The 288,358-nt window shown below is 40.1% G+C and overlaps 3 protein-coding genes and 1 pseudogene across 7 annotated transcripts; 1 reads left to right on the plus strand and 3 right to left on the minus strand.

Moving 5' to 3' along the window:
• Positions 1 to 60,921: 60,921 nt before the first annotated feature.
• Positions 60,922 to 61,890, plus strand: LOC150005060 (glyceraldehyde-3-phosphate dehydrogenase pseudogene; annotated as a pseudogene).
• Positions 61,891 to 75,301: 13,411 nt separating this feature from the next.
• IL20RB (interleukin 20 receptor subunit beta) lies at positions 75,302 to 106,960 on the minus strand. Of its 3 annotated transcripts, XM_090284287.1 has the most exons (8): positions 106,710 to 106,960; positions 94,618 to 94,744; positions 92,362 to 92,552; positions 88,314 to 88,438; positions 86,202 to 86,352; positions 84,810 to 84,891; positions 83,305 to 83,447; positions 77,363 to 77,504 (listed from the first exon to the last, which is right to left on the minus strand). In XM_090284287.1, exons 1-8 carry the CDS (start codon positions 106,783 to 106,785, stop codon positions 77,422 to 77,424), a joined length of 978 nt encoding a protein of 325 aa, XP_090140413.1. In that variant the 5' UTR covers positions 106,786 to 106,960; the 3' UTR covers positions 77,363 to 77,421. The 3 variants fall into 3 exon arrangements, with proteins under 3 accessions (XP_090140414.1, XP_090140413.1, XP_090140416.1); XM_090284288.1 differs by lacking the exon at positions 84,810 to 84,891 and having other exon boundaries at positions 75,302 to 77,504; positions 106,710 to 106,958; XM_090284290.1 differs by lacking the exons at positions 77,363 to 77,504; positions 84,810 to 84,891 and adding an exon at positions 81,554 to 83,087.
• A 12,818-nt stretch (positions 106,961 to 119,778) lies between these two features.
• On the minus strand, positions 119,779 to 198,125 carry NCK1 (NCK adaptor protein 1). Of its 3 annotated transcripts, XM_090282994.1 has the most exons (5): positions 198,019 to 198,125; positions 197,117 to 197,301; positions 140,234 to 140,477; positions 122,283 to 122,995; positions 119,779 to 120,247 (listed from the first exon to the last, which is right to left on the minus strand). In XM_090282994.1, exons 3-5 carry the CDS (start codon positions 140,457 to 140,459, stop codon positions 120,053 to 120,055), a joined length of 1,134 nt encoding a protein of 377 aa, XP_090139120.1. In that variant the 5' UTR covers positions 140,460 to 140,477; positions 197,117 to 197,301; positions 198,019 to 198,125; the 3' UTR covers positions 119,779 to 120,052. The 3 variants fall into 3 exon arrangements, with proteins under 3 accessions (XP_090139120.1, XP_090139119.1, XP_090139121.1); XM_090282993.1 differs by lacking the exon at positions 197,117 to 197,301 and having other exon boundaries at positions 198,019 to 198,124; XM_090282995.1 differs by lacking the exons at positions 140,234 to 140,477; positions 197,117 to 197,301; positions 198,019 to 198,125 and adding an exon at positions 138,088 to 138,290.
• A 6,858-nt stretch (positions 198,126 to 204,983) lies between these two features.
• SLC35G2 (solute carrier family 35 member G2) lies at positions 204,984 to 241,310 on the minus strand. The gene is made up of 2 exons (XM_090282996.1): positions 241,149 to 241,310; positions 204,984 to 206,428 (listed from the first exon to the last, which is right to left on the minus strand). The coding sequence occupies exon 2, from the start codon at positions 206,412 to 206,414 to the stop codon at positions 205,176 to 205,178; it is 1,239 nt and encodes a 412-aa protein (XP_090139122.1). The 5' UTR covers positions 206,415 to 206,428; positions 241,149 to 241,310; the 3' UTR covers positions 204,984 to 205,175.
• Between the last annotated feature and the right edge of the window lie 47,048 nt (positions 241,311 to 288,358).

The following is a 288,358-nucleotide window of genomic DNA, read 5'->3' on the forward strand; positions in this document are numbered from 1 at the left end:
AGAGTAAGAAGGTAAAAGCCTCAGCCACCATAAAGGAAAGATAATAGATAATATTCAAAACATGTTATTCAAGAAAGAGTAGAACAAGATTGTTTACAGATATGAAGGTAAACACTCGAACAGCTGAAGTGGCTGAAAGCATTATAGTTGAATTGGGTGCGTAGGAAGCAGGGTGGGGAGTGCTGGAGAAAGGAACTACTAAATTTTATGAGCTTTTTATACTATTTAATATTTTAACTGTGAAGATATTGTTTTGGTTAAAAATAATTTTTTAAAGCTTATTATTTAAATGACTCAAATTTTAAGCTATTTGGTAGGTTACTGACACACACTCATACTATGTTATTTTGTGTGAAAAATTCAAAATAATGTTCTCTCACCTCCATTTAATTGAAACACATTCTACGTTGCAAAAATAACTATTTAAAATCTTTTGCCATCTGCAACTACTTATTTGTATGGATTGGAATTTTCTCAATATTTGCAGACAAAACAAAATTTAGAAATGAACTGGATTTAGAGGTTATAAAGACATGATGAGCATGCAGAACCTGATTTCAAATGTACATGTTTGTGAAAACTGACTCATTGTTTTCATTAACTTTATAAGTAATGTTTTGTGGTCTTCCTAATACAAATGTATTCTAATAAAATGCTGCTGCTTCTCTTCCATTAATTTTTTTTTTCCAAATAAGGGGGAGGGAAGACATTTAGGAAGGCTGATTTTACTTGGGGGCCCCATTTCCCTTTGTCCACTTCAGATTCTCAACATGAACTGAAACTTCCAACCCTTTCATCCCTGCAACAGAGATGCTAACAAGTGGGAACAGCCCCTGGAGCCCACTGTCTAAGCCAAGGGCATCCTGTGATTGGTCATCTTTCTTCCTAGTTTTGGTAAGTCATATAGGTTTGAAATTCCAAGGCTTTGGTAATCATTTTTACATAAGTGATAAATGAGTGATCTTTTCAGCTCCTTTATAACAGTCTCATGCATATGTAAAGGCAAGATAATGACTCAGGGTCAGCTGGATAAAAAAAATGTTGTTCTTTATAGAATTATGCTCAGACAGTTCTTAAAATCTTAGTAGCAAAACCAGGTGATAACTTCATGCTGATGTGGAGAAAAAGCATCTTTGAAGTGTTTCTAATCAGAACGCCTGTCCAACTGCAGTTGATTTTTGAAGTTCCTCAGAGTTCACAATAGTCACCAAGCTATTCACTACGTATTTCTACAGTTAGTTGTTTACTAGGAAATAGGATAGAGGATTACACATACCTGTGATCCTGCTCTTCCCTGTAAGGATGTACAGGGACTCACGCATTAAGTATTCAGAAAGAGTTGAGCTCTAGACCCACAATTTTTAGAAAGAAACAAAAGCTCCACTGGTGTGACATTTTGTTTACATAAAAGAGCTAAGTTTTCAGGGCTACAGAGGAATTTTAATAACTTCCCAGAGGATCAGTATTCACCACTGGATGTTTCTACCTGGTGATTAGTAGTTTCTTCATCATTGTCACAATTATCATTGTCAATATTCCTTCTCACTGTGGCACACCAACAGTAGTAAATTGCCTCAGGCTCAGATAAACCTCTCTTCTCACACTTTTTATGAACTCAAAGCCCAAAGAGACCATGCGTGCACATAGCATATGTGAGAAAGACACACATGAACAACACAAGCTGTAAGTCGGGTTGCCACTTCACTTCTTCCAGCTGACTGGTGCCATGTTGGAATAAGATTCCAATTCTGCCAAATATTCTGACTCTTCAAAAGAAGCTAGAATTCTTGATTCTTATGTAAAACATCACAATTTTTACATTCAGCAATCAATTCAAACTTTTTTAAAATGTGTACATTTTGCAGAATAAGTCTGTGGTCTTGACTCATCTTAGTGGTTGCTAGTTTCAACTTCTGACTTAGATAATAATAGATCATCCTTCCATTCATTAAGTCATAAGCTGTGTCATACAGGGTGTTAACTACCACTTCAAAGGAAAATGGACACAACTGTTATCAACCTAACCTCTTACCAATCCCTACTTTGAAGACTTTTTTTAATCTCTTCCCTACAGACTGCCTCAGGTCACAACCTTATTGTGCCTGGACCCTCCTGCTGCTTATTTGTCTGTTGGCTCTCAACTCCATTCCTGCCATCTATATTCTGCTCCTTTTCACAGTGGACTGGGACACCTGCCAACTACAATTCTCATACTTACTTCCAGCTGAATTCCAGTCAGGTTCAGCCACTGCAAGGCACTGGAAAGACTGAAAAGCAAGAAGAGGGCAAAATCTATTGTTCATTCTCTTTCTCAGTCTGTCTCAGCTTGCTCTCCCTCTCTCCCTCTCTCATCTTCTCTCTCTCCCAGCCCAGCAGTGGCTAAGCCTCAGAGGAGCTAAACCAGAAATCTGCTCCAAAACAGGAGCCTCAGTTGCCTCCTTGTTCCAGATCACCTTATGTCCCCTTTTGTTCCTTCAGCCCTAGAGTGCTACTGGTTTTCTGCAGTTACAGTTCTTTTGGTAACCTCACCTTCCCTGGTTTTGACTTTCCAGCCTTTCCAACACCTTTATTACCAATTCCTGGATAAATTTTCACTCTCAAAATGCCTAGATGTTCATTCACCTTCTTCTTCTGTCAAACCTGAAGTAGAAAGGAAGCCTGAGTTTCCCAATTTTGTCTTATGATACAAACTGCTGAGGGTACTTGTTTAAAAATGGTTCCCCTCCCTAACCCTGGCTGGTGCGGCTCAGTTGGCTGGAATATCGACCCATAAACCAAAAGGTAGTGAGTTCGATTCCCGTTCAGGACACATATCTGCATTGCAGGTTCGACTTCCATTTGGGGCACATGCAAGAGGCAACTGATTAATGTTTCTCTCTCACATTGATGTTTCTCTCTCTCCCTTTCCCTCTCTCTAATATCAGTAAACACCTTCTCAGATGAGGAAAAAAAGACAGTTCCCCTCCCTAAACTTGACACTCAAAACTCTTAAGGAGTATCTGTACTTTTGACAAACACCCTAGGTGATGCTAACCTTCAAGCAAGCTTGAGAAACATTTGTGAGGACTGCCAATTCTATGAGCGATTCTTGTGCACATTAATAGTCGAGGCCTGATGTTAATTAAATTTATTGTGGTAATCATTCAACAAAGTATTTTTAAAAGTCTTATGTTGAATACCTTAAATTTATTGTGTCATATGTCAGTAAAACCAGTGGGGAGAAAAAGAAACAACAATTGCACTGAATGTTAAAGAGTAAATAATAGATTAATAGAATAATTATCAGAAAGAAAAATGTTAATTAATTAATTAACTTTAAAAACTGAGACCCCCTGCACCTTACTGCCATTTTGGCTTAGGTGGACAATCTAAGCAATCAGCTCCTCGCTGGACACTTTTACAGATAAAAGGTTAATTAATGATCACTGACAGCTTTAATGTTTTTAGACAGAATTAATCTACCAAAATACTACAAGTAGCAATAAACTTATCTAATAACTTAAACACTGGGACTATGTCATTGAAATGAATGGGTTTGAGAATTGGAAAGACTTGGATTTAAATACCAATGATATCACTTAGTAATTATATGATCCTCAGCAAACTGCTTAATTTCTCAGAGCTTCAGTCTTCTATAAAATGAGAATAACACCACTACTTCACAGAGGTGTTTTAAGGATTAAGTGAGAATAAGTGCAAATCACCTAGCATAGTCCCTGGCCCAAAAAAGGTACCCAATTAATAATCTATTTCTTTCCCAACCATAAGAAGAAAGCTGGATATGTAGTAGATTTGTATTGTGTCAATCTAGCTGAGTTTGGGCTCCATTTTGAAAAATTCCCTTACCTACATAATCCTAAATTAACATGGAACTCAAGAGATATTTTGCTGGAGATGTGGAAAATGGAAGGGAAGCAGCAGCTCTATTGCCTGTACACAATAAACAAGTGAATATAAATAATAGATTGTGGTAAGTGAAAGGGTGTGATGTGATTATGAATAAATGGAGGTGGGGGAGCATGAAATTGTTACCTTTACAACATGGCTTAGGAAGGATTCTCTGAGGAATTAACATTCTTCCCTCATCCTGATGCCTCAAGAATAAGCTGACAGTTCAGCTAAGAACTGGGAACAAAATAAGCCAGGCAGATAAACAGTAACTATAAAGTCTGCAAGGTAGGTCAGAGCTTGGCAGGTCAGAAAAGGGCCCAGTATGGCCCCAGTATCTGAACTAAAACAGAGAACAGCACCAGGGGATGGTGCAGATCTGGGCAGAGGCCAGACCATATAGGGCTTTAATAGGCCATGTATTTTTTTTTAAGTTTGGATTTTACTCCCAATGTAAGAATGCCAATGAAGGGTTGAGGATGGTTGTGGTGTGATGTCAAATAAACATTTTAATGTTTTTTTAAAGACCACTGGTTTTATATCTTTTAGATTGGCAAATATTCCTTAAGTCAGATGACATCAAATGTTGGAGAATATAGAGAAACAAGTGCTAATGGGAATGTACTACCATTTAGGAGAGCAGTGTAACAGTTTCAGATAAAATGAGAAATACATTACAATATGATCCAGCACTTTCATTTATCCCTGGTATCTGCCAATGAATTTCTTGAATATTGCACACGAAGACATGTCCACAGCTGCACATAGCAGAACTCTTGGTGATAATAAAAGATTAAAGGCAGGGAACTATTGATTGATGAATAAATAAAATAAGGTACATCTATCTAATGCAATTATATTCAGTAACTAAAATAAATAAATTTTATTTCTATCATTATATTAGAACATGCAAAACAATGCTAGACATAACAATGATGAACATTGGATACAAATATGGGAAACAAAAGTATACAAATGTGGGCAAGAAAAACATACATGTGTTTAAAATTAATATATCCATACTACTCAAAACCATCTATAGATTCAATGCAATGTCTATCAAAATTCCAGTGACATTTTTTACAGAAGTAGAATAAACAATCCTAAAGTTCAAAAAGAACTACAAAAGACACCAAATAGCCAAAGCAATCTTAAGAACAAAACTAGAAACATCACACTTCCTGATTTTAAACTATGCTAAAAAGCTATAGTAATCAATCAGTATCATACTGGCATAAAAACCAAGAGAATAGAACCAAGAGCACAGAAATAAACTCATGTACATATAACCAACTAATATTTAACAAGGGAGCCAAAAAATGGGGGGAAGATACTAATTTTAATAAGTGATGCTGGGAAAACTGGAAAATCACATGCAGAAGAATGAAATTGGACCCTTATCTTACATCCCCCACAAAAATTAACTTGAAATGGATTTAAGACTTAAGTGTATGACCTGAAACCATAAAACACCTAGAAGAAAACATAGGGAAAAATCTTCTTGACATTGGTTTTAGCAACTACTTTTTGGATGTGACATCAAAAGCAAAAGCAACAATAGCAAAAATAACTATAAGGAACTATATCAAAATAAAAAACTTCTGCAAAGAAAAAAGAATCAACAAAATGAAAATGCAGTCTACAGAATGGGAGAAAATATTTGCAAACAGTATATTAGATAATTGTGTCAATATCCAAAAGATATAAGAAATTCATACAACTCGATAGCAAAACAAAAATATCATTCAATTAAAAAATAGCCCTGACTGGTGTGGCTCAGTGGATTGAGCACCAGCCTGCAAACCAAAGGGTCACCGGTTCGATTCCCGGTCAGGGCACATGCCTGGGTTGTGGGCCAGGTCCCCAGGTCGGGGCGTGTGAGGGGCAATCGATGAACACTCCCCTTGCACATTGGTGATTCTTTCCCTCTCTTTCTCCCTCCCTTCCTCTCTCTCTCTATAAATAAATTTTTAAAAAATTTTTAAATGAACAGAGGACCTGAATAGACATGTTTTCAAAGAAGATACTTGAATAACCAACAGGTATATGAAAAGATGCTCAACATCACTTGTCAGGAGGGAAATGGAAATCAAAACCATATGAGAGGACTTCTGACCAAGATGGAGGCGTAAATACACACGCTGCATCTCCTCACAACTAAGAAGAAATTTACAACCACTTCAAAACTAAAACAAAAAATGAAAAACAGAAAATCTATAAAATTGAAATTACAGGGAAGTTCAGCAAAGAAATAATCAGCCAGAAAGGTAGAGGCAGATTTAATAGTGCACCGGGCACGAGCCCTGGGCACCAACTTCTGAAGGGCCCCATAAAACCCCAACTTTACACTTTTTTCTAATGACACCAAGTTTAGTTTCATTACTACACTGCATAAAATATGGTTAACATGTATTTTTATTTTCCTTGTCTCTCTCTTTTTTGTAAGGAGACCAATATTTTCTTCTGTGCCTGGGATTTCAACTGACCTTAATCTGCGTCTGCAGAAAGGTAGGAGGGGCAGAGCCAGGACAGAGAGAAAGAGGAGTGGAGCAGCAGTTTGGGGGGCGATACTTGGCAGCAGCGCCGTTAGAGGGAGAGCAACTGGTGGGAGCATGGTGGGCAAGTGTGGCTAGCAGTAGCCACAGTGAAAAACACAGTCATACAGTTTGAATCTGAGAAGCAATCCCAGACCCAAACCAGACCACGTAGCCCATGGTTCCAGCGCCAGGGAAAATAGAGCTTCATTGCTTCTGATTATGAAAGCAAGTGGGGGCTGGGGCGGAGGAAGAAGCTACTAGTCTCGAAAAGGAAGCAGCTTGCTTAATACGGGAAGGAGGAGAAGCGCCTGGAAAAGTGGCAGCAACTGGCACTTTTTCTTCTCAGACCCCTCCCCTACATGCAGCGCCAAAGTGTGGTAAAACAGTCATCAGCACTAATGAATATCTAAGGTTCCACCCCCCATAACATAAGAGGTGTGATAGCCTCACCCAAATCACAGAGGCAATCACAGAAAACTGTAATGATGAGGACACGGAGAAGTATGGCTCAGAAGGGGGGACAGATCAAGGTCCCAGTGACACAACTTAGCAATGAGCAGATAGCATGCTTAATGGATGAGGAGATAGAGAGTTTAACAAATGCACAGTTAAAGGCATTGGTGATAAAGATGCTCACAGACTTGACAGCAAAGATTAAATAGGATGGGGAAAGAATGAAGGCTATCCTGGCTGAAATGAAGGAAAATCCATACAAAACAAGTGGTGAAGAAAAGGAAACCACGGTTCAAATCAACAAATTGGAACATAAGGAAGAAACAAACAGACAACCAATACAGAAGGAGGAAACAATAATTTTTTAAAATGAGGAGAGACTTGGAAACCTCTGGGACAGTTATAAACATACCAACATCCAAATCATAGGGTTGCCAGAAGGTGAAGAGGAAAAGCAAGAAATTGAAAACTTATGTGAAAAAATAACTAAGGAAAACTTCCCTAATTTGGGGAAGGAAATAGTCATACAGGTCCAGGAATCACAGGGAGTCCCAAACAAACTAGACCCAGGGAGGACCACACCAAGACACATCATAATCAAAATGCCAAAGGTTAAGGATAAAAAGAGAATCCTAAAAGCAGCAAGAGAGAAGCAGAGAGTTACCTACAAAGGGGTACCTATAAGACTGTCAGCTGATTTCTCGAAAGAACCTTTGCAGGCAAGAAGGGACTGGTAGGAAATATTGAAAGTAATGAAAAGCAAGGATCTAGAACCAAGATGACTCTATTCAGCAACTATTATTTAGAATGGAAGGCAAATAGAGTGCTTCCCAGACAAGGTAAAGCTGAAGGAGTTCATCATCACCAAGCCATTATTATATAAAATGGTAAAGGGACTTATTTTTAAAAAAGATCAAAACTCTGAACATTAAAATGAAAACAGTATCACAACTATCAACAACAGAATCAAGGGAATGGAAACAAAGGCAAACTAAGTAGACAACTAGAGTGGGAACAGAATCATAGGTATGGGGAACATGTTGGGTGAGGTCAGCTGGGAGAGGGAAGGAGGGAGAAGGAGGGAAATGGTGCAGGAATTAAGAAGCATAGTAGGAGGGTGCAGAATGGACAGGGGGATGTTGAGAAGAGCTTTATGCACAATCCATGGACTTAGACTAAGGAGGGGGGGACTGCTGGAGGGAGGGGCATTGTTTGGTGGAGGGGAACAAAGGGAAAAGAAGTTGTAACAGCATAATCAATAAAATATGCCAAAAAAACCACATGAGATGTTACCTCATACATGTTAGAATGGCTGTTATCAAAAAGACCAGGATAGCAAGTGTTCGTGAGAATGTGGAGAAAAAGGAACCCTTGTACACTGTTGGTAAGAATATAAATTGGTGAGGACACTATAGAAAACTGCATGGAAGCTCCTCAAAAAAATTAAAAATAGACCTACCATATGATCCTGAAACCCCACTTCTAGGTATTTATATAAAAGAAGTGAAATAACTATCTTGAAGAGATATCTGTACTCTCATGCTTATTATAGCATTATTGATAATTGCCAACATGTGGAAACAGCCTAAATGTCTGTCAATAGATAAATGGATAAAGATAATATTCTGTGTGTGTGTGTGTGTGTGTGTATACACACACATATATATTATATTATTCAGCCATAAAAGTGAAAAGAAATCATGCCATTTGTGACAACATGGATGGACCTTGAGGGCATTATGCTAAATTAAATAAGTCAGACAGAGGATGGCAAATCGTATATGATCTCACTTGTATGTGTAATCTAACAGAGCCAAACTGATAGAAACAAAGAGTAGAATGGGGATTGCCAGGGGCTGGAGTATGGAGGCAATAAGGATGTATTTGGCAAATGGTACAAACTTTCAGTTGTAAGTTATAAGGATTTAATATTCAGCATGGTAGCTTTAATTAACAATACTGTATTATATACTTAAAAGTTGCTAAGAGAGTAGATCTTAAATGCTGTTTCCACCAAAAAAAATGTGTAATTATGTGAGTTGGTAGGTGTTTTAACTAACTTTATTGTGCTAATCATTTGCAACATATGTGTGTAGTAAATCATCACATGGCACACATTAAACAGTAAGATTGCAATGATATCTCAATAGAGCTAGAAAAAAATAAACACATACTTTTTAAAAAAGGAAAAAGGGGATAGCATTAAGGAGAAGAGTGCATGGAGGAGCTTAACTTAATCAATATTATTTTATTTCTTTAAAAAATAAAGTCTGAAGTTAAAAATGCCCATATGTTAACATTTGTGCATTTAAGGTGGTAAATATGAGGTTGTTGTTATTGTATTTTTCTGTGGCTTCAATCTTTCTTATATTAAACCTAACATTCTGGTTTCATGGAGGAGCAAAAGGAGAAGCAGAGGCCACAGAGAAGACAGTTAACAGTTGTCTAGAAGAGAGCAATAGTGCCTTGGATTAGAGTGGAGGATTGAAGATGGAGAAAAGTCAACACACTCCGGATGTATTTTAGAAAATTTGCTAATGGTTTAGATGGGGTTGAGGAAAAGATAAGAATTAAAGTAACTCCTTGGTTTGGCACTCAAGCAACTGAGACAATGACGTTTATGAATATTCAGAGGATCTAAAAGGGAAGGATTATGGAGGAAGGGGTGCTGAGGAGGGAAATTAAATTAAGTGCCTATTAAGCCTGAGATGTCAATTAGACATGGAGGTGAGGATGTTCAAGCATACAACTGGACATCTGAGCCTGATGCTCAAGGGAGGGGTCAGGGCTAGAGATTTTACTAGGAAGTATAAGTTAGATATAGTGGTATCTAAGCCATAAGACTGGATGAAGTCATTAAGAAAGTGTAGGAAGAGAAGAAGGCAGGACAGAGCCCAGGGGCACTCCTCCATTGCCCTAGTAAACCTGGAGTAGAGCTAGTGTAGGAAAAGCAGAAAATATAAGTAAAAGGAGGAGAGGGTCATATCACAGAAACCAACAGATGAACAGGTGAAATGAAGATGACAGTAAATTAGATTAGGAAACAAGTCATTGCTGACCTTGACAAGAACAGTATATGTGGCAGAGTTTAGGCAAGTTAGTAGACTTTATGACTGAATAAACTTCTCAGTTTAACCGAAATGTTTCATAATATAATTTTATTTTATTTTATTCTACTATTAACTCTTAGGTGGGAAAAAAGGAAATAAAGACAACCAGAGTAGACAACTCAAGACATTTTGCTCAGAAAAAGCAGCACAAATAGGATTGATGACCACAGAGGGAACTGGTATCAAGGAAGGCATGTTTTTTTATTTCCTTTGTTTAATTTTGAGACAGGAGATATTTGAGCATGTGCTTATAGGCTTTCAGGAATGATCTAGTAGTAAAGGAGTGACTGAAGATATAGGGAGGAGAAAAGGGGTGGTTGCAGGGACAAAATCCTTAGAAAAATGGGAGAAGGAAAGGCTTGTGGAACATGTTTAAGGATTTTTTTTTTTTTTTACTCTGTAACAGAAGACTGAGAATGTGAGTACATGTGCAGAGAGTCTTAAATATTTGGTTCTGGAGAAATAGGTATGTTCCTGAAGGAGGCAATGAGGTCATTACAGAAGGGGGAGGGAGATGTTACAGAAGACTTGAGAAAGAAATAAAAGTCATATTGGAAAGTAAAAGTAAACCCACTGTTAAGGAGAGCAGGGCAAAGTCTAGTGCCTATTTGAGATCTGTGGTCACAAATTTAAGTGCAAGCAGTCAGCTTGGATATGCTTTTTTTCTCTCTCCAGTAATGTTCTGCTGCTCTTGTGTAAGCAGGCCATTGAGTTTAGCCAGGCTTGACGTAGCCAAACAAGGGGAAAGAAGGGCTGTAAGGCCAAGAACTAGTAAGTGAATTCAGCGAGGTACCAGGATATAAGATAAACATAAACATTTCAATTGTAGTTCTATATGCTAGCAATGAATACATGGACACCAAACTTAAAAATACAATACCATTTACAATCTTTCAAAAAAAATATGTGTAAATCTAATGATACATGTGGAGGACTAATATACTGAAAACTACATAATGATAATAAAAGAAATCGAAGAAGCTCTATGTAAATGGAGATACATACAACATTGATGGATTGAAAGACTCAGCATGGTAAAGATGTTGGCTCTCCCCAAATTCGTATGAAACCTAATGCAATTCTTATCAAAATCTAGCAAGAGATTTTGCAGACATAGACAAGATTATTTTAAAATTTGTGTTGAAAGGCAAAGAAACTAAAATAATTTAAACTATTTTGAAAAAAGAAAAAAAAAAAGAATTGGGAAGAATCAGTATACTCGGTGTCAAGGCTGTGTGCTATTATACAGAGAGAGAATAAGTGGTATTGTCCTAGATAGGGTGGACATAAGAAGAAGGATCCCACACATGATATTCTACTTGGCCTTGGCCAATAGTTTGAAGTGCTCGAATTGCAGAATCTCTGGAGATGTTTCAACCAAGTGATATATATTGCGAGTCTATATGACTTGATAGACCTGAATAAAAATTAAAACATTAAGTCTCTTATTTGTCTTTGAAAATGAAGAACAACTATGTGAATTTTCCATTTGCTTTTAGTAAAATTATTCATTAAGTTTGCTTAAAGAAAAAATATATATATAAGCATGAGATTCCATGGAAACGGAAATGCTAGTTGCTTTGCAAATATCCAGATAGGTAAGTGTGCTGATTTCAAGAGAGAAAATAAATATAAATGTATGTCATGAAGAATTAGAAATTTATATTTACTGGATGCAAATTAAATTTTACCTCTAATAAGATAGTAAATAATATATTAAGAGGAGAAACTGAGAAGAAATTATACTCTTCATGACTCCCACTCTTCTTCACACTGCCTTTAAGTTTCAACCCTTGCTCCTCAAAGCCTCTTTCTCTAGATATTTCCTAGTCCACAGTCCTGAAAGAGAGAAAATCCAATTGGCCCAGTTCCTCCTTATATGCAGCAACCTCATAGGTTGCTGACCAGTCTACAAAGTGGCTTTCCCTTTGTGTAAGCACTTCAGATCCAATCAGCTGCAGACAAGAGTGGAATCTCTTGCTCTTACTCAAAAGGAACTGTGAGCAAGGCAAGCACCATGATTGACTCCTCTAGTGCAGGCCCACTATCTGCCTCCTTGGCCAATGCATGCTTTTCTTTCTGCCTAGAATACCCTTTCTTTACTCACTTTTTTTTAGTGAAAAAGCCATCTTAAAGGTCACCTCTTCCAGGAGGAGGCTGTGTTAGGTTCCCCCTTCATGGTGCTACCTATATCAGAGCACCAACCATCTGGTAAATCATTGAGCAGATAACAGAATAATGTTTTGATATTTTAATTGAAACATTAAAAAATGACATTTTCCCAGGCATTCCTGATATCCAGAGGCTCTCCTTTCTTTGAAGAGTTGGACTTCAGGAACAAAGAAAAACATAAGTGATATATTCTTGGCTCTTGTGCTTCAAAAACCCATTTAGAGGACATAAGCCTGGATTTCATTTACTCAGTAGAAAAAAAAAAAAAAAGCAGCTCCTGACACTTGGGACCTGGCTTAATACTGTCAGGCTGGTTTTGGTTTTGCTAGGAGCTAGCCTGGTACCCACAGATAGGCCTGGGTATTCTGCTGTTAAACATAAATAATTTCATAGAACATCAATATCAAACGACGCTACTGTGAAACCACAATGAAAATCAAGACAAAAGCAAGAACACTCCATATTTATGTTTGAACACAGACAAAACATGAACATTTTCCAAGCCACAAAAATATCCAAAATCTCCCTCCCCCAGATAATATGAGTGACTGCTGCTTCTTTACCAATTATAGCTTTAGCTTGTCTAGTCTTCTCTCCTTTTAGATAAAATGTATTAAGACACCCCATCATTAATTTACCCTACTTCTTGACAGTATCCAAATCCAGGGTGAAACTCATTTCCTTAAACCCCTTCAAAACCTAACACCAGCCCAAAGTTTATAATAAGTTCTTTCTAACATCCTCTTACTGACAACACTGTAATTATTTATGGCATGTACTATCCCTTACTGTATCAAGTAATAAACCAAATTTGTTCAACAACAGGTGTGTAGTTTATGGTCTTGGCTGGAGGGCATTGACTTTCTGAACTCTTAAGATCTCAAGGCATAGTTTATACCATATGAGGTCTGTCCAGAAAAAGTCCAGCCAGTGTTAATATAATGAGAACAGTTTGCGGGACATTGATGAAACCTGGCAACCAAGGAGAGTGGACTGGATTGTGCATGTGCAAATAATGATGACTTCAGTCTACTAATCAGTGGGGACAGTCGACGCCATTGAGTGAGCATGTGTACTGTGTGGCCATCACGTTCAAAATGACTGAGCAAGTAGAGCAACGAATCTGCAACAAATTTTGCATTAAGCTTGAACATTCCTCCGTGGAAACTATTCATGCCATCAAGTCATCTCTAACTCCTGGAAATCCTGTGAAAGTGATGTCCACAATGTCCTGTCCTCAGCAGCCCTGCTCAGCTCCTGCAGACTCATGCCTATGGCTCTTTCATGGACTCAATCCATCTCATATTTGACTTTTCTATTTTTCTGCTGCCTTCTGTTCTTCCCAGCATTATTGTCTTTTCCAAAGAACACTGCCTTCTCATGATGTGCCCCAAGTAAGACAACTTCAGTTTTGTCGTTTTTACCTCCAGCAATATTTCAGGCTTAATTTGCTCTCGGACCCACTTGTTCATCTTCCTGGGTCTCCAGTTCACCCACTGCAGATCTTGAGACTTCTTAGTCTCTAAAGTCATGTGAAGCAATCCTTATCATTCTCTCCCTTGACCTCCTCACCCACCATATATATGTCTGGTTGTGTTTCTCAGGAGAACCCAGACTACCACGCAGCTGCAGCTTTCTTTCTTAGTCTCTTGTTTTCCCAGACACTGCTGTCTACTCTGCATTCATAGTCCCTTTGACCTCCTCCAAGTGAGCCTGGTACCCAATAGCAGGGAATACACATCAGACTCTGTATAGAATCCTAGGGTTGAGTTTTACAGATAAACAGCCCCTTCTTCCCATTTCACTGAGGGCAATGAAACTCAGAGCCCTCAAACATCTCTCTCCAATGATATCCTCCTCACAAATCCTTTAAAATGTCCTACAACTTAATCCTTTATATATCCTTTCAATGAGTGACAAGTACAATATTTGGATATTATTTTTAGGTTCAACATCATGTTACATATTAATGAAGTAAGGAGGAAATAGCATTTTTGCAATAAAACCAGGAAATTATTAAGCATAAACAGGTAGTTGTGAAAATATTGCTGCTGGAAATGAAAAGGCTCTAAGTAGAATAAAAATCAGGCTAGAATAGCTGATGAGATATGAATAAATTAAAAAAGAAAAAGAAATTAAGTATAGGACTTCTGGCTAAATGGAGGCATAGACAGACACGCTTGTCTCCCTCCACAACTAAGAAGGAATACAACTACTTCAAAACTAGAAACAACCAGAAGTTCCATAAAATCAAACTGCATGGAAGTCTAGCAAACAAAGATATAAAGAAGAAATACTCATCCAGACAGGTAGAAGGGGTGGAGCCAAGTTGGAGAGGATGTGGTGTGGTGGCAGCAGCAGTGGCAGGCAGGCAGAAAGCATAGTCACATATTTCAAAAAGTCGGGAGGGACACCTCAGGAGCGCTCCCAGAACCAGACCAGACTGTGGAGCTCACGGTCCCAGTCTCAGGGAAACTAAGGTCTCACTGCTTCTGACTGTGAAAACTAGTGGGATTGGGACAGAGGAATAAACTGCCATCTCCCAGCAGAGTCCACTTGTTTGAAGGGCCCCCATGGTCCTAGAATGTCTGAAGACCCATCCACTCTGGGAACGAAGGCCAGGGCAACAGCTAGAGAGGTGCCAGTCCCATATTGGAAGTGGGAGAAGTGCCTGGGAAAGGGGCTAGTGCTGAGCAAGTGGCATTGTTCCCTCTCAGACCCCTCTCTCACATACAGTACCACAACATGGTGAAACAGGTCGCCCTATACTGACAAATACTTAAGGCTCTGACCCTTACAACATAACAGGTGGGACAGCTCTACCTAAGACACAGAGGCAAACAAACCCAGAAGCCTTCCAAGATGAGGGAACAGAAAAGTATGGCCCAAATGAGGGAACAGATCAAGGTTCCAGTGAGCGAACTAAGCGATGAGGAGATAGCCAACCTAACAGATGTAGTGTTCAAAACACTGGAGATAAAGATACTCACAGTCTTGACAAATATGCTTAAGTATGGCAAATGCATAAGGGAAGGAGTGAAGGCTATGCTAAATAAAACAAAAGAAAATCCACACAAAACCAATGGTGAAGGGAAGGAAACCAGGGTTCAAATCAATGATTTGGAACATAAGGAAGAAAACAACAGTGAACCAGTACAGAATGAGGAAATGAGAATTGAAAAAAATGAGAAACTTAGGAACCTCTGGGACAACTTTAAACGTACTAATATATGATTCATAGGGGTGCCAGAGTAGAAGAGGAAGAGGAAGAAATTGAAAACTTATGTGAAAACATAATGAAAAAAATTTTGCCTAGTTTGGTGAAGAAAATAGACATATAGGTACAGGAAGCACAGAGAGTCCCAAACAAGCTAGTCCCAAACAAGCTAGACCCAAAGAGGACCACACCAAGACACATCATCATTAAAATGCCGGAGGTTCAAGATAAAGAGAGAATCTTAAAAGCAGCAAGAGAAAAGCAAAGAGTTACCTACAAAGGGGTGCCTAGAAGACTATCAGCTGATTCCTCAAAAGAAACTTTGTAGGCAAGAAGGGACTGGCAAGAAGTATTCAATGTGATGAAAAGCAAGGACCTACAACCAAGATTATTCTATCCAGAAAAGCTATCATTTAGAATGAAAGGGCAGATAAAGGGCTTCCCAGACAAGGTAAAGCTAAAGGAGTTCATCATCACCAAGCCATTATTATATAAAATGTTAAAGAGACTTATTTAAGAAAAAGAAGATCAAAACTATAAACATTAAAATGACAACAAACTCACAACTATCAACAACTGAATCTAAAAAATAAAAACAAAATCCAACTAAGCAAACCAGAATAGGAACAGAATCATAGGTATGGGGATCATTTGGAGGATTATCAGCTGGTAGAGGGAAGGGGAAGAAATGAGAAAATGGTGCAGAGATTAAGAAGCATGATTGGTTGGTACAAAATAGACAGGGGGAAGTTAAGAATAATATGGTTAAGGGTTAAGCCAAAGAACTTCTCTGCACAACCCATGGACATGAACTAAGGGAGGTGGAATTGTTGGAAGAAAAGAGGGTACTGGGTAGAGGAGAGCAAAGGGTAAACAATTGGGACAACTGTAACAACATAATTAATAAAATAAACTTTTTTAAAAAGTAGGTATAATACAGACCCAAAAGATGAAGAAATGAAAAATATGAATAAGAAGTTGAGATTCACAGTAGATTGAGAAATTTCCAAACACATTCAAGAGGAATTCTGGAATGAGAAAACTAGTGAGAGCTTAGGAGAAGAATGGCTAAAAAATGTCCATAATTGAATAAAATTCCAGTTCAGAAAAAGGGCACTAGTTGTGATGAGGGCAAAATATGAAATAACAAGCAATCTCTCCCGAACACCACCACACCTCACTAGGAACAGAAAAAGGAGATCCAGCATCAGTGAAGTTGTGAGGCAATGTCACACCGATCACATTCCTATGACAAGAAACACGTGGATCATGAGTGTCTCCTGCCTTCCCCCAGCCCAGGGTAGGAGACTAGGAGACATGTGATTGGAGTCTTCATAACCTTCTACTTCTTCTTTTTTTTCTCTATAAACTGATTAAAGAAACCCTTTATTTTTCATTTTTTAAAAAATGACTATTTGCTTCTTCTGGTCCACATGCGGCTTGTGATGAGCTTGAGGCACCATGCTCAGACACATGATAGGTACAGCACACGGTAGGGACTAATTCCAGGAGTTTTCCTAACCATTGAAACTTGGGTCTGTGATTAGGTCCCTGCTGAATCAGGTTTTCAAGAAGTGACAACAATGGGAACAAGACTGACAAACGTAAAAACAGCAGTGCCTCATCTCCTGTGACACATTCTAATTGCTCTTCTATTGTATAGTTTTCACAGGCAATATTTTCAAAGGTTGTAAAGAAGAGAAAGGGAAATAAATGAAGATCTGTCTAGATTTTCAGTCCTTAATCTTTAGACTAATTAAATAGATCTCCAAAAGGAATATGACAAGGTCTGTCTGGAAAAAGGCCAGGCATTGTTGATATAACAAGAACAGTTTGCGCTATGTCGATGTAACCTGGTAGCCAAGAAGAGTGGACTGGAATGTGCATGTGTGAACAATGACCACTTCACTGTACTAATCATTGGGGAAGGTAGACACCATTAAATGAGCATATGTACTGTGTGGTCTCTGTATTCAAACTGACTGAGCGAGTAGAGCAATGAATTGGCATCAAATTTTATATTAGGCTTGAGCTTTCCTCCACTGAAACTATTTGGAAGGCCGCAGCTATAGGCAACTGATGGTTGGCAACTTCCTCACAACAATGTGCCCACTCATGCATCACATCTCATGCAGAGTTTTTTGGCCAAACATCAAATCACCCAGGGGTCTCAGCCCACCTGCAGCCCAGATTAGGTGTCCTACAACTTCTGGCTTTTCCCAAAACTAAAATCACCTTTGAGAAACAGAGATTTCAGACCATTGATGAGATTCAGAAAAACATGAGAGGGCAGCTGATGGCAATTGGGAGAACTGTGTGAAGTCCCAAGGTACCTACTTTGAAGGGGACTGGGGTGTCATTGTTCTTTGTACAAAGTTCCTTGTATCTTGTATCTTCTTCAATAAGTGGCTGGATACCTTCTGGACAGACCTCGTAAGTAAAAAGATTTGAAAGAATGTGTATCATCACTCAAAAACAGTTTTTCCCAATCCTTACCCATAGTGGACTGCATAATATTCCATTATGTGAGGAGCTAAGACAAAGGGGAGAGAAGATCAAAGAGAAACACATAGGCATTATTCTACTGAAAAATAGGCACACTCTATGGAAATATTGGAACATTGAAAACCAGTACTGCAGTCACTAAATGGGAAAGAAGAAAGTTGCCATTTACTCTCCCACCTCTCCACCATCTACATTTATCAACCCACACATACACCAAGCCAAGTCTTTTGAAACAGTGTGCATAGTAAAACTCCCAGATAGATTTGTGGATCCAAGAGGAAGGAAGATCTATTCTCAGCTTCCAGGTGGAACTCAGTACTTGACAAAACTCATAGAATTTTCCAAAGCCCATATTCAGGGCTCTCTGTCTGGGGACAACCAAAAGGGTTGTGGTAACAGCTATTGTTATAAGATCCTGACTCAAAGAAACCTTGCAGTTGCGATAAAAAGAAACATGTAATCTACATGGCCCAGCTATTATGGATCCAATGGAATGAGATGCTCGGCAGATGCAGAAGTGGAAGGTGACCCTAGGATCTCTCCATCCTCAATGTCCTGGCACTCTGCCTCCTTCCAGTCACCCCCATAAAAATAGAGGGGGCAAAAAATCCTGAACTGACCAAGATTATTTACATTGATAGAAATTAAGTGTTCATTTGATGTTATAATAAAGGGTCAAAACAGAAAATTAAGGCACCTTTCACTTCTAGTCACCTTAGTTTGTTTAATGAGATCAACCCATTACTTTTAGTGTCACCTGCTCTGAGCTGCAGGTGTTTCTGGAACATTGGAATCCCGTATCATTTGTCATTGACCCACCAGTGCAGGTTTTGCATTTGTCCTGAATCAGCCATTAAGCAAATTGCTTAATTGCTCAGATTCCATTTTCTCATAAAAATTAGGAAATCTACAGGCAAAAATAAAATATGTTCTTTCATCAATTGTAGCAAAGACTAGTATTACATCAGTAATAAGTATGAATTACAGAATATTTTGAGAAAATGTGTTTTTCTATTTCATAGCTATATACTTATCAGAACTGGGTTAACTAGATTCAACTACTCCTTTAATCCAAGGAATTCAGAAATGTCCTTAGGGAATCTAATTTAATGACTAGATAAGGCAAATTTGTAATTAGTGTATCAACTGCTTATATGGAATTAAGTCTTTCCAAAGTGCTTGAAGGTGCTTGAAACAGTTTATCTTAAGTAGAACACTGTTCCCTAACCTGGCTTATCATCACTCATGTGTGGAACTTTTAACCACAGAGATTCCTGAGCCATGGAGATCCTGATTGTGTGGGACCTGGTGGGTTCTGGAGACTATATGTTCAAAAAACTTCCCAGGAAATTCCAGTGATCAGCCAGGTATGAGAATCACTGCTTTATAAAAATAATAAGCTAGATCATGGAAACTCCAACCCTATTTGAATTATCATAGATTCCAAGTTAATTTCTTTTTTTATTTTATATTAGAACATGATTTTTTCTTTTTAAATCTGTACATCACTAGTGAATGTTAAGCTGTCTGAGAGTTGCGTCAAAATAAGCTGAAGAGTTGAGGAATGGACTGGTGAATAGTGTAAAATAAAATAAGATTGGTTAATCACTGATAATTGTTAAACCTGAGACCAAGCACAAGTATTATGTGTTTTATTATTATTTTATTTTTCTCTACTTCTGTATATGTTTGAAAATTTCTGACCAAAAGTTTTAAAAATAAAACTGAGGCATGTGAATAATAAGTAAAGTCTCCTGCTTCTCCCTTCTCATAGTCTCATTCTCAGTAATAACTATTATTAGAAGTTGGTTTTATATTCTTCCAGATTTTTCTGTGTGTTCTATATGAATCTCCATTTTTTATCCCATTTTATATGTTTCAGCCCTGTGCCAGATCCTGTCATGAAATTTGTTTAGGAGATGTGTCTGGAAAATATTTATAAAGAAATCACTGCAATGCTCTCACCAACCTTCCTCCTGTTTCCCTTACTCCCACCACCTCCTGGATCACTCCCACCGCAAGCAGGAGAGACACCTTAAACCCAATCCACTTGCCTGGAAACCATTACTGCATTTTCTTCACAGCTCACAAAATTGTGTTTCCTCTAATTCTTCCCTAGTTGAGAGCTGCAAAACCTTTCAAGGCAGCCTTATTCTGAGTTCAAGGCCCAGCATCACCACTTTCTAATTAGGTACTTAATCATCCTGAGCCTCAATTTTCCCATCGGGCATGATGCTAACAGTAATGCCAACTCCTTAGGGTTATTGTAATGAGTACCACCTGTAAAAGTTTAATTTCTGCTCCCCCTCCTAGAATTTCTCATTAACATATGTTTTTGCTTCACTGTGAGTCATGTCAAACTCATGCCCAAACACCAGCTCTAACCTTACACACACACATGCACATACACATAAATATGTTATATCTTCAAGTTTTGTTTTACTAAAATATAAGATAATCAAAGCATTTATGATTTTATTCAGCTTCCTTTCAACGAAATAGATGTCTTCCCACTAGGGGAATAAAATGAGTTGACATGTGTTCAACAGATATACATACGTCCCAAACATTTTCTCTAAAAGCCCAACTACCTAACTGATTACCGCTTGAGTTTTTGTTTTGTTTTTAAAATCTCATTTTATTCCTTTCTTTTCCAACTCTTTCTTTAGGTATTATCATGTGTTATCTCCAACAAAAGGTTTCCAAGATTATCTTAACCTATCAAAACTCTGCTGGCAACACATTTCCCAAAATCCGTTTGAGTTGGTTTTCCCTGACACTAAATTCCTTTTATCCGTGGCTGTATCTGCACAGTGTTTATACATTTAGAAACATATGTATTTATTTATATATACATTTATATATTTATATGTGTATGTGCATATATATGAGAGAAAGAGAGAGGATGATTCCAAATACCTGGGTCATCACCTAATTTCTTATTTGTAATCCAAATATATTGACTCCGTGAATTCACAGACAGATAAATATGCACTTTCATTTGCACATGTTAGCATGAGTGCACATACATACACAGAAACACATATATAAATCTCTTTTGACCCTATCATGTATATACTTTGAAAAGTTTGTTAGAAGAACCAGCCTGGTAATAATTCACTGAACCTCATGTATAATAAGCAGAAATGCACGGGCCTTTATGATGAATTGCCAGGGTAACACAGGGACATCTTGTTTGCATTTCAATGCACCAAGTGTCAGATTCTTATTTCATTACTTGCCGGCACATTAGTGGATGGTTTTTAATTTCTTTTTCCCCCCTTTAGCAAAGCTCCGTGGAGACCTCTCGCTTTTGCCACTTACATTGGGAGCAAGGTTGCATTATTTTTAAATGCTATAGTGTCTGGGTCTCACTCGAAATGTTGCTGAATTAACAAAATAAATGATAGCATACTACCAGCAGTTCTAGCTGGCTTAGGAAAGAGAAAAACACCTCAAAAATTCTCTTGCTTTTATTGAACTCATTCTATAAAAGGAGGATTGGAAAATTTGTTGTATCTTCTTCATATTTTAAATTGGAAGCTATTCCTTGTTTTCAGTTGTGTTTCAGGGGTTTTCTCCTTTCTTTTCTTTTACCCAGATTCATATTCAGATTCCTTACTTAAAACAATATGAGAAGCTACAGGAAGCTTTTCCTGGGAAAAGTGCAGTTCTGAATTACCATGTAATCTACTGGAAGATGCTGGATTCTCAGACCTGCAATGAAGTCTCTTGGTCTGCCCCACACTCAAAGGCAGCAGACTAAATGTGAATGCTTTATGGACTGAGAGCAGGTTTATTTTTCAATATTCTCTAAAAAGTTGATGTGAACTTTCTTCCTAATATTTCTCCAAATACATAATCAGATATTATGAAACATTCTTTGGAGCCATGGAGTCACTTGAGTTTGCATCAGAATCACCTGGAGAACTTGTTGAAACATGTGGCTGGACCCCAGTTTCTTGTTCAGTAGGTTCTGAATAAGGTCTGATAATTTTAATTTCTAACAATAGCCCAGGTAATGCCGATGCTATTGATCAGGGAATGCGCTTTGAGAACCATCCAAGGTGGATTATAAACCTGGCTCTATCATTTACCTTCTAAGTAAGTTGGGAAAGTTACTTCACCTCTCTGAGGTTGAGAGTTCTCATCAATAAAATAAAGACAATAATAGCACTCTCCCTTGGAGTAATCGTTAAGAAAAGTGAACCAATAAATATAAAGCACCAGGCACAATGGCTGGCACATAGTAGGTGCTCAACAAATATTATAGTAATTTTCCCTTCCTCATCTCTTTCTCACAGAGGGGAGATGTGAGATTCTAGAAATACTCCACACAATGCAGGAGTCCCTCCTCCAACCTGCCTGCTATTCATTCACTCAGCTTCTATTTGGTCACCTCCAGATATGATTGCTTAACACTTCAGGTAAATCCATCCCTTTGTGACCAGCTCTCATTGATAGAAAATCCTATCTCCCTAGAATTACATAACATACTACTGCCTTCCCTGTGATTTTTCAAACTTTCAAATCAGGACATTCTATAGGTATATCAGCACAATAAGTGGGCTTTCATAGGGGAAGATCTTGAAGTGTTCCATACACCTTGAGGTCTTCAGGAAAACACTAAAAGAAGCCCATTGGATGCGGCAATTCAAAGGGGATTTGGGTGAGAAAGTGTCTGTGATGTGAATGTGGTGAAAACTAGGTAGCTGAGCTCATGTAAGAAAAAGAGGGAAATGAAAAAATAGAGACAAAGTATACTACCTTCAAAGAGCTCAGAAGAAATGAAGAGACATGTAGAAAGTATGAGTGAAGAAAAAGTATTTTTTAAATATTTTATTTATTTATTTTTAAAGAGAGAGGAAGGGAGAGAGAAAGACAGGGAGAGCAACATCAAAGTGTGGTTGCCTCTTGCATGCCCCCAACTGGAAACCTGGCTCACAGCCCAGGCATGTGCCCTGACTGGGATTCAAACCGGTGACCCCTTCATGCGCAGGCCGGCACTCAATCCAGTAAGCCGCACCAGCCAGGGCAGAAAGAGTATTTTTACTATCACAGAAAGGTTAGTACAATTTACTGTGGGGCTCATATAAGTTCATGTACATGTTTACTTATAACCAATAGACATCAGTCATGGCAAAGTCGCAAAGTCAAGAATAATAAGATGATTTTGAGCAATGAAGGACAGAGTTTTGATTAATGCCCAGACTATGCTGACTTGTAGAAAAATGAAGACATCATTAATTTTTAGGCTACTACCTCCAAACTCAAGGTTTCTATGTCTCCAAAAAATGTAGCATGTTTCCTCAAGAACACTCAAGCCAAGGGAAAGAGGCATCTGATCCCATTGCTTTGCCACAGCCATGCCACAAAGGTAAAAGCCAGCTCTGGAGAGCAGCTTCTCTCCCAAATGTTTAACCATGACCCTCTTCACGGTTTTCTCTTGATCCATCTTCCACTCTCATCTACCAGCAATCGGTCTCCTTGGCTCCTGCATTTGCCTCTCACTGTTCTCATTTTTGTTGAGCCATTCAGTCTCCATTCTTCAGTTCCCCTCCCCTACACCTACGTCCACTATACCTCCAGTTCTGAAAACATTTGCAAGTTCAGCAAACAAACCATCTCCAGAGAAGGGACAAACTCCCTGGTATGCCACCTCCACAGAACACACCAGCAGCCAGACCAGACACAGCTCCCATCCAGAGAGCTTAAGGGTACATATTACCTTAACTACATCTTCATCCTATGTTCTCTACAGCTCAACACAATGTCTTATGCACATAGGTCCTTGATAATTATTTATTGAATTGAAATACACTTAGTAGTCCTCTTCTTCACTGTATTTTCCTTGAGTTCCCCAGGACAGAAGTGATTCTCACTGTCCCAAGGCGCCCATCTCATGAGTAGGGCTTTAATTAGACTTCCAGTGGAACAGACTCTCCTCTCAACCAAGTGGCATGCTTTGCCCACCACTCTCCGACACATGAATTCTCATGTAGGAACTCATGGCCACCTAGCTAGTACATAGCAGAATCAGAATTTGAGCCCAGTCCACCTAGTCCCAAAGCCTGTGTTCTTCAAGACTTTGGAAGCATGCTATCTTCACTCATTCACATAATGTGGGTACAAGGAGGGAATGTCCTGCTCCCAAAGTTGCCTTTTCAGCAGGCATCGTGCCCTGTCCCTGACCAAGATTTTGGGGCTACAGTCATCAGGAAACCCCACTGATTCTCCTAAGCCTGGGTTTAGGGTAAGATAAGTGAGGCACACCCTGCCTGTGCATGACACTGAGAGTTAGTGCCTCTTTAACACTTGTACCATAGTTGTCTTAGTCACCCCACCCTAGTCCTGGCCCTGGGTCCTCTTAAGGATCTCCTTTTGATACGCTAAAAAATGCTATTTGAATATGTATAAAATTATCTCATTTCCGGAGTGGCATTACCAACATGACTAAGATGCTCCTTGTTTTCGGACAACATGCTTTTGTGAAAACTGTGAGAGCCAGTGCCACTGGCCAAGGGACCCAGAACGAGTCATGCCTACCCGGGCATCAGATAATAGACATAGAGACCTCTGCCCTGGCTGTGTAACCTGCAGTTGTCCATGAACTGGCTCCAGCCCCTCTCAGCTGTGACCAGGAGCCCCATCGACAAAAGAGCCTTTCTGGAAGTCCAGGTTTCCAGTGGAGGAGTTCAGCACACCATTGGAGGAAAAAAAATTGAACACACTGGAGAGAGTAAGAGGAGGGAGGGAACAGTGAGAGCATTTGAGTGAGCACCTGACTTCCCTAACTGTGCAGGATGCTGCCAAAGAGGCCCATTTCTCTCTCACTCCATTCAGAGCTTGGTGACCATGGGGCAGGAAAAGGGTGGGAGAGCAGCAGGTAGGAATCTAGAAGAGCATTTAAGAGATGTAATCCTACTACCCATCAAGCCCACTCATGATCGCTGAGGATGCCTGACCTGCAGACACCCCCAACTGGCTCACAGGCACATGAAGTGTTCTGAGCACCTCACCCACACGCTCAACCCCACCCCACCCCCAGTGGCCAGCTCTCAAGGTGTGGTGCTGATGACAGCAAGAGTAAGCTTTGGCAAATGGCTAGTAAGCAGCCCAAGTCTGCGACCAGGAAGAGCTCACAAATCTGAGTTTTAGCGCTGCCTTTGGAAAACAAAGGGAAGTTGTCAGCACTTGATCTGATTGATGTGTTGCATGACCGAGAAGATATATAAGCTTAAGAATTCTGCCACAAGAGGGAGCAAGAAGAGTGGAGCAGGTGTTTCCACAGAAGGTCTGAGAAAACCTCAGAATCCCTAGCGGGGCTAACAGTAACATTGTTCTCCTGAAATCACTAGTAAAGACAGGAAGAGGTGAGTGCCATTTCAGACATGAAGACAGGAACTCAAGACTTCAAGAAATATTAAATAATCAAGGAAACGCGACAGTACCAAAGAGTCATGATAATCTTCCCGTAATAGACCCCCAAAGATGGAGATCTGCAATTTGCACAATAAAAATTTCAAAGAACTATTTTAAGGAAGCTAAATAAGCTACAAGAAAACATAGAAAGGCATTTCAATGAAATAGAAAAAATTCTCAGAGGAAAGAACAGTCTATTCCATAAATGGACTTAGGAAAACTGAACAATCACATGCATAAGAATGAAGTTCCACCCCTAACTTACACCTCTCACAAAAATTAACTCAAAATGGTTTAAATATATAAACATAATACCTGAAACCATAAAACTCCTAGGGGAAACACAAGAAAAAAATTCCTTCGCATTGGTCTTGGCAACAATTTTTTATATAACACCAAAAGCACTAGCAACAAAAACAAAGTAAACAAGTGGAACTACATCAAACAAAAAAGCTTCTGCAGAGCAAAAGAAACAATCAACAAAATGAAAAGACAGCCTGCAGAGTGGGAGAATGTATTTTGCAAATCATATATCTGATAAGGGATTAATATCAAAAATACATAAGGAACTAATATAACTCAGTAGCAAAAAGAAATCCAATTTTAAAATCGGCAGAGTATCTGAAAAGACATTTTCCAAGAAAGACATGCAATGGTCAAAAGGTACATGAAAGATGCTCAATATCACTAATCATCAGGGAAATGGAAACCATAACCACAATAAAATATCAACTCACACCTGTTAGAATGACTGTCATCAAAAAGACAAGAGCTACATGAGAAATAACAAGTGTTGGTGAGGATGTGGAGAAAAGGAAACCTTTTTGCACTGGCAATGGCAATGTAAACTGGTATCACCACTATGGAAACAGTATAGATGTTCCTTTAAAAATTAAAAGTAAAACTATTTTATGATCCAGAAATTCCACTTCTGGGTATATAGCCAAAGGAAATGAAATCAGGATCACAAAGAGATATCTGCATTCCCATGTTCATTGCAGTATTATTCACAATAGCCAAGATATAGAAACAACCTAAGTGTTCATCTACAAATGATTGATTATTTATATTTATATAAAAACCATCCATGAGAAATAAACCCTGCCATTTGTTACAACATGGATGGACCTTTAGGACATTGTGCTAAGTAAAATAAGTCAAATAGAGAAAGAATGATAGACACTGTATGACATCACTTACATGTGGAATCTAAAAAAGCCAATCTCACAGAAACAGAGAGTAGAATGTAATGGTTGCCAGGGGCTGGGAGGTAGGGGAAGTGGGGAGATATGGGTCAAAGGGTACAAACTTCCAGTTATGGAATAAATAAGTTAACCATATTATCTGTTAGAAAATTTCTAAGAGTGTAAATCACAAATATTCTCACCACAAAAAAAGAAATTATGTGAGATGATAAAGGTATTAACTAACCCTACTATGGTAATCATTTTGCAATAAATAAATTAATTGAATTGTTGTACACCTTAAATTTACCCAATATTACATGTCAAATCTACCTCAAAAATTCTGTAAAAAAATATCTTATTTCTATAAAATTATGTCTGCCTTCTTCCAGTCTTGTGTACGTGCATAGAGTGATTCTGGAATTGATTTATATTGAAGATGTTTATGTTGAGGTTGGGTGTTTGAGTTGTATCTTAGCCTAGGTTCCCTGAAACAAGGGTGATGAGTAGATAATTTGGGAAGTGATTTCTAAGAACCAAGAATAGTGAAACAGGCAAGGAAGGAATGCCAACATTAAGATGTTATCCAGCTGGGCATTGCCATGGGCAACTGGTGATCTACCTGACCAGGTTCTCCTGAGGAAATAAATAAAAAGTATCTCAGAATTGTGCTCTCTAAGGATCAACTTGGAGAAGTATTTATCCACTGGTTTCTGTTCCCATTGATTGAGGGTTGCCACACTTCAAGATTGTGCATTGATGAGTACCAATCAGGCTCCCAATGACATTTCCAACCATGATGTCACAGAAGAGTCAGTGAGTAGCAAGAAATGCTCAGCACATAATTGGGCAAGGTATTGTCACTGGAAGGGTGTCAAACCCTGAACAAACCCATTTGTCATAGCAAACCCTACCATAAGTCCTGAGACTAAGAGAATATGAAACGTCCAATACGGAGTGTTTTGGTTTTTTTTTTTTCACTTTTCTTTATCACACCTTTTAATTTGCTGGATTTTTTAAATCATAAGCATGTGATAGTTTATAATGATGAGATATCAGGATCTTTTTTATATATAAATCTCTATTTGCAATGGAGGAGTTCCTTGACAGGTACTCTACAATTCTTTTTGAGCTAATTTCTGCACTGTAAATTATGTTGAGGACCAAGTGTGTAGCAGGCCTAAAGATATGGCCACAGCCTCATAGAAAGGAAGAGCTTCTATGGGATTTTACTTTAATTCTTTGTTCTTTAAGTGACCTTCCCCACTCACATACATGGCCAATTCCCATGGCTTTAAATGAAATTTAAATTTGCCAACAATTCCTAAATCTGTATCTCCAACCTAGAACTCCAGATTCTATATATATATAACTGCTTCATGTGTATATATCAAAGGCATCTCAAAATTAATATAGTCAATGCCAAACTTTTGAGTTTCTTCACAAAACTGTTCCTCTCATGATTATATCCATTGTTATGGACTAAACTGTGTCCCCTCCAAAATTCTACACCTAACCTCCAATACCTCTGAATGTGAGCATAGTTGAAGAGGTAATTAAAGTAAAATGAGGTCATTTGGGTGGGCCCCAATCCAATATACTTTGTGTCCCTATAAGAAGAAATTTGGACACAATTACAAAGTAAAGATGATATGAAGACATAGAGAGGATATGGCCATCCACCAAAACCTAAGGAGAGGCCTGGAACAGATTCTTTCCTCAGAAAGAACAAACCCTCCTAACACCTCAATCTTAGACTTCTAGACTCTACAACTGTAGAAGATAAATTTCTGTTGTTTAAGCCACTCAATCTGTGGTAATTTATTACAGCAGCCCTAGCAAACTAATATACCATAAAAACAGTCAGTACCACCAACCTCTAGTAGCTAAAAGCCAGCAATCTGAGAGTCAGTCCTTCATATATTGTACCTACTTACTCAACCCCACATCCAAACTATAGCCAAATCCTGTTGTGTCACCTACAAAATTCATCTCAATCTGTCTACTTCTCTCTAGCTCCATTGTCATCACCTGACCTGAGCCACAAAAAGATTTCTTTTTTACTTTTTTATTGAATTGACAGGAATTCTATCAGCAGCCTGATGACTAAGCATGGTTCTTATCAGTCACCTCCAACATGGTGGGTATGGACTTTTGAGTGGAAATTTGTAATTTGCCTAAAACTGGCTAAACAGGATAGGAGTGGTTAGGGGCAGGTGGTGAAGAGGCAAGTTCTGACAAAGCCTGATAGGTCCTGTGCCAGCTGCTGAGTGGCATCTGGCTTCTGACTGATCCTGACCTTTTCAAATCTATTCTGACTCTCAACATCTGCCTCATTCTTTGAGCTTGGCCTTACAGTACAGACTTCAGATCCAGGACTCTCAAGGCCTGTGCACCCATCAGTTCTTCTCTGTCCCCCTACCCTCATGCTGTCCCCTACTTCCCTAGTCCTGCTCAGATCCTCAGCCCTTGGAGGTATACAGTGCCCTGACTCCCAGCTCTTCAGTTCTGCCTCTAACTACTAAATTTTTCCCAGGACTTCTGGGCTTGATCTTTCCCCATCATGCTCAACCCCTCTGTCGATGCAAGGATTGGCTCTATTTTATTGGTTCCCCAAAACTTATATGAGGAAGGCCAATCCCTTCCCCTGCCACATTGTACACAATTGCAAGGCCCCATTTACCTCAGCAGCCATGTCTTTTATATTCCCCTTCCTCTCTTGAACACTTCAGCAATCTACTTGTCTCACAAATAAGCCACTCAGTTTCACACATCCATGTTTTGTCCATGCTGTTTCCTCTGCCTCGAGTGCTTTTCCTCCACTTTAACTCCTAGCTTCTCCAACTCGTTCTTTGAGACTCAAATCAAATGACCACCTCCCTCCATATTTAACCCCTTACGGACCTACCGGCTTTAAATGCCCCTCCTCTCTCTGCACTTTACCCACTATGTATGCATTATTTGTTCCTTTTTCCATCTTCATCACTAAACTGTGAGCTCTTTAAGGATATAGACCACCTCTTCTTGACCTTTGATCCCCAGGCCTAGTATAATTGCTCATATATAGGAGGCATCAAATATGTGTTTGTTGAGTCAAACTGGTCTGATTCCATGACCCACTGCACACTGTGTTCCAGGTACCAGCCCCCAGCATGGTGACATGTTATACCCTCTCCACAGCAGGGAATCTGGCTCCTGCCTTTCCTGAACTGAGTCACATAATCAAAGCTCTAAATGAAGTATACAGGTAGTGAAGCCTAGATGGCTTTTTCAAGTTTCTCAAGGAAAAGAAAATTATGAAATGACCCCACTGGGGCTACGAAGCAATCTCTCCTAGTCCAGACATGTGCCCAAAGCCAGCTGCTTGGGCCGGGAGATAACGGGGCCCCATGCTGAGCTGCCACCAGCAGACTTAGAAAAGTAACAAATTGACAACATTCAGAAAGATTCCTCATTTCCAATAGTATCATCTATACCCTGTGGCATAAAGCACCTCCTGCCTTATTAACGTCTTTTACATTTTTTTAGTGCTGAATCCAAGGTGAAAGGGAGGAGGAAGAGAGGGTATGTCTGTACGAGAGTCCTTTAGGAAAAATGGAAATGCCATGGCAGAGATGAATTGGAGACCCAGAAATAGCTTTTTGGGGATGAAATGTATAACGTTCACTCTTTTTTCAAAAAAAACGTTTAATACAGCCCAAATGACATCATATCAGGTCAGACATAGCATAAGGAAGGAAGAAAAATACTGAGCATGAGAAGAAATTAATACAGACAGGACCTTCCTAAAATGGATTTCACACTGTACACACTGAAAACTTGAGAGAAAAATCTTCATCAAAAAAGGTGTCTCCCCTTACAACAGTTAAATACCAACTGGAGACTTATTTAGGTTTTAAACTATCAGCTATACTTCACATACTACTATCAAAACTTGAGGGAAAATAGTATTTAGCTAGTCTAGTCAGGATCCCAGGTATGCTTGTAAAGCTGGGGAGTTTCTCATCATATTTACTAAACTCTCACACAGAACCTCTCCACATCCCCATTCTAGCTGCCCTGTTGCCCAGGACTTCTGGTTCTCACATCCCCCACCCCCTGGAAACATAAGCAGTCCTATGTATCACTGAATTAGCATATTGACATTAGTATTCCTGGTGTTGCAAGTAACTGAAGCCTACACGATCCACTTAAAGCAAAGAAAGGTGAGAGAAGTTTATGTATTTTAAGGCCACTACGCTTTCTTACAGGACCCAAGAGTAAGAATGAAGCCTTTCTCAGGAAAGTACCAGAAGATACTTTTGATTCCACCTCTCATCTCTCACTCTCTCTGCATATCTGTTTCACTGTCCTGTCTCTGAAGACTGGTATTTCCTGATGCTCAAGAATCCTCTGCTCCTGAAGCACCTTGTTGCACCTCCACAAAGAAACTAAGTTACTGGCTGTACCATGAGTTCAATTCCAAGTGCCTGGAAAACCAATTCCGATTGTCCCCACTTGGGTAAGGTATCCTTTCTGCCCCAATCAGTGGTGGCTGGGGGATACATGATGTAGTGAATACAGTTGCCTTGGGCTCACCCAGAGCATCTGGCCACAGTTCCTAGGGTAGAGGTGTTTGTGGCTGTCCAAGGTTCTGAACCAACACTGTACAATGGATCACAGTGTCTCCCCTAACCCAATCACAGTGCAAGTCCTGTCTAGTCTCTTCCAGGAAATCTGAGCCAGGTGAGGGAGAAAGGAAATCAAGACATGGAGATAGAAATAGATATCTAGATAGCTAAGAAGCACAGACATCAACAGGTTGCCAAGGAAAGAAAGAAGAATACAAGTGTTTTGGCATGGTTTTCAAATAATAATTTATCAAGAAAGAAACTACAACTACGGCTGAAATTTTAGACAGCTAAAAAAAAAAAAGTGAGATGCAACATTGTCATGAAAAGCAATTTGCACACAGCCTTGCAGAACACTAGAAGGGCAGAGATGATACAACTGAAATGTTCTCATCCACTGAGTTACACCCAAGTGCATATAATATACTTTTTCTTTCTTTTTCTATCTTGATGAAAAATACTTGATTTTATAATGCTACAGAATAATAAATCCTAGCGTGTATAGCATTACTTTTAATGATCCTTTCACACTTCTATTTTAATTTTGTTAAGTTGAAGCACATGAAATTTTCATTTTTATAGGTCAAAACTGGCAAAATTAGCAATCTCAAAATATTTTTCAAAATGATCCACATACATTCTTTTAAATAGAACTATAGGCCTAAAATAAAAATTTCATTCTCAGGACTACTCTCACTGTTCCCTTGATTCCCACTCCCCAAGGGCAACCATTTTCAACTTTTTAAAACAGTTTCTTCTGATTGTTTATGTCTAAATAATATTAATATATTCTTATTTGTTGATCTTTTTGTTTTATAATTTATATGTCAGCTTTCTCCTATGAAAGATATCAACTATCTCAATTTCATCATGTCATTCCAAACATGTCAAATAACCTACCAGTTCCAGTAGTTTTCTTGAAGACGTTCCTACAGGAGCCTTTCATCCTCCTGCTCAAATCTCAGATCTACAAACTAGTTGCAATTTTGGAATTTTCTTCCCCATCACCCTGGAAATTTCCCTTCCCCTCTCCTGTGTTGCCTCTCCCCACACTGACTTGATGTTCTCCTGTTCCTTGGTTTGCAATCTCATTTTATGAAGCACACATTCAGTTGCTTTCTGAACATTATGAAAATGAGGTACATTTGCAAGAACTTATATGTCTGCAAATGTCGTTCTACCTTCAGTCTTGATTAATGGTTTGGTAAAATATGTAATTCTAGATTGAAATGTATCTTTCCTAAAATTTTGAAAGCATTGCTCATTCATTGTCCTCCATGTTCCAGGGTTTCTAGTGATAAATTTCATGTGATTTTGATTCCTGATACACTGTATGTAACCTGTTATTCCCCTTAGAAGATTTTGTACCTTTCTCTATATTCCTGGTGTTCTGAACTTACATAAAGATAGACTTTGTAGTCAAATTCCTTTCATTCATTGTGCAGAGCCTTTAAATTCACAAGTTCATGTCCTGGAAATTATATTGCATTAGTTCTGGATATTTCCCTTGTGTTATTTCTTTGATAGTTTCCTCTCTTTTGTCTTCTCTGTTCTCTCTTTGAGGCTTTCATTAATCAAATGTTGGCATGTTGAATCCATTCTCCAATTTTATTTTCTTTCTTATTTCCATCTCTTTAATATTTAAATTACATTTTTGAGGCATTATCTTCTATGTTATCTTCCTCAATGTTACCTTCCAACTCATTTATTGAATATATATTTTACCATATTTTAAATTCCTAGGAGTGGAGAGATCCAAGATGGCAGAGGAGTAAGTGGAAGCTACACTAACCTCCTCCCAGGACAAATTTGGAATTACAACTAAAGTGTAGAGAAACCATACAGAATAACCAACTGAACAATACCTGGAGAGAAGCCTTATAACCACAGATAGACAGAAGAAACCACTTCACCACAATATGACTGACATAGGCTGTAAAGAAGATGCGAGAGAGCTGCCAGGGCAGAGGGTGGAGATTTCAGCAGCCAGGGGTGGGGGAGCAGTGTACCCCCTGAGAAGTGTGGGGTCTAAACCCTAAGCTGGGTTCCCAGCCTACAGCACCAGAGCCAGAAAGGAACACAGATATCCAGCTGTGAAAAGCAGCATGGTTTCTGTCTGCCTGAGAGAGAGGGCTGGAGGAACATAGAGCCTTTTAAAGAACCAATGCATAAAAGTTCATTTGTAGCCACTTACCCTGGGCTCTGGCAAAGGTCTGTGGGGTGCAAAGTGGACTAGAGACACTTGAGGAGAGTCTGGGGTTGGTGGCTTTGGGGCGAGATCTGAGGGAGCAACTGTCAATATCCCTATGCTGAGTCATTCCCCATACTGCCGAAATCATCTTGCTCAGGCAGAGCAGTCCCCTCCAACTGGCATCAGCTTGAGGGAAGCAATAGCCCCATGCATGTGAATTACTCTGCCCTACCCCATGGTTCTTAAGCCTGATTTCAGAGTGATTAAATTAACAACTGAAGGAGACAACCACAAACTGTGGATCACTGGTACTCTCAAACAGGCTGCCTAGGGCCAGACTGGGACACCATATGATGTCACCAAGGATGGGTCCAGAAAGATAAAACAGTGGTAAACACTAGATGCCACTGAGATTAATTCCACAACAGTCCTCTTCATAATTTGCATTCTCTCCTGCATAGCTTTTTAACATTCATTCCTTGTCCTTCAAGTTTATGCTTATTAGGTCACTAGTTTTTACATTATGGATTATTTCAAATTTCATGTTTGGCTCCTCCCTTCTCTTACTCCATTTTACTTTCTTCATTCTTCTTATTTTCATTTTAAGTTTTGTTTTCTCTCTTGCTATGACTTGTTTTCATTGCACACTCTTACTATTTTTCCCCCTCCTCCAGCCTCCGAAAACCATTTTTCCTGTCCTTAGCCATCTCACATTCTTTTGTCCATTTTTAACATACACATATTCTCTCTCCACCTTTATCAATCTTTGATTATGGGTTGTGGATATGGTGGCTGTTGTTGCATTTCTTCAATTTTATTTATAGATCTTCACTATTTTTATATTTCAAATCTCAGTTTCATCTTCCCCTTCTCCTACTTCATTTTGCCTTCCTCCTTCCTTTTCTTTTTTGTTTTAAGTTTTAATTTTTTTCTGTTTTAGTCTTTCATTCATCACTCTTAGTATTCCTTCTCCCTCTATCCTCTCAAATCCCTTTTCTTTCCTCAGGATATCTCCTTAGCTTTTCTTTCTTTTTTCCCTCTTATTCTCATTTCACCTATATTAATCTTTTCTCATTTGTTGTTGATAGTGCTGTGGTGGATATTTTTCTCCAGTTTGGTTCCTATTTTTTCTCTCTCACTATATTTTTTTAAATTTCTGTTTAAAGCTCATACTATAAGCTTCCTTTCTCTTACTCCATTCTGTCTTCTTCTCTCCCTTTCTTATTTACAATGTAAATTTTACTTTCTTTCTCTTTTTGCCTTGTCTCAATTCCTTACTCTTATTATGGCTCCTCCCTCTACCTTTTCAAAATCATTTTAAAAATTAAATTAAAAATCAGTTAAAAAAACTTCTGCAGAGCTAAAGAAAACATCATCAGAATGAAAAGGGAACCAACTGTATGGGAAAATATATGTGCCAATGATACCTCAGACAAGAATTTGATCTTTAAAATATATAGAGAACTCATATAACTCAATACCAGGGAGACAAACAATCTAATTTAAAAAAGGGCAAATGATCTGAACAGACACTTCTCCAAGGAGGACATACAGAGGGGTCATAGACAAATGAAAGAATGCCCAACATCACTAGCCATCAGAGAGATACAAATTAAAGTCACAATGAGATACTACCTCACACCAGTCAGAATGGCCATCATCAACAAATCAACAAACAACAAGTGCTGGTGAGGATGTGGAGAAAAGGGAACCCTACTGCACTGCTGGTGGGAATGCAGACTGGTGCAGTCACTGTGGAAAACAGTATGGAATTTCGTCAAAAAACTAAAAATGGAACTGCCTTTTGATCCAGCAATTCCACTGCTAGGATTATAGCCCAAGAATCCTGAAACACCAATTCAAAAGAACCTATGATCCTTCTGTTCATAGTGGCATTATTTACAATAGCCAAGTGCTAGAAATAGCCTAAGTACCCATCTATACATGAGTGGATTAAAAAACGTGGTACATTTATACAATGGAATACTATGCAGCAGAAAGAAAGAAGGAACTCCTATCATTTGTGACAACATGGATGGAACTTGAGAGTATTATGCTTAGTGAAATAAGCCAGGCATGAAAGACAAATACCATATGATCTCACCTATAAGCGAAACCTAATGAACAAAATAAATGAGCAAAATAGAACCAGAGGCATGGAAACAAGAAACTGATGGACAGAGGCCAGAGGGGAGTGGGGAGGGGGATAAGGGGGGGAAGAAGGGGAAGGGTCTGGTCAAGGAACAGGTTTAAATGACCCATGGACATGGACAACGGGGTAATGGGGTGGGGATTGATTGTGGGAGTGTGAGGTGGATGGGACAGGAGAGAGCAATGAGGGGAAATTGGGACAACCATAATAAAACAACAATAAAAAATAAATTCCGGGAGTATTTCCATGCTACATCACTTCTTATCTCTCTGGAGATATATCACATATTATTACCTCTTATCTCTCTGAGAATATTTAGTTATGGAGAATTTTTTAAAAGCTTTCTTCCCCCTTTCTCATTTATGATACTTCAGAGTTATTTTTTCCTGTTTGATTGTTTTGGTCACTATTTTTCCTGTAAGAGATTTTTTACAAATGTCTGATAATCTTTGGTTTTCCATCAAAAAGTGAAGTGTTAAAAATCTGATTGGAAGCTCTGTATGCTTGGATGGAGCTTGTTGGCTTGTAGGCTTTACAGCAGAGATCACATGGTAACCCAGCCATTTTTTGTGGGGGTTTCCAAATATCAATTTCTTGAAGTCTGTTCTCCCTTGTATTCTTTGTCCTTGTGGGTTTATACCTTGCTATTCCTCTGTCATTTTAATGAGATATGAGTAGAGAAAGAAATAAGTATTTGTGTTGAAACCACCACCTTGAGCTAGAAGTGCTCTATTACCTTTCTGACAATTAATGCTTCTTCCTATAAAATTGGGGGAGAGGGGGTTACATGTCTCCAATACTCTGTTTATGTTTGCTGATGAATCAGCTCTCAGAAGTCAAGAATGTCCCTTTATCTTTTTCTCCTTTGTCCAGCCATCTCAATGGATAAACCCACTTAGGGGTTCTCACTGGTTTCTCTGATTCATTTAATGCAGAGGTCAGCATACTTGGGAATTTGTTCACCAAATCTTTTTTTCTTTCTGCTTTAGCTGAAGCAGCAGGGACCTGCTTGCCCGAATCTGCTTATTATCTGTATACTTAACATGGTTCTCACTGCTCCACCTAGCAAACCAGTCTTCCAATGATGATTCTTGTTTCTATTGTGTCCCAAGACCAACAATTCCAGTGTGACTGGGTTTGTCATATCCTGTAGGGCTTTTCCTTGCACCCACCCAGAACCTGACAAGGAATATGGGCCTCCCCTGGAAAGTAGCCTGATTTGGGGAGGGGAGAAAGCATCTGCCTTAAGACAACTCTGGGTTTTGCCCCAGCTTGCACACTAGCTTGGTCAAATACTCAACCTCTCTAAGACTTAATATCTTCATGTGTGAAATGGAGATAACATTAGTATTGTGAAAGAATATTTCAAAGCATTAGTTGTTGTGATGCTGTATAACTGCTTCCCACCCATGCTATGCAACTATAAAAGAAAGGACAACCATTGATGTTACAGGGTACCTTTTGAAATAAATGTGTTACCTTCTTTATACCTTAAGGTCCAAGGACACATTCTGGGTGTGAGACAGGAATTTTCTGAAATGGAGATGCCAATAGAGAGAGCAAGTGGAAGAACTCCAAGACAGGAAAAGAGAGTTTTGAGAGAAGGAGAAACCCTGTAGGAATAGAGCTCTCTGCATCTCTCCCCTGGGCCAGAGCCGGACCCAGGTGAGGCAGGAAGGATCTGAGAGTGAGGGTAGTGTGTGGAAGGCTGTACCCTTCCCCTCCTAGATCTCTGCAAGTCAGTCAGCAGCCTTGCAGAGATGACAGCAAGAGGTTACGGGTTCAGCTGCAAAAACCCCAGGAGTTTCCATGGACATGAATGGAAAGCAGAAGTTTGCTGAGAATGAGCACGTGTGAGCCAGTCTGGAGGTAACCACAGCCCAAGGCAAGTGGACCCCATAACCAAAGCTGGGGAGGATGGCCCAGCCAGATCAGAGGAAGCTTTCTGCAACTGAGCTCAGAGTGTCAGCAGCAACACAAGAGCAGAAATGGAGCCCTTCTCTCAACAGAGAAGAACTAAACACAAACTAATATGGGGAAAGTGACAAAGAGGACCATCTACAGCAGTACCTCATCAGTGAGGTAACCACATGCCAGACACCCATCAACCCATTGTTACTGGATCCTGAAGGCTCCCATGAACAGAATGCATGAGACTTTGAAAGGGCTGTCTTAAACCAGAAGTGGTCAAAAAATTAATATATTGGGTTGAAAAAACTTGAAACATTGCTGATTACATCTACTTCTAGCAGCAGGAATTGCAAACTGAGTTCAATGTTAGAAAAATCTGAAAAGTTTAATTTCTCCTCATCTGAGTCTCAGAGGCTATTGTGAATGTAAAAGTCACAGCTACTGTACTTGCTCCCTTGAGTTCTAGTTGTGATTAAATGAGGCTCTATCTATAAAGTCTCTAACACTGGGCACAGCACATAGCAAGAACTCAAAAATGTTAGTAACAGCCATCTGTCTTTGCCTACCCCTTCTATAGCTAACATCTGTGGGTCTAGAGCAAGGAAATGTGAAATAATGCTGGGAGGAAATGCCCTCAGCTTGGGAGCAGTTCTTAACTCTGCTCACTTGTTTCTACCAGTCAGGAAAAGCCTCCAGCCATTGGCGCCCCAGTCCCTGTCCCCACATCTCTTTAGTGCAGAACAGGCCAGGATGGACTTCTGGCCCTGGCACCCAATGACTGACACTTTTCCTTTGCCAACCACACTCTCAGTTCCTACTTTGCTCAAAATGCCATCATTTAGGATCACTGACTTACCCTCTCTTTTTCCCATGTCAAAATGAAGCTTGAGATAGACCCGCAGTCACTCTGCTAAGAATGCTAGGTAAATAACACAGTTTTCTCAGACACTGCATGTTCAATTCAGCTTGCTTTAAAGAGAGATGGTCTGGAAAGACCCCAACAAGGAGATAAAAGTCTTTAAATCAAGAAAAGGACAAATTCAAAACATCTGTAACCAGAATGAGAAAGTCCTGTCGAGAAGTTTCTTCTACCATCAGGAGGGCTCTAATTTCATACCCATGTTAACAGGTTGCTTCCCTCATTTTATAGGCCTTCAGGTGGGCCTGAAATTTGACATATCAATTTCTTCCTTCTAGAGAAAGATGATCTACTAGGCAGCAGAAAATGAGATTTTTCAGGAGAAAGTTAAAGGAATTTTATAGCTTCTTTGTGTCATCCATACCACTCGATGACAGCTAGCCTCCATAAATACTTATTAAAATTAATATAGTTTGAGGAAGTCAAAAGAGTCAAAAGAGAAGAAAACACTTCTCTAAGGCTATGCATAACATAACTCTCCCCTGCACACAGCCAGAGACCATACACGATGGCATTACATGACGACTTGTAATGTCATTTTGATGGAAAGAACATTGAGCAGGGAATGAATAAACTTTCCAAATGCCATTTTTGGAATAAAACTCCCAGTGGTAGATAGGCCTGGGTTGAGGAATCTGATTGTTTATTCATTCTACCTCTATAATTTACCAGAAGCATCTACACACATAATGTTACAATCTGGTTATTGTGACTCTGATTTGGTAAAATCTCAAGTCAAAGCAGGCCTTGCCCATGATGCACTGACAAGCCTGCATTCAGCATCTGCTATTACACATTTAACCTACATCAATGGCTTTGGCCCTATCTCCAGAACTGCAAAGAAGCCATGTCAAAATTGAGAGTTGTCTACAATCAGTTAGAGGTGCCTCTCTGAAAATATTAATGGTAGTTCCTTTTCATACCTTTTCCTACTGCAGACTATTTATTCAAAAATATTTTTGTCTGTCTGAGTCTCTCTCTCTCTCTCTCTCTCTCTCTCTCTCTCTCTCTCTCTCAAGACTTCTTCATAATATAGTTATCCCAACTATATGCTCCTAAGAGTATGACTTTAAAAATGTAACTGGAAGTCCCAAATGTGTGGTGGGATTCATAAGCCATCATCTTCACAATTGGGTGATTTGGCTGGGCTGTTTGTCAGGGGGGTCCCTGGTGTTAGGTGCCCTTAAGTCTTTCCTCTTAGCCTGCCAAGCTTACATCCTGAGGTTTTGTGTATTCCTAACACACACTGTTTTATACTTTATTTGAGATTGCCCTAACTGGATGCATAGGGGTGAGATTAATACCCTGTGATGCTCTCCCTCCTATGTATCTGTAAAAATGTGTTATTCAATCAATGGCAAATCCCAAGGAAGTGATGAGGAACATAAGAGGTGCATCTCATTTTTAGAGTCATACCACGTGGCAACATGAGCCCAGAAAAGGAAAGATAGAGCCTCCAAGGCAACTGTGGCAAGGAGCCAAGCCTGATTTAAATTCTATTTCACTCATGCACCTCCTCCAGAGGCAGCATGGTATAGTGGGAGAAAATATGGGCTTTGGCGCCACACACCAAAGATAATTCCTGTTTCTGCCACTCCCCAGACATGTGAGCCAGGACAAATTACTTAGCCTGTCCAAGCATTAATTTTTCCTTTGGAAATCTAGATTAGGAGTCAATCCAATGGTCCCCTAGGATTCTGGATTTCCTTTGCCATTAGCCTAAGCTGTACCACGACTGTCTACTTACTTGCCCCTGACCCTTTCCTGGCCATCAGCTCCTGATGACAGGGGCTGGGTCATTTATCACTGAGCTACATAAGCATTCCAGGACCTGGGACTCAGTGAATATTGTATCAATATTCTTTTTCTTCCTTCTGTCATCTCTGAACATGGGGTCAGAATCTCTTTGGAAGACTTGATATTTTCAGTTTGTTCATAGATAAAGAATGTCTACAAGGTATAGGGAGAGAAACAAGAATGGGGGGAGGTGGCAGATTGAGAGGAAGAGACAAACAACTTGAGAAGAAACTTGAGAAAATAAAGGTAAAAATTAAAGCACATATCTAAAACATAATTTTTTAAATGATGGAGGATTAGGAAAAAGAAGGCCAGAGGGTACAGGTAAGTTTCTATTCTAGAGAAGAAAAATAGAACTCAATAATAGAACTCGTATGATTAAAAGGTTATAACAGCTCAGGTTGGGTAAGAGTAAGGTTCCCCTTTATGCTAAATGTTTAGCTGGTTTTGGCCAAAACCCTCCCTTTCAGGTAATTGCTACTACCCCAACTCCATTCATGTGGTTTTCTCATTGGCTGCCATTTTCTTCCATGATTCTATTGGCCTATCCTTGCCGTAGCTGACTGAGCTCATGGTGGGCATCCAACATGATCCGGGCCAATTAGAGCCCTGCCTTGGAACTTTTTCCATTAGTTTAGACTTAAAGAAACAAGATGAAGATGCTCTCAGAAGCTGTTTCTCACCATGTGGTGAAAGCCTATTTGCAGAGAAAAGAAGCACTGGCCACGTCCAAGATCATTAATCATATTGTTGCTGAAGCCCCACTGTTCCCCTTCCCATTTCACAGTATGATAGTTTAATCTTAATTGATGTCCATGAGCCAATTAATTCCTCCCTTTGCCAAATTCTGCTCAAGATAAGTTCCTGTCACTTGCAACCAAAATGGTCCTTGTTAATATGACATATGTGGAGAAGTGCTATAATAAAAGAATGCATTGTTTACATACTAAAAATATTTATATGTGGGAAAAATATTTACTATTTACTTTACTATTGCCATATCATTAAAGCAAATGTAGGAGGATATTACTTGCCCGTGTTTGTTACCAGTGACTCTTGGAAATTTAACGTGGCAGAATTCTTTCTCTAAAAGCCCATAGTTCCAATTTCAAACCATGCTTCCTTCCCATTAATTCCCACTTTTGGTCTCTTCACCTCCAGTTCAAACCTTAAAGAGGTAGTGCTCCTTCCTTCTTCTTTGACATCACGTCCAAAATATCATCACTTCCACACTCTACAAGTTTTAAAAGAATGTTCCTTGTCATAGAATGGTACCCACCTTCTGTCTTCCAAATACTGGAAGTTAAAAAAGAGTAAGCTTCCAGTTGCACACTCCATCCACTCTCCCCAACTTTGATCCAGAAGTTGTCAGGGAAGGGATTTCCAATTCCCAACTCCAGAGACAAGTTTTACTAGGCCCGACCTTAGCAAATTCTAGCTAGTAGGATAGGTCCTACTAGCCTCACTGCCCTTGACAGTGATTGGTTTAGGTATGACATGTAATGCAATTCCAGCCACTGAGAATTGAAAGGAAGGCTGCTGGGAACAGAGACAAAAGGCAGACTTCGATAAAGATTTCTTTGTTCTTCAAAGGAGAGAAAAAAAAAGACAATTCTGTTATTAGGCATCATATCTGTGGACTAGACCCATAGCAGCTGTGCTGGAAACAAGATCCGAGCTGGCAGAGGACAAAGCTGACATTCTGAGATTGGCAGAATGGAAAAAAGGAAATAACCTAGAGCCCTTGATTAACTAGTCTGGAGCTGCCCTACCCATGGGCTTCTGTTATAAAGAATAATAATTTTTTTGAGTGAATTGAGGCAGGACTTTTTGGAACTTGCTATCAAGTTACCAAAGAGTAATAGCTTGTAAGGTATATTCAAGGCAAAAGGACTGATAGATCACAGGCATAAGGTCAGATCCTCATCCTCCTAACCGTGCCCTCATTCTATATCATTTTAGGTCCATTCTCTGAACATTTTGGAGTGAGGGGAGGAGCATTACTTAAATATTTCTCAAGGTCCAGAGGATATATAAACTTCAGGGGAGAGTAAAAAGATTGTATCTGGAAAGGGGTAGAAAGAGGGACTCACACTCTTTTAGGCCATCTGCAGACACTCGCAGTAACCTTATAACAGCTTCCTGGGAGGCAGCAGGCCCTGCCACAGGTAATAACCTGACTGCAGTAATAGCAATAGCACAGAAATAGGGAGGCCAGCTCTCCGTGTGAAACTACACCCTACATGTCAAAAAAGAATTCACTGCATGGATTACACATATCATAAGTTTTAACCACCATTTCATTATTTTGTCAAATAGTAGATGTTTGACAAATGTTTAAATAAATAATTTTATAGGAAACATATCCCATGAATTTAAAACTTCCAGCTATTTACATCTATGTGCAATTTTTCCAGACTCATCAGCGCACAGACACTATTTATATGAAATTGTAAGGGTGACTATTCTATTCTGCATTCTGCTTTGCTTGCATTTAGCATTGTAATGTAAACACACATTCACATATGAACATAGTTCACATCCTTTTCTGTCCTAGTGGGCACAGAGAATTCTGATACCCATGGTTCCCTCAATCATTTCCACCCTCTGGGAATTTTGGTCACTACCATCTTTCCCTATTATGAACACACTGCCATAAATATTTTTGTATAATTCTTTTTCATTTGAATTATTAACTTAGGGTATATTCCCCAAAGTAGTATCATCAAGTTTAAAAGTATGAGTGCTTTCACAGTTTCTATTACAAATTGCCAACTTACACTTCAGAAAAACAGTAACAAATTACAGAGTGACCAGCAGTGTGTGTGGGTTTTCTACGCAGAACCTAATTTAAGAGGTTTTATTGATCTTATTTATTTTTAGTAATTTAATGTTGGCACTCCATAGCTGTTCTAATCTGTATTTCTTTGTTAATCAGGCTGAACAAATTTTCAGATTAGTTTACTATTTGTAAAAAAAAAAAAAAGGACATTTTGATAGAGCAGATCTATCCACTATGGTGATATGGCAACATTATCAATTGTAAAAATGATACTAATGAAAGATATTACCTATCATTCTTTATATGTAACAATATCTTCATATCTTTAGATAAATTGTCAAATAGAGTCCAAGTCTTAACTATAATTTTGCAGAAGTCTATATCTGTTTTGGACCATAAGCCTTATTCATAATAATTAAAATTATTTTCTATTTTTTCATTTAGTTTTGTATTTCTTTTGTTACCAAAACTCTTTTATAGTTGATTTGATTCACCTTGTTTCTGATAATATCTTCTATTGCTCTAAATATTGCAAATATATTTCTCCTCCATTGTGGAAATAAATATGCTCTTTCATCCTTTTCTGATTTTTTTATGGCTGTTTCATGGTCATTTGCAAGGTGCAAACCTGAGATAAATGTCACTACTGCCTGGACTTCTGACACAGTTGGCTAAATTCTTCCCTTGTAACATTAACTGAGGAGAACACGCAGCCACTGAGTCCTATGTGTGGCGGGTTGGTACAGAACAGCTCAAGGGTCCGGGTGGCTATGGTACCACATGCTGCGTCCTGGAGGACTCCCTACTAACCAGAAAGACTAAGTAGAAGGTGTTCATAAGCATCAAGAGATGAAGAAAATACACACATACAAACACAGAAATTTTCATGTATGTTTTTCTTACAACTGTATGTTAATCTACAAATACCACAAAACAAAATGTTTAATTGGAAAAACTTTTTAAATGCCTGGAAGAAGGTTGGAATGTGGCTATGTTTTATCATCCATCCCAATAATCAGGGCAAGGGCCACCAGGTGGTGGTGTCTTTATCCTCAATCTCCTGTTAGTTGAGGAATCAGCTTGCAAAAACTGCAATGTTAAGGCCAAAGGCAGACTTAAAAGTGCTGGTTTTTAACCAAATTGCCAAATATTTATTAAGGGCTACAGGCAATTTCGCTTGAAAGTGGGGTACCAGCTGTCAAGTAAGCAACCTGTAGCAGAGAAGATTAATATTTTAACGCTGCCAATAGCTTCTTCCCATGCTACAGTTTCATTTCTGAAGCTGGGAAACTGTCATTTTAGTAACCAAGTAGATTTTGCATCCTAGAGTTTAAGCTGGAATTTGTCCTTGGACAGGTCTTTCCTTTCTTCTGGAAGGGCCTCTATGGAGATGACCTTTTTAGTCATGCAGACACAGATAAAACAATTTCTTACCCCTTTTTCTGCAGACAGTACTGAACCAGTCAGGGTTTTGGATGTTAAGTATTCTGTTCATTAATGAAAGTTTGGTTTATATTTTAGCAGGACTGTGCCCTTGCAAATAAATTATTTTAAAATATGAATTTAAACTGTCCAGTCTCCAAAAATTACTACTTGTTCTTGAGAGATATTTCCTTTTTATCTAACCCCAGTGGTTATTTCCAGTAGATGGCCAGCCCAGCAGGCCTGATGGTCTTCTCACAGTGAGGAAAGAGGACCTGGACTGGGTTTGGTAGGTGCTCCCTGGCCTGGCCAGTTGGGACCCCACCACACTTGGGGTTCTGTCCTAGCTGTCATTGCTGCTTCCATCCCAGGAGGCCACAGGCCCTGAAACAACCCACCTGTTAGGAGCACAGGTGTGAGTTTGAACCCCAATTCCACCACTGTATCCCTGTGTAACCTTGTGCAACTTGCTTTACCTCTCCTGACACAGTTTCCTCATTTGCAAAATAGAGAGGTGCTAAGAAAACATTAGTTTCCTCCCCATGCCCTCCACCCTGGGTTGGGGTGCTTTGTCATCCTGTACACACAAACTGACCTTCAGTCAGCCAAAAGGAATGATGAACACTAGAGCCAATCCCACCTACACACACACACACACACACACACACACACACACACGCACGCACGCACGCACAAACCCAGTGGGTACACCAGCAGAACTAGTCCTTTGCAGCAGCCATCTAGAAGCTACTGAGTGTGGGTAGGGCCTGGGACTATGCTGTGGGATACTGCTGTGTGCCTGGAAACTCAGCTTGTCTGTCTTCCTGCAGATGATGTGGGAGATCTTCCCTGAGAACTGCCTCTCCCAACGGGTGCATGGAGGTGTAGCTGTCTCCAAGGCTGACCTTGGTCTTCCTTACATCCAAGGAAGCATGAAAACTCCCGGAGGGCAAACAAGCTCTGCCCAATGGACCACCCTCACTGAGCTACCTGTTTCACCCCTACTTCATTGGCCTTCTTGAGCCAGGACCAATACCCCATGTTCTGCCCCTCCCCACACCCAGAGCCCCCTCACTTCCCTCAATACACACTGTACCCTCCCCAGAGCCCCTCAGGCCCCCTTTACTAGTCCCATGTGCCATTCCCCAGATACCTTCCTGTGTGCTCTGCTTCTCTGCACTCTCACCCTGTAGTTTTCAGAGGACACCCCCTGGACTTCTGCAATTTTACCCAGACACAATGATAGACAGAAGTGCCTGGGAGTTCAAGTGCCTGGGAGTTCACACCCCTGGGATGCCCGCAGCCAATGCATCACTGGTGCAGGAGTATAAAAGCCAGCTCCCTTGCCATGATGAGAGACAAAAAGAGGGGATTTACTTTGTGCTCCAGTGAACCCCGAAGGATCAGGCTGAAGCTGCTGCTTCACCTAAAATCACATTCTTGTCTGGCTTCTTCTTTGTCCCCACCCTACTTGTCTTACTCCTTACTGCTCTCCTCTGGGAGCATCTCCTTAAGAAATCAGTTGTACACTCCCTCTCATCTCAGAATCTGCTTCTGGGGAACCTGACCTAGGACACTGTCACACACTCTGATGGTCTGAGCCTACTTAACCATGTGTGTTTCTAGGTATGTGTGTACATATTTATATACACATTCAACAGGCATGTGGGCGTCTAAGTATGCAAATATCAGATGTGTTGTTTGAGAACGTGTTCTGGAGGACAAGTGTGTTCGCCTATATTTGCATATGTCCAGATATGTGTGTTTCTCTTTGTAAATATACGTATAGGTGAGGAATATGTATACTAATATGTAGTCATGCAAGAAGCAGTGGATGTGTCTACATGCACCCACATAGCTGTGTCTAGACCTTTACTGGGGTTTAAGGAGAGAAGTAGCTTGAAGCATCTGAGCATCTGTCTCCACAGCCCGCAGACCCTGCATCCCTCTGACATGTCAGCAAACACCTGTGTCCTGGGCCACTGTGAAATGTCCATAAACACAGCCTTATTTCTCAGTTAAGCAAACATGAGATTCACCTCCACACAAAGCCCACTAACACATCAATGAAAGCTTGGGTAGGAGGAAAAATCTGTGGTAAACAAAAGCTGGCCCACTGAGACTGAAGACACCACTCCGTTTGACTACCTTCAGCACTTCTGGATGCCTGTTAAGCTGTAACCACTATCACTCCCACCTAAAGGGCTTGGCATGCAACTTTTCACTTAGTTTTATAAACTTAGGCAAGTTGCTCATCCTTTCTGTGCCTCAGTTCCCTCATCTGAAAATAGCATCCCGAGGTAATAATAATATACTTACTATATTAGTTTGCTAGGACTACCAGAATAATGTAAAGCCAACTGGGTGGTTTAAACTACAGAAACTTATTGTCTCACAGTTTTTGGAAACTGGAAGTCTGAAGTCAGGTGTTGGCAGTATTGGTTTCTGCCAAGGCCTTTCCTCTTGGCATGTAGATGGTTGCCTTCTCCTTACATCTCTTTGCATCATTTTCCCTGTAAGCATATCAGTGTGTCCAAATTTTCCCTTTTTATAAGGACACCAGTCATATTGGATTAAGCCCACCTAATGACCTCACTTTAACTTAATTGTCTCTATAAAGACCCTCTCTCCAAATAAGGTCACGTTCTGAGGTGTTATCTGTTAAAATTAGGGATATAATCCAACCCTAACACTTACCTATAGGGTTGTTATGAGGATTAAAATGAGTTAGTTTTTGTAAAGTGCTTAGATCAGTGCCTGGCTTATAGCAAGCCCTACATATCTTTTGCTATGATGATGATGAATTATATCAACTTCAGAACTCTGTGCCCTGTAATAATATGTAAAAGTGGTTGCAAAATGGTTGCAAGGCAAAACAGAAAAAGCTTTATAATATACAAAAGGTGAAAGAAAAGATGAAATACATCCAAAAGTGATTACTCTCTAGTTATTACGAAACCAGTTTCCACCAGTTCATGGAGTATTTGAGCCTAGTTTGTATGATGCAAACCTGAGCACACCAGGTTTCCAAATGAACCTACTGTTAACTCTCAAATGCTTGTGCTATCACATCTACACAGTACATTTTCTTAGTGCTGCTCATGACAAAAAGGCAAAATCCACCCAACTGATAATCATCAAGGAGACAGAAAATGGGGCCTTGCATCTAGGTACCTCTTTTTTCATTAACTTACAGCTCTGAGATCACAGAACCAAACAGCAAGGGATCTTTGAGTACATTGTTGAGCTTCAGGCTAAGGGGAGCTTCCAGGTTAAACACTGTCATTGTGTGTTTATATTGTGTGGGCCAATCATTAAGACCTGCATCCACTGCTGGCCAGAAGGAAATGGAAATTATTTCCTCCAGGACCCCAGCAGAAATGCAGAGGCTGGACTTGCTGAATGAACCACAAAATGTGGCATCTAGTGGGAGACCCGGCACTGAAATCCCCAGCTTCATTTCTGATCACTGACCAGCACCTCCAATCTGCCCCTGCAGGCCTGGGGTGGCATCTGTACCCAAAGACCAGGACTGATAGCCGTTGTGGCCTTGGGCAGCCAGCTATTTCTTCAAAGGGTTGGGTGAATGTAAATGTACTTATTTAATCTAATGTAGTTATTAATATAACTGGCTTATTAAGTCTTGGTTAAATATTACAGCAGATATATTTAGCTATAATTAACAGAAAATATAACAGATTCAAACAAATAGGGGCATTTATTATTTGCTATAAAAAAGTGGTAAAAAGGTGATCCTAGTGCTGGTTTGGTAGCCTAATGATACCATCAAGGAATCCAGAATATCTGTCTCTTCGTGCTTCTGTCTTTGGCTTGTTGGCTTTTGGTCCTCAAGCTTGCAGCCTCACAGTTGCAACACAGCTGACCCTGGTAACACCACCTCCTCCCTAAGGGCAGAAACAGTTCCCTGCTGTGGCTAATTGCTGGGTTCTTTTATTCATCCATTGCTTGTCTTCCCAACAACCTGACCAGGAGCTTAAACAATGCCCTGCATTAAAAAATATCTTCTGCTGCAATAACAAACTGATTTTGTTTTCTCAGTTAAAATTTGACTGCCCACATGGCTGACACAGTAATAAACTTGTATCCTTAGGGAGCAATGCTTTAAAAATACATTCTTAAGGAGAACATGAAGATAATTTTCAGTAGAGGCTAACAAAACTCCAAGTAATGAGAAAATTATATTGAAAATGAAGCATGTACTCACATGATATTGGTAGTACCCTTGATGAGTAAGAATGTGGAAGAGCTCAGCACCCCTTCTAGTCTGTTTTGTACAGGACATCCAAACATGGGGTGAGTGGGGGCTCAGTTTCTGTCTGTGCTTCACTCACCACACTACGCACCCCGCGTGGGGCTATTCTCCCAAGGAAAGGGCACTTTTTAATAACTTGCACAAACGTTACACAAAGGTTTCTCTAATTCCCATTGACTATCCTCAGCTGTGTCTAGAGTTGCCAAAATTCATGCCAGGCAGGAAATAAAGAGGAACACAAAGAAATACCAACAGAGTACAAAATGAGGTCCACCTGAAAACTGGAGAGCTTTGTTTAATGTTTTTAATGTTCCAAGAACATAAGGGAAAGGGACTTTTAAAGAGGCTCCATGTCCAGGGGCAAGGCTGGGGTATAAAGTGTGGAGAGCTCATCCTCTGGAGAGCAGAGAGAGGCAATGCCCACAGCAGTCTCGCTGGAAGATGTCTCATTAGAAGGGGACCATACACTATGACAGGTGACCTGCTCCTCATAGCTGCAGCCTTCTTTTCTTTTTTCTTTTCTCTTTTCTGTCATGTAAGGGTGTGGCCTAGAAACTTAAAAAGTCTACTTTGACTTCCGATAGGTTTAATAATTCCTCTACAAAAAAAGCACAACTTTAGACCCAGACAAACTAAAGTACACCCAGTTATTTCAGGGGATCCTCAAAGGGGAGTCTGCCATTACTCTTAAGCTGGTCTATGCAGTTGCCACCCACCATCAGCCCTTCCTTCCTATCAAACCCATGTCTCATTTGTCTATATCCTCTGTCCATAAAGGCATTCACAGGATCCTCACATCCAGCCCAATGGGGAATGCCTCCATCCATGCCATGGATGCTCTGATTAGTGCTCCCAAGATCACTATCCTTGGGTGCCCTCATAGTATGGGGCCCCATGCAGAAGTGAGGAAGTGGTCTCCTCCCCATCTCTGTGCCTCACCTCATCACCTAGGTCCCAAAATAGCTCTGCCAACATTGGATTCTTGCCAAGTGGCCCCATCATGTCCTAGAACACCCCACCCCCACCCCAGGCCTGGGCAACCTGAAGAAACCTGGGTGTCAGAGGGAATCTCTGTGTCCTCCAAGCTCTCTCATACCCAGTCCACTGAGCTGAACCACCCATCTGAGCTCCTTCTTTTTTTTTTTACCCTCTTCTGCTACCAAAAGTACTCAATGCTCTTTCAATAACAAAGCAAAAACTCCCAGATACTGATGTGTTTGAGAGAGAGAAATAGAGAGCTTTCTACATCAGCAGCCAACAGAAGACCCTCTGTTATGCTTTGCAGAATGGAGGAAGGTCTCTCCACAGCAGGGGAAGGCAGTATGAAAGGACTAGACAGAGTTAAAGGAAGTATTGGTGGAGTTGGCAGACATTTACTGCCTCCTGTTTGACCTCCAGGCCTGTAGGTGGCGCAGCAGTAATGCTTTGGGACTGTGGGAACCTTGACTGGTCCTGGAGATGAAGCCAACCTCTATTCTGAGACTAGGGTTTAGGCCATCGGCCCCCTCCCCTCTCTGTGCTCATCTCTCCTCTCCTTCTCCCTTCTCCATACCTTTCTCTTCATTTTCACTTGCCTCTCCCTCCTGCTCCTTAGCTTCCATTTCCTTGTTTCTCCTCTGCCACCTCCTTCATTCCTCTTTCTCTCTAATACCACGTGAGGACAAAGCACTCTTCTATATGCTATTAGAGGTGGAAAACAATAGGAGACACTGACCCTACCCTTAGAAGTTAGTGAGATAAAAAATATTTGTTTGCAGAGACAAGCAAGAGGGTAGGGCTAAGTCAAAGATGGCCCTCTGAAATGTTTCTTCTGCATTCGTCTGTTAAGGTAGCCTTGGAGGGAAACATGGTCCAAAGGGATGGCCTCATTGGACCCTCCTGGATCTGTTCAGGAGGCAAAGGAAAGGTTTTGGAACCCTTGCTGATGTCTGCTCAATAACATGACTAAATATATCTAATGAAAAATAAGAAAACATTTTCTATGAGGAACTCATCTACTTCTTTTTTAAAATATTATAATGTTCTGTTTGACTATGTTTTTAAAGAAAAATATTTTTCAAAATTATAGTAACAGAGAACACGTCGGGGACTGGAAGGGCTCAGGGTGAGGTAAGGGAGTGGCTGTACAGGGACAGTAGAGAAAACTCAGGGAGTTCTTTGGGGTGACATAAAATTCCTGCACATTGATTGCAACACTGGTTATATGAATATATATGCGTATTAAAATTTATAGAATTGTACTTCTCAAAATGTCACTTTTATGATGTAACTTAAAGAAATTTAATTGCCCATTGAGCAGGTAAGATATACTTGCTTTCTGTAAAACTGTTTTAACCCTACATACTAGTTTTGTTTACTTTGAGCTATATATGAAGGGAATCTTAGAACAAAAAAAACCCAACAAATCTTTTTAGAACCTCACACATCTTATTGTGAAAAGTTCTCTCAGCTATAAGGCCAGAAAACTATAAGGAGGACCAGAAATATTATAGATAGGAGTTTAAAATTTCACCCAACAAGTCTGATAAACTCAAGTTTTATATTAAGAAAGAAAGGAGTTAGATAGGAGAAAATTACTTCTTTCTAATTGGGAAAGGTCCATCCTAAAAATTTCCGGGGTCGACATACAGGAATGTTTCCCTTTTGTGGCAGGCAAGACAGATTCAGGCCCACAGAGCACAGACATTTTTGCCCTTATACAAAGAATTGGAGAACTGGGACCTGGGGGAAAGCTAACTTCTAGCTAAGGACGTGAAGCTTCCCAAGCTGCCTAAATGCTATTGAGACCAGTGTTCTGGCACATCCCAGAAAAGGCAAACAAGATTCAATATCATCTATTCCAATCTATGAGGAGGACTGGGATGGGTAAGCAGAAACTAGTTGGTCTTCCTATGTTTTTATGTTTCTTTAAATCTTACCCTAAACATAGTAGTTTATCTAACATAACTATATTATATTAGCAAAAGTCAACTCTGTAGTGCTTTGGGGTTTCAATCGAGCTTCAAAAAAGGAAGCTAAATTCTCTTTCAGTTTTCCAAGGTTATGGGAAGCCTAGCTGTGGACCCCTGCAACCCGTAGCAAGTACATGAACTGGAAACACCCTGCTTAGGTAGATGCCTCAAATCACCCAGCAAACCCAAGAGGTAACAGCAGACAGCAGAACTATCTAATCAAGGCATGGGGATGGGATCAAGGAAACAGCTACCTAAACAGACCAATGACTTAGACAAAAGGGAAATGGAAAACAGCACACATTTTCTTGTTGGTATCCCATAGCTGCTTCCACCACGCCTTTGGATTAAGAATGATAGACAGGAGAACAACCTTCTGCCAATTAATTCCAGAGTATAATTTGTAGCCTGAGCCCATACTGGAAGATCCTGGGCTGCTAACAAACCATGACACTGCTTTAATTTCTCCTTTGCCCCCACACTTTATTAAAACCTGGAGTGGGTTCCATCAAATATCCCTTCAAGGGAAAAACAGAGAGAGGCAGAGAAATGAAGCAACATTTGTCTCAATGCAATATGAAAGATTAGAGTTTGCTGGATAAAGAGGGAGGAAGGAGGGGGTAGAGATTCTTGTGAAACACACTTGCGCACAGGGACACACACCCACACAATTTCTCTTTTGCAATGACCTCCTTATGCCCCATCCATCAGCCTGGGGTTGGCTTATTCTAACTAGCAGATTCCTTTATTCTGTATAACAGGCCCATCAGACACAATCTGCATGCCAATTACTAGCACAGACCCCTTGATACCAAAAAATGGAAATTAGCTGTCAAGGAAAGTCTTCAGCCAGCCAGGTCTCTTTCTTGCTCTCTATTTCCAGCTCATATCCACTCTCACTCTGCTCAGTGCCTTGCTCTCACTAGGGAGTCCCCAGTGGAAAAAGTCATCTAAAAAATACAAACATATTTTATTGTTATTAGTATTAGTTGCTGACTTTCTCAGTACAATGTGAAATTCACCAGTGGGCAAAAGCTGCTTAGGGCAGAAATGGGTAAGAGAGGTTGGTTTCTGATAATTGCATTTCTTTGGGAGCAGATCAAGGCGTCCCATGAAAGGACATTCAAAGAAATGTGAGGATAAGGGCAAAAGAAAACAGACAAGGAATGGGATTCTGCAACCAAGATAACAATCAGAACTTTCACACTTAGGAATGGGCCTAGGCAGAGTTGAGGGGACAGAGGTGAGACAAGCTCCATGAACAAGCCTGCATTACTACTTTGCATCCTAATCAGCTCTCACAAAGCCAGGCTGCGGCCAACCTGAAGAGCTTCCTATGGACACAGAAACACTCCAGTGTGTTTTCAACCCAACTTAAGTATGCTACCCACAAGATTTCTATACTGCTGCTCGCGGAACCTCCAAAAGAGTACAGTTTATTATATAATCCATTTTTTCTTTGTTTCCATAGTGAATCACAGAGAGAGGGAGTTTATTTTCCACCATCAAAGGTCCAGGGTCCATGTTGAATCTTAATTCCGTGGGACAAATGAATCTATATGAATCACTGTGACTTCAGAGTTGTGTCCCGAAAAATTCAGGACATCCTCTTCTCTCAGAAACACACTCAACACAATGTCAGGGAAGCCCTTATTTGTAAAAATTTTAGTGAGGGATATCTTTGTATTAACAATTTAGTTGTATGGATGCACCCAACAACAATATTTTTTTCATTAAATAGTTTCATTATCACACAATGCAATACTTGCTCAAAATCTGGAGTCCTTCATTGGCAAAAGGAAAATATCTTTAATCCTGAACAAACTGTCTCTTCTTCTCATGCATTCTGGGAGCTAAAATTGTCAGTGAAACAAATCTTTATTTTTTTAGGTGCATGATTGTCAAAACAATGTAGAAATAGCTTAATCATCCAACTGAATGCCTACTATGTTCCTGGCACTTAAATGTGCAACAAGAATTCGTAGAAAGAATAAATGAATTCCAGGAGCTAAGCTAAGTACTGCAAATAGGTTAGTGAATAAGACACACACCTAGACCCTGAGGAGCGCAAGGTCAGATCTAGTTGAAATCACTCATCATTCATTTCTGGTCCCTGTATGTATTTTGTAGTTGGTGTTAATAGACAAGTCTCCTTGGTTTCCACTAAAGGATGGCTCATGTGTTCCCTCATCCAAATGTTCTTTCAAAGCTTTCAGTTTTGAGTTACTAGGTTTCCAAAAACTTTTTACTTTCTCGTTACCCAGAACTGCTCCTAATGTCAAAACAAAAACAACTCAGTTTAGGATCTGATGACATTTTACGCTTATAACCATTCCCTCCCTTTGGGGATGCTTCAGGATGCATTCCTAGTTCACTTTCTATTTCTTCAACTTCTCACTCTCATGTATTCAAGTTCCAGGACAACAGAGAAGGCAAGGGGAGTCAAAGTTGACCCCCAGGTTTCTGGCTTGAGCAACTGGAAATACAGATTATTCTAGTTAGTCATCTTTTGTTGCAAGGAACAGAAACACGCTCAAACTAGTTCAAGTGAAAAAGGAGTTTTGTGAGGACACAGTGTCTCAGAGAAATGCAGAAAACTCAGGGAAAAGCAAAACCAAGGCCACTCAAAGACACAGGCACTCTCACCACCACCACCCCGCCCCCATTGAGCTGTTCTTCAGCTTTTCTGACTACTTCTCCCCCCTTCCCACCCTCCAGTCAATCACATCTCAGTTTCTCCTCTTCTTGAACTTCATCTGGCCCTTAATTGCCACAGTCTTACCCTCAAGTGCCTACCATGAACTGAAACCTTCCTTGGTAACACTGACAGATTCTCCAGAGTGGGCCTCTGATCGAACCACGTTTCCTGCACCAGGGCAGCTTATCAGTGAGTTCCTCTTTGATGAGGTACACACCCTTGGGCCAATCAGCTATGACAGGGGCGGGGACATGTGTCCTGCTGTCTATACAGCAGGGTTTGTGGGTAGAGGAAGATTCTCTAAGGAGGGAGTGTGGGTAAGGTAGGTATCCAAATGTGCCAAACACAGTGGTATTACTAAACAGAGACCATTTCTACAAATATTCACTAACAAAATGCTAAATACTGGCCAGAGAGAAGGGTAAAACTGAAAAATCCCCCGAAGGGTAAAACTGAAAGATCCCCCGTTGTAAAGGAAACGGAATAAAAAGAACGAGCAGAAGAAACAGGAGTTTCCATAACTTTGGATGTGACAATCTAGGGAAAAGAGAGTTTTAAGAAGTGTATTCATTTCCTATTGCTGCTGTCACAAGTTACCGTACACTTAGTGACTTAAAGCAAGAATGTGAATTTATTCTCTCTGTCCTAGAGGTCAGAGGTCTGAGATGGTTCTTATAGGGCTAAAATCAAGGTGTTGGCAGGGCTGTATTCCTTTTGAAGGCTCCACAAAAAAAAATCATTCCTTGCCTTTTCCAGCTTCTAGAGGCTGCCAACATTCTTTGGTTCATGGCCCCATGTCACTCTGACCTCTGCTTCCATCATCACAGCTCCCTCCCTGAGCCAGATTCTCCTATCTCCCTCTTTACACTGAAAGGATCCATGTGATTACATTGGGCCCACGCAGATAATCCAGGATAATCTTCCCATCTCAAGATTCTTAACTTAATCACATCTGCAAAGTTCTTTTCACCAGGTAAAGTAACATATTCACAGGTTCCAGAGATTAGGACACAGATGTCTTTGGAGGGTCATTATTCTGTCTACAACAAGAAGGATATGATAGCCACACAGGACAAACCCTGCACTAGTCTGAGGAAAAGCCACTGAAGTCTAGGCCGAGCCTCATCTGTGTCCTTCAAAAAAATTATTTTCACAAAGTGGAAGGAGTGGAAAGTACATGTCAAGAGATTAGAAGTGTGCAGGTGGTAAAGAAAAGGAGGCAGAAATATGGCCTCTACCTTGGAAAAGTCCAGCAATGGAAGATGAGAAGAAGCCTATAGTCTGAGGGGTAATCAGGCAAATGGAGGACAAGGAATAGCAGAGTCATGGAAATATGAAAGTTAGAGCAGGAGAACCCCTCTGGGACATGAGGAAATAGAAATAGAACAAGTCTTGAGATGTCCAGGCTTGAGGGCACCTCTGTGGAAATGCCATGCAAGGACCCCCAAGAGGAAGAGAAGTTCATCATGGCTCTTAGTGCTGACTCTTAACTGAGGTTAGGTGTTAACTCAACTTCCATGACTTTCTTGAGCAGGACTCAAGGCCGGGATAAGGAGCAAGAAGACAAACAACAAAGACAGTTAGGCTGGAAAATCAGCAGGTGGTATTATGGAGGCTCTAGGCAGTGAGTGATGTTGGTCCGCTAGAGAGAGTAAAGGCAAAACGGCTGAGCAGGCAGAGAAGGCTGGGGAGCAGAGAATCGAAGTAGGGTGAGGCAGGGGGACAGAGAGCAGCACAGAAGAATGAACAGCCAATCGAGGGTCACTATGCTACTGGCCTGCTGGGTGTGATGTAGGGTGTGGGGCTGAAGGGCAGGCACTTCAGAACAGATGGTGGAGGCTAGAGATGACTAGTGTCATATTACTAACCATGAAACACCCCTATGGTTCATAGAGGTGCACAGATGAAAGGTAGCAGCTTTCTTGGGTGATCCATTTGGTTCCCACAATCTAGTGGGCCCCTGGTGACCAGGAAGGAACAGACTCAGGTTTATTCTATCAGCTTCAGCAAAGGTTTCTATCATTATTTAGCACTAGATCTTTTTTTTTTTGTTGTTGGAGACAGGGGATTATAAAAGACATCTGAAATGGATATACTCAGTAAACCTTAAATATGCTGTCCCCACTTGCCACGCATATGTTTATCCAAGCTTGTCAGATGGACACTGACCGAAAGCACACTTCTCCCCCAGAGAAAAGAAAGATGTCACGGAAATTATCTTGGGTTCTATAGGTGACATTAGTACAGCCAGACTGCAGAGCATCAAGTATCAATTTACATGTTAGCATCTGTTGGGCTAAATGGAAATCCTACCTTTATTGTGTCAGTTATGTAGGTGAGAAAACTCCCCCTGATGGGGTGCTGGGTTGCATGTGGGCCCAGGGGCCACTTATCTGCTTATGTAGGTAGATTCTTTTCTGCTTGGCTCTAGAGGAAAATGCATCTTACATAAGGTGCTGCTTCATAGATAAGTCAGTTGTTAATATGCCTCAGACTGCCTTTGCCATGGCTATTATCACAGATACATGCGACGTACATCTTTTTTATCGGCATGTATTGTACTTGTGGTAAAAAAATAAAATTAAAAAGGGAAAGAGACCACAGGATGTCATTTGTTATTTTTTTTTAAAGAAAAAAAAATTGCTGCAGATTCAACCCATACCACATATTATTCCCAATGAATAAAACTGAAATATCAAACATGCATTAGTTAAATTTGTGGGTTTTCTCCTAACAGACTTCCATAGTTTGATGTAATTCAAAAGTACTTCCTTGGTGTTAGGCCTAAGCTAAATGAACTTAATAAATACTGCCTGCTATAATTCTGCCTCATCATTACTGTTTTAAAATGGATGAAGTATTCCCCTTTCCTCCCTCAAAGAGAAGATTTGGTAATCAAGTCTTCTAGCTGAGGAAATGGGGAAGGAGTCAGAGCCCCATGTGAACCTGGGCCATTTCTTCTTTACTATCCAGAAAGTGATCAGCCTAAGGAAACAGAGGCAGCTCAACTTGATTAGAAGTCAACTGTGCACTAGAGTGAGCCTCAGTTGCATTATTGGCTAACTCCTGCCCTGCCTTTGAAGACACTCACCTGCCTGGGTGTTTCAGAGTTGTGGGAAACTCTTTGGGGTGTTCAGGAAGCTATGAGACAAGAATATACTCCCCCATTTGTCTGAACCTGGGAAGACACAAACTTGAATAACCAGTAATGAAACCACCCAGGGAAGCCAGGGCCAGAACTAGGATCCCATAGAGCTAAAGGAGCCCAGGTGTTTCTGGGCCTCTGTGTCCTCATCTGTGAGAGGCCAAGAGTAGACTAAATAACCAGTGCTGTCCTCTGTGCTGACTGTACGTGTACCCACCTAAGAATGCTAGTCTGTCCTCTCCACACATTCCCAGGCTTCCTTCCTCATCAGGGACCAGTGAGGCATTGGCTGGGGATCCACTTGAGCCCTGGCTGAGCACCTCTCCTGGATAAAAGCCCAGATGCCAGATTAGAGTGGATACTAGGAGGAAGAGATCCTCCATGAGGTATAGGAAGGTAGGTCTGAGCACATGGATGGAGACTCCAAATGGAAAGTGAATCCTCAGCCAAGGCTGCAGCGAGTTTTGTTGTCACCAGCCCCAAGAGGGTGTGTGCTGACAGCTCCAGTTTCAAACAACTTGCACCAGGGGCTGAGGGAAGACTCATGAAGGGCAATGCTCCACCCAGATTCCCTTGGATCTCTTTCAGTATTTCTGTGTGCTCCTCTCCTGGCTTCTCCATGCTTTTGCCCACTTCTGCAATTCAGACCCTTCAAACAGAGATTAGTACAGCCAGACTGCAGAGCATCGAGTATCAATTTACATGTTAGCATCTGTTGGGCTAAATGGAAATCCTACTTTTATTGTGTCAGTTATGTAGGTGAGAAAAATCTCCGGCCCTGGGGTGCTGGGTTGCTTGTGGGCCCAGGAGCCACTTATGTTCATGAGTCAAGACCGGATGCTAGGGAAGAGTCTTAAATACTTTCCAGAGCTCCCTTATCCCTCTCACTTCTTTGCTGATCCCATGTCCCAATAGCAAACCATAATCATGTTGCCTTCTCCATCACCCTGAGCATAAAATGCTTAAATCAAGAACCCCAATGTTCACCTCCACCAAACCCCCACACACACATACCCTCTTTCTTACCCTCAGCTGCTGGAGCCTGGAGGCAGGTGTCACACAGAAGTGCCAGGGTACCTATGTTTTGTCCCAGACCAAAGAGGAAGACTCTTCTACCCAACCTAGTTCAAAATGCCCTCCCATTGTAGAGTGTAGTAGCTGAGAACACTGAGCAGGACAGGAAAACCAACATCTGGACCCCATAAACAGGCTGAGTGCTCAGGTTTAGAAAGAAGAAACCAGGGAATGAGAGAGAGCAAGAGAGTGAAAGGAGAATAAAAGCAAGTAAAGCACATACAGCCCCACCACCCACTTGTCCCATCAAGTGGGCAATCAGTTGTTCCATGGAGTCCTGACACAAGAACCCTGCATTCACTCATTCAAAAAAAGAGCTTAATCACCTATGTGCCTATCCATAGAAATCAAAGAATAAAGAGTCAGTATACAGATTTCTTTTATCTGCAGATACAAAGATAAAGACAATCAAAGTAACTAAGTCCAGAGTGAGTCCAAAATTGAGCAAATTACACTGGCTGCCTATCTTAGTTCATTGGGTGAGGAGAGCAAGTCATCTTGGAACCCTTGGGGGACCCTTCTTAGCTATACACATTAAGGACTTATATAATATTACATACATTTCAGGAGAGGATGTCAAGGCTCCATGGGGATATAAGGTATATACCTTATTGTTGATGTCCTGGAGGAATGTAACATGGTTGTTCTTGCCTGATACCCCTCAATCTGCAGACCTCAGAAGAAAGATGGATAGTCTGCAGTGGGAGCCAGGATTTTCTGGGAATAAAAAGACTAAGATCCAGACCTGAGGCTAAAACAGCTGACAGGGTCTATGAAAAGAAAAGCAGCATAATCTGGGGTAGGGACTCAGGCTCCAGCCAAAGGTCAGAAGTCTGAGGTCTGAGAATTTGTGAGGGAAGAATTAGATCTGGCAGAGTACTTGGCTGGGGCCTGTGCTGGGGTCCAAGGATAACAGCTGAGCACATGAGCAAAACATGAGTAAATAACATTGATGCCAGGGAGCGAACTCACTCTGCAGAAGACAGGCATCCATCCATCCAGGACCAAACTTGGGCAGGGATGCCCTGTAGCAATGACCATAGTTTGGTGCCCACCCATGGTCCTGGAACAGCATGGAGGTAGGATATGGAGGTCTTAAAGAGGGGATTCTCATCACCCTTAGAAAGAGACTATGGGGACTCACCAGGGTAGGCAGAAACATTAAAGCAAGAGCACAGAATTTTTATTTCAAGCTACTGATGTAGCTCACACACAAAAGAACCTTTTAAAAATGATATTGCAATAGAAATAGAGTGGGCACTGGAAGAGACTTGGCACAAGCTGGAAGAAGATAAGAAAGATCATTTAATTGGCAACCTGCCTAGGGAATCACCAGCCCTAGGGAATCTCCTACCAGCCTCACCACCGATGTCTTTAGAGGGCAACTGAAGAGGAACCTCTACTGATACCTCTCTTCAGAGTGCCACCACACTCATCTATTTAGCCTTCTGTCACCTTCATAAAGTCCTGGACTGAAGAGCTCCTCTAGGAAAGTTTAACACTAATTCAGTCAAGAGTCTGGCGTCCAGAGTAACAGCCAGCAGCCCCTCTGGCCATCTACCCAAGGCCCTGACTGCCTACAGGTGCGTTCTGCCTTCTGCCTCAGTACTGAGGGGACATGTGCATCCTCTCTGGCCTCCCTTTGCGTCCAGGGGAAGAGGCTCAACCCGCTGCTGCTGAGAACAAACTAAGAGAGTGCCTGGCCCTCTGTGGCTGTCCTCCGGCCCTGACAGTCCCCATCTCACCTCTCCTCTCCCCTCTTTGTCGCTGTGAAGTGACCATCTCTACTCCACATAGCCTCACAATTCACACAGGAATCCACATGCACAGCCTAACGCACAGCATCTTGGTCTGCATTACCTTTCCATAATAATCTCATATATCAAAGTTGGGAGGGACACCCCCCCCACGCGCACACACACACACTCTGCCTGTGAGCGACTCCGTTAGACATTGAATATCATTATCAGAATCCCCTCGTTCCCTCGGCTTCATATGCAAACTCCCGAGCTCCCTGGAGTACTTCCCGAAGAAAGTGCCCTGCGCAACGGACATTTGTTATTTTGCGGGAGAGGAGATTGAAACAAATTAAATGGAGCTCCGAGTTGGCGCCAGCCAAGACCTACATTGACACCTAGTGGCACCTCTGGGAACTACAGCCAGCTAGGTGGCTTTCTTGGGAAACCACACTTGGAAAAGGGAAACAAATGCCTATAAAATAACATTTACAAATATTCAGAAGAGGAGAGTGTAGGAAATAAATATTCACTTTTCAACACCTCTTTCATGATAGGCAAACCCGCACTTCATATTTAAATATCTTAACTTGGCAGGCAGAGGGAGAAATTGAAGCCATAACTCTTTCATCCCATCTCAGGATTGTGCCAAGTAGTGGAGAAAGGGAAATGGTTGAATAGAATCAAAAGCCTACCTGGACACTCTCTGCTTCTCCTGTTCGACAGACAGCCGTGTCTTCCTGTGCTGTGCCAGCCTCAACCCTGAGACATGATGGTGAATGTGAGAGTGAATGGATTTGGCCATATTGGGCGCCTGGTCTCCAGGGCTGCCTTTTACTCTGGCAACGTGGATGTTGTCACCATCGATGATCCTTTCACTGACTTCAACTACGTGGTCTACATGTTCCAGTATGGTTCTACTCATGGCAAGTTCAAAGGCATAATCAAGGCTAAGAACAGAAAGCTTGTCAGCAATGGAAAGTCCATCTCCATCTTCCAGGAGCAAGATCCCTGGAAGATGGCACTGAATATGTTGTGGAGCCCAAGGGTGTCTTCACTACCATGGAGAAGGCTGGGGTTCACTTGAAGGGTGGAGCCAAGAGGGTCATCATCTTTGCCCCTTCTGCAGATGCCCCTGTGTTTGTGATGGGTATGAGACATGATAAGTATGACAACTCCATGAAGATGATCAGCAATGCCTCTTGCACCACCAACTGCTTGGTCCCCTGGCCAAGTCATCTATGACAACGTTGGCATCTTGGAGGGACTCATGGCCACAATCCATGCCTTCACTGCCACCCAGAAGACTGTGGATGGCCCCTCTGGGAAGCTGTGGTGTAAGGGTTGAGCAGCTGCCCAGAACATTATCTCTGCTTCTACTGGCACTGCCAAGACTGTGGGCAAGGTCATCCCTGAGCTGAATGGGAAGCTCTCTGGCATGGTCTTCCATGTCCCCACCCCCAGTGTGTCAGTTGTGGATCTGACCTGCCACCTGGAGAAAGCTGCCAAATATGATGACATCAAGAAGGTAGTGAAGCAGGCATCAGAGAGCCTCCTCAAGGGCATCCTGGACTATACTGAAGACCAAGTTGTCTCCTGCAACTTTAACAGTGACACCCACTCCTCTACCTCCAATGCTGGGGCTGGCATTGTCCTCAATGACCACTTTGCCAGGCTCATTTCCTGGTTTGGTAATGAATTTGGCAACAGCGACAGGGTGGTGGACTTATGGTCCAGATAGCCTCCAAGGAGTAAGACCCCTCTGGACCACCAGCCCCAATGACAGGAGGAGAGGCCCTCAAGCTGCTGGAGAGTGCTTAACCCACATTGATCCTCCAACACACTGAGGATCTCCTGACCTCCACTTTCCATCTTAGACCTCCTAGGGCTTAGCGAGCCCTACCTTGTCGTGCACCATCAATAAAATTCACTGTAACCCCCCACACACACACACACAAGTATGCAAAGATTGTTATTGCAGTATTTGGAATAACAAAAAAAAATGGAAACAACCTAAAAATACAGGTGTTTGTGACAAGATTTTTGTTATTGTTGCATAATTTAATTTTACCTTTATTTGGAGTCTCCATTCCTCCTGGTGTTAGGAAATGTAATTGTAGTCAATCCTGGATAAAGTCAGGCATTTTATATCTAAACTTAGTCAATGCAGAAGTTTCTCTCCTTACCTTGGCCCCTAGGTTTAGAGGCCTACCTCAGATTATATTTTAAGTGGGTAAGTTTCTGCTCTCCAAATCTCCAAATGGAAGCTTATCATTAGCCCCTCTGTTCCTGAGTCCCTAAGCTTTATCTGGAGAGTTTTATAGCACCCCCATATGTTATGTATAACCTCCAGAGGAGGCCAAGGGTCCTCCCTTTTGGAAACCCTGTTTCTCCATTACTTCCTTCCCATCTGCCCTCTTCCTCCTCCTCAGCTTAATCTAGTCTGGGGTTGGAGAGAGGGGGAAGAACTGCCAATATATAATATGCTCAATCTTATCTATCTTGTATCCGGAATGAGAACAATTTGCCATATTTTGCTGCTGATTCCACTGTGACAGCTTTCTACAGCAATGAGTATCTTCACATCTACTTTCCCAAATCAGGAGCAGAGGAGAAATCCAAGGTAAAGGGATTGTGGGATGAGTGAACTATAACTGGTGATAATTCACATATTATCCCATCTCAGAGAAAGATCTGGAAGGAGACACCCCTAATACTAACAAGCTCATGCCTAGGGTGAAAGAGGAAGGGAATGAAGGAAGAAGCTTTTTGTTTTATAGCCTTCCGTATCACTTGAACATTTAACTGTAAGAATGTACAAGGTCTGTCAAAAGGTATCCAGACATGTAATATGAAAAATGGAGACATTTATTGAAGAAGATACAAGATAACAAGAAACATTGTACACAGTACAAAGATGCCTCAGTCCCCTTCAAAGTAGGCACTTTGGGACCTCACACAGTTCTCCCAATCGCCATCAGGTGCCCCATCCTATTTTCTTGAATCTCATCACTGGTCTGACACCTCTTCCATTTAAAAGGTGATTTTAGTTTTGGGAAAAGCCAGAAGTCGCAGGGCACCAAATCTGGGCTGCAGCAGAGCTGAATCACCTGGGTGATTTGATGTTTCACAAAAAAAAAACTACGTGAGGTGTGACGCATGAGTGGGCACGTTGTTGCGGTGAAGCTTCCAATCACCAGCTGCCCAAAGCTGCGGCCTTCTGAACCATCCAAATAGTTTCCATGGAGGAATGCTCAAGCCTAATATAAAATTTGATGCTGATTCATTGCTCTACCTTCTCAGTCATTTTGAATGCAGAGGCCATACAGTATATATGCTCATTCAATAGCGTCTACCACCCCCACTGACTAGTACAGTGAAGTTGTCATTGTTCACACATGCACATTCCAGTCCACTCTTCTTGGCTGCCAGGTCACATAGACGTAGCACAGCTGTTCTTGTTATATCAACAATGCCTGGCCTTTTTCCAGACAGACCTTGTCATATTCCTTTTGGAGATCTATTTAACTAGTCTAAAGATTAAGGTCTGAAAATCTAGACAGATATTCATTTATTTCCCTTTCTCTTCTTTACAACCTTTGAAAATGTTGCCTGTGAAAACTATGCAATAGAATAGCAATTTGAATGTGTCACAGGAGATGAGGCACTGCTGTTTTTATGCTTGTCAACCCTGTTCCCATCCTTGTCTCTTCTAGAAGACCTGCATCAGTGGGGACCTAATTACAGAGCCAAGTTTCAATGCTTAGGAAAACTCCTGGAGTAAGTCCCTACTGTATGCTGTACCTACCATGTGTCTGAGTCCTAATAACGGATGCCTCAGCTCATCACAAGCTGCATGTGGACCAGAAGAAGCAAAATGTTTTTGTTTTTGTTTTTAATGAAAAATAAAGGGTTTGTTTAATCAGCTTATGGAGAAAAAAAGAAGTAGAAGGTTGTGGAGACTCCAGTCACATGTCCTCTAGTCTCCTACCCTGGGCTGAGGGTAGGCAGGAGACACTCATGGCCCACGTGTTTCTTGTCATAAGAATGTGATCGGTGTGACATTGGCTCACAACTTCATTGATGCTGAATCTCCTTTTTCTGTTCCTAGTGAGGTGTGGTGGTGTTCGGGAGGGATTGCTTGGTTTTTCTTATTTCTCCCTCATCACAAACAGTGCCCTTTTTTGAACTGGAATTTTATTCAGTTGTGGACATTTTTTAGCCACTCCTCTCCTAAGCTCTCACTAATTTCCTCATTCTGGAATTCCTCTTGAATGTGTTAAAAATTTCTCAATCTATCTTCCATGAATCTCAACTTCTTATTCATATTTTTCATTTCTTCATCTTTTGGGCCTGTATTATATTTAATTTATTTTTCTCTTTTAATTCATTCACCTCTCATCAGCTATTCTAACCTGATATTTATCCTACTTATAATCTTTCTAATTTCCAGTAACAATATTTTCACAACTACCTGTTTATGCTTAATAATTTCCTGGTTTTATTGCAAAAATGCTATTCCCTCCTTACTTCATTAATATGTAACATGATGTTGAACCTAAAAATAATATCCAAGTATTGTACCTGTCACTCATTGAGAGGATATAAAAAGGATTAAGTTGTAGGACATTTTAAAGGGTTTATGAAGAGGATATCATTGGAGAGAGCTGTTTGAGTGCTCTGAGTTTCATTGCCCTCAGGGAAATGGGAAGAAGGGGCAGCTTATCTCTAAAACCCAACCTTAGGATTCTATGCAGAGAGTCTGATGTGTATTCCCTGCTATTGGGTACCAGGCTCACTTGGAGGAGGTCAAAGGGACTATGAATGCAGAGTAGACAGCAGTGTCTGGGAAAGCAAGAGACTAAGAAGGAAAGCTGCAGCTGCATGGTAGTCTGGATTCTCCTGAGAAACACAACCAGACATATATATGGTGGGTGAGGAGGGCAAGGGAAAGAATGATAATGAATTGGTTCACATGACTTTAGAGACTAAGAAGTCTCAAGATCTGCAGTGGGTGAACTGGAGACCCAGGAAGATGAACAAGTGGGTCCGAGAGCAAATTAAGCCTGAAATATTGCTGGAGGTAAAAACGACAAAACTGAAGTTGTCTTACCTGGGGCACATCACGAGAAGGCAGTGTTCTTTGGAAAAGACAATAATGCTGGGAAGAATAGAAGGCAGCAGAAAAATAGAAAAGTCAAGAGCCATAGGCATGAGTCTGCAGGAGCTGAGCAGGGCTGCTGAGGACAGGACAGTGTGGACATCACTTTCATAGGGTCTGAGTAGGAAATAACTTAATGGCATGTAACACACACATCAGGGTCTATCCTAAAGGGACCATAGCCTTCCTTTGTTCGAGGAGTTCTAAGTCTGTAAACTGGCTTAAGCCTGATAATTGATCGAAGGACCATGATTGTCTGTTTTTATGATTCAGGTTAGACTTTCACTCACTTGATCTAAAACTATTCTGCTGACACAGATCAAGTAAAAATGTAGTAGGCTTTTAGGAACATTGTGACCAACTCACCAATGCCATATGTCTGTGTGAATCAGACTATTTTGACCACTGCTCTGACTTGGCTATCCATTACACTAACCATGTCCACTTTACCTTTGGGGGTTGAATGTCACTACTTGTCCCCTGGCACCCCAGATTCAATTGCTCTCACTGTGTTTAGGTTTCTCAATTCAATGACTGCAGGTCCCACTGTAAGGTCTGGCCCACAGAGAAGAGTGGTCATAGAGCCTCACAAATATATTCTATATGATATTGGTGAAAGGTATGTCTTCTGGGCCCTCCTGTGTGTGAGTGACCGGTCTTAAATGACAAATCCACTCTAACATTCTAATCTCCCTATGTCTTTGAATTCCTTCCTCATATTAAATCAAGGCAGGTCAGCCATTTTTAATATGATCACTATGGGCTGCTTTTTGGCCCACTCAAACTTACAGGATCCCGTTCTTTCCCAATCAATGCCCTCACATTAACAATAGATACCAAACTGCTAGAACCCTTTCTAACTCTTGAGCTGCAACATAAATTCAGAATCTCTACGTAGTATCATTATCAATAAATTTGACCTGATTCAACTTTATGTTCTTTCTACCATTATCTCACACTCTTAATTTCCATTCCCACACATGTTTCTCTGATTCATCTGTATAAATTAGAAAACTCAAGCAGTTCTTTCGGAGTGTAGCATACCTCCTCAAGAATAACACTTTGTACCTCACCTTCAGGGACCTGCTGGGACTTGAGACTAATTATAGGTCTAAAAGCAAAGGGGTGGTGGGAGTGAGTCCTCGGGAGAATCAGGATTTTGTTGCATGACAGCTGCCTCAGAGGAAGCCATTACAGTTTCCTCAGTCAACGTATGATTACTTCCCCCCTCAGTGGGGAATCATATCACTGCTTCCACTAAAAGTGGAGAGGCCTCTTCCACTAACAAAGACAACTCATCAGAATTTAGGGACTGAATGTCCCCAGTTTCATCAGGGTCATCCCATGCAACCCCACTCCAACTTACAGGATCCTGTTCTTCCCCAATCAGTGCCCTCACATTAATAGTAGATCCCTTGCAAGGCTGGGACTTCAAATTGTATTGTATTTCAGCTGATCACAGGATGAGATTCTGCATTATGGCTACAGAAGATAAGAATTTTTTTCAGGACACACAAAAGTCATTTATGTGGCATTTGAGCTGGGGATTCAAATTCTAAGTTGATCCTTTTCTTTTGCCACTTTATCCACTAACATTAGGAGCAACCAGCCAACCTTACATACTTTTGTTAGTTTTCAGATCTGTTTGAAAGTATTACATGTACAGTCACCTAGCTCCTTGCTTCTTATTAGTAGCCAATTATTGATTAGGACTATCCAATGGAAATATTTTGTGTATCTTCTATTGCCAAATCATGCCATGGACTATCAGTGCCCTCTTTACTATAGGAAATAGAGTCACTTAGCATCTTTAAATCTTATCAGATTAGAGAACCAATTTCAGAAACCCCAGAATCAATTCAGAAAACTCATCCTTAAAATTCTTTAAAAAAAAATTCTGTTCCTCTGGAACCACTCTCAATACCAAAATCCATAACAGTCTGCTTTACATAGAAGATATAAATATTCTGAACAGAATAGAGAAAGAAAGATGTATTATAAGGAACTGGCTTATGTGATTATGGAGACATTTCTGGTGTGTTTTTAGTTCTAATATCTTCACTTGGCAAACTGGAGATCTAAAAGAGTCAATGACAGAGTTCCAGTCTGAGCCTAAAGGCCTGAGAACCAGGAGAGTGGATAGTGTAAGTTAAGTTCTAGTCCAAGTCCAAGTCCGAATTGATGTGCCTGCTCAAAGACAGGCAGAGAGAAAGAATTCTTTCCTACTCAGCCACCTCATTCTTTTCAGGCCTTTATGGGGTTGGATGAGGCCCACTTACAATGGGAAAGGCAATCTGCTTTACTGAGCCTACCAACTCAAGCGTTAATCTCATTCAGAAACACCCTCTCATACATATCCAGAATAATGTTTATTGAAATATCTGGGCACTCATGGTCCAGTCAAACTGACACATAAAATTAACCATCACAAGTTGGAAAAATAAAATTTGTTGTCTACATGGGAGTTACAGTCTGAGAGTTTCAGCGGGAAAGCTTAAAAAAAACTCATCAAATGCCCATAGGAAAAAGAATCAGCTTTAAACCACAGCCCATCCCAGGGAGCCTGAAACCAGTTCCAATCAAGTAAGACCTTTCCTGACCCCTCTTTCCCTCTTCCTGTCTTAAACTCCAATCTCAGATACGTCCACAATGCAGCAGGTGAAGAAGGAGGAAGTAAAGCACAGATGGAAACTGACTACACCCTTCCCTGCAATAAAAAAGACCACCTGCTAAAGAACCAAAAAAGCTTTATCTCTCATTAGAGAATATGAAATTTTAATTATGAATTTAAACTCTGAGTTAAAGTGACTATAGAGTGTTCTATTACCCAAAAGTGACCAAAAAAGTCATCAACAGGCAAGAAAAAAGTATCCCTCCTAGTTAAATTTTAAGGGAGGGTAAGAGATATTTCATGAGTCAGTAGATTTTCAAATTATTCATTACTTCTCTCTTGTTATGAATTATTTTGTTTCTTGAGTCTGAGATATCTGCCTAATGATGAATTTTGTCATCTCCTTTGTCATTTTTGTTTCAAAGGCTCATTCGCTCATTCTTCATGAGACTGTTTTCCATGAACACATCCTTCTGTGGTAGGAACTTTTGCAGCTGCCTTAGCACATTCTTTCCAGTTTGCACATTCTGGACCAGGTCTTCCATTATGGAGTTTGACATGTTTGCTTTCAGAAAACAAAGTTCCTGATGCTACAGTTCTATGCAGGACCAGCCCTGTTCCCATTTTTTATGAAGATGTCCTTTTTTCTATCTGCACAATGGGAAGCAACACATTTCTGGAGTGTTGTCAGCCTCCATTCACTGGATAGACAAGACAACCAGTCTCAACCCCAGCTTCATGTAGTGAGCATGGGATGGGTCCACTCTCCTGCCAAGCATGGACTATACTCATTTCCATGCCCACATGAGCTTTGAAGCCCAGCCTATGTATACCCAGTTCCTCTATCCCTGGGATACACATCATCAGGTTACTCTATTTATTCTTCATTATTGGTCCATAAAGATTCTATGTGTGTGTTTTTTTGGCTATCATACTGTTACAGAGTGGGGTCCCCCAAATTCCCCAGAGCAATGGTTGAGCAATGGGGGAAAGGGAGAACTTTGGGGATGTCTTTGCATATCTATGGCTGGTAGCTAGGGTCTTAGTTATGCAAATGGCTTTGGTTCTTCCAAGGCCCTAAGGAGATGGGAGGGGCTTTGACTGTAGAATGGTGAGGAAAGAGCATATGGGGCCTGCGCAAGGTTCTGTGAGTGGTCAGAACCAGTTACCACATCCACTGCATCACAGGCCATGGTCAGGGATTTAAAAATAAGGTGGCAGCCATTTGCAAAGAGAGTATCTTGTGGTTTTAGAAGAAAAGAGAGCACCAAGCAGTTTTAGAAGGAAAGAGAGATCCATGAGGCTTTGAAAGGGCAGAGGGAGATTCATGTGGTTTTGAAAGGCAGGAGAGAACCATGTGTGATTCAGTATAACACAGCACATGTTTTCCTGGACTGTTATACAGAGGCTGATGACATCATACCCTAGATCCTAAAGGAGACAGCTGGCAGATAAGGGATGGGGAACTTCTGGGCATCTTTTTGGCTTCTAGCCTTTTGGGGAGCAAAGAAAGTGCTGGGTCCCGTGGGAGAACAGGGCTCTAAGCAGGAGTGCTCACTGCCCTTCCCAGGTTGGAATATTGTAACTAAAGACCTGTTTTCCTCAACACTAGTTGTTGCATTTTACACCAATGCACCACGTGAAAGAACTCCCTTTCACTCAGTAACAATACCTCTGTGGTTGGAGGAATTTACAAAAAAGATTTGATGTGTGTTCATTTTATCATTTTGATCAGATGTCTTAGACACCATTGATCTAGACAAGCAAGATAAATGGACTAGCCCCAAGTCATCTCACTCAGCCAGTGAAGTGGACAAGGTCATTTCCAAAGTAGTAACATTTAGAAGTCTAAGAGGGCAGCAGCATAGGAGGACTCTGAGCTTTCTCCCTTCCATGAGCAAACTAAAATATACACATATGGACAACAATTACTCATGGGAGGTAACTGAGGGCTGAATGAACAGCTTCTGAACAAACAAGAGAAAGAGAACAAATAGAGAAGACTGGGAAGCTGCGAGAGCCATGGGAATTCTCCACGCCCAGGAGCCAGTGAGAGGTGAGCATTGCTGCTTCCATCCCCACCCCTTCCATAGAATGTACTGAGCTCTATTCAGGTGCTTTGGCCTACCTGCAAGACCACCACTGCCCATTCACAGCTATACTGCCCAGAACCTTTTGCCTTTAAACAAAGAGAACAAGCAGAACAACAGAGCATCACCACACCTGGTCTCTCTCCCAGAAGATGCTCCAGCCCAGCAAGCCAGTGCCCCAGGTGCAGTAGGCTCCAACCAGCTTCCCAAAAATACCTGGCACGTGAAGCCTGTACACAGAAGTCGCTTCTACACAAGACCATTTTCTGTACAACAAACAAGAGAGAGATTGTATAGAGAAGGCTGGGGAGCCACAGGAGCTTTTTGGGGATGGCAGGAATTCTCCAGGGTTGGAGACGGCAGTGAGTGCCATTATTTACAAACCCTTCCACCTCCACAGGGAGGGTGGGAGCTCTATCCAAGTGTTCTGGCCCACCTGCAGGGTCTCTGCAGCACTCATTCCTAGACACATCACCCAAGTCCATTTTAGCCCAAAGAAAGCAAGCAGGATCAACAGAACATTACTACATTCACTGGCCCCCTCACCCCTCCCCCAGCAACCTGAAGCTGCTCCAGCTTGGTAGGCCAGTGCCCCAAATGCCTTAGGCTTGTCTTTGCCTACCCAAAGTTAAATTTCTCCTTCAGAGTTTAAAACTTTATTAGAAAGGGACAGGAGCAAGGAAGGATAAAAAGAAAGAAGGAAGGAAGGAAGGAAGGAAGGAAGGAAGGAAGGAAGGAAGGAAGGAAGGAAGGAAGGAGAAGGGCGGGGAAGGGAAGGAGAGGAAAGGAAAGGAAAGGAGAGGAAAGGAAAGGGAAGGAAGAGGGGGAGGAAAAGGAGGGTAAAATGGGGATAAATGATGATGGAAGGAGACTTGACTTGGGGTGGTAAATACACAATACAATACACAGATGATGTACAGTTGTGCAATTGAAACCTATATTATTTTATTAACCAATGTCACCCCAATAAATTCAATAAAAATAAATAAAAATTAAATTTTCTACAATGTACAAGAAAAAAGAAAGAAATTGTAGAAGAAAAAGAAGTAAAAGCCCTGGCTGGTTGGCTCACTGGATTGAGTGCCACCCTGCAAACCAAAAGATCACAAGTCTGAGTCCCGGTCAGGGCACATGCTTGTGTTGTAGGCCAGGTTCTCAGTTGGGGGCGTGTGAGAAACAACCAATAGATGTTTCTCTCCCTCTCTTCCCTCCCTGCCCTCCTCTCTGAAAATAAGTAAAATCTTATTTAAAAAAAAAAAAGAAGGGAGGACAGACAAATCCTTTTAGACAACAAAGAAACTATCTCACAAATTGAGCTGCCTACAGTTACACAAATTTAAACTTAAGCACCTACTTGCTGCCATCTGCTAAATCTAGTATTCTTCCACCCCATTGGCCATCCATGATCTGGGCTTAATCTGAAGAGAGGGGACTATTCCATCTTGAACTAGTTCCAATTTCAAGACTCAAAAGTGAATGTGAGACAGTGGTAAGTTAACTTTAATGAAACAGGCCTTATCTGAGAAAGCCCTTTGATATGGTTAATGTAGGCGGGATGACATCAGAGGCCTCTAGTTCTAGTTTCTAGACTAGAAACCCAAGTTGATGTTTGTAGGCTTCAGTTTGGTAGAAGACTTACTGACTCCTCCCAGAAATTTGGAGGTGTGTTGTTGGCCACACTGTAGATAAGTGATTTAAGTACAGGAGGAAAATGTAGGCATTCCTGTGGTTTGTACAGGCACTCATGTTTCTAACAACCAGGCTTTAAAAAGTGGGTTTTTAAAAATTCCCCTGATGGTATCCACAGGAGGGACAAGGGACATACACCTCCGCCACAGTAGGAGAGTTTGTGCATCTGCCCTTAGGGTTTTTTTGCAGGTACCTGAGCTTGGCCTACCAAGCTGTTTTTCCTCCAAGGTCCTTGGTGGGGTTTTACAGCCTCTGCCGGGCTTGCAGCCCTTCACTGAGGAAGGCAGGGAGGGCTGTGTCTCCCTTTTGTGAACCTCCTGCTCCCACATGTGCGTGCTTCCACCTCTGGCCAGAACGGGTTTTTCTACGCTTTGTTGTTAGGTTGTTGTGTTACAGAACCCCTGGGCTGCTCCAATTGAAAACAAATCCACGGGCTCTTTAGTTAGGGGCCCGATTGCCCGCCGCCAAAATTATAACTCTCAATACCAGAGTTTGGTGAAAAGAAAAAGAATTGTTTATTTAACAGTTATATAGATTTTGTTATTTGCGGATTTCTGTTGTTAAGTCTTATGCTCTTTAAAACACCCACAAACACATATCCTTGCTTCCCCCCCTTCCAAACCAGGCTAGTTTTAGGAAAGTCAGAGAAACCGTTTCCCTACTTTCCAAACACAGTTCAGCTTTACCAGCAGCTGCCAATCATTCAATCTGATTGGGGAGGTCCTTTCTGTGCTGTGGTGCCCTCCAGCTCTCAATGCAGGACCACCTGGATTCTCAGCCTCCTTGCAAACTGCCTTCTTCCTGCAAACCGCGCAGATCTCCTCTCCTCCTCAAAACCGCATGGCGAGAGCCTCTTAAAGCAGCCTGGAGACCCCTTCTCCAAGCCACATGGAGAAGGCCCCTTCACCAAGCCACGTGGAGGGAGCACACGAGAGAGCGAGAGCCCGAGAGCGCGAGAGCCCAAGTCAGAGAGCGAGAGTCAGAGTGCCAGAGCCAGAGCACGAGTGAGAGCCCGAGTCCGAGAGCGAGAGAGTCAGAGCGCCAGCGCGAGAGCACGAGCCAGAGAGCGAGAGTCCCAGTGAGAGCACGAGCAAGAGCCAGAGAGAGTCTGAGCTAAAATGTCTGCAGCTGCCTATATAGCCCTGATTGCGTCATCTGACGCAGTGGGCGTTGCAAACAGTTCTGACCATTCACAGACCCTTACGTAGGCTCTGTGTGCTTTCCATACCATCCCCTGGTTCAAGACTCCTCCCATCTGCCTGAGGCTTTGGATGCATTAAAGCCATTTTGCATAAGAAAGACACTAGCCACCAGCCTCAGGCATGTGGAGGCATTCCAAAAGCTGCTTCCTTCTCCCCATCCCCCAGCTGCAAGCTCTGGGGATTTTTGGACTCCCTTGTTTCTGTAACAGTTGGGGACCTGAAGCCGTGAGCCAGCAGGAGACAACTGTAATTTTAAGTCAGCTCTTGTATGGCATTTCCAAATTTCGCAGATTGGGTGCCACAGTGGTTTAAAATGACTTCCTTGGAACGCCTCCAGAAAGTCAGTCTAGCTCAGGGGTAGGCTAGATATAGGGCAAAAGGGGGAGGTAGGTAAGGGCAGTGCAGAGGAAAGAAAAATAGACTGGAGAGTGAGGTAGAGGTCAAGGGCCCCCGCCTGGAGAAAGAGCCACGTGAGCAGAGGGAAGCCCCTAACATTCAGATGAGCACGAGTGAGGAGATTGTGGCCACTAAACTCTAAATCCACTTATGATAGTGCAAGTTTGTGAGGAGACACTCCCGTGGAAGTTTTGTAATTGAGTTCTCATTCTAGGAAATTTGTCTGGGTTTTCCCTCTCTCTATCCAGGAGGCCCCAGGCGTTTCTCAGAAGTGGGGACAGAATGAATATTCCAGCATTTAACACAAGGTGGCGCCAAACACCCGTGGACGTAATGAGATCCTCCCCTCCAGGTAGGCTCCAGGAGCTGGCAAACGTCCCCTGAAGGAAGCGAGTGGGGCAGGATTGAAAGGAAACAGATCTGCACCCACAGAGTTAGCCGTAATGAAAAATAAGGCACACAAAAAATAAGGGGGGAAATGTTTTAAGAGATGGGGTGGAGTAACACAGATGTTCGGAAAATAGTCTACAGTCCCTTTGTAGAAAGATCTTAGAACTTGGCCATGAAACCCCTGGCAGGACAGGAGCTAGGCAGGTGCACAAAGAGTGCAAGTGGAGCAGCCCGTGAGGAGGCTGATGCTGGTGGTCAGGTGGCCTCGGGGTCGTGGCTTAGGCCAGGAAATGGTGGTGATGGAGGGAAATGCCTTCTGATTGCTGTATTTACATTTACTAGTATTCTTCATTGATACAATGAGCCAATAAGCCCAACATGATTGAACAACAAAACTAAGTAGAAATGCATTCTATTCGTCTTTTTTGAAAATTCTTTGGATTAGAATTTGCTCTTTTTGTGCATCCTTGTGGACTCATGACTTTTCAAATTTATTGTCAAATGAAGTCAGCCAAGATTCTCCTTTTGGATACTCCTTTTGGATTCTCCTTTTGGGGTTTTTGTACACTGGATCCTGGATGTTGACCCTGGCTGGTTTGGCTCAGTGGATTGAGCGTCGCCCTGCGAGCTAAGTGTCGCTGGTTCGATCTTCCAGTCAGGGCACATCAGAGAAGGAAGACTCTGATTCCAAAAAACCTCCGCTGCCTTGCGGCATACCTCTTCAGGGGAAAGGCTAAGGGAGTAAACCCTGACAGAAAATCCGGAGCCGGAGTCCTTAAGGCGGTTTGACGTTGTAGTCAACACCGGCAACTCCTGCGGCACACCTGAAGCCAAGCTGTAGTGACTCCGTCTTTCCCTTGGACCCTTCAGCTGCGAAGAGAGGGGGGGTCTGCTGCATGGGCAACAGCAGACCCTTCATATCACCCTGCCCAGGCTCTGTAGCTTCAGCTTCACTGGAGAGGACACTCCAGCGTCATCGCAAGATGTCGATTCAACACGGGAGGAGACAGATACCGTGTCACTCCCGAGTCGGACTGCACAACCATTCTCGGTGGTGCAGATAGACTCTTAAGAAGCTACACCATCGTCTCTCGAGACGGACGGCTGCCGACAATCCTGGATGTTGTTCCCTGAAAGCAGGACTAAGAAAGCATGGCTTGATCCTGGGGTTGAGCAATAGCAGGGAGTGCAAGACATAGTCAGTCTTCATTGTCATCCAGTTGTATTTACTAATTGTGCCCCTTTTTACTGTTAAAGTGTCCCAGAGGGGAGGAAAGACCTGGAGTGTCAGAACATAGTACTCCAGGAGAGAGGAGGCTGTAACTAGCTACAGAGGAGGCACCCCTCTCCTGTGGGAACTCGTTTAATGTCTGGTATATGTTTGGGCCTCAGTGAATGCATATTGGAGACATGTGAAAACAATAGAATAACCAAGAGAACTTTCTATATACCTATATATGTCAGCAAGAATGGATGGGCACTGGGACTGTGAGAGAGACTCAAGCAGAGGGAAGTCAGGGGTCATTTCTGGGTTCTGAGTTTGGACAGGTGACAGAAGGACAGTGGTCAGGGTGGAGGGGCTGGGAAGAGGGTAGAAGGAGAGGGATAATCAGTGTAGTAGTACAGTCTTTATTTTTGCAAATTGAAAATATGTTTACAGTTGAAGCCAAATATAAAATTAACAAATACTCTTAATGAAAGAGTCAAACAACACAGAAGCATACAAAATGGTACAAAGGAAAGGATCTTCAGCGATCTCATCTTCCTAGAGAGAGCCCATCCTTTGAGTACTTGAAACCCCACCAGGTGCACAGAGGGTTGTAGGTCTCTGTCTTGTAGGGGGAAACACCTGGCTAAGACAGTTAGATCATCTCCACCACTGGGCTAACTAGAAGGGGACCGGGAAGTGGGCATGGAGGCAAACTAGCTCAGAGGCTCCAGAGCTGGGAGGGGTGGGGCCTAAGGGAGACACAGGCTTTGCCCATCAATCCCTTTGTAAGAAACAAGGAAATAGTGACTCCCAAACCTGTAGAAAATCATTAGTAACAAAGGGCAAATGTAATTAGAGGATCTCTGAGAAGGAAGTTGACAGCATTAGCATATTTACAAATCACAAAAGGGGCATCCTGAACGGGGAAAGATAGTCATCACCAGACAAAGGGAAAATAGGAGAAGGTAGTTGACAGTAGTAGCATATTTACAAATCACAAAAGGGGCATTTAGATAATTGCATTAGATTATAACTCTGGAGTAACCAGTAATGGAGAAACAGGAGAGAAGGGGAGGGGAGGGGGAGCTAATCGCATTACTATAAGACCAGTTTTCTTTGTCTACTTGGGGTGCACATTCTCCTGGCTGAGGGTGCACCCGACTCTGCAGACTCGTGAATAAATGCCTCGCTTTGCTGCTCAGGTCCTGTGTCCCGGTTTTTATTGTGAGCATTTCTCACTCATTCACCCCTCAAAAAACTTCCCTCTTCTATTCCGCCTCTGACCCTCTCCTCCACTAGGAGAGGAAGAGAAAGAGGCTTCCAGAGGTAGGCTGTGGGGCTAGGGACACTCTGAGTGACCTGTCTTGAGGAAAAGAGGTCCCCAAAGAGATTTCTTGTGAAGTGAGGCCTCCAGGAAGACCCAAGAGCACTCTGACCCAGTGAGGCTTTAGCCAGCTGCCTCAAGTTAGGGTTCTCACGTGGCCAGAGGCTGCCCCTTTATTCTTCCCATGCCCATCCCTCACCTAAGGTAGCCCACACCTCCTGACCAAAGTCTGTCTTCAGGGACCTCTCAGAACTCAAGGTTTTTAATGTAACTAGTTTGTCTTCCAAACTCCTCTGACTTTAACAGTTGCTCCTAGAACCCTAAAGACCACTATTTTGGAAGAAAGAAACCCAAAAGACTACCCAAGGTGACCCCATATTTATTTTTAATTCTATACTTTAACAACTCTACAGGAAAAAGAAACACAGCAAATATCACACTTATTGACATGCTTCTACATTGTCATCTCATCATGCATGTACATTTCAGCTGCTGTCTTCAATGTGCACACACTATTTACCCTTTATAGTATTTCATGTACCTAGAGCTTTCTTGCATACCCCAGATTCAGTGGGGCTGTGGCCTCCCTCTCAGTCGTTGTAGAGCAGGCTGAGCCATCCACCTCTGCGCAGGCATTTGGCTTAAAGTGAAAACAACACCATTGTACCCATCCATCCTTCCTTTCCTTTTCAAGGCTTCCTCTAGGAAAGCAGGATCTCCAAGCCAGCTGGTGTATAGCGTTTCTGATCACTCCTGTTATACTTTCATATACTGCTCTTCAGAAAAGCTGAACCAGTCACAAGTACAATGCCACCGATTTCCCTACAGCTCTTCCAGTGCTGGAAATACTCATATATATGGTGTAACAGTTGTATAGTTAATCCATGCATTTTAGAGATGAGAAAACTGAGGATCAGAGGGACAAAGTCACTTTCCCTAGGGTCACTCTGCTAGTGGATGGCAAACAGATCCAGTTCTGCAAGCACATATCCTGCCCCCACTCAGCTGTCTGCCAGACTCCTCTGCCTCTGACAGTTGCTCCTAGAAATGGACACAGAAGGCTCTTCTGACTTTTGTCCTTGGAGGAAAACAGAAACACAGCCTTTCCCCCTCACGGCAGCTTTGTCACACAGACCAGGTTGCTCAGCTTCATCTGGGCCCTTCCCCAAGCCTACTTGACCCAGGACCCGAAGAGTTCCTCAGGTGACAGCACGGTCGTGGCACACGCTTCCACCTCTTCCTTCCTGCAGCTGATTAACTTCTGGGGCGAAGTGGTGATTTTCTGAAAAATAATTTCCATGAATATTTATTAGGTGAGTAGAAGTACTAAAGTAGTAGCTGTTGCAAAGACTATCACTGAAATCCCAATTATGTGATTAATTAACTTTCAAGCAACAAAAAAGCCCCAGAACAATTCTAACTCCTAGATCAGGGGCTTCCAACACTGAGATGTCTCCCAGTTCACTGACCAGCAGATCTGTTGGAACCCTGCTTCATCAGTAGTTCTCTCATTGGGACGCTGCCCCACAAAAGCCCAGAATGTAATTCTGGTAAAAAAAAAAAAAAAAAAAAATCTAACATTTTTCTAGCAGAGAACTCTGAAAATAGCGACCTGGTCTGAGATGCTCTATATACAGCACCTAGCAAGGTACCCAGTCCAGAGATGGTGCTTCTGCAACACAAGTCCCTTCCCTACTCATATTTCATGTTCCTGCCATCTTCTCCCAGTGGCCCCATTACGTAGTCCTAACTGGTTGTAGAAATGCAGGTACCAACTTTTCAGAGCATCCCTGCCCCAGCCATTGCTTGCCTGCTCACCTCCACCAGATTCACTAGTTTCTTCTGCAGTAATCTCCCCTGGCCCTCCCCTTCATCACTCCAAAGAGTGGCTCATGAGCACAGATAAACAGGCACAGTGGTTTCCTCCACCTCAGTGCCCAGGAGACATCAGCTTCATAGAGTCGGTTGCCCTTGATCCCTGTTTGTAAAGAGGCAGCTTCAGGGGATCTCACTCTTAAGTGTCCTCGGGCAAATCATAGGAAAGGACAATGTACAAGCAGGGCTCATTGAGTGCAGGTGTGTTTGTGGAACCCACCACCAGTTCACTGCTGCTGGTCCAGTTAGATTCTCAGGACATTGGTTACCTAAATCTGTAGTGGTTATACTTGATGATTTTTTTTAAATTCTGGAGCAGCACTGCCCAATAGAAATATAACGCAATTTAAAATTCTCTAGTAGTACATTTTAAAAAGTAAAAACAGGTAAAATTAAACTTAATAATATATTTTATTTAAAATAAATATTATTTCAACATGTAACTAATACAAAAACATTAATAAAATATTATATATTTTTTAACTGAATCTCCAAAATCCATTGCGTATTTTATATTTACAGCACATCTCAATGAGGTCTAGCCACATTGCAAGTACTTAACAGTCACATAGGGCAAGTGGCTACTGTATTGGAGAGAATAGTTCTAGAAGATTAAAGTAAAATAGTATTACCTCAGAATTTCAGAAGGTGCAAAACTATTGTCCCACAGGTTAGAACAAACTTTCAAGTAAGGTTCTGCTGATATATATATTATTTTGTTTGAATTAACTTTTAATGTTTAAAAATAAGGAGATTTCTCATGAAAGTCTAGATGTTTCACTTGTTTATTATTTAAAACTTGAAGATCTTGCAGCACTGGTTCACATACATCCCCTCTTGGGAGCAACCTGCTGCAACAGAGAAGCAGCTGCCTTCTTGAGCTGGAACATGTTTGCCATGGTCCCCACCATCTAGCCCTACTGAATTACATTCATTGCACTGCACAGTCACTCCTTCCTTCCTTCCTTCCTTCCTACCTTCTTTCCTTCCTTCCTTTCTTTCTTTTTCTTTCTTTTAGCCTAAGTGGGCCCCTGAGGCTCCATTTTCTACAAAGCACACAAAGTCATACTTGGGATGGTCCATTAAAGAATGACTAACTTGGGGCCATCGTTATGCTGGCTACCCATATTACAGGGGAATGTGACAGCAAGAAAAGACAGAATAAAGTGAGCCATGGAAAGGAAAGGGAAACCCGTCAGCACCAAGGCCTCCATACCCATGAAGCAATTATGGATGAAAGACAAGCAAAAGAAATTATAGTTTAAAACAGGGAATATACACTGAGAAGTGTTACTATAATTTTCCTTGCATATATATTTCTGCTTTAGAATGTTACTTTGTGATATCAGCTTGAATGTAAAGACATTCTTTTTAAAAATGTATTTATTGTTTTTTCTATTACAGTTATCCCCTTTTTCCCCTATTGCTCTCCCCACCAGCCCACCCCTTCTCCCCAGTCAATCCCCACCCCATCGTCCATGGCTATGGGTCATTCATACTAGTTCCACAAAGATATTCTTAATGGTATATTTCAGAGGACAACTATCACCAACTGTAACAAAACTATAGACGTAGACATGAAATATTTAATCCAAACAAATAAATTAAATATTTACAAACTCAATAGGGCTTTTAAAAGAGTTGTCAAGGACTTCCACTTGGTAATTTTCTGTGGTTTAATTGGAAAGATGTGTGGATTTTGCAAAGATGGCTGGAAGATTATAACTAAGGCAAATGTTGAAGTGCAGCTAAACTATACTAAAGTCAAGGCTGAGAGAGGGAGAGAAAGCAGTGGTGATAGCTCCAGAATCCACTCAGGATTTAATGAGCACTAGTGATCTACTTCTCACACAGCACTATGGGAAATGTGTATCATCTGAAAATTTTTCCATTTAAAAAACCTAGGGAGAAACAGCCCTGGCCGGTATGACTCAGTTGGTTGGAGCATTGTCCCATAGACTGAAAGGTCATGGGCTCAATTCCCAATCAGGACACGTACCTAGGTTGTGGGTTCTATCCCAGTCAGGACATGTACAAGAAGGCAAGCAATCGATGTCTCTCTCTCTTTCTTTCTCTCTCTCTCATTCTCTCTCTCTCTCTCTCTCTCTCTCTCTCTCTCTCTCTCTCTTCCCGCCCCCACTCTCTCCCTCTCTCTCAAAGCAATGGGGGAAAAAATGTCCTTGAGTGAGGATGATTTGTTAAAAAAGGAAAACCTAGGGAGAAACAGAATAAAAATTAAAAGCCTTATGGAAAGGAATGCATGATGCATGTAGTAACAGACCCTGAAACAATGTAGGAAGGATAAGAATAAAAAAGAAAAAGTTAGTCAAACGTAGTGATATCTATCTTCCATGAGTGAAAGTAGTCCTATCATGGACTTTCCCTGTCTCTGGTCTCATCTAAGTTGCTCAGTTTTGTCCAAAAGCTTTTGTAGGGTGTGGCTCACAATGCATTAGGATGCCTAGTTCTTGTCATTTGAGGACTCTTCTTGTGCATCTGAAATTTAAGGAACTGACGTTTTATGTGGTTCTTTCCCTGGCCCTTTACTCTGTTGCTCACTAACAAGGCACTAGGTCCCTTGACCCTGAGGTAGGGAGGAATCTCTGTTGGGCCAATGAGTGTAGAACCAGAAGAGGGATAATGACAAAGGGTGTCAGAAATGGAATGGCCTGTGGGTAGAGGGTAAGCATGGGCAACAGAGTTGAAAGAAAAACAGTAAAAAGTAACTGCTTGATGGAATCCAGATAAGAAAACCTGGACTTTTCACCATGTCTGGGAAAGAAGAGTTAGTGGACCCACCTGAGCCATAAATGCTCCCCTTCCACTATCATTTTGGATTGATTTAGCCATGCCTCTTTCATTGCAGGGGCCCATTTCTACCTATGGCAGAGGAGCCCCAATCAAACCAATTCTCCTACAGATAGCACCTTCAAAAACTGATCAAATATAAAACTAACTTCCTTGCCATGGTGTAGTAGCTCAATTGGTTAGAGCATTGTCCTGATATGCCAATGTTGTGGGTTCAATCCCCAGTCTGGGAACATACAAGATTCAACCAATGAATGCATAGATAAGTTGAACAAGTAGTCAATGTTTCTATCTGCTATTTATCTATCTATCCCTTCCCGCTCTCTATATAAAATCAATTTTAAATTTGTTTTAAAAAAATAAACTAACTAACTTCCTAAGTCACTGGAAAGCAACCAAAAGTTGACACTTGGAAGAAGGGAATGTCACCAGGTGAGTTTCTCATTTTTTACAGTTCCTAGTCTGAGGGCAGGTCTCTCCTGGTGCCATGAATAATGACAGTTTTACTAGCTTGACGAACCAGAAAATAGATATTAGGTAAAGGAGAAAAGTTAGAAAGTGAGAGGACCAGAGTTAAGAGTTAATGTACTAAACATTCCAATTAAATGACAGATCATTGAAATGAATTCATTTATTTAAAAGGTTAACTATATGCTGCTATAAGAGACACATTTTTAAAATGAGGACACAGATAAATTTAAAGTAAGAATATGGAAAGAAAATAAACCATACAAACAGTAAACAAACCAAAAAAAGGCTATATTAATGTCAGGATAAGGACAACTGCCAGAGATAAAAAGGGACATTTCATGATGATAAAAAGGCCCAATTACTCAGGAAGATGTATCAACTATTAATACGTATACTCCTAAAACAGAGCTTCAAAATACATGAAGAAAAGATTTACATAAAAAAAGAAACAGACACACCCACACTCATACTTAGAAATTTTGTTGTCTCTCTCTCTCAATAACTAATAGAACTATACAAAAAAATACAAACAGTATTGCCCAACATTTTGACCCAATTGATATTTATAAAACACTACCCCACCCACTGCAGAATATACATCCTTTTACGCTTCAGGGATCTTTGAGCCACTCAAGTCATTGCTAGAGGGAATGAGGTTTGCCCTGTCTCCTGTGTTTGATACACCACATTGCCTTCATGTTTAGCAGTAAACCATTTAGTAAATCATTCAGAGTGGGCTGAAGGGGGGACTGATGAAGAGCACACTAGTAAGCATTAAGAAAAGGGGAAAATGAAAGGAGTCGATATTGTGTATATAAAGCCTTAGAATAGTGCCTGGTGCTTAATCCTGCACTAGTCTCGGCTAAAGTTATGACTATCTGGAAGTACTGGAGAGAAAAGAGAGCAGGCTTAGGGTAGCAAGGTAGGGGGTGTCCTGGAGACTGGATCAGGGAGAATCATTCCTCCTGTGTAGGGAGAGCATGGCCCTCACTATCAGGGCCACTCAGCTGTCACAAGAGTGATGCCTTCCAGAGTGATTCCAGGCTGATGCAGAACAGTGGGAACATAGAGCGTGCAGGCAGTTCCAGCTCTCCTTGCTTCTGAGAAGCTGACAGCTAACTCCCTCCAGCTAACTCCCTCCTCCCAGGAGACAGCTGCAAAAAATGTCTCAGGTTTGTTTTTGTTTGTTGTTTTGTTTTGATTTTGTGCTGCTTTGTGTGTTGAGGTCTGGGGAGAGGGGCACAGGAGGCAGCCGGATGGAACAAGGGGGGAACCTGCTTGAGGCCTGCTTGTGCTTCTCCCCAACACTGGCATGGGCACACAGGACCTGCCTCCACCGGAGAGCTTCAGACCTGTGGACCAGCGTCCTTAGGAATACTGTCAGAATCCCGGGCTGGCACGGAGCTGAGAAAACAGATGGGGACCTTAACCTTTGGTGGTTACTAGGCAGGTCCAGATTGTTCCCAGTGCCCAGCCAAAGGCTCCCACATTCACACCCATGCTCTTCACTCTGAGAGCCAATGAGGTTCTTGGCAGTTGAACTGAAAGTGTTGTGTCAGTACAAGTTTCTGGATGCAGCTGCTGTTATAATCCCGGGAAGGGGCCAAGAAGGCTCGGCAGGCCAGTCTGGAAGGGTGAGACTGGGTGTGACTCTGAACTGCCAAGCATCCATGGCTGTGCAACACACCTGCTCTCTTGGCTGTGCCAGATCCTGGAGGCAAGCAGCAGTGGCCTGACTGAGGAAGGCCCCCACTCCCTGGAGAAGGGAGGTCTCTCCCAGCCCCTCTGATTCAAAGTGAAGTCCTGTCATGCTCTTCTGTCCTCCTTGCGCAAATGTTTATCAACCAAGAAACGTGTGCCTGTGCCCAGCTAGAGTCCAGACTACATCTGGTCAGTGTCATGCTGAAAGGAAAAAAGAACACTCTTACCAAGGTGTCGGGCAGCACCACCGCAGGGCAGCAGGAGTACCGGAGCAGCCGGCCCATCTTCCAGATGGCGAGCGGCACAACCACAAGGATCAGCATGAAGCCAACAAAGGCAAACAGGGCCAGCGCCAGGGGGAGGGTCTCTTCTGCAAATGGAAAGATAAGAACAGTCTTAGAAGACACAGGGAACATGAAAGCTCCAATCTCCAATCCGGGGCCTCCCTCATTTTCCTGGTTAAAACCATTTTTCTAGAATCCAGATTAAGGCTTGGTTTCCAGAAAGCCCCAGGGAAGATTAAAATCTTCTTCTTGGGAAAGGGGAGGAGCATCAACTGTTAAGCCCCCAGCTGTGTTGCACCTGGGCCACTGCCAGGAGGAGGACAGAGTGCCAAGCCCCGGGCAAGATGGGGGGGAGGTGCCGAAAAAGAACAGCACAGAATGGAACTGGGCAGTAACTGAAACAAAGTGTGTTTCACAATTTGCTTTTGGCATTCATTAATTTTATGGAGGAAAATACTAAGTTCAGAAAACAGTCACATAATAACTATGATATATCAAGCCCCTCCTGTGGATAAGTGACTTACCCCAGGTCACACAGGTGGGACTGGCTCCAAAGCCTGTGGTCATTCTACTAAGTAAATTAATCAGAAAGTACCAAGTGAGAGCATCTAAAGATGCAGAAGGGGGATGGATTATTTTTCCATCATGCAACTCAAGCAACTCCTGTGGGCCCTCTAGGCTAAACTGTTCACCTGCAGTGTGGGAGGTGGCCCAGCCAGTGAGGCCACAAAGAAGCTGGTGCTCTCACACATGGGGCTGCGGGCACTGTATTTTGTTTCAATGCTTTTGGAAAGTATTTTGGTAGTACACATCAAGAGATACACAAATAAATGTTCACACCCTTTCATCCACTTTTGTGAATAGATTCCAAAATAATAATTCCAAGGAAGGAAACAGTGATATGCATAAAGCAGTTCACAGCAACATCTGGGCTAGAGCATCAGCCTCATAACCAGTCTCCCTCTCTGCCCCAAGTCACATACCTACACCTCCCCCACTGCCAACCATGCTCTATGTATTTTCTTCATTGCACTTACCACCAAAGGAAACTATCTCATTTGTTTACTTGCCTGTAGCCAGTCTCTCCAACTAGAAAGTAAGCTTCCTGAGAGCAGAGAGTTCCCTGCTGTATCCCAGGATACAGCACGTGGCACATAGTCAATGCTCAGTAAATATTCATTTAGTGAATGAATAAATCAATCAACAACCATCATCTTCAAGAGCAAATGGAAATGATCTAAGGCATAGAAATGACCTAAATACCTCCAAATAAGAGATGATTTAATTTATTATGGGACATAAGCATAGTAGGTTAAAAATTCAGCTATTAAAACAGGCATTAGGATACATAAAGCTTATTCACTACAGCATGGTTTGTAGTAGCAAAAGACTGGAAAGCATAAAATATGCCCATTAACAGAGGGACAATTACATGTTTTGACACGTACATACATTGGCTTATTGTGCATCTTCTTTTCCAATGAGGTACATCCATGTGTACTGACATGGACAGATGTTCACAATACACCACTAAGTGAAGATAAGGAAGAAACAGAATGGTAAGCAAAGTACAGACCCATTTGTGCCTCTGAGTATTGGTATCACATAGTAACTAACAGGTTAAATGCCAAACTTGCCAAAGTAAACCTCCTCAGTGGAAAACATGTACCTCTTACTTTATATACTTCTGTTATTTGAATCTTTTAACATGCTTGACTTATATGGTTTCAAAAAGTAGTACAAAATGGCAATCAGAAAATCGGCTTGGGAAATGTGATGGATATTTGAGGAATAGCAGATACAAAGCATATGTGCAATCCAACTGCCACATGTATCTACATGTGGGCAATGATGGAAGGATGACACCCCTTTGGAGAGCAGTTTGGAAACAGCAGTCAAAATTCAAAGGTGTGTGTCTCTGACCAAGCAACTCTACCTCCAGGAATTTATCTTTCAAGTATACCAGCAAAATCATCTGTGTACAAGGTAACTAATTAAAGCATTGCCTGCAAAATATTGGGGCAAAAAACCTAAATGCCCATCAATAGGAAGCTAGTTAAATTAGTTATATATACACAAAGTGGGATACTATGTAGCCATAAAGAAAGATGAGGAAGTTCTATATTGACATGGAAAAATCTATGAGGTAGATAAAGTGAAAAAGACAAGATCCAGACTAGTGCATAGAGTGTGCTACTATTCGTGCTAAAAAAAAAAAATAGAGCTTCCCTGTGTAGCTTATGTTTTTAATAACGTCTGAATGCACTAAATACTCAAAATAATAATTATTATTTTTTTAAAGACTAAAAAGTTATATACAAAAATGTCCCTAGTTGTGTTTGAGTGGCAGAATCGCGAGATGTGGGGTTTTGTTTTGTTTTGTTTCTTTTCCAAGAGTTTTAGACATTGTGGGGATTAAGACCATAAAAATTTTCAAGGGAAAAAAATTAAGTCAAAGAAGAGGAGTCTAGAGAATTTCCAATGGGCTGCCTCCTCATATGGACTGACTGTCAAGCTCCTGGCTGCCTCTCCTGCAACTCCCCCCGATTCACTTGGTAAGCCAGCCTTTCAATATCTGGCCTCAGGTGTAGGGCCCTTTCACTGGAAAGTATTCCAGACAGCTGCTCAAGTGACCCCCACAAAGCCCCAGGGTGGACTCTTGCCTATAGGGGAACTGGAGTGAAGCACACTTTAAGTACAGGAACCCATCCAGACTCAGGAAGCAGGTCAGTGAGAGCAGGGAAAACTGAGAACCAAAGAAACCCAGCAGGCACCCAAGCACCCTTCAGGAGGTACTGTCACCTATGCAGGACTGCAGGGAAAAGACAGGTCATCCTTACCTTGCACCTTAACACATTCTGCCTGGCTGAAGGTGCTGTGCCTCCCGATGACCTTCACGAATGTCTGGGCCTTCACACAGTACACAGCCCCAGGCTCCATGGTTTCCACGTGCACTGGAATGCCGCTGCTCCTCACTATTTTTACATGTTCCTTTAGGAGAGCAGAAAAAGGTTACACACTGAGAGAAGCCAGACAGGACAGGGAAAGAAGAAGCAGGGAAGGAAAGCTGCAGATATTTCCTTTCCAGGCTGCATATAGAATATTCACTCTCATTCATTTTTGTTTATTATGCACCTACTATGTGCCAAGCACCATTGTAGGCACTGCTCTCATGGAGCTTATGTGGGAAAACACAGACAATATGTAAAATTTATCAGGTGGTGGTAAGAAGGTAGTGATAACTATGCACTAAACAGAATGGTTGGAGAAGACCTCTCTGATAGGATAACACGTGGGCAGAGAACTGAAGGTCAGAAATGTGACTGAGCCAGGTTGGGGATAAGTGCATAGGAGCAATGGAACCAGTGGGCAGTGCCTCCTCACATACCCATCCATTCACCTGTCTGTTTATCCATATGTGTATCCTTCCATCTCTACCCACCCCCTGAGGCCCGTGCTTCATGTCTGAACCTGTGGAGTCTTGTTTGGGCCACGCCCAGATGACTCAGGATACATGCTTCTCTCCCAGCTACCAAGGTGGAGAGAGGGCTCCATCCCAAAGAATCTGAGGGAGCCACATGCTCCTTCCTGCCCAGGTCCTGATCTGTCCCCCACACCACTCCATCTGCCTGGGTGGCAATGCCGTGTCCAACCACTGGACCCTGACCCAACAGGAGTAAACACTGGAAACCATTGTTAATGCCCATTCCACATACACATACCACCTTCCAGGGGAAGTTATTCAACCTACCACCCCTGCAGAGTGGGTACTGGGGCATGTGCCCTGCTCCCCAAGACACTGCTGTGAGGTCAGGGGTGTATCCCTGGTCTCAGACGGGTCCATCAGAAGCCAGCTAGCAACCTGCAACCCCTAAGCTTAGCCTGATAAGATAAGCAAGACCAATCAGATTTCCTCTCTTGGGATTTGGGTTTTGCAATACCTGAAGCTAGAAACAGGGATAAAGTGAGGCACAACCACAGGAATGAGTAGGAAAGAGTGCTGAGGAATCAGGGCCTGGGAGTAAGCTGGGGAGAAGGCCCAGAAAGAGTGCAATGGAGAGGACCCATCAGAGGGAAACAAGGACTGCACAGGCCAGGGTCCTTGGGTAAGGAGGCCGCGCTGCAGCCTGGCTCTGGGCCAGCACACTCACAGATTCTGCGAGAGCTCCTACTGCCCCATATTAATCCTTGTGATAAAGTCTACTTTTGTTTGCGCTGACTGTAGTGGACCTTGTCACCATATCAGCTTGCACAGAGCTTCCACAGCTCTGACTGTTCCCTAGTCCCTGCTCAAGCTCCACCTTTTCTGCTGCTGTGGCTGCTCCTGTTTGACCATTCTCTCTGGGAGAGCTGACCTCCCGCCCATCCCAGCATGTAGCAGCCATCCCACAGGGAGGGGCAGCGCCCTGTCTAGGTATTCTGTGTGACCCACTGGCTCCTAATTAGAGAGGGTAATACAGAAGCCAGTTCTTGGCCCTCTGCCCTGACTTCTGCACCCTGCCCAGAGACACACCCTAAAGAGGCTTGTGCCAGCCTCATATGCTTTCAAAATTATCCAGCTGATCCAGAACAACCGGGTCTGCTGCACTAGAACATACCAGGGAGAATCCTAAGACAAGCTGAGGAGGGGAAAGAATGCACTGTAAAGGTATTATGAATCCAACCATGTTAGAGTTTACAGCAAGAAGGCAGCTCCATACTTCCGTAAATCTGGCCTGAGAAGGCTCCCAGCCAAGGCCTGGGTTGGAACCAAGGCACTTTTTTGAAGAGGAGGCTGCTGGGATTGTCAGTCTACACCCATCTCTTCTTGCCCACACTTTGCTCAGGCATGGTCATCCTCGGTTCACCCCAGGCAGTGAGCACTGCAGGGGCAGGATTCTTTCAACCACCTGTCACAGGTCTGTGATTCCTTCCCCAAAGACTGACTCAAAGGCCCAGGCCAGAAGTCTTACCTTAGCACCAGTCTCCCTCCTCCAGTAGACCACGAGGAACTCAAAATAGGGCCCTAGGTCTTCCAGCTTAATAACCAGGTGGAAGCCATCCTTGGTGACCTCCATTCTAGGTGGAGTTAGAATAGCTGTTGGCAAGACAAGAGGAGAATCAAAGCCAGCCCCACGCAGGACTGATTTCTGTTCCAGGAAACCATGACCAAGTCATTGTGGAAACACGCCAGGCTCCTGGGAAGGGAGGCTGCTCGACGCAGCTCCACAGCACGTAGAAGCATGTCCACCACTACTCTCCTGTACTCAGCAGGTTCTCAGTGAATGCTTTCTTAATAATGACAAAGTTTTTTTAAACAGACAAAGATTCCTACAATTCACATTTACTGGCTGCTGATGACTTTCAAACATCAGCAAATCAGCAGCCTATGACTGGCCCATTCTATTCTTAGTCCAAGGATTCTTCATCTCATATCCTTAGTGGGGATGTTGGAAAATCAGAGGGTTTTACAAATTCCAATAACCAACTCTAGAAATTACAGCACAAGCACAAACACTATCTTTCACGTTCTGGATCCCAAACAGATTGTCCAGCAGTCCCTATGGATACTTTCCCATCTGCAGACCGAGAACAGACGGGCCCATGCAGGCAGTCTCTAGTCCCCGGCTAGTGATGATGGATCCATACTTGCGTCTCAGATCCAGACACTGCAGGGCCAGAAGGGCCCCCTGATTGTTGGCACTGGCTTGGGAAGTAGAGTGGAGTGTGTTCTGGGCCAAATCCCCCTGCATTGGGGTCAGTGGACACTCAAAAGAAAGTCATTTCCTGCAGGGAGTTTTCAGAGAGCAAAGCATTTCCTGGCATTTGAAAAGCTGCCTGGATAAGGTACAGGGGGGCTTGGGAAGTCAGGGACCAACTGTGCAAAACATACCCAGTTCAGAGGCTTAAAATGAGCACACAGCACCAATAGTACTACCTCTGAAACACCTCCAGAAAGAAGAGAGATGTCTGACTCCTCCAGTTTTAGGTCAAACATGATTAGAATTGCAGCCTCAAACCTCCATCTCTATTGAGAATAGAATTAGAAAAAATGATCTTAAATCATTTCAATTCAGAGAATATGTTGACAGTGTTTGAGCAGGAACCTCTGTCCTATGCACTCTGCATATTCACTTAATCCATCCAGCAAGCTTAAGAAAGTAAATAATACATCTATTGTACAGATGATATAACTGAGCCCCAGAGAGGTTAAGTGACTTGCCCAAAGTCACACAGTTAGTGGCCAGATTTTGAGCCTGTGTCTTTCCCATGTTTCTAGACTCTGCTGCATGGGGTGTTTAGCCTCCGTACTCATGGATCTCAGTTCTGGCTATTTATGAGAAAAACCTGGGGGAAATTTTAAACTCCCAGGGAACAAGATGCACATACATTGTTTAACTCAGACTCTGGGGATGGGCCCCAGACTTAAGTGGTTCTAAAACTCCCCTGTGACTTGAATGTGCAATTGAGGTTAAGAACCTCTGAACTCAAAAAAGGCTTCCCAGTAAGAATATGAGATATTTTACAGGGCAGCTTTAAAATAAGATTTTTCATATGTTTGGGGAGAAGGCACAGTGGCCTTTTTTAGAGGCAAAGGAACAGACTTAATGCCCTTAAGCGTCACAATTCCATCCCAGCTCTGTAGCTAACTCCACCTGCCCAGGGCTCACACAAGACGGTGTCTTCCTGTTCCTCAGCTCCTCCTACAGCAAAACTTTTTCCTGTTTATAATGGCCTTCTCAAGCCCAAGTTGTTACTGCACAACCCCCCACCCACACAGTCTTATAGGCACTTCCTTATCTTCCTCTGACCCATGCCTTCCTTTCCAACTACAGCTGCCAGCCCCCAGCAATGCTCTTGGCTGCAGCCCCATGCTCCCAGCAGCAAGAGGGAGGTTTTGCTGGGTGGTACCTGAGCACTGTGGGCAGAGGCAGAGCTGTACCACCCTCTAATGCCCCTCAGCATCCCCCAGTGCCTGGAGCTGGAATCCCACTGCTTCTACTACAGCCTCCCAGTGCCTAGGCAGAAAAGCTCACATTCTGCATTAAAATTCCTATTGGTATCATATTCCAATAATCCCATTCTTGCCCCACTTCTTCCTTCTTCTGCTCTCTAGCTCTCAATTTAGGCATGCTTAGAGCAGTAATAATAATACTTAACAATAGCTGAGTGCTGTAACAGGACAGAACGGCACTGAGCATTTACACATTTCATCTTGTGTAGCTTCCACAGTATTCTTTGAGGCAAACTGGAGCCCTTCTTACAGATGAGGAGGCAGGGAGGGACCCAGTTACCAATGGCAGAGCTGGATTTGAAACATCCATCTGACTCTAGAGGGCCAACTTCCCCTTCAAATCTATCTTCACCTTCCTCAGCCCCTTCCAGCTTGGGCTCTCCACTCCCCATCACCACCTCTAAACCCTCTTGATTTCTACCCTATTTCATACACTCCGCAGTAACGTTTGACTCATTCCATTACCGTCCATGCTGCTCCTAACCTTCCTTTATCCTCACAGCAGACAATCTTCTGCCACACCAAGAAAACAAGAGGTCGCCAAGGCCTTTCCCTTGCTTCTCTTGCAGCTGCAGACTGGCCACATTGTCGCCATACCTGTCTCAGAGGAGGATCTGCCTTGCTCCTTCCACCTCCACTCAATCCTCCACCCAGCAGCCCAACCACATCCCCACTGTTCCTTGAGCCCATCTCTCAAGGACCCATTTAGGGGCCTCCTTCAGGCCTATCAGCAGCTCTTCTATTCTCCCATCCAGCCACCTCCTGGTGTTCTTCCCTCCACCTGCTGTTTAAACCCTGAGGTTTCCCAGGATCTTGTCCTGAGTGACCTTTGTTCTTATATCTTGTCCCTGGACAATTGCATCTGCCCCAAAGCCTTTAGCTATTAACTTTGTGCTGTGTGTCTGGCCTTGACCTGTCTGAGCCCCAGGGCCTGATTTCCAGCTGCCAATCAGACATCTTGTCATGATATCTTGTAAGAATCTCTATGTCAAAGAGCCCAAAGTCAGAAGTGTCTCCTATTTCTCAAGACTAGTTGAAGTCTCTTGGGTTCTCTCTCTGCCTTGGATGACATTCTCGCCAACCCCAATTTGAAGGTGGACTCCATCGTTGTCTCTCCCAATGAATGGTCCTCAAGCTCTCTGTCTTAACTCAGCCATGTCTCAAATTTGTCCTCTCTTCCCCATACCTTCCCCCAGACTGGGCTCGGGACCCCCTCCTCACTCTTCTGCTGCCTTGCAGGCTTGACATACTCCAGTTCCCTTTTGCACAGCAGCCAGATTGTTCTGTAAAACAAACCTGGCCTGGTCACCCTCTTTTTCCATGACTTTCCTCTACTGATTTGATCAACTGCATGTCAAAGTCCTTCACCATGTGATCAGCCACTTTCTCACCCACTGGCCATTCAGTCCTTGCTCCTGCTCCTCCCAAGCACACATACCCTTGTCTGTGCTCTGCCATAGCTGGCCACCTATCTGTACTCTTCCCTTACTTCTTTCTCAATCATTTTCCAGGTACCATTGCTATAGAAAGTCATTTATTTCCCAATGACCATAGAAGAGCAACTATTTCTGGTGGCTCTGTTAAAGGTATGAATCATATTGCACGAAGAAAAATTGCTCACACAGGCAACAAGCATGGGGTTAATGAGACACCAGATGGGAGTCACTAGCAGATTTACTGGGGCACTGTCAGGGTAGAAAGAAGCACACCTAGCCCCACTTCCCCACTTCCAGAGCGGCTTCGCAATGTCAGCATTCCCACCACCTGCAGACACTGACAGAGATAGAGAATGACTTTAAAAGCATCTTTCAAAATGAGAAAGAAGACATGTGGGAATCAGTTGGCAGTTTTGTTTTAAATGAACCAGTTAAGGTTGCTTGTGTTCACAATACTCTGGCTTTGCAAGACTAATTTGATGCTAAAAAGAATCCTGAAAAACTCAGAGAACATAGTTCCCGAAGAGGAAGGCTAGTGGCAGTGGGGGAGTACAGAGAGAATTAACTTACTTGAGTTTCGATTAAAGGGGTGCTCCAGGGTGCTCCAGGTTGAGTTCTGTGAGCCTAGGGTGGCCCTGACACGGAGGTTGTACGGCACGGTGGCAGTGACGTCATCAGTAACATCACACTCAGGAACTTCGGTAGGTGAGCACCTACTGCTGGGGATCCAGATATGGCTCGTGTACAGGCTCTCATACTCTCTGGCCAAAGAGAGGAGAGAGGAAGTCACAGTGTTACACCAGCCCCTTGTACCCAGACTCAGTGATGGCTGCAAATAACTCTACCTCATTCACCAGCTTTTCATGGGTCGGCAAAATAAGCATTTGCTTCACACTCCAGTTCCTCCACCCTCCTCCCTGATTAACCATCCATTCTTCCTTACTCCTTTCATGACCAAACAAGGGAAATGTAGACAAAACCGCAATGTGTCCAGGTCTCTCCATCTCCACAGTCACCTCCCCAATCTCAGCTACTGTCATCCATTGCCTTGCTATAGTCTTCCAACTGATATTGCAGTTTCCACTCCTGCCATTGCCCCTGGCTGGTTTAGCTCAGTGGATTGAGCGTCGGCCTGCGAGCTAAGTGTCGCTGGTTCGATCTTCCAGTCAGGGTACATCAGAGAAGGAAAACTCTGACTCCAAAAAACCTCCGCTGCCTTGCGGCATACCTCTTCAGGGGAAAGGCTAAGGGAGTAAACCCCGACAGAAAATCCGGAGCCGGAGTCCCTAAGGCGGTTTGACGTTGTAGTCAACACCGGCAACTCCTGCGGCGCACCTGAACCCAAGCTGTATCGACTCCGTCTTTCCCTTGGACCCTTCAGCTGCGAAGAGAGGGGGGGTCTGCTGCATGGGCAACAGCAGACCCTCCATATCACCCTGCCCAGGCTCTGTAGCTTCAGCGTCATCGCAAGATGTCGATTCAACACGGGAGGAGACAGATACCATGTCACTCCCGAGTCGGACTGCACAGCCATCCTCAGCGGTGCAGATAGACTCTTGAGAAGCTACACCATCGTCTCTCGAGACGGACGGCTGCCGACGACGACTCCTGCCATTCCTCAAACCACTCATCACTCAGTAAATCATGACATTCCTATCCTGAATGGCTTTCAAAACACTGAGAATGGAATCTAAACTCTTCCCCCTGGCCGACACAACTCCCTGGCCTGTCTCTCACTCCATGCGCTATAGTACAGGACATGCCGTTTCCTCCACATTGACCTCCTCACTGAGCTCTTTCTCTTAGATCTCTAACTAGCTGTTCAGTGTGTCTCAAATGCTCTGGCTCTGCTGTTCACATTGGCTGGCTACTCCTGTCCTTCAGATATAGGTTTAAATATCACTCCTCAGACAGGCCTTCCCTGACCACTTAATGAAAAAGAGCCACACAGTCAACTGTCTTTTGTATCAGCCTTTGAGCTTCCCCCCAGCACTGATCACTCTCTGAAGTTTCCTAGAGCAGTGCTTCCCAGTAGAACTTTCTGTGATGATGGAAATGTTCTATATTGGTGTTGTTCAATATGGTAGCCACTACCACGTGTGGCCATTGGGAATGTGAAATGTGACTAGTGTGGATGGGAAGCAGGCATTTTCATTTAATTTAAATAGCTCTCCACACTGGACAGTGCAAATCTAGGTATTTATTTTCTTTACCTTTTTATTGGCTGTCTCCTCCCCTAAATGTTAACTCCCTATATCCAGAAACTTTGTTGACTATATTCTGAGCTTAGAAGAATGTCTACACATGTAGGTACACAGTTTATATTTATTGTTAATGAAATATATTGAGCTCCTTTGTGTTCCTGTTGCTCCTCAATGGCTTCGAGGGCCTGAGTACCTGCAGGGGAGCAGAGCCTGCAGGGCCTCAGGGCCAGCAGAACTTTAGGGTCACAATTTGTTTTGGCTCATAGACAGGAAAACTGAGGTCTCCTTCAACCCCCAAGGATCTGAGTCTCCAGTGACATATCTACCTGAAGTCAGAGTCAAACTCATTTCTTTAGATTTTCTTCAGTATTAGACAATTGATTCACCATTGAAAAAAGCTCCACCATATTTTGGTTCCCAGAGAGGTCACTGTCAAATACATAGGACAATTTCCCTTGCTTCTTCAACTCTCCCAGTGCCAGTGCAGACAGAGGTGGCAGGTCACTGGAGATGATCTATCCCTGAGCTTACAAAGCCTCCTTCGGCTCTGTACCTCCAGCAATAAACTACTGTCTAAGTGAGAAAAACTAAGGGAAAAAAAAACACAAAACAAAAAACTCACCCCTGGTACGCAACAGAATAGTGTATTAGTTCTCCAGGCATGATCACTGGGCTCCACATCAAGAGATGCTTCATGTTGTTTGATTGTACAGAGAGGTTCTGAGGAGCAGGCAGAACAGCAGCTCCATCTAGGATCAAGGCAGATAGACAAGCTGATAGATGGGCTCATTTTGGAGGAATACCACAGCTTTAAATTAGTTTCTAGTGAGACTTCATATGTCTATGAATCAGAAATATCTCTAAAATCATCATACTCCTGTTAATGCTAAATTTTTCTATCACTGTAATTCTGCCTTTGGTGATAAAATGGCATATTAATATTATAATCATAATGGCTAATACTATTGAACATGTACCATGTTCTTACCATATGCTAGATTGTTACATGATTATCTCATTTAATCTTCATGACCATATCAGGAGGTAAGGACTATTATTTTCTCCATTGTACAAATGACAAAACTGAAGCACATTGTTTATAACTCTTAGGTCAGATCAACCTAGATGCTGGCCTTGACTCTGCCACTTACTATGTGATCTTAAGCAAGCTGAATAAACCTGAGCCCTCCATCCTTTCCTGGAACACCCATGCAGACTCCTGCCAGCTCCCCAGCACCTCCCTCTCCTGCTACTGCCATCCAAAGCACATGCCTTCACATCCCCCAACAAGGCTGAATGGGCATCAGCTCCCAGCTGGGAAGTGCAGGCTGGTCTGCTGTGAAGGGAGTCCAGTCCAGATAGGCACCACGCTAGCTCAGAGACTCAGCCCCAGGCACACTGCAGACACCTGAGCCACCCTAGGACACAAGCATCTGCTCGTGCAGGTGTGTGTGGTGTGCGCAAGTACACACACAGCAGGTCTACTGTTTGCACACAGAATGAAAGAGGTCTGTGATGCTCAACATGCATAAGAACTGTGGGTAGCCCTGAGGCTCACCCTGTGCGTTAACCCAAGGTGCAGTCTGGCTTCTCTGTTATGGTCCTTCTCTTTCCAGTTTCAAACGTTTTTCTTTTAATGCTAACACCTGCCTCCCTTTGCTGTTACACTCGCAGTGATAACATCAAGAGCACAGCAGGAGCCCTTGCCTGGGACTTTTCATCTCCAGTGTCTGTCTCCAGATTGGCATCTGTTGTTATCAATCTCTGTGACCACAAGAGGATGGGGGTTGCCAGGGACACCCCACCTAGTTTCCCTGCTTCTCCTCTAATGTAGCACTCTGGTGATGCACCTCCATCCCACCCTCAGCATCCATGCCCTGCCCTGTGAGGAAACACCTGGGGTACCCACAAGGCGGGCTTCCTGTCCTCTCCACCCCTAACCTTAAAATCACCCAAGGGATAAAAAGAAAAGGGCCACCTGCAGTGAGGTGGCACAGAAGGGTGGGGCATGGTCCTTTCTTACATTGTTCCTCTGGTAAAGTAATAAAACATTTTTCTAGTCAATTATGTGGGGAATGTAAAGCTATAATTCATAATTCTCTGAAACGGAAATCTCCAGGGTTGGATGGTTTCACTGGAGAATGCTACCAAAGTTTTTTTTAATTAACACTAATTTTACACAATCTCTTCCATGAAATAGAGATGAAAGAATACTTTACTATTTATTTTATGAAGCCAGTATTACGCTGATGCCAAAAGCAGACAAAGGTAGTAGTATATATTTTAAAAATCAAAACAAAAGAACTATAGACCTATATATCTCATGCACTTAGATGCAAAAATTGTCAACAATATATTAGCAATCTAAATCCAATAATACATAAAAAAGGTTATGCACCATGACCAACTGAGATAATTCCAGGTATGCAAGACTGGTTCAACATTTGAAAATCAATTAATGCAATCCACCATATCAACAAGCTAAAGAAGAAAAATCATACAGTTGTATCAATTGACACATGAAAAGCATTTACAAAACTCAACACCCATTCATGAATTTTAAAAAATCTCTTCAAGCTAAGAACAGCAGAGAGTTATCTGAACTTGATAAAGACATCTACAAAAAAAATCTACAACTAACATCCATCTTACTTAATGGTGAAAGATTAAATAATTTCCATCTTAAAATCAGGAATAAGGCAAGGATTTCCACTCTCATCACTTTTTATCTCCACAGTGCTGTTAAGTTCTAGCAACTGCAATAAAGCAAACAAGGTAAGTAAAAGCATACAGACTGGAACGGAGGTAATAAAACTCTCCTTATTTGCAGATGACATGATATGACTATCTAGAAAATCCTACAGAATCTATTAAGAAAACTTCTAAAACTAGTACGTGAGTTCAGCAAATTCAGCAAATTCACAGAATACAAGAAAAAACATAAACAATTAATTGTATTTCTATATATTAGCAATGAACACTACAGACTAAAAAATAAAAATACAGTCGTCCCTTGATATCAGCAGCAGATTGGTTCCAGGACACCTCCACCCCCTCCTATCCCACGAGTGGATACAAAACTCCTCAGATGTTCAAGTCCTTTAAATTAAATGATGTAGTATTTGCATATAACCTACGCATATCCCCCACTAAATTTTAAATCGTTTCTAGATTACTTATAATACTCATTACATTTACAATGTAAATGGTATATAAATAACTGTTAAACTATATTGTTTAAGGAATATAATAAGAAAAAAAGGCTATACATGTTCAGTACAGAAGCAACCAAATCTTTTTTTCCATTCATTGACTTGAGAGAGAAAGAGAGCAAGAGAGAGAGAGACATATGGACTTGTTGCTTCCCCACATCAATGCACTCATTGGCTGATTCTCGTATGTGCCCAGACTGGGAATCAAACCCAAAACTTTGGTGTATCAGGATGATGCTCTAACCAACTGAGCTACATGGCCAAGACCATTTTCAAATATTTTGATCCATGGTTCACTGAATCTGTGGATGTGAAACCCATAGGTACAGAGAGTCAACTGTACTACTTACAACTACTCAAAAAAAAAAAAAAAAAAGAAAGAAATAGGTGAAAATCTAAGAAAACCTATTTAGGATTTGTCAAGGGGAAACTCCACAATGCTGGTGGAAGATATGAAGAAGATCTAAATAAATGGAGAGAGCTACTGTGTTGTTCATGGATTAGCAAATTCAACATAGTCAGAATGGTAACTCTCCCCAAATTAATACACACGCTTAATACAATTCCTATCAAAAGTTCAGCAAGGTTTTTTGGTTTCTTTTTTTTCTGTAGACATAGACAAACTTTTTCTAAAATTTATAAGAATAGGCAAAGGAATTAGAATAACTGAACCAATTTTGGAAAAGAATAAAGTAGGAGAAATTAATCTACCCAATTTTAACACTTACAGTAGTTAAAATTGTGTGGTATTGGCAAAGCTGTAGATAGATTGATGGAACAGAATAGAGATCTCAGAAATGGAACCACACAAATATGCTCAACTGATTTCTGGCAAAGGTACAAAAGCAGTTCCATGGAGGAAGGACAGATAGCCTTTTCAACTAAATAATGCTAGAGCAAGTGGACATATGGTGGTATTTTCAATAGAGACTTTAACTGAGTGACTGTGACCAGACTATTAAGACTCTGATACTCAGAATCTTAGTTTTGCACATGCAAAACTAGCTAAAAAACATCTTTTGAATAATGCTGCATCCACAACACTAATTTCTCTCTCTCTCAAGACCTCTTAGTTTTCTATTGCTGTTTTAACAAATTATTACAAATTTAACATCTTAAAACAACATAGATTTATTACGTTACAATTCTTTTAAGTCAGCAGCCTGACACTTGTCTTACTAGGCTAAGATCAAGGTATTGATAGTACTGTGTTCCTTCTGGAGGCTCTAAGACAGAATCTGTTTCCTTCCCCTTTTCACTTTCTAGTGGCCGCCTGCCTTCCTTGTTCACGACCCCTTCCTCCAGCTTTAAAGCCAACAATGGCTGGTTGATTTCATTTCATACTTCAAATTTCTCCTGCCTCTTCTTCTATCCTTCCAATCTCTCACTGCACCCAGGAGAAGTTCTCAGCTTTTAAGGACTCATGTGATTATTTTGGGCCCACCCTGATAATCCAAAATAATCTCCCAATCTCAAGGTCCCATAACATTAATCACAGCCTTAAAATCCTTTTTATTTTCCATATGCACATCTTTGAGGGATCATTATTCTGCCCACCATATGGGCCTTGCACTGCAGGGTATATTGGTTCTATAAAATGACACTATGCCCTAAAATAATGTAACTTATTTCAAGAGAATTACCTTGTATATCACCAGAAGAAAAAAAGAGCAAGGCTAACCTAGAACTTGGTCTTAGTGACCAAGCAGGCTGCTGGCATCACTCACTGCCTGAGTACCTAGTGCCCACACCCCAGCTTCAAAAGGTATACAAACAAATTCACACCTCAGAAAATTGATAGATTACTTCGTGATTTTAAAGTATGGTCTCAGGATCAGCAGCATCACATGCCCTAGGAATTTATTAGAAATGCAGGTTCTGAAACTGTACCCTACACCTTATTGAACCAAAATCTGCATTTTAACAAGAGTCTCCAGGTAATTCATATGCGTGTTAAAATTTGAGAAGCACTGATCAAGAGACTATATAGTGGGGTTCTCATCATCCTTGCCTGCTCATTCTTTTTGCTCTCTCTGCATACCTCACAGACCCAGGCTTTCCCCTGATAATCATTAACCACTGAGGCTGCAGCAGACAACAGCCTGGACCTCTTCAGGCTAAAGATAACATCTTGACCTAAATTATGTTACAGCTCCTGAGCCCTAAAGTAGAATGGACCCCTTGGCTACTCTTCAATGAAACCAGACAGATGGACACTGGAGCAGGCCTTAGAGCTCTTTTCCAGACATAAAGAAATGATTTATTACCCTTACCTCACTTCCAACCTATCAGTTCTTACCAGGACTGGAACCCCTAATCTATAGTGTCTTGTGATTTTGCCATATGTAATCTGTAATTTACATGTCACTGGGGAGTTAGGTCTTTAAGAGCACGAGCTCAGCTATAGTCCAGATTGGACAATCATATAATATTAAATTACTTCCTTTCTCCACTGCAAACCCCTGCTTGTTAATTTCTTTTAGCCAGTGTGTGTAGGAAGATGGGTTTCAATAACACATACACCCTTCACTCGGCCTCCCATATGTATATAACCATAATATAATTATGAACATTAAAATAGTTACATTGGTACAATACTATTAATTAAGCTTCAGTATTTATTTGAATTTCACCAGTTTTTCCCCTAATGTTGCCCTCTTTTTGTTTCAGGAATCAATCCAGGATCCTGCAATTAGTTGTCATATCTAGTTTGTCTCTTGCAAACTGATCTCAGTCTTCCCTAGTCTTTCATGACCTTGACATTTTTGAGGAGTACTGGTCAATTGTTTTGTAGAATATTCTTCAGTTTGGGTTTGATGTTTTTGCATGTTGTGATTTGATTGTATATTTCTGGAATGCACTCACAAGAAGTGTATGATGTTAATATGTCTTATTACTAACGATATTAACCTTGATCACTTCATTAAGGCAGTTTCTCCACTGTAAAGCTACCATTTCCCCCTTTATACTTAGTAACTCAAATAGGGGAGATACTTTGACACTATGCAACTATTCTGTTTCTCCTAAACTTCCATCCATTACTTTTTGCATCTGTTGGTGAATATTACCTGCAACAATTATTTGGCTGTTGTTCCAATACTGATTATCCATGTATTAATTGAAACTCTGTAAGGAAGAGCTCTTTATTTCCACCATTTATTTATTGAATTATTCATCTGGATCAGTTTGGACTCATGAAAATTTATTTTAGTCTATTTTTATTTATTTTGTTACTCAAATTGTTCCAGCTTTGGCCATTGGGATGTCTTTCAGATTGACTCCTGTGTCCTTTTGACATACTCCCATAAGTCTTTAAAGACTTAATAGATTTTTAGAATAATTTTATATATACAGAAAAAATTACGCACAGTACACAGAGTTCCTATATACCCTTCACCCAGCTTCTCCTAAATCTAATATCTGATATAGCCATGGTGTATTTGTCAAAACTAAGAAAGCAATGTTGGTATATTACTCCAAACCTTATTTGAATTTTGCCAATTTTTCCACTAATACTCTTTTTCTACTCTAGGATCCAATCCAGGATACTTATTGCATTTAGGCCTCTATCCTTTTTTGAGCACTTCCTTACTTACCAGCAGATGCTCTAGACTTGTGTTTTCTCTGCCCAGTCCTCAAATAGAACACTTCTCTAAGGAATCCTGCCCAAGGAGTTTTGAAAAATTCCAACACCAGGGCAGCACCGGAGATTAATTAAGTCAGAATCTCTGGTTGGCATTTGTAATAGCTTTAAAAGCTTCTCAGATGGCTCCTCAGATATAGCTTCTCAGATATACATTTGAGCCTGAGAAACCACTAATCTAGATCTAACTTCTGGTGGGCAAAGAATAGTTAAAACTGAACAGTGAATCCCCTAATGCCAAATACTTAAATGTATTTCCCAGCAGGCTCTAATGTTCCCTGAAGACAAGGACTCTGTTCTAGCCATCTCTAAACAGCACGTGGCCCAGAACCCGGCACATAGGAGGTGCTCAAAAATGCAAAATGAATGAAAATTAAACAAGTAAACCAAGTCTTGGCTCCGTTAGTGAAAATAGCCTTGGCCTGACTTGTTTTTCTAATCCTTATCCACCTTAATTTAGATTTTTTTGCTGCCCTGAGGTTTATGCTGAACATTTATTTCCTAAAACCTTGAGTTGGTGACAAAGGTTGGCCACTACAAAGCCCTTGGGCAAACTCTCCAGGCAGAAATTTCCCTGAATGATAGGCCATGCTGGCTTCCCACATCGGGGTCTTCTGTCAACGACCCTCATTTGGGACCTCTTCTGCCACCTTTAGTTCTAACAGCTCTTATGGCAAATGCATCAGAAAAGTTAGCACCATCTTCTTTATTCCCTTTACTTCATCCCTCTTCTCCTTTTCTGGCCTACCTCAATGTCTCAGCTTCTTCTGCACAAAATTACAAGGGCACAGGCTCTGGAGACAACCAAACCTAAGTCAAATACCAATTCTCCCACTTACTAGATGTATATACCTAGGCAAATAACTGAACCTCTCAGAGTCTTCGTTTCATAGGGTGTAAAATGGGGATAATATCACCTACCTTGCAGAACTGACGTGAGAAGTTGAGAGAACATTTTTGCTAATCTAAGAGCACAGTGTGTGCTCAGAAATGGCAGCTGTAATTGTCATCATCATTCTTATTATTATTGGTAGAGGGGATCAGTTCCCTAAATCACACAATATTATTCAAAAGGGACAGGTAAGGCAAATCAATTCTACAAAGGAGAGCAAGAACTCTACTCATTGGTCCAGGAATCTAGCGTAACTAACAGAAGTTCATTCAGAATTTGCAGAATTCATCTACACAGTCCAAAGTAAATGGTCAAAACTGCATAAAGGCAAACCAAGGACTGGGACTCCTGGGCAAGATGGCAGCATAGGTACACACAGCTCACCTCCTCTCACAAGCACATCAAAGGTATATATAAACTATAGAACAACCACCACTCAGAACTGTCAGAAATAGAGTTGAATGAATGTCTGATAACTACGGAATTAAAGAAACCACATCCATACAGACTGGTAGGAGGGGCGGAGACGAAGAACAGGCTGGTCCCACACCTACGTGTGGTAGATAAAAACTTGGGAGGGATATCCTGGGAGCAAAGAGTCCCAGCCCCATACCAGGACCCCCAGCCCAGGGTTCCAGTGCCAGGAACATAAGTCCCCATAACTTCTGGCTTCAAAAACCAACAGGGATTGAGTTAGTGGAAGAAACTGCTGAAGCTGGAGTCCCAAGAGTTCCTCTTAAAGAACCAAGACATGGACTTATTCAGACTCACTCTCTCTGAGTTCCAGCACCAGCATAGCAGCTTGAAAGGCACCAGTGGCATACAGAGAGGAACAGAAGTGTCTGACACCAAGGCGGGAGCTGGGGGACAGCTTACTCCCAGACAGAAAGGCAGGCAGAGGCCACTGTCTCTTTTCTGAGACCTTCCCCCACAGAGTCACAGAGCCAGCAGGCTAGTGCCACATCTGAGACTCCATCAAACTAACACTATTGGCCCCACTTTGAAGATCCCCTGAGGCTCTGTCCCACAAAACATACAGCTATTAACAGCGGTTTTTTACCATAAAAATGGCTGGTCCTGGCTCATGCTTCACAAATTCCTAAATCCTTTCAAACAAGCAACAACCAGCCTCAGTGAGCCCCCAGCCCTCATACCTCTTGGTAAGTGGCCCCAGGTCCAGCACTAGCAGCAGCCACCCTAGATTCACAGCTTGGTTTCACCATGGCATCTCCAAGCCCAGTACAAGTAGCAGCCATCTCTGATTGCTTTATAGCTCAGGCAAGGTGGCCTTGAGCAAAACACAGATGAACGCTGACTTTGGCCTACACCACCGGGGAAACCTTAGAGCCTGTGCAGCCAGTGGACAGCTACAGACCACGTCAGAGCACCACCACCCTTCCCCTGTGCAGCTGGTCCTCCATGGAAGGCAGAGGTTGGTGGTCAGTGATCACAGCCAGTTCTTGTAGCTGACTGTCCTGAATAAATCCCTACCATTTAGCTGCCAACAGCAAATAAGGCTCAACTACAAGAGGAGGGTATACTCAGCACCCATGAAGGGCACACCTCAAGTACCCTGCTTGGGTGATAGGGGAGGCTGTGCTACTGGACCCTACAGGACACCTATTACATCAGGCCATACTACCAAGACAGGAAGTCATAGCAGCTCTACCTAATAGGTAGAAACAAACACAGGGAGGCTGCCAAAATGGGCAGACAAAGAAACATGGCCCAAATGAAAGAACAGATCAAAATTGCAGAAAAAGAACTAAACAAAATGGAGATAAGCAATCTTTCAAATACAGAGTTCAAAACACTGGTTATAAGAAGTCCCAAGGAACTTAGCAAAGACCTCAACAGCATAAAAATTCTCTAAGCAGAAACAAAGGAGACACTAATTAAGGTAAAGAACAATTTACAAGGAAACAACAGTGGAGTGGATGAAGCAAATAATCAAGTCAATGATTTGGAACATAGGGAAGCAAAAAACAAGCAATTAGAACGAAAATAAGAAAATTAAATTAAATTAAAAAATGAGGATAGTCTAGCAGCCTTGGGGACAGCTTCAAGCATTCCAACATTCGCATCACAGGAGTGCCAGAAGGAGAAGAGAAAGAGCAAGAAATTGAAAATCTACTTGAAAAAATAATGAAAGAAAACTTCCCTAATCTGGTGAATGAAATAGACATGCAAGTCCAGGAAGCACAGAGAGTCCCAAACAAGATGGATACAAAGAGGTCCACTCCAAGACACATCATAATTAAAATGCCAAAAGTTAAAGAATCTTAAAAGCAACAAGAGAAAAGCAGTTTGTTACCTACAGGGGACTTTCAGTTGACTGTCAGATGATTTCTCAAAATAAACTTTGCAGGCTAGAAGAGACTGGCAAGAAATATTCAAAGTCATGAAAGGGAGGGACCTATAGCCAAGATTGCTCTACCCAGTGAAGATATCATTTAGACTCAAAGGGCAGATGAAGAGCTTCCCAGACAAGAAAAAACTAAAAGAATTCATCATCACCAAATCATTATTATTTGAAATGTTTAAAGGACTTATTTAAGAAAAAGATCAAAACTATGAAAAATAAAATGGCAATAAATACATATCTATCAACAATTGAATCTAAAAAACAAACTAAGCAATCAAGAAGAACAGAGACAGAATCATGGATACGGAGAGCATTTTGATGGTTGCCAGATGGGAGGGGTATGTGGGGGGATGGGTGAAGAGGTGGGGGGGTTAAGAAGTACAAATAGGTAGTTACAAAAGAGCCATGAGGATATAAAGTATAGTATAAGAAATGAAGTTGCCAAAGAACTTATATTTATGACATGACATGAACAATGGTGTGGGGCTTTCCTGAGGGAATGGGGGGGTGCTGGGTGGAGGAGGCAAAGGGCAAAAATTGGGAAAACTGTAATAACATAAGCAATAAAATATTACTTTAAAAAGCTGCATAAAGGCAACCTCTGCTGAAGCAGTTATGTGCTGACACCACTATTTGTTTACCTAACCAACATCTAATAGCTATCATTATAAAAGGACATATTGACACCTTCAAAGTGCTATTGTTTGCATCCTCTCATTTAACCCTTCCCAACCTCAAGGTATGTATTTTGACCCTTTCACAGATGCAGAAACTGAAGTTATATGATATGGTCACTGAGCTAGCAAGGCAAAACACATTTACAGGTCTTCCTGCCTCTGACATCCTTGTGGTCTCTACCATTGTTTTTTTAGTTTGTTTGTTTGTTTTTTGTTTTTTGTTCTGTGTAAGTTCACAGGGTCAGAAGAATACACTCAACTCCAGGTCTGTTTAAAACTTAAGTTATCAGGAAAAAGTTTAAAAGACCAGATTGCCTCACTGAAGAAAATGTCAAATTAAAAAATGCTGATCTTTCTCCCTGGCCAGGTAGCTCAGTTGATTAGAGTGTTGTCCTGATACATAAGGCTGCATGTTCAATCTCTTATTAGAGCACATGTATGAATCAACCAAGGAATCCATAAATAGTTGGAACAGCAGACAGATGTTTCTCTCTCAAATCAATAAATTTAAAAAATTATTTTTAATTTTAAAATGCTGGCCTTTCCCTTCTCATTTGGTCTCATCATCATCTCCTTTTGTCTTCATAGAGGAATGTTTCCCTGGCAACTGGTTTGTCCCACCAATTAATCAATCAATCTACTAACTAACTAATCAGCCAACATTCTTAGCCTATGCTATGGACTATGGGGACAACCAGGAAAGGAGCCCAGGTCCTGCCGTTGGATCAATGCAGGAAACAGAATACACCCAAGCAGAGTAAATAAGGTCAGAGTCAAAAGAGAGGAGTCTGGGAAGGGTCTGTGGGAGGAGGGAGCCATCTGGAATGATGATGGGCTTGGGATGGGGAAAGGAAATGTCTGCTTCTGGTCAGAAATTATGAGGGTGTAATATGTGAACTGTGAAAAAGACAGCCACCTGTGGTCCATATTTGTTTTTAAGTAGTGACAAATAGGATCAGGGCCTGAATATGTTGGATCATGAAACAAACAGCAGATTTGAATACCATGTGCTGAGCAACTGGGAGCTTTGAAGATTTCTGAACTAGGAAGGGGTCATAAATTTAATGTCTAAGCCAGTTGTAAACATTTGCAAATCTCCTTAGCACTGATTTGTTGCCTGGTTTAAACTAACTAGAATAATTACTTCTCAGTGTTAAAAAAGTAAAAATAAAGAAGAGAGAAATTTCTCAAGTCTTCCACTGATAGTACAAAGTACCCAGTACCTTGGAGTATTAAAATTAGAAATTTCTCTTAAATGTGATTTGACATGATGAAACATCAAAGACTACAGAGCTGTGATTTTTGAAACAATAAAGCATGTAGGTACAAGCCTCCAGGAATGAAGCAGAGAAAACTAGGTAATCTTACTGGCAGGGAAAGTGTCCCAAACCAAATATTTTTTTTGAAATAACTATGGAGTTACCTACCTGACTACTACCTTTCTGCAGTGACCAGGAGACATAGCCAATTTTATGTCTTGTCCCTGATATTAAGACTGAAAATTATGTCTTTTTTATTCCTTTCTATTTGGTAGAATCTTTACTCTATTTCTTTTCCCTACAGTTAATATCTCTGATGCACACACAGAGACTGAGATAACTATGCTGCAACTTTTAAAACCAGATAATGAGATAAAGAACGACATGCATGGAGTTCTGCTAACCTTTAGACTATTTGTTTTGATGCTTTCTCTTTTTAGATTGTTCTTGTAGACATTAGGCGAGAGATTTCAAGACAGAACACAGGCTTTCTCTTTTCTTTAGGATGAGGGGATGGATGTATAAGAGGTGGGAAACCTTTTTAAAAACAGGCGTAAGATATTCTATGCCTATATAATGCAACCCCAAACCCTGGGAAAGTATTTTTCACCTTCTTAACCTATATTCGACTCCTAGTCTATTGGCTAGATTCTAATTCATACTTACCTATGAGCAAACATGGAATCAAGGGGTAGAAAAACCACATGATAAGACTTGTTGAGATTTCTTCTAGAATCATCATGAGGGTCTGTGTTTGGCCGACTCAGCTGGACCTGGAACATTGTTTCCTTTCACAATGAAACATCCTGTCCGTCCCAGACATCGTTGCTTTAGAACCCAGATGCTGGAGCTGAGGTCTGAGTTGTTGTGCAGCCTGAATTGTTCCGGAAACAGGAGCGGGCTCAGACAGCTCAGAAGGGGCGGGCTGTGTAGCACCCTCCTTTCTCCCCAAATCCAGATATTGCATCAGGGGGGAGTGGCCTAGGAGAGTTCCAGAGAAAAGGTAACTCTGGGGAGCTTGAAAACCTGCCTGGGGGAAATACCCTGGACAATAAGCTCTGTCCTTGAGGACCCTATTATGTCCCTGGAAACCCCACTGGAATGAGCTGGCAGTACTTGATTATCTTGCTCTCTCATCAAATAGCTGTCCTCTTCCACGTCCTCATCTTGTGAGTTCATTTAAGCTGGGTACTAATTAGCTCTTTTTGTTAATGCATATCCACTTAAAAAAGAAAAAAAAGAAAACCTAACAAAAAGGTTTTAATACCTTTTAAAAAGTCAGGAGGTGAAGAATACTATATAGCTTCATATTCACTGGCATTTGCAAAAAGACAGCTTAGAAGGAGATACAAAAACTAATAAGATTGCTTGCCTTGGGCAGAGGGAGTAGGCCCTGGGAAGATGAAGAAAAATGGGAATTAGACTCTCCTCGATATCTTTGTTCGTTTGTTTTGGGGTTTAAATTTTTTATTTTGGTAGAATACACATAACATAAACTTTACTATCTTAACCACTTTGAAGTATACAGTTCAATGGTATTAAATACATTCACATTGTTGTGTAACCATCACCACCATTCATCCCCATAGCTCTCTTTATCGTGTAAAACTGAAACTCTATGCCCATTAAGCAATAACTCCCCATCCTCCCCTTCCCCTGCAACCACTATTCTACTTTGTCACTATGAACTTTACTTTAAGCACCTCATATAAATAGAATTATAGTGTCTTCCTGTGACTGGCTTACTTCATTTAGCATAATGTCTTCAAGTTTTAACCATGTTGTAGCACATTACAGAATTTCCTTCCTTTTTAAGGCTAAATAATATCCCATTGATGTACGTACCACATTTTGCTCATCCATTCATCCATCATTAAACAGTTGGGTTGCTTCCATGTTTTAGCCATTGTGACTAAGGCTGCTATGAACATGCATGTACAAATATCTCTTCAAGGCCCTACTTTCATTTGTTTTCAGTGCTGTATATTTTTATAGTTTGATTACTGACCCATGTGAATGTATTATTGAAAAATTAACCCTGGCTGGTGTGGCTCAGTGAATTGAGTGCCAGCTTGGGTTGCGGGCCAGGTCCTGAGTTGGGGGGTGTGCAAGAGGCAACCACACATTGATGTTTCTTTCCTGCTCTTTCTCCCTCCCTTCCCTGCTCTCTAAAAATAAATATTTTTAAAAAATTAAAAACAATTTTAAAAATTGGAAGGAAACCTTATGATAGGGTTTGGCCCCCTAAAATGTCAACTTTTTAAGGACTCTAAACACTTTGTAAGTGCAAATGCATTAATGAAAAGAACATGGGTACAACAGATTTTGGTTGCAGTTTAGGAATTTATTTGCAATGTTCCTTTGGGAAAATGAATCATTTATTCATTCAGTATTCACTAAGGACCTACTATGTGCTAGATCCTGGGAATTCAATAGTTCCTGCCCTCAACCAAGAACTTCCCAACTAGTGGAGAAGATGAGAATAATCATAAATCAATATTGAAAAAGGTGACACAAATATTCAAAAGGGAATACGGGAGCATTAAGAAGAAACACCTAACCCAGCATGGGGGATCAGAGAAGGTTTCCTAGAGGAGGGGACTTTTGGGCTGAGTATTAAATGCTAAAAAAATTAGCCAGGTCTGATGTGTTTAGGAAACCACAATAAGTTTGGTGCAACTGAAGAGCAAAGTTTGTGTGGCAAGAAATGGGGTCCAAAGGTGGGTAGAAACAGGATTCCAGAGAGCTTTCAATGCCTTATTGAGGAGTTTAGAGTTTATCCTTATAGAGCAGTGAAGCTTAGAGAGCAATGTAGGTCAAAGAAGGGGTTAAAATCTCAAATCTAATCATGTCATTCCCTGCATTTGAGCTTTAAAAAGTTTATGACTACGACAGAGAGAACAGTAAAAGGGAGCATGCCAGCGGAAGAAGGGCCAGGAGGGAGCTATGTCAGTCAGCTAGGTAAGAGATGTTGTTGACTTCCATGAAGTTTTCCCATGTCTGTAGAGAGAAGTGACTAAATCTAAAAGATGGAGGTAGAACTACTAGCTCCTAAATATTGAGTGAATTGGGAGGGTGGAGGAGGTGGAGGCAAACATGACTTTCAGGTTCTAGGTTTGAGTAACTGGGTGGATGGAAGCACCTCAGGAGAAATGAAAAGAATGGGGTGGGGCCAGGACAGGCAAGGCTGGGGGTGGTACAGAAAATGGTTGCATGTATTCAGCTTGATACATTTGAAACTTAGATACAGGCAGGGGGTCCCCAGTATGTAAAGGATCCTTATCTCAAGTTCATAGGAACCCCTCCCCGCACCTTTAGCATCTCAGTGGTAGCTGAGATCAGGAAGTGTGTGAAATATTCAAGAAGAGTATGTAGATTAAAGAGGGGTGTGAATGTGATTCTGGAGAAGACCCACATTTAAGGACCAGCGTAAGAAAAAATAGGGTGATATGGGGGTTAAAAACAGGTCAGAGAGGGGGTCCTGGAAATGATGAAATGTGGAGTGGTCATCAAGCAGGAGTACAGAAGGGTGAGTCTTTGAGTTAATCATCGAAAAATGTCCCCAATTTGAATCAGAAGCTAGATAGTTGTAGGATGAGGAGTAGATGGGAAAAACAGTACACTTTCAATGTGAAGGGAGAGGAAAGCAATTCCAAGAACCTCATTTTTTCACTTATAAAATAGATACAATGATGTCTTACATAATAATTAAGGGAATTAAAGAATGCCAGCACAGCACATTAGCACAGTGCCAGCAACACAGATCTTCACAAATGCTGTATTAACCATTTGTTATATTAATAACATTAGCATAAGTACATTAGGGATCATTTGCTCTGACTGGCTGGCCCTTTGCGGATTGCCCCTGGATCCACAAAGAAAGGATTCTAGTTGGAGATAACTACTGGAGGGTAGTAGTTAAAGGCATGGGCTCTAGAACCACTGTGTAAGTTGGCATCTAGTTGTGTTTTTTAAGGCAAGTCATTTAAATAGTCTGTTTTAGTGTCCTCATCTATAAATTGGGAGACAGTTATAGTAGTACTTAATTCACAGGGCTGTTGTGAGAATTAAATAAATGGTACACTTAGAACAGGGTCTGGCAAAAGAAATGTACAGTAAATGTTAGCTGTATATCTCTATTACACCATGACCCATGGACATGGACAACGGTGTGGTAATGGCCTGAGGTGGGGGTTTGGGGCTGGGTCGAGGTGGGCAAAGGGGGAAAATGTGGAGACAACTGTAAGCGTGTAAACAATAAAAAAGAAAAGAAAAAAAGAAAGAATACTTGTTGCATGCTCTTCTTGATTACAGCACTGAGAGTCAGTAGCCACATTTGTGCCATGACCTCTGGTCACCAGCTGCTTGTATATTTTGCTCACTGTTCCCCTGGTGTCTGATCCTGTCTCCCCTTGCCTTCCAGTCTGGACACGCCCCAACCTGGAGTGCTTCGTACATGCTGGCCTCAACATCTGCCTCCATCTTACTTCTGTTCTCCTAGTCCTGGCTTCCTGATTCCTCTCTCCTACATGCACTTCTGCCCAGTTTCCACGTTAAAAGCTAACAATAAAAGCCAATGTGTACTGGATATCTACTATGTGCCAGGAATTGTCCTAAAGGCTTTCCATGATTATATGCATTTCCACATTTTATACAACTGACTTGCAAGGTAAGATTTGATTCCCAACTTTTCAGGTGAGGACACAGGGCTCAGAGAAATTGATTTACTATATATGAGAGCTAATCAGGGATGGTAATAGGAATTCCAGCCAAGTTCTGCCTAGTTCCAAGTTCTTTGCATTCACCTTACTGCCTCCCAATTAGCACCAAAGGAGGGTTTACAATGTGTTTGAGGGGACAGGGGAGTAATCCAAGATATTAGCAAAGGCTTTAGAGAATAGACAGACCTAAATATGGAGTTCCAAGGATGCACCCATTTAGATTTGGGTAGGAGAGATGTATTCACAGTTCAGCGCCCAGAACTAGGAGAACAACATGCGCAAGGCCCAAGGATGGAAAAGTTGAAGGGAATACCAACTGAGGAAGAAAAAGAAAAGGAAACAGAAAAATGGGAGAACCTAAGACTCATTTAGCTATGCTATGGGGGAGTGCTGTCCACGAAACCTGGAGGTCTTAAGATAGTTACCTTTCTACCTGAGCATATGTCCCTGTCAAGATGTCCCTGCTCAGCACTGCCATGCTGACTAGGCAGTATAGCCTGGCAATACTTCACAAATCACTACAAGGAAAGTCTCTGTCCTGGGCTCTGCACACCTCAAGGAGCACTGAGGGGTTATGCTATCTGCTTACCACAGCTTTTGAATGACAGTCCCTCTCAGGACAGGCTCATGACAAGGCACTCAGACCATCCACCTCTGAATGGGCCATGCCATTCAGAGGATGAGGACTTCTGGAGGGCTGTGCCTCACCTGCTGGCCTGTGTCCTTGCCTGCAATCCCCAACTATGATCTCATGTGTCTCTTCTGTCTTTGAGGTACTTCTCTTTCTATATCTTCTCATCAGCTAGTTGTGATCTCCAGTTGTTTATGCAACATGCCAGAACCAAACTATCCATTGCCCACACTCAGGTTAATTTCCACTGCCTTCCAGAGTTGAAAGATCACTTTTCTGAAGATGAACTCCTGGAAAAATGAAACTATTTCCTATCATAAGCAGGTAGTCTAGAAATAGATTTTTTTTTCCTATTATAATACTATTTGCCACTTAAATATGTTATATTTAATTGTGGAAGGAAAAGCAAGAAGATACAAGGTTGTTATGAAGGGATAGAGGCGGTGGGGAGGGATAAATAGATTGATGCAAGAAAAATCCCTCTGAGACCCATAGGGCCATAACTAGAAGAGATCAAGGAAAAACACTAGGGCACAAACTTGAAGCAATCACTCCTTGAGTTGTGCAAGTGCAGGCTAAGCCCTGGTGCCCTGGCACAGACTATGTACGCTGTCGTTCACTCCATTCCAATAATGCTTCCTTGCCCTACTTAGCACAGAAGAGTTCCAGGCCCTTTACCAAGATTCCTAAGTATGTCCAGTGTTTTAGAACATCTCATATTTAGTTGTAACCCACTGTTACACAATTACACAGGGTATTTAAGCAGTGGAATTCCATGTCTTAAGATTCTTCTAACTCCTGCTTCCACTGAGTCTACTCAGAATTTCCACACACTGTCAAGCTTCAGTTTTCAGGGTTTTTGTAGCCCTTTTATGCCTCCTCTGAATATACTTGTTTTTCAATTTCCTCCCTAATTTATTGTCTGGCCACCAGTGCAGAGCATTAGGCATTTAACCTCCTTAAATTTAATTCTTTTCCGTAGGGTGTGATCAAATAAATCCCGTAAGTCTGTCAAACTGTCCTTTCCCGTAGTCATAACTGATTTTTTTTTTGTGTGTGAGATATTCCCCAACTCCTCTTCTTAAGATGAAGACTCAGGCTTTATTCAGAATAGCCCTCTGTAGTTAAAATTTCCACATTTAAATAAAACAAATACCATTTTATTCAATTTTAAAATTTGATAATCCAAAATAATGCTCTGTAATAGTGAAGATCTTATAATGAGTTTTCAAATGACTTTGGTTGATTTCTTTTTCACTCAACCAGTGGTTTAATCCTAGTCACCAGTGCTTCTATCATGTGGCGCACACGAAATGCTCAAAGGTCAATTTTACCCAAAGCCTCCTTTGATCATTTTATATAAATTAACACACCAACTCTCACTCTCCAACCCCCTCAGCTTGTTTTATTTTTTTCTTCAGAGCACTTCTCCATTAGGCATTACATCACTAGAAATATAAGTTTTATGACAGATTTTGGACACTGTCTATTTTCATTATCATATTGCTAGGTTAGAAGAGTCTGGCACCTAAGCAATCAAATATTTCAGGTGAGTTGGCTGGATAGTTAAATGCTAGACAAATATCTTGAAAAGCTATTTAAATACATACACTCACACACATATATAACAATTCAAAATATATTTTTTCATCTTGATGCCAAGCAATTAGCATATGCCCTGATGAAATTAACATGTTTTCTGTAACATCCCCCTTTACCTATAATCTAGAAAAATCAAAACGAGTAGTTTGTTTGGCATTACTTGCCCCCCAAAAACATGCTTATTCAAGGATTATTAATTTCTTTCATAAGGGCTCAAAAAATCAACTGAATAACCATTCCTGTGTTTAGCATAATAGACAACACTTCAGTCTCATTCTGGATTCCACTTGTCTCCATAATTTCCCAAAAGCTTTCTGCAAATTTTCTTCATAGTCTAAGATATAAATTATTTGAGCCCAGAGTTATTTAAAGCAACTAAGTATCTTAACAACCTTAGATATTTTCAATGGTCTATTTGTATTTGTTTTCCTGTTTGGAAGTCATTATCATTACATGAAAACATGAAGAAAAATTGAGTACTTTTTGTTTTCTATAGTAATAAATAGAAATAAAATTTGCAACATTACTTCAAAATACTGAGAGCAGCTTTCCTATGAGTTGTAAAAACAGTTTAAGCCCTGGCCAGTGTGGCTCAGTTGGTTAGAGTGTCATCCCATCAGGGCACACACCTAGGTTGCAGGTTCGATCCCTGGTCAGGGCGTGCGCAGGAGGCAACCAATTGATGTTTCTCTCTCTAACTAAAAGGAATGAAAAAATGTCCTTGGGTAAGGATTTAAAAAAAAAAGCTTAAAAAGTAATTTGAGTGGGAACATTTAAAAATTAGCCAGTCTAGTAGGTAAATTAAATGTTTGTGTTAAGCCATTGCAGGCATCAGGCCAATTCTGAAATATTTGATACAACGAAAGTGCTCAGGATGGCAAACATATTCCCCAAACCACATTATGGTTTAAAACATTTACATCTGTGAATGTGGCCAAAAGATAATTGAAAAACTCCTGCTCTTCAAAGCCAATTTAGGTGCTACTCATTAAACAAACAAGTCTCAGCAAACTGTGTATACTTTCAGACCAAAAGAACACATTGTTAGTAAACTAGAAATATATATTTTGCTTCCTTGGTCACTTGGTTTAGGTCATGTCACAGCAAGAAACTAGGATGTGTAGTATGCATAGTATGCTGGCCTGTAAGTATTTAGAAGATGACCGAGTTGCTAAACCAGGAGAACCAGCATATCAAGAGAGTTGTTTTCTATTTTGCCTTGCAATATATACCAAATAATGGTTTCCCCCAGAAGCAGTATTGTGGCATTTTTTAGAGTGCACTGGATGCTGTTAAGAACATAAAATTAGGATGTCATCTATCAAATATATCACATGTCCTTTTAAGGAAGAAGTGACTATAGCCATTTGGAAACAGAAGATCTATGTAAATACAAGGTTACAAAGAACCTCCTTATCTTCTAGCAAAACACTGAAGGGAAAAGTCAAAGCATGCCATAATGCTACATTCTAAACTGATTGATTTGGACCATGCATGGCATTTGAAGTGTTTCTGATAAATGATAGTTTCCAGATTCCAAACCCAACTCTCCATGTTACTGGTAAGACAGAGCAACAGTAACTGCATTTGGAGATGTGAAGTAGGAGTATAAGGGTTGGGGAGAGTTTTTTCACATTGATTTTTTTCTGTGTATATTGGTAAAAATAAGGGGACCATTCATAGGTTCTATAAGATAGTTGCCTTGTGGGAATTCATATCCAGTGTTGTCAGATACTCATTCTTCAGGGAAAATCAGATGTATTTTATGTGATATGCCCAAATTCTCAAATGTTAACAATTACTTTTTTAAAGCACTGCGTGGTAGAACTACTTGGTTGCACCCTGAAGAGGGTACCCTAGCCAAGATGGAGTGGGAGAGGACTGCGAATGTACAGTGTAAATTCAGACTTCTCAATAAGAAAAGGGGCTGGGCTTGCCTAGGAGGAAAAGGTGCCTTTTCTTATTCTCACAAAGGTACCTAGTAGTAGCCTGCTTCTTTGCAATCTCTGGATTAGGTGACAGACTTAGAGCAGGACTTCCAGTCAAGATGGTGGTATAGGTAGACACAGAGCACTTCTTTGCACAACCAGAGAGAATTACAACTAAACCTCAAAACAAATTACACCCAAGCTGTCAGAAAATCAAACTGTATGGAAATTCAACCAAGGACTTAACCCTTTGAGTGCCAATGTCGCTGTGAGCAACACTGACAAATTTTCCCAAGTGTCAGCGTCGCCCCCAGCAACTCTTTTTTCGATGGCTATAAATGTAAATAACAATGGAATAATTCGTATTTTTTGTTCTCTTTTTTTGTACCTCAGGCTATATATTGATATAACATTTTCTCATGTTGATCTAAATTTTGAATTACGCATGGCACTCAAAGGGTTAAAGAAGTCACATTCATCTAGATAGGTAGGAGGGGTGGAGATACAGACACAGGCAGAGAGGCAGGGAGACTCAGTGTGGCTGGAGAGGTGGTAGCAGAATGGGCATGGGTGGTCCCACATTCCTGTGTGGTGGATAAAAATCGGGAGGGATACCTTGGGAATGAGCAATCCCAGCTCCAAGCCAGACGGCACAACCCAGGGTTCCAGCACCAGAAAGATAAATCCCCCTAACTCGAGGCTGAGAAAACCAGTGGGGTTTGGGGCAGTGGAAGAAACTGCAGTATTTTCAGGAGACTGTGCTTAAAAGATCCACATGGTCTTAGACATACGCAAACGTACCCACTCTGGGATTCACCACCAGGGTAACAGCTGGAAGGGCACCAGTCACATATGGGAGGTGGGTGAAGTGACTGGAAACAGAGTGAGTGCACCCAAACTTTCAGAAGCCAGGCAATAGCACCATCCCCATCTCTGACCCGCCCCCCCCTAAAGTGGTGAAGCAGGTTGCCCCACCCTAATGATTACCTATGGCTCCGCCCACACAATTTACAGGTGTCTTTTCTACAATAGGCCTTTTCTACTAGGACAGGGAGTCAAAGCAGCTCTACCTAATACATAGAAACAAACAGGGAGGCTGCCAAATTGAAGAGACAAAGAAATATGGCCCAAATGAAAGAACAGAACAAAACCCCAGAAGAACTAAACAAAATGGAGATAACCAACTTATCAGATGCAGAGTTTAAAACACTGGTGATTAGGATGCTCAAAGAACTTGTTGAGTAACTAACAACGTAAAGGAAGAAATGAAGGTTACACTAAGTAAAATAAAGAAAAATCTACAGAGAACCAACAGTGAAGGGGAGGAAGCTTGGATTCAAACATAAGGAAGAAATAAGCATTCAACGAAAACAGCAAGAAGAAACAAGAATTAAAAAACAAAAAGCAAAAACAAAATGAGGATAGTATAAGAAGCCTCTGGGACATCTCCAAACGTACCAACATTAGAATCATAAGGATGCCAGAAGGAGAAGAGGAAGAGCAAGAAATTGAAAACTTATTTGAAAAAATAATGAAGAAAATTTCCATAATTTGGTGAAGGAAATACATACAAGTCCAGGAAGCACAGAGTCCCAAACAAGCTGGACCCAAAGAGAACCACACAAAGATACATCATAATTAAAATGTCAAAGGTTAAAAATAAAGAGAGAATCATAAAAGCAGAGTTACCTACAGGGGAGTTCCCATAAGACTGTCAGCTGATTTCTCAAAAGAAACTTTGCAGGCTAGAAGGGACTGGCAAGAAGTATTCAAAGTGATGAATGCAAGGCCCTACAAACTAGATTACTCTATCCAGCAAAGCCATCTTTTAGAATGGAAGGGCAAATAGTGTTTCCCAGACAAGATAAAGCTAAAGGAATTCATCATCATGAAGCTATTATTACATGAAATGTTAAAGGGACTTATTTAAGAAAAAGAAGTTCAAAACTATGAACATTAAAATGACAACAAATTCATAAGTATCAACAACTGCTAAAAATACAATTTAGGCAAACAACCGGAATAGGAACAGAAACTTAGGTATGGAGGTCATTCGGAGGGTTATCAGCTAGGAAGAGGAAGGGGGAGAATTGGGGATTAAGAAGCACAATCGGTAGGTACAAAACAGGGGAAATGTTAAGAATAGTACAGGAAATGGAGAAGCCAAAGAACTTACATGCATGACCCATGGACATGAACTAAGAGGAGGTATAATGAGGGGAAGGGGCGTACCAGGTGGAGTAGGGCAAAGGGGTAAAAATTGGGACAACTGTAATTGCATAATCAAAATATATATTTTTAAAAAGAATGACAGCATTAAAGTTGGAGATAACTTATGTGCCATATAAAGGTGACCTTTTAATTCTTTTTGTTACTTATTTTTCAGGTGTTATTCTAACAACCCAAGTTGCTCATCTTGTAAGCCTTTATTCTTCCAGCAGTGTAATGGATTGTACCCTAGCCTTCCTATTCCATTTAGTGCTATATCTGCGACACCGTCATTAATAACGCTAGGTGCCTGTGTGAACTGTGTAGAGTGGAAGATGTGTAGTATGTGAAAGATGTTTTATGAACAACAGATACAGCAACAATAGTGTTTACTGAGTTTATATAAAGCTTTGAAAATCCTTCCTTCTTCCAAGTTTTCACAAGTTATTTGTGGAAGTGGGCTGGGAAGGATTATGTGTGCTATGGGTATTTAAATCGATAGCTAAGCATCTCCTCACAGGTGCACAAAAATTTCTGTTAAAATTGCCCTTCCTAGAACTCTAGTCTAAAAACAAACTGCACAGAGATGGCAGTGTGTCATGATATTGACTGTACCACATTGGGAATAAGGAAATCTGGTTTCTAATATAAGCCCTGTTATGTAGATATTTTCTAAGGTTGTTCTAGTTCTTATAAAAATTGCTTCAACCAAAATTCATGCTTATACGTTTAAAAATTTGATAAAATGTCAAAGTACAAAATTAAGTAGTTACTTGTGAGGTTCCCATCCCATAATAAGAACACAGAGTAGATATTACTGGCACACATGCGCTATCTGGTTACTCTCTAGTTATTATAAATCTAATTATGGCACAGAAACATGCATTCTGCTTCCAGTGCTACTCTATTTATAGCTACTTTCTCAAAATCCTTATTATCAGCTCAATGGGGTTTGCTATAAACAGTTCATGTCTGTGATGCAAAGTATTAATTGGTCCTTTTTTAAAGATAAGATTGGATAACAAAGCAATGAAGAAAAGAAGTCTTCATCAAATGTTCGTTCAAAATAAAAAGATGTTTACTATCTAATCATTTCAAAACCACTTTAACACTTTTTAAAAATTTATAGTCAAGTGGTTTTATAGCAAAAAAAGATAAGCATACATGACTTTTTATTTCCATTAAAGTTATCTACTAATAATCACCTTTAAGGGGAACTGATGTCTAATCACTATAGTGCACACCTGAAACTCATACAAAATACTAAATGTAAACTGTAATTTAAAAAATTAAAAACAAAACAAACAAGGACTGAAAAAGATAAATAAATATAAACTAAAAGGCTTTAAAAGCAGATGTAATGAAGAGAAAAAATTTGTACATTAATGTCTTATATTTGCTGACTACTATTCTTAGTGGGAGAAGCCAGGCCTGCCACCCAGTGGCAACTTTAAATCTTTTAAAATGATTTTAAGATTTAAAGAATTTTAAAAAACACACACACATTTAAAATAAAACAGTAAAAACAAAAACTTCATGAATTGGATGACTTCAATTTTAACATCAGTAGTTCTGGTATATTTAATGTCTGCTTATAACATATGAAGAATAGAAACATTTCATTTGCCTAGGCTGCATTGGGAAAATTTTCAAAATATATGACTTTCAACTATTTACAAGTTTTGTGGCTTTAATATTTTAAATTAAAATACCGAAGGTTGCTTTGCTTAAATTTAAATCTACAGAACAATAGAGGAAAAAGCTGTGACCATAAAATACAATGGTTTTCTTCTGTGACCTGTAGAAGTAGATTCAAGACTCTATAGTAGCCTCTCATCCATACACCCAAACTTCTGCTTGGTAAACAAAAACATAATAGAAGCACTTGCAAAAGTAAGATTTAAAAAATACTTTTCTCTAACCATGAGCACATTCCATCCCTTCCTCAGGCATACATCAATTTTAGTGTCCCAGTCAACAAAACTCAAAGCTGAAGGAAGGAAATTTAAATAGTAGAAATACTATACCTGTTAATTATTGATGTTTTGGGATAGGGGTAGAGAGAGACCAAGTATCTCATTGCCTCCTACTTCCCCAAATCTTGGCCAGTATCCTTTTACACCAGCACAGACATATCTTAATATAAGATGACACTAGGGGAAAAAAATAACACTAGAGCCTCCATTTACATTTTGAAAAACTGCTTTGTTCTCTTGAATAACTAGATGAGAAAGGACCAAAAATAATAATTCTTAGAAATTTAGAGAATTGTGTTTTTAACAGTTGTAAATTAAAATTGTACAAGATATGTTTTCTAAGCTATGTCCTATTTGTTTTGCATTATACAGTGAAGACAATGAATTTTTAAACATGACAGACACAACATACCCAACTGATATTTACAATGGCTTGTGAAAAATACCTAAAAATAATTTCTAATTTTCCATTTATTATTGCTATTTAGTCACAAAAAAAGATTAACACTCTCCAAGAAATTTATTTTAGCATATGCCATATACTGATATAATTTTACATGAAGAGAAACCATTGAGGAAGTGACTAATATGGTGCCCTTACAAAGAAATAAAGGAAAGGCAATAAAAGATTCTTTCATATAAAGACTTTTGATTTGCATCATATTTTCAAAATATAAAACCTTAATATGAGAAGCAAAGAGGAAAAACAGCACAGGGAACAAAACAGAAGACCAAGGAAAAGAAATTGCTTATGCAAATGCTTTGCATATGTAGTATATATGTATGAGCTGAGTTATAATAAAAATACTTATGTATTATAGTCAATTCTCATGTAGAGTTAGAAACAGCAATATCCAATCAAACATGATTGTACTGACATTTTCTCAGTCTTCAATTACATGATGAATTAGAGCTGTGCAGCAGTCACTTCTGGTCACCAATATCATGATAAATGCTTGATAAGATATAATTTTTCTCCTTGTTCACTTGTAAAAATTGGTGCCTTTTTGTAATGTTCTACAAGTTCTTCCATGGTGCTGAATTTACGCTGCCCAATGCAGTAGACAGTCTCTTTTAGTTGGACTTTAAAATGCTTGTTTTTCCCTTGCGCTTTTAGTGACACTGAGAAATCATTTGGCTAAAAAAGAAAAAAATCATGTAGGATAAATACTTGGAAAGATATCTATTAGCATTTATATATTAAACTAATAACAGCTAAAATGTGAACACTTACTAAATAACTAGGCAATATGTTAAATTATTTATGCCTCAAAACAAACCCATTTGAAAGATGAGAAAGGCCGAGAGAAGCTAAATTGTCCAAGATTATTCATTTAGTTAACAGTCAGGATTCAAACCCAGTCAGACTCCAAAGTCTCTTAACTAATATGTTCTACCTAATACCACAGCAAATCCTTTAACATCTGAAGCACATTTAGAAGTGTATCTTCTCTCCAGTCAGACTACTAGAGAAACACAGGAGAAGAGCGAAGACATCCACCCCTTTTCAATTAGTAACTAACAGTTAGCTGTCTTACAGTGTAGCTGAGATAACTCTGAATTCTCAAAGACGAAAGACACAAAAATGAGAAATAATGTAAACTTATGCGAGATCATAAACTTAAAATGCCTACAAGGGACCAAAAAAAAAAAAAAAAAAAAAGTAAGCAAGCGGCAGGGCCGACAGACAGGGAACTACAGTGCTACTCTTCCCTATCATCAGCCACTTGCTCTTCCAGAAGGGTTATTGTTACAGGCCCCCATCTAAAGGAGGCGGCCACTGAACTATGATTGTTGCCTTGTAGGAATAGGTACTCAATATTGACAAGCCTTCCAATTTTAAAAGGGAAGTCTGCTATATAAATTTTAAAAATAAATCCCCCAATATTTAAATACTAACAATATATTCAAATGTTTTAAAAAATGTTGTGCAGCTCCAACAAGACATGCCTAAGACCTCTACTTCAAAAATTCTGCTGCTAAAAACAATGGTATATTTTGGCTAGTATCTAGGCTCAATTAACCACAAGAAAATATACAATATTCTGCAATAAAGCTACTCCCTGAGCTTCCTTAGACTTTTTTTTTAACCTAACACTCTTTTGAATAGTTCCTTTTTATACAGTTACTGCCAAAGTTTCAAACAGTGGGCTTCTTGAAAATATCTCATACTGATGGTGACTTTACCATTCACTCTAAGGTCACTCCCTTCCTCTTTGCCCACTACTTGTCTTGAAAAGCAGGGTCAGGTAAGGCATCTAACAGAAAACAAATCCACTCTTCCCTATCATCAATCACCTGCTCTTCCTGGGGGGTTATGCATGTATAGGCGCTATTTTCTAAACTTCACATCAACAGATTAATTCATCTCTGTATCTCCTCTCTCCTCCCTCCCTCACTCACACACACACGCACTCAACACCACTTAACAGAATTTTCTTTCTTTCAACCTGTTGTATAATCACACACTTTTGTACAACCACATACAAACAAAGCCAATACATACTAATCATGATTTGAAAAGTGGAATCATAGTATCCTTTATCCAGGAAAAATAAAGGTCATTTTTAAGGGAAATTAATATCATCAAATGCTAATATACTATACTATACCTAAGAGTCCATGTAACCTTTCCTTATTAAATTTTTATTGTTTCATAGTTTTACTAGTATTAGAATAAAATTTAACTTTTATCGCAAATGCATTTTAAATACCAAGAATGTTAAAAAAGTTTCTGAGGTACATAAAAGTATATCCCAACTTCCAAACAATTTATGAAGACACTTAAATATCATTTTTTTAATTTAAAAATTTCCTTCATTATATGGATGACAGTGCATCTGATATGCAATTTAAGAAATTTTTCCCAGTTTAGTCTATTGCATTGTTCTACTCTCAGTGAAGAAGCCAATGTTAAATTTTTTCCATTTTTTAGTTTAATGCCAACAGAAAATATTTCAGGAATAAAAAACCAACAGAATTCGTCAAGGCCAAATAATCCAGTGTAGTATCACTGCTTGAGTTATATTTTATTCAAAATAAATAAAGTTCGAAAGAACATTGACTTTAGCTTCAGAACATGTGGGGAAGCCACTTAAACTAATCTCCAATTTTCTATTTATTTTTTTAATACCCAGACCTTTATTTCCATTTACGTTTGAAAACCAACTTACCGAAGACTCACTATCACGAATGAGGAAATCACCTTCGTGCCCTCTTTCATTTAATGCCATTTCTGCTTGATGCCTGGTGACCTTCCCATAATACCAAGGATTGCCAGCAAACTTTCCAGTGAGTGAAGGCCTAATGTAATCACACTGTGGAGGTGATGGTTCCAAACCTGAGGTTAATGGATTATTCTGCATAATGGTAACATAGTTTTTTGGCACCAGACCAACCATTCCATTGATCTTCCTGCATTTCCACCACTCAGGGTCATTTTCAGGCTTTTCAATAACATCCATTACATCTCCTTTCTCAAAATTAAGTTCTTCATCATTGGATGAGCTGAATGGGTAAAGAGCTTGTACCACATGCAACACTTGCCCAGTATTTAGGTTATTGACGACTGCTGCTAATTTCTCTGACAGAGAACCCACATGGTCACCCAAAGGACTGTCACCTTCCTCAGTTACATAGTTTGAAGGGAACCAACCAACTTGTCCATTGTAGCTACCCCGCCACCACCCATCACTGCATTTCTCCATGACGATCACCTTTGTCCCTTTTATCAATGATAACTCATCCTCTCTCTCTGCCATGTAGTTAAATTTCACATATGCAGGCATGTTGAGGTCATAGAGACGTTCCCCTAGGTCCACAGAACTATCATCAGCAGGAGATGCAGAATCTGGCACACTGGGTTTTCTTTTCACTTTTCCAATGCCTGTTCAGATTTTGTAAAAAAGAGAATAGTAAGAGAATGTAAAACAATGATAACCTAAAAAAAACCCCAATTTATTCATTGTTCAAAAAAAATCTTCAACTCTAGTTCTTTAAAAGCCTTAAACAGACTCCTTTCTCTTTCTTTTTCTTCCCTCCCTCCCTCCACTCCCTTCCTTCCATCCTCATGACTTATTTCTTATAACTGGAAATGTATACCTTTTGCCCACCCCCCTTTACCAATTCTTTTTTCATAACTAAACACTTAACTGCAGTTTTTATATGATAGTTCACCTTTTCATCTTTATTCTTGTCAAAAGCCCTAAAATAAATGCATAATTATAAGTGTCTTAAATTAACAAATTTTCTCTTAAATGTAAATAAATTATTTCTCTCATATCTACAATCTAAGTAAAAGGTCTACCAAACCCATCTTATTTTTTAATCTAGATTTTATAATTAGCTGAATAGAAATAAACAGTAACAACTTATAACTTGATGTATGCATTATAAAATTGTAGTTATATCTAGATAATACTCTCATTTGCTCTCTTAGTTAAGACCCAGGTTGCTCTATTTATTTCATATGTTTATAAAAATAATATATTATTTTTCACATGTAAGCTCCACAAGGGCAGAGATTTTTATTTAGTTTGTTCATAGATATAACCCCAATTATCTCACAATAAATGCTTAATAATAGATATGAAAAAAATCACCAAATGGTAATATCATCACACATGTATGTTACATCAACTGTAGTCAGATATTTTCACCGCTGCTCATTTGTTTCTATTATTTATTTATTTATTTTTAATCCTCACTTGAAGATATGGTTATTGCTTTTAGAGAGGAAGGGGGAGAGAGACAGAAGAGAAAGAGAAAGAGAGAAAAGAGAAAAGAGAAAAAAAGAGAAACATTGATGTAAGAGAAAAACATCGACTGGTTGCCTCCTGTACATGCCCTGACTGGGGATGGAACTTGAAACTTTTTGGTGCACAGGATGATGCTCTGACCAACAGAGCCACCAAACCAGGGCACCACTACTCATTTCTTAGCACATGATTTTGTGTTCTATTTTTACCAAGAAAACTAAGGCATTCCTAGATAAAATTTCTCAAATACTTTCTGTCTTTCTCAAAACTTTCTCATTACTCTCCTTTTTTTTCACCCAAGTTTCTATCTTTTTAGGTTCTTGATACCATCTTTACTGCCTCCTTTATGACTCTTGGTCATTCTTGTTTCTTTTTTACTTGGTCTCTTCTATTGTCTAAAATCACACTCAGATCACTTCTATAAAATAAAGTTACTTCACCTCTGCTACCCCCTTTAAATTACACCATTATTTAAAAAGCTGGCTTCTGTCCTGGCTGGTGTGGCTCAGTGGATTGAGCAACAGCCTGCAGATGGAAAGGCTGCCAGTTCAATTCCCAGTCAGGGCACATGCCTGCGTTGCGGGCCAGGTCGCCAGCTGAGGGCGTGAAAGAGGCAACTGATTGTTGTTTCTCTTGCACATCGTGTTTCTCTCCCTATCTTTTTCCCTCCTTTCCCCTCTCTAAAAATAAATAAATAAAATATTTTAAAAATAAAGTTATCTTCCCTTTTCCTTCAACTTTTTCACCACTTGCTCTTAACTCACACCAAAACCATGCAATTTAAACCATTCTTATGAAAGTGTGTCATCTCATTGCCAATCAGTACCCTTTAAAGTCCTCAAGTCTTTTCAAACTATGCCGCAACCAAGATCAGATTACTTTCTCCATCATTTTCTCCTTCTTTAATTTCCCGTTTTCCCTATTGACCTGTTTAAATATTCTTGTGTATCTTTGTCTAAGTTCCTCTCAAGTTTGTTATAAAATTGCATTCTATTTGTTTATTTGTCTGTCTCCATAATAAGAGAACGCACTTTCTGAGGGCAGAAAACTAGATTTTATTACCTTTTATCTCCAGTGCTTAGCAGTACCTACACTAATAGTAAGAACAAAGTGAATGTTTGTGGAATGAATAACTGAAATGATTTCTTAGCTGAACATGTTTCCTAAGATGCTGTGGTTTGGACTTCCCCTCTACTTCAAGGAAATCATACACTTTCCATTCTCTGTAACTTCTGCATAGAAGGTTCCAAAGTCTCTTTGTAGCTCTAAGCTCTTTCTGAAATCCAAACACTATAATTCCAACTGTCACTAGACACCTACAAATTGTATCATCAGCATTTCAAATACAAATACCAATGTCCAAATAAAATATCCATAAATCAACTCCCTCCTCCCAATTTCCTTACTTCTGGTTAATGGTGTATCCCCACATAAAGGATTTCTATGGAGTAGAAAACTCTAGTTCTTCACCCTTCTAAAAAAAGTAATTAATGAGCTGGCAAATACTGTCAGAATCAACTTTTTCAGAACTCTAAAATCTAGTAAAAATCTTACTAAAACTAGGGCAAGGCTTAATGTAAAAGGAAAGCTGTGGCATTTTAAGTTGCCTGCCAACCGTCACTTATATTCCAAATCAGCAGTGGCCATGGGAACGACAATCTGCATTCCTAATTGCAGAAGGAGCACCACAGATCAAAGAACTATAAACTGTGGGTTTCAACCTATCTCAGCTACCTGAAGGACGAGCACAATGAATTGCCTTTTTTTCACCTGACCTGGAGCATTCCAGGGCTAGTGTGTCTTTGCTGAAATCACTTAACCGATATAGCAACTTGGGGCAAGGAACAACAATTGGGACAAGGAATAGACACTGAAAACCCTGGGAAGGAAGAGTTTGGGCAAGGATATATGTGAAGTAATAAGGGCTTTTTAAAAGATCCTGTATATGTCAGAGAATCAAGATTGCCACAGATATAGCTGGGGTTGGGCACAGGTTCAGGGAAGGCCCGGGAAGAACCTAAACTTTTACCTTTGGTTGACCTTCACGGTCTAAAGAAGCAGTAAGTGAAGACTAAGAAAGAGTTACAAATGGCCTAAATGATAAAAGAATATTTTTTCTTTTTCTTTTGGTTCCAGATGTTTAAGTAAATTGTCAAAACACTAGCTGACCAATAAGCAAACGGAACAGAAGTCCGTAGCCAAAAGTGACAAAGAATATACACTTAACAAAAATAGTCTAGAAAAGTTATTAAACAAGCAAACAATAACAACCCACAATAAGAAGCAACAATAAACCCTACAGAAGTGGTACAATGTAAAAAACAAAACAAAAAAAAACCTATCAACCAAAAATTCTATATCCATCGAAACTGTCCTTTAAAATTAAAGGAGAAATTAAGACACTCCCAGATAAACAAAAACTGAAGGTGTTTGTTACACTAGACCTGAAATGAAAGGACAATAAACAGTAACTTGAAGAACATGAGGAAATAAATAACAATGATAAAGGTTGCTACATTTGTAAATATAAAAGTCAGTAGTATTACATTTTTGGCTTGTAAATCCTCTTTTTTCCCATATGATTTAATATGCAAATATATAAAACAATAATTTCAAATCTAGGTTAACAGGCACATAATGTATAAAGATGGAACTGTAAAGAAGCAGGGCTTTGAATACTATTAAAGCAAAGTTTGTATTAATTCAAACTTGATTGTTAAAATTTAAACTGTAATCCCCAGAATATAAGGAAAAATTAGAAAATTATACACATAGAAAAATGAGAGCGGGAACAAAATAGTATGTACATCAGAAAAATATAACTTACAAAAGAAGGTAGTAATAAAGAAATTAAGGGGGATCCCTGGCTGGTGTGGTTCAGTGGATTAGATGCCAGCATGTGAACTGAAAGGTGGCTGATTCAATTCCCAGTCAGGGCACATGCCTGGGTTGTGGGGCAGGTCCCCAGTTGGAGGTGTGCGGGTGGTAGCTGATTGAAACTGTTTCTCTCACACATCACTGATGTTTCTCTCCCTTTCTTCCTCTCTTCCCCTCTCTACAAATAAATAAAATCTTTAAATTAAAAAAATATAAATTAAGGGGGGGGAAGTATAAGACACACAGAAAACGAATAGTGAAATAGCAAAAGGCTTTTCTTAACAGTGATTACTTAAATATAAATGAATTAGAATGTTGTATTAAAAGGCAGAATAGATTTAAAATGTAGTACAGTAGTCCCTCACTATATCGCGGTTCAGTTATCGCAGCTTCATTGTATCCAGGGATTTTTTTAAATATTATATTTAATTATTTATCACAGATTTTTCGCTATATCGCAGGATTTTGCAGTACTGTATACATATGTTGTTAAAGTTACGTAGGTTTAAGTGTAGAATATGTTTAAGAACATAAGTAGTGTTTATATAAGTGTGGAAAAGGTTAATAAGGGAGTGGGAAAGGTTAATAAGGGACTGGGAACAGTTTATAAGTGTGTGGGAAGGGTTTATAAAGCCTTAAAATGTATATAAATACTAAAATAAATGTAAGGTTCCTACTTCACGGATTTTCACCTATCATGGGGAGGTCTAGAACGTAATACCTGCGATAATTGAGGGAATACTGTACAAGTTTAGATCCAAAGACGCAAACAAGTTTGAAAGTGAAAGTATGGAAAAGATATTTCATAAAAATAGTAACCAAAAGAGAGCTGGGGTGGTTACACTGATATCAGACAACACAGAAAAAACTTGTTACAGGAGACAAAGAAGGGCATTATATATTGTTAAAAAGAGTCAGTCCATTAAGAAGATGCAACAATTATAAATATATACACACCAACAATAGAGCCCAAAGCCATATAAAGCAAAAACTGACGGAATTGAAGGGAAAAATTGACAGTCCTACAATATAGTTAGACTTCAATAATGTACTGTTACTAATGAATAGAACTATACAAAAGATTAAGGAAATAAGAGGACTTAAACCAACTAGAGCTAACAGACGTATATAGTATACAACAGCAGAATACACATTTTTCTTTAGTGCACATGAAACAGTCTCCAAGATAAAATGTTAGGCCACAAGACAAGTACCAATAAATTTAAAGAGATTGAAATCACATAAAATATCTTCTCTAACCACATGAAATGAAAACAGAAATCAGTAACAGAAAGGAAAATTTTAAAGACCCCCCTCCCCAAATGGAATTATCTTCTGCAGTGCGGGTCCCTTGTAGTATAGGCTTCCCCTGCTAGGTTAGTGTTCTGGGGATCCATCTGTATCAGTGTACCAACTGGCATTTTGTGAGAGGCTGCATTCCATGCTAGTGAATTTTTCTGAAGGCTCTTTCAATGTGTCTTCCCATTTCATGATGTGTGATTTATGAGCGCACCTGCCCACACCATGCTGAGTGTTCAGCAGTTTTTGACCAAAAACAGCATGACCCCTGTGCCCTACCCTCCCCCTATTTACCGGATCTCACTCCAAGAGACTTTTTTGCCCACCTGGATGAAAAAAGTCCTCAAAGGGAAATGTTTTACTGATGTGGAAGAGGTGAAACAAAAAAGGCAGAAGCACTAAAAGGCATCAAAATCGATGGGTTTAAAAAGTGATTTGAGCAGTGGAAAAAACATCTCTGTAGGTGTATTGCATCAAATGGAGAGTACTTGTAAGGTGACTGAAGCTTTAACATGTAAGAATACATACACAATATTTTACAAATAAATTCCATTTTGGGGAATCTTGCACACTCAAAACAACTGAAGAGTCAAAGAAGAAATACAGATGAGATTACAAAATACTTTGAGATAAACGAAAATGAAAATGTAACATACCAAAACCTATAGGCTAGAGCAAAGCAGGGCTCAGAGATAAATTTATAGCTCTAAAAGTTTATATTAAAAAGTAAAATCAATCTCAAATCAACAATCTAACTTCATATCTTGAGGAATTAGAAAAAGACCAAGTGAACAGAAAGGAAGCTAGCAGAAGGAAGAAAATATTCAAGATTAAAGCAGAGATAAACACAAAGACAATATAAAAACAAACAAAAAAATTAATGAAACCAAAAGCTGGTCTTTGAAAGTATCAGCAAAACTGACCAATCTTTAGCCATACTAACAAAAAAAAAAAAGAAAGAACTCAAATTAGTAAAATTAGAAATGAAGTAGAGACATTACTACAGACCTTATGCTATGAACAACTACATACCAATAAATTAGATCACAGAACAAATTTCTAGAAACACACAAACTACAAAACTGACTCAAGAATAGAAAATGTGTAACAAGTAAAAGACTGAAAAAGTAATCAAAAACTTTTAACAAAGAAAAGTCCAGGACCAGATAACTCAACTTGTGACTTCTACTTGAGAATTTCCTCCTCAAACTTTTACAGAAAAGGAGGGAACATCTCCTAACTTATCCCAGGAGGCCTGCATTACCCTAACACTAAAGCCAGGTAAAGACATCACAAGAAAGCTATTGACCAATAACCTCATAAATATAAATATGGTTTTAAAAATCCTCAACCAAATAGATTTTTGTTATTTGTAGTAGTTATGTTTTTTGGAGTCACCATGAATAACTGAATATGCAAATAAATATTGAACCATTACTTCTGGGAAAAATACAGGCTTAGGTCCTCTAAGCCTCTGTTCAAAATATTTCTGTCAAACAATCATAAAACTTGTTTTATATGTGTTTCTCTTTAAAGATACTTTAATATAAATTGTCAATTCATTAACACTGAACTCATGGCCACCATCACAATAACTCATGCCAGAATAAAGTTTACCTAATGTGTTATTTTTTCCGTAAGGCAAATCAGTTTTTGTTTTTTGTTTTTTTAGGTTAATAACATTATACAACACTTCCGCATTATGCTTGGGGCCATTTTAAACACCAAAATCATCCCAACAAAGGACAAAAATGCAGAAAACATGACACTAAATAAGCAGACTGTGAGAATACTTATTTATAGTATAAAAGCTGAAACAAGAAGGCAGAATATCACCTTGTTCAACCTTAACTGGCAACATGTGCATCAGGCAACTCAAAAATTTTGCCACTCTACTCATGTCCCCTAAAAGCATCATGAGTATCAATCTGGGACTTCCGGATTAATTGTATCAAGTAGGCAAATTCACAAATATGATGGACTCTGCAAAAAATAAGAATTATCTATACTAGCAAACTGAATATAGCAGCATATTAACCCAATTATACATCATGAGCAAGTGAGATTTGTCTGGAAAAAAGTAAGGGAGGTTCAGCAAATGAAAATCAATCTTATATATGACATTAACAGAATAAAGGGGGATAAAATCTCTTGTGATTATCACAATTGATGCAGAAAAAAACACTGGACAAAAATCTAACACCTTTTCATAATAAAAAGAGCCAGCAAATTAGAAATAGAAGGACATTTCCTTAAAGGGCATATATGAAAAACCCACTGTTAACATTACACAGAATAGTGAAAAGCCTGAAATCTTCCCCTCTAAGATCAGGAACAGGACACAGATGCCCTCTTTCACCATTTCTATTCAACACTGTACTTGAGGTAATAGCCAGAGCAATTAGGGAAGAAAAAGAAAAGATATCCAAACAGAAAAGAAAGAAGTAAAATAATCTTTATTCACAAATGACATGATCTTATATACAGAAAATCCTAAAGAATCCACAAAAAATTCAAACTAACAAATGAACTTAGCAAAGCTGCAAGGTTCAAAATCAATACACAAAAATCAGTTGTACATCTATACTCCAGTTATGAACAATCTGAGAGAAAATTAAGAAAATTATTCCATTTATAATAGCACTAAGAAGAATAAAATACATATGAATACATTTAATCAGAGGTACAAGACTTGTACACTGAACACTACAAAATACTGCTAAAAGAAATTAAAGACATAAATAAATGGAAAGACATTCTGTGTTTATTACAGATTTAAAGACAATATTTTTAGATGGCAATGCTATCCCTAAGTGATCCACACATTCAATGCAATCCTTAAAGTTCCAACACTCCCTTTAGGCAGAAATGAAAATGGTGATCCTAAAATTTATATGGAATTGCAAGGGACCCAAAATAGCCGAAACAATCTTAAAAAACAGAAATTAAGTTGGAGGACTCACACTTGTCAATTTCAAATCTTACTACAAAGCCACAGTAATCAAAACAGTGTGGTACTAGCATAAAAGGACATATAAACCAATGGAATAGAATTGTGAGTCCTGAAATACACCTGTACATATACAGTCAACTGATTTTCAACAAGGAGGCAAACACCATTTAATGGAAAGTACAATAATCTTTTCACCAAGTAGTGCTGGGACAACTGGATATCCACATGCAAAAGAATGAAGTTGGACTCCTACTTCACCACACATACAAAACTTAACTCAAAATGGATCAATGACACAAATATAATAGTTAAAACTTTAAAACTCTCACAAGAAAACAGAGTAAAGTCTTCATGAGCTTGGATATAGCAATGAATTCTTAAGACTTGACACCAAAAGCATAAAGATAAATTGTACTTCATTAAAATAAAAACCAGTTGTGCAAAGAACACTATTAAGAAGTGAAAAGACAACCTACAGAATTGGGAAAGAATATTTGCAAATTATATTCTGATAAGGATATATATTCAGGACATATAAAGAACTCTTAGAACCCAACAACAAAAAAGAAAAAGATCCTATTTCAAAATATGGGCAAAGGACTTGAATAAATATTTCTCCAATGAATATACACAAATGTCCCAAGAGTACATGAAAAGATGTTCAATATCATTAGCCATTAGGAAAATGCAAACCAAAACCACAATGAAATAACACTTCACACATAATTGATAGCAATAATAAAACCAAACCAAACCAAATCAAATAAAAGGAAAATAACAAGTGTTGATGAGGATATGGAGAAACTGGAACCCCTCTTACTCTGCTGGTCAAAATGTAAAATGGTGCAACTGTTGTGAAAAACAGTTTGATGGTTACTCAAAATGTTAAACACAAAATTACTGTATGATGCAGTAATTCCACTCCAGGTGTATACCAAAAGAACTAAAAAAGGTATTCAAACAAATATTTGCACACAAATTTTCAGTTTCACTATTCACAATAACCAAAAAGTGGAAACAACCTAAAAGTCCATCAATAAGCGAATGGATAAACAAAGTGGTATATTCATATAACGCAACATTATTTGACCATAAAAGGGATGAAGTAGTGATACATGCTACAACATGGATTCATCTCAAAAACAGTATGGTAAGTTAAAGAAACAGACACAAAAGGCTGCATATTATATAAAGGTCACATTTATATGAAAGAGCCAGAACAGGTAAAGTCATACTGACTGAAAGCAGATTAGTGGTTGCTAGGAGCTGAAGAAAGGGGTAATAGGAAGTGACTACTTCATAAGGATGGGTTTCTTTTTGGGATGATGAAAATGGTTTGCAATTAGATGTGATGTTTGCACACCACTGGTAATGTACTAAATACCATTAAATTTATACCTTCAAATGGTTAATTCTGTTATATAAATTTTATCTCATATAATTTTTTTCTTAAAAGATTCCCACTTCAAAATCTAGAAAACAAAATAAATAAGCAAAACAGAAACAGACTCATGGATACCGAAAACATTTTGATGGTTGCCAGATGGGAGAAAGGTTGGGGAGAATGGGTGAAAAATGTGAAGGGATTTAGAAGTACTGACTTGTAGTTACAGAAAATCACAGAGATGTCAAATACAGCACCGGGAATATAATCAATAATATTGTAATAACTATGTATGGTGTTAGATGGGCACTAGATTTATGGAGGTGATCACTTTGTAAGTTATATTAATGTCTAATCATGGGTTGTACACCTGAAACTAATATAATATTGTACATCAACTGTAATTTAAAAAGAAAAAAAGAAAAAAAAAAGAAGATCCCCACATCAAATCCTTAATATATTGCATACGGGTGGTGAGAATTCTCATTATTTCTAAAAGGCATTTAAATACCCTGGTATGCAATGTGTTAAGAGTCATCAGGTCTTTTCTGCCAACATTTTCCATTCTCACTACTCATGCGCTAGCTAGTACAGGCCTATTATGATGTGCTTAAGCCTTCACCACCCTCAAAACTAGTTTCTTACTAATCCAATCTGTCCTGTTTCAAGGTATCCAGTCTAATCTCCTTATAAAATACACCTGCAATCACATGATGCTATTGCTCAAGAGCCAGCACTGGCTCTTCATTGCCTCTCAAATTAAGAGAAATATTCTGTTTAGAATGTACAGCCCTCTCTAGAATGTCCTTGGCCTTCTTTTCCAGGCTTACGGCATAGACTACTAAAACAGCACAGACCTTGAATCAGCCCTTGGGTTCAAATTCCAGATATACCACTTGTTAACTGGAAGCTTGAGCAAGCTATATTTCTAAGCTTAGAAATGGAGAAAACACGACTTACTATGACAATGTTGTGAAACTGAATAAAATAATGTAACATCAGAGTACAGGTTATATAAAAGCATCTTTTTCTAATGCCCTAAACTGGAACGACCCTAAATTTTAATAAAATGGGCCCTTAAATCAATCTCCTGAATAGATACTTCCACTTTCATGACTTATGTTTACCTCGTTTGCTAGTTTCTTCCCCAAACCTTATCAGAACTCTACCTCTTATAAATCCATCCATTCAAGAAGTACCACTTCAAATAACAACTTTATCATTTTATCCATCTTCCCAATCCATGTTTCTCAACATCCTTCATTTCTCACTCTCAGTGTTACGTACACTCTCCTTTTTTAAGCACCTTGACATCTTGTACTTCTGAAGTCCTTGTATGATATTATTTCCTGTGTTTGTTTTTTAAGCCCCTCTACAAGAGCATAAGCTTCTGGAGAAGAGCATTCTGTCTCACTGATCTTTTTCATTTCCTATACTTGACAACTATGTACATAGCAGATGTTCAATAGATGTTTGTTAAGCTGATTAAAACTGAATACTGATAAAAGAAAGCAGAAAACTTTAAACATGAAAATAAAGGCTAGTACCAAAATAATTTTTTCTAATTAGATTCACTGAGGTGACATTGGTTAATAAGATTACATAGGTTTCAAGAGTACATTTCTATGATTCACGATCTGTATATTGCATTGTGTGTCCACTTAAAAATATTGATTAAGATAATATCTAAGACTAATTATATATTGCACTGCCAGAAAAAGAATGAAGAATTTTTGGACAGACCCAACAATTAAAGTCCCAAGTGGGGAAACACCAAAAAGAACCTATTTTAATCTTAGAGGCAAGAAATATTCCAGGGAAAGAACATAAACAGCATTTTTATTTTCTATGCAACAAAAAGCCTTCTGTGATCTCCTTGTAAGTATGTCTTCACTCCCAAAACTGTTCAACTAATGCTACAGCCATACAAGTTCCTCAATTACCAAAAAACTCCACTGTATTTTAAGGGTATGAGCCTTTGCACATGGTGTTTTGCCCTAAAGCACTCGCCATCCTCATTCAAGACTCAATCATGGTATCTTCTCACTAAAGATTTCCCTAGCTCTCCCCAAAACAGAGGTAATATATTCCCACTCTATGCCACTACTCTTCATAAATATTTTTACTATAATTCTCAACACTCACTATACCAGCATTTTCTTCCTTGAGATCAAACACCATGTTTTAAATCACCTATTTCCAGCGCCTGATTTACATTAAGTGTTCTGTTACCATTCATCATGTAAATGACAGACAAATGCAAGCATAATTGATAACTTGCTTTTTTATCCAACTTTTACAATTCCTTTGGAAGAGTCTGTTTATTGCCCTTTGTTTCTATTGTTAAAAATAGTCTTCCCAATCTTCTAGCAACGAGAACAGATGTGAAAGTACTATATAAAAATATATAAAGTATTAGTACCTCTTAAGTTCTAAATTATCTCATAATCAACAACAATTAGATCACTATACAAGCAGACTCCCTCAGGTATTTTTTTCTAAGTTCTCCCCAACTTCAGTTAGTTCACCACAATCCTCCTAATCTCAATTAGTCCCTTCTGCATTAACTCTTTCTAATCCATTGCTTATCTGACTCTAATCTTTCTCTAGGGTGCAAAACAGACCCTAGTTCAAATTTTTGTCCTGCTACTTTACTAGTTAATTTTATCTTGATCCAGTAATTTAATCTTCTTTAAACTCTAGTTTTCTTGCTTGTGAAATTATGGTATGTATTAAGTACCTACCTCATAAAATTTTTGTAAAGAATTTTTAAAAATTTAAAAACTCAGCACAGTGCATGGCACATAGCAAGCAATGGTAGTTATTACTTTTCTACCTCCTGGTGCTAGCATTTACATTTACAAAATACTTAAACCTTTATTATAACATTATATTGCTGGACATGGCTGGGAAGGGAAATGCTCAGGCCTTAAACACTGAGGACATGCACAACTCTGAGGCATTCATTTTTATTGTTTATTATTTTTTAAAAACCTGAAAGTGTTAGTATACCTTCCAATTTTTCCCTTACTCACCACTGGTCTAACTTCTCTCTTCCTATAGTACTGTGTCTTGATCAAAACAATATATTGCTAACTCCTCAAAAGTTTTTAAGAATTTGGTTAAGCACTATGAATATTCCATCTTCACATGAGAGCTGTCCTCTTCCTACGGTAAATCTTTGTACCTATAACTATTCCCTTACGTAACCTGGTATTTAAATCCTTGACATACTGGATGCCAGGATTTGGAAGCACCTGAGTTTCTCAATACCATTGTGAAAATATGTCTACCCAAAGTAGATAAACTAAGCCATGTTTTATTTGGCCAGTACACACATAAAGAAGCTACTGTATCCTTTCACTTGAGTACCTCATAAATTTGAATCAATGCCATTATTAACCATATTGAGACCTTTTAGCACCTGCACTATCATAGCAGCTCTTACTAATAAAGTCTTTTATCTTTTACTCATGGTAAACTGCTGCCAAGCCAGATTCTCAGCAAACTTCTCAATTTCTTTTAAAAACGTAACATGTAATTTTACGTTAATGTCTGTTCCTACTCACTTTGTTTATTTCTATGGCAGTTTTTAGCTTTCAAATATTATTTCTGAACCCAATGTATTTCTCATTCTTCCAGCTTTACTTCTTTATGTTAAGCATATTATTTTCCCTCCAGCTAAATCACTGAGTAAATAAATGTTCAATAGAATGAGGCCAAAGAAAGTATTCTTCTTTCTTTAGGGAACTATAATTCTGTTATGCTTGTATGTACTTCTTCAAAACCAGTCTGTCCCTCATGGATTATCCTCTTGATTTCTATGGCATATGTGAGACTGATCAGTTGTTTACCAGAACTATAAGACTTCTAGAGTTCAAAGGGACTTTCCAGGATCACAGTCTTGCCCAATTCTCTCATTTACAAACAAGGAATCAGGTAAAGTTTAGTAACACACCCTTGGCCACGTGACTAATAAGTGGTATATCTGGAAGCAGACTAAAGAATCTAAAATACAAATATATGATGTTCTTTTCATTACAGTTTTTAATTTTTATATTATCTGTTCATTTTTATCTACATGAAATGAGAGAATAATTGTTTTCATTATTCTTTTATCTAAAATATATATGCACTTTTTGTTGCCAAGGGTATTATCTCTATCACACAAGGAGTACACACACTATTTCCTCAGCTTTTTAAGTCCATTCAGGGAATAGGTGGGTGAATAGCTTGTCTCTACTCTGACAAGCTGAAAAGCAAAATAAATATGAATTTTGGCTTGCTGCAAGTAGTGAGGAAAGAATATTTTGGTTATAAATCTGGAATTTTGACCCTGAGCCTACAAATATATTTAGGATTAACTATCAACTTTCTAAGACTCAACAAGAGAGAATGATAGTTTTATTATTATATCAATGGTATACACTGAATTATTGTATAAATGATATATGCTTTTTATACTAATTCTGGTTGATTTATAGTCAACCTCACCTACCAAACTTAGATATGAAATCTTATGTATTATTAATAACCACCACCATCTACCTCCCCACCAGAATGTAAATTCTCAGAGTATTAGTTTTCTATTCTTGGATTTTTGCCTACCTTGCAATAGGCTCTCAATAAAAATATGCTGATAAACAAATAAGTTAATGAATAGACTCTTTAAAAAGACCACTAACCAAAAAAGCAAATCTAAAAATGTTTATAATGTCCCAAAATGTAAACAGAAGAGATATATTCCAGAAAGATTCACTTGGCTACTAAAGCTAACTAAGTAAACAAGGAGTCTTAATATTACAATTCCAACATTATTTTTCAATAAAGTGCTTGTTCCTTTTTCTGAAATTTCAGCAGGTTATTCTCTGTTTCCTTAGACTCATACATATGAGACTTCTACAACAATTCCTCTGTTCATTTTTCTAGAAATATCAAGCAAATGTTCAGAGACCAAATCAACTTCACTGTCGTAAGATCATAAAAAGGCCATTAGCAGATAGAAAGATGAGGCTCTTGTGAATATTAGTATTACTAGATGACCTGAACTCAAAAACAAGCCAAAGAATTTATTATTTTCTTTCGCTGTTTACCTTTTCTTTGCATGCAGTTTCTCTCAGAACTCATTTCAAACTATCAAATTTCACATTTACCAAAACAGCGATTTCTAGCAATCCAACATTGATTATACCACATTTTCTTTATTAGTGCATTTATTAAATATCTTCTACATTTTTCCTCTAAAATCTAAGTTAAAAGTACTAAAACAATACCATGTTAATTCAAATGTTAAGAATCATGTTAAAATCATGTTGAGAATAAAGGAACTTGCTCACCTAATCCTTTTTCCTTGTGTTTTTAATATTTTTACAATGTATTTAATTCACTTCAAATGTCTATGCCAACTTCAAAGTTACTGAATTAGAACTACATCGAACTGAAACTATTTATTTATATCCTTTTTCTATTTGTTATTAAAGAGATACTAAACATTTTCAAACTACTTTACTTACCAAGTCATAACTAGTAATAGTATTATTTGATGTATCACCAATCGTTTAGCTTATGCTTCATAAACAACATAAAGCACCAGCCTATATAAACCCCACCAGGTTCTCACCATATAGTTTTTCTTTAAATTATGAAAGTGAAAAATCTAACTTGAAAATTACAAGAAAACTATAAATCTAATAAACAAATTAACTTACTGAAAAAATCTTTAAAGACGTTTAACCAATCCATTTTGAATAAAATTTCTGTGTTTTCTTTTGTCAGTTTGTTGCAGTCCAGGAAAATTTTCAGTGAGCTTCCTGGTCTGGTCTGCAACATTGAAACTCCCCACACCCAATCCATGTGACTTGGCCCACAACCAGGCATCAGAAAGTTTTTCTGAGGCTGCTGCTCTCTTTCCAAAACTTCCCCTCCACTCCACCCCTGAACTAGACCAGAACCTGTAAAACAAGTATATCATGATGGCCACAAATGCGACCTTATTATTCATTCTTAGTTTGGAAGAAGCTTTAAGTCATATATATTTTCAACAACTGAAAATATATTCACATATTCATTTTCCTTTGTTTTCTTTTAACTTGCAAATAATGTCTCCATCAGCACAATCACTGTGAAATAAATCCATTAATTATATGGGACACTTAAGTAATCAAAATGGCGTTAAGAAATTCTGAGAAAGAAGAGGCTGTATGATGTAAAAGCTGGATTTATATCACTATACAAGCTAACTACAGATCACTAACTTAAAACAAAAAATGTATCTAATTGGGCTTTAAAATTTGTATGCAGTAATATCTAAAACTGGGATATTTTTCCTCTTTGCTTTGTGGCATTAGTTTTTTCACTATCTTTTGTTAATTACTGTCACCTTTGCTTTATTCCCGGGATACCAGTATTCTTTTAAAAGGAACAAAAATGTCTAGATGTGTTCTTAGTTTTTTCTGTGCCTTCATCACTGTAAGGCATACTTTCTTCACAAAAGTTACCTTAATTATCCCCAATACCTCTAATCAATATGCTTTAAATAAATGTTCAGTATTTACAAATTAATGAGTATTCCTGGTTCTAATTCTGGTCACTTTTAGCTATTCAAGGAAAAGCTCTTTCTGATTTGTCTTTCATTTAAAATAATAATGGTCTTATTTGCAAAACCTTAAAATCTCAAATAAAGGTAACCTCACATACAGCAGTTAAATGTCAACATGAAAATTCAGATTAATAACTCCATTTATTAAACTACATTTAGAATATTGGAAATGTTTTTAGCTCCGAAAACAATATTCTAATACTTTATATCTTACTTTGAATTGTACTATAAATTCTTGCTGTTTTACAGTGGTTAAAAATAAAGAGTTGTTTTCTGTTGTTGATGAATGAAAGAACACTCTAGTCTAGAATAACAGTAATGTTAAATAAGAACTATAAAGCAGTTAATAATATTTTATATTTGTCAGTCATGCTACATTACTCTTTAGCTATCTTCACAAGGAGAATTTTTCTTTCTCTTCCATTTACATACAAAGAACCATTAAGGAACAGAATGTTTGCATGCTTGTCTAAATACAAAAAATGCAATTCTGTCCCTCCCAATTCCTTCCTGTAAGCCAAGGAGAGTTTAATTTAAAAAAAAAAAAAAAGGAAAAAAAAGGGGGCCACTCCTCATCTGTCATATTTCCTTCCTAACAGCTCAGCCAAGTCAAATGTGGAAGAGGTTCCATTATTTCTGGCCCTAATGAGAGCCAGTAAAAACAAACAAACTTTACAGTTAAGAGTAAGAACAAATGAGAAAAAAAGAGAAACAAAATAGAAGAGAGATCAGCCTTACAGATGCTAATATACAGTAATGATCCACAATTTAAAATTCTTTTATCAAATATAAGAACAAAATAATTTGTTTTTAAAAGTGAAGTTCAAAATGTAAGCCATTAGATTTTAAAATACAGCAATGTTGCCTTAATTTCAAGGAGGCAATTTTGCATCTCACTCATTATTCCTCTCAATTAGATGCAGAATTTGCCTAAACTCTTTATCAGGCACTTAGTTCAAAGAGCCCCTGCTAAATCAGTCCAGTTCTGTTCCTTAGCACCACTCTGGTTTGATCTTGAACTCCAACCAGTCCCACCAAAGCAAGATTTATAGAAACTGCCCACTAACATAATGTTCCCTGGTCTCCTAACTTGAATACTGGCTATGAGCCAAACTTACCTCGTCTAGCTGAAATTCCAGTCCTGGCTTTTTCTAGTCAATTCTGCCCACTGCTGCTAAAATTCTGTACAAAGAACCAAGCTCTAACATCTACTTAAAAGAAAGTATTGTTGCTGTTGTAATACAAAAATATCTTACCTAAGGTATCCTTTAGGTTTTTTACAATAGATGCTTTCCGAGCACTGTTTTTCCTTTCCACATAGTTAGAAGGCACAAAACCTGTTTTATTCATGGAATTTCGAACTCGCCACCAAGACTTAGAATCATCCAGAAGCCATAATCTCTCATTCTTCTTGATGTCCAGTTCTTGTTCTTGTTGGGCCACATAATCAAATTTGGCTACTACCACCACTTCTTCTGCCATCTTTCAGCAGCCTCAGTACTGTTAATGACATAGAAAATATTTTTAGAAGGTTTAAATATCAGTGGTCTACATACTTTTCAAAAGAAATACACCTAAAAAACCTAAGAGTACTAAAAGGTTAAAAGTAAAAATACACCAGGTAAATACAAATCAAAGCACAACTGGTGTAGCTATATTAATAACACACAAAAAGACTTTAAGGCAAAACCATCATTAATGATAAAGAAGTTTACTATGCAATGATAAAAAGGTTTTATTCAATGTCTATAATATCTAATCTTATATGTACCTATTAACAGAGCTCCAAAATAGATTGCTAGAACCACAAAGAAAAATGGGCATCGATAGTCAGAGGGCACTTTTTAATATATTTATCTCAGTAATAAATCAAGGAGATGATAAAAATTAATAAAGCTAGAAAAGAATTGATATCACAACTATCTGTTTGATCTAATAAACATAAAATTTTACTTTCAAACAGAATACAAATGAACATATATAAAAATCCATCAAATTCTAGGCCATAAAAAGTCTCAACAACTTTCATGTACTTGATATCCTACAACCACATTCTCTGACAATCATAAAAGAAAGCTTTTTAAAAATCTCATGTTTAGAAATTTCTAAAAACTCATGAGTGAAAAAAAGAAGTAACAGAGTTTTGAAAATCTTGAAAGTTAAAATAATAGAGACTACACAACCATCCTGTGGAAAGCCCCAAAAGTAGGTTTACAGTTGTGAGCACGTTCATGTATCGTATCGGCAGCCGTCCGTCTCGAGAGATGATGGTGTAGCTTCTTAAGAGTCTATCTGCACCGCCGAGAATGGCTGTGCAGTCCGACTCGGGAGTGACACGGTATCTGTCTCCTCCCGTGTTGAATCGACATCTTGCGATGACGCTGGAGTGTCCTCTCCAGTGAAGCTGAAGCTACAGAGCCTGGGCAGGGTGATATGGAGGGTCTGCTGTTGCCCATGCAGCAGACACCCCCTCTCTTCGCAGCTGAAGGGTCCAAGGGAAAGACGGAGTCAATACAGCTTGGCTTCAGGTGTGCCGCAGGAGTTGCCGGTGTTGACTACAACGTCAAACCGCCTTAGGGACTCCGGCTCCGGATTTTCTGTCGGGGTTTACTCCCTTAGCCTTTCCCCTGAAGAGGTATGCCGCAAGGCAGCGGAGGTTTTTTGGAGTCAGAGTTTTCCTTCTCTGATGTGCCCTGACTGGAAGATCGAACCAGCGACACTTAGCTCGCAGGCCGACGCTCAATCCACTGAGCCAAACCAGCCAGGGGTGCACGTTCATGTATACACACATTATGCGTACTGTCTGGACCTTGCCTTTTCTGTTTAACAGTATATCATGAAGATCATTCCATAGCAGTGTCTGAGAGTTCTTTTCTAATACAACTATTATTTCTAACTACTGCATAGTACTTCATCATTACAGGAGTTTCATAGTTTCCTCAACCAGACCTTACTGATGGATAATGAGTTGTTTTCAGTCTTGTGGTATTAAATAAAGTTGCAATGAATAGTCCCATGTATGTCATTTAAATTTTCTGTTAGTGTACCTTTGCGTTAGAGTCAGAAGAATGCTGAGTTGAAGTTTAAGGTTTATAATTTTGTGAAATATTGCCAAATTCCCTACCTGGAGGCTCTTTGTTCTTTTCTATTCTCAATATATGAGTGATTATTTCCTCACAACCTTACCAACAAACTATGTGGTCAATCTTTTGGGTTTTTGCCAACTGGATAGGTTAAAAAAAATGGTATTTCTAAGTAGTTTTTCTTTGCATTTTTCTATCACAGTGAGCTTGAATATCGTCTCCCAAACTTATGGGACATTTGCATTTATTTTCATGTGTGGACTACTTGTTCATATCTTTTGTCCATTTTCCTAAGGTGTGGCTTTTCTTTTTCCAATTTTACAAGTTCTTTTTATAGTAAGAATATTTGCCCTTTGATATAAATTGCAAAATTTTCCAGTTTATCATTTGTCTTTTTAACTTGGCTACTGTATTTTTTGGTACAATATTTTTGAAAAACTTGGCAATAGAGTTGTCAAAATTTTAAGTGCGTATTTATTGTAACCACCAATCCACACAGTCGAGGAAAAAAATGATGCAAATACCCTGTCATGTGTATAAGAATGTTTGCTGTAGTACTACTAATAATTGCGAAAAAATCAGGAATGATGTATACACACACACACACACACACACACACACACCAAGAGTGTCTAAATTTTAAGTACTAGTATGGTAAAATGTTTAAGACATATTAAGCAAATTATGTAAGTTCCAAAATAATGTGCTAAATATGATTCTATTTTGGAAAAAATCCTATTACATACATGCATTAAAAAGTTCTGGGAGGATATATAATAAACTGTAAACAGTGGTAGCCTTAGTGAGTAATAAGATTGGTAAAAACTTTCATTCCCTACTCCACATATATGTGTGTTTTGAGTATTTTACAAAAGGTATGTATTAATTTTTTTTTAATGTACTATAAGAGAGAAAACCAACTGAAAGCTAGCTAATAGAACTGGCATCTGAACACAAAATATGATACACGGTGAAGAAACATAGGGAAGGTATAAGGGAAAAAGAAATGTGAGAGAAGTAAGCAGGTATAAAACTAAATCTGCTTCACAGTAGAATCACAATTAGAATCTAAACAATTAGAACATAAAAAACAAATAAAAAGCACTTATAATTTAACTTTGATAACCATTTCTCCAGATAAGTACCAGATAAAAGAGTTAACCTGAACTTAAAAGTTTCAATAGTAAGGAAAACTATGTACCATTAAACGAAGAAACAAAGTGCAATAGCATGCTTAAACTACAAGGACAGCAATTGAGGTCAATTGAGAAAACAAAGAAAGGTTCACTTCTCATGTCTACTCTGGAGCAGATGCTCTCAGTAGAATCATGGGTGGAAACATTTGTATTACTGTATATTAACAGCTATTTTTCTCTGCTTCTCTTTGAGCCACACTTAGTTTAAATTATATAAATTAAATATGATGTGATTTCACTGTACTTTGATCCAGCCCAGAGGCCTGATTGTAAAGGCTATCAATATTCTATATTCTGAGAGAAACAAGATGGCGGAGGAGTAAGTGGAAGCTACACTAACTTCCTCCCAGAACTAGTCTGGATTTACAACGTAATTTCGGAGAAATCATCTGGAATAACCAACCGAACACCAGCTGGAGAGAAGTCTTATAACCACGGGGAGACAGAAAAGGCCGCTACATCACAAAGTGACCAGTAGAAAGTGCGGAGACGCGGAAGGGCTGGCTGGGCTCACATGGGTGGCAGCTGAAGGGACTGAGAAACAGCTCAGCAGCTGGGGATTCCCCCTGAGAAGGGCAGGGTCTAAACCCCCCAGCCGGGCTCCCCAGCCTACAGCAACAGAGTGGAAAGTAAAATAGTATCCAGCTGAGAAAAGCGAAAAGCCACAGGGTTTCTTGCTAGCTGGAGAGAAACAGCTGGAGAAAAAGAGCTCTTAAGCGGATCACATACAAAAATATTTTGGCCTTCACTTACCCTGGGCTCGAGCAGAGGGAAGGCAGAGAGGACTGGAGACGCTTGGGGAGAGTTTGGCGTGGTGGCTTTGAGGGGATAACTAGGGGAGCAGCCGACCAGGTCCCAGTGCTGACTCATCTCCAGTACTGTAGGCAGACCATTCCCAGCCAAGTGGCGTCAGCCTGAGGGGAAGCAAAGGCCCTGCCTACAGGAATTAAGCTGCGACACCCACGGTCCTTAAGCCTGATGGCTAATCACAGATTGAATAGATTAACAACTAAAGAAGCCAGACAAAGGCAGTAGATCCCTGGAAGTCTCCAACAGGCTGCCTAGGCCCAGACTGGTACAGGATCTGACGCCACCAGGGGCAGATCCAGGAAGTGCAGATCATTCTAAGAAGCACCAACAAACAATAGGAGTCACAAAAATGGGGAGACAGAGAAACAACCCCCCATCGAAAGGAAAGGTAGAGTCCCCAGAAAGAGTGCTAAATGAAATAGAGGGGAGCCAACTATCAGATATGAAATTGAAAGCATGGATTATGGAGAAGCTCAATGAGCTCAGCGGAAACTACAAAGAACTCCAGAAAAACTACAGTGAACTCCAGAAGAACTATAAGGAACTTACTGAGAATTATACCAGCATCAAAAAGGACATGGAAGCTATCAATAAGAGCCAGGAGGAAATGAAGAATACGATCTCTGAATTGAAGAACACAGTAGAAGGAATTAAAAACAGGCTAGAGGAAGCAGAAGATCGGATCAGCGAGCTGGAGGACAATGTAGACAAAAACTCACAGACAGTGCAATAAAATGAAAAAAGGCTGAACAAGACTGAAGAGGCTCTAAGACAGCTGCAGGACAACATGAAACGTAATAATATCCGTATCATAGGAATTCCAGAAGGAGAAGAAGAAGAGCAAGGAATAGAAAACCTCTTTGAAAAACTAATGACAGAAAACTTCCCTAACATGAAGAGAGAAAGAATCATGCAAGTCCAGGAAGCACAGAGGGTCCCAATGAAGATGAACCCCAACAGGCCCACTTCAATACACATCATAATTAAAATGGCAACATTCAAAGACAAAGAGAGAATCCTAAAAACAGCAAGAGAGAAACAACTAATAACATACAAGGGAGCTCCAATAAGGCTATCATCAGATTTCTCAGCAGAAACACTACAAGCCAGAAGGGAATGGCAAAATATATTCCAAGTAATGAAAAACAAAGGCCTACAACCAAGAATACTCTACCCAGCAAGGCTCTCATTCAAAATGGAAGGTGAAATAAGGAGTTTCCAAGACAAAAGAAGGTTAAAAGAATACATCTCCACCAAACCAGTATTGCAAGAGATGCTAAAGGGTCTGCTTTAAGAAGATGAAGAAACAGAGAGAGACAGAGAGGAACACGAGTACAAAAGGGGAAAATGACAATGAATAAGTACTGAAAGAAAGAAGGAACTTCTACCATTTGCAACAACATGATTGGAACTAGAGAGAATTATGCTTAGCAAAATAAGCCAGGCAACAAAAGAAAATTACCTTATGCTATCACCTGTTAAAGGAAACTAATGAACAACACAAACAAATGAGCAAAATTGAACCAGAGGTATGTAAACGAGGAATAAACTAACAGTAACAAAGGGGGAGATGGGAGGGAGAGAAGTAGTAAGAAGGGGAAGGGTCTAGTCAAAGAACATGTATAAATGACCCATGGACATGGACAACTGGGTGGGGACTGAATGTGGGAGAAGGGAGGGACAGGGTGCAGAGAAGCAAGAGGAGAAAAAAGTGAGACAACTGTAATGGAAAAACAAACAAACAGAAAAATTTTTAGTGGGGGGAAAAAATAAAAATATAAAGAATAGAAATGCAAGTTCAGTGAATATTAGAAGGACAAGGATTTTCCTTCACACTGTATATATTTTCTCCCTATCTGATCCCTCCAGAATTTGGCATTCTAAAGAAGTAAGTAATGACCTAAGTTTCTTTGCATAAAACTAATAAGACCAGTTGTTAATAACGATTTTTTGACTAAGACTTTGACTGGAATGTCATGCCTAAAGGAGACATGCTTGGGCTTTGGTTGTTACCAAAAAGCCCTGAGCAACTGGGACTGACTTTCAAAGGTAATAAAAGTCCACGAGATAAAAGGCCTGGTACCTTGGATGGATGAGCGGTCCATAGCAATCTTTCCAGGGAAGGAATGAAGGTTGTTTTCCTGAAAGATGGCTAGAAGGGACCTTAAGGCACAATGGAAAACCAGGAGGACCTGGAAAAGACAGGTGTTTACAGGCAAGGCTGAATGCCAGGTATGTGGCTCAACTTCTGTGCCCTGAAGGGCAGACTGAAGGTCACCCTAAATGTTCCTTGCGTAAGTTCCAGCAAAGCAGAACTAAAGATCATAAGTGATCATTTGCTGCTCTTGTTGTGTTTATGCAAATGAACAGGATAAATTAAAAATGAACTTAATGCAGTCCCTTTAATGACGAGGGTAATCTTAGGGAGAAAAATCAAGATTCAAGGAAAATCACAATGCCCAGTGGTAGACTATAAAGTAGTGCAGCTAACCGTCTTTAAAGTTTCTTTTCATTTAAAATGTTTTCATTTGAAAGTTAAACTATGTCTGTGGCATTATCAAAGATGTTTAATTTACAGGCGAGAAGAATGTCAAATGCCTTGCAACTGGATGTCTTTCCGATAAGACAGTCCTACAGATTTAGAGACTTGTATATGGGTTATGTTACATAAATTAACATGTGTTTTCTGTTTTCAAAGGGCATAAGCCTACGATCTCATTACCTGAGTGATTATCTGTACGTATAGGCCTCACTTAATCCTCTCTGCATAGCTGCCTCCTGAGACTCAATGGTTTGGCTGAACTAAGTGGCTGGGTTGGTGAAGAACGGGGTGGTCTGTGGGCTTCACTTTAAAACTGGTTTCTCTTTTCTATCCTAATGGCTTGGACAGAAAGAGCCCAGAGGCCTGAGAGGGGGGAAACCTAAAATATTTCCCTCAGTCCAAACTAAGTATAATGGGCAAAAGGGTTTTGGACAGGTGAGATGTACCTGGCATACCTTCCTCCAAAGAAACCCTTCTTTTCCCTAATGTGGGACATTGAAAAATTAATACCTGTCTTTTGTCATCTAGTGGTTACGGATTGAATGATGTCCTTTAACCCTGTTGCCCACAGAATACAACAAGGATGCCAGCCTGTTAAACCAAGCATGCCGTTGTCCAGAGACAGCCAACCAACCTGGAGTCTGCACGATCCTTCCCCTTGTGGGAAGGCCACCCTCCCCTCCACACCCCCACTCTTATTAGGGATTTCTTGACCCAAGGGTAGGTAGGACGACGACCATGTCCAGCTTGAAGCAGCTAGAGGAGCTCGAGACCTTCGTCCATTGTCCTTTATAAGATTGTAAAGGGTCTTAAGTCTGAGAGGGAGGGATTGTTATTTTTTATTGTTAAAATATTTAACTAATTAATTAATTATTTTTTTAAAAAAAGAAGAATATATGAAACGGTGAGGCATGGGCATGGACTTGGGGAGGGGATTGTTGGGGAAGGGGGGTGCTGGGTGGAGGGGAGCAAAGGGGAAAAAATTGGAACTATTGTAATAATATAATCAATAAAATATACTTAAAAAAATTAAAAAATAAATAAATAAATAAATATTCTATATTCTCCTACAAAAACGTTAGCTCCATGTTTCCAACTCCACTGATGATATTTGCATTTGGATATGCCTGGCTCCTATGCCTGCTTTCAAGAACCAGATTCCTGTCCTTTTGTTTTTGGGTCCTTGTACCTGGCACCTGAACCCAAGACCCTTATCAACCAGTGGCCAATTTCCACTTGACATCAGGGTTGGATTTTCTTTACAGAATCTGAACTATTTTGTTCCTCACTGACTGCTGCCCTGCTCTAGTTAAAAAAATGGACCTCGAATTTAACATTAGTCCCAGTTTATAGTACAACCTGCACGCCTTTTCTTCTTGGGTTTATTTCCTGATTTGTTCTTCTAACTCACTTCCAACCTCATTCCCAAAATGGACCTATACACACTCACTGATCCTATGCTTGGCCTTTCCTGTTCTGGTCATCATAAGAATAAGACCAAACTGTCTTCTCAAGGACTTCAGAGCCAGCTATTTCAAATGCAAACATTCAAGGGGATGACTCTCACTCTTGCTTCCAGTCCTTGTAGAAAGGTAAGGGCCCGACTTTGTGAGTGCTTTGTCCTAACTTGCACCATTGCCGCTTATCATAAACAGCAGTCCGTTTCTCTGCTAGATAAGTACCAATTACAAACTTAGATGGCCTAGTCATGTGGACCAGTTCCCTTTAACACCACATGGTGCCTTTTCCTTGGCACACCCCAGCTTTCCAAGTCTCCTTCCCTGTTTCAGCAAGGCTGAATTCAGTTCACGCTAGACTGTCGTCCCTAAAATAATACTTATTGACTAAAATCCATCCATACCACTTTAACTAGTGTCTAGCTTTGTTAACCTTTAATATCTATCAATCTAGTTATGAAGCAACATAAGTACTGGGCTCCCCCCAATCTGGACATACATGACTCACCTAGAGCAATTTCAAGTCCTGCAAGACCCATTAATGGTATAAGTGCCCTACACAGGTGCACCATTTTTGATCTTTTATACCATATTTTTATTATTTAGATAAGTTTAGATACACAAACACTTACTGCCTGAAGTATTCAGTACAATTTCATGCTATACTGAGTTTTAGCATACGAGCAATAGGCTATACCATATAACATAAATGTATACTAGGCTAATTCCATCTAGGATTATGTAAATACATCTTATGATGTTCACACAACTATAAAGACACTTAGCGATGTATTTCTCAGAATATATCCCCATCGTTAAATGGCACATGACTGTATTCACAAAGCCCAGGGATTAGGAAATGGAAATACCTTTTGGGAGGCTGCCAACCAGCATATTACAACAGAAAAAAACTGTTTGAACCTGAAGATACATGAATTAAAATTATCCAATCTGAAGAGAGAGGGGAAAATATTTTGAAAAAGAAAAGAACAGGGCTTCAGGGACATGTGGGACAATATGAACAAATACTATTCATGTATTTGGATTTCAAAAAAAAGAAGATTAATACAAAAAAAAATTCTTGAAATAATGGTTGAAATTTTCTGGAAGTATACAAAAGACATAAATTTACAGATTCGGGAAATCAAGCAAATCACAAATAGGATAAAGTCAGACCATGTCCAGGCACATCATAATCTAGCTGCTAAAAAACACAGATAAAAGGAAAATCATAAAAGCGGCCAGAGAAAAATAACACATTACATATAGGGCAGTGATTCTCAACAGGATATTATTTTGCATCCAAGGGAATATTTGACAATATCCGGAGTAATATTTTATTGTCACAACTGGGGGGCAGAGGAAAAGGGGCTCCCACTGGGTAGAGGCAGGAATACTGCTAAAGACCCAAGATGAACAGGACAGCCTTCCACAGTAAGGAATTATCAAGTCCATTGTGCTACAGTTAAGAAACCATGAATCACATCCTGAAAATGTTAAAAGAAAATAACTGGCAAACCAGAATTTTACTGTAATGTATTTGTGAAACTATCCTTCAGGAGTGAAATGAAATAAAGACATTTTCAGATAAAGAAAAACTAAGCCACTTTCAGACTTCCAGTCAAAATGGAGGGGTAGGTAAACAGAGCTCACCTCCTCACACAATCACAGCAAAAATTACAACTACAAACAACTATCAGCCAGAATCCTAAGAAAATCGAGCTGTATGGAAGTCTGACAACCAAGGAATTATAAAGAACTCACTTTCATCCATAGGGTTCAGAGGGGTGGAGACATGGAATGGGCAGCCCCACACCCATGTGTGGTGGATAAAAACTGGGAGGGATACTTTGGGAACAAGGGATCCCAGCCCCACACCAGACCACCCATCAACTTGTTGCTTCACTTATTTATGCGTTCATTGATTCTTATATATGTCCTGATCAGAAAACAAACCCGCAATCCCGGCATATTGAGATGATACTCTCACCAGCTGAGATGCTTGCCCAGGGCTGGCTGAAGCTATTTTTAAGCAAATGTAGAAGGTGCACCTTAGCGTCTCTTGAATGTTTACAGTAAAATTCGAGAAGAGAAACAAAGATGAAATTGTTAATTCAAAGGGAAGCAGAAATTTAATTTAAAAGTTGGGAAAATCTCAGCCTATCCATATTGCAAAAAATGAGGAAGTATGTTCAGAACAGAACTCTAAGGGTGTGACCAAGGGACACTTTGATGAAGACAGTAGTATAGGCGTGAACATCAGACTCAATCAGCCACCCCAGCAGGAAACAGCCAATCTGAATTGGCAAGTCAGGAAGGAATCACTGTCAGTCAGTCTTCTTAGATTTTCAGGATAAGACCACAGATACTCTTCAAGACAAGTAAAGAACCCCAAAGGCAATTCAGAGATCATTAAAGCTGCCTCCTCCATTTCAAAAGAGGAGGCCATCACCTGAGATTCAACCCAAAGCTGTGGGGACCAGGCCAGTAGAGCCACTAACATGTGATTCCAGCCCAGGCAGAACTTTCTCAAGCTGCACCCAGCAAAGCCATGGAAAAATATTTAAATATTTAATATTTTAAAGTGGAAAAATATGTGAACAGAAATTTCACCAAAATCATTGGTCATTATAGGAATGCAAATTAAAACCACAAAATGATATCACTACACAAAGAGAAGGGAGGTGGAGAAGGAAAGAAGAAAAAATGAAGGGGGGAGGAGCGAAATACACACACTCACACAGAAGGGAACAAAGACAAAAAAGTACCATGGTGCCAATTAGGATGCTGAACAACTGGAACTGATGCATTGCTTGTGAGAATGCAAAGGTAGTACAGCCTCTATGGCTACCAGTTTGACAGCTTCTTATAAAGTTCAACACAGACTTATCTACAACCCAGCAATTCACTGAGGTAAAATCAAAAGGCTTTGTATGACATTTGGGAAAGGCAAAACTATAGGAACAGAGAACAGATTAGTGGTTTTCACAGGTTTAATGGTGAGGTTCAGAGTTTGACTACAAAGCATGAGAACATTTTATTTTCTTGAGAGGCAGATAAAGAAGCTGTTCTGTATTAAGATTGTGGTAGTGATTACAATAACTATGTGTCAAATCTCATTCACACTCAAAAAGGTATGAATCTTACTGTATTTAAGGTGAAATAAATATATAACAGAAAACATTCACTGGTCTTATACTTTAAATGGACCTGTTTTTACCCATTTATGGTTTTTTTTTAGTTATTGATTTGAGAGAGATTCATTGTTCCACTTATTCATGCATTCATTGGTTGATTCTTATGTGTCTTGACTGGGGTCAAACCTGCAACCTTGGGGCATTGGGACGATGCTCCAAGCAACTAAGCTACTCGGCCAGGGTCATGTGTGATTTTGTATCATCATGCAATATACATTCACTGAGTTTTGCAGATCTTCCAAATGTTGACATCTTATAAAATATTATTGTATTTCATATAGCCTCTGCAAACTCCAGGATGCAAATGAAAATTAACATCCCAATATATGAAAATAGTTTTTGCTTTATAGACTCCCTAAAAGGTCTACTTTAGGAATCCTGCTAATCTAAACATGGGCTTAACAATGAAACAACTAAAAACATGTTCTTCCCCAACCCACTTTTACAAATTAATTAGATGTATTATATTAATAAAACTAAGTTTGTCAAATCATTTTACCAATCATATTGTATATGATAATGTAAACTAGAAGGAAGGGCACCTTTTGCACCATTTTTGGCAAGCCAGTGGTGACAGTCTGAAGAAAAAGTAAGGAACCAACTAGTTACAGAAAAATTCTAAAGGGAAATCTCTTGTGCTAGTACAAACGCAATTTTAGAATCTGTTGCACTTTAACGTATAACTTGACAATTTCCTGTTTCTGATAAAAATCAGCAGAGTGACAATACCCAAGTGACTAACTCCGGAAGTCTGGTTAGGCTACAAATCTTTCAGTAAACAATTAAGGGGGGTGGGGGGAAATCCCCAAATAATTAAAAGATGATTTTATTCTATCCAATGTATTAAACCTTACCATTTTGCCAAGTAACTGTAATTTTTAAACACTCATTAATGAAACAACATGGATAAGAATCCCATTATGGGGAAATTAAAAATGGACATGCTAGCCTGAAATAAAGGCTACTTAAAATTAAGGCCTTTATTTTAAACACTAGATCAAATAAAATGCAACCCTATACTAATCACTTTTGGAAATATCACTTTGAAAATGTACCCAATACGAGAAAGCACAAAATAATGACAAAGGCAAAAGTCCTATGCATACCAAAATTCATTCACTTATCCATTCAACAAAAATTTATTGAATAATTATTACAGATTAGGAGCACACTGAGCTAAGGACTGAGAGTAACTAAAGGCACATCAAGCAGAAATCCTGCTCTCAAAAAATATACACTCTAATACTATTTCTTCAACAACTTATTAAATTAATGCTTCACACATTACTCCCTATATGATTACTTTGTCAGGCATCACAAAATTTTACTTATTATCCTCTCTGAATTAAAATATTACATATAGTGCCAAGAGGCCTATAACAAAAGTAACAGTAAGTCTAGTACCCATCTGACACCAAATATTTATTACAATATTATTGACTCTATACCCTTATGTCTATTTTTAAAGTTGTGGTAAAATACCTGTTGTGGGTTGAATTCCACACCACCCCAAAAATTCTGATGTTGAAGTCCCATCCGCCAGTACCTCTCAGATTGACTATATATGGAGATAGGGTCACTACGATGGAGTCTAATCCAGTATGATTAGTGTCATTATAAGAGCCAATTTGGACACAGACCACACTTGGTTTGAAGACACTAGGAGAAGACAACCAACTACAAGCCAAGAGAGAGGCCTTGAAAGAAATCAACCCTGCTAACAACTTGATCTCTCAGACTCTAGTCTCCAGAATTTTGAGACAATAAATTTCTTTTGTTTAAGCCACCGAGTCTGTGATACTTTGTATGGCAGTCCTAGGCAACAAATAAAATTCATCATCCAAAACATTTTTAAGTGTACAGTTCAGTGGCATCAAGTACAATTTACAATGTTGAGCAACAATAATCACCATCCATCACCAGAACAGTTTTTATCCAGCAAAACTGAAACACTATACACATTAAACAATAACTGCCTTAAATACAGCCAAACTATCAATTAAGTATGGAAGAAGAATAAAGTCATTTTCAGACATGTATTCTCAAAAAATTTAATTCCAATGTACCCTGACTTGAGGAAACAAAGGAGTAAAGCAAGGAAAAAGGAATCGGGGAAAGCAATAAAGAAAGGCAAAAGAAATTTCCAGGATGCCAGCAAAAGTAAATTTATCTTTGAAGCAGCTTTAGAAAAAAATAGTCCACATAAGAGTAGAATTCCAAGGGGAAAAAAAGAAAGAAAAAAGAAGACATTATTTGACAGGTATAACCATGTGAAAACTATACAAATATGAATTTTACAGAACCATTAGAGAGTATAGGAAGGCTTAGCTATAAACTCAAAACAAAAAAAATTTTAATGACACTTTATAAATTTCCTATAACTTTCAAGAAAAAAGTTACATAAGAAAATTTAATCATAGGAGGTGGATCAGCTATAAACAATATGCACATGGTTATATATGGTTATAATAATAAAAACACTGACAATGAATATCTAATTCTATCAAAGCAATGAAGCCGAGAAAATAAATGTCCTCTTTATTTTTTTAAGTATATTTTATTGATTAAATTGTTACAGTTGTCACAATTTTTTTTCCCTTTGCTCCCCTCCACCCCCCAATACCCCACTTCCCTCCAGCAACCCCACCCCCTTAATTCATGTCCATGGGTCATGCATATAAGTTCTTTGGCTTCACCCTTTTTTTAAAAAATTTATTCATTCATTCATTCATTCATTCATTTATTTAAATGTAGAGTTCATATTGTACTTAAGTAGTTGCTATACAGTAGTCCCTCTCTATATCGCGGTTCACTTATCGCGATCTCACTGTATCACGGGATTTATTTTTTTATTTTTTTAAGTATATTTTATGTTGTTAACAGTAGTTCCAATTGTTTCCCCTTTGCTCCCCTCTGCCCAGCACCCCCCTTCCTTCCAGCGATCCCACCCTCCTTAGTTCATGTCCATGGGTCATGCACATAAGTTCTTTGGCTTCACCCTTTCCTATATTATTAACTTCCCCCTGTCTATTTTCTACCAACCGATCATGCTTCTTAATCCCTGCACCATTTCCCCATCTCTCCCCCTCTCCCTTCCCAGCTGATAATCCTCCAAATGATCCCCATATCTATGATTCTGTTCCTATTCTGGTTTGCTTAGTTGGATTTTGTTTTTATTTTTTAGATTCAGTTGTTGATAGTTGTGAGTTTGTCGTCATTTTAACGTTCATAGTTTTGATCTTTTTCTTAAGTAAGTCCCTTTGACATTTCATATAATAATAGCTTGGTGAGGATGAACTCCTTTAGCTTTACCTTGTCTGGGAAGCACTTCATCTGCCCTTCCATTCTAAATGATAGCTTTGCTGGATAATCTTGGTTGTGGGTCCCTGCTTTTCATCACTTTGAATACTTCTTGCCACTCCCTTCTGCCTGCAAAGTTTCTTTTGAGAAATGAGCTAAGAGTCTTATAGGCACCCCTTTGTAGGTAACTCCCTTCTTTTCCCTTATGACTGTTAAGATTCTCTTTATCTTGAACCTTTGGCATTTTAATTATGATGTGTCTTGGTGCGGTCCCCTTTGGGTCTAGCTTGTTTGGGACTCTCTGTGATTCTATTTCCTTTGCCAAATTTGGGAAGTTTTCCTTCATTATTTTTTCACATAAGTTTTCAATTTCTTGCTCTTCTTCTCCTTCTGGCACTCTCATGATTCGGATGTTGGCACATTTAAAGTTGTCCCAGAGGTTCCCAAGCCTCTCCTCTTTTTTTTCAATTTTTGTTTCTTCATTCTGTACTAGTTTACTGTTTTTTTCTTCCTTATGATCCAAATCATTGATTTGAACCCTGGTTTTCTTCCCTTCACCATTGGTTTTGTGTGGATTTTCCTTCATTTCATCTAGCATAGCCTTCACTTCTTCTCTTCTGCACTTGCTGTACTCAAGCATATCTGTCAAGCCTGTGAGCATCTTTAATACCAGTGTTTGGAATTCTGCATCTGTTAGGTTGGCTATCTCCTTGTCACTTAGTTCTCCCACTGGAACCTTGATTCATTTCCTCTTTTGGGCCATACTTCTCTGTCTTCTCATCTTGACAGGTTCCTGTGTTTGGTTGCCTGTGTCTTAGGCAGAGCTGTCACTCTTGTTGTTGTCAGGGGTGGAGCCTTAGGGATTCGTCAGTACAGGGCGACCCATTTCACCATGTTGTGGTGCTCTATGTGGGGGAGGGGTCCAAGAGGGAACAATGCTGTTTTCTCAGCACTCGCCCCCTTTCCAGGCACTTCTCCCACTTCTGTATGGGACTGGCACCTCTCTAGCTGTTGTCCTGGCCGTCGTTCCCAGAGTGGGTGAGTTTGCAGACATTCTAGGACCGTGGGGGCCCTTTAAACAAGTGGACTCTGCTGAGAGACTGGCAGTTTCTTCTTCCGCCCCAACCCCCACTGGGTTGCTCAGTCAGAAGTAATGAGGTTTTATTTTCCCCAGTGCTGGGAGTGAGCTGTGCAGTCTGGTCTGGTGCTAGGAGTGCTCCCCTGGTGTCACTCCCTAGTTTTTAAAATGCGAGACTGTGCTTTCCGCCGGCCTGCCGCCGCCGCCGCCCCTCCTACCTGTCTGGATGAGTATTCCTTCTTTATTTCTTTGTTTATTGGACTTCCATGCAGCCTGATTTTCTGGGACTTCAGGTTATCTCTAGTTTTGAGGTAGTTGTATTCCTTCTTAGTTTGTACAGCTTATCTTAATGCATGAATGTCCTATTTTACATTAATAGAAGATAGGCGGATGTTAAAATTAATGAAGAGAGAATATAGACATATTTTTATTTATCAGAGTAATATATGAACACAGTTTAAAAGAGGCCAATAACAAAAGTAACAGTCCTCTGCTCTTTTTCTACCCCCTTGCTTCAAGAGGTAATCACTTTCAATTTTTTTAGCTGGTTCTGAAAATACCAGACGGAACTGTATACATTTTACCCTATGTTCAGATATTATTTGATAAGTTAAAAAATTAATTTAGAAAAACCTTATTGATCCTTCAAAAATAAAACATTAAGTCAATAAAAATACTGAATAGCTGATTTGTAAACTGTACCAGCATCCATTCTCTCCTTTTTTTAACAGTATCTCTTCTTAGCTTTTGAGAATCTATCCTCTCCATCCCCACCACCCAATTCTATTTCCACATTCCTCAGGTGGAGTTCCACCAACTCAGGAGTAGTATATGCAATTCATGCATGGCCAATCAGAATATTAAATTCCCTTAATTCTTGTAATTAGTTTAATAATGAGCTTAAAAATCAAGTCGTTCATTCAGAAAGACTCCTGGATGTCTATGGGAATATTAAGAAGGCACTGTCTCTTTTTCTAACAGACTTAAACCTGAGAGCATGTAGACTTTGAGTAAATGTTACCCTGTAGAATATGATAATGAAGCTGAGAAATGAAGAGATCTGATTCCATTTTTTTTCAAGTCCCCAAATCTAATCAATCCTCAATCCAGAATCTATCTCTGGATTTTTCATTTCCTAAACCAAAAATTATCATTATGTTAAAACAAACAATTCAATATATAAGGTGATTAATAGGCACCTGAATTGACTGAAAAAAAGACTATCAAATTTAAAAGAGAAAAGAACACTATAAGAAAGGAAACTTCAGATGGGAGAAAAATGAACAAAAACAAGGATTAAAAAAGATAGATGGAGATTTAAGAAACCAATACTAGCAAGTATAGATATCTCCAAATTTAACAACTCTGTATGCATGTGTGTAAACAATGTGAAATGGGTTTAATGAAAGCTAACACTGAACACTATGACAACCAAATCACTGATTTTTAACATGCTTTCACTTAGAAATATGTTTACCAGTTGTTGTTTTTGAGATCCTACTATGTGCTGGGCATAGTATGAGCTATCCAGCTCATAAAGCTAAAGCAGTCACAAAGAGCTTACAAGCTACTGGGAAAAGCTCTATTTCTTTGCCCATATATTTTATCTGTAACGCTGACTTATTTTAAACTTACTCTGCTCTCATTAGCATCACAAACTATGTTGTATCTGTAAATTAGGTTCAATGTGCTACTATTTATATACTTAACTACCTCTCAATGAACCAATAAAACCACCTGTTAATACAAGTATGAAGTCTTAGCTTTCAGAATCCACCTATTTAAAAATGTAATACAAAAAAAAGAAGAAGAAAGAAAAAAAGACTAGTCTCCAAAAAACAAAAAATATTTAATGGTCCCAAGGAGGCAAGCCAGGTATCAGGTATAAAGCAGGGCAGATTCAGAGAAGCAGCATAACAAATTTATACCTATTAGTTCTAGGACAGAGGCTGTGCATTCTGGTTTTATTCTCTTCACACAGGTTAATGCAAAAAGGGAACCACTAATACTTGGAGAAGAGCTTGTCCACTTCATGTGTGAACCATCCTAGAGGTTCTGGGAAATTCAAATTATCCTCTGAGACAATGGTAGTAGGAGTTTATTCAGCCTAGACTGCCTCTAACTCCTAAGTGCTGGGGAAAAGAACCCTCATAAACAAACATGTCCTCTACCTAAGGGGAATGGAGCTGAACCTGGTGATTCTACTCTCAAAAACAAATGGGAGTCAGAAACTAGAGACCAGAGGCCAAGGGTTATCTCTCATTTCTGTTACTGTTATTTCTATACTGCCCCCACATCTGGCTATGTGGACCAAGATTCAGAGAACTACCAAGGGGCTGTATAGGTGAAAATAGCTTGACAAGCACAAAGAAAAATCTAGTCTCTGACATTTGATTCAAGAGAAAAAAGGAGAATAGGAACCATCAGGCCTGAAAACAGGACACTCCATACTGTTCTTACATAAAGTGAAGCAATGCTCTACAGGTTCTTACAAACTCTTAAGATTACTGCACACAGAGAGCTAGGTCTTAAAGAATCATTCTCTTCTACCACCACCGTATCTAGCTTCCTCCAGCTATCCATAATCTGGAGGGCTGAGAGATGCCTCTTGACACTATTTGACATTTTAACCCATGTTCATATATTACTCTGATAAATAAGGATCTTGCAAGAGTCTGTACCTAGGAGTGAATGCCTCCTTCAATTCTGTAACCGAAGCAACTTGCTTGCCTCACCCTAGTCCCAGCCCTGCCTTTAATGCCCCTATAAATAAAACGTGCTTATGATACTTTCAATTTCCTTTCTAACCATGTACTTTGGTACTAGACACTGTTCAACCATTAGCTACAACTCAGGGAATCTCCCTGAAACTCCATTTTCTTATCCTCAAAATAAAGGAACTGAATCAGATAAGATCAAAAAGTCTCTTTTGAGTGCCAAAACCATGATCTAACTTTCCCCTTAAATTTTATGAATTAAACAAAACCAGATCTGTCAGAATGGTTATCATCAATAAATCAACAAACAACGAGTGCTGGTGAGGATGTGGATAAAGGGGAACCCTTTTGCAGTGTTGGTAGGAATGCAGCCACTATGGAAAGCAATATGGAGCTACCTCCAAAAAGTTAAAAATGTAACTGTCTTATGACCCAGCAATTCCACTTCTGGCAATATTAAAAAACAAACAAACAACAACAACAACAACAAAAAAAAAACTGAAAAACTAATTCAAAAGAAGATATGCCCTCCTATGTTCACTGCAGCATTATTTACAATAGCCAAGATTTCGGAACAGCCTGCATCCATCAGTAGATGAGTGGATAAAACAACTATAGAACATTTATACAATGGAGTACTACTCGGCCATTAAAAAGAAGAAAAATTTTACTCTTTGCAACAGCATGGACGAACCTGGGAACATTATGTAAAGTGAAGCCAGTCAGAGAAAGACAAGTACCATATGATTTCACTCATATGTAGGATCTAAAGTACAAACTGAACTAACAAGCAAAACAGAGGCAGACTCAGAGAGCGTGGGATGACAGCTCCAGGGTTGGGGGTGTTGAGGGGTTGGAGGGATCAAGGAAAGAAGAAAAAGGCCTCATGGACACAGACAACAGTATGGTGACTGCAGGGGGCGGGGGTTGGGTGGAGATGGAAGAGGGCATAAGGAGGATAAATGGTAATGGAAAAAATACAACTAAAAAAATCTGTATTGTTTTCTAAATATTTTTGTTACAGGGATGGGCAAAAGTAGGTTTACAGTTATAATACAAATAATACAATAATTCATAAATACAAGAATAAACTGTTCTGTATACACACAACTATAAATCTACTTTTGCCAACTTCTGTATATTACCACTACCCCAATCCTTATTCTTTTACACTCTAATTACTCTATCTCTTAAGAGTGTCACTCCAGGGTATACATATTTCCAAAAGAAAACACACTACTACAGGGAACGGTGGAGTACCATTTCCTCATATGGTACAGTATAAATAAGGTTTAGATTGTGGCACCACTTTTAGTATCCATATTCTTCTGACACACACCAAACTGTGGACACCTGAAATTCCAGACATATTTAACATGAAATTAATCATAACATGAGTATTTTCCACATTAATTGTTGCATTTCATGCCCTTCATGTGCTTATGTAATTTTCATTCAAAAACAATTTTAGGACTTTATCACTTAGCCCTGTGAAAGTTTATTGTGACTCCCATTATCTTTTTGCCCTATGCTTATGATAGGACTTAGTGGAGTTACAGGAAACCAGTACACTCTTACTTCAAATTCCTAGGTATAAAAATGCTTTGTAAATTGTCAAGTATTGTGTTTGTCCACTCCAGAAGCACCTTACACACTTAACTAACTTCCCCTGCAGTTTCTGCTTCTGTGTTGTGTAATTCAGTTAAGTGGTACCACTATCAATCCAGTTATCTGGATTAATGCACCCTACTCAGTCAACCCCCACATCTCATATAATGTTCTTTTTACCCCTACACAGGACTGAAATAAATCCAGTATCCCCATTATCAATATCACTACCTTAGTAGTAATGAAGGTATTTGCCTCCTTAAGAAGGTATTTGCCTCCTTAAGTAGCCTCTCTGTTTCCAGCCTCACCGTCTTCCAGTTTGAAGCATTTAGTTTATTCTTAGGGGGGGAATGTATGAGACACCAAGTTTCTCTTTTAAATGCTTGGTATCTAGAATTGAAAGCTAAATGGAAAGTCTTAATACATTGTTGACCAGTCACGAAAAAACACGTGTTTTCAAGCCCAAACGTTGTTGACTGATTACAAGTTAACTCATGTTCGCACTTGCATTAGCTCATAAAATCCTTAAAACTGAGAGTAAATAGGATTTTGTAAACGTTTTCTTAATCATGTTTCATCGTTTACTTTATTATAAAAAATTATTTTTCTAGATATTCTGGGTTTTATCAATTTTAGTATTGCAAAAATTTCAAATATGGCGCATTGCAATGGTGAATTTTTCAACGAATTATATGCTGACACTGTTTCTGACTGCCGAGTGACTTTGAAGTACATAGCAGCGATGTGGAAGATGATAATCTCTCGGAAGATAGTTATGAATCTGATATTAGACCACCAAAATGACAAAAAGGAAATGTGACAGAATCTGATAGTGAAAGTGATTCTGAAGAAGACTGGACAGAAAATGGCATTACACCAACGTTGGAGGATTATACAAATATTTCTGGTGTGACTGTTGAACTTGGTGATCCACAGAATACCACTGATGTGAAGGATTTACTTTTTGATAATTTTTTGATTTAATTGCTTCTCAAACCAATTTATATCACTGCCAAATGGAAAAACTATGAAACATCTGCTAAAACTTTACCATGGACAGAAGACACCACTAGTAATATGAAGAAGTTTCTTAGTTTATTGATACTGATGGGATTAAAAAAAAAAAAAAATCACACTGGAGTGATTACTGGTTAATGGACCAGTAATCATACAAAAAAAAGTTATTACAAGTTATATAGAAGATATGTACAAAGTTTCATTTCAATACATTATAAATAAAGTATACTGAAGTTTATTTAGATTGCTTCATTTTCATATTCAATTATGAAAAAATAGCTGGTGCTATTGTTACAGAACAGGGTCCCCAAAATTCTCCAGAGCCCATGGTTTGGGGATGGGGATGGAACTCAGTGTAGTACAGCCATTTTTCCTTAGAGATGCCTCTGCATATCTATGGCAGGTAGCTAGTGTCTTAGTTATGCAGATGGCTTTGGTCCCTCCAAGGCACCAAGGAAATGGGAGGGGCTTTGACCGTAGAATGGTGACAAATAGCTAATGGGGCCTGTGAAAGGTTCTACTAATGGTCAGAACCGTTACCATACCTGCTATATCATAAGCCATAGTCAGGGATTTAAAAATAAAGTGGCAGTCATTTGCAGGGGTAGAACCATGTGGTTTTGAAAGGGAAAGGAGCAGCTATGCAGTTCATAGGAATGGTCTGGCCATGAGACCAGGGCTAGTTAAGAAAGCCGGCATGCTGCTGCCTTAATCATGTCGACTTCAGTGGACTCCAAACCCTGGGCTTTTGAACTTTTGAAACTTGGGACATGCAGAGAGGACTCTTTTGGGACTTGTGCCTTTACTGGACTTCACCATGATCCAGTGTAACACAGCACATGTTTTCCTAGACTGTTATATGGTGGCTGATGACATAGTATTCCAGATCCTGAAGGACAGAGCTGGCAGATGAGGGATGGGGAACCTTTGGGCATGTTTTTGACGTATAGCCTTTTGGGGAGCAAGGGAAGTGCTGGGGCCTGTGGGAGAACAGAGCTCTGAGCAGGAGTGCTCAATGCCACTCCCCATCCCCCCCAGTTGGAATATTATAAATAAAGACCTGTTTTCCTCAACACTAATTGTTGGGTTTTACACTAAGGCACCATGTGAAAGAACCCTCTTTTGCTCGGTAACAGTTTTGGATAGCTTTTGTATAAAATAGCTGGTGATACAGGATAGCTTTTGTATAAAATTGCCGGCCAACAATGCGTTAAACGTATTTGCTATAAGTCACAATAAACTTACTGTTTTTAAGTTCCTAAAAATCAGGAGAAAAAGGTAAGAACTCTTTTAAACTATAATGAAATCCTTTTTGTGTGTGAAGTTATAAGAAAGTTTCTGGGAAGTCAGTGGAATAGGAAGCACCAAGAATTTGTCTCACCACCTAGACAATTGTACTAGCAAAATCTGTGTGATAAAACTTCCAGGGGAAGGCTTGGTCTGTAAATTTGATAATTTTAGCTTTTAGCTTGTCAATGACTATCCATCCTACACCCCCAGTCCTGTGCCAGGCATCTGTACATTACGCTTGCCTAGGGGTAGATCCTGCCTCATCCATTCCTTTCCACAGAAACCATAATAAAAGGTTCTAGCCCATGCTTTCCCCTTGCTCCTTCTACCTCCTGACCACCTTGATACTTCCCACGTGGCTTGGCATGGCAGGGCATGCTATGATTATTGTTTCTAGGTAACTGTGAATAAAAATGTCTCCATCACCCCAATAAATTCAATTAAAAAAAAATTCCTTCATTACAGTCATTTCCGTGTCTGTGTGTTTTACTCCACCTGATTAGAACATAACCTGGGGAAATACAGAGCAGATATTAACAAAATGAAAAATCAGGGGAAAAAAAAACATCCCAAAGAAGGGAAGAGTTTCTCAAACTTAAAAATCAAAAAGCATAAACTATAGAGGAAAAATTAAATAAATATAATGAAGACTGACAAAAGATATATTAAATCCTCTTCTTTCCTTAAAATCAGTTATGAAATATAAATATACTAACAGTAATAACTAACCCTGATTATCATTAGGAATTGTTGTACACAATATGGGTAGGGAGTAGTTTGTCTGGAACTCAGGGTATTTCCATACTTGCGCTTACAATGAAAAAAAAAAAAAAAATAGTAGCAACTGTGGCCCAAAAAAGACAAGGCAACTAACTAAGGGCTCAAATCCTAAAGGATGAAAATCTAGAGGTTACAAGCAACCTACAGCAGCTGAGCTATTGATCTAGCATAAGGGGAATCTAGAATGAGTATTCATGAAAGAAGGAAATGACGAATATTAATTCCTGCTTCAACTCCAGTTGTACAAGCAGCACTCACTTACACCACTCACTAATTCTTTATAAATTCCTGTTGAAAAGATTGCAGTTACTCAGTGATAAGACTAGAAATCAATGTAGGGTCCAAAGAGATCAGAGCAGAGCCAGAGGTAAATCTGTGGCAATTTGTTACACAGCAGTTGGAAACTAATACACCGAGAATCAAAGGAGAGACCAAGCAGCCTGAAGACATAAATATAAGAAATTTCTGATAGTCTACTGCTTGCTGTTGTTTTTTCCGTTGATTCCAGCTGCCTACTGCTGTGTAACAAATTGCTACAAATTTAGTGGCTTAAAACACAAATTTAACTGTAATTGGAAAATAAATTAATTTAAAAAACCACAAATTTGTAATCTTAAACGTTCTGGAGATAAGGTTGAAACAGGTTTTACATAGCTAAAATTAAAGTTTGCATTTCCTCAGGAGGTTGTAGGGGGAAATCTATACTATGTCTAATTCCGTGGCTTCTGGCCATATCATCATGACCTCTACTTCCACTGCCACTTCTATTTCTTAGACTTACACTCCTGCCTCCCTCTTGTAAGACTCCTTGTGATTACACTGGGCCCACGGATAACCAGGAATATCTGCCAAGTCCCTTTTGCCACGCAAGGTAACATATTTACAAATTTAGAGGACTAGGATGTAGACATCTTTGGGAGACCATCATTCTGCCTGCCATACTAGTCATAAACAGTACTCACTGATCCTTTTGCTTTCTGTTCTAGGGCTTCCTGAGGCAAGGAACTGGGAACACCCTTGGCAGGCTCTGTGTGCAAATGCAAGTGAGGGAGGAAAGAAGAAAAAATTTATACCACTCTGTGGCAACTGTCAACTGACTGGGAGAAGGAAAGCAGATGATAATGGTTTACTGCTATCCATCCTAGACAATGTGAGAGCAGCTAGATTCTCAGTAATTCCCACTGGTACCGAGCCCTAGTTGTAACAATAGTGAGTAACTCCGTAACACATTCTTATATTGGCTTTTCTTTTCTTGTTTCATTCACCCTGGTCCCTTGTTCTTGTTTCCGAAAATCATCTGCCAAACAACCTACCTGCACACAATTCCTTGCTCTTAGATTGTACTTTAGGGGAGATGGGAGAATAACTGGTTAAGAATATCAGGTACAGAGTTTTAGACACAGAAAAGGGAAACACTATGACTTAAAATGAAGGTTACATATATAGTAGGGTATCTATCTTGACACTATTACTGTATAACTTTGGGTCAAGTCTCTTAACTTTTTAAAGTTTTATCAATTGTAAAATGAATGGCTCAATTTCCATTATAATCAATAGTACCCTTCAGCTGTAAACTTTTACGATGTAATAAATAGCATTATGGACTGGCGAAAGGGGACAGCTGAAAGGCAGTAGTGAGATTATCACCAAAGAGGCCAGCCAAGAAATTGTTGAAATAAGCCAGTCCGAAGGTAATATGGCCTAAATTTGAAAAGCCGTGAAAAAATTTAAACCCCCATACACTGCTGGTGGGAATGTAAAATGGTACAGCCACTTTGAAAAACAGTTCATCAGTTCCTCAAAAGATCAAATATAGTTACCATAACCCAGGAATTCCATTCCTAGTAGTATACAAAGAGAACTTAAAATATACAAGGTCTGTCCGGAAAAAGTCCAGCCATTGTTAATATAACGAGAACGTTTTGCATGACATCGATGTAACCTGGCAGCCAAGGAAAGTGAACTGGAATGCACATGCATGGACAATGACAACTTCTCTGTACCAGTCAGTGGGGGCAGTAGACTGCATTGAGTGAGCATGTGTACTGCGCGGCCATTGTATTCAAAATGACTGAACGAGTGGATCAACGAATCTGCATCAAATTTTGAATTAATCTTGAACAATTTCCTCTACAGAAACTTTCTGGATGATTCAAGGCTGCAGCTATGGGTAACTGGTGATTGGCAGCTGCATCACAACAACATGGCCTGCTCATGCATCACACTTCATACCAAGTTTCTTGGCAAAATATCAAATCACCCAGGTGACTCAGCCCCCTTGCAGCCCGGATTTGGTGGTGCCCTGCAACTCTGGCTTTCCCTAAAACTAAAATCACCTTTGAAAGGAAAGATTTCAGACCACTGATGAAATTCAAGAAAATACAATGGGGCAGTTGATGGCGAAGGGAAGAATTGTGTGAGGTCCCAAGGCACCTACTTTGAAGGGGACTGAGACGTCATTGTCCTATGTACAATGTTTCTTGTATCTTCTTCAGTAAATGTCTATTTTTCATATTACATGGCTGGGTACTTTCTGGACAGATCTCATATATTCATGTGATAACATAAAACGAAGTTGAACCTTTACATTACACTATATGCAAAAAAAGATATTTTAAGACCCTCAAAATGAATCAAAGACCTAACATAACAGCTAAAACTATAAAACTCTTAGAATTCTGGCTCTGCCATAATGTGTGCAACACTAAGCAAGGTACTTAACCTCTCTGTGCTTTGATAACACCTACTTTCAGGGCTGTTGTAAAGATTAAACAAAATAAATGTAAAACACTTAGTATAGTGCCTGGTATATAATTGTCCTTCCCTGCCCTTTCCTCCTACGTAACGCTAAAAATTCCACCACCAGTTTTATGGAAATATAAATTCAATGATAGTTATATCTGAATTTTATGGTAAGGAAGTTATGTTTGTTCCAGGTAGCAAATAACTTAAAAGTCACCAATTATGGTACTGATAAAGCTATTTTAAAGTGCTAATTCACTGCAAATTGAGCCTGTGGCAAAGAGAAATGATTTTTAGATAGCTCTTTTCACCAATTATCTCTCAACAACTTTTCCTCTCCCTTCATTTTTAAACATTCCTTTCCTTACCTACCTTTCTCCTTTTTACTTATTCTTTATTCCAAACTATTCTTACTTAGGCTGCTATTAATCATGTAAAAGGAAAGAGTAATTTAGTTTTTCCCATTATGATACATGTTAAGGTTTTTAAAATGACTTATGTAAGCTATGGGACATAGCGCCCTGAACAAAGATGAACAAACTCTAAAAAGATGAGAATAGAAGGAATGCAAGCAAGAAAGCTCCTGCTTTCTCTTGTGCTGACAGCTCTCTTATTTGTTTATCTGGAGACAGAACCCTGCCACATCTGTAAAGAGGACCTGGAATTTCCTACCCATACTATCCATAGCCAAGTTCCACTACCAAAGAGTCAGATGCTCCAAGAGTATGGTATTAGTACAATTTGGCATATAAAACTACACTTCCATTTTAAATACAGCCTCATTTAATTTCAATGTTAAATAAGAATTTATTCTCAAACTATCTTAAAGGACAATGCCTTCCAAAGGGGCACCTGCATTATAAATGCTTCTGGAATAAGATGCAGTAAAAAGATATGGTTAAGAAGCATAAACAGATGGATGAACTGGCATCGTACTGCTATAATTTTGTACACTTCCAGATCAGAAAATTCCTACTAGAAACATTTCAAATTAAATTCATAAATGTTATCTCTATGTAGGCAATTAATACAATTCTATCTACTGTAACATTGAAAAAGGAAGTATCTCTAAAGAAAAGTTCCTACAAGCCCAGAAGACTTTTCTCCCTCTCAAACTCCTTAAATGCATTCTCATTGTATTTCACTTCAGAAATGGTTACTAGACACTTACTACACAAAGCAAGTATGCTAAATACTTTCAGTACAATGTGTTAATAATTCTCACAGCAATCTTACAAAGCATATATTAATATCACCATTTTATAACCTTCATGGAAGGTAACATTTCAGAACCTTCAAATGCGTATCACAAAGAATAGCTACACTATAAGAAGCCAAGCTAACCATCCCTCTTTCCTAAACTATGGTTTCCTTAACCCTGTATATTAAATTGGTTCTCCTGCTCCCTTGCCACCTACACCTGGTTTCCATTTCTGGCTCCTCTTTTTACTCCACTTCGGCCATCTGCTCTTCTCAATATATACCCTCTCTCTGAATACAGTCCATTTTTATGGCTTCATCTTATCACCTCTGGCCAGTTGACTATCAAATCTGTAAGTCCAACTGAATTCTCCAATAGAAGCTAACATTCCTCAACATTTCTACTTGAATGTCTTGCTATCACCACAAACTCAACGTGTATCAATCCCAATACATCATAGTCTCCAAAAGGCCAATTTTTCCATCCTAATCTGTTAATTACAAACCACTATCATCCCATTTACCCAGACTCCCGCCCCTTAAGTCACACCTCAGTTTCTGTAGGTTTTGCCTTTGCTATCATAAAGGAGAGAATAGGAGGGCTTCTTTAGGTAGAGATTTTATTTTGAGATGGATTTTAAGCAGATACTTTAAGAAGAAAAGGAGGCTGTCATGTTTATATTTAGAGTGCTCCAAGCAAAGGAACCTTCAAAACACACAGTAGGTTCTAAGAGGGGAAAACTTGGCATGTTATGGGATATAATCTGGTCTCATGTGCCTTGAGATTAATAAGGAGGAAAGTAGTACAAAGTAAGGTTGGGACAAACATAGGCCAATTTTATTCTATGCATAAGTCATTAAAGGATTTTTTTTAAGCAGAGGAATTCTAATCCAATATACACTCTGTCAGAGTCTGTTCATTAATGTGTTCTCTCCTTCATTATCACACTGCTTTACTACATTTCCCAGCCACCCCTGTAATTAGGTGGGATCACACGGCTCAGGTCTGACCAATGGGATGTAGCTAGAAATGATTATGTGCCACTTCCAGCCTTGGGTCCTAGCTCTATACTCTCTTCCCTTTTCAAGACAACCTCAAAAGACACATGGTGATGACAGTGATGACTTAAAAGAACAGAAGAACCCATGTCCCTGAGTTACTCCAGGAAGCAGAGGTATCCCCCAACTCCTACTCCATCACACACATACACTAGACTGTGACATGAGAAGGTAATATAAACTTCCACTGTGTTAAGCTACTAAGATTTCTTGCTTATTAGAGCTGTTAGCATATCATGACTAATACAGAAACCTTAAAAACAATTCTCTGACTGCTCTAAGAAGAATGAGTTAAAAGGGAAAAAAAACAGTAAAATTAAAAGACCACTTAAGACTCATCATCAACAATATAAAAAACTAAAAATGTAGGACTTAAGTAGATATAGAAGTTGCCAACAAGCATATGAAAGTATGCTCAACATTACAATTTATTGGGAAAAAGCAAAACAAAACCACAAAGAGGTATGAGCTCACACCCACTACAATGACTACTGTGAAAGAAAAGAAAGGAAAGGAAAAGGAAAAGGAAAAGGAAAAGGAAAAGGAGGAGAAGGAGAAGGAAATGGAAGGGAAGGGGAGGGCGAAAGAGAGGGAGGGAGGGAGGGAGGGAGGAAAGAGAGGGAGGGAGGGAGGAAGGAAATAAGAATTGGTGAGTAGGTGTAAAAACTAGAAGCTTTGTGCATTGTTGGTGAGAATGGAAAGTGCTACAGCCGCAATGGAAAACAGTATGGCAATTCCTCAAAAAATGAAATAGAATTATCATATGACCCAGCTATTCCTGAAAGTAGAGACTCGAATAGATATTTGTACATCCATGTTCAGAGCAGCATTATTCATAACAGCAAAAAGATGGGAGCAACCCAAGTGTCCATCAACATATGAATGGATAAACAAATCATGATACATATATATACATATATATGTGTGTGTGTGTGTGTATATATATATATATATATATATATATATATATATATATATATATATATATATATTCATTCAATGGGATACTATTACCAGCCTTAAAAGGGAAGGAAATGTTGACACATGACACAACATGAATAAACCTCGAGGACATTACACTAAGTGAAATAAAGCAGTCACCAAAAAAAACAAATACCACATTATTCCACTTACATGAGAAAGCAATCAAATTCACAGAAAAAGAAAGTAGAATGGTGGTTTCCAGGGGCTAGGGTGATGGGAGAATGGGGAGTTGTTTAATGGGTACAAAGTTTCAGTCTTGCAAGATGAAGTCTCAGTCTGGAGATTGGCTGCACAACAATGTGAATATACTTAATACTGAACTGCATAGTTAAAATGGTTAGGATGATAAATTTTGTTATGTGTATTGTACCACAATTAAAAAATTGTGGGGGAGAGCTATAGGGAAAAAAAGACCAGTGTGGATGAAAAAGGGGCCACATACTAATCCTGACAAGCTCAGGCATGGTGGGCCACACAAACTCAGGGACCTAAAGAAACCACACAGGATGGTCTGAAATTAAAACTTCCTAACTAAAAGCAAGTCGTGGTAGGTAGACATGTCCAAGGCTGCTATCTTCCTTGACAAGAGTCAATCTTTACCTTAACCGAGTCTGTCTATTGTCTTTTTACATCTAGGATAACATACCTTTGGAATGTCAGAGTAATCCTTTTTCCAGACCCCTCAGGGCACAATCTCTAGCCCAAGAAATCCCTCATTGTTATCTTGTTCCCAGTACACCATCTCCATGTGCTGTAAATGTTCATTGTTAACTACCCTGTACCCTCCAATATAAAAGTATTCGTCTCCATTTTACTTTTTATCCAACCTCATAGATTTCTCTGCTTTGCTTTCTCCTACTTCCCTAATCTACCACCAATGAATTTCATGTAATCCACCTTATGCCCCCTCCTTTGATTGTAACCTATAAAATAAACTGCAAGACTGCCATTCTTCAGAGCATTTTCTCAACTGGTAGAGATTTTGCTTTCCAGCAACTGTAGTCAGTTTGGTTCAAATAAAGTCATAAAGTCCTCTACAGGTCTGGATATTTCTTACATTGACACCAAGTAATACAATCATATTGTATACCTGAAACTAATGTTATATGTCAATTATATTTCAGTAAAATAAATAAATAACAATACTACAAATCACCCCCCACCCCACCTGCAAAAAAGTTAACAGGCCAACAGTCCAAATGAAGGTAAAACGGTAGCTTAGACTTGAGTGGTACAATGACCATGTAGCTAGAGAATAAAAGAATTCAAGTTGTATTTGGAGAAAGAAGAGACAAGACTTGGAGATGGACTGGAAGTGTATGGGGATGAAAAAGGATTCAGGTATGACACCTACAGAGCTTTTAGCAATTGAGTGGATGGCAATACCATTTAATGAAATGGTAAAGACTGAGGAATGGACAAATGGGGATGGGGGTGCAGTTTAAGAGTTAAGGAATTAATACTTTGTTTTTATTACTTTAAGTTCAAAATACCTATGAGATATCCAAAGAAAAAGGTTAAATGTGGCATATTGCATTTTCCAAAGATGGCTGAAACAGTATCTCCCATCCTACATGTTTTTCTTACTGTGTGATTTAGACCACACATCTAAATGCAGGGATAGTCAATGAATCTTAGTATGCTTATTACTATGCACAAGTGAAGCTTTACAACTTCCATGGCTGTCATAAAAGGTGTTATAGCTTTTGCCAAACACCCAAGAGATGGTTGTTCTTGGAGCCTCGCCATCATGCTATGATGAAGCCCAAAGCAGCCTACACAGAGATCCACATGGAGAGGAATGAAGATCCCCAACCCACAGCCAGCCAAGGAGGTCCCAGACAACTGTTAACACCGCCTTGCCAACAATGTAAGTAACCCATTTTAAAAATTAATCCCTCCAACCAGCCTAAATGATACCACATGGAACAGAAACTAACCATCTCCAGGCAAGTCCTGTCCAAATGCAGATCAGCAGATCACAGATCCATGGGGTGCGGTTATTACTTTAAACCACTCAGTTTTGGAGTGATTTTTACACAGCAATAGATAATAGATACAATATGACTCTGGAGTTCAGGGCAGAGATCTTCCGTAGAGATATAAGTTTGTGAACCAGCCACATATGAAAGTCTATTTAAAATCATAGGATTGAATGAGAACATCTAAGGGAAAGTGATGAAGCACTAAAACTCCTATATAAAAAACTAAGCAAGCCCTGGCTGGGTAGCTTAGTTGGTTGGAGTGTCATCCTGTACACCAAAAGGTTGCAGGTTCAATCCCTGGTTACGATGTGGACTGGACGCAACCAATCAATGTTTCTATATCACACTGGTGTTTAATTCTCTCTCTACCCCCTTCCCCTTTCTCTAAATAATCAATAAGCATATGTTCGAGTGAGGATTTAAAAAACAAAAACAAAAACACTAAATAAAAGACATCACTAAGATGGTGGCATAGGTAAACACGGCTCACCTCCTCGTAAAACCACATCAAAATTACAGAAACTATATCCACCCAGACTGGTAGGAGGGGTAGATATGGAACAGGCTGGACCCACATTCAGGCATGGTGAATAAAAATTCAGAAGGGATATCTCAAGAACGAGGAGTCCCAGCCCCGCAACAGACTCCCCTGCCCAGGGTACCAGTGCCAGGAAGATAAGTCCCCATAACTCTGGCTGCAAAAACCAGCAGGGATTGAGTCACTGGAAGACAGTTCTAAAGTCCCAAGCAGTTCCCATTCAAAAACCTACACATGGACTTACTCAGACTCAACAGGGTAGCAGCTTGAAAGGCACCAATGGCATACAAGGAGGAAATGAAGTGTCTGGCATCAAGGCAGTAGCTGGGGGACAGCTTTCTGCCAGACAGAAAGGCAAGCAGAGGCTACTGTCCCTTTTTGGGGCCATCCTCCACAGACCCACAGAGCTGGCAGGCGGGTCCCATATCTGAGACTCCACCAACCAGCTACTAATGTCTACATCACCCAAGAGATCCTGAGATTCCATCCCACAAACTTACAGGCCCACACAAACTGTTACCTGTGACTTTTCCATATGAATGGCTGGTCTTGACTCATGCTTAACATCTTCCCAAATCCTATCAAACAAGCAAGAGCCGGCCTCAGTAAGTCCCCAACCCACCATCCTCTTGCTAAGTGGCCCCAGGCCTGACACTAGCAGCAGCCAGCATAGATTGACAGTTTGGCTTCACCTGGGAATCTCCAAGCCAGCAAAATAGCAGCCACCTCAGATTGCCTTATAGCTCATGCAGGGTAGACTCAGGCAGAACATAGGAAGGGGCTGACCTTGGCCTATATCAACCAGGAAACCCCAGAGCCTGCACGCCGGTGGACAGCTACAGACTCCATCGAAACACCAACACCCCACCCTGCACAACTGATCCTCCACGGAGGGTGGAGGTTGGTAGTCAGTGGTCACTGCCAATCTGACTGGCCTCGGTAATTCCTTCCCACTGACCTGCCAACAGCAAATAAGGCTCAACTACAGGAGGAGGGAGTACTCAGCCCACATGACAGATGTACCTCCAGTACGCAGTTTGGGTGATAGGGGAGGCTGTGCCACTGGACCCTATAGGACACCTACTACATTCGGCCACACTACCAAGACAGGCACTCTAGCAGCTGTACCTAACACACAGAAACAATCACAGGGAGGCTGCCAAAATGAGGAGACAAAAAAACATGGCCCAAATAAAAGAACAGATAAACACTCTAGAAAAATAACTAAACAAAATGGTGATAAGCAATACATGTAGAGTTCAAAACACTGGTTATAAGGATGCTCAAGGAATTTAGGACCTCAACAACATAAAACAGATCCAGTCAGTACTAACTGAAATAAAGAATCATTTACAGGGAAACTACAGTAGAGTGTATGAAGCTGAGAATCAAATCAATGATTTGGAATATAAAGAAGCAAAAAAAAAAAAAAAATCAGAACAACAAGAAGAAAAAAACAAACAAACGAGGATCGTATAAGGAGCCTCTGGGACAACTTCAAGCATTCCAACATTTGCGTCAGAGGGATGCCAGAAGGAGAAGAGAAAGAGCAAGAAATTGAAAATCTATTTGAAAAAATAATGAAAGAAAACTTCCCTAATTTGGTGAAGGAAATAGACATGCAAGTCCAGGAAGCACAGAGTCCCAAACAAGATGGACACAAAGAGGCCCACTCCAAGACACATCATAATTAAAATGCCAAAGGTTAGATAGAGAATCTTAAAAGCAGCAAGAGTAGTTACCTACAGAACAGTACACATCAGACTGTCAGATGACTTCTCCAAAGAAACTTTGCAGGCTAGATGGGACTAGCAAGAAATATTCAAAGTCATGAAAGGCAGGGACCTACAGCCAAGATTGCTCTACCCAGCAAAGATATCATTTAGAATCTAAGAGCAGATGAAGAGCTTCCCAGACAAGAAAAAACTAAAAATTCATCCTCACCAAATCATTATTTGAAATGTTAAAGGGACTTAAGATCAAAACTATGAACAAAATGGCAATAAATACATATCTATCAATAACCGAACCTAAAAAACAAACTAAGCAATCAAAAAGAACAGAAAGAATCATGGATACGGAGAGCATTTTGGTGGTTGCCAGATGGGAGGGGTATGTGGGGGAATGGGTGAAGAGGTGAGAGGATTCGTCGTCGGCGGCAGCCGTTCGTCTCGAGAGACGATGGTGTAGCTTCTTAAGAGTCTATCTGCACCGCCGAGAATGGCTGTGCAGTCCGACTCGGGAGTGACACGGTATCTGTCTCCTCCCGTGTTGAATCGACATCTTGCGATGACGCTGGAGTGTCCTCTCCCGTGAAGCTGAAGCTACAGAGCCTGGGCAGGGTAATACGGAGGGTCTGCTGTTGCCCATGCAGCAGACCCCCCCTCTCTTCGCAGCTGAAGGGTCCAAGGGAAAGACGGAGTCGATACAGCTTGGGTTCAGGTGCGCCGCAGGAGTTGCCGGTGTTGACTACAACATCAAACCGCCTTAGGGACTCCGGCTCCGGATTTTCTGTCGGGGTTTACTCCCTTAGCCTTTCCCCTGAAGAGGTATGCCGCAAGGCAGCGGAGGTTTTTTGGAGTCAGAGTTTTCCTTCTCTGATGTGCCCTGACTGGAAGATCGAACCAGCGACACTTAGCTCGCAGGCCGACGCTCCATCCACTGAGCTAAACCAGCCAGGGCAAGTGAGAGGATTAAGAAGTACAAATAGGTAGTGACAGAATAGCCATGGGGATGCATGGTACAGCACAAGAAGTGGAGTAGCCAAAGAACATATGCATGATGCATGTACATGAACAATAGTGTGGGACTGCCTGAGGGAGTGGGGGGGGCAGCAAAGGGGGAAAAATTGGGATAACTGCAATAGCATAATCAACAAAATATAATTAAAAAGACATCACTAATTCAATTCCAAACTCTCTTTGCCAATTGCCTAAAATATACAGACACCAGGTATTCTATTAATTTCATTAAAGAAAGATACAAACAGAACCTTCACACCCTCTCACCTACTCAAATCTAGACTTGTTCTTTTATCTGATAATCAGCATTTCAGGGAATCCTCTTTACTATCACCTTAGATCTATCATTTGTCTCTAGAATTTGATTTCCTGTATTTCTCACCTTCCTCTTTCATTGAGGTTTACTCCTCCTTTTTGGTGGGTGGAGCAAATACACAATAGCTTTCTGAGAAAGGAAGTGAGCAAGAGAAATTTTTGGAGACCTTGTATGCCTTATGTTCAATAATTTGGTTGGGTAAAGAATTCTAGCCTGGAGATCATCTTCCTTCAGTATTTCAGGACATTGCTCAGTTTTCTAGCTTGCGATGTTGCACTTGAGAATACTGAATCTCTGTAATATAACCTATTTGCCCAATCAGAAGTTTACAGAATCTGCTTTGTCCCATGTATTCCAAAATTTCACTATGACACACCTCAGTGTCTACATGTACAAGTTATTAAGCTATTGTCCCTGGTTCCAACCCTACTTTATTCTACTCTGCTTTGTAGTATGAGGGAATGGGGGCTTAAGGGGGACCCTGAAAATCACACTTCCTTACTAGTTTGCACCACTGGACTGCCTATAAGGGGCACTAGAAAAGCAACAGAAGAATGAAGGAGGAAACAAGAAGATACTCCTTTAGGTCAGCATCAACCAATGACCTTCATTCTGGCAATAGCTACTGTTCCAGTACCAGCAGTTGTTTTACATTAGCAATTTTTTGCTTTTGTGTTTTACCTACCATTCCCAGACCAGCCTCATCAAGTCTCCTAGGATACCTATACTTCCTGAGCAGGCACCTCCTTATAAACCTGACTTGCAGCTCCTCAGGGCCACTCTTCCAAGCCTCTACATTCTAATAATCCCAATCTCTTTTCTTTGTTCTCCCAGCTACTAATTATAGTAAATCCTCACTTAACATAGTTGACTTGTTCTGTGAAACTGTTACTAAACCAATTTTATCATAGGCTAATTGATACAAGAGTTATGTTCCCACTGCATCTCATCAAATAAATGCTTAAACAAAATGACTTTATTCCATGACTCTGAGGACCTGCAGTACTTTCTACAGTTACTGTCTCTGTGATACCTTAGTGTTCATGTATTGGTTTCTCACTTCCCTAGTTATCTAGCGTCCTGGTTTCTGAGGGCTGCTATAACAAAGTAATACAAACTGGGCTGGGTTAGAACAGAAATCTCTCTCACTTTTGTGGCCACCAGAAGTCTGCAATAAATTTATGGGTGGACCATACTCTCTAGGAAGGCACTAACTAGGGAAGGATCTGTTCCAGGCCCCTCTCCTAGTCTCAGGCATTCCTTGGCTTGTCTGTGGCCTTCTCTCTGTGTGTTTATGTCCAAATTTCCCCCAGTTTTTTTCAAGAATACCAATCATATTGGATTAGGGCACAATTCTAATGATCGCACTTTAATTTGATTACCTCTATAAAGGCTCTTTCCAAATAAAGTCACATTTCAAAGTACTGGGGGTTAGGACTTCGACCCTTGGGGGGAGGGGCACAGCACAATTCAACCTATGACGTCTGACTAAACAATTCTTTATATTAAGTTCTGTTGTATGTGGTGTGGTTTCCATTTTCCTGACTAGACCCAGACTGAAAGTGTATGTCTATTTTCAACCATTTTCCTGAGTACCCAAAGGACTCTCAATCTGCAAAATGATGCTCAACCCTGTGGGTCTCTAAAAATTATTTCACCGGTATTTCTTCTCTGCTCTTCTGTTTCCTGTCACTTCTGTTATTTGAAAATTTATCTCCTTAATTGATCTTTTTATCTTTTCCCCCCTATTTTCCATCTTTTCCCGTACTTTATGAAAGGTCTCCTGTCTTCTATTCAGTGTTTTCTTCTTGCTCTTATTCTCTAATTTTCAAGTTCGTTTTTGTCCTGATTGTTCCAAATCATTTTTCTATTTGTTTTGGTCTTTTATGTTAAAAGCTTTTCTCAGGTACCTGGAGATCCCTGTCTGTTCATATTTAAAATTAGGGCCCTAAAAGCTGATTGTGAATAGCCTATAGTTTTTCTTCTTGGGCCAGTATCATAAGAAAAGGATCCTCTAAGTTCTGACTTGATTATGAGAATTCTGAAAGCCAAATAGAAGAGGCCTCAATAAAGGTCCCAAAACTGAGCACAATCACTTAATCCAAGTGTTTTCTGTAGGACACCTGGCTTTCAATTATGTCTACTGCCCACCCCTCTCTAAGAGATGCTTTATTTGTCCCTTGCAGAAGATAAAATTTTCAGTCTTCTGCCAGGGCAGTCGCTTAGCTACACAAATTGACGAAGAGATCTAGGTTCAAGCTGTGTGGGGTTTTTTTGTTTGTTTGTTTGTTTTGTTTTGTTTTGTAACAGCTTACTGAGATATAATTCACATGCAATACAACTGACCCATCTAAAGTGGATTCAATGGTTTTTAGTATATTCACAGAATTGTGCAACCATCACCACAATTTTACAACATTTTCATCATACCAAAAAGATGCCCTGAACCCTTGATCTGTCATTTCCCATTTCCCTTGAATCTCGCCCCCATTCCCAGCCCTAGGGAACCACTACTTTATTCTGTCTCTATAGATATGCATTTCCTGGACACTTCAGAGAAAGAGAACCATACATTATGTGGTCTTTTGTGACTAGCTATTTCACTTAGCATAATATTTTCAAGGTTCATGCCCTGGCTGGTGTAGCTCAGTGCACTGAGTGCCAACCTGAGAACCAAAGGGTTGCTGGTTCGATTCCCTGTCAGGGCACATGCCTGGGCTACGGGCCAGGCCTTCAGGTGGGGGCACACGAGGGGCAACCACACATTGATATTTCTCTTCCTCTCTTTCTCCCTCCATTCCTCTCTAAAACAAATAAATAAATAAATAAATAAAATCTAAAAAAATAAAAAGAATCAACCATGAATGCATGAAGCAGAACAATGATGTTTCTCTAAAATCAACCAATTAAATTAAAAAAAATATTTTCAAGGTTCATTCATGTTATAACATGTTATCAGTACCTTATATCTTTTTATTGCCAAATAATATTCCATTATGTGAATATGCATTTTATTTACCCATGATTCAGTAGGTGGACATTTGGGTTGTTTCTTCTTTTTAGAAATTATGACTGATTGAGCTGCTTCCTAAACAGTTTCAAGCAATCCTATTTTTAGCACCACTCTCACCCTTTAACAAAAATCCTTGATGCTACCAATTCCTGAGCCTAAGGATTCTTTTCTATCAGGACTGAACATTTTTAAGTCTAAGAAGTTTCTATCAGTCTGTTTGCTTTCCGCTTCCCAATTTTATTTCTTCTTCCACTCTTTACCTGTGTAGTTCAAATCTTTAAAAATGATTCTTTACTATCATCTTGGTGGGCTTTGTAAGGGAGTATAAGAAAACACATCTTTCACCTATCCATCCTTACCCAAAAGTAAAGATTTTAAATTATTTTTAGCCTGTATCCTTCCTACTATATTTTAGGCTATAAATTTTAAGCATGGCTTACCTGTACCCCTTATGTCATATTTTCATCATTCAGTTCAAAATAGTTTATTTCTTCTTCAAACCCTAGGTTCTTAGGAATATATTGTTTAGTGTCCAAAACAGCTGACAATTTTCTAGTTATTTTTTTGTAATTAACTTCTGGCTTCATTTCAATATTTCAGAGCACACATTATAGAATTACTTTAATCTTTTTTATGGCCTAGCATATGTCAATTTGTGAGAGATTTCCATAGGCAATTGAAAAAATATCTATATTCTGCTGGTACTGGGTGAAATGTTCTGTTATGTCATTTAGACTCATTTGTTAATTATATCCAAATCTATTCTTTTGACGTCTCATTGTTTTACTAATTATGCAGAGGTATGCTAAAATATACCATCTTATGCTTATGGATTTGTCTAATTCTCCTCTTAGTTCTGTCACTTTTTTGCCTACCAGGTTAGCAAAAATTAGAATAGTCGTCGTCGTCGTCGGCAGCCGTCCGTCTCGAGAGACGATGGTGTAGCTTTCTAAGAGTCTATCTGCACCACCGAGAATGGCTGTGCAGTCCGACTCGGGAGTGACACGGTATCTGTCTCCTCCCGTGTTGAATCGACATCTTGCGATGACGCTGGAGTGTCCTCTCCAGTGAAGCTGAAGCTACAGAGCTTGGGCAGGGTGATATGGAGGGTCTGCTGTTGCCCATGCAGCAGACACCCCTCTCTTCGCAGCTGAAGGATCCAAGGGAAAGACGGAGTCAATACAGCTTGGCTTCAGGTGCGCCGCAGGAGTTGCCGGTGTTGACTACAACGTCAAACCGCCTTAGGGACTCCGGCTCCGGATTTTCTGTCGGGGTTTACTCCCTTAGCCTTTCCCCTGAAGAGGTATGCCGCAAGGCAGCGGAGGTTTTTTGGAATCAGAGTTTTCCTTCTCTGATAGTAACACTTAAGAAATAACTACTTGTTAGTAAAGATGTTTGTTCATGTTTTTTTATAAATAGCAGTTTAGCAACGGAAACTTTTAAAAAAGATTTTATTAATTTATTTTTTGAGGAAGGGGAAGGAAGGGAGAGAGAAAGGGAGAGAAACACTGATGTGAGAGAGAGCCATAGATCGGCTGCCTCTCATACTCACCCCAACCAAGGACCAAACCTGCAACGGAGGCATGTGCCCTGACCAGCTATCAAACCAGAAACATTTCACTTTACAGGACCAAGTGGAACCAAACCACATTGTTTAGGATGCAATAGAAACATTTTAACCTTTGACTGACATGCATAATTTGAAATTTGGATCAACATGAGAAAAAGTTCTATCAATATATAACCTAGGTTATAAAAAGAGAAAAAAACATAAAATACAACTTATTCCATTGTTATTTATATTTATAGCCATCAAAAAAAAGAGTTGTTGGGAGTGATGCTGGCACTTTGGGGAAAATTTGTCAGCATCACTCACAGCGATGTTGGTACTCTTAAACATCTTTATCTTTTTTAAAATGTCAAATATATTTTAATTGAAAAAGAACATCTTCTGAACTAGAAATAAAAGTACAGGTGCTTTCCATTCATTTAATAAATATGTGAGTGTTCTTCTAAGTTCCAAGTCCTGTGCTAGGCATTACAGAGAGAGGTCAGTCTAGCAGGCAAGTCTCAAGCAATTACGACTCTGCTAAGAAAAGCCTTGAGGTCAGGGGAGGCTTCCGGAAGAAAGCTGCATTTAGGCTGAAACCTAAATGAGTACTGGAGTTATCCAGGTTAAAGGGGGTTGGGGACAGAAATGGGAAGGGAGAGCTTATTCCAGCCTGAGGGAGTAGCGCTGTTTAAAAGAATTCAGAAAGAAGTGAGTCATTTTCTCCATGTAGAAGGATTCTGTTTGGTGCATCTTCGCTTCCAAAGAGCCTCTTGTCTCAATAGCTCCTCTGTCTGCCACCAATTCACTATCTCCATGAATCCGTGTACTCAACTCATGTTGGGTGAACCTCAAAAGGGACTCTGGTCTCTGCAGAGGTGCTTCCTTAGGGGAACACATTTCCTGGACCAGGACTCAAGGGAGCATGCTGGAGGCAGGTAGGAGGTAAAGGCTCTGTTACCACCATAGCCACAGTCATGGACAGGGTTCTGCCTATGGTCAACCATGGTCTGAAAATTTTAAATGGAAAATTCTAGAAATAAACACTTGGTAAGTTTTAAATTGTTTGCCATTCTGAGTAGTATGATGACACCAGACTCCATCCTGCCCAAGACATGATGCCGCCCTTTGTCCTTTGGGTCCATGCTGTGAACACCACCACCTGCCAGTCACTGCATAGCTGACTTGGTGATGAGATACATCTCAGATGAGCTTTATTCCACACAGGAGACTGGAAAGTTGTACACTTGTTATTTGGTGTCTCTAGCAGGACCACTGGAAACAAATATGCTATTCTGTGTCATCTTCCCTCAGTTCTATTTCCTGGCACCAGTATGAGTCTTTGAGCAACACATTCATTCCATGGTCATGACTCTGTGGACTGATTCTATAAGCAGCATCCTTTCAGGACAAACAGTGATGTGCATACATTTGTATTCTGTAGAGTGCGCAAGATGGCATGGAATCCCGGTCTGGATGAGTATTTCTTCTTTATATCTTTGTTTGCTGGACTTCCACACAGTTTGACTTTCTGGAACTTCTGGCTGTTTCTAGTTTTGAAGTAGTTGTATTCCTTCTTAGTTGTGGAGGGAGACACAGCATGTCTGTCTACGCCTCCATCTTGGCTGGAAGTCCTAAACATCTTTATCTTTGAACCCAGTTATTTCACGTCTAGAAATTAATTCTAAAGTTCTTAATGTGCACTGAACACATTAAGTAGTTAACCAGATTCATGAATTATCATTTAAACCTTATAATAACCCTTTGATTAGGTATCATCCCTATAACACAGAGGAGAAAAAGGAGGTTTACAGTGGCCTAAGCCCAAACAGTTATGAAGCCTATGTTGGAATTGAAGCTGACTCCAGAATACTTAAATTTACATATACTGACATGGAAAGATGTTTATAAAAGCCAAGTCAAAAAACAATATATAGCATGTGACCCTATCTTTTTTTTAAGTGAGCATGAATCTGTATTTTCATAGAAACAAATCTGGAATATACTTATTAAAAAATAACAGTGATAAATATTACAGACAAGATACCATTTAGAGGAAAGAATTATGTAAGAAAACTGTTATGAGACTGTTGATACAATTAAGACAAACATAACTGAGTTTGTCTGCAGCCAGCACTGTAAGGAAAAGACATTTAATCTCCTTTAACAATGTAATTCTTGTTTCTCCTTTTCTGACATGTTACAGAATGGGGGTCTCCAAAAATCCCCAGAGCCTGCGGGTTGGGGGATGGGGAAAGGAAACAGCTTTCAGAATGCCTTCACATGCCTGTGGCTAGTGGCTAGTGTCTTTGTTACGCAAATAGCTTTGGTTCTTCCACAGCCCCAAGAAGATGGGAGGGGTTTTGAACCACAAAATGGTACAGAAAGAGCACACAGCCTGTGTAAGGTGCTGTGAGTGGTCAAAACTGGTTACCATACCCACTGCATCACAGGATGCAGTCAGGAATTTAAAAATAAGCGGCAGACATTTTTAGGGGAGAATACCATGCGCCTTTGAAAGGAAAGGGGGAACACCTTTGCAGTTTTGGAAAGAAAAGGGATAACTCCATGCAGTTTACAAGGAGGCTGGGAACTCCAACCGGTTCTGCATTAAGAGCTGGAGGGCACAGCAACACAGGGAAAACTCCCCAATCAGGATCGAATGATTGGGAGCTGCAGTAAAGCTAAACTGTGTCTGCGAAGTAGGAAACTGTATCTCTGACTTTTCTAAAACTAGCCTGGTTTGGTAGGGGGAAGCAGAACTATGTGTTTGTGAGTGTTTTAAAGAAAATAAGACTTAACGGCAAAAATCCACAAATAATCTAAATCTATATAACCATTAAATTATTTTCACTAAACTCTGGTATTGAGAGTTATGCTTCTGGCAGCAGGCAATTGGGCCTCTAATAACTGAACAGCCCGTGGGTTCTGTTTCAATCAAAGCAGCCCGTGGATTCTGTTACAATGTGGCTCACATTAACACGCCCTCTCATTTCTAACTGATATCAGGTGGAAAAATATAATCACACATATGTGTGTGTGTATATATATGTACACATATATATGTGTTATCACTGTCTGGAACAGTTTCTTGCCCAGAGCCAATTTACTCTGCCAGTTATGATTAACCAACTACAGAGAGGGCTGATTAAAATGACTCGCTAAAATTATTACTTGTACCCTGGCTGGTATGGCTCAGTGGACTGAGCACCAGCCTACAAACCAAAAGATCACCAGTTTGGTTCCTGTTCAGGGCACATGCCTGGGTTGCAGGCCAGGTCCCCGGTTGGGGGTTGTGAGAGGCCACTGGTCTATGTATCTTTCTCACATCGATGTTCCTCTCCCACTCTTTCTCCCTCCCTTGCTGTCTCTCTCTCAAAAAATAAAATAAAATAAAATAAATCTCACATCTCTGATAAGAGTATATTCTACCAATTCTTAGTCATAACTTCCATGATATGCACTAAATTAAAACAAATAGCTTCAGGAAGTTCCAAGATTGTAAAACTTGTGTGTAAGTAAAAATAGTTGTAGACTAGAAACAGCTTTATTAAAGGATATCAGAAACTTTATAACAAGGACAGGGTAGGAAAACGTTTTCCGTGAAGGGCCACAGTAAATAATTTAGGCTTTGTGGGCCACACACAGTCTCTGTCACATACTTTATTTTTTAACAACACTTTAAAAATGTAAATCATTCTTAACTGAGGGCAGAACAAATAAGGTTCTGAGGAGTTCCAATTAAAACAGTGGATTTAATGCATTGGTTTTTTGGCTTTTTTAAAGAAATTAACACAAAGCAAACAATAGCAACAAAATTTTAGACAACTGGTAACTAACTCACTTAGTGAATTCCAAAAAAAAAAAGCTAATCCTAACTCCTAACAGAAGCTGAAAAGTCCAATTTATACCTTGGAATCCTCAAGGGTAAGGAACTGGAAGTACCTGGTCTTAGGCATAAGACCTGGGTTCTGGGAATCCAGGTTTGGTTTTAGCAAGCCCTGACAGTAACTGCTGGTGTCAGGGACTGACTAACCCCCAATAAATCTGCTGTCCCCACAGTAACTGCTGACACCAGTGAACATCTTTCATCTAGGCCTGCCGGCAAGAATTTAGTAACTTGCTGGCAAGAATTTAGTAACTTCTCTGTTTTAGTAAATTTCTGTTCTCAGAGGCAACTCCCTCTTAGCCACCTAGAGTCCCTTCAACTCTCTCCACCCTTATCCTCTTTAAACCACCCCCCCATTCTTTTGTTTGCTGCTGACACCTCAGGGTCTCAGCCCACCTATCTCAGCTGGCCAACTGAATCCTTTTTAAACTCATGGCCTGTTCTCCTGTTGTTTCTCCTCTCACTCTCCTAACATTTTAGTGTTGAAACCCAGGAGAGTGAGAAGGAGCAGCTAAGGAGCTTGGAGCCTGCTTTCCTTTGCCTAACCCTTGCATCAACACTGGCAAAACTTACTGGGTAAGGAGCTTGCCTATCCCAACAGCACTCTCTTTCGGTTTTGTACCCTTGCAGGGTCCAGGACACTTTGTCCAGAAAATCCCAGCACTGGGTGAGAGTCGCTGCTGGGTCCAGGACGCCTCCCTCCTCTTTCTCCCAAACCCCCATCCGGCTTAAGGACTTCTTGGATGGGACAGCCCAGTGAGTCTCCTTCAGTCGGGAGAGGATCTCCTGCTCCCTGACTCCCTATCAATCATAGGGAGTGATCTGTCTAAAATTCTGCAAGACACTCCCCTCGAATATCTCCTCAGAAACTTAAAACAACATCGACAAAAAACTCAGGCCTAAGCAATTAGCTTTCTTCTGTAATACGGCTTGGACAACAAATCCTGACTGACCCTGACAATTATTGTTGCAGTCTGGGCAAATGAAGTGAGGTTCCATATGTACAGGCCTTTTTGGAGCTACACAGCAGCATCCCTCTCCCCTCAATCCTCCTTTCTGTTCTTCCCCCAACCGCATCTGTTTCCCCTCTAACACTCCCTCAAGACCCATTCAGATCATGTGTAGGACTGCCTCCTATCCGTCCCCTCCATCCCCCTCCTTCATTCGTGGCCCTGGGGCAGAATGGGAACAGCCCCCTTGGCTGTCCCTTGACTTGAAAGGGATCTTTCTCCCTGCCCTCACTCAACCTAGCAGGTGTCTCTCCCTATGCTCCTCCCCCTCCGCCCATCCCAGCAGGAGCCACCATAACTGAAAAGCCCCCTGTTGCACCATACTCTGCCTCTGAGTCAGAGCCACCGAAGGCTCCTTCCCCTCTCAGCTTCAGCCCTGACTGCAGGACCCCAGGGACCCATAAGAGTATGTGTCCCCTTCTCCCTCTCTGACCTCTCTCAGGTTGAGAGCCATCTCGATTCACATTCCTCTGACCCCATTTGCTTCATCAAAGAATTCCAATATCTCACTGCTCCTTATGACCTAACCAGGTGGGATCTCTGTGTCACTCTCTCTGTCTGCCTGTTGAGAAAAGGGAACATGTTTGGCTGTCAGCCCTGACACATGCCAACACCTTAAACAGGCAGGACTCTTAACAATGGCCACAGGCACCACAGCAGAGAACTGATGAAAACCCCACTGCCTTTCTAGCCAGATTGAGAGAAGCACTCCAGCATTTCATTAACCTAAATCCTGATTCCCCAGAGGGCATCCTTCTTCTCTATATGCATTTTACTTCCCAGTCAGCTTCCAACATACACTGCAAACTCCAAAAACCAGAGACAGGCCCTCAAACTAGTCAGAGCAAATATCAATAATCAGGCTCTCAAGGTCTTTAACAACTGACACCAGAAACGTGCCCAATCATGAACTCAGGGTTTCCAATTACTGGCTTCTGCTCTGAAAGAGTCCTTCAAACCTAACCCATCAAAAGGCAAAAGCCAAGGGATTGCTTCAAGTATGGCAAGCCTGAACATTATGCTAGATAGTGCCCAAGTCCTTAAGTCCCTCCAGGACCATGCCCACTGTACAAACTAGAGGGCATTGGAGGTTCGACTGTCTCCAGGCCCCTCAAGGCATGGAGATACCAGTTTCCTACCTGGAACAGACCTCTGGCTTTGACCTCCCAGAGCCTCTGTGACTTGCAGTAGAGTACTGAAGCTGTCCAGAGACCACACGGGCCTTCAGGCCTATCTCCAGGATAGAGCCTCAGGTAACTCTTTTAATAGTAGGTAAGCCAATATCTTTTCTTATTAATAGGCCAGGCCATTTACTAATACCTCAATCTCAATTGTTGGGGTTGACAGCATAGTCTCACAACCATCACTACTTCCCTCCTTACATACTCCTTAGAAGAACATGTTTTTGCCCACTCATTTCTAGTCCTCCCTGCTGTCCAACGGCAATCAATACCTGGACAAGATATTCTACTCAAGCTTAAAGCCCAGATACTCATAATGTTATAGAACCCCAGCCTGTGCTGTTCTGGAACAGCTGTGCGGTCTGATTGCCCACTGCCAAGCGCAACTCTCAATAAAAAAGTTTGGTAAAAAGAGGTTTATTTAAAGATTTTAACTGCCCCCTCCTGCCAAACCAGGGCAGTTTCAGGCACCAGTCAGAGATACCGTCTTTCAGAAAAGCAGAAGTCCATGGCTCAGTATTCCCAGTCACAGTTCAGCATTTCAGGCATCTCCCACTAATCTGTGTTTGTTTAGGCAGGTCCCCACAATTCCAGCCCCATCAGCCATGCTGCCATGTTCTCTAGGCAGGTTTCCCAGTGGGTATCCTCTTATTCTGCTCTAATTCAAAACCACACTGCCCCTTTCCACAGTTCTCCCTAAATTTAAATGCTGACCCAGCACACTATACATCATTGTTATGAAAAGTACCTTAAAAGTTATATTACCAAGCCCTGGCTGCTGTGGCTCAGTGGATTGAGCGTCGGCCTGCGAGCCAAGTGTCACTGGTTTGATTCCCAGTCAGGGCACATGACTAGGTTGCACGTCAGGTCCCCAATTGGGGACGCAAGTGAGAGGCAACCACACAGCGATGTTTCTCTCTCTCTCTTTCTCCTTTCCCCACTTTCTAAAAATAAATAAATAAACAAATAATTAATTAAAAAATTTTTAAAGTTATATTACCTCCTTTCCCCACCCCCAAAACCATGGGCTGCAGGGAATTTACGGGTCCCTCCATGCTTTGTGCTCTGTTACACTTCCCTCTCAAGTGACCTGGCATTTTTCTACTCTGTCTCTAACACCTACCACTCCCCACTCTCTTCCATTATTTCACATAAATGGTGCTGTGACTCAGACTGTTACAGAGTGGAGGTCCCCCAAAATCCCCAGAGCCTGCGGGTTGGGAAATGGCAAAAAGGGAACAGGTTTTAAGATGCCTTGGCATGACTATGGCTAGTAGCTAGTGTCTTAGTTATGCAAACGGCTTTGGTTCTTCCAAGGCTCCAAGGAGATGGGAGGGGTTTTAACCATGGAACGGTGCAGTAATAGCATACAGAGCCTGCGCAACGTTCTGTGTATGGTCAGAACTGGTTACCATGCCCACTGCGTCACAGGATGCAGTCAGGGATTTAAAAATAGGCGGTAACCATTTTAGAGAGGAAGAGAGGAGATCCATGTGGTTTCCAAGGAGGGCAGAGGAAGATCTCCATGCGGCTTTGAAAGGGAGAGAGGACCACGCGTGACCCAGTGCAACATGGCACATGTTTTCCTGGAGTATTATGCGGAGGTTGATGACATGGTACCCCAGATCCTGAAGGAGAGAGCTGACAGATAAGAGATGGGGAACTTCTTTGTAACAATATAATCAATAAAATATACTTAAAAAAAAATTAAAATTAAAAAAAAATCTAGATGGAGAAAAAAAAAAAGAGATGGGGAACTTCTGGGCATGTTTTTTGGCTTCTAGCCTTTTGGGGAGCAAGGGAACTGTTAGGTCTCACGGGAGAACAGGGCTCTGAGCTGAAGTGCTCACTGCCCTTCCCAGGTTGGAATACTGTAAATAAAGACCTGTTTTCCTCAACACTAGTTCTTGGGTTTTACACCAAGGTGCCACGTGAAAGAACCCCCTTTCTCTCTGTTAACAGTTTTGGCGACCCCGGATGGGACTAATGGAACCTGTAGCCAGGTTCCTTCTGTAACAAGAGTCCACTCTGTCTCCAGCTGTTTACAACGCAGTAAGCATGGTCTTTTCAACCTTTGGAATAAAGGAGATGCTGCGCTTTGGGAACCCTACTCATAAACAGTACACTTTGACCCACTACCTGGATTCCTTAGCCTTTTCTGACTCTAAACCTGGTCAGAGAAAAGTTAGTTTAAATCACTGGAAGCTTGCAGCATTTCTCTCCACCCCAGGTGACTTCTAGCAACCCAATTTGCATCCAAATATTCCTTGCTACAGCAGCAAGAGGGACAATGTTAACATTGTTGGGTAAATATGTCTTGCTCTCTCTTCTCAGGAAATAGCTGCACCCCGCAGGCACTGGTCAGCACTTAAAAGCCACTTAGGTGCTCGCTGCAAAGACAGACATGGTGCTGAAGCAAGATTTTAGTCTCCAGTGAAAAGTCCTGGCTTTCCCAGGTCCTGTTCTCCTAAACAGGCCTTCCTGTTCAAATTGCCTTGTTCATAAGTCTTTTTTCCTTTTCTCTAACTGCTCTATTTACATCTCTACCACTCCCATGTTTATCTGCTTTACAAAGTAATTGCTGTGTTTGTTTTCCAGCCAAACGGCCATCTAATCCCTTAGCGGGAGGTGACGTTATCCCTTGCCTGCTTGACCCAAGCCTGGCATTAGTTTCAAACTGGGTCTGGTCCCACTGTACCCACATTAAGTAGGAACAACAATACAAAGAGGGAAAAATCTCATCCTCTCCCTCAATGTACAAAAGAAAAAAAATCTGGTACTTTTAAATCAAACTGGCTAAAGGTCGCCCTAGCCTGATCTCTTCCCTCCTCTAGACTCCTTGCAGTTGTCAAGGTTATAAGATAATAGAACAGCTCACTTCCAGGCACTGTGCATATACTTGCCAACATGGAAAAGAAACTTCTATTTCTGAATAAACTAAAAAGAAAACCATGCAGGACACATCAATAGCTCTTTAGACCCTTCCTATGATTCCTGAAACTTTAATAACTATAACACCTAAACTTCATAGATTCTGCATAAATTTCAGTAATCAGACTTATCCTGGACAGGAAATTATACAATTAGGGATAGATAATTTACAAACTCAAGATTTCTCCAGCCCTTCAGAGCCGATAGGAAAGGTTACCCACCTAATAGATAAGGCTTTCATTTGTTTCTGCCATTACTCCTCTGATAGCCGATCCATATATTTAGACCACTTAGATACCTCCTAATGCAACCATACCTTATATTTCAACTCCTCTACACTCACCTGGACACCAATAGCCCCAGAATATGAATATTATAATAACACCTATTCTTTAATTTGGGGAGGCACAGCCCATAAAGCCTCAAAGATCTATTCCAAAATAATTATTTCCTTATAATAGTTCACAAACCAGTACAGAATTTCTTGGAATAGGGAGGGAAACAGAATAACTCTTCAACATCACCGGCATTACAAATCTTTATGAAAGTGATCAAATTTATCTGCTGCTTCCACAGAACAATATCTTCCAGCTTATTTTCTGTAACATGTTTTGCCAGAGCCCTGCTCACACACACAAGTCCAATCCCTTATATTCTCCTCTGTACATCGGTGAATTCTTTAAAGGAAAAGGTATTATTAGCCCCTCTGATCTCTCTATCTCCATGTCCTTCAAACACTCCCAGCCACAGGGGTCCACCACAGCCATCTCTCTTACAGGAACGGGATACTTTTTCTTATGTGGTAACAGGACGTACCTCATACTTCCCTGATATTGGTCAGGCATTTGTATTTTCATCACACTGCTTGCTCCCTGAAGCCTCTATCCCGGCCCCCTCTGAAATGGTTACATCAGGGCTCATCCCTAATCTCGGGTCCTTTTCAGAAACCTTACTAAGTTCTCAACATCCTCACCAGACAAAGAGAACTGGCACAGCTGAATGGGGATATCACACCCATGACAATCCTATGTTAGAGAGTCCAGGAATAGGCCATTCCATTTTCCGGGACCTCTTCTCGTTTGCTGGGATTCCCTTCTTGAACAATCAGTCCTTAACATCTCAAGCATAATGCAGGAATCCTGGAATGCAATTGAAAGCCAACAGAAATCCTTAAACAGTCTGGCCAATATAGTCCCACAAAACAGACAAGCCCTACACATACTTACTGCTGAGGCAGGTAGGACCTGCACTATACTAAACAAGACGTGCTGTTTTTATATCAACACTGGTAGGCAGTTAGTAGACTTAAGTTTTTAAAGAAAATATCGACATCATAAAATGTACAGAAATAAATGCTGCCAGGAACCCCTCCTGGTTCAAGGCCTTCTCCTATTTCTCCTCTCCCCTCCAAGCCACGCTAATACCCAATAATAATCATCCAACTTTTTCTCTTAGGGGGTCCCTGTCTCCTACACCTTCTAATAAGCTTTGTCCACAGGACAGTGCAGGCTGCCACAAACCAAGCTGTCAGTGACATGCTCCTGCTCCATACCCTTCCATATCAACCAATATCTCAAGAAGAACCATAGGGACAGCTCAATGTCCTGAATTTCACCTTTGAAGCAGTTCCAGAAGAACTGATCTTCATCCGAACTCCCCAGAATCAATAAAAACAAAGGCAGGAATCTTAGGCATAAGACCTGGGTTCTGGGACTCCAGGTCTGGTTTTATCAAGCCCCCACAGCAACTGCTGGTGTCAGGGATTGACTAACCCCCAATAAATCTGCTGTCCCCACAGTAACTGCTGACACCAGTGAAGGCCTGTGTCCTTCAGATATCTTAGCCTGCTGGCAAGAATTTAGTAACTTATCTGTTCTCAGAGACAACTCCCCCTAAGCCATCTACAGAGAGTCCCTTCAACTCCTGCCCCCCCTTATCCCCTTAAAAAAACCCTACCTTGACATGGACAACAGGGAGGGATATGATTGCGGGAGAAGGGGTGGGCTGGGTGGGGGGGAGCAATGGGGGAAAAATGGGACAACTGTAATTGAAAAACAAAAAAATTAAATTAAAAAAAGAAAACAACAACAAAAAACACCCTGCCTTTCTTTTGTTCACTGCTGACACTTCAGGGTGTCAGCCTGCCTGTTTTAGCTGGCCAAATAAATCCTTTTTAAACTCATAGCCTGTTCTCCTGTCATGTCTCCTCTCAGTCTCACCAGGTCTAACACCTGGTACTGTTAAATTGAGAGAGGAGTTAAATAAAGAAGTCTAGGTAAAAGCTGAGAAGCAATTAAATCCTCCAACTTTTCCTCCCCAAATCTACCTGATGGTTGGGTACTCTATCTTGAACTATTGGTCACCAGATAGAATTAAAGGCCTGGATACCCTACCAAAAATGGGGTAGAGAGAAACCCAGTCCCTTACACACACACCTAACCATGGTGGACAAACCTTCAGTCCTCAAGCAGATTGAGTTTTCCTTTCATGAACCTGACCCAAGAAGAATCACCTCCCATACATCGGAGTATTCTCAAAAACTTAGCACACTTGGACCATCATGCAATTAAGTCCGGAGTTTTTAAGTACCCATCAATTCAGGTTTATTATCATGAGGTAATATCCAGGATTACCAACACCTGAAATAAGCCTCCACCATAAGTTAAGAGACCAATATATTAAGAAAAAGTATGCAAAAAGAAAAATTAAATTAAAAAATAAAATGAATTTGTAGCCTAAGAAATTATAAAAGATAATGCACCCATGAAACAACCACAGGATGCACTCTATAAAATTTTAAGAGAACAAAGAAAGAGCTCTTGGGAAATCAAAATCTTGACAGTAGGAATGAAATTTTCAACACAAGGCTTAGGAAATAATGTTAAGGAAGCCTCTCGCATAAAAGGCAGCAAAAAAATATTAGGAGATTTAAAAAAACAGCAGGAAGAAAAAATAGAAGACTAGCCTAAGGAAGAAGAAACCACTGTTATGGACTGAATTGCATCACCCCCAGAATTCATGTTGAAGCTCTAACTCCTAATGTAACCTTTTGCAGATAAGGACTTCGAGGTAACTATGGTTACATGAGGTCATAAGGGTGGAGCCCTAAATAATCCAAATAGACTAATGTCCCCAAAAGAGGAGAAGATATTCTCTCCACATAAAGGTTTTGTAAAGATACAGTGCAAGGAGGTTGTCTATAAATTAGAAAGAGATCTCATCAATAACAACCCTGACTGTACCTTGATCTTGGACTTCTAGCCTAAAGAACTGGAAAAAAATAAATTTCAGTCGCTTAAACCACCCAGTCTGTGGTATTTTGTGATGGCAGCCCCAGAAAACTAATATAACCATCAATAAAATAATTCAAGAAAATTTCCCAGAATGATGTACATAATTCTGCAGATTTGGAAGGCACGTTAATACCCCAAAAACAAAAACACTAAAATGGGTGCATGCCAAGTCACACACTCATGAAATTTCAGAATACAAGTGATAGAAAATTCCAGAAAGGCAAAAAACCTTAGGATCAGGAATCAGAAAGTCTTCAGAATTCTCAACAGGATCACAAACTAGAAAACAACAGAAAGATGCCTTCAGAATTCTGAAAGGAAATTATTTACAGTCTAGAATTCATTGCCCAACCAAATTATGCAGGAAGACAAAAGAAAAGGAAAAAAAATTATTAAAGCAAGATCTCAACCCTTCACAGGAATCTACTGTGGGATATACTCCATCAAAAGGAGGGGTCAAATAAAAAAAAAGAACTACATGAGTCACAGGCAAGATTTAAGACAGGAGAAAAACAAAGGGGGTCACCAGTATTACAGTAAGAGAAAGGTGGTTCAAACGAGTTCAAGAACTGGTAGACAAGGACAGAGCAATTCTACTCCTAGGTATACATAAACCAAAAGAAATGAGTGTGTATGTACACTAAAAGACTTCTAAGTAAATGTTTTAGAGCAGCTTTGTTCATAATAGCTAAAAAACCGAGAAGAAACCAAATATCCATTAATGTTTTATTTTAATCAATTAATTTATTTTTAGAGAAATGGGAAGAGAGGGAGAGAGGGAGAGAAACCTCCATGTATGAGAGAGATGAGTTGCCTCTCACATGCACCCAAGGGGGGGGGGGAAGACCTGGCCCAAAACCCAGGCATGTGCCCTGACCAGGAATCGAACCTGCTACCTTTCAGTTTGCAGGCCAGCGCTCAATCCACTGAGCCACACCAGCCAGGGCTAATTTTTTTTAACTGTATATTCATTAATGGAATATTACCATTAGTGAAAAAAGAAAGAAAATTATTGCTACACCCAACATCATGGGTGAATCTCACAAACACAACGTTAAGCAAGAGTAGCCATACACAAGAGCATATACTTTATGGTTCTATTTACATTAATTTCAAGAACAGGCAAAAATAACCTATGATGATATAAGTCAGAACAGTGATTACCTTTGAGGGTAGCAGATACTGATTGAAAAGAAGCAAGACAAGAGCCTTCTGGAGCACTGGAAATGTTCTATACTTTGATCTGGGTGTTGGGTATATAATGTCTATAAATGCAAAAATCTGTTTATATACATTGAAATTTGTGTACTTTGCAATTTAAAAAACATTCTCTAAACAAGTTTTTAAAGAAATTAATGAGATTTTCAAATGAACACCATAATAGCAATTAACCAAAAGAAAAATTTTAAGGCCTCACAAAGATCTTTATTGCAGTTATTAATAATAGGAAAATAAAAACTGGAAATAACACAATAAATGAGTGCCATGCAAACCCTGGATTTCTCTAGTGTGAGAAATTATTTGGCACCTTTCTGTTACCAGCAGTCAAACTTAATACATACTAATTAACCTAAGGGAGCCATCTATCTAGAGGGAAGAGCATGCTCACAGGTTCCAGAGCAAAAAATGAGCTTGATTAAGCACAGTTCAAAAAGTAGGCTAAAAGAAGGGAAATAGGAAAGAGAAGAAGCTGGAAGTAGGCAAAAAGACAAATCATGGAAGGCCTTATAGGCTTTTCAATGAATATAAAAAATAAAAAGAAATAAAAGAAACTCCCTAGGGAAGAATTCTGGAAGGGATTGTACACAAAGCAGTCTAAATGTTTCTAAAAGTAACAATTGTTATAATTCAAGAACATGTAGTAACTGGAGGTAGTCAAGTATTTCTAAGAAAAAAGGTCCAATACCTTGTTTAATTAACAAAACATTTTTTAAATACAGCTGGAATACAGTAGTCCCTCTCTAAATCACAGTTCACTTATCATGGCCTCACTGTATCGCAGGATTTTAAAAAATATTGTATTTAATTATTTATCGTGGATTTTTCGCTATATCGCGGGATTTTGCGGTACTGTATACGTATGTTGTTAGTTACATAGGTTTAAGAGTGTAGAATATGTTTAAGAACATAAGTAGTTTTATAAAAGCGTGAAAAAGGTTAATAAGGGAGTGGGAAAGGTTAATAAGGGACTGGGGATGGTTTATAAGTGTGTGGGAAGGGTTTATAAAGCCTTAAAATATATATAAATCCTAAAATAAATGTAAGGTTCTTATTTCACAGATTCTCACGTATTGCGGGGGGGCGGGGGGGGAAGTCTAGAACGTAATACCTGTGGTAAATGAGGGAATACTGTACTTAAAAAGTACAAGACACATTAACTTCCTCACTCTATATGTTATTTGAGTGGATCTACCTACAACTGTAGGAAAACTCTGACTCCAAAAAACCTCCGCTGCCTTGCGGCATACCTCTTCAGGGGAAAGGCTAAGGGAGTAAACCCCGACAGAAAATCCGGAGCCGGAGTCCCTAAGGCGGTTTGACGTTGTAGTCAACACCGGCAACTCCTGCGGCGCAACTGAACCCAAGCTGTATTGACTCCGTCTTTCCCTTGGACCCTTCAGCTGCGAAGAGAGGGGGGGTCTGCTGCATGGGCAACAGCGGACCCTCCATATTACCCTGCCCAGGCTCTGTAGCTTCAGCGTCATCGCAAGATGTCGATTCAACACGGGAGGAGACAGATACTACCATGTCACTCCCGAGTTGGACTGCACAGCCATTCTCGGCGGTGCAGATGGACTCTTAAGAAGCTACACCATCGTCTCTCGAGACGGACGGCTGCCGACGACGACGACCTACAACTGTGATTTGCAAGCATGTACTCAAGTTTTTGGAAGGCTGATTCTATAAAAACAAATATCAACAAAACCCTTTTTAGATGCACCTATCTTTTAAAAGATTTCCCCAACCCATATTCTCACTGCTTTATTCTATTGGTCTATTTGAACAAAAGCAGAAATTACTCATACCATACTTATGTCCAATTCAGTAATCCTTAAGTACAATTTCAAGAATAAAAACAACAGAATCAGTGTTTCAACAGTTTATTTTAGCAGATTATTTAAATAAAAATAAGCCACTATAAACAACAAAAAACTAAAAGAAAAACAGCCTCTAACGTATTTCAGACCAAAAGAGTAAAGCATCCCTTCCAGAAATACTTCACCTAATAGTTTTCTGAGCTACCTGTCTTATACCATTCAACTCTTGATATATGAACAAATGTAAGAAAAATGCCAAGGTAACCGTATGCTGCTGCTATTCACAGAAACGTAATAGAGTTAAAAGAGGGGAAGACATGAAGAGCAAACATATGTATAAAATTCTCTAACTCTCCAAATATAACAAATGGTTTTCAGAATGCTTTGCTCAATAAACAGACTGCTCAATAATCTGGTCTGACAGATAAACAAAGTGATAAAGAAGCAAAATGTAAAAGTGTTAGTTACTATTTTATCAAAAAGAGAACTTATACATAGATCATTAAATTAAGTGATAAGCCCTTCAGGTTTTCCTCCAAACCATTACATTGTTCCCATCTACTTTCAAGGCCCCCCAAAGATTGTCTCTGTATCAAAAGATTCAAACTCTAGCATAACATGTCTAAGAGATTCATTTACTTTTTAGTGAGTCATAGGACTCAACTGTAGAGATAACATTTTTTGTTAATGTTGATATATCTAGCAAGCACAGAAAGACTGTAGACATAAATCATTGTTTTAATAATTTAAATGATGCAAATCATGAAGGCTCCCCTGCCCTCATAAAAAAAAAGTTCTGAATTTATGAGAAGGCATAAATACACAAAACATAAAGTAACGTGAAGCAAACAACAAAAACAACACTGTAAGAGATTAGTAGTTCCATAAAGAATATACAGAAAATTTGTAAAAATACACAGAATTTGCATTAGGAAATCAAGGGTTGAGTCTTGGCTCAGCCACTAATTATGAGATGTGTGCTTTAAATGCAGGTATTCTGTACGGATTGCATTTTCCTTATCTATAAATAGGAAGACTGGATCCAACAATAAGGGATATGGGTTCAAAGGAAAACAACACAGGGAACAGAAAGATCTGGAAGGCTACACTGAAGAACCAAAAATGAAACTTCAACAAAATTTGACTTTATTTGCCACTTGGGTCCCTTAGGAGGGAAACGTTCTATTATAAACGTTCTTTTAAAGACTAGGGAGGCTATGCACAGATTTTCAGTCTCACGATCTATAAAGGTAGAAAAATACAAAGTTTCAATGAGAACGAGATGGTCTGATTAGGTGGACAGCTCCTATACAGAAATAGTACTATCATTAGGAAATATGTTTTGAGGAGATTGTTAAAAGGCTAGGAATTCTGAACTATACTCTGTAGATAATAGGAAGCTATTGTTGGTTTAACAGTGAGGGATATGTTCAAAACACTATTTTAAGATTAAGCAGAAGGCTGGACATAGGACATACTATGTAGGAAGAAAAGGCAGACAAAAAACCTATTAAAAAGTTGAAGGAAATGTACAGGTATCTGAAAGAAATTTCAACAACCAGCTGACAAAAATCGGCCAATGACAGATACATGGATCGAGAAAGTCAAAGATAAAATCAAGGTTTGTGTCTGGGCAATTGAAAGTATAATATCACCATCACTGTCAGCATGTGGAATCAGTTTCAAAGAAAAGACTATAAATTCTATCTTTGAAACAGTTTACAGTGATAATCATCTAGATGGAATTGTTGCCTTAATCTTTAATGTCATTTTTGGCTCTGTCAGTTGTTATTCCTAAAACAAAAGAGCAAAGTATTTATGAAGAACTTGTTAAATGCTCAGCGATTTCCAGAGTCTCCACCAATTTTATGTATTGGCTCAATGGTTTAGTCTTCTATTGTAGGTAGAGAACACTTGGTGTTTTTCCATATCATAAAGGTGAGTAAATTGTAAGTTATAAAACTATGATAGAAAAAAAAGGGGACTCTATCTGTATTAAATCAAGTCTTCCTGACAAGTGATTTATAACAATCACATCAAATCTACTTTGAGCTTTGGCAGGTCCACAGAAAAATAAATCCAGGGTATAAACTATTACTCAATAACTAAGAAACATTCTATGTATGCTTCAAGATTTATTTACATGGACTAAAAGATAATGCTTAGAAAAATAAAGCACACAATTTAAAATTTAGTTTCTGAACAAGCACAATTAAGGAGTCTGAGACACTCTGCAAATACTGTTTAAAGATATTACATCTAATTCTAGAGCTCATTCCCACAGATTGCAATTTTCCCAAAGAAAAATATCTCAAGAGTTTGTGATCAAGATGGAACGAAATTGTTAAGCAACCAATGCATATTTCTTGAGTTACTATCCAAATTGTGAATGGGATGCCAACTTAAAAACTGATCATAATTGACAGTTACCAAACAAAACCTTATTCTTGAATTATTTCCCCATTTATTTTGTGACCTCGCTGATAATTGAGACTTCAGGTACAGTGCTTTCCAGGCGCTTAATAAATTGTATGGTTGGGTTTTCATAAATCTAACAAAGTAAGATTTTTAAAAAGGAATTAACTTGTGAAATACCCCTTTTGACCAGACACTGAGATCCTTTGCTCATAACCCAAGATGAGGTTAGAAAATTCTCCTTAACTTCATTCTTTCCTACTTCGTAAAGTTTCTTACAGAATCTAACAGGCAGAATTCTTTTCAGGTGACCAGCTCATCAGCTCGACATTAATTGTGCGTCTATTATGGTACGGTTCTCAGCCCTGAACAAAATACAGCTTCCTGAGCTTCTAATGGCAAATTTAACTTTCATGGAAACACACAAGGTTACAAAACCAACCTTTCGAGATAGTTTTTTACCACATATATTACAAAAGCTGACAACCCAAGCAACTCAAGTACGGATCTATAGCGGATTTCCCAAGAACGAGGGTACCGGCTGGGTGGGGGGAAGGGCACAGGGAGCATCCCAAGGATGTCCACCCTCCGCACAAGGCTCTCTCCCTTCCTTCCTCCAACATTCCTACCTTCCGGCCTTGCATTAGGCCACAACAGGCAACGGGACTTCTTCGGGAGAAAAAGAAACAAAAACGGGCATGGTGCACACTGGAACCTCCCCCCACCAGCCTCGCGGGGGTGGCCGCCCGGGTGCTCACCACGACCTAGCGCTCCGGAGGCGGACAGGAAAACAGTGGGGCCGCACTGCACCCCACCCCCCGCCCCCGAGACAGTAACCCGAAGGTCGGGCGGAGAGACAGTTCAAACGCCCAGGCCGGGACAAGCGACCTCCCCGCCCCCTCCGGCTCAGCTCCGGGTCGGCAGACGGCGCCCCTGGGGCTAACTTCGCCGGGGAAGAGGAAGCGACACAGCGAATAGCAGGGTGTAAGGACGCAAGGGGCAAGAAAAGGTTCTTTGTGCATCTGCCTGCCGGCAACGCCGTCTCTCCTTCCCTCCGCCGAGCCTCGGTGGCCCCAGCTCACCTGAGGGAACGGACCAGGATATCGCCGCGGCCGCAGCGATGGCCGTTACGGCACGAGGCCTCCGCTCCGCCGCCGCCGCGTAGCTCTCAGGAGAGGGGCGGGGCGCGCGCAGCGTATGGGCGGAGCTGCAACGCCGACTGGCCGCGAGGCCGCAGAAGATCCGCGCGGGCAGGAAGCCCTGTCCTGACCCAATGTGATAGGCTCGATTTCCCCTTTCCTTCCATCCCTGACGCGAGAGCCGTCTGCACCGCACTAGGATTGGGCGAGCTCGCTTGTCAATCAATTCCTGTGCTAGGCGTGTAGTAAGCTAAGGCTGCGCGGCGGAGAGAGCTAGAGAGAGGCGCCGAACTCCCACCCGGGGTCGGGTAGCATTTGCTACCGCGCTGACTGCTTTGGGCCTTCCTCCTCAGTGCCTCAGGAGAGACTCTACATCAAAAAAAAAAATGACTGCTTCCCGAGGTCAGCCCCAACTTCTCTGGGATCTTCCTCCAGGTTTCTGCACCTGGAGAGTCTTGACAGATGAAGATTCTTGGGGGCGGGAAGCAAAATGGAAAAACAAACCAAGACTTGGAAATGGGAACCTGAGAGAAAATTTTAAAACTATGCTTAATTTGACCCACAAATTTAAGTAAGCTGAGTCTCATGGTCTCCGAAATGTCTTGGCGTGCAAGGTAGCTTCCAGTCTCGTTTGCAGTAGTCATGCTGTGAGGAGGAATGACTGACCTTCAGTGACAGGACTTCCTGCTCTTAGGGGCACAGCCCCAGCCACCTGCCGAGTCATCAGTAAGTTGGTTCACCCGACGCAAGGCGACAGCCCCCCACAACATTCCTCATTCCTTCCTAACCAGCTTTGTGGCTCAGGTTAGGCTTGCCTCCTCAGGAAAGACTGCTTGGGTTAGGCCCTTCATGGAACACTGGTGTTTTCCCCATCCAAGCTGTTGAAATAGTTTGCCCATATCCCTATCTAGACTATAGACTCCATTTAAACCAAGAGCCATGTCAGTTTTCAGTTTTTTCCCAGTGCCTAGCACGTGATAGATCATCAGTAAATACTGTTGAAGGCCTTAATGCATCTCCCTTTCCTATCTTTAATGCTGGGCCTGACTCGAAGGCCCAAGAATTTACTTTTCTGCATTTACTTCGAAGTTATTCGTTTGAATGCTGATAAATGTATGGGGTATGCTTGCCATATATAGGATCACAAGGTCAAGATCAAATCAAGCTCAACTTGCAGCCTTTCCTGGTTTCAAATTGGGTGATGCAAACAGCATGAAACTCAGAGCAACAGTTACTCTGTTTACATCTCATTGTCATTCACAGTGAATAATGTAAGTGAATTTTGAATTTACTCTAAAGGTCTAAGTACCTTTGCATCTTTTATCATGGCTGCTATGGACTGAATTGTGTGTGCCCTCCCGAAATTTATATGTGAAGTCCTAACCCCTGTATTTGGAGATAGGGCCTTTAAGAAGGTAATTAAGTTGACTGAGGTGATAAGAGTAGGGCTCTAATACTATAGGATTAGTGTCTTTCTAAGCCCTGGCTGGTTTGGCTCAGTGGATTGAGCATCGGCCTGCGAGCTAAGTGTCGCTGGTTCGATCTTCCGGTCAGGGCACATCAGAGAAGGAAAACTCTGACTCCAAAAAACCTCCGCTGCCTTGCGGCATACCTCTTCAGGGGAAAGGCTAAGGGAGTAAACCGCGACAGAAAATCCGGAGCCGGAGTCCCTAAGGCGGTTTGACGTTGCAGTCAACACCGGCAACTCCTGCGGCGCACCTGAAGCCAAGCTGTATTGACTCCGTCTTTCCCTTGGATCCTTCAGCTGCGAAGAGAGGGGGTGTCTGCTGCATGGGCAACAGCAGACCCTCCATATCACCCTGCCCAGGCTCTGTAGCTTCAGCTTCACTGGAGAGGACACCCCAGCGTCATCGCAAGATGTCGATTCAACACGGGAGGAGACAGATACCGTGTCACTCCCGAGTCGGACTGCACAGCCATTCTCGGCGGTGCAGATAGACTCTTAAGAAGCTACACCATCGTCTCTCGAGATGGACGGCTGCCGCCGCCGCCGCCAACGACGACGAGTGTCTTTCTAAGAAGATACACCAGAGAGCTTATGGTTTTCACCATGAAAGGACACAGTGAGAAGGCAACCATGTACAGCCAGAAAGAGTTCTCATCAGGAACTGACCATGCTGGCACTCTGATGTGGAACTAAGCCTGCAGAACTGTGAGAAATTAAATTTTTATTGTTTGAGCCACCCAGTCTGTGGTATTTTGATATGGACTGAGATACTGTATTTATTTTTGAAGCATGAGAAACTTGTCCAGAGGCTAAAACTATTTTTCCAAAATCACATAGCAAACTGTTAGGAAAACCTAGCTCAATACAATTCTAGTTACATATTTAACATGTGATGGGGGGAGAAGGTATTAATACAAATACAATAGATAAAGTGGTTCTTGCCATCAGGGTAGCTTATACCACCTACCTTAAATGGGGAAAATAAACACAGGAAAAAATATGCTTAAGTTGTAAGTATAGATTTATTTTGTAAGGAAATATGTGTTTTGAATTGGCCAATGATCTGAACAGACCTTTCCAAGATTTTGATGCATTTTTTTATTGTTATTCTATTATAGTTGTCCCAATTTTGGGGGGGGGGGGCGGTTTCAATTACCGTTGTCCCATTTTTCCCCCATTTCTCTCCCCCTCCCAGCCCACCCCTTCTCCCACAATCATATCCCTCCCCGTTGTCCATGTCCATGAGTCATTTATACACGTTCTTTGACTAAACCCTTCCCTTACTTATCCCCCTTCTCTTCCTCCCCCCTCCCTGTTGTCCCAATTTTTCCCCCATTGCTCTTCCCTGCCCTGCCCACCCCCACTCCCACAGTCAATCCCCACCCTATTGTCCATGTACATGGGTCCTGTACGTGTTCCTTGATGCAGATTTCTTGACTACTGTGTGCCATCTATTTAAGCAATAGAAGAATTAAGGAATTTAAAAGTGTTGTATTTACTGTAAACATGTTTTTTTCTTAAGTTTTTTTATTTTCCTTAAGTTTCCTCATTACTCAGTCTTACCAGGAACTCTTCTAAAAAAGAAAAACTCAAAAAACATATGAAAAAAAAGAAGTTAAAAATAAGGAAACAGCAATGAAAGAGGAAAGCATTGGATGGAGGATAGATAGGCAAAAAGTCATGTGTCAACTGCAGTATGAGCCTTGACAGGTGTGGCTCAGTTAGTTGAGCAGCAACCCACAAAGCACAAGGTTCCTGGTTCGAGGCCTGGTCAGGACACATGCTTGGATAGTGGGTTTGGTCCCTGGTTGTAGCATGAATGGGAAGCAGCCAATTGCTGTTTCTCACATTTATGTTTCTGACTTTTTTTTCTCCCTCCCTTCCCCTCTCTAAAAATAAATAAATAAAATGTTTTTAAAATATTTTGAAAAATTGTAGTATGATATAGTTAGAAGGAATGGAGTCCATATTCTTATGGGGTGGGAGTTATTCCAGAGACTTCCTTTAACACATGCATGTTGCTGCTTTTTCCTCTTTTTTTTTTAGCAGAATTCAAACCAAAAACAAGAATCACCCTTCATAACTAGTGCTGAGTGGACCAGGGTCTAGCCAAAATCAAGCAACGGGAAAATTTAAGTCAGAACTTAAGACCTATGGACAGGAAATGGGGCTTCAGATGTGAGTAGCTGATCTGTCTAGGATAAAAATTTGCAGGCAACTCATTTCATTAATCCCAAAGGAAAGGATTTAGGAAGACAGGGAAGGGAAAAGAGAGCCTCCATGTCTCACAGGCTCAGTTGTGAGGTATAGAAATTAGTGGACCCTGGAAACTAACTTCTGGATTGAATATTGTTATGCTTTAATAGGTATTAACTCAACACAAATTTATTAAGAGTCCACTCTGTGGTAGGCACTACAATATGTACTGGAGATCTAAAAAGATCTGTCTTAAACTTAAATGAGCTCAATCCAGTATCAGAGAATGAGATTTACACAGATACTTATTATTAATATAGTAAGTACAGCAATAGTATGTACAGTGTGATGTTAAGCCTCAAGGGGAGGAGAGTTGTGTGGTCAGGCAATTAAATAAGCAAAAAGAAGGGCTTTCTACATAGAGAGGTCTGCATAAAAACGTATTACACCATAGTAAAATATTGCTGGAGCAGATGCCTGGAAATGTAAGCAATACTGGGTTATTGAAGTTAGGCACTTTAAACTTTATCTTATAGGCAATGAGAAGCCATCAAAGGGTTTTTGTTTAGCACTTTAAAATGTTATTCTGTTGTTTTCTGGCCTTCATGGTTTATGATGAGAAGCCAGCTGTAATTCTTATCATTGTTTTCCTGAATGTCATATATCTTTTTCTGGCTGCTTTTAAGATTTTGTTTTTTTTACCTTTTGTTTATCGGCAGTTATACTATGTTACTAGGTTTGGTTTTCTTAGTATTTATCCTGCTTGGGTTCACTTATCCTTGTTTCTGTGGGTTGCTGGTTGTTTTTGTTTCCTTTTTGTCCAATTTGGAAAACTTTTGGTCAGCATTGTTTCAAATATTTTTTTCTTTTTCCTTTTCTCTTCTGAGACTATACTTATGCTTACACTAGACTTCTTAGTCCTTAATACATATCATTCCAGGCTTTGTTAATTTTTTTCAAGTCTTTTTCTTTCTATACTTCAATTTGGATAATTCCTTTTGAAAACCAGTATCTAGTAATTGCTAGAATATTTTAATGTTAACATTTTACCAAAAGCACAGACACCAAACTAATGACTAGGGGTTCTTTTGGGGAAAGTTTGGAGACACATTAGTGAAGAAAATAGAAATTACAAGGCAACTACAACACAGAGAATTTTGTATTGGATGTTGATGTGAGACAATAGTAAGAAGCTAGGAAAATTCCTTGGAGAGTGGAGTGGGGAAACTGAGACTGAGACAGATAGCTGAACAAATCAGGCAAGCAATTTATAGCCAGATAATAAATTGCAAGGTCTTATCTCACACATTCCAAACCATGCTGTGGGGGACTCCGTCAGTCACCATCCCTTTCATGTGACATTCTTTGAAGGTGAAACTGACCCAAGAATGACCTATATGCTCACTTTGACTCATCAGCATATTAAAGGACACACCTGGGAAGCTGATGAATATTCTATTGAGATGCCCCCCTGAGACCTCCCCTAAAATTCCTGCCTTTAGATAAAAACCCTTTTAAAAAAGGACCCAGTGTGTTCTCACTGTCTAGGGCAAAACCTCACCTTTCTTCAGGCGGGTATCTGTGCTTTCTTTCTCCTAAGCTCTAAGGGTCCCAACGACAATTGTAACCAAGGGAGCAGTGGACAGGGGCAGCTTCTTCCAGGCTTCCCCATGTACTTGTCTCCAAGGGCCCTTTTGCTTCTGTAACTTGTTTCCCAAGTCCATGCTATGCAGCTGGTTCACTACTTCTGCCTCTATGACTTTCTTTCTAAAAGGCCAAGCCAACTCTGAGCAGCCCACTCGAATCTTCTCTTCAAGTGTACTTTCATTTTGCTTGCTAAATAAACTTCTTCTTGTGCTCGAGTTCTTAGCTCTGAATTCTTTCTTTGCCAAACTCGAGAACTGAGAGCCAACATCACTAGTAACAGATGGACTGAAAAAGTAAAAAGAGAACACTGAAGTAGCCCAGAGGTGATACCTGTAGAGAGCAGCTATTTCCCCTAAAGCTAGTGAAAAAGAGGAATTGAGGTTGGACTGTCAGGTCTCAGAAGCTCAGAAGAATGACTTGAATGACCTGTAGCTCCAATCCCTGATAGGATGCTGTCCGTCTGGTCCTGGTACCTCTGAGAGGGATACGATGAGGCCGGTTGGGAGTGCCAAAAGAAGCTGACGGCTGAAATCAGTTGTTTCTGTTAGAGCAAGGGACCTTTGCTTATTGCTGTGGTAACAATGACAGACACTGCAAACAAACGGAAAGGAGGAAGTCCTTTTGCCCCTTCTCCTGACTTCCAGTCTCCCTCTAATAGCCTTTATTGTTTTAACCTAGTGAGACATCAGCTAACATAGGAAAAATGTAGTTTGTAGGGTCTGAGCCAAAGCATCAGAGAGAGAAGTATAAAAGGGTGAATTTGGAGCTAAGATAGGTCAATAAAAATAGTTTAATGATCAGTACCATATCAACATTGGTTTGTGCTAAATTAGTAAAAATTTTCCAAATTAGACCCAAATTAATGCCCCCTTATATGCTTTCACAGACTTTTAGGCCTTTTAAAATGAATTTGAAGACACCATGTTGTATCAGTTTTCTGCTATAGTACTGTGATTACTGGTAGTGTCTTTTTCAGGGATAAGGAATACCTTTACTGAAGCTCATACATGTACTGGCTACAGAATCTAAACAAGGGCAATTTTGGAAGAGATCATATAACTGAGGATAAGCAGAACCTGCCCCAACATTAGACTTCCCACCATCAGGCAAAAAATGGCATAGACTAAGTAGAGCTAGCAAGAATCCAGTCTTTCGCCTACTTTCATATCCTGTGCATTGCCTAATGTGGCCATAGCAAGAGTAAGACCATTCCCCTGTTCTAAGGTAGGATAAGCACGCTTGTCATTGGAAAACCAGCTCCTTTCTTTTGTTCCCTCTTCTTGCCTTAACTCAAGCTCCATTATCCAGCCCAATCACCTCTAGTTTTCTAATACCAAGTAGATGATAAAACAAGTCCCAATGTTCAGCATTTTACCCTACAGTGTACTTTTCACAAATGAAGATTTTTGAGTATTGAAAGATTTTTGTTGAACATTTATAAAACATTGGGCATGAACATTTTTCTAATCTGTTAACTTCAGTATCACAGAATTTCCATTTGAAAGGGGTCGTTCTTTCAAGTCTATGTTCTTTAGTGATGGAAATTAACATTCTCCTTCTACAACAATTACCATTTGTTATTAACAGTAAAGACACTAGATTCATGACATTTCACGTGTTTAATATTTGTTTTTGATTATATTAGACTAGAATATATTTTTCTACATCTGCATATATTAATTAAATATTATATAGCACTCTGTCAATTATATAACACAAGAGATATAGGTGGATATTAAAATGGCAGTGTACCTATTAATAACTGATGGTTAAGATAATAATCAGGTGTTCATTTAATGGGAGAGTCTAATATTTCCTGATAATCCTGCCTTCTTAAATTCCTCCAGTAAAGTTTATAGCCAGCAAGGACAAAAACACTAATCATAATGATTACCCCTCCAAAGACATCATAGACACTAGGAAATATGTGTAACACTAGAAGCTGCAAGACCATTGCGACCACAATCTCCAGATGTTGTACTGTGCTGACCAAAGCTGGATGGAATTTGTCCAAAGCATAATAAACTCCTAAGAATGCTGCAGTAGAACAGCCACATATAGCAATGAGATAACTCCAGGTTTCTACATCTAATGGGATAATGGGTTCTTGAAGAACAAACATAGTACATACTCCCCAGACTGTCCCAGTCCAACCGAAGGTAAACAGTGCAGTCCACATGCTGATCTTCTCCTTAATTGATCTGTATACTATCATGGAAAGAGCAGTGGTCAGCCCAGCCATCACAGTCATAGTGTATCCAAAGGCTTCTTTCCAAGCATTTAACAAGGAATTTTCTTCACTGATTATGTTGGGGATCATGACAAGACAAACACCTAAGATGCTGCAAATAACTGTAGCCATGTCAATATAAGCCATTTTCTCATCTACAAGTAAAAAAGCCAGAATGGCACTGAAGACTGTGGTTGTGGCTCTCCACATAGTGGTCCCATTGCTAGGAGGAACTATAGAAAATGATGTATAAGCACAGGTGATAGAGATGACGTTGCATACACCATAAAAGAAGAGTCGTAATCTATATCCACTGGGTCCGAAGGGGGCCTCCTGGTAGTAACACACAACTAATACAGATAAGACCTGCAAGACAGAACGGATAAAAATCAGTTCTAGAGATGGAACTTTAGAACGATCAGAAATAAGCCTAGTAATAAGAGCTACACATCCATGAGCCAAAGCAGATCCAAACAGCACAATCCACATTTTTCTGGATTGAAAAATGTTTTTTTCTGCAAAGCTCTGAAACTGTCCAATCTCATTGGTCACTGGGTCTTCTGTTGGTGGAGGTCGGGTATCCATAGTTCCAAAAAAAGTTCTTCCTTTTCTTTTCATTTCACTCAGCAGGCCTTTCTTTGGATTTTCTTCCATAAAATTTCCATAATCTTCATTAATTTCTTCATATCCATCATCCCCAGGCTGGGGATAATGAGAAGTGTATTTCACCATCACTGTGTTGGGATGTATTTTCACCCGTTTTTTGACTGGATGTTTTTTGGAGGGAGAAGTATCCATTTCTTCAGATAGTTCTATTTAAGAAGGAAAAAAAGACAAATGGACATACTCAGTTGAAATTTAGTGTAATTTCTATTATAATCATGTACCAATTTAGTAATAGGAATAGAGGTTGTAACAGGAGTTTCAGAAGAAGTTATAGGAAGTAATGATCTGGGAGTAGGCCTTATCAGATGTATGAGGCCCAATGAAATGATCTACCCTTTTTCATTCTCATCTTAAGTCTGCCCGTTTATCATTCTGTTTATTCTTTGACTCATTCAGCTCTGTTTCATATATTTACATCACAAACAACGATAATTTTTCATCTTTTCATTCCTGTCTTTCCACCTATCCAACAAGATGATCATAACCTAGAACACAACCAGCCCTGGCAGGTGTGGCTCAGTTGGTTGGAGCATCATCCCATAGACTGAAAGGTCACATGTTTGATTCCCAGTCAAGGCTCACACAGGAAGGCAACCGATTGATGTTTCTCCCTCACATCAATGTTTCTCTCTCTCTCCCCCCACCCCTCACTCCCTTCCTCTTCTCTAAAAACAATAAAGAAATGTCCTTGGTTGAGGATTTAAAAAAATTGTTTTAACCTTCATTCTCATTGTATTCATTTGCCTATATTACAAATTATAAGTGGATAACTTCAAGTCTTTTATTTAATCACTTCTGTATAATGCCAGAATTAGCCTTATATTACAAATTATAGTGATTTTTGTAACATTTATTCTGAGCTCTCAATACATTTTAAGGTATATGGATACACTGAAAGTAAAAAAATAAATAAAATGGATTTAATGACATTCATGTGTTGTTGGTATGTAAACCTTTCTGATGCCCAACTGAGCAATATGTTTTTTAACTAAGATTTTACTGAAACTACCCTTCAATTCAGCAATACCAGTTCTAATATTTTATTACAAGGTGCTTTTTACTTTGTGTAAAAAGAAACAACAAGGACAAAAATAAAAATACATATTTATAATTTGCTTATATAGCATAAAGAAATTACAAAAAGATATGAAGGAAACATAATTGTAGGGATAGGACAGGAAGCAAGAAATGGAAGAAACCTGGAAGAAAGGCTTTTTACTGTATACCTTTTTATATTTTTATTTTTGAATCACAATGTTCAAAAATTTAAAAACTAAAAATGTTCATCTTTATTTAAGAAAAAGAGAGCGCATACAAAAAGGTGTGGAAAATAAAAAAAATTTTTTAAACCAAATATTGAAAGGTATGGAGAAAAACGTTTAATAAAAAAGTTTGCGGTGGCTTAACTACAATACAACCCTTCATGCAGTGAATACTATGCTATCCATTAAAAACAACAGTGCAGATTTTTTCTGACATGGAAAGGTGTCCATAACATTGTTGAGTGGTAAAAAAGTTAAGCATCTTGTAATAATTATATGAGATAATGCGTATAAAGAATTTTTCACAATGCTGACATACAGTAAACTCTCAATAAATGTTAACAATAAATTCAGCTTCCTTTCACCTGTAATTAAATCTTTTGAAACAATGTTATTCTTTCTGTCCAAGGACAATTTCCTTCCAAAAAAATACCTCCCCTCCCCTCTGAAAGAAAGGAAGAAAGGAAGAAAGAAACTAAGAAAGAAAGAAAGAAAGAAACAAAGAAAGAAAGAGAGGAACCTTTCTATTTTGTCCTCATGACATACTTCCTAGTCTTTGACAAAAACCCCTCAGTTCCAGGATCTTAAGCCATTGTCCAGATATCAAATTATATTTTGTTCTTTGGTACCATCTGAATAGCCAACTGTTCCATTCCTATTTACTCCTTTGTCTTCTAAAGGACACCACCTTCAGTTGGAAGAAGTTATTTTAAAAACACCACCTGTGCCTCCAAGTCTCAGTTTCTCAGCCTGGACCTTCCACTTGCAGTCCTTCATATATATTTCTATAAAGCTAATCTGATGTTCTTTTTTTCCAGCTTTTGTTAGGACATTTCCACTTCAAATCATGCCTTCAGCTTCAATAATCACAAATTGAATTAATAGTCATGGTCTTCCAAATAGATTTTCCCTAACTTCCTCATTCGTTTTTGCAATATCACCATTTTTCCAGTTCCCCAAGCTAGATACCAAGGAATACTCTGAATTATCCTTTCTGCCACCACAGTTCCATTTGCTCACCAGTCTTACTGTTTTTGTCTTTGCAATATTTACTTTTCTCCAATTCCATTTTACCTTTGTGATTCTAGATCAGGTTATTGTCAGTTCCTATCTAGAATAGTGCAATTGCATCCTAGCTAGCCCCTTTGAACCTCAGTCCTTCTCCCCTAAAATCCACCTATGTTATACCACCATTACATTAATCTGTCTTCAAAAGACTCAAAACAAACTTCCCTCAAGCTTGCCCCATTCAAGAACCTACAGTGATTTTCTACTAACTACCTCATCAAATTCCAATTCCTCTGCCCAGCATAACCCCTATCAATACTTGGCTCCTTAACACACCTACTTTGACCAGTTTAATGTTCTACCTGTCCTCACTACCCACATGCACATACCATTTCTCTAAGCCTTTATTTTCTATAGTTTCCCCTCTGCTCCAACTCTCTAAATAATGTTTATCTTTTAAGAAGGCCCAGTCCAAATTCCGCCTTTTAGAAATAAGCCTTCCTTGACCACTCTAGGCACTTATTTTGTCCTTCATTGTTTAACATCTGCAATAGTTCTTGTAATTTTTGTAATCTAATCATTTTGTTATTTAGTTGTCTCAACTCAGTGGAGTTTTGTCTCTAGTAATTGAACCCAAACTTGCTATATTAAATATCCTTTCCTTGCTAGTCAACAAGTATCTTAATGACATCTCAGATTACATAACTTCCCACTTGCTTTCCATTGTTAAAATTGAGACATATCCATTCAAATCTTCCTGCTTCCCTACTGCGTGCCAGATTTATAGCTCCAAAGCAATGAGTAGGGAGTGGATGTGGTTTGTTATTTTACTCCTCCCATTCCCTCCCTCTGGAGTCTCTTGGGAGGGCAATATGGTCTGCCACTGGGACACTTTCTCCATATCCCCTTTCTAGGCTCTAGCTCCCCTTTTGTTATTGGCACAGAGAGGAAGGAAAAGGAAAGGGATACATGTCTCATGTATTGGCTGGTGTTGTGTGATGGATTTTTGATGTATAAACTTAGCTAAGTAGAACTGCATCCCCCAGTATTTAATCAAACATTAGCTACTACTGTCAAGTTATTTTGCAGATATGATAAAACTCCCTAATCAGATGACTTGAAGTTAATCAAAAGAAGACTATCCTGGGTGAGTCTGATCTAACTGGTGAACCCTTTAAAAGAGGGCTTAGGCTTTCCTTGAACTTGGAAATTGCAAACAGTTCAAGCCCTTGATGTTCCAGCCTTCTCATGATCTTCCCTTCCTTACTGCCTGTGGACAACAAATTTCAGCCCATGCTCATAAGGTTCCAACATGTTCTTGATCATTCCTTTCTAGCTGCCTACCCTATGGATGTCAGACTTGTTTATCCATCCTCTCAATTGCATAAGTCAATTTCTTGTAATTAATTAATCTACTGGTTCTGTGTCTCAAGTTGAACCTTGACTCTGACACATGTTGGAATTCTCTCCTTGACGTTGTCTTTGTTTTTCTGTTAACTCTGATAAGCCACTGATACTTTCTAGGTTGCAGGCATCCAAAGGCAAGCTATCTCATGTAAATTCTGTAGGGCTTCCCCAGTGCTCAAATCCCTGGTGTGCCACAGCCTCCTTTCCTAGGGCTTACAGCTCACAGATTTTTGCTGCTTGGTCCTCTTACCTGGTGGGCAGCTCTCTTGGGGCAAGCACCAACAGTATTCATTTGGCCCCAGGAAACACATATCCTTACCACTCCAGTGAGTGTACAGCCTATTCACCATTCCCCGCTTCTCTCCAATTTTCTTTCTCTGCTTAAGCAAGCAAAGGGCAAATTAAAATGTGCTGTCTAAGCAGACTTCCAGTTGGGGAATGAGAAAGCACATGCAATAATTGCAAATAATGATCTGGTAACCTTTAGCCTGACTGCATATGAATATCAGGAAGACAAACAATAATGACTACAGGTGAAATACACAACTTTAACACACACAATGGAGACATTAAAATTAGAGATTTTGCTTAGTTTGGTTCAGTCATCAGTTCAAATGGAGACTTCAATCAAGAAATTAAGAAAAGGCTGAAACCAAGTGTTGCTGTTTCGATTCCCAGTCAGGGCACATGACTAGGTCGCACGTCAGGTCCCCAGTTGGGGCGTGAGTGAGAGGCAACCACACAGCAATGTTTCTCTCCCTCTCTTTCTCCTTTCCCCCCTCTCTAAAAATAAATAAACAAACAAACAAATAAACAAATTACATTTAAGAAAAGAAAAGGCTGAGACTCAGAAAGGCAGCAAAGGAAGAATTAAGGAAGATCATCAATAGCAAAGATATGTCATTAGAGACGAAGACTAAGATCACCCACATCCTCATATTCCCAATTACTATGTACATATGTGAAAGATGGACACTGAAGAAGGCCAAAAGGAAAAAATTGATTCATTTCAACTATGGTGTTAAAGGAGAGCTCTATGGACACTGGACTGCAAGAAAGATGAACAAATGGGTCCTATAGCAAATTAAGTCTGAAACATTGAAAGAGGTAGAAATGACAAAATTGTACCTATCCTATTTCAGGCACATCAAGATATGGCCAGGTTCTCTAGAAAAATAATAATTCTGGGGAAAATAGAAGGCAGGAGGAAAAGAGGAATAACAACTATAAGACAGATTAACTCCATAAGCATGAGTCTACAGGAGCTGAACAGGACTGTTGAGAAGAGGATATTGTGGACATCACTCATTATAGGGTCACCAGGAGTCAGAGGTTACTCAGTGGCGTGTAACAACAACAAAACCTTCACCCTTAGTCAAGTTTAAGGGGGAACATTCCTTTCCCTTCCCATAAGGAAAAAGCGCAACATTCTTCTTAGACCAAACAGACAATGTTAGGCCCGTAACAGATAATACGATCCCTGTGACAGACTGTATTTTCCAAAGAGAGCCACTAATTTAATATCTCCCATACTACATGGGTTTTTGTTTTTTTTTTTAAATGTGAATTTAACATTATTCCTTCTTAGTTGTGGAGGGGAATGTAGCATGTCTGTCTAGGCCTCCATCTTGGCCAGAAGTCCTGGTTGCTAATTCTGATGTAAGAGGAAAGTTTTATTCAGCATCCTATTAGGCATACAATAGTGTATTTAATCCTAGTCCAACTGCATACCTTAAACTTATTTTCACTGTGCAATTTTTGTCCATTTCTATCAATGGATTAATGTATAACAGATATATTCCAACATTTTCCAACACCATTAATATTATATTGTGTCCCACTGATGTAAAAGCTGTCTTATAATAAAGGACTCTTCTCAGCCTTTCTAGTTTTCATTTAATTTCAGGCTTCATGAATACAATTCTTGAAAAGAACCTGTAATCCTGATTAGTTCTTTTATTTTTGCACATGTAAGCTTTTAACATGTGAGGATTTCAATAAATTAAGGAATCTTCTGCCTAGCACCATGCTAGACTATATAAATATGAAGATAAATAAAGCAGGCATGGCACCTGTACTCATAGAGCTTACAGGTTAGTGGAAGAGACAAATAAATTCAAATTTAATATTTTAATAAGTTAATAATACAAGCGACTATATGGAGTACAGGGGGCTGATGGAGCATAAACAAAGGGCATCTAACCGAAATATGGGGGGTCATAGTAGGTTTCCAGGTGGAAAAAATGCTCAAATTGGGAATGTAAGCATATGTAACATTTAAGTAAAGAGGAGAGAAAAAATTTTTTAAAAATAAGAAATTTAAGTCAGAAATGTTGGTTCTGAGTTCTGGCTCTGCTAACAACTGGAGTGATAGTTATGTCTATTTTAAGAGAAAGAGTTTTAGATGATAATTGTTGGCATCTTGTGACTCAGCTCTTTAAAATTAGTTTGTCTTTTTATAGATTTCACACTTCTAGTGTTTTGATATCTCTCCTATGCAAGATCACTGTGCAGTTCAGTGATCACACTTTGTACCATCTGCTCAACATTGTTCTAACTAATGTGCCAACTCAACATTTCCTTCCTCACAGAGACTAGCAGTCTGAACTGATCTCATGCTCTAGTTTCTTTGACAAGGGTTTATATGGGGAGATGTCCTCAAAGACAGAAGTGTCCATTTCAGTTGTGTTGAACAACTAAGCTAATAGAGGGAATGTGAAACAAAGGACCACTGGACCAGCCTACCAGCCTACAAATCTATCAGCCTGAAATTCCAGACACAACTGGATTTAAAGGATGCGTAGTTTGGTGTCTGCTTGAACAATGGGCACAATTCAGTGTGGCAAGCCTGAAACCAATATTTTTGTCCAAAGGAGGCACTGTTTATTAAGATACATCCCACAACATAAGGTCTAACATCATTTCACTCCTGATGTTGAGAAAATTAACCCTGACATATCTACTGTCTTGATAGAAATCGTTAGGATTATCTCTTTATGGTACCTAAGGCAAATGTCACTTGGTAATAAGTTTTTTAATTACTAGACTGATCCCTAAAGTAATTTTTTAAAAAACGTCTTAGGTATAAAGCTGACTAGTGCAACTTGATTATAATATAGTGGTTTAAATGCAGGCACTAATGTGATATTTGACACTGAAGAGCTGATATGCTACTTACCTTATACCTGAACAGCCTACCCGCAAGATACCTTAGTAACCCCAGTGAGCTTAAACATCTTTCTCCTGAATGAAAATGTAAAGAAACACCTAATTCATCACCTAAAATGGGGGACCCAACAAGCAGCTTTTCAGGATATCATGAGACATCAAGACATACATAGAATCTGTGCTGTAAAATGTATCTTCTGAGAGCTGCTGAAAAAGCCATTCCTTCCTCTAATCTTATGAAAAAGGGCCTATACTTTGAGGCCCCAAAGGTTGTCAGAATGATTCTACCTTCCTTAGGCTAAACCCTGCCTGAAATGATGATAATGCATAACCCCTAATATCCCTCTTTGAATAGGAATCCTTTCTCTTCCCCACTGAAGCTCATGAGGATCAGGAGGACCAGAGGCAGCATTTAAGTTTGCTTGTGCTTTATTAAAACTTCTTCGAGTCTGTATCTCTGTGTAAAAGCCCATTGCTTTAGAGAAAAAAGAATGTTTCTAAGCTCTCTTTCAGAAAAGAAACTATTTTCATTTTCCTAAAATCATAAATTCTCTAACAAAAAACAGTGTTGGTGATGACAAAATATCTGTGTAGAAGGTAGGAGAAAAGCCTCAATCATGTGACCACCCCTGCCACTGAGAATCATATCCTAAACCCTGGCTTCTTGCCATCCAAACTAAATTGTACACATTTTCACTGCTCTGGGCCTCTCGCCTATGCCATTTGGCATCTTCCCTCTGCCTCCTTTTGTCATGTTATTCTCTTTGGGTATGACATAGTTAAGTTTTTTAAAAATAGTATTTTCTCCAGTGTGTGTTTGGGGGTAGGGGGAGGAACAACCTAAGTGCCTAAACAGATGAATGGATAAAGAAAGTGTGGTATATACATACAATCAAATATTATTCAGCCATAAAAAGGAATGAAGTTTCAATACATACTACAATATGGATGTAACCTGAAGACACTGGGCTAACTAAAACGTGCTAACTGAAATGAGCCAGACACAAAAGGACAAATATTGTATGATCCACTTATATGAGGTATTTAGAATAAGCAAATTCATAAAAACAAAATAGATTAGAGGTTACAGGGCCTAGGGGGAAGGGAAATGAGTAGTTATGCTTAAAGTTTACGGAGTTTCTGTTTGGGGTAATGAAAAAGTTTTGGAGGAGATCTGGTCAAGATGGTGGCATAGGCAGTTTAACATTAACATGCCTCTTTGCACAACCACATCAAAATTACAACTAAAATATAGAACAGCCATGGGCCAGAACTGTCAGAAATTGAGTTGAATGGAAGTCTGACAACTACAGAATTAAAGAAACCACATCCATTGAGACAAGTAGGAGAGGCACAGACACAGAGCAGGCTGGTCTCTCACCCACATGTGGTGTGCGGTGGATAAAAATTCAGGAGGGATATCTCAGGAGCAAGGAGTCCTGGGCCCACACCAGCACCCCCCACCAACAACCCAGAATTCCAGCACCAGGAAGATAAGTTGCCACAACTTCTGGCTGCAAAGGCATGTAGGGATTGAGTCGGTGAAAGAAAATTCTGGAATCCCAAGAAGTTGCTCTTAAGGAACCCAAACATGGACTGACCTACACAGCCTCACTCCCTCTGAGCTCCAGCACCTTGAAAGGCACCACTGGTGTACAGGGAGAAACTGAAGTGTCTGGCATCCAGATCATCAGAGGCCATTGTCTCTTTTCTAAACCCTCCCCCCACAGAGCCCACAATCTGGTGCCATATCTGAGACTCCATCAACCTGGTTAACATTGTTTTACCCACCTTGGTGATCCCCAAAGACTTGGTCCCACTCAACTTACAGGGCCACCCAAGCTGCTTTTCCAAATGAATGGAAAACATCGCTCATGTTTCACAACTTCCTAAATCCTATCAAACAAGCAATAGCTTGCCTCAGTGAGCTCCAGGCCCAGCAATAGCAGCAGCCAGCTTAGATTCACAGCTTGGCTTCAGCTGGGAATCTCAAAGCCCAGCACAAGTAGCAGTCATCTCAGATTGATTTATAACTCAGGCAGTGTGCCCCCAGCAAAACACAGGTAAGGGCTGACCTTGGACTGCATCACTTGGGAAACCCCAGGTCCAGCGCACTCAGTCAGAGCACCACCATTCTGCCCCTTCACAGAGGGTGGAGGTTGCTGGTCAGTGGTCACACCCAGTCCTTGCAGCTGACTGGCCTCAGTAAATCCCTCCCATTGAGCTGCCAACAGCAACCATAGCTCAACTACAAGAGGAGGGTGTACTCAGCCCACACATAGGGCATACCTTGAGTACCCAGCTTGGGTGATAGGGGACCCTATAGGACACCTACTACATTAGGCCATACTGCCAAGACACGGAGTTAAAGCAGCTCTACTCAATACATAGAAACACAGGGAGGTTGCCAAGTTGAGGAAGCAAAGAAATGTGGCTCAGATGAAAGAACAAAACCCCAGAAAAAGAACTAAATGAAATGGAGATAGCCAACCTATCAGGTGCAGAGTTCAAGACTGATTATTAGGATGCTCACAGAAATTATTGAGTATGGCCACAAAATAAAAGAAGTGAAGGTTATACAAAGTGAAAAAAGAAAAATATACAGGGAACCAACAGCAATGGGAAGGAAGCTGGGATTCAAATCAACAATTTGGAACAAAAGTAAGAAACATTCACCTGGAACAGAAAGAAGAAACAAGAATTGAAAAAATGAGGAGAGGACTAGCAACCTCTGGGACAACTTTAAATGTACCAACATCTAAATCATAGGGGTGCCAGAAGAAGAGGAAGAGCAAAAAAATTGGAAGCTTATGTGAAAAAATAATGAAACTTCCCTAATTTGGAAAAAGAAGTAGACATATAAGTCCAGGAAACACAGAGCCCCAAACAAGCTAGACTCAAAGAGGACCACACCAAGACACATCATAATTAAAATGCCAAAGGTTAAAGATAAAGAGAGAATCTTAAAAGCAGCAAGAGAAAAGAAGAGAGTTACTTACAAAGGAGTGTCTATGAGACTATCAGATGATTTCTCAAAAGAAACTTTGCAGGCAAGAAGGGACTGGTAAGAAGTATTCAAAGTGATGAGAAGCAAGGACCTACAGCCAAGATTACTCTATCTGGCAAAGCTATCATTTGGAATGGAAGGGCAGATAAAGTGCTTCCCAGACAAGGTAAAGATAAAGGAGTTCATCATCACTAAGCCATTATTACATGAAATGTTAGAGGGGCTTATTTAAGAAAAAGAAGAAGATCAAAACTACGAACATTAAAATGAAAACAAATTCACAACTGTCAACAACAGAATCTAAAAAATAAGAACAAAAACAAAAACAAACTAAGCAAACAACCAGAACAGGAACAGAATCACAGGGATGGGGATCATTTGTAGGGTTATCAGCTGAGAAGGGGAAGAAGGAGAAAGGGGTAAATGGTGCAGGTATGAAGAAGCATAATTGGTAGGAACAAAATAAGCAGGGGCATGTTAAGAATAGTATAGGAAATGGATAAGCCAAAGAACTTACATGCACAACCCATGGATATAAACTAAGGAGGGGGCGTGGTATTGCTGAAGGGAAGGAGGGTACTGGCCGGAGAGTGGCAAAGGAAAAAAATTGGGACAACTGTAACAACATAATCAATAAAATATACTTGAAAAGTTTTGGAAATAGTGGTAATGGTTGCACAATATTGTGAATGTAATTAATGTCATTGAATCGTACATTTAAAATGGTTTAAATGATATGATTGTTTTACATATATTTTAACAAGTTTTTTAAAAAGAAAAAAGAAAAGGGGAAAATAGTGGTTCCTCCAGTGTGTTTAAGTAGAGGGGGAGGCAATACCAGGCATTGGTATTTTTTAAAACCTCCCCATAATCCAAATGTATAATTTTCTTATGCAAGAACCACTTGGCTAAATTATCTAAGGGCCCTTCTGGCTTTAAGAGTTAATGAATCTATAGGCTACTGCATGACTAAGGAAGACAGGGAGTGGCACAAGGCTGGAAAAAAAAAATTTAAGTGTATATTGAAACCAGACTGCCTGGATTTGAATCCTAGCTACATGTGATATTGTGATTTATTTGGCTTTCAGCCACAGTTCCTGGCTCAGAGATTCCAAATCCCTTGGAATTCCCTAAGTGATGAGAGCATAAATGTGTCTTTGGTTTTGTTAGTAAGTGACTTTTGGAAAGCGCCTAAGGATGGGGGCTGGTTGCAAGGGAAGCCAACCAAGTGATTAGAGGATTGGAAATTTTAGTCCCACCTATGACCTCTGGGGACCCACAGCTATTAAAATTAGGTATTACTAATTACTGTATTTGTGGCACCTAGCACAGTGCTTGGCATGAGATGTGTTTAATAAGTGTTTGTTGAATGAATTAATGGACAATTTTTTAAATGAGGCAAATTTTGTAAACAAAATAAATGGATTTACATGGCTGATTACTCAAATAAGGAGCCTTATTCATTAAAACACTTTAAATTCCTTAATAATATTGCAAGAATAATAAAACATTGGGGTATGCAGTTTGGTTAAAAGAGAATTTGTATATTTGGCTTCTGTACTGCTAGCTCTATTTCTTTCTTTCTTTTTAAGATTTTATTTATTTATTTAGAGAGAGAAGAAGGTAGGGAGAAAGAGAGGGAGAAAAACATCGATGTGAGGGAAACATTGATCAGTTGCCTCTCACATGCGCCCCAACCTGGGACCAGGCCCACAACCCAGGCACATGCCCTGACCAGGAATAGAACCTGCAATCCTTCACTTTGTGGCACAATGCCCAACCAACTGAACCACACCAGCCAGGATGTGCTAGTTCTATTTCTGTTGCTAGGTCTCCCATATTTCCTTTAATATTAAATTCCTCAGGCACAATGAGCTGTTCCTTAAATCATGTATATCTGCTTTTCTTAATTAAACCATTCTCAATCAATTAGGAAGGGTACTAGAGATACATGTCTTTCAGCATCACCAGAATGAACTTCAGTTACTATTTCTCTGCTTCTAGCGCAGGCCTCAAAGTCTGGCCCAGTCAAATGAGTCCCACCACCACCAAATCCACAGTAGTTCCTCATCAGGCTCCCCAGGCTTGCTCAAGACAAGCTTTTGACTCAGGAACTATTTACCACCATCAGATCTCTAAATAAAAAACAATGTTTTGTTTATTCCTATTACAAAAGCAGCAAGTTTCTTGTAGAAAATTCAGAAATGTGGACAAGTAAAGAAAATAAAACACTCAGAATCCTATTGCCCAGAGATAACTACTGACCCTCTCCAGGCATTTTTCTATTTGTGAATATTTTTTCCCCAAAATGGTATCAAACACTATAACTTACTTTATAACTTTTCCATTTTACTTATCAATACATTGTAAATATTTTCCATGTCATGAAATATTCTACAACATTGCTTTTAATGGCTAGTTAATATGGATCCAACAATGGATTTTGCAGAATAGGTCAATCATTAACTTCAGATTTATGAGAGCTGAAAGGCAAATGGGATGACCAACTATAACCAATCCTTTATGCAAGAATAGATCCATAACCATTACAGGAAAAGCTACATATGTGAAAATGAACAGATAACAACTTTGAAGTCTTCCCACTGAATGTAAATAAAGTAACAGTTTTTGATGGCCAGGGAAAGATGGTAAAAAAACAAAAACAAATAGGAGATAAATCAAGAGTACTCATGTTTATCTTTTGTTCTCCAGTCAGGTACCATTCATGGAAAGAACCTAGCTGAGACTAAAAGTGAAATAAAATGTGCCACCATTCATGTTTTGTGTGTTTATTTAGGACCAGTACAATGGTTTTGAGAGGATTTTAGGCAACCATCCAATTAGAGTTAAAGGAAAAATGAAACCACAGGAAATACTGAGCCCAGATGCTTCCAAGAACCTGGGATGTGCTCTTTTGGATTGTTTGGTCCTGAATAAGGCTCTAGATTCTCTAATTATAATTATACAATTATAATAACTATGTTTATTTAGTCCCTTCTCTGTGCCAGGCATATACAAAAAACTTAATTTTTTTCATTTAAAGGTCAAAACAGCTCTATGAAGTAGTTATTATAATCTTCATTTTAATGTGAGAAAATAGGTTCCAGGAGGTTGGGTCACTTTCAAGTTAGTGGGCAACATAAGCAGTTAATAGTAGGGACAAGATTCAGATCCAGGCCAGCCTTCCCAAGCCCTATCTTCTGTACTATACTGTAAAGTAACCATCCATGGTAGGCAGAATAATGCTCCCCAACTCCTCACCCCCCACAGAGATCTCCACATACTAATTCCCAGAACCTATGAATACATTACTTTATATGAAAAAAGGGAATTAAGTTTGCAGATGGAATTAAAACTCCTAATCAACTGACCTTAAAATAGGGAGACTACCCTAGATTATCTGGTTGAGCCCAATATAATCACAAGGTCCTTAAAAGTGGAAGAAAGAAACAGAAAACTCAGAAGATATGTGACAACAGAAGCAAGGGTAATGCAGTGTGAGGACTCAGCCTGTCTGTTGCAGGCATTGAAGATAGAAAGGAGTCATGAGCCAAGGAATGCGGGCAGTCTCTAAAGCTGGAAAAGGCGAGGAAATGGATCCTTTCCCTTGAGCCCCAGAAAGGAACACATCTAGCCAACACCTTGGTTTTAGCTCAGTGATGCATGTATTAGACTTCTAACTTACAGAACTGCAAGATAATAAATTTGTGTTGTTTTAAACCACCAAGTTTGTGGTAATTTGTTGCACCAGCAAACAGAAAACTTACACCATCATTCTGTGACATCTAAAGATCACATCTGTATTCTTAGATAGAAAACCCACACACTTAGCACAGGTATAAACAAAAGAACTGCTTGCATGTAATCCATAATTTTCCCTAGAAAAGAATTTTTAATTTTTTTTAAGATCTAGAAAACTGTTGGATGACACTGAAAAGTTCTGGGTCAAGTGACATGAACAAGTTTGTTTCAGCCTGTAATAGAAACTACTTGCTGGCTTGCTTGCCCTCTGTGACACTGTTTGAAATGTCTGCTTTTAAGAACCACATCCTTGTGGATCATCTAGAAAAAACATCTCTCAATGGCTGAGTAAACCTGCCTGCTGGATGTAGTTATTAAATATTGAATCAGAACTTTGGTTAGATGCTACCAAATAGAATTTTGGATTAACAATCAATGCTGGACAAAAGGTCTAACCAATTCCGAAGGCAGCAGATCTGAATTTGAATTCTGCCTTTATCACCTTCTATCTGTGCAGGCATTACTTACCCATTTTAAACTTCAGTTGTTTCATCTGTAATATGGGCTGATATTATCAAGTTGAAAAGGTTATTAATAAGAATTTAATGAAAAGATAGATCAAAAAGAACCTAGAAAAATAGTTGGTACATAACAGGTGTTCAATAAATGCTAGTTTGCTTTCTTCCTGTTAGTCAAATACTGTGGAGATTTTGTCATTAAGCATAGTAAAAAAGCTTATTTTTTTCTCTCCACTCTGTTTCCATAGCAAGAACGCACATAGTGCTAAATTAGGGATTTTTTAAAGGATAAAACCATGGATTCTAGGAAATATGCATGAGACCCAGCTTGAAATCTGCTCCTCCAGCCCTCCAAACGATTTTAGAAACTTCTGGCTCTTTGTATTATATCTCTTTCTGATTCCTGGTATTATACCTCTTTCTAACTGAAATAGCTAGAGTGAGTTTTGTTGGCAACTAAATCCTATCAGATATCAGAAACACTGGTATACCATGTCGTATTTAAAACCGAATCCTGCCAGTCAAGGAACCTCTCCTTCCCACTCTGCTTTTAATAAAATTATTTTAATAAAGATGCCAGTAAAGCATTAATATTTTGAAATTTATGGAAGAGTATTATTCACATAATGATGATCTAATAAATCAAAGACCGAAGCTAATGCTGATGATTCCTTCAATAGCTTTGAATTGCTATTAACTTTTTTCCTGATGAGATAAAATGGAGTACAATAGTAATTCATAATAGACAATTTGCCTACATTTTGTTACACATGTAGTTATTGTTTGGAGAAAATAGACTACAATTTATCAAGAAAGCCAAAAATTTTAAAGACTCTCCCCGCATTAGTTGGTAGACTGGGGTAATAACTTAAGATTTCTTTGAGCTCATAGTGATGAAATGCTTGCCAATAGGGTAAATATGAATTTAGGACTGCTAATTGGGACAGAATCTGAATAATTCAAGCCATCTTCTACTAGGACCCTTTTAAATTTTATGTGATTACTCTGGAAATGAGATTATTAAGGAAAATTTGTTTTCTCCTTTTTTTAAAGTATATTTTATTGATTATGCTGTTACAGTTGTCCCATTTTTTTCCCCTTTGCTCCCCTTCACCTAGTACCCTTCTTCTCTCCAGCAATCCCATCCCCCTTAGTTCATGCCCATGGGTGGTGCATGTAAGTTCTTTGGCTTTACTCTTTCCTATATTATTTTTTAACATCCCCCTGTCTATTTTATGCCTACCAATTGTGCTTCTTCATACCTGCACCATTTCCCCATTTCTCTCCCTTCCTCCTCCCAGGTAATAACCCTCCGAATGATCCTCATACCTATGATTCTATTCCTATTCTGGTTGTTTGCTTAGTTTGTTTTTGTTTCTATTTTTTAGATTCTGTTGTTGATAGTTGTGAGTTTGTTGTCATTTTAATGTCCATAGTTTTGATCGTGTTCCTTTTCTTAAATAAGTCCCTTTAACATTTTATGTAATAATGGCTTGGTGATGATGTACTCCTTTATCTTTACCTTGTCTGGGAAGCACTTTATCTGCCCTTCCATTCTAAGTGATAGTTTTGCTGGGTAGAGTAATCTTGGTTATAGGTCCTTGCTTTTCATCACTTTGAATACTTCTGGCCTGCACAGTTTCTTTTGAGAAATCAGCTGATAGTCTTATAGGGACTCCTTTGTAGGTGACTGTCTTCTTTTCTCTTGCTGCTTTTAAGAGTCTCTCTTTATCTTTAACTTTTGGCATTTTAATTATGATGTGTCTTGGTGTGGTCCTCTTTGGATCTAGCTTGCTTGGGGCTCCCTGTGCTTCTTGGACTTGTATGTCTATTTCCTTTGCCAAATTAGGCAGGTTTTCCTTTATTATTTTTTCCAATAAGTTTTCAATTTCTTGCTCTTCCTCTTCTCCTTCTGGCACCTCTATGATTCATATGTTGGCACGTTTAACGTTGTCCCAGAAGTTCCAAAGCTTATCCTCATTTTTTCCAATTCTTGTTTCTTCATTCTGCACTGGTCGATTATTAATTTCTTCCTTATGTTCCAAATCGTTGATTTGAACCCCAGCTTCCTTCTCTTCATCATTGATTTTGTGTGGATTTTCCTTCATTTCACTTAGCATAGCCTTTACTTCTTATGTGTGTGCCATACTCAAGCATGTCTGTCAAGTCTGTGAGCATTGTTATCACCAGTGTTTTGAACTCTGAATCTGTTAGGCTGGCTATCTCCTTGTCTTAGTTGTCCCAATGGAACCTCGATCTGCTCCCTCTTTTGGGCCATACTTCTCTGTCTCCTCAACTTGACAGCCTCCTGTGTTTGCCTCTGTGTCTTAGGCAGAGCTGTTGCACCTGTTAGGTTGTAAGGTGCAGAGCCTTAGGTATTCACTCAATGCAGGGTGACTGGTTTCACCATGTCATGGTGCTGTATGTGGGGGAGGGGCCTGAGAGGGAACAATGCCACTTGCTCAGCCCTCACCCCTTTCCAGGCACCTCTCCTGCTTCTTGTATGGGACTGGCATCCCTCTTGCTGTTTCCTGGTGATGGTTCCCAGTGTGGGTGGGCTTGCATACATTCTTGGACTGTCGGGGCCCTTTAAACGGACTCTGCTGAGAGACCAGCAATTTCTTCCACAACCTCAACCCCTACTTGTTTTCACAGTCAATAGCAATGAGGCTTTATTTTTCCTAGTGCAGCAACATGAGCTGCACAGTCTGGTCTGGGGCTGGAATCACTCCCCAGGTGTCCCTCCCAACTTATAAAATGTGTGACTGATCTTTTTGCTGGCTGGTCACAGCCACTGCCTTAGTGCCTCCACTGCCACTGCCACTGTCATGTTGCATCCTCTCTGCCCTGGCTCCGCCCCTCCTACCTGTCAGGATGAGTATTGCTTCTTTATATCTTTGTTTGCTGGACTTCTATACAGTTCAATTTTCTGGTAGTTCTGGTTGTTTTTGGATTTGAGGTAGCTGTATTTCTTCTTATGGTTGTGGAGAGAGGAAAAGCGCGTCTACTTACACCTCCATCTTGGCCGGAAGTCCTGTTTACTTGTAACTTTTCCATACTCTGTCCACTCTCCCAAGCATTTCTACTCAGATCTTCATTTAGGCCCAGCTAGCAAATTCCAGGCCAAGGCACAAGTACTAATATTAACTCAGACCTCTGATTATTAATTATTGTTATTTCTGAGAAGACTCAGAGCAGCAGAAAAGTCAAGAACCCTCATAGTATAACTCTGCCTCCTCCCACATCTATGCTGGGAAGGACTTGTCAGAAAATCTCAAGTTTTCTGGGTTGTTCACAGATCAAAGTGGCTTCTTTAAGCTGCCATGTCTACTCCTTCAAGAGATCTAGGCATCATCTAAAGGGAGCATGCCAAGTCATAATATCCTTTGTGACTTGGTGAGTTCCATGAAAGGAAGAGAGTTTTCATTCATATTTGTGTTCCTGGCACACAAGTACATTTAATACATGTTGACTGAACCAAAGTACTCAGTCCTGAACTGCATTCTACAACTGCTCCTTGAATTTCATCCCATCCTGCTATCAGCTACCATAGGCTCTATTACTATTCTCCCATTTCTATCTTTGTTTCACCTTTGAAAATTTCCTCATTGTTATCTTTGCCATTCAACTACAATTCTCACTCTCTGTGCAGGGGACTCTGGTTCAAGATCCCTGAGGAATCCCTCTCCTGGTCTGACCTGTTCCTGGACTCTATACTGGCCCCATGCTGCCCCAGGATTGTTAGAACAACCCACCTAGGATTCACCTTGGATATGGGTCAGCATTTCTGCAGAGTTCTCGGATTGAGAGAACTTTCATTTGAGCTACATCATTGAAGAACTTTCTATCTAAAAACAGGAAAGCCCTGGAACCCCATTTGTTATACCTCCTTGTCATTTGAAGCAGATCCTGAACCACCCTCCCAGAAGAAATAAGGATAAAAACTTAAGTTACCATCATTAGTCATGTCCACAATTCATGGGTGGGGGTGGGGCAACTTATAGTTCATTTAAAGGAGTGCTTGGGGTTAATTCTGATCTTTATATCCACATTATCAATCAGTTATTGATCTTACTAGAAAGTTATTAGACTCAAAAATCAGTAGAATATGAAATCAATGAGGTTGTTCTTGGAAAAAAAATTAACTTTGAGGCTGAGGAATCTGGTTTTGGTGCTCTGTGCTAGACAGGCCAACCTTTAGGTAGGGCTCAGTTTTGTGTTAGTATAGCAATAGCTAGCTTTTGTTTCCACAGCCATTGACTGAGACTACTGATCCTGCCAACCATTTGGCAAATGCACCTTTTTACTCAGAAGAATCAGAGGAAGAATGTGGATAAATCAGTCCAAATCTATCGTCATCACTGTACTTGATGGTAACAGGTCAGTATGACATCCTCTGTGAGGACCATTCCCTGCAGTGCCAACAGATGCACAATAGCACTAGACTGGATGACAGCTTACCCATTCTAGGCTAGAAGAAATTTGGGACACATAAGGCTGAAGGATAAGTTCCTCAGCATGTTTAGCTAACATCAGCTTAAAAGAGGGATTCTTATGTGCAAAAGAACTCTTATTTTGGGCTGAAAAGCAGAAGGTGACCCAAGAGGTACGGGTCAAGGCTGCTTTGATGGGGCTGGATGAGGCTGAAACTGTGGGTATAGCTAGTTGGGTTGGAGATGAAGGCTAAATGGTTGAACTAGGAAAGGCAATGGATGTCAGAGTGGGCCAGGCTGGGAGGACCAAAGTAGAATGTGGTCTAAAGGGGTTAAGAATAATTGGGCTAAACTGAGCTGTGGGACAATGGAAGAGAGGCCTGAGGATTTTGCTGGTCTGTGTAAACCTAGATTATAGGAGAGGAGAAAATTATAGCTAAGAGAATTGGAGATGAGGTTAGGTAAGGAGAGAGATCTGATGGAATGAGTGTGGGGGCTTGGGGTATTGGTGGGAAAGAGAAGTAGGAGAGATGCACCATATAGGTGCCTTAGTCCGAGTTTGAGCTGGAGACTCAGCTGACAGATCTTGGTCAGAAAGAAAAGAAGGGATAATGAGGGGTTGTAAACTATGCAGGAAGTGCTAGGAATCGACAGCTGGCTCTGGGAGGGACAAAGACTAAGAAAAAAGAAAGAACTGAAAAAGAGCAGAAGGTGGAAACTCAGTCTGGCTGGAGCAAGGCTAAACATTCTCTTACCATTGGTTTGGAAGAACTGGGCCTGTTAGTTACTGTACTGTATAGGCAAAACTGTCTCCTTTATATTCAGTGATGGTTAATGACTTTGGTGAATTGTAATGAACCATGCATACCAGGAAAGGAAAAGGTTAACTGAGGTAGAAGAACAGTCTATGTGGCAGTTTTCACACAAGAAGGTTGATTTGGTTTGTGTGAAGGCAATGATGCCTGATTTGGAGCTAAGCAATTTATGTTGTACTGTTTAAAATCCATTCTGGCATACTGTGATGAATATGTTGTCTGGCAGCTAAGAACCTGCCAGAATGCAAGAGTCTTTCACCATATATTATCAACACTTTCCCTTCCAGGAAAGACCCTTTCTAATCTCTGAAGCAATGGGCTATCAATTTGCATAAAATATGCCATTCTCAATGAACACATTTATGATCTACCACTTACTTTTCTACTGTCTTTTTTAAAAGCAGAATCAGTTAAACACAGTGAATCAGTACCTTTAAATTCAGCTGTGCTAGGTGAATCTTTTTAAGAGTGGTGGGGAGTCATTGTTAGGAGGGGGAGGGGCAGTAAAAAAGGATCCTTTTCTATTTTTATGATTTTTGCATGTATCTAAGAGGTTAAGTCACCAATTAGGTTAGATGTTAATTAAAAGTAAATCAGATTATGGGGCTGTTCTGATATGCTTGTTAAAGTTGTATTTACTGGTTGCTCTAATTCTCCTGAGGGAGGATGAAATGAATAGCCCAACTAAGTTTAATGAAGCATCCCAACTCCCCAGGACTTGTACCCGTTCCTAAACAAAAAAAGGAATACCCAGGATCAACAGCCTACTCTCAAATCTCTCAAATACTACATATACTACCTGCTCACATTTACCCTGTTCCTACTGCTATTCATCCATGAGAAAGCCAAACCTAAAAACCCTCTTGAGGATAAGACTTAGGGAAATGCCAAATGAATTACTAGTGCAAGATTTTAAAAATTTGGTTTCATTTAATCATAACTGATTATTCACACTATATACATCACTCAGTGAAATTACAACCCAGTCACAGCTCTCCTTATACTACATTTCATTAAACTCAAATAAGATAAAGCAATTTAAATATGGTAACTAGATGCCATCTTGTTTCAGACCAAACCGTACATCAAATTTTGAATGAAACTGACAAAACCTCATTGGTTAAGTGACATACCTAGATTTATTAAAGTCACTTCTCTCCAGTAATGAATATGCATATATGTATGACACTACTGAAAGTTGAAGAGACTTTGTAAAATCCCACCATTGGTGGAGACATTGCATATGAAAGACATGCACAGTATAATCTGCCTCATCATAATCCACCTCATCAAGAGTTAATTTTACCAGCAATGTGTATCAAAGTTTAAAAGGTGTGAACTTTTTGACCCAGCAGTGCTATTTCCAGGAATATATCCTGAGGAGATCACTAGGAAAGTACATAAAAATGGCATGCAAGGATATTCATCACAGCTTTCTTTATACAATGAGAAATTGGAAATAATAATTGTCCTTTAATGGGGTGACTGATTAAATAAAAACATCAATGCACTATTATGCAGTCATCCAAAAAGATAATATATTATATATCTATTAACATAAAAAATGTTCCTGTCACATTGCTAAGTAAAAAGAAATGTATAAAAGAGTATTCAGGGTATGATTCTATTTATATAAAACAATTTATATCTATACTGTGGATAGTAGAATTCCAATTATTCAGTACTTTATTCCTTTTAGTTTAAACTTTTTTCTACATAACCATGTATTTACTTTTAAAATGAGGAGGGAAAAAAAAGTCAAATTATTTTCACCAGAGAAAGAAAAGCAAACATTACTCTATATTTCAGTCAGACCAGAATAGTCACCCAGGAAGCCAAATGTAACTGTTGTGTTTCTGTGCCTTCTGTTGGAAGGAAAACTGTGGATAAACAGACCATATTACAGAGAGAATTTGAATCGATCGTATCTAGAACCCAAACCAAAAGAGAAGTGAAATACTGCATAAACTAAGGAGGATCCTTTTATCATAATAGTGTTTGAAAGAATTGATTCAATGTGCATGTGTGCATGTATTACTATATTTTCATGACTAAAAAGAAATAATTAAATGAATTCTAAGTTGCAGCAAAAGAATATAATGTAATTACCATTGGTTTTTCTTACATAAGTTGCCATTCCATAAATCATGTTAATGTGGAAAAATCTGACCTGAACAGATGGACCTCACACTGTTTTCTAAAACATGAACAGATTTCTGATCTGGACCAGGAAATGAAGACAGCACTAAACCAACAGACACTATTATCCATCTTCCAGAATTTCAATTTAAGAAGAAATACAGCACAGTGATACGTTTCTGTCTTAATGGAATGTGTTCTTCATACAGTAACAAAACATAGTGGAATATCTGTGGCAGTGGGGTGCTGGTTGATCCCCGAACCACACCAATTTTGGAGAAACATTCTTGGCAGGTGGTGCCATTTGGCTGCCTCCACCTTCATTTTCCAAGTTTCCTGTGGAAGGCACATCCCTGAGATCTGCCATTCTTGCTAGTTAAATCTTCATCTCATTAGCTCAAGGTCTTATTTTCCTTGAGCATCTTCATAGGAGCAGTTTCACAAGTATATGTCCTTGGACTTGAAGACCTAATAAAGGGTTCTCTGTCAAGTAATTAGCAGTTTTGAATAATTTTTTCCTGCTTCATCACTTCTAGCTGTATAACTTGAGACTGTGAGGAGTCTGGTGAGGCCAGAGGACTGGGTATGAGGAGGAGCTGGGGCCATGAGTTCAGGATATTGGTTATACAAAAGGAAATAAGCAAATAGTTAAATACATTGAGGATAATGCAAGCCAGATTCCTTGCCATTAGAGAAGGAAGTTACAAATATAAAAAGGGTGAAGACTAGAATGAACCCTGTAGTACTACAGTTGGAAGTATTAACCTCATGGATTTTAATATAAATAGATGAATAGAGGTAGAAGTAGATATGTGTATATATCTGTTTGTCAGTTTCCTGGTTCTGTATGCTACCGTGGCCTAAAAGCAACGATACCCTAGTAGCAATGACCACACCTAGCCCCAGATCTTATGTTTTCTACTAAAAGGAATCAGGGCTGGTTGGAGAAATAGCTTCTGAAATGACTGAAATGGTAGGGACAGGAAAAGTACAAGATGAGCCTAAAACATATTACACCAGAAAGTACTCCAAGAACTATTTGTGTGTGTCAAAGGAACACAAGAACTATCTTGAATAGAATCCCAATGGTCAAATTTCAGCATCAAAGTAAATAATAATAGTAATGGGTTATAATCCATTGAATAACACAGAAATCTACAAGTCCATACTGATATAAAAAATTAATAAACAAAAAGAAAATTCTTCCTTGTGATAGTATACCAGCTAGTGAATGTAAAATAAATGTTGGATTTGGAAAAACTGCCATTTGGTAGTCATCATAGTAATAATATATTCAAGCAAGAATCATCATAAAATAAGTGACTGAAAGTTTGTTGAAGAATAGGATGTTTACATAGTCTCAAAGTATCTCCCCACAAAATGCTCATGACTTACAAAGGGAAAAATAATATATTTACAGTGGAGAAGTTATCACCATAACCAAGTTATCAGAGTTAACATCAGCAGCAAAAAGACACCAATATTGTATCTCATGGTAAGATAACTGAGAACACAGTATCGTTTCTATCATATTCCCACCAAAAATGTGTAACTTGCATCTAATCATAAAAAAAGTCAGACAAACAAAATAAGGGACATGCTACAAAATTAATATCCTGAACTTCCAAAAATGTCAAGGTCGTTAAAGACAAGGAAGGAATGAAGAACTGTTACAAATTAAAGTGACATGACAACTAAATGCAATTCATAATCCTGTATTTGACTCTAGAACAGAAATTTTTTTTTAATGCCAAGAGTAAATTATTGGGACAAATGGCAAATTTTGAATTAGGTCTGTGGATTAGATGGTAGAATTATATCAGTGTTATGTTACTCGTTCTGTTGATAATACAGTGGTTATATAGGAGAGTGTCTTGTCTTTAAGGAAAACACAAATATTTAGTAATAAGACATCACATTTGCAACTTTCAGTTGGTTCAGAAAACATATGAACGAATGACAAAGCAAACATTATGAAATGTTTACAATTGGAGAACTTGGGGTGAAGGGTATATGGAATTATCCTTCACCCAGGAGATTAATTGGATTATATGTTGAACTTTCCTGTAAGTTTGAAATGTTTTCTAAATAAAATGTAAAAAATAAATTGGGGATAACTAATTACCTCAGGGTTGCTAGGAGAAGTACATGAGTTAATACATGTGAGGTGTGTAAAACATAGCTAGGTACTAGTAAATGCTAAGTAAATGTTAGTGATGATGGTGGTGATGATAATGATGGCACCAGTAATGAAGTCCTGAACTTTAAACCACAACTCATCTAAATCAGGACAGGACTCTGACTCACTTATTTTCTTTTTAGATTTAATTTAGAAATTGAAATAATATTTATTTGCTCTTGAGATGCTAACAACATTATTAAACTTGTTATTGCAGTTTAAGCTCACAGTATGCATGTAGAATAATATTTTATAAACTGGTGTCTTCAAATGTAAACATATTAGTAAGATATTTTAAATAATAAAGTTTTGAAAAGTAATTTTCACCCTTCATTAATTTAGGCAAGATGGTGATAATGAGAGTATATAAATCATACATACAAGTGTATATATCTATCTTTATATATACACATATACAATATATCCACCAGTATGTATATATTTAATATAGGGTAACCACATATAATACTATAATAATATACAAAGAATTAAAACCATGAGAATTGAAAAAGACTTTGGAGGTCATCCACCCCAATTTCTTTTTAAGTAACTATATCCTCCACAGCATTCTCAACAAACAGGACAGTTTCTGTTTTAATACCTACGAGGACAGGAAACTCATTCCTTCTCAAGAACAGCTACCTGGGAGTCATTCTGATTGATAGAAAATTAATTTTTAACACTGAGCCAAAATATTTCTCCATATAATTTCCAGAGGCTGTTCTTACGTATTTCCTCTGAGGTCAATAACTAACTCCCTCTTCCACATGACAAATTTCAATATCAGGAACCACTATTTCCTACCCTCCTCATTCCGAGTTTTTTTTTCTTCTCCAAACTGAACATTTCTTTTCTTTTTTTTTCAATTATTTAATGTATGATCATGGTTTCAGTCTTCTCACCATCTTAACCACTCTTCTCTTAACATACACCAGTTTCTATAATCTCTCCTATTGAGGATATTATGTTTCTATGAGGGCAGTCAGACCACACCAGCTATTCTGGCAGTCTCACCCATTCATATCTATTCCTTCATTTAGTCAACATTTACTGAGTGTCTAAGACATTGTGAGAGATATGATTAAGGAAACAAGCTTTCTCTTAAAGACTTTACATGTTCATCTGGGATAAAATATCTATAGTAACAACTGCCACAAAACAGACACAAGTGCTATACGAATTTGCTTTAACATCAAAGTACTAAAAAACAAAGCAAAAGTAATGACAATTCCAGACTATGATTATTTTGTTTGGAGATAGCATGAAAATTGGTAAAAAGTGGTAGACTGGGATTTAAGATACATTAAAAGAGAAACTTCCAGATTAGAATTATCACACAGCCTCAGAAGACATGAAGGACTTATATGGTCTTTTTACTCTCAAGAGCTCTGATAATAGAATCAATAATCATTTTCCCAGAATGATTTACATTCAACTTTATAGAGGCAAAAAAAATGGCTAGACTATATTACATAACAGGCTTAAAACAAGGTTTTTACATGCATTTCCTTACTTAATCCCACAACAATCCCAACAAGGTAGGAACTAACATTACTCAAATAGTAATAATAATAATAATAATAATAATAAGTGAAGCTTACAAAGGTGCTTACTATTGCAGCCAGGCTTCAAATCTAGGCTGTCATCTTTCAGCCCAATTTGAGGCCATAACTACTTACTACCAAACAAAACGATCTCTAGGAAACTCCCACCCACATTCCCACAATCTTCCTGATGAACTACTTGAGAGCCTCTCACTGAACAATCTGTTCCTCCTCTGGGTTCAAGAACACTTTTTTTCAGGGCTCTATTATAGTACTTGACATACAATATCACTGTGAGTAGTATATGTAACACTAACCCTTGATAAAGTGTTACTGCTCCAAGAACAGAGATTGTGTCCTTATCTTCTTGGTATCCCCAGGTCCTAGAACAATGCCAGACTCAACAAATGCTGGGAGAATGAATGATTACTGTTGCATACCTGGCCTGCTTTGGAGAAAGCCACCCTCTTAATGGGAGACCTCTAATTCTGTGGTGCAGAACTTTGGTTGCCACAATTCTACAACCTAACTCTTATCTTCTATCTCCTAACTCTGAATTAAGAGAATCCAAGAAGTAATGTGAGTATCTGGCTTTAGTTCATTACCACTCTGAGCAGTCTTATTGACCTTTGGGATCCTTACCCCCATGTAGAACAGTGACTCAGCCAGAGTTACACAGAGATCGGAGGCAAAATAAATGGAAAATTAGATTACCTACTATTTTTATTTTCTTTTATCAAATTCTTAAAGTAAAAGTCGGAGTTCAGTAAAGTTGCTGATAGTTTAGAGGCTTAAATAAAAGGAAAGAGATACAAAGTAAATGACTTTGATAAGTCAGGGAATGATTAAATAAACTTTAGTAAAGATGAAAGGCATGTGGATTGAATTCATATATAACTATGAAATGGTGTTAAGTGCTCATAAAGTATTTTATAGGTTCATTGATCACATATAATTTTACTACAGCAATGACTATAAGAGAAACCAGAGAAAATAAATAGCTTCGTGGTATAATGCTATGTAAGTGTCAAATTTTGAAAATTATATATATATATTAACATTTACAAGGCAAAATTAAGTTTTTGTCCACAGAGGATAAAATGCTCTGTGAGCTTAGCTCATCTCTGACATATTCCTACCAAGTTTAAGGGTATTTCCTGTGTCCAAACTAGAAGGTATATAGATGAAAGTGAGAAGGGAGAGGGAGGCACTAGCGTGACTATCATTCTCCTTCCCATACTCAAGCCAGTGACCGGTAGACAGTGACTGTTAATGTAAACATTTGGTTACTTGGGGAATCTATTGCTAAGAGCAGAATGTCAGGAAAAATATATATGTGTATGATGGAGAAGGGTATTTTGTCTGATTTTATAATCAAATAATGCAGGATAAACATAAAATAAGAATTGGGATAGAGCAGTAGACTTATCAGAGTGTTTAAGAATGCCACCCATGGGGCAAGGTGGCCTCAGCAAGAAAGATGAAACATGACTCTCATCACTAGCGAAATATTTAAAAGTGCTAAGAAAAAAAAGTGGACCTGGTTAGAATACAATTAATGCCATCACTTCTTCTCACCAAAAAATTCCAATCCCAAACTGGAAGAATATATTTCTATTAAGGTCACACACACACACACACACACAAAAAGACTTCTCAAACACCTAATAATTGGGGAGGGTTCAAACCTCATTATAATAACCACAAAGTGTCAGATTGTTAAATAGACCAATAACTGCTGAGATCAGCTAGATCTCAAGTGTGGACAGCAAAAGTTGTCCAACTTAAAAGGTACCAGGGAAATTCAACTATCAATTTAAATCAAAATAGTGTGGAAATTAAAAATAACTAAATAAAATACTGTGAAAATTAACTTTATAAACTCCGATCAAACTCATATTTGATTATTGGATTAGGCTTTACATCTATATTCTCTTAACTTCATTAAGTCTGTCTTTGAAAAGGCTCTAAATTGTATAGATTTTTTAAAAACTATGATTCACCCTGGCTGGTGTGGCTCAGTGGATTAAGTGCCGGCCTGCTGACCAAATGGTTGCTGGTTGGATTCCCCATCAGGGCCTATACCTAGGTTGCAGGCCAGGTCCCCAGTTGGGGGTGCGCAAGAGGCAACCAATCAATGTATATCTCCACACTGATGTTTCTCTCCCTCTCTTTCTCTCTCTCTTCCCCTCTCTCTAAAAGCAAATAAAATTTTTAAAATTAAAAAGAAAGAAAGTATGATTAATTTATCTGTCAATCTCCTTGCCAATCTTCCCAAATACAGTAGTCCCTCTCTATATCACAGTTCACTTATCATGGCCTCACTGTATCGTGGGATTTTTAAAAATATATTTAATTATCTATCGTGGATTTTTCGCTATATCGCGGGATTTTGCAGTACTGTATACATATGTTGTTAAAGTTACATAGGTTTAAGAGTGTAGAATATGTTTAAGAACATAAGTAGCGTTTATAAAAGTGTGGAAAAGGTTAATAAGGGAGTGGGAAAGGTTAATAAGGGACTGGGAATGGTTTATAAGTGTGTGGGAAGGGTTTATAAAGCCTTAAAATATATATAAATACTAAAATAAATGTATGGTTCCTACTTCTCAGATTTTCACCTGTCGCGGGGGGGGGTCTAAAATGTAATGCCCGCGATAAGTGAGGAAATACTGTACTATTTTCTCATGTCACTAAATTTATTAACTCCCATTTCTAATAGCTAAAACAGAATTGTTAGCCATATTAATTAAATAAGTCATCTAGTGTGATCACTGCTTCTCCTCAGTTTGAGCTCTTCTGCTTGTAACTACCTACCCCTTAGCTGGAGCTAATTGGCAAGTCTACCAACACAAGCAAAGCCTATTAGATCCTTTTTAGAAACAGAATTGGTGACTGATTATCTACAATAAGATTCTAGGTTCTAGTCCTTAGTAAATTTAACTCTGTTCTTTGCCTCATTAGAAAGTATTTTATAATCTTCAGGTGGGTTTGGGGGTGATGTCCTAACATAGCACCAAGGTCAAACATCACAAAGGGAAAAGTGATAGATCTGACTCCATAAAAATTTAAATCTTCTGTGCAAAAAAAGAAAACATAAAAAGTAATTTAAAATCACAAACTAAAAACAACAAAGGTTCACCCTGGCTAGTGTGGTTCAGTGGATTGAGCGATGGCCTGAGAACCAAAGGGTTGCTGGTTCAATTCCAGTTGGGGCACAGGACTGGGTTGTGGGCCAGATCCCTAGTTGGGGGTGTGCAAGAGGCAACCACACATTGATGTTTCTCTCCCTCTCTTTCTACCTTCCTTCCCCTCTCTCTAAAAATAAATAAAATCTTTAAAAACAAAACAAAACCAAAAAAAAAAAAAAAAAAGGTTCATCCAAAACTAGCTCTTAAAAACTCAAGAAAATTGGGCAAAAACCAAGAAAAGGTAATTCACAAAATAAGGAATACAAATAACCAATAGACATATGGAAAAACGAACAATTTCTTTAAAAGTCACAGAAACAGGAAATAAAAGAAGAGTTAGATATCTATTTTGCCTCTTAGGTGAGGAAAAAAGAAAAGGCTGGTTATCTCTAGCATAAGTTAGTGAAGAATCTAGAACAGCATGCACTATTGGTTGCAGAGCAAATTGTTACAATACTTTTGGAGGGCAGAAAACGTGTACCAAAATATAAAATGTGTATTCTCCCTAACCCATCAACTCCATTTAGGAATTTATTCTAAGGAAATAACACCATTACATAGAGGTATATTTTTAAAATGTTCATTACAGCAATATTTTTTTAAAGATTTTATTTATTTTTAGAGAGAGAGGAAGGGAGGGAAAAAGAGGGAGAGAAACATCAATGTGAGAGAAACACTGATTGGTTGGTTGCCTTTGCTGATCAAACCCGCAACCCAGGCATGTGCCCACAACCATTTGCTTTGTGGGATGATGCCCAACCAACTAAGCCTTACAGGTCAGAGCCAGTATTGTTTTTATTATCTAACAGATGTAAATAATGTAAATATGTTTAAATTGGATATTGACTAATTCAGTACTTATATGTATCAGATGGAAAGATATCCCTATTTTATGTGTAAAAATAGAAAAACATATATGATTCTGATACATCAAATTTAAGATGCAAATTTTTTCAATTTTCTTAGTCAAAATGCATCTTATATTTGATAACATCTTACATTCAATTAAATATGTTTACTTATGAATTTAATAATCTGGAAGCATTTATTCCAAATTAGTATTTGTGGTGACTTGTGGAGAATGATTTACTAGAGGGCTTTTATTTTCTGCACTGGTTTTGTATCCATTTTTATATTCAGCTATATTTAAATTTTTATTCTATAAAAACAATAAAATTATTTTATTTGGATGTTCTAAAGGTTTTTAAATCCTAGGAAGAAAATACTACAGGACTTCTGGCCAAGATGGAGGCCTAGACTGATACGCTCCATCTCCCTCCACAATAAGAAGGAATACATCTACCACCAAACCAGAAATAACCAGAAATTCCAGAAAATAAAGCTACATGGAAGTCCAATGTATGAAGTTATAAACAAGTGGTGCTCATCCAGATGGGTAGGAGAGGTGAAGCCGGGGCGGAGAGGTCAAGCTGTGCTGGCGACGGGTGGTGGGACTGTGGTAAGCACAGACGCCTGTGTTTAAGGGGAGGGAAGAAGTGCCTGGGAGCACCCCTAGCTGCAGACCAAACCCGTCAGCTCACAATTCCAACGCTGGAGAAGGCAGACCCCCATTGCCTCGGATTGTGAGGGCTGCAGGGCATGGGGATGGAGGAGGAGGCTTCCGGTCTCTCAGCGGAGAGTGAACGGTGGGAATCCATCTTGAACCGCCGCCCCCACCACACAAAGCACCACAGTGTGGTGAGAAGGGTTGCCCAGTAGTGACTAGTGCACGGGGTTCTGCCCCCTATAGCGTAGGAGGTGTGACAGCCCTGCCCAGGAAGCAAAAAACTGCCAGGATGGCAGGGATAATGATAGAGATCCCAATCACACAGCTGACCAGAAAGCAAATACATGAATTAACGGACAAACAGATAGATAACCTTTCTGAGGCTCAGTTCAGAGCTATAGTTATAAGACAGCTTCCAGAAATAACAACAGGACTTAATCAAGACAGGGAAGGAATGAAGGCTAGTCCTGCTGAAATGAACAAAAACACATACAAAACAAGTGGTGAGGGAAGGAAAACCAGGGATCAAATCAACAAATCAGAACATAGGGAAGAAACAAACAGTCAACCAGTGCAGAAAGAGGAAACAAAAAGTGAGGAAAATGAGGAGAAGCTCAGAAACCTCTGGGACAACTATAAGGGAGCAAACATCCAAATTATAGGGTTGCCAGGAGGTGAAGAAGAACTAGGAATTGAAAAATTATGTGAAAAAATAATGAAGCAGAACTTCCCTAACTTGGGGAAGTAAATAGACTTACAGGTCCAGGAAGCACAGAGAGTTCCAAAAAACTGGACCTAAGGAGAACCACACCAAGAGACATTACAATCAAAATGTCAAAAATTAAAGATAAAGAGAGAATCTTAAAAGCAGCGAGAGAGAAGAAGAGAATTATGTACAAAGGGGTCCAATTAGACTATCAGCTGATTTCTCAAAGGAGACTCTGCAGGCAAGAAGGGACTGGCAAGAAATATTCAAAGTAATGAAAAGCAAAAACCTACAACCACGATTACTCTATCCAGCAAAGCTGTCATTCAGAATAGAAGGGCAGAGAAAGTGCTTCCAGGACAAAGTGAAACTGAAGGAGTTCATTAGATCCAAACCACTGTTATATGAGACGTTAAATGGACTTATTTAGAAGAAGGAGGATCAAAACTATGAACATTAAAATGAAAACTGTATCACAACAACCAACAACAGAAGCTATGGAATTGAAAAAAAGACAAACTAAGTAGGCAACGAGAGTGGAAAAAGAATTATAGGTATGGGGAACATATAGGGGGGAGGTCAGCAGGGAGGGGGAAGGGGAAATGGAGGGAGATGATGCAGGAATTAAGAAGCATAGTAGGAGGGAGTGGAGTAGATAGGAAGATGTTGAGAAGAACTATATGCACAACCAATGGACATGGACTAAGGGGTGGGGGGACAACTAGAGGGAGGGGGGTCACTGGGTGGAGGGGAGCAGAGGGAAAAGAAATTGGGACAACTGTAACAGCATAATCAATAAAACATATTTTTAAAAAATCAAACCAAGAAAAAATAAATAAATACAAAAAAAGAAAAAAGAAAGAAAGAAAGAAAATACTACAGAATAGTTCATCAATGCTCCAATAACTATTCTTTTGGTTTTTGGGGGGAAAGTTATTTTGATCCATAATGGATGTCAAAAACCAGTGATTTGTTTTGTTTTCAAGGCATTTGACCAACTTCATGTGTGGACATTCTTATGCATCTCAGTGATATGAATTCCTTAATTTGGCTAAAAAGTAGACTTTGTTATATTTTCTTTCATGTACAAAAGATACTCTAAGGTATAGATCTTTTTTAAAAAGAGTGCATAGAAACAGTTAAAATTACTACAGACTAAACAGCATTAAGTAAACACACTTTCATGAAGTATTTAGAAATTAAATATATCACATTAAAGATTCAAACATTATTTCACATAGAGGAAAAGTCTATGTATATGTGGACTGAAAATAAAAAATTACTTATTGCAAAGCAATCATCAATATAATTTCACATCAAGTAATAAAATGTATTTAAGAAATGAAGTGGGGGTATAAACCTAGAGTTTAAAAAGTAATCTTTTTTTACAAAATAAAATATATGATAGATCATATTTTATTATAGAGTGAAAGACTAATGTAATGAAAAATTTTAAAGGAAAAGTATATTTGACTACATAAAAAATTAATGTTTTATGCAATATAAAATATCATATGCAAAATTTAAAAATAAAATATCAAGAAAAATTGCTACATATGTAACAGGCTCTTACAAATAAGAAAAAAATAAGCATATCAATAGAAGAATAAGGATATGAACTCACAAAACAAGAAAGAAGTATGACTAATAAATATATGAAAAGATGTTCTTTTCTGCCTATACAATTAGAAAACTTTTAAAAAATTGATAAAACCTAACAGCCTAATTTTGGTGATAGTATGGGGGATATGGATATTCTAATTCCATGTTTAGAGTGGTATATGTTGGTACACTTTTTATGTAGCACAATCTGGAAACAGTGTTCTTCCAATAAATATTTCTTGTATACACATATATCTGGATCTGTTGTAGATGCTGAGAACATAATAAAAAATAAAATAGATAATAGAGAAGACAGAAAATAATTGAACAAATAAATGAACAAAATATTTCAAAAAATAGAATGTACCTACCTGCTGAACCATCAATTTCATTTCTACCAATTTGTTCTAAGAATATAATGAAACTAGTATACTAATGTTTGTTCAAAGATTTTATTTGCAGAATCATCTGGAATAGCAAAAATGTAAATACGTAAATGTTCATTACTATGAGGTTCTTTAAATAAATTATGTTCTATCCATATAATGCAATATTATTCAACCCTTGATAATGATGATTTACCTTTATATGTATTGGTTTGAGAGACATTAAGTATAAATTATATAGTGAAAATGCAATCAACAAAAAATAGGTCTATTTAAAATGCATGTGTGTTCATCTAAAATAAAATATGTTTAAAATGTTTTTTTCTGAGTTTATGCATTTCTCTAGTACCTAAATTTCTTACATTGAACATACATTTTGTGAGAGAAAAACCACAGGTGTCAATGTTTTGAAAGATACCAATGTAACCTTTGAGGAGTTCACAAACCATATAACACTATTATATTTGAAATTGCCAGCATTTTGATATATCTCAGTCATATTTTCTTCAGATTATAACTTCCCATAAGACTATTGTTTAAATATTGTTCCATATTAAAATTTTAATTAATTTTTTGTTTAAACTTCCTTTAGGAATATCTTTTTTGTATACATGCCTATTTTACATCTTTCTAGACTATCTTTGTTTGGAATGAAAATACTGTATGTATAAATACTTAATTGCTCAGCATAATACCAAACACTTTAATCCACAGGCTTTGTGATTTTAGAACAATTATGAAAATTAATGGTTCTGCAGAGTTCAAAGACACTAGAGGTGTCAAAAATAACAATGGATTACTAAAAAGCTCTGTAGCATGTGATGGCGTTTAAAATGGATCAGAGTACTTACATGGGTGTTATGTGCATATGTACATACGTGTATCCTACATAAGCATATGTGAGATTCATGTCGATGCTCACTATGTGTACTTGTGTATAGGTAATCAAACCTGTTAGGCATATGCTTTATTTATATGCACCCCTAAGGCAACTCACAATTGCCTTTATACTGTCTTCAGGAAACCAGCATCAACCCTTCCGCAAAGGGTTTTGCAGTGTTGGGTCGGCTCCACGCTGGCCATCTGCCTTGGAGATGGGCTGTATATGGCAAAGATGCGGAGGAGAACCGCGAAGCAGGCCACGGTCCGGGAAGTAAGAGACGAAGGCGATTGAGGCACTTCAGCACCACGGACACGGGCAACCCAAATCAAAATCCTTTCCGGCGGAATAAACCAGCGGAGACCGCCCTCTCCCCAGGCGCCCCGGGCCCTCTCCTTCCAGTGCGTCACTATCTTGGGGCTCTCAATCGTCACTCAGAAGTGGACTCTCCGTCCAGCTCCTCCGGAAGCCCGGCAAAAGCTAGGATGGAGAAGAAGATCCACGTAGTGCCCCAACTCGCCTCAACACGGAGTCTCTTCCCTTCCTGCTGGCCAGCGCAAGCCTTCTATCCCCACCGCCTCTCTGAAGAGGCCAAACCCAGACACGTGGCATAGAAATTCTACAGCGCCCTGAGATGGGTCAGGGAGGGTTGTGTTCTCCCGCGGGCTGGGGGAGGCTGAGTGGACTTGCCCTGCGCCTCCAGTCGCTACACTCGGCCATAGCCTGGCCCTTCCACCACTACTCCTTGCCCTCGCGTTTCGTTCAAGAAAGATTTATACAAACCATTTATTCTCCACGAAAATCTCGACCCTCATGGAGTGGTGTTCAAGAATCATAGACATGAAACAACAGATTAAAGGAAAATACTATTCCTTGGCCATATTTCTAAAACCATCCAGGATTCTTAAAAGTTTGTATCTGAAACAGATCCCGTGACTCCATAGGGATTCACCTTTTTTGAGTGGGCTTCTAGGCGAGAGGAAAGCGAAAGCCCCTTAGCCTTTATCATGGAGGCTAGGGAAGGACTCATACACATGACGGTGGCAGGAAACGGGGGCTCAGGGGCAGCAGCTAACGCTGACTCAACCGATATCGTGCCCAAGTTCTCCAAGAGAGCAGCGCAGGGAAGTGGGGTCCCCGCAGCCTTTCAGGCGTCGAGCAGAGCCCCCAGCGAAGGGTTGTGAAGAGGACGAAGCGCTTTGGCCCCGGCTGGCCCAACCCAAAAAGAAGGACTCTTCCCCTATAGATGCCACGACTAAAAGCAGGTGTGTGGGGTTCTCGGCATGCTCCTACTCCTTCCGGGTGGGGCAGCCGGGCCGGCAGGGTCAAGGTCCCAGTCCACCGCTGCCGACCGGCTCTCGGGGCCCGGTTACCTGCGTGTCACGGCGAGTAAAGTGCGCCTGGTGCTCCGGCCTGGACTGCCTGCTGCCCCACACTTAAGTCCAGCCTCCGAGCCCGCTAAGTCCGCCAGGCACTACGCCAGGAAAAACGCGGCTCGGGTAGCTGAGGCTGCCAGGCGGGGCAGGGAGAGGGGCGCTGCGGGTGCGGGCACTGCGCCTGCGCTCTCCGCTGTCCACCTCCCAATCCCCAGGTCGGTGCCCACGTGGAAGACGCCAGGGCGGGGGTGGGGGGCGGTGCCCAAGATTTGTGCCTGGGCTGAGGAACTGCCCCTATCGGCGCGGTGGGATGGTCCAAGGTGCTTTAGCCTATGTCCTTGGAGAGAAGAGGTTTGAAGCAATCGCGGATCAGGATGGGTGACCTGGTCTTCAGGAAGGAGGCAGAGATGCAGCCTCAGTTCATTTCCACCTGTCTGTTTGCGTTTAAAAGTTCCAGGTCGATCTTTGATATATAGAAATGCGTAGCATCAGTGTATTGTGGTCCAGAAAAGCCTTCGGACATCCCTGAGTCCACCTGGCATTTAACCAATGAGGTCTCTGAGGGAACGGTCTTGACACTGCAGAGTTGGATCTGGACTCAAGTCTATATACCTCTATCCCGTGCTGAATGAATGTAGTCTCTTGGAAACAGAACTGGCCATCAAAGCAATGGACTAGATGGGTCAAGAGGACAGGCAGGAAGGCCATTGCCCTAAGCCAGGCAAGAAAGGGTGAGGTCTGAACCAAGGTGCTCGCTGTGAGAAAAGATAGGAAGTGACTGTTGGTTTTTCTTCTGTCCCTCCAGATCCAGTCAACCCTTCTCTATGACTCAGGGCTGACATTTATGGACTACAAAACTATTCAGCTGGCTTTCAGTTGTTTTGCCAATGGGAAACAGCTACAGGAGATCACAGCAGGATATTATTCAGGACATTCCCCTTCTCCCCCAGAAGGTCACTCTTAATAGTAACTATATTTTTTATCTTAAAGCCATTACTCCAATCCTGTGACCCTCTCCTACAGTTCTCTCTTGGTTCTGTTTACCCCTCGCTGCCCTTGTCCCTTCAAGCCTGGAGCTAATAATGACTCCCAGAGGTGTCCTTCAACCCTGCCCACACCTTTTAAAATAGTCCCTTCATTAAATTCTCAACTGTCTCCTAGATATGCCATGCCATCTTTTTCCCACCATTCCAGGACATTATAATAGATTTTACTTCATTGTAGTTGAGAGGATTCATAAGGAGAAAATACGTGTAAAAGAAAGATGGGGTTTTTGAAAGATGATATGGTTCCCAGAGTCATCATGACAGTTCCCTGGACAGCCATCCTGCTAAGTGTTCTCCACACTGAGGGCACCAAAGACAGTTTGAGTAAACTCAAGAATGGGATTCAGATCACCTATAACCAATGTATTCACGAAAGGGCTGGGGGTCAACTAAGTCCAGTATAATAGAACTTTTGAATGCCTCTTGATATGAAAAGACAACCTAGATCTTTATTAAACAAGTGCTGGTACCCTCCCAACCACAGCTGGGCTGCGTTTGAATGAGTCATTAGTCTTAGGATACTTAACAGAGTCCTGGGCACAGTGATTAAATTTATGAAGGAGCTGCCGAGTGAGGCAATTGCCAATGAGTTTCCAGCTGTTTCTATAGAAAACTCAAAGAATGTTCCAAAGAGGAAGGAAATAAAAGGCAATAGAGTTAAATTGCCCATAGCACTTATATCAGCTTGGTCTGAATCCAGGACCTGACCATTTCTCTGACTTGTATAAACAACCAAACTGGTTTAACTAGTTTTAATTATTTCCCTACTCCCTTCAAAAAGCAGAGAACAAAACCCTGAGGCACTATCTTGGCAAAACTTACCCAAAGGGAACCCTAGGCGTAGCTGTTTAAAAACAGAACTAATGTTCAAGCAGACACACTATTTGTACTGAATACAATGAAACCAAAAAAGAAAATTTACATGTTTGTTTAGCCTTTCACTCTTTGGAAGAAGAAAGGAGCCTGGGCTTTAATTGTGTTAATCTAGGTAAGGAGTAGAGGTACAGAAACCAAAAGACCCTCTGAAGGCTAGACTGATCACCAAGGCTCGGCTAGATTTTATGTTTCTCTTGGGGGAAGAAGGGGAAGAAGAGAGCCAGAAAAGTTTTGAGGATGGGAGTGAGAAAAACAAATACATCGAGTAATCTGAGTTAAGAAGAGATGATTTCTGGGAGATTTGAGAGAGTAAGACTAGGCAGTTAGCATAGCAACCATCCTGAATGACACTGAAAGGTACTTTAAAAAAGGGATTTTTAGATGTTTTGTTACATGTAATAAATGGAATTCTTCTTTTGTGCTATAATAGTGAGGGCTTTTTCTTGCCAAGTGTCCCAAATGCAAACTGATTTAACTGAAAAATTCAAGGATAGATGTTTTCAGGTATGGCTGGATCCAAGGCACAATGTCATTAAGATATGGTCTTTCCTCTTTATTGACTTTGAATAGTTTAGTCTCATGTAATGACTTCTTTCCATCGCCTCATCTTCCCCAGTGTTCAATTTATATTATCCTTATAGTTAACCATTTCAGTTGAAACAGAGTCCTTAGTTCCAAGTAGTTGCAATAAAACCTTGGGATTATGTCTCATCAGCAAATTTTGTATTTCACATCTAACCATACACCTTAGTCTGGGGACAAATAATGGGGGATGGGTCATTCTCCAAAAGAAAATCAAGTTTCTTTTATCAGAAGAAACCATATAGTGATGGGTATGTGAAAAAAAGGATATGTTCACTATAGGTACCTCTCAAAGAAACTTCAGTCAAGATTTATATTGCTTTCGTCCTGGCCAGAGGTTCAGTTGGTTGGAGTGCCATCCCATGCACCAAGAAGGTTGTGGTTTCAATTCCAGGTCAGGGCACATACCTAGGTTCATGTTTGATCCCCAATGTGAGCACATGTAAGAGACAACTGGTCAATGTTTCCCTCTCACATCTCTCTCTCTCTCTCTCCCCCTTTCTTCGCCTCCCTTTCTCTCTACAATCAATAAAAACATATCCTATGATGATAATTTTTTAAAGATTTATATTGCTTTTCAATTTTTTAAAAAATACTAGACTAGTGTTTCTTTTGATGATGACATCATGTTGACATGAGCAGCAAGGCAGCTGAAATTTTTTTCAACCTAAAAAAAAGTGAAATATCTTGCTGTTCCTATAGCAAGATTTTTAATACATATTTTGTTATGAGTTTCCATATACACACAGCGTTTGTTTAAGTAGAGGCACCTCTTGTGATCCCAGCAAACAATTTAGATCTCCCAAAGTCCAAAGAAGTTACTGAAGTTCCCAATTACCATTGTGAAAATAATTGTTTCCCCATCTGTACCACTGCAACTTCACTCTCACAATCAGACACAAAAGTCAGTATCCCCTCATAGCTGTAGCACTCTGGGCTAAACAACTAAGAACTGGTTTATATACCTACACAGGAAGGCACACAGATATACCCCATTTCAGGACCATTAAGACTTTTATCCATCTCAAATACTTGACACACAATCACAAATTCTGAAATAAGTAAGGCAACTTGCTATCACAAAGTTCAGGCACTTGCCTTCATCTTCAAATTGTGTATGAAAGGGCACCAACAATAAGCATAACTATCTGTTTCTCCCCAATCAATTCTTTCTGCATTACCATTTACTGCTCACATTTGCTTACTTCACCACTTAATAGCTCCGTGCTTCAGATTCCTTATCAGGAAAGCAGATAATAATACCTACTACACAGGACTGTTATAAGTGAAGATTAAATTAATTAATACATGTAAAGCACTCAGGACAGTGTCAGGCACCAAGTAAGCACTAAATTAATGTGCTATTATAATTTTTTAAAGATTTTACTTATTTTCAGAGAGAGGGAGGGAGAAAGAGGGAGAGAATTATTGGTCAGTTGTCACACACACCCAACCAGGGACCTGGCTGCAACCCAGGCATGTGCCCTGACTGGGAATCGAACAGGTGACCATTTGGTTCACAGGCTGGTGCTCAAGTCACTGTACCACATCAGCCAGGGCTGCTATTATGATTACAGGAGCCAAAAAGTAAATCCCTCTAGATATGTTAAATGAGTGAAAAAAAAGTCTAGATGGAGATTATGTCTAAAGAGTATGCTGTATAAAGAGAGTAGCTGCTAGTTCAGTGTCAGAGACCACAGGAAATATGAATACAGTGTTGAAAGATCTTCTATTTTTTTAAGGAAGAAGTAGGAATCTTGATTTGTGTGTGAAATTTTCTAATTGTTAAAAGTGCAAATACATAGTCATGCCACTTTTGGTCAAAAACTGCTGAACACTCAGTGCAGTATGGACAGGTGTGCTTGTAAATCACGCATCATGAAATGGGCAAACACATTGAAAGAGTCTTCAAAAAATTCACTGAAGCTGAATGAAGCCTCTCACAACAACACCAGTTGGTACAGCAATACAGATGGGTTCTTAGAACCCTCACCTAATGGGGGAAGACTGTACTAGAAGGGCCCCACACACCAAAAGATAATTCCAGGGTTTTTTTGGGGGGGTCCCCCTCATAACTCACAGTTAACATTATATTTAATGATGAGAGACTGAAGGGTTTTCCTCAGAAATAAGACACCTTTATCTAACATAGTACTACAAGTTTTAACCAGAGCAATTAGGCAAGAAAAACCAATAAATGATATTCAAATTAGAAAGAAAGAAGGAAAGTGATGTTTGCTTATAGATGACACGAGTTTATATACATTAAAAAAGAAAACCCAAGTACTCCACACGCAAAAATTACTAGAACCAATAAATGAATCCAGCAAAATTGAAGGATACAAAACCAATTCTCAAAAATCAGCTGTATTTTTATACACTAACAATGAACAGTTTAAAAAGGAAATTAAGAAAGCTGTTATGTTTACAATAGCATCAACAAAATAAAATACTAAGGAACAGATTTAGCCAAAGAAATGGAAGACATATACTGAAAACTACAAAACATGGTTGCAAGAAATTAAAGACATAAATTAATGGAAGAAATACCATGTTCATGGAGTGTAAGACTTAAAATTATTAAGATGTCAATACAACTCAAAATAATCTAGAGACTCAATACAACCCCTCTCAAAATCCTAATGATGTTTTCACAGAAATAGAAAAGTCCATTCTCAAATTCACATGGATCTTTAGGGGATCCCGAATAACCAAAATAATATTGAAAATGAAGAACAAAGTTGGAGGTTTTATACATCCTGATTTCAAAACATACTGCAAAGCTACAGTAATGAAAATCATGTGGTAGTAGCATAAAGGCAGACACATAGACGAATAGAATAGGATAGAGAACCCATAAATAAACCCTTATGGTCAAATAATTTTTGACAAGAGTGCCAGGACCATGCAATGGGAAAGGGATGGTCTTTTCAGTAAATGATGTTGGGAAAACTATATTCATAATCAAAAGAATAAAGCTGGACCCTAACTTTACACCATATATTTACACAATACAAAAATTAACTCAAAATTGATCAAATATATAAATGTACAAGCTAAATGTACAAGAAGATGTAGGACAAAAGTTTCATGACACTGAATTTGGCAATAATTTTTTGGATCTGATACCAAAGGAACAGGCAACAAAATAAAAGATAAGTTAAACTTAATGAAAATTAAATGTCTTGTGTATCGAAAGACACCATCAATAGAGTGAAAAAGCAACACATGGAATGGGAGAAAATAGGGAGAACCAATAGGGAGAGTCAAGCAGATGTAACAGGGAAAATTATCTCTGGCCCTATTTGATTCTCACTGGCACCATGAATCCCCCTGATGTCTGGCTGTGACTGCTAGAGGGTTCCAAACGCAGGTGATTTGCCCACAGCTTTTGACTACAAGGTCATTTTGCTGCTACCATATCAACCCTCTGGATAGATCAACTGCACCATCAACTACTTTCTATGTTCCTCACAACGCATGCAAGATGTTCTGGATCCCTTCCATACCATACAAATGTGTGAATAGAATCAGAGTGTCAACTCAGCCCTCACTCTGCTTTATGTCAATGCCACATTGCACTTTAGTCATCTATGTTGGTGCAGAGGCACCCTGTGAGGCTTTCTTTCCCCATTTTCCAAACAGAGAGTGGAACCCAATGCCCCTTTATTTTCATCTTTCTCCCTCTATTTAATAGCTTCATGGAAATTTTGTCTGGAAGGTTAAAGTCACAATACAAGAGTCAGCCTCCTTCCTGCCACTATCTCTTTCTTCTCCTTTCTTCACTCAAGTAGAAAATTGAAGTTTGACCTTTTTTTCTCATTAAATCCCTATTTTAGGAGGCTTAATCCTCCACATCCTTGTGGTTAGTAGATACCTTTGACTGACTGGAGGTCGTATACATAGAAATGCAAAAGAGAAGAGTATGTTAATGTTATTTTAAATTAAGTAAAATAGATTGATTTGGTCAATAATTGCTCATGTAACTGAACAATCCAGAGTTTCAGGCCAGGCTTTATCCAAATGTAGACATCATGGGATCAGGACTCGGTTTCTCTCTGTTTCTCTCTGTTTCTCAAATTTACTTCTTTATTCTTGGCTCCATTCTTGGCAGGCTTCTCCCCTTGTGTTTTCAACATGACTACCAGAGGCTCCAGGACCCACATGCTTCCTTGATCACATGAAAGGAAAAAAAGCACTTTCCCTCTCCTACTTGTTGAACCAAAGTCTTGAGCTTAGTCTGGTTGGACCTGTCTTTTTCTAACCCATTCATTGTGGTGATTGGGATGATGTTTATTACCTTAAGATAAACATCATATCTCATATTGCATATCCCATTTCTAAAGCAGAAGAGGGGCAGTATCAAGTTCTCTTGAAGCCCATTGACTGTAGGAGTAACATTAGATACCATTACCAAGAAAATGGGAAATGTGTGTTTAGTGACCCAAGATAGCAATGTCCACTACCTCCAATGTCTAACAGATCTGATTTGACTTGCTGCTTCAGCATTTGTGAACAAAATACTAAAAGAAACAAAACAGAAACAACTTAATCTTAGCAACTCTTTCCCACAGTGCAGCTTCTTTCTTACTCCTGATTCTTGCTCCAGGAAGTTTCTTTTTAAGTAACATCCTAGTGTCTGCATTTGATATACCAAAATCCTCCTATATCCTGGGAGTCCTAGGCCACTTCTTTCACCAGTCTCTGTCCTTGCCCTAGGACTTGGTCTGAACCTTGGTCCCTTGTCAGAAGGTGTGCCCAGCACTACCATCCATGTAGGCAGGCTGCCAGTCTGTATGACTGTTACAAAATGGGGGTGTCCAAAAACCCCCAGAGCTTGTGGCTTGGGGATGGGGAAAAGGAAGTAGCTTTTAAGATGCCTTTGCATGCCTGGGGCTAGTGGCTAGCGTCTTTGTTACGCAAATGGCTTTGATACTTCCAAGGCCCGAGAAGATGGGAGGGGTCTTGGACCATGGGATGGTACTGAAAGAGCTTACAGAGCCTGTGTAAGGTTCTGTGAATGGTCAGAACTGGTCACCACACCCACTGCGTCAGAGGATGCAGTCAGGGATTTAAAATGCAGCTGCAGACATTTTAGCTGGCTCGCTCTCTCCATGTGGCTTGGTGACGGGGCTCTCTCCATGCAGATTAAAGAAGCTGAGTTCTCCATGCGATTTTGAGAAGGTTCTCCATGCTGTTTTGAGAGGGAAACACCATGCGGCTTTAAGAAGGCAGTTTACAAGGAGGCTGAGAATCCACAAGGTTTGGGATTGAAAGTTGGTGGGCACCACAACACAGAAAGACCTCCCCCAACAGAATTGGATGATTGGCAGCTACCGGTAAAGCTGAACTGTGTCTAGGAAGTAGGGAAATGGTATCTCTAATTTTTCTAAAACTAGCCTGGTTTGGTAGGAGAAGGCAGAAATATGTGTTTGTGGGTGTTTTAAAGAACATAAGATTTAATGGCAGAAATCCGCAAATAATTTAAATCTATATAACTATTAAATAAACAATTTTTTCTTTTTACTGAACTCTGGTATTGAGAGTTATAATTCTGGTGGCAGGCAATTGGGCCCCTAACTAAACAGCCTATGGGTTCTGTTTCAAATTGGAGCAGCCCAGGGGTTCTGTTACATGACCACAGCTCCTTAAAGGTTATTAAAGTGGTTTGTAAACCACCTTATAGCTGAATCAGAGTTTATTCTAATTTTTATCACATTGATTATTATTACACATAATAATATATATAATATATGGGTGGCTGTCAAAATATAAACAAAAGAAGGAGGGTGTTTGCTGGGAGGAAGTGATACAGAGAGATCTAATCAGATCACTGGGGAGGTGTAGGAAGGGGTCATAGGAGGAGGTTGCCTGAGGCGATGGTAAACAGCTTCAGACGGAATTGGCTGAGAAGTTGAGGCTTCCTGAGCACTTGTAATTATGGGCAAGAAGATTTGAAGTAAAAGGAGGGCTGTCAGACAGAGTGGGCAAGGGTTGTGTCTGGCTCTCAGGCTCTCTTCTTCCTCGAGGATGCCTGGATGGTTGTGCTGCAGCTGCCTGCATTTCCCACAGACAGTATTTTGGATGGCAAGAAACTCCAGGCACAGCCTAGGGTTGGGCTGGCCTAGCACAGAGGGTGGCAGGGTTATTTTTCTTTGAGTGTTTAGATGGGATGAGCTCTGTAGCAGAAGACTGCCAATCTTCCAAAATTGTGTAGTTTTTGTATCTTACGTTGTTTTAGTTTGTAAACTAACATTATAGAAATGAGATCATTAAAAACTAAGAGGGGGAATGATAGAACTTAGGTGTTAGAGTTTAGCCTTAATTGATAGGTTAAATGATTAAAGCTGTAACTAAAGAATAACAACTATAGCCTTAATTGATAGTCTTAAGTGCCTAATGCAAATGGAAAGCTGTTGTTCCAAAATTGTGTAGCTTTTGAATAAAGACTCCTTTCCTTTATCACCAAATCTTTGCCTCTGGAATTTTGCCTAGAGGGTGGTGGCAGGCAGCAGGGCCCCACTTGCTGTTCTGTGACAGAAGGGAGTTCACCAGGGATAGGCCTAGTGGAAGTTGGGTATAGAGGTGGCTCACTCCAGTTTCCTACCTTTGCCCACCTGCTGTTTCAATTTGTTACCCCGCCTCACATTCTCTAAACACAGGCAAAGAACAATAGCAGGTCTGCTACCAAATTTCCTATACGCAGAATAAACTCTCTATTTTTTCTTCATTAATCCTCAAAGACTTTTTCATTTTTAAACTTGAGATGTGGTTGCTCATGCCAGGTATTTAATATTATATGCAATAATCATCAATGTGATAAAAATTAAAGCAAACTTCTTTAACTGTAAGATGAAATGAACCACTTTAATGATCTTTAAGGAGATGTGCACATGCAGACTGGCAGCCTGCCCACACAGCAGGTGGTGTTGGGCACAGGCTCCTGAGTAGGGATGGAGTTCTATTGTTAGCTCCGCTGTTGTGAAGCCATGAGACTTTGAGCAAATCCACCAACCCCTCTGGACCTATCAGTTCCTCAACTCTAAAATAGCAGGGTTAAAATCAGTGTTTAAGCTTTTTTCATCTCTAGCCTTCTCATATTTTCGAAGAATCAGTGTTTTGTTTTGTTTTTTTTTAACAGTTGATGAACAAGGAGTTTCCAGTGAAGAGTTACTTTTTCTAGAGCAGGAAAGCTTGCCAGGAGATACTCATAAGAGGTGTAGTGTAGATAACAGTCTACAAAATTATCAGGATCATAGAGGATAAGATGCTACTGTGGGTCATGACTCTCCTCTCCAGTGGACTGAATTACAAGAATCCCTATACTCTCTAGCCTGGGAAGAGATTAAATTTTTTAAGTTCACGGGATTTTCTTCTTCTGAAGCTCCTCCATTGACCTAGGCCTCTGCCCCACCACTTCTGTTTTCTAGAGGAGGGATCTTACTAAGGTGAAGCATCTAAGGTTTTGTCCCATGATGCCTAAATTAAGATAACAAATAGAAAGCACAACGTACCTCTATTTTTAAGGATATAAATTCACAAGGAGAAAGAAAAGGAGACAACAACAGCTAAATGTTGAACGTTAGAAAATGCAGGATGGGAGATAAATGTTAATGAAAAAAAGTACAATGAAAAAAAAAGTAAGTTAGAAAATACCTGGACAAATGTCATTGGCTTAGCATTCTAGTAAACTGCATCCTAAATAAGTAATGGTGAAAGATGTCAAACAACTTGATTTACACTACAAAACCCAAATGAAGTGGGGTTGAAGTAAGGGGTTGAGATAAAAGCAATTGATTGCAAGCTTGTTTAAGAAACTGTCATATCGCAGGATGCCCATTCCAAATCACACATCAGGGCAACAATCTCTCCCCCCACCGTAGTGGGAGACTAAAGGCCTTTCCTCTGCAAGTGAAGAGGAATGCTCTCTGGAGAAAAAAAAATCTGAGAGTCACTGCACTGCGGAGACATCAGGCACAGCTGAGGATAAGGAGATCTATATGGAAAACAGGAGGATGTGAATATTTACATATTGAATGTTGAATCCACCAGCTTTCACCCACTCAGCTCCCAGAATACTGGTAGCCTGACTTGCACTGCCCAGGAGACTAGAGGATCTTTCTCTGAGCATTTTGACCAGCACAAGAGATAGACTTCAAAATTCTGGCAAGGGCATTTGCAACCAACTGGTCCTGCTAGACCACTGTACAGTGAAATGAGAACTGATAAGTCCCAATTCATGCTCTCAGAGCTTCCACTCATCTTTTTATGCCCCATCCTTATATGTGAACAGAGGCCAAAGATCAGCACATGTCTGAGGAAAGACTCAGAAAGACCAAAACAAACAGATAAGATAACTTTAAGGAAAGAGAGGGGAAAAATTTTTTTTTAATTATCAAAATTCTCAGAGAGATGGATATTGCATCAGCAAAAGAGGAAAAGGGTGCATTTATAAAAATAAATATTCAGAGAACACAAAGGGAGCCTTTAAAATTTATATTGGGTTGGCCAAAAAGTCCATTGTGGTTTTTCTGTAAAACAAAAGACACATTTTTCATTTTCACTAATAAGTTGATTGATTTGGATATTTTGAGTATGTCAGCTATCTCCCGCTATTGACTTCTAGTGGGGAGAAGCCAGAGGTGCTGCTAAATGTCTTCCAATGCATAAGACAGACCCTCAGAAAAGAATTATTTGGCCAAAATGTCAATAGTACTGTTACAGAATGGGGGTGTCCAAAAACCCTCAGAGCTTGTGGCTGGGGGGTTGGGGAAAAGGAAGCAGCTTTCAGGGTGCCTTCACATGCCTGTGGCTGGTGGATGGTGTCTTTGTTACACAAATGGCTTTGATGCATCCAAGGCTCGGGAAGATGGAAGGGGTCTTGGACCGGAGGATGGTATGGAAAGAGCACAAAGAGCCTGCGTGAGGTTCTGTGAGTGGTCAGAACTGGGTACCATGCCCACTGTGTCACAGGACGCAGTCAGAGATTTAAAAATAAGCGGCAGACATTTTAACGAGGGACCCCATGTGGTTTTGAGAAGGGTACACCATGCGGCTTTGAAAAGGGGGAGGATTCCATGCAGTTTACAAGGAGGCTGGGAACTCCACGTGGTCTGGATTAAAAGCTGGCAAGCACCTTAACACAGACAAGACCTCCCCCAATCAGAATTGGATTATTGGCAGCTACTGGTAAAGCTGAACTGTGTTTAGAAAGTAGGGAAACAGTATCTCTAACTTTTCTAAAACTAGCCTGGTTTGGTAGGGGGAGGCAGAAATATGTGTTTGTGGGTGTTTTAAGGAACATAAGACTTAACGGCAGAAATCCGCAAATAATCTAAATCTATATAACTATTAAATAAAATTTTTTTTTTCCCTTTCACTGAACTCTGGTACTGAAAGTTATAATTCTGGTGGCAGGCAATCGGGCCCCTAACAAAACAGCCTGTGGGTTCTGTTTCAATCGGAGAGCCCAGGGGTTCTGTTACAGTACCAAGAAACTTCACAAACCACTTTTAACATGTTTGATCAGTCATAGTACCTTCTCTAAACACTGCACAAATATCTTTTTGCACTTCACTTGAGTTTTTACCTTTCTTGAAGTAATAAAGCACAATGCACAGAAAATGTTGCATATTTTATTCCATCTTCAATATTAAAATGGCTGCACAAAAATTCACCAATTTTGACAACTGTTTTTTTAAATACATGCTGATACAACAGCTGTCACAACACAACCTAACAAAATTGTTTCATACAATGAAGTTAAAGACAACTAAGCACTACTATAGCCATTGTATAGAAAAGAGGTAACAGACCTTTTGGTCAACCCAATAACATGATGGCTGAAATTTTTTTTTTTTAACAAAAAGATTAAGACAGACTCCCATTATATGGAACAAAGGGACAAAACTATGGAATATCGGACAGAAAGGGTAAGAAAATTAGAAAAACTTTTCAGTAAATCCAACATCCAAATACAATCCAGAAAGAAAGAATAGAGAAAGTGGAGGGGAGGAAATAATCCTTGAAATAGTTCAGGACAGTGTACTACAGAGTTTGCAGATCCAGAGGGCCTACAGAGTACCCAGAATGGTACTCTAAAATAGGAACACATCAAGGCATGTCTTAGTAAAATTTCAGAACCCTGGGACAGGCAGAACATCTTCATGCTTCTAGGAAGAAAATAAGCAAAAACAAAAGTTTCTTAAATTTATTTATTTTTATTGTTGTTCTATTACATTTGTCTCAATTTTTCCCCATTGCTTTCCCCTGCTCCACCCACCCCACCCCTCACTCCCACGACCAATTCCTGCCCTGTTGTCCATGTCCATGGGTCATTTATACTAGTTCCTTGACTAGACCTTTCCTCTTCTTTCCCCTCTTCTCTCTCTTCCCCCTCCCCTCTGGGCACTGTCAGTCTGTTCCTTTTTCCTATGCTTCTGGTTCTATTTTGCTCAAACAAAACAAGTTTTTAAATAAACCATAGGAAAAAAATCACAACTCTTGGCGTTTCTTGACAAAGCCATGTGCTTAGAGCTTTCAACTAAATTTTCAATGCTCCACTCTTAAATATGAGTCAAAGATAGAGGCTAAAGAAAATTTGTAAATCATGACTGTAAGACTGGACCCAGATGCAGCCAGAGCCAACAAAAGACCTGCCTGCTCAGCCATCCCTTTACTCTTTACTTAGGCTCCACCTTCGCTATTCTACCACCCCATCATTCCCTATTCACCACGATCAATCATCTCTCTCTCTCTCTCTCTCTCTCTCTCTCTCTCTCTCACACACACACACACACACAGGTTGATTTGAAGGCATGCATCATTTGGTTTTCTTGATAACAAGCATTGTTAATTATGGCTCTACCAAGGAACTAGACAAATATCCCAAGAGCTCAGGCCTTGACAGTAGGGAGCTGCACTTCTTTCTGGACAGAGTCAGACTAGATTTAGTGACAGATTATAAGTTGGTATGAAAATTTCCCATTTCCTTGAAGCATAATGCTCCAACTGATTGCAAGTTGAGTTATATTGAGCCTGCTTCTCACACTGTCAGCAAGAAGTGTAATTCCTGAATGACTCCCAGCCAACACTTACAGATATTTTTTCAGTCTGTTGAGCTATAAAAGATACCCAAAGTCTTTTTCTTTCCTGAAGACCTTTAAATAAATCTTGATTTCAAAAGCTAAGTCATTGAACTTAATTATGCAAAACACAGAGAATAATCTACATAAAAGCAATAATTGAGGTAATGAGACTAGAAAAAAAGGATCAAGTATTGGGCTGGCCAAAAAGTCCATTATGTGTTTTTTCTGTACAATGGCTCTAGTAGCACTTAGTTGTTTTTAACTTCATTCAGAACAATTTTGTTAGACTGTATTGTGACAGCTGTCATATCAGCGTGCCTTTTTAAAAAGTTATCAAAATTGGTAAATTTTTGTGCAGCCATTTTAATATTGAAAATGGAAGAAGATACGCAACATTTTCTGTGTATTATGCTTTATTATTTCAAGAAAGGTAAAAACACAAGTGAAATGCAAAAAGAAATTTGTGCAGTGTATGGAGAAGGTGCTGTGACTGATCAAACATGTTAAAAGTGGTTTGTGAAGTTTTTGTACTATTGACATTTTGGCCAAGTAATTCTTCGCTGTGGGTCTATCTTATGCATTGGATGATGTTCAGCAATACCTCTGGCCTCTACCCACTAGAAGCCAATAGCGGAAGATAGCCAACATACTCAAAATATCCAAATCAATAAAGTTATTGGTGAAAATGAAAAATGTATCTTTTATTTTATGGAAAAAATGTAAGTGGACTTTTTGGCCAACCCAATACAAGGGAGGAATCCAAAAAGCCCAGAATTTATTGACAAAAAAAAATGTGTATTTATTCTTACATCTTTAAACTTCAGTCACCTTCAAAGTATTCTCCATTTGATGCAATACACCTATCGAGACATTTTTTCCACTGCTCAAAAGCTTTTGAACTCATGGATTTTGATCTTTTTTAGTGTTTCAGCCAATTTTTGTTTACCTTTTACCCATCAGCAAAACGTTTGCCTTTCAGAATTTTTTCATCTGGGGAAACAAAAAAAAGTTGCTGGGCAAGATTGGGTGAATAATAAGGAGGGTGGGATATGGGAGCCATGCTGATTTTGGTCAAAAATTGCTGAACTCTCAGTGTGGTGTGGGCAGGTGTGTTCATAAATCACCCATCATGAAATGGGCAAACACATTGAAAGAATCTTCAAAAGAAACTCACTGAAGCTGAATGCAGCCTCTCACAACAATGTCAGCTGGTATGCTGATACAGATGGGTTCCTGGAACACTAGCCTAGTGGGGGAAGTCTTTACTACAAGGACCCTACCTCCAGAAAATAATCCCAGTTCTTTTTGAATTCCCCTTGTAAGTGTGTAAAGAAACAAAGAACAGAGGACTGAGGATGAAGTTCTACCTTTCCAGTTCCCTCTTGTTTAAAAGGTAGAAGAAAGAAAAGTAACTACTCAAGGAGATTGAGAGGGCAAAAATGGGAATAAGAATCCAGTTAGTACATCAGGACAGAAATCAATGAAAGAGAATACTTCAAGAAAGGGTGGTGGGCAGAGTAAAATATGTTGGAGAGACAAAGAAGAAGAAATGTGGCAGATCCAGTCAGTACCCTATTCATATACTCCTGGGTCTTTTAAGGCAGGTCTGACTCCAACTGTTTAGGGTCCTTTGGCTGCTGTATCCCACTCTAAACCAGCCGTGTCAAGACAAAAAAATGCTAGAGAATTGATATATCCTTATCCTCACTCCACTGCAGTAGCCCTCAACCAATGACTAACAAGACGATGTAAAAATACTGTAGGTCCCACGCCTCTTAGGATAACTCTGAACCCACGCTTTGCACTGACTTCCATAGTTCCCCAGAAAGATTAAGTTCTAGTTACTCACCATGCCATCTGACTTGATAGGGCACCATTGACTGGCTTCCTTCCCTTTTCTTTCTCACTTTCCTACACCCCTACAGGTGCTTCCTGGTATCATCTCCAAATGACTGGGATGAGAAAAGACCATTGATGAAGTTGCCCGAAGACCCTTAAGAGATAAGGTTAGTGGAATGAAAAAGGCAGAAGGCACATTGCTGCATTCTAAGGGGAGAGCTGTAGATGAGGTATTGGAGACAGAAAAGGAAAACAACTTCTTTCTAGAAGTTTAGCATTGGGAGGAAGAAAAGAAATGGGAGAATTATTAATGGGGTGATGGGTTTGGGCAAAAAGATATTTTGTTTGTATCTGCCTAGGAGAGATCCAATTTGTATTTTTAGGCCTTCAACTCTAGGGCTATTTATGCTTTCCTGGAAGCTCCCCGCTCTCTCTAGGTGTGCCTTCCCCTTCTGCTTTTACCATCTTTTTGGCTAGCTGCTCTTCTTTGCCCAGGATTAATTGTCTATTTTCCTGAGGATTCAGTACTTGACCCTCTTCTCATCTCTTTCTAGACCCTCTCTCTGGGTAATCTAACCCTCTCCTATGCCTTGAACTTCCACTTATACACTACTGATTGTTAAATTTGTATCTTTAACACAGATCCTTTCTTGGACTCCAGATCCATGTACTCAACTCCTTACTTCATAATTATTCTTGTCTATACAGCAGGCACTTCAAATTAATTATGTGAAAATTGAACTTACCATTTTCTCAGATTGATTTTTTTCTTCCTATTTGATTGGTGAATGAGGCTACCATCCATTTAGTTGCCCATATCAGAAAAGTAAGACTCATCCTGAACCCCATCTTCTTTCTTATCACCTTCAGTCAAGCAATCATTAAGTTGGATAAGTACTTGCTTTTTCTTTAATATCTCCAAAATCTACATATTCCTTCATCTCCTTCATGGACCATAAAGATATCTTAAGTGGTTTCACTGCTATTAGTCTTGACCTCATCAATGCATTCTTCACACTTTCGTCAAGTAGAATTGCTGATGCTTAAAACATTTTCAGGGCTCAGGGTCTGTGTGTGTGTGTGTGTGTATGACTTTAGAGGGATGTTCATAGTCCAAATTGAGGGAAATTGTGCCAAAGACCCAGCTTGAAGAATATTAGACTTCTAGATCCATTCCCATTTTCTTTTCTGTGTTTGGAGTAAGAATCTGCCCACCTCCACCAAATATAATAACTCCATTGGAATATTTTCCTGGGGTCAGCCCCTATGAATTAGGGAGATATAGGAAAGACATCCTGTGGAATTTTTCATCTATTGAGAAGAGCCACCAGTGGAAGACCCAAGGTTAAGAAGTGGAGCTGAAAAAGGGTCATGACATAGAGATGGAAAACACAAGGTGCAGGAGCTCTCCTAAGACAAGCATCTTTAAATATAAGGCAAAGGCCAAAATGGCAAGATACGGAAAGGGATTTTTTTTCTCACAAAATTCTTATTTAGAAAGTTCATTCTAGATCTGAGAGAGGGACATTCTTATCCTAGCTCACACATAGGTCAGCAATAACATCTCCCAAGACAGTGGTCTTCAACCTGAGGCATATGCAGCCCTAGAGGCACATGGAGATTTTCCAAGAAGTTTAAGGGCAAGATTAATATAAGAGAATTGATTTTCAGATCCTCAACTTCCTTATTTCTTTTTAAAAATGATTAATGTAGTTCTGTATCCTGCAGGTTCTCCTTTCCACCTGTCATTCTACAGTTATCCTTCTCCCTCCTTACAAAAGAAAAGCGCACCTTACCAATCCTCAATCTCATTATAGTGCACCAAAAAAGGGCATGCATGTGTTGGAGAGGATCTGGTATTTTGGCGTTGGTGCTGAGAACATGAATCATTGGATAACAAAACTTTTTGTAAGCCATATATTTCCTATTCTTTCTTCAACAAAGTTGAAGGAGCATTTAATCTAGATATCAGCTGATAGCTCAACAAAAATAATTTTTAAAAATATATTATTCTGTTATTTTTTGGCATATAACTGAAGAGTTTGAAGCAATGAGTGACATTTTTTTATAAGAAAATGCCTTCCATTTCCATCTTCTTATGTATATAAATAATGTTTCCCAGGGTATGTATATATATATATATGTGTGTGTGTGTGTGTGTGTGTATATATATACATATATATATATGTGTATATATATACCAATAAACAAAAGAAAATATGATTGATGCTGAATGCTATCTCATTCCAGCAATAAATAATTTTCATTTGTGCATTCATGAGCCATTTTGAAAATAGCCCTCCTCCTATTAGTAAACTTATTCCAATAAATTTTTGTTTAATGTTGTTTATTAAAATTTATGATATATGTATATTGTTTTGATCAAATAGTCACTTATATTAATTGTAGTGTGCTAACTCAATCTAAAAGAAATGTTTAAATAATTAAAGAGTAATGGTCCTAACAAATTCCACTTCAATTTATGTACATTATTTTTGTCACCAACAAGTATGATACTGTGATCAATAGAAGACTTTCAAACATAAAAATATATTAGGATAAAATTCTGTGGAGGAAGTAAAGTGAAATATAAGTTCAAGGAGAAAAAAAGAACAATGTGAAATGTTCTACTGAGGACTTCTGGCCAAAATGGAGGCATAGATAAACATGCTTCACCTCTTCACACAACCATATGAAGGATCACAACTAACCTCAAAACAAAAAACAATCAGAACTGCCAGAAAATTGAACTGTTTAGAAGTCTAACAACCAAGGACTTAAAGAAGAAATATTCACCAGATGGGTAGGAGGGTTGGATATGGGGAGCTGGGGTAGAGAGGACACAGTGTGGTGGTGGCAGCGGCAAGGCAGTGGCGGCAAGGCTGTGGCTGTGGCTGGCCAGCAGAAAGAGCAGTAACACATTATAAAAGTTGGGAGGGACATCTGGGGAGCGATCGCAGCCCCAGACCAGACTGCACAGCTCATGGCTCCAGAGCCAGGGAAAATAAAGCCTCATCGCTTCTGACTATGAAAACCAGTGGTGATTGAGGTAGTGGAAGAAACTGCTAGTCTCTCAGCAGAGTCTGTTTGTTTAGACTCCCTGGGTTCTAAAATGTCTGCATACCCACCCACTCTGGGAACCACAACCAGGGCAACAGCTAGAGGGGTGCCAGTCCCATATGGGAAGTGGGAGAAGTGCCTGGAAAAGGGGAGAGTGCTGAGCAAACAACATTGTTCCCTCTCAAACCCCTCCCCCACATACAATGCCCCAATGTAATGAAACAGGTAGCCCTGCACTGAGAAATAACGAAGGCTCTGCCCCTTATGGCATAACAGGAGCAACAGCTCTATTTAAGACACAGAGACAAACACAGGTGGTAGTCAGTTGAGGAGACAGAGATGTATGGCCCAGAGGAAGGAGCAGATCAAGGTTCCAGTGGGAGAACTAAGCAACAAGGATATAGCCAACCTAACAGGTGCAGAATTCAAAACATAAAGATGCTCACAGACTTGACAGACAAGATTAAGTATGACAGATGCATAAAGGAAGAAATGAAGACTAGGCTAAGCGAAATGAAGGAAAATCCACATGAAACCAATGATGAAGGGATGGAAGCCAGGGTTAAAATCAATAATTTGGAACATGAGGAAGAAATAAATAGTCAACCAGTACAGAATGAAGAAACAAGAATTGAAAAAATTGAGGAGGGAATTAGGGACCTCTGGGACAACTTTAAACATGCCCACATCCAAAACGTAGGATACCAGAAGAGGAAGAGCAAGAAATTGAAAACTTATATGAAAAAATAATGAAGGAAAACTTCCCTAATGTAGTAAAGGAAATAGACATACAAGTCCAGGAAGCACAGAGAGTGACAAACAGGCTAGACCCAACGAGGACCACACCAGGACACATCGTAATTAAAATGCCAAAGGTTAAAGATAAAGAGAGACTCTTAAAAGCAGCAAGAGAAAAGAAGACAGTCACCTACAAAGGGGTGCCTATAAGACTATCAGATGATTTCTCAAAAGAAACTTTGCAAACAAGAAGTATTTAAAGTGATGAAAAGCAAGGACCTGCAATTAAGATTATTCTATCCAGCAAAGCTATCATTTAGAATGGAAGGGCAGATAAAGTGCTTCCCAGACAAGGTAAAGCTAAAGAAGTCATCACCACCAAGCCCTTATTGTATGAAATGTTAAAGGGACTTATTTAAGAAAAAGAAGAAGGTCAAAACTATGAACATTAAAATGACAACAAACTTACAACTATCAACAACTAAATCTAAAAAAACAAAAACAAACTAAGCATACAACTAGAACAGGAACAGAATTATAGATATGGAGATCATACGGAATATTATTAGCAGGGAAGGGGAAGGAGGAGAATGGGGGAAAGGTACAGGGATTAAGAAGCACAATTAGTTGGTACAAAATAGACAGGGGGAATGTTAAGAATAGTACAGGAAATGGAGAAGCCAAAGAACTTATATGCACAATCCATGGACATGAACTAAGGGGGTAGCAGATTGTTGGAGAGAATGTGGGTAATGGGCAGAGAGGGGCAAAGGAAAAAATTGGGACAACTGTAATAGCATAATCAATAAAATATACTTAAAAAAAATAAATTGTTCTACTAAAAAAGAGATTGTTCCTGTATGTTGTAAATGGATATTGGTTGAAGTAGGGTATTGAATTGCTTTGGAATTTGGATTCCACTGGATTTATTTAAGAGTGATATAATGATTTATTTTTAAATGCAATAATTATAAAGTGTCAGAAACTATATCCTTTGTAATGATTATACTTACAATAAACAGTTTATAGGCCAATTTAACAATATGCAAGGGAATACATAGTTTTCAAATTATTTTAGGAACCATATGAGCAAAACTCTTTGAAGATCACTGAGTTAAAATTTTAAAAGCCAAGCCAAAAGGACCACCATCACCATAAAAGGGTTCCTGGTCCTAATAACTGCTCCTTAGCATTAAGGAAAAACTTCTTGGTATTGGGTGAGGTTTATAAAGCTCTATCTGCCTATTTCAAATTTAATCAGCTTTATATTTGTCCAGCCACCTCACTTCCCCTCAGTTTCCACTGTACCTTCTCTTTGAACTTGAAATTAGAGCCATATGAGATCCCTGCAACTCCCCTAAGCCTTCAGAGCGTTTCATATCTTAGGCCTTTGCTCAAGCTGCTCCTTTTGCCTGTGGTGTCCTTCATCTCTCCCTTCAGTTCTCCTTCTCCATACAATGGGGAATTTCTCCCACAAATTGACATTCATTGCTGGCCCTTTTCTTAGGGTGACCAACCATCCCAGTTTGCCCAGGACTGAGAGGTTTCTTCTGAATGAGCGACTTTCAGTGCTAAAACCAGAAAGTCCCAGGCCAACCAAGATGGTTGGTCATTCTACTATTATAAGTTCAAGGGACTCACATTTTGGTTTGGGAAAAGTGATCCCAATTTTAGAGCGTTAACTATGTCTTCTCCTTACTGGCAGAGCTCTCACCTATGGAAGAAATCACTCATATTTCAATAGCACTTTCTTACAATTCAATGCTTCAAGCATCTAAGTTGCTGTATTTCGATGCTTCAAATAGCAGTTATTTTGTGATCTTAAAAGAAACATTATTATATAATTAATTAAACTCATTAAGCTTGCATATTCACCTCCTACCAAGGCATGCTTTAGATTATTATTTCAAAATTATTTATCTGTAAAGATTTGGTCTCCTACTCTCCTAAAAATAATTTTGAGATAAGCATTATAAAAATCCTATGAATGTATGAATGTATGTTTGGAAGGTGGAAAATGGAAGGTTGATTTTAACTCTTTGGAGAGTTTCCAGAATTTTCCCAGGTCAGAATGTGGACAGCAACAGAGAAGCCATAGAAACATGTGACCTGACTGAGCCCCAGTATCCAGTCTCTACAATAAGCATGGTCATAATATCTATTTTATTGAATTATTGGAAGGATCAAAAGAAGATGTACAGCCAGTTGGTTAGGAGCAGAGAGTCTGGAGCTAGGCAGCTTAGGTTTGAATTTTCTTTCTATAGCTTACTAGCTGTTAACCTTGTAACATCTCTGTACTTCAATCTCCTCATCTGTAAAATGGAGATAACAATAGAAGTTGTCTCACAGGCATTTTATAATGATTAAAGAAATTAATATGTGCAAAGTGCTTAGAACATTGCCTGGCATGTAGTAAGTGATATATAAATGTTTGTCAAATAAGGGCACATAAAGGGCCTAGAGGATTAATATGTGCTTAGGAAATGGAAAAAGCTATTCTTATATTTACAGTAGTACTTTCTTAGCTGGAATCTCTAAACTTTCAGAGAATAACTGGTTTCAATGGAAGTTCAACAAATTATCAAACTGTGAGAGTAAATCTTCTAACTCTCCACTAAAAGTCCTTTGCTCAAATTATTTAGGACTCACTGAGAAAAGACTTTGAGAAGAGTGTTGGGGTTTGTGTGTTTGTTTCTTTTTGCATTAATACAAAAGTCTGACGATAACAGAATTTTAAAAAATAAATGGTTTTATATCAGCAAAGGTATCTCTGAGGTTTTTATTGCATGTGTTTTATTTCCACGATTGTCTGGTTGCTCAGGAAGAGAGGCTAGCATATGTACCATGGTTCAGAGTCTAGGTCAGCAGGCAGTCCTCCTCAGCAGAGATTCCCATGGTACACAGGACTGTGAAACCAGTTTTGGGTTGCCATGGCAACTATGGGAGCTTCTAGAAAATTTTCCAAATGAAACATTTGTTCAGAGCATCAACAGATGTGACCTAGAGGGGAGGGAGAGTGGGGAGAGGGATAGAAATATACTATCCCTGACACCAACAAGTTGATGAGCCTGTCGGAAAGAATGTAAAAAAAAAAAAATTATTACCTTTTCTTTAAAACATTTTAAAGTTTTTGAAATCAGATGTGTTGATGAGTGAATTAACTTATTATGGGTTCCTCTGACCCAGATAAGTATTTTAAATCAATAGATTAAAATATATCTTACAATCTATAATTTTTTAGAACTGAAGAAATTTGGTATACTACTGTGCTACGTGCTATGACAGAAGCATGTAAACACAAATGACAGAAGGGACCTGGCACTGGGTTAGGGGGAGGCTGGAAGCAGCATGAGTGTAGTCAAACTCCCTAGGAAGCATTTTGCTAGCTTCTGCTTTGATTCTGAATTATTTGGATACAGAAGATACAGAATGCTAGCAGCAGTTTGCAAATAAAATTGCCTTCTCTCTCCTCTCTGCCTCTCTGTCTCGTCTTTGTATCTCTGTTAAATAGTCATGGCACAAAAGCCTTGTGACAAGCAGATAACAAAAAGACAAGAGGAACAGGAGTTGGTGGTGGCAAGGCTTGTGACCACTGATTGCCAGTATGTGAGCACTCAGCCTGGCTCTTCCAGCTGCATGCCCAGGCAGCAAGGAGCAGACCTGGTTGAGGAGGCTCTGTCTATAGCACCAGCTTTTAATATGGCTACTTTTAGGGGCATCTCTGGCTAAACTAGTAAGGAACTCTACAACTGGGGTCCTACACAGGCAATGTAGCACCAGTAATAGTCTCTCTCCTTCTTGTGGACTGGAGAGATACTTTTGTGCAAAAACAGAGAATAGCAAACACTTATATACCCCTTCCTATGCAAAAACTCTTAACTGTTTTTTTAAAAATATTATTTATTGATTATGTTGTTACAGTAGTTCCAATTTTTCCCCCTTTGCTTCCCTCTGCACAGTATCCCCCTTCCCTCCAGTAATCCCACATCCTTAGTTCATATTCATGGGTTGTGCATATAAGTTCTTTGGCTTCACCCTTTCCTATATTATTCTTAACTTCCCCCTGTCTATTTTGTACCAGACGATTATGCTTCTTAATCCCTGCACCATTTCCCCTTTTCTTCCCCCACCCCCAGCTGATAACCCTCCAAATGACCCCCATACCTATGATTCTGTTCCTATTTTGGTTTGCTTAGTTGGATTTTGTTTTTATTTTTTAGATTCAGTTGTTGATAGTTGTGAGTTTGTTGTCATTTTAGTGTTCATAGTTTTGACCTTCTTTTTCTTAAGTAAGTTCCTTTGACATTTCATATAATAATGGCTTGGTGATGATGAACTCCTTTAGCTTTACTTTGTCTGGGAAGCGCTTCATCTGCCCTTCCATTCTAAATGATAGCTCTGCTGGATAGTGTGGGGAACGGCTCCTTGTGGTTTAGGGAATTATAGCCCCGGCCTGAGCATGACCTGCCTCCAGCATTCTGGCTGTGCTTGTCTTTAAGTCCCAACAATGGCTTCGTTGGAGACATACCTGAAAAACATTCAGAGGATTTCCATGGGAGTTGGATTCGAAGAATACTTGTTATGCTTTAGAACTTGCTCTGCTTTCCCTTGTCTTTTAGTTAAGTATAAACAATCTCTAGCAGGGAGTATATGAAGCCTTGTACCTAGTGCCAGTGTGGGGTCAGAATGTTTGATAGACCTTGGCACAGACTATTTATTGTATCCGTTGTACTGGAACGTGTAATCAGTTATTATCAATAGTAACTTAGACACTTGAAAGCTACTGATGATTTATGAATTTTGATCTTGTATCTCCCACACATATCCTTCTCAATAAAAGGCATAAGGGATGGAGGTCTAGCTGCTGTTCTCCACTAGAGAGAGCAGACACCTTCCTTCCCCCAGATATAATGAAATGTCCTGGGTAAAAGTTCGTTCCACCATGATCATGAAGACTCTGCTGGACAGAGCAGCTTCCAACCGAGCCTAGGGTGTGTGAGGCACCTCTGCCTCAGAAAGAGTAATCTTGGTTGCAGGTCCTTGCTTTTCATCACATTGAACACTGCTTGCCATTCCCTTCTTGCCTGCAAAGTGTCTTTTGAGAAATCAGCCGATAGTCTTATAGGCACCCCTTTGTAGGCAACTCTCCGCTTCTCTCTTGCTGCTTTAAGATTCTCTCTCTATCTTTCACCTTTGGCATTTTAATCATGATGTGTCTTGATGTGGTCCCCTCTGGGTCCAGTTCGCCCAGGACTCTCTGTATGTCTATTTCCTTCACAAAATTTGGGAAGTTTTCCTCCACTATTTTTTTGCATAAGTTTTCAATTTCTTGCTCTTCTTCTTCTCCTTCTGGCACCCTCATGATTCCGATGTTGGCACATTTAAAGTTGTCCCAGAGGTTCCCAAGCCTCTCCTCTTTTTTTTCAATTTTTGTTTCTTCATTCTGTACTAGTTTACTGTTTTTTTCTTCCTTATGATCCAAATCATTGATTTGAACCCTGGTTTTCTTCCCTTCACCATTGGTTTTGTGTGAATTTTCCTTCATTTCATCTAGCATAGCCTTCACTTCTTCTCTTCTGCACTTGCTGTACTCAAGCATATCTGTCAAGCCTGTGAGCATCTTTATTACCAGTGTTTGGAATTCTGCATCTGTTAGGTTGGCTATCTCCTTGTCACTTAGTTCTCCCACTGGAACCTTGATTCATTTCCTCTTTTGGGCCATACTTCTCTGTCTTCTCATCTTGACAGGTTCCTGTGTTTGTTTGCCTCTGTGTCTTAGGCAGAGCTGTCACTCCTGTTGTTGTCAGGGGTGGAGCCTCAGGGATTCGTCAGTACAGGGCGACCCATTTCACCATGTTGTGGTGCTCTATGTGGGGGAGTGATCTGAGAGAGAACAATGGCACTTGACCAGCACTAGCAACTTTTCCAGGCACTTCTCCCACTTCTGTATGGGACTGGTGCCTCACTAGCTGTTGCCCTGGCTATCGTTCCCAGAGTGATGGGTCTTGGGGACATTCTAGAACCATGGAGGTGCTTTAAACAAGTGGACTCTGCTGAGTGACCAACAGTTTCTGTCTACCCCAACCCCCACTTGTTGGTACAGTCAGAAGCCATGAGGCTTGATTTTCCCCGGTGCTGGGACTGTGAGCTGCACGGTCTGGTCAGGAGCTGGGAACGCTCCCCAGGTGTCCCTCCTGACTTTTTAAAATGTGTAACTGTGCTTTACAACAGCCTGCCGCCACCGCTGCTGCCACCGCCACACTGCGTCCTGTCCACCCCAGCTCCGCCCCTCCTTCCTGTCTGGACGAGTGTTTCTTCTTTATATCTTTGTTTGTTGGACTTTCATGCAGTTTGATTTTCTGAAACTTCTGGTTGTTTCTAGTTTTGAGGTAGTCATATTCCTTCTTAGTTGTGGAGGGAGATGCAGCATGTCCGTCTATGCCTCCATCTTGGCCGGCAGTCCTTAACACTGTTTTAAGAACCTTACATAGTTAATTCATTTAATCTATTCAACAACTTTACAGTAGATACTATTAGTATCCCCATTTTACTGATGAGGAAATTAAGGCATAGAGAGGTAAAACAACCTGCTCAAAATAACTCTGTAAGGAGCTGAGATTTGAACCTGGTCTGATTTTAGAGTCCATGTTCTCTACCCTCTGCTGCCTCTGAGCCTTACTGTTAGTTAGTTAGGCAAGTACACATAGGCAATCCAGAGACACACATTGACAGCTCTTTACTTTGACTTTAATGGTATATTCTTATACTCAGATATGGGGAGCCCTTAAGAACAGGAGGTAAAGGGTGGGAAAGGCTCCTATTAAACTTTGTCTCACTACTCCCACAGGTGTAGAATTAGATGGTGCCAGAATTCCAGACTCTTAGGCCACTCCATGTGGCCAACTTCTTGTAGACAACAAAGAAATCTCTCTTTTTTGCACCCTCTCCAGTTCTCCATTTACAGCCCCTTTCTTCATCCATTTACCCAGAGGCCGTTAAGGGTAAGGAATGTAAATAGAGAACTAAAGAACAGATGCTCAAATTAAAAAAAAAAAAAAATTAAAACCTGCGCCTGACAAAGAAAACACTTCTGGAAACAGAATGTAAACTGAGAAAGCTGCCAGTCTATAACTCTTGGTCTATTCCTTTGTTCTCCATTCACGGCCACGGCCTCACCTCTTTTTGGTGCTCTGCCTCCAGGGAACTGGCACCTCGTCATCCTGCCCCATCCTAATCCCAGAGGAGGCTTCATTCATCTGGGTCTTGAAGGATGGGTAGGAGTATGCGACAGAGGAGCATGACAATGAAGAAAAATGGATCCCAGGTAGAAAGAAATAGCAAGAGCAAAAACTGAGAGGCAGAAAACATATAAGATCTCTTGAGGATCTCTGGGTAATTTTATGTGACTGAGAGTATGGGTACCAGATGTGGCTGAACAGGGAGGCAGGGCCAGGGATCAGCAGGATTCCAGCGTCACATGAAGAAACTTAGCTTTTACCCTGGAGTCAGTGAGAGGCTCTCAGAGATTTTAAGTGGGAAAGTAAGTGCTGTGATTTGTGTTTAGAACCTTTACCCAGAGTGCTGTGAGGAGATGATGAGAGTCTGTGGAAAGCTGTGAGCAGGCTGGGCTGCTTGAACCAAAGCAGAGGCTCTGGAGACAGAGTACAAAGGTCCCAGGGATATTTAGTTTGTGAAAATGATTATGTTCAGTAATGAGGAGGAGGAGGGGAGAGAAAATTGTAGAGTGAATAGTGTTAAAACTGGTTCAGGAAAACAATTTAGAACATGATCCTGCTCTTCAGTGTCTTTATTCCAGTTCTGTATCATTTTGACATAAAATTATCCTTGAATTGTTTCAGCCTACTATGAGCAAATCCCTGTAGAACTGTTCAAAAAGCTCATCCTATTCTAGTCCAGTTGTAATTGAGATGTCTAGTAGAGGAAAGACAAGGACCCATTTATGAGGAAATGTGGAGGTAACACAGGCAGTAACATGGCAGTGACAGGTGGGCATGTAGATTGCATTACCCCCCTGGTTCCTGGTTCTCTCAGTAAAAGCTTTCATATGCCACTTCTCCTCTTTAGTCCTTCAGCATTTAATTGACTGGATCCTTGGAGGCAGTCAGCTCTGGACTATCTAGTTAATGCCCTGAAGAGCAGAGCAACATTTTGTCAGGAGCACTCCATATCTTCTGTTACAGGACAATTATCAGGAGAAGAGAGGGGGCAGATGGGTGACAGGGAAAAAGGCATTTTTAATCAAGATCACCCTGGGGAGATGTGATGTGGGTGATCAGTGCACAGAGGTTTTGTTCAGACTGAAGCATAAGGGATGGATTAGGAGGTCTGAAAGTCAGCTACAAGCTACTTCACAGACCCTGAACACTGGAGAGATAAAATTCAGCAAGTTAAGAAAAAGCTGTGACCTTTAACTGCAGGGGTAACAAATCCAACTACCTATAGGGACAGCATAAGAGTAAAATGGTTTGGGGAGACTATGGCACCATGGAGCATGCATACCTCATTTAAAAGGAGGCAGCTGTCACTCAGTTCCAGCTAAGACCATGTGGAAACATGGGGCCAAGAAAGGGAGAGCTGCCATCTTTTCAAGAAAAGGCATAAGTTCAGAGTTTTATGAGCCATCTCCTGATTCTGGGGTGTTGACAATTAATTCAAAGTAGAAAAACATTGAACAGGCCAAATAAAGCTTGCTTGTGGGTCAAATTTGGCCCAGCAGGTGTCAATTTACAACCTCTGCTCTGAAACTTGGACATTGAGCTCTGAATTTTAATACTATAGAGCTAGAGCAGGAAAAAAACAAAACAGTGGAGCTATTAGGAAGCTGGAAACACATAAATGGTTTGTTGGATCTAGGGGTCATTTGTCCAATTTCTAATTGCATAGATGGGGAAACTGAGGCTTGAGAAGAGAAGAAGTACCCAAGGGGGCACAGTTTCAGACAAAAGGTGGCACTTGCAGCAACAACAAGGAGCTTCCTGAAAAGCAGCACTCAGCAGGCTGACTGGCATTTGCTCTTCTCCCCTCATTTTCCCCTTTGTTTATATTTCTGTTTTCTAGTTGCAGCTGTGACTGATACATATGTCCTCTTGTGAACTCTGGATTCTCCCCAATTAAACCCCTGGGAATTGTTCTGCCCTTGATCTGGAGCCTTTGCCCAGACTTCTGGCCTGGAGCTGGTGCTATTTCTGAGTCTGCTGGCACTGTTCCCCTCAGGCTCCTTGCTGGGCCTGAGTCCCAACCCATGCTGGTTGTGATACACAGCTAGTAAGGGGCAAAAATAGGGTTTGATCTCAGTCTGCCTGAGTCCTGTGTTTCACCCACTCAGATACACTGCTTCCCGGAATTACTATCTCCCTACAGAAAGGAAAAGCAAGTTTGAATGTCATTTTGTGTATGCAAACTATAAAGTGAGTTTGCATGCATATCAATTTTGCTCTTTGTTTCCTTTTTTTGCCATCTAATAGTCAGGGACAATTTATTCATTAGGCATGGCAAGTGGTGCCTAGGGTCCACTGTACTTTTAAGGGCCCATGAAAATATTTTAATTTTAATTTCTTTTAAAATCAGAATAAAAATAGATGTAATAGTAAATATATTAATGTGAATCCAAAGTACTTAATACACTTAAAATGGTAACTTTTGTTATATATATATATTTAACACATTTTTAAAAAGTGAATTCAGCTTGGATTATATTCATCTTTATACTAATACAGTTGTAAAATGCAATTTTTAATTGTTTTTGGAAGGAAAGGGCCAACAAATTCAAAAGAGCCCAGGGTTCATGAAAGTCATAATTTAGCCCTGCTAGTAGTGAGTAGTTAGCTGTTTCATAACTATAATAAGTTTTGTATTTATGGACCAAATCATGTGGACTTCACCTTTCTCAGTTGTCCATGGTTTCAAGGACCTAACCATAAAGGTAACACACTATTAAAAATCAAAATTCTACTGAGTAAAATGTAAAGATCTTATTGGCTTTATTGAATGACTCATGAATCAGGTAGCATCCTATATAGTAAACAGAAAAGAGCTCCAAGGAACTATACAAAATGGAAGGCTTTTATAAGCAGAAAGTGGGGAAAAGTACATTGTTTCAGGCTTAGGCAACATACTTATGGGGGGTGGAAGAGGTTTTATTGGGAATTACCTCACTAGTGCTGACCAGGTAATTCCAGGTTGACTGGCTAAAGGTTATATTCCTAAGAGAGGCTGAAACTGCAATTAAGTTAGATATGAAGTCTCAGTTTGATGACATGGGTTTAGAGCAATTTAGTCCATTTTGGGCCATTGTTTCTTTTTTAACAACACCATGGCCCAAGTTCCCAACACCTGCTACCTTGTATGGCTACAGGGATTGTTTAGGTGAGATGCTCAGTATAGTAACTCTTCAAGTCTTGTTAGTTTTAGTCTCCATAGTAGTCTCCCCCTGGCTGGTTTGGCTCAGTGAATTGAGCGTCGGCCTGCGAGCTAAGTGTCGCTGGTTCGATCTTCCAGTCAGGGCACATCAGAGAAGGAAAACTCTGATTCCCAAAAACCTCCGCTGCCTTGCGGCATACCTCTTCAGGGAAAGGCTAAGGAGAAGGGAAACTCTGACTCCAAACCTCCGCTGCCTTGCGGCATACCTCCTCAGGTGAAAGGCTAAGGGAGTAAACCCCGACAGAAAATCCGGAGCCGGAGTCCCTAAGGCGGTTTGACGTTGTAGTCAACACCGGCAACTCCTGCGGCGCACCTGAAGCCAAGCTGTATTGACTCTGTCTTTCCCCTTGGATCCTTCAGCTGCGAAGAGAGGGGGGGTCTGCTGCATGGGCAACAGCTGGCCCTCCATATCACCCTGCCCAGGCTTTGTAGCTTCACTGGAGAGGACACTCCAGCGTCATCGCAAGATGTCGACTTAACACGGGAGGAGACAGTTACCGGTTATAAGCTCATCCGATTGGCGAAGGAAACGAGTGCCAGGGGTCTCCTCTGACGGTGGGAGAGGTCATCGCACCTCACTGGACAGCTACCGCCCGCCTCAAGCTGGGCAGCCCCCAGCCAATTAGGTGCTGTCTTGCCATGGCTCACCTGCCCCACTGGGTGCGTGGGGATCAGAGAGGCGTCTCTTGAAAAGTGGGCCACAAAACACTCGCACCAGGCAATTCCAAGCAAACAACAAGAAAGAAGCCTCCAGCTCTTCGCCTCGCTAGCTGGAACATCAGGACCATGTGTCCCGGACTTACTGCAGACCTTCCGTGGATCAATGGTGCCAGGAAAACCGCCGTCATCGACAGGGAACTGGCACGACTAAACATCGACATTGCGGCTCTACAGGAGACCCAGTTGGCCGACAATGGAACTATCAGAGAAACCAACTACACCTTCTACTGGCAAGGGAAGTCTCCGGACCAACCACGACAGCATGGTGTTGGGTTCGCTGTGAAGAACACGCTTGTTAACTCCATAGAGCCACCCACAGGAGTCACAGAGAGATTACTTACCCTCCGATTGTCAACAACTTTCGGCCCAGTCAGCATTCTTAGCGCGTACGCCCCAACCCTCTGCGCCACCACTGAAGAGAAAGAAGAGTTCTACCATGCACTGGACGAAGCGTTATCCAAGATACCCAGAAGTAACGCTCTTTATCTCCTTGGAGACTTCAACGCAAGAGTATGAGCCGACCACATGGCCTGGCCCACCTGCCTCGGAAACTTTGGGAGAGGAAAGATCAATGAGAATGGTCAGCGACTGCTTGAGCTTTTGTGTCACCACGGCCTGTGCGTGACAAACACATTCTTCAAGTGCAAAGAGATCCACCAGGTGTCATGGAGGCACCCCCGCTCCCGCCACTGGCACCAGCTTGACCTCGTCATCACCAGAAGAACGGATATTGGCAGCACCCTCCTCACCCGCAGCTACCACAGTGCAGACTGCGACACGGACCATGCCCTCGTGGTAAGCAAGGTGCGCATAATGCCGAAGAGGTTGCACCACTCCAAGATGAAGGGTCGCCCACGCATCAACACCAGTTGTGCCAGCAACCCAGTTAAGACCCAGCTATTCATCAACAGGATGGAAGATGCACTCGGCGAGGGAATGGCGGCAGATGACATTATCGAATCCAATTGGCCACGTCTCCACGACGCCATATACAACTCCGCCATTATTGCTTATGGGAAGAAAGAGCGGAAGAATGCTGACTGGTACGAGGCTCACTGGGAAGAAATGGAACCCGCGATCGAGGCTAAGAGGAAGGCCCTACTGGCTTACAAGGCCATGCCCACTCCCAGTACACTTCAAGCTCTACGGGCTGCCAGGAACAAAGTCCAGAAGACCGCCCACCACTGTGCCAACACCTATTGGCTAAACCTGTGCAGAAGCATCCAGGAAGCCGCCGATATAGGCAACGCACGAGGAATGTATGAGGGTATCAAGAAGGCAACAGGCCCAATCCCCTCCAAGATCGCCCCCCTTAAGTCCAAGACAGGTGAGGTCATCACTGACCAGGAACAGCAAATGCGGCGGTGGACCGAGCACTACCTCGAGCTGTATGCGACGAGGAACACCGTAACAGACACTGCTCTTAACGCCATCCCAGACCTACCAGTCATGGAGGAGCTAGACACCCGACCTACTGCGGCAGAGCTCGGCAGAGCTCGGCAAATCCATCGACCGCCTCGCTTGCGGGAAAGCACCAGGAAGCAACGGAATCCCTCCAGAAATCCTAAAGAGAGGGAAACCAGTCCTGCTACAGCCACTCCACCATCTACTCTGTCTCTGCTGGAAGGAGGGTTACATCCCCCAGGATATGAGAGACGCCAACATTATCACCATGTACAAGAACAAAGGAGACCGCAGTGACTGCAACAACTACCGGGGCATCTCTCTCCTCAGCGTCGTCGGCAAAGTATTCGCCCGGGTCGCTCTTGCCCGCCTGCAGACCCTTGCTTCCCGCGTCTACCCAGAGTCCCAGTGTGGCTTCAGAGCTGGCCGATCAACAGTGGACATGATCTTCTCCCTACGTCAGCTGCAGGAGAAGTGTCACGAGCAGCATAAACCACTCTACCTCGCCTTTATCGACCTCACGAAGGCGTTTGATCTGGTCAGTCGAAGCGGACTCTTCAGCTTGCTACAGAAGATTGGCTGTCCACCACATCTGCTTGCTGTGGTCATGTCCTTTCACGACAACATGCACAGCACGGTGTCCTACAACGGCGCAACCTCTGAGGCCTTCCCAGTCAGCAGCGGAGTAAAGCAGGGCTGCGTCCTCGCGCCTACGCTGTTCAGAATCTTCTTCTCCATGCTCCTCCAATACGCCTTTAAGGACTGCAGCGAGGGTGTCTTCATTCACACCAGATCCGATGGCAAGCTCTACAACCTGGCCCGTCTACGAGCCAAGACCAAAGTCACAGAGGTGCTCATCCGTGAGATGCTCTTCGCCGACGACGCAGCCTTGACATCACACTCCTAAGAGGGACTCCAGCAGCTAGTCACTTGCCTTTCCCACGCATGCAAGGAGTTCGGACTAGCCATCAGCCTGACGAAGACGAACGTTATGGCTCAAGGCACGGGGACTCCCCCATGCATCACCATCGACGGATACACCCTGGAGGTTGTCAACGACTTCACTTACCTCGGGTCCACCATCTCGAGCTCTCTGTCAGTTGACTTGGAGGTCAACCGGAGAATCGCCAGGGCAGCCACAGTTATGGCCAAACTGAACCGGCGAGTGTGGAACAATTCCAGCCTCACTGAGAAAACCAGACTGCGCATCTACCAAGCCTGCATACTCAGCACTCTCCTCTATGGCAGCGAGACGTGGACCACCTACGCAAGGCACGAAAGGAAACTCAACAGCTTCCGCATGAGGTGCCTGCGACGCGTCCTGCATGTCGCCTGGCAGGATAAGGTTCCCAACACCGAGGTGCTGAAGCGAGCCAACATGAGCAGTTTGCATGCAGTTCTTAGTGAGAGACGCCTCAGGTGGCTCGGCCATGTCAAAAGAATGGATGCAGGCCGTATTCCCAAAGACCTCCTCTACGGCGAGCTAGCAGAAGGCCAGAGGATGACAGGGCGCCCAAAACTGCAGTTCAAAGACATCTGCAAAAAGGATATGACACAATGCTCCATCAATCTCAACACATGGGAAGTTCAAGCAGACGACCGCCTAGCCTGGAGGCTCGCGGTCAGGCAAGGTACGTCACGCGCAGAGGCTGCGCGCAACGAGGAGGCGGTCCAGAAAAGATCGAGGCGGAAGCAGCGTCAACAGCAGCAACAACAGCCATCTGCCTTCACCTGTAACAAGTGCAGGAGGGATTGTCACTCCCGAGTCGGACTGCACAGCCATTCTCGGCAGTGCAGATAGACTCTCAAGAAGCTACGCCATTGTCTCTCGAGACGGACGGCTGCCGATGACGATGAGTACAGGTTCCCTCTTAGCACAGTGAAGCCAGCCACTTGGAGCTGGTCAATTTTACTCCAAATGACATTGTTTATGCCTTTTTAAATTAATAGATCTCTCTGTTTGACTACCAAAACAGCCTCTGGTGGCATTTCCTGACTTCACTTTTGTTCCCATGCAACCCAATATGACCTCTTAAATATGTATCTCCCTGAAGTAAGATTATTCAGTGACTCCCAATATTTTCATTATTTCAAAAGCTCAGTGGAAATCTCACTTCTCATGGCAAGTGAAATAAACTAACTAAAGGTTGCTTTAGTTTGGGCTGGAATTGTACCAGCATGCTTAGTACAATTAAATCATTTTGAGAAAACAAATAGACTTCTTTCCCCTGGTACATAGTTTATATTACAATGATGCCTTTCACTCACAGGTCTTTGGAGAAAAGATCAGGAATGTGTCCTTGGAAGTAAAAAGGTGTGGGGATCCCTGGAAGTGTCTGAGCAGAATTTGCCTGCCACCCCAGCCATAGAGAAATTACTGACTAGCTGGCTCTGGGAGAAGAGATGGGGGACAATGAAGAATCATCACATTAAAATTCAATGCAAAGTAAAAGCTTGTCTTGAGCAAGGGTGAATGACTAAGCAAGAAATCTGTTTCCAGGATTACAGTTACAGCTCTATCTGAAATTTCTATAGTACATAGAAAAGTAGATTCTCTATAGTACATAAAAAAGTAGATTCTCATTATCTACTTGAAGTAATTCTATTACTCACCAGATGACAAATAAACAACAAACATTTCCTAAATATTTTTAAAAGTCCTACAGTGAAAGCACTGCTTAAGATCACAGATGCTTGGCACATCTGGTCATTAAGAGGAACCTGACCTTTGATAGAATAAAAGAGGTTTTGTTTTTTTAATTCAATTCTGTTTGTTTGATTGTCTCTGTAGTGCATAGTTATCATTTCATATTCTTTTTTTTTCACTTCATATTCTTACACTCAGTCCCCTTTCTTCTGATAACAGTTAGCTCTCTCCCCCCAATTTCATTGGGAAATTATAAACATACACACACTTACTCCATTGTTTCCTTAATTGATTTAAGCAATATTTAGTAAATGCCTACTCTGTGATATTCTGTACACAGGGGCTATAACAGTGACCAAATAAAAGCCGTTGATGAAAAATATTCAGGAATTCAGGCATGTGATTATCCCTTAGCATAATCTCCTTTAACTGCTCATTCAATAATTGGTTCAGAAATGTATACGTGTCTTAGATGAAGTTCTCTAAAAGCAAAGACTGAGGCAAGAATTCAGATGTAAGAAAGACAGGGAGTACTCTTAGGAATAACATGTAAGTGAGTGAGGGAAGCAAAATTGAAAAGAGGAAAGGGCCAAGCAGAGAGGTGATGTCAGGTAAAGTCCAGATTTGACCTGATTTTGGCCAATATCTCTGAAACACAAATTGCACTACAGAGTTTTTTCTACCTTGAGGCAAGGGAGCTGTCCTTTCATAACTCCTTATCTGTCATTCATTGGTCTAGAGCAGTGATTTTCAACCTTCTCATTTCACGGCACATATAAACTAATTATTAGAATTTTGTGGCACACCAAAAAATATATTTTCTGCCAATCTGACAAAAAATTAAGTATGATTTTGACCCATTCATACCGGATAGCTATTGTGTTAGCTGTTGTCAGTGCACCTGACTAAATTGTTAGGTATTGCATGTTTTAAAAATTCTTGCAGCACACTGGTGTGCCTGCCATGACACACCAGTTGAAAATTGCTGATCTAGAGATAGAGGCAGTGTAACCTCCCAGGCATCCCTGGGCTAGGAGGCCAAGGGAAACTCTCATAAGTCAAGGTTACAGGTTTAAGCTGCTTATCTACGGCCTCAAAACATATGTAAGTGGTGGCAGGAAGGGTAAGAAAGGGAAGGGGTGCACCAGCTGATAGGGTGGAGCACCAAAAGCATCTACTACTGCATGTGTCACAACCAAGCTAATCTTAGACAGTGCGATTCAATTCTGGAACTTTTGTTGGAACTATTGGGAAAATAATTTCTCCTTTTGCTTATTGTGAAATTAGTAGGATGCATGCCTGAAGCTGCTTAAGCCCACAGAGTCTGTCGAGAGGAAACAAGTAAAAAGAAATGTAAAGAGACAGAATCCTGATGACATTGTTTGAACCTCACAACCGGCTGTACAAACAGGTATGTGGCCTTGACTACAGGTGATGCTCATTTAGGCAGAAAACGAAAGTTGATGAGTCCCAGGGTCACAAATATTAAAGAGAGATCCAAAAAAGGACCGCTCATGGAGAATGTTGAGAGGTCAAAGAAGTAAGAACCAAAACTAAAGAAGAGGTTTTGAGCCTGTGTCAGTTAAGGTTTACGTAAATTCCTTAGGGGAATTAGTTTTCTGAAATATTTCCTGATTGCACATCCCCCTTTTTCTAGATCTCCTGGGACTATCAAATGGACATGTTCATTTTTGCCTCTAATCCTTGAAGATTCTCACCCCTTGCATAACTCCTGCTCAGCCTGTGATCCCATCCCTGTCCACACTTTATTAGAACCAATGGAAATCAATCCAAAGGCAATCAATTTCTCTGGATAATCTAAGATGAAAAGTCCAGCGATGATCTCTGGCAGACATTTTAATTAAAAAGCCATAAAATGTGGGCCTAAATAACCACAGGGACAAGGCAACACCACAGCCAGTAGGAAGCTAAAATAATGGGAGAAGAGGCACCTTGGAAAGACAGAAGAAACTGGTCCTCACTAAGGAACAGGTTAATAAAGCAAATACAAAAGAAGCAGAAACCAACTTTGTCAGAACTGGAGGGGTAGTTTCATATGCTGACTTTCTAGTTTCAATCCTGTGTCACCAGAACACTTCCTATTCTCAGATGATTAAGACATTGTCCATTGATTGACCTCTTATATAAGCTAACTCAAGTGGCCCTTTGTTTTATTATCAGTCTTGTCTGAAATAGACAAATTGCCTATCACATGTGTGTGGTCCATTAAACAGATGTGTATTACATTTAGACAATATGATAGATTGAATTTATTGGCACCAATTTTTTACTTTGGCCTGCATCCATACCCTTTGCCATGTGACTTTGCAGTTCCTCTTGTTATAGGCAGAATGTATTCCTCCTTACTGTGTGCAAATCCCCGTGACTTGCTTTGGTCAAAAGGGTGTTAGAAAGCATTATGCAATTGAAAGCTTGAAATCTGCTTGTACAGTTGGGTTTGTCCCATCAGCTTGAGCCCCAGAATGAACACATATGGAACATATTTGAGCCTTACTCTTTTTTTTCATGAAGGAAAAGAATACTTGCTTTAAAAAATTTTTTTTATTATTTATTTACTTTCTAGAGAGAGATAAAAGGAGAGAAATATAAATGTGCAAGAGATATATGGATCAGTTGCCTCTCACACATCCCCAAGTGGGGACCTGGCCCACAACCCAGGCATAGGCCCTGACTGGGAATCAAACCAGTGACTCTTAAGTTCTCAGGTCAGCACTCAATCCACTGAGCCATACCAGCAAGAACTGAGCCCTTCTTTTAATGTGGAGCCAAGTAAGTACAGGTGAACCCAGAGCTTGAATTAAAGCCAACCAACCAAATCTCATCTAGATTAGCTAACTTCCAGATATATAGCAAGAATAAACGAGTGTGGGATGATTTGCTACACAGAATTATTTTTTTTTGTAAGTATATTTTATTGATTATATTGTTAAAGTAGTTCCAATTTTTTCCCCTTTGCTCCCCTCCACACAGCATCACCCCTCCCCCAACAATCCCCCCTTCCCAAGTCCATGCCCATGGGTTGTACATACAAGCTCTCCTGCCTCACCCTTTCATATATTCTTCTTCTTCTTCTTTTAAAATAATTAATTAATTAATTATTTTAACAATAAGAAATAACAATCCCTCCCTCTCAGACTTAAGACCCTTTATAATCTTATAAAGGACAATAGGCGAAGGTCTCGAGTTCCTCTAGCTGCTTCAAGCTAGATATGGTCGTCGTCCTACCTACCCTTGGGTCCAGAAATCCCTAATAAGAATGGGGGTGTGGAGGCGGGGGTGGCCTTCCCACATGGGGAAGGATTGTGCAGACTCCAGGTCGGTTGGCTGTCCCTGGACAACAGCATGCTTGATTTAACAGGCTGGCATCCTTGTTGTATTCTGGAGGCAACAGATTTGGCAACAGGGTTAAAAGACATCATTCAACCCATAACCACTAGATGACAAAAGGCAGGTATTAATTTTTCAATGTCCCACATTAGGGAAAAGAAGGGCTTCTTTGGAGGAAGGTGTGCCAGGTACATCTCACTTGTCCAAAACCCTCTTGCCCGTTATACTTAGTTTGGGCTGATGGAAATAGTTTAGGTTTCCCCCCTCTCAGACCTCTGGGCTCTTTCTGTCCAAGCCATTAGGACAGAAAAGAGAAACCAGTTCTAAAGTGAAGCCCACAGACCACCCCATTCTTCACCAACCCAGCCACTTAGTTCAGCCAAACCATTGAGTCTCAGGAGGCAGCGATGCAGACAGGATTAAGTGAGGCCTATACGTACAGATAATCACTCAGGTAATGAGATCATAGGCTTATGCCCTTCGAAAACAGAAAACACATGTTAATTTATGTAACATAACCCACATAGAAGTCTATAAATCTGTAGGACTGTCTTATTGGAAAGACACACAGTTACAAGGCATTTGACATTCTTCTTGCCTGTAAATTAAACATCTTTGATAATACCACAGACATAGTTTAATTTTCAAATCAAAACAAGCTTTAAACGAAGATAAACTTTAAAGACGGTTAGCTGCACTACTTTATAGTCTACCACTGAGCATTGTGATTTTCCTTGAATCACGATTTTTCTCCCTAAGATTACCCTCCTTGTCATTAAAGGGACTGCATTAAGTCCATTTTTAATTTATCCTGTTCATTTGCATAAATACAACAAGAGCAGAAAATGATCACTTATGATCTTTAGTTCTGCTTTGCTGGAACTTATGCAAGAAACATTTAGGGTGACCTTCAGTCTGCCCTTCAGGGCACAGAAGCAGAACCACATACCTGGCATTCAGCCTCGCCTGTAAACACCTGTCTTTTCCAAGTCCTTCTGGTTTCCCATTGTGCCTTAAGGTCCCTTCTAGCCATCTTTCAACAACCTTCATTCCTTCCCTGGAAAGATTGCCATGGACTGCACATCCAACCAAGGTACCAGGCCTTTTATCTCGTGGGCTTTTATTACCTTTGAAAGTCAATCCCAGTTCCTCAGGGCTTTTTGGTAACAACCAGAGCCCAAGCATATCTCCTTTAGGCATGACATTCCAGTCAAAGTCTTAGTAAAAAAAAACCCTCTATTAACAACTGGTCTTATTAGATTTATGCAAAGAAACTTATGTCATTACTTACTTGTTTAGAATGCCAAACTCTGGAGGGATCAGATAGGGAGAAAAATATACAGTGTGAAGGAAAATCCTTGTCCTTCTAATATTCACTGAACTTGCATTTCTATTCTTTATATTTTCATCTTTTCCCCCACTAAAAAAATTTTTTTTTGTTTTTTCATTACAGTAGTCCCACTTTTTTCTCCCTCTTGCTTCCCTGCACCCTGCCCCCACTTCTCCCACATTCATTCCCCACCCAGTTGTCCATGTCCATGGGTCATTTATACATGTTCTTTGACTAGACCCTTCCTCTTCTTACCCCCTTCTCTCCCTCCCATCTCCCCCTTTGTTACTGTTAGTTTATTCCTTGTTTACATACCTCTGGTTCAATTTTGCTCATTTGTTTGTGTTGTTCATTAGTTTCCTGTAACAGGTGATAGCATAAGGTATTTTTCTTTTGTTGCCTGGCTTATTTCGCTAAGCATAATTCTCTCTAGTTCCATCCATGTTGTTGCAAATGGTAAAAGTTCCTTCTTTCTTTCAGTACTTATTTATTATCATTTCTCCCCTTTGTACTCGTGTTCCTCTCTGTCTCTGTTTCTTCATCTTCTTAAAGCAGACCCTTTAGCATCTCTTGCAATGCTGGTTTGGTGGAGATGTATTCTTTTAGCCTTCTTTTGTCTTGGAAACTCCTTATTTCACCTTCCATTTTGAATGAGAGCCTTGCTGGGTAGAGTATTCTTGGTTGTAGGCCTTTGTTTTTCATTGGTTGGAATATTTTTTGCCATTCCCTTCTGGCTTGTAGTGTTTCTGCTGAGAAATCTGATGATAGCCTTATTGGAGCTCCCTTGTATGTTATTAGTTGTTTCTCTCTTGCTGCTTTTAGGATTCTCTCTTTGTCTTGGAATGTTGGCATTTTAATTATGATGTGTCTTGAAGTGGGCCTGTTGGGGTTCCTTTTCATTGGGACCCTTTGTGCTTCCTGGACTTGCGTGACTCTTTCTCTCCTCATGTTAGGGAAGTTTTCTGTCATTAGTTTTTCAAAGAGGTTTTCTATCCCTTGCTCTTCTTCTTCTCCTTCTGGAATTCCTATGATACAGATATTATTATGTTTCATGTTATCCTGCAGCTGTCTTAGAGCCTCTTCAGTCTTGTTCAGTCTTTTTTCATTTTATTGCACTGTCTGGGAGTTTTTGTCTACATTGTCTTCCAGCTCGCTGATTCGATCTTCTTCTTCCTCTAGCCTGCTTTTAATTCCTTCTATTGTGTTCATCAATTCAGAGATCGTATTCTTCATTTCCTCCTGGCTCTTATTGATAGCTTCTATGTCCTTTTTGATGCTGGTGTAATTCTCAGTAAGTTCCTTGTAGTATTTCTGGAGTTCCTTGTAGTTTCCCTGGAGTTCTTTGTAGTTTTCGCTGAGCTCATTGAGCTTCTCCATAATCCATGCTTTCAATTCCATATCTGATAGTTGGCTCCTCTCTATTTCATTTAGCACTCTTTCTGGGGATTCTACCTTTTCTTTCGATGGGGGGTTGTTTCTCTGTCTCCCCATTTTTGTGATTCCTATTGTTTGTTGGTGCTTCTTAGAATGATCTGCACCTCCTGGATCTTCCCCTGGTGGTGTCAGATCCTGTACCAGTCTGGGCCTAGGCAGCCTGGTGGAGACTTCCAGGGATCTACTGCCTTTGTCTGGCTTCTTTAGTTGTTAATCTATTCAATCTGTGATTAGCTGTCAGGCTTAAGGACCATGGGTGTAGCAGCTTAATTCCTGTAGGCTGGGCTTTTGCTTCCCCTCAGGCTGATGCTACTTGGAGGAGGGGGAATAGTCTGCCTGCAGTACTGGGGATGAGTCAGCACTGGGACCCGGTTGGCTGCTTCCCCAGTTCTCCCCTCAAAGCCACCACACCAAACTCTCCCCAAGCATCTCTAGTCCTTTCTGCCTTCCCTCTGCTCAAACCCAGGGTAAGTGGAGGCCAAAATATTTTCGTATGTGATCTGCTTAAGAGCTCTTTTTCTCCAACTGTTTCTCTCCGGCTAGCAAGAAACCCTGTTGCTTTTCGCTTTTCACAGCTGGATACTATTTTACTTTCCACTCTGTTGCTGTAGGCTGGGAAGCTCAGCTGGGGGTTTAGACCCTGCCCTTCTCAGGGGGAACCCCCAGCTGCTGAGCTGTTTCTCAGTCCCTTCAGCTGCCACCCATGTGAGCCCAGCCAGCCCTTCCGCGTCTCCACACTCCCTACTGGTCATGTTGTGATGTAGTGGCCTTTTCTGTCTCTCCATGGTTATAAGACTTCTCTCCAGCTAGTGTTCGGTTGGTTATTCCAGAAGATTTCTCCAAAATTACGTTGTAAATCCAGACTAGTTCTGGGACGAGGTTAGTGTAGCTTCCACTTACTCTTCTACCATCTTGTTTTTTCTGCTACACAGAATTATTGTGACTATAACTCACTGATATGTACACTGATAATTCCTGGAATATTTCAGCCTATCAATGTTATTGCACCCTTCCTACACTTAACTGAAATTTCCTTGGTCTTCCCCTCAGTTAACAGGGGGACCTGTGTGGTGGGCTCAGCTTTGTGCATCAGGCCTCATAATATCTGAGCTGTTTTGAGGTTCCACTGAACACATGAATTTTGGTTCTCTTCAGGGCCCACTCTAAAAACATTATTTTTCAAGTTCATGGCTTAATTGTCGAAAAGCTTGTGAAGCTTACCTACAGCAGGTGCTGAATTTTGGAGTCTAACAGCAAAGCAGAGCCAATTAACCTTTTTCTGCCATAGCCAGACTAATAGTTACATAAGGATGCCAAAAGACACTGATAAATAATCTACATAAATTATCTCTTAAAGTATGTATTGTAAAATATTATATTATCTCCATTTTCCATTGGAGATTGAAAGTTTGAATGACATGCCCAAGCTGGTTAATAGAAAAATGAATCGGGATTTGGGTCTCCTAAATTCTGGTTGGTGTTCTTTCCTCTGCATACCAGTGTGTCCTCCACAGCAGTGTGTCCAGTTCCTTCCAGGACATATCAGCTATCCCAGCTGGAAGGGGAGTCAGTAATGATGGAGTTCAATTCTCTTACTTCAGAGGAGAGATTAAGTGAGATCAAAGTGGCAGAAGTTTGGGTATTAGAATCCAAACCTCATGACTGAAATTGAGGGCATGTTCAGGGCACCAGGTTGTCCCAGCTTTTGGAAGGAACTAAAATTCTTTTGCCAAGGAAACAGTGTTTATTTTACAAGGTCAGCCACACTATAAGAGAAGTACAAACAGAAACTCTGCCTGTGATTATCCAGTGTATCCCAGTTTATGGAGTCTTAAGATATGCCTCGACTTCCACCAGCTCTGGAAGTCAAGAAGTCCTGTGCTCTCTGCCACTTCTCCCTGGAGTCTCATAGTGATTGAGTGTTCCACTCAAATCATAAGAGAGACAGAATGAGAGCCAACTTCTGTAATGAGCTATTAGTTCTGCCTTCTGGCTACGTAGAAGCCGAGAGAGGCCCTTCCCAGAGGTTGTAGCTGTACTCTGTGAATGCGGCCTGAGCTATGCTCACAACCTGTGTTGGCTCTGTAGTTCTTGCATTTCAAGGAGCCAGTAGGCCAAGGACCAGAAGAAGATTCTGTTAAGGAATATGGAACATATGCTTCACTGCTCCTTTTTTGCTGTCAAGAAGACTGAAGAATTAACCACCAATGAATTTCTAGAAGTAAACAAGATAGTCCCAGAATCAAGAGTGCAAGAGAAAACACACACACACACACACACACACACACACACACACACACACTATGAATTTGAATTTGGCCAATGGGCTACTCTCCTTTCTCTTCTAAGTACCTCAAAGTTAGAAAATGTTATTTCTGAGACATATTCTCCTCCAAGTATCAGCAATATTTTGGAAGGACTAGTGAATGATGTATCAGAAATAAGAATAGAGCTTTTAATATCTGAAGTTAGGGAAGAAGGAGTATAAGGGGACTAAATGGTAATGGAAAAAATACAATACAAAATTTTAAAAATATTTGAAGTTAGGATTCTCCAAATATATTTTCAATTTTCTTAAGTAAATTGTCAAAGTCAACCTCCTTCTGTATGAACAGCTAGGCCATCAGCTCTGTGAGTTTCTCCTCTGTGAAGGTCATGGACATGGTGATATACCACTCAGATCCCTTTTCATGAAGGATCACTGTACCAGCTATTAGGAGTGCTGTTGACAGACAGCCTTCAAGTATCAGCCCCTTCAGGGAAATTAGCCTCTCCCAAAGTCAGTCTTTCAGGCTTGGCCATCTCCACCCAACATTCTCACTCTGAAACTTTCTTTGAAGGTCCAAGGTGACTATTAGGCTTGCATCACTGTTTGATTCCTCCCTCTGATAATTCCTGCTTCATTTTCCTTATTTCAACAGGAATTGATCCTAAGAGCACTTCCCAATAAACATCCTGCACACTAAAATCCATCTCAGATCTGCTTCTTAAAGAACATGATTTGAGGTATAAACTGTTCTCAAATTTTTTCAACTTTTAAATAGACATTTTTTTAGCAGGTTTAAATTCACAGCAAAACTGAGCAGAAGGCACAAAGATTTCCCATATATTCCTTGCTCACTACACACAGCATCTCCCATATAAAAATTCTACACCAGAGTGGTTCATTTGTCACAACTGGTGAACTTACATCGAAACATCATTATTACCCAAAGTCCATGGTATATATTGGGGTTCTATGGGTTTTGACAAATGTAAAATGACATGTATCCACCATTATTAATAGTTACTTCAAGAGTTTCTGCCTTATGTCCCTGACCATAGCCTCATTCTGATTAGGTTTACCATGTCTTCTTCCTGAGTTCTAAAAAAAATATGTTTATTGATTATGCAATTACAGTTGTCTGATTTTTCTCCATATGTCCCCCTTCACCTAGCACCCCCCACTCCCTCAGTCAATCCCCATACCATTGTTCATGTACATGGATCATGCGTATAACTTCTTCAGCTACTCCATCTGTTATACTGTATTTTACATCCCTATGGATATTTTGTAACTACCTATTTGTACTTCTTAATCCCCTCACCTCTTCACCCCTTTCCTTATAGCCACCTCCCATCTGGCAACCATCATAACACTCCCCATATCCATGATTCTGCCTCTGTTCTTCTTCTTTGCTTAGTTTGCTTTTTAGATTCAATTGTTGATAGATATATATTTATTGCCATTTTATTGTTCATAGTTTTGACCTTCTTTTCTCAAATAAGTTCCTTTAACATTTCATATAATAATGGTTTGGTGATGATAAACTCCTTTAGTTTTTTCTTGTGTGAGAAGCTCTTTATCTTCCCTTCGATTCTAAATGGTATCTTTGCTGGGTAGAGCAATATTGTCTGTAGGTCCCTGCTTTTCATGACTTTGAATATTTCTTGCCAATCTCTTCTAGCCTGAAAAGTGTCTTTTGAGAAATCAGCTGACAATCTTATGGAAACTCCCCTGTAGGTAACTACCTGCTTTTCTCTTGCTGCTTTTAAGATCCTCTCTTTTATCTTTTACCTTTGATGTTTTTATTATGATGTGTCTTGGAGTGGGCCTCTTTGCAACTATCTTGTTTGGGACTCTCTGTGCTTCCTGGACTTGCATGTCTATTTCCTTCATCAAATTTGGGAAGTTTTCTTTCATTATTTTTTCAAATAGATTTTCAATATCTTGCTCTTTCTCTTCTCCTTCTGGCACCTGTTCCCTATGATGTGAATGTTGGAATGCTTGAAGTTGTCCCAGAGGCTGCTTATTACTATTCTCATTCTTTGTTTTTTGTTTCTGGATTTTTTTTCTTGTTATTGTTCTGATTGGTTGTTTTTTTCTTCCTTATGTTCCAAGTCATTGATTTGATTCTCAGATTTATTCACTCTACTGTTGTTTCCCTGTGTAAAGGACAAAGAAGCCAGTGACTCTCAAACCAGTAGGAGATAATTAACAGATGAGTCATGGAAAAGGGACCAGGAAATGACATTCTGCAGCTCCTCACACATATATCTGGGATCAAAAGGAGGAAGATTGTCATCACTAAACACAGAGAAATGGGAAGATGTAGTTAGATAACTTTGCAAATAAGTTGGAGATAGACCTATAACTAGATTACCCTTAGTTAATCACACCCTCAGTTAACTAGTTATTCGCGTTAGATTGTGAACCCAAATAAACTAGTAATGGAGAAATGGGGGAGAAGGAGTGGGGAGGGGGAGCTAATCGTGTTAGGGATGGGGAGTTAATCATGTTAGGGATGGGGACCTAATCGTGTTAGTATAAAACCAGTTTGCTTTGTCTACTTCAGGCGTGCATGCCTTTGGCTGGCGGTGCCCAGCTCTGTAGACCTGGTGAATAAAAAATACCTCGCTTTGCTGCTGAAGTCCTGTGTCCTCGTGTTTTATTGTGAGCATTTCTCACATCTATAGTGTTCTTTATTTCAATCAGTGTACCCTTTGTTTCTGACTAGATCTTTTTTATGTTGTTGAGGTCCTCACTAATTTCCTTGAGCAGTCTTATTAACAGTGTTTAGAAATCTGTTCTTTTTCTAGATTTTTGATCTATTCTTTTATTTGAGTCATATTTCTTTGTCTCCTCATTTTGGCAGCCTCCCTGTACTTGTTTCTATGTAATAGGTAGAGCTGCTATGACTCCCTGTCTTGGTAGCATGGCCTAATGTAGTAGGTATTGTGTAGGGTCCAGTGGTACAGCCTCCCCTATCACCCAACTTTGGTACTCAAGGTGTGCCCTTCATGTGGGTAGGGCACACCCTCCTCTTGTAGTTGAAACCTGTTTGCTGTTAGCACATCAATGGGAGGGACTTACCGAGGCCAGTGAGAGGCAAGGATTGGCTATGAATACTGACCACCAACCTCCACCCATTGTAGAGGATCAGCTGTGCAGGGGCAGGGTGGTGTTGCTCCAACGTTGTCTGTAGCTATCCACTTCGTGTGCAGGTCCTGGAATTTCCAAGGTGGTACAGGCCAAGGTCAGCCCCCACCTATGTTTTGCCTGGGGCCTCCCTGCCTGAGCTATAGAGCAATCTGAGATGGCTGCTAGTTGTGCTGGGCTTGGAGATTCCCAGGCAAAACCAAGCTGTGAATCCTGGCTGACTGCTCCTAGCTGCATGCCTGGGGCCACTTAGCAAGAAGTTTGAGGGTTGGGGGCTCACTGAGGCTGGCTGTTCCTTATTTGAGAGGATTTAGGAAGTTGTGAAGCTTGAGCCAAGACCAGCCATTCATATGTAAAAGCTATTGTTAACAGCTGTATTCTGTGTGAGACAGAGCCTCAGGGGACCTCCAGGGCAGAGCAAACAGTGTTAGCTAAATTAATAGAGTCTCAGATATGGCACCTGCCTGCTGGCTCTGTGGCTCTGACACCTTTCTGTGTGGGAGAAAGCTGTCCCCCAGCTCATGCCTTGATGCCAGCCACTTCAGTTCCTCCCTGTATACCACTGGTGCCTCTCAAGCTACTACCCTGGTGCTGGAGCTCAGAGAGAGTTCATGTGTGGGTTCTTTAATAGGAATTCTTGGGACTCCAGCTCCAGCAGTTTCTTCCACTGATTTAATCCCTGCTAGTTTTTTGCAGCCAGAAGTTATGGGGACTTATCTTCCTGGCACTAGTACCCTGGGCTGCAGGGGCCTGGTGTGGGGCTGGGACTCCTGGCTCCTGAGATATCCTTCCTGAATTTTAATCCAGCAAATTTGTATGTGAGACCAACTTATTTCATGTCTCCATCCTTCCTACCAGTCTGGATAGATGTGGTTTCTTTAATTCCATAGTTGTCAGACTTCCATTCAACTCAATTTCTTCCAGTTTTGAGTAATGGTTGTTCTATAATTTAGTTATATTAGTTCTATAATTAGTTATATTAGTTCTATAATTTTGATGTTGTTTTGCGAGGTGGCAAGCCATGTTTACCTATGCTACCATCTTTACCAGAAGTCCTTCTTCCTGAGTTTTTTTAGTTTACATGCTGATCATCCCTCACTATTGTCACAACAGAAAAGTTACAGCTTTGTCCAGCACCTCAGACCCTGAATGAGGGGGAATCATGGATGTGGCAGAGTCTGGATGACCAGGGATGGGGTATCATGAACAGAAACATAACAGCTTAATTGATGAGTAA

This window comes from Furipterus horrens, unplaced genomic scaffold (genome assembly GCF_987537825.1).
Source record: "Furipterus horrens unplaced genomic scaffold, mFurHor1.1.pri manual_scaffold_7, whole genome shotgun sequence".
Taxonomy (NCBI): Eukaryota; Metazoa; Chordata; class Mammalia; order Chiroptera; family Furipteridae; genus Furipterus; species Furipterus horrens.

Bases quoted from the DNA above. Each gene is read 5' to 3' on its own strand.
- IL20RB (XM_090284287.1), bottom strand. From the start codon at position 106,785: ATGATGATTCTAGAAGAAATCTCAACAAGTCTTATCATGTGGTTTTTC. The intron at 83,448-84,809 runs GTACGTGTCAAA...TTCCATTTGCAG, and splicing joins TGCACAATAAGCCAATGTAT to AAGAGACCCTCCCCCTGGCG. The intron at 77,505-83,304 runs GTAAGAGTGTTC...ATTATTTTTCAG, and splicing joins TGGTGCTGCCCGACACCTTG to AAAATCACCACTTCGCCCCA.
- NCK1 (XM_090282994.1), bottom strand. From the start codon at position 140,459: ATGGCAGAAGAAGTGGTGGTAGTAGCCAAATTTGATTATGTGGCCCAA. The intron at 122,996-140,233 runs GTAAGATATTTT...AAATCTGAACAG, and splicing joins AAACCTAAAGGATACCTTAG to GCATTGGAAAAGTGAAAAGA. The intron at 120,248-122,282 runs GTAAGTTGGTTT...TTTCTTTTTTAG, and splicing joins TTCGTGATAGTGAGTCTTCG to CCAAATGATTTCTCAGTGTC.
- SLC35G2 (XM_090282996.1), bottom strand. From the start codon at position 206,414: ATGGATACTTCTCCCTCCAAAAAACATCCAGTCAAAAAACGGGTGAAA.